The 255,446-nt window shown below is 51.8% G+C and overlaps 3 protein-coding genes and 1 non-coding gene across 6 annotated transcripts; 3 read left to right on the top strand and 1 right to left on the bottom strand.

Moving 5' to 3' along the window:
- The first annotated feature begins 44,082 nt into the window (after positions 1-44,082).
- PNPLA3 (patatin like phospholipase domain containing 3) lies at positions 44,083-72,083 on the top strand. Its single transcript, XM_061206173.1, has 8 exons — positions 44,083-44,368; positions 47,027-47,259; positions 48,435-48,500; positions 53,267-53,476; positions 54,560-54,620; positions 69,220-69,435; positions 70,538-70,670; positions 71,671-72,083. Exons 1-8 carry the CDS (start codon positions 44,083-44,085, stop codon positions 71,810-71,812), a joined length of 1,347 nt encoding a protein of 448 aa, XP_061062156.1. The 3' UTR covers positions 71,813-72,083.
- On the bottom strand, positions 61,167-61,270 carry LOC133101893 (U6 spliceosomal RNA). The gene has a single exon (XR_009702779.1). It is a non-coding gene; the product is annotated as a U6 spliceosomal RNA (small nuclear RNA).
- A 14,841-nt stretch (positions 72,084-86,924) lies between the features above and the next one.
- On the top strand, positions 86,925-118,053 carry SAMM50 (SAMM50 sorting and assembly machinery component). Its single transcript, XM_061206168.1, has 15 exons — positions 86,925-87,120; positions 91,350-91,460; positions 92,569-92,670; positions 93,495-93,582; positions 96,485-96,591; positions 97,080-97,210; positions 97,448-97,535; positions 99,922-100,050; positions 100,552-100,623; positions 101,421-101,507; positions 104,033-104,103; positions 107,031-107,098; positions 111,435-111,581; positions 112,267-112,408; positions 117,845-118,053. Exons 1-15 carry the CDS (start codon positions 87,100-87,102, stop codon positions 117,888-117,890), a joined length of 1,410 nt encoding a protein of 469 aa, XP_061062151.1. The 5' UTR covers positions 86,925-87,099; the 3' UTR covers positions 117,891-118,053.
- Positions 118,054-140,486: 22,433 nt separating this feature from the next.
- On the top strand, positions 140,487-251,221 carry PARVB (parvin beta). Of its 3 annotated transcripts, none has more exons than XM_061206169.1 (13): positions 140,487-140,669; positions 197,062-197,151; positions 200,372-200,442; positions 214,530-214,632; positions 221,204-221,344; positions 223,068-223,183; positions 226,340-226,398; positions 229,212-229,231; positions 235,737-235,798; positions 238,305-238,373; positions 243,245-243,346; positions 248,710-248,782; positions 250,040-251,221. In XM_061206169.1, the coding sequence occupies exons 1-13, from the start codon at positions 140,555-140,557 to the stop codon at positions 250,114-250,116; spliced, it is 1,098 nt and encodes a 365-aa protein (XP_061062152.1). In that variant the 5' UTR covers positions 140,487-140,554; the 3' UTR covers positions 250,117-251,221. The 3 variants fall into 3 exon arrangements, with proteins under 3 accessions (XP_061062152.1, XP_061062153.1, XP_061062155.1); XM_061206172.1 differs by lacking the exon at positions 140,487-140,669 and adding an exon at positions 170,348-170,390; XM_061206170.1 differs by lacking the exon at positions 243,245-243,346.
- The last annotated feature ends 4,225 nt before the right edge of the window (positions 251,222-255,446 follow it).

The following is a 255,446-nucleotide window of genomic DNA, read 5'->3' as shown; positions in this document are numbered from 1 at the left end:
AATTTACTTTGTGTATGCATATATGTATTTAAGCTAAACAAAAATATTTTTAATGGGTATACGTTAAAATGAATTAGGAAAGGAACAGTGGGAAAAAAGAACTTCCATACTGAAACTAAGAAAAACGAATGAATGAGGAAAAAAGAAAAAGGTCTTCTTTCCAGTAAAATGGCAACTAAGAAATATAGAAGGAATGATGGAGTTATAAAATCACCATTTTGCAGCCATAATAATAATAATGAATCAGATAAGTATATCATGTGAAGCGAAAACCATCAATGGGTGAAGAATCGTCAGGGAAAATGTATCTTTCCAGTCTCAGTGCATCTACCCACATATTACTTATCAATTACAAAGGAAAAAGGGTAACTTTATAGAGAAGAAATCTGGCAGACACCATCTTAACCAAATGATCAAAATTAACATCACCAGTTTGCATGGCAAACTGACACCTGTGCCTCCTGATATGATGTACTGAGAAGGACACAGAATCACTTATGTGGTTTTCCCACCAAAAGTTCATATCCTGAATCTAATAATGAGGACAAAATACAAGACCTAAGCCAAGGGACAGTCTGTAAAACAACTGACCAGTACTCTTCAAAAATGTCAATGTCATGAAAGACAAAAAAAAAAAAAGTTGAAAGAACTGTTCTAGATAAAAGGAGACTAAAGATAATTGACAAGGACGTTCCTGGGACAATTTGCAACATATGAATATGGACTCTATATTAGCTGGTAATATTGTATTAATTTTAAATTTCATGAGTTTTAAAACTGTACTGTGGGTATGTAAAAGAATGTTCTTTTTCTTGGGGGTTACATGCTGAAGTATTTGGGAGTGTAGAATTATGTCTGCAAATTATTTTCAAACGGTTCTGCCAAAAACAAAAAAGACCAATTATGACACTATGTGAGTGCATGTGTATATATACATTGAGAGAGAAGGAAAATGTGGCAGATGCCACAGTTGGTGAATGTAGGTGATGGTATAATTTCATTGTTGTATTAGTTTTCTATTACTGCTGTAACGAATTACCACAAACTGAGTGGCTTAAAACAACACGAATTTATTATCTTACAGTTCTATGTAGGTCATACGTCTAATGCACGTGTCACTATGCTAAAATCAAGGTGTCGGCAAAGCACCATTCCTTTCTGGAGGCTCTAGGGATGAAGCCAGTTTCTTGCCTTTTCCAGCCGCTAGAGGCCACCCACTTCCTTGGCTCATGGTCAGTCCCTTCCTCCATCTTCAAGGCCATAAATGCCGGGTTTAGTCTTTCTCACATCATATTACTCTGATACTGACTCTCCTTCTACCTACCTCTTCCACTTTTAAGGTCCCTTATAATTATATTAGGTCTACCCAATAAATAATCCAGGATAATCTATTTTAAGGTCAGCTGATTAGCAACCTTAATGCCATCTGCAACCTTAATTCCCTTTGACATATAACATATTCATAGGTTCTGAGCATTGGGACATGGACATATTTTGGTGGGGGGAGGTTTTATTCTGCCTACCACAGTTGTATTACTTCTTGTACCTTTTCTTTGGGTTTAATTTTTTCAGAATAGAAATCTAAAGAAAAACCTCTGTTAACGTAGAAAACCCTGAGAACTCTACAAAAAAAGCGACTAGAGTGAATAAATGAGTTTAGCAAGCTCATAAGACACAACGCCAACAAACAAAAATCAATTCTATTTTTACATACTAGCAACAAACAATTGAAAATTGAAATTTTTAAAATACCATTTGCAGTAGCATCAAAAAACATTAAGTGCTTGGGAATAAATCTAAGAAAATGTGAAAGATTTGTATAACAAAAGCTGCAAAACATTGATGAGATAAATTAAAGAAAACCTAAAGAAATGGAGACATATACCCTGTTCATCAATTGGAAGGCTCAACACTGTTAAGACGCCTGTTCCTCTCAAAATTCATGTATAGAGTCTATGCAATCCCAAGCAAAGTCCCAATGGGCTTTTTTGTAGAAATTAACAAGCTGGTTCTAAAATCTATACGGAAAAGCAAAATAATTAGAATAGTCAAAACTACTTTGAAAAAGAATAGCAAAGTTGGAAGGCTCACACTACCACGCTACCTGATTTCAAGACTTACTATAAAGCTATTTACCTTAAAACTATAAATCAAGACAGTGTGGGATTGGCATAAGCATAGACATAAATAAATGGAAGGATGGAGAGCCCAGAAATAGACACACATATATATGGTTGATTCATTTTTGACAAAGGTATCCTTAAACAGCAGGAAACAGAAGCTTCTTAGGAGCCAAAACCGTCCACCAAGGCCTGGTCTTCCCCGTGGGCAGTGAACGTCCCATGTCTGGGGGTATGTAAGAGGCTGGATGGTCTTTTGTCCTGCAGAGACTCTTCCCAAGTAATATGGATCTGGAAGTTCTCTGCCCTCTGAGATCGCTAGGGCTGCAAAGAGGCAGGGAAGCCGGCGCCGGTCGCTGTCCGCGGTGCTGAAAGCGCACAGCTCACCAGATCCTAACGCCCTCCCAATCTGGCACTCTGGGTAGCCACAACACCCAGGGGCCCTGGTTGTGCTTTGTTTTATGTTCTATCTTGATGCATATTTTCCTATTTGTATGTACTATCAAATCTTTAAGGTTGCATCCTCTTTTATTAAGGAAATGTCAAACATATACAAAATTAAAGAGTATATTATGATGAACTTCTATATCAATGTGTACCCATCACCCACTGTCAACTGTTACCAACTCAGGTTTCATCAGCTCTCACCCACCCCTCCCCACTCAGATTATTTTGAAGCAACTCATGTATTATATCACTTCTTTCACAAACATTTTGACACAGATCTCTAAAAGATAAGAACTCTTTGAAAACACATTCCCAATACATTAACACAACTAAAAAGCAATGATTATTCCTTAACATCACCGAATATCCAGTTAGTGTGCATTCTCAGATTTATGGGTGGGATGCTAAGCTCAGAGGGTTTGAGGTATCTGTGGCTGCCTAACGTAGCCAGGATTTAGTGCTGGGGCAGAGGTCACCCACGAGCATCACGTGACCCCAGACACAGATTGGCACATACCAGCCTGCTTGCCACAGGTGACATTAAGGAAGTCTGAGTCACAGGGTACTGGCTCAGGCAGGTGGTCATACCCACAGGATGGCCCCTGAGGACACCAGTGCCCAGGGACTATAAGCTCCAACCACATTCCTGCCCAGACAGGTCTAGTTCAAGATCAGAATTTCTGCAGGAGAATCCTGAGCATCAATATTTCTACCTAGCATTCCAGTGTGCAGACAGGATGGAACCACAGCCTGACCTGGGCTTGAATGCTAGCTCTACCACGGACTTGCTGTGGGACCCGGGACAAGGCACGTCACAACTCTGAGCCTCAGATTCCTTGTGTGTTTAACTTGCTACCTCCAACCTGCCTCTGCATCTGCAGCCCCCACTCCTGGAATGGCTTTCTGCCAATCTAAATTCTAGGCTTCCGTAAAGACCCAGTTCAGAAACCTATTCCTCTGTGGCTAATCCCCTCCTGGAATCATCTCTCCTCCCTCTGACCACAGTGGTATTAACTGTCTATGTGATGGGCTCAGAGCAGAGCTGGAGGCCCTTTAGAAGCCAACTAGTGATTTTAAAGACAAAGAAATGAGGAATTGATTGAGGAAAGAACTTGCCCAGCATCATACAGCAGGTGTACAATGAAGCTGTGATGCTCCAGGGATCTTTCTGCTGTCTGGAGCACACACTTGGACATTTCCAGCTCTACCACTTACCGATGCACATAACCTCTCTGTGCCTCAGTTTCCTCACCCTTAAAATGGGGGAGAATAATGCTTACCTCCCAGAGTTGCTGTGAGAATTAACTGAGATGATTGGCTTTGAAAACTGTAAGTGGTGTGCACGTGTGAGGGTTAGATTCCCTATTACCTCCACAGACATAGCAATAGAGGCATGTGAGCTCCTCGGGGCAGAGATCTGCCTCAGGCATCAGGACACACACAGCAGACAATTGGCATTCAGAAAGCCAGGGCGGGGGGCTTGCAGCCAGCCCAGAAATGTGGCTCAAGAATGGAGCCACACGGCTCTACCAGGGCCCCAGGGCCCTGAGAGGTCCTTGGCTGGGACCCCAGGAGAAAGAGGAGGGTGATGGCCCCATGACTTTAGCACACATGATGGGACACCATGGTGCAGGGTCCAGGAGGGCTCTGACATCATAAAGGTCCTGGCCCCCATCTCAGCTCCCCTGACTTTTGTCTGGACTATCCCCCACCCAGGGTCAGTATGAGGCACCAAGGGGGCCCAGTGGTCCTCCTAGTCTGATGCCTAACACAAAGCAGAAGTGTAGCTAATGCACTCTCACTCCCTGCTCTCCCTTTCTGAGCGGCAATCCCTACCATATGATGTAGTCTGCAAGGAGCGTTTAATTTTCTCAAGTAAATATTCCATGAGGTATGTGCTGTTGTGTCCATTTTATGCAGGGGGAAACTGAGGCTCTGACAGGTAAGGGGATTTCCCTAGGTCACATCAATGCTAAGTTGCAGAGATGGGACTCAAACCTGAGTCGACCTGAATTCAGAACCCAGGACCCCCTCCTCTGCTCTGTAACACCTCAGGGCTGTGTCAGGAGGCCGTAAAGGTAACAAATCAGGGAGCTCTGACCTGGATCAGCTCCTGGGCTGTCTGCTTTGTCAGCTGAACCATCTTTAGCCTAAAGGGAGAGCAAGGCACTGTTGGTGGATGGTGTCTCAGTGAAATCCACAGGGGTTGCTCAAACCAAGCTCATTCATTCTGAGGCCACATTAATAGGGTGCAGTGACCAGGAGGTGGGAGGTGAAAGGCAATTCAGGCCCGGTGCTGGTCATATTACATTGAGGGCAGTGCTGGACCCCATGTGCCTAGAGGGACTTGGACAAACAAGGGGCTGGCGCTTCCTGCGTAGCATGCCTGGGTTGGGGATGTCCCTGAGGAGTGGTTGTAAGGCATGGGCTGTTCTCCATGGGGAAGAGCAGCCTCAGAGTGACCAGGTCACCACCCTTCCATCCCTGCCAGGCTGCCCCCAGGCAGAGGCAGCAGGCAGGGTCCATGGGCTCAGACTGCAGAGCTGGGATCAATGGGGGAAAGCCACGTGAGACAATGTCTAAGAGCTAAATAAAAGAGAAAGCAGGAAAGTACTTTTGGACTGTGAAGTACCATGAGCGATGCTTGTGAAAAGTCTCTGCAATTATCAAGCTGAGAATAGATGACCTTGACACATGAGCCACAAATAATAAAGACCAAAGAGAAGTTCTCAGACTATTATAAGTAACTGAGATATTCAGCCAAGTAAGCCAGAAACATTTAACAACATGCAGCTGAGTGAAGGAGGATGATGGAGAGGAAGGTGGGATTCTCTCTCCCCATCTAAGACACGAAACAAAGCAATGGGGACAAAGATGGTCCCAGGGCAAGCCCCAAAGAACTGAAGAAAGAGGTGGTAATGAGGGGAGGCCTGATGCCCATGGGAATAGAGGCCTGTGTCCTTGATGGGGACAAAGGACAAGGGAGCAAGAATATTCTCAGAGGCCTCCTGAGCCTCTAAATCCTTAATCTGGAGACCCACGTGGCCAGGCCTCCCTCTCCATTGGCAGAGGAAATCCCAAGCCCAGAACGTGGGAGTGGGGACAGAGCATCCCAGCTCTGGTCAGAGAGGACCACCAGGGCCTGGAGATCACCTGACTCAAGGGAGGATAGCCCCCTTCCTGCTGCAGGGGTTCGTATCTGTGCCTGCCCCCATGCAGCTGACAGCAAGAGGGGGCAAAGGCCAGCTCAGCCCCCTCGGCTCGTGGAGGTGGGTCGGGAGCTGGAGACCCTCCTGCAGGCCCTCACTCTCTGTCCCTCTCCTCTCCCTTTCACCCCCACCCCCATCCCCAGGCCCTCCTGGACGCCACTCACTCTTCACTCACCTTTTTGCTTCTCTGCTCTCGACCCTCCAGTGATGCCCAATCCAAACCCCTTACCACAGCGACGGTGCCCTCCACGCCCCACCCACAGTGCACCCCGTCACTCTCATGGTCCAGCCACACTGGCTGCTCGGTTTCTTGAACAGACCGACTTCATTCTCAACCCAGGGCCTTGGCCCTCGCTGTTCCCTCTTGGCCCTCGCTGTTCCCTCTGCTCGCAAAGCTCTTCCCCAGCTCTCACTTCTCATCTCAGGTCTCACCTCAAATACCACCTCATCTGAGAAGCCTTCCCAGACCACCTGGTCCCATGTTGCTCCTCCTGAAAACCTCCCCACCGTCATCCTCTGCCTCCTGTCTCCTCACAGCACTGCCACTCCTCGGGACGATCTTATTTTCACATTTTCCCATTTGCTGTTTAGCATCTGCTCTTGCACCCAAACCAGAATGTCAGTTTTGTTTACAGCTGTGTCCCCAGAGCCTATAACTCATTAAGTGTAAGTCAAATGAATGGATGAACATGTCTTTTGCTCACATATTTACCCCTTTGCTCCTTTTTCTCTCACACCCGCCTCCCTCTCTGCACCCTCCCCACCCCTTCTCGGGCTGAGTGTCTCTACAGGGCCTGGCCAGGGGCGCAGTGTGGGTTCTGCTCTGAGGACAGGAACAGCAGCCACTTCTAGGAGAGGCCCGAGGCGGTCTGGTGCCCCAGCATCCTTGGTGCCCGTGAGGGGGAGGGGCGGGGCGGGGCTGGAGGCACTGCCCCCCCCAACCCTCCCTGAGGAACGAGGGGCGGGGAGCGCTGTGTGGTGGCATCCAGGGGCCTTTGGAACCCCAGCAGAAGCACATGCAGCTGGGATTCTGAGAAGATTTTAATCCCTCTCTCTCCTCCCACCCTCTCATCTCCAGTCAGGGGTTCCCTGCCGATGGACCCAGAGAAAGTCAGAGGTCAAGGTTTCTAGAGTGACGTAGACCATGGGTCACCGCCGAGGGCTGGTGCAGGACAGAGAAAGGATGTGAGGGGAGGCACACCCCACCCCATCATTTCAACTTGCTCCCCAATCCGATATGAGCATGTGGCATTTTTCCATCTTCTGTGAAATGCCCTGCAAGCAGCTCTACAACGGCACCCAAAGCCTTCTTCTCAGGAGATTCTGCCCCCAGTCCCCCCATGTGGAAATTCCAGAACCAAGATGTGTGTCTCAGCTCCCGCCTTCCTTTCTCCCACTGATGAGACAGACGCAGGGTGACCTGGGCACATGGTGACCTGGGCACATGGCGACCCGGGGTGGATTAAGAGGCTGCACCTTGCCCAGAAAAGAAGTACCCGGGGCCCCAGGAGCGGGGGCTACAGAAGGACTCGGGGGCCCTCTTCCAGCCCTTGAAGGCCACCTGCCCACAAGGCCTGGGACAAGAGTCTCTGTCCTCTCGGTCCTCCATGTGGCTGACAATTCCAGGGCCCACCCTGGGCTAGGGGCCGGGCTCTGAGCTCGGGGAGATGGGTCAGGACTCAAGGACTGGGGGCAGATGTAGGCACAGGACCAGGGCCACGATGGAATTCAGGAGAGGCCAGTCTCTGGGCTGGTCCAGCTTGGTCCCCTCAGGCCTGACGGGCAGGGCTGGGCTCCTTGGCCAGGTCCGTGGGAGGAGCAACCTCAGGCTGGAGGGGGCTGGTGACGAGTAGACTGCAGAGGAAGAAGAAGTCAGCGAACGTGGTTTTCAGAGCTTGGGGTCGGGTGAAGCCTGGATCTCTCTTCTCCCAGACCCTGCAATAAGCCCTTTTTCTGGCTGAGCGGGGATTGCAGGAAGGTTCCAGGGTGCCACTCCCTGGGAGCGCTGCACTGATTTCCACTGGGTGTGGGAGGACTGCCGGGGCCTCCAGCCAGAAGGGAGGGCAGGTCGGGGAGAGGCGGGCAGCCCCAACCCAGACCCCACACAGGGCCCGTGGAGATGTCTGGAAGGATGGCAGAAGGACCGGCGGGGATCTGGCAGAGCAGGGAGATCCACTCGTCCTCTGTGAGCTCAGGCCGTCTCTGTGAAGCAGGCATAGTGACTCCCCCCAGACTGACCAATGCGACGGGTCAGCTGCTGCATCTAGGCCATCACAGGTCTGGCCCACCGCAGGGACAAAACACATGTGCTGGGGGCTGTGCGGACGGATGGACAGGGAAACGGATGGTGTGACTGCCTGCCCAGGGTCCGGGGAAACAGCTGGTGCCCTCCCTTCCCAGCTCAGCCACTCCTGCTCTGCCCCAGTCTGCCCGTCTCACCTGACCGGCCCGAGGAGCTGGTCCTTCGTCCTGGAATAGACTTTGAGGACCAAGTTCCTCAGCAAGCCCCGCATCCACCGCAGGTCGGCCGGCATGTCGGGCAGCCACGCCACCACCCTGCAGGGAGAGGCGGCAACAGCTTCACCACCCGGCCAAGCCCAAGCGTGCAGCCCCGCCAAGCCCACCCTCCCCACGGGTCCAGAGCAGAGCCGGGGGGCCCTGCAACGAGGCGCTGGGGCTAAAGGAAGGGGAAGGGGGGGTATGAAGCACCAGCGGTGTTGGCTCCACCACAGAGCAGGCTGGACTCACAGGCACCTGCAGAGGCCTGAGGGCGGGGACTGATCCCCGATGGAGTCTGAACTTGGTGGAGGCCGCTGGGCCCTTTGGGTCATCAACTCCACAGGGCACAGGTGGGAAGCCCAGGGGTGGAAAGGGCGGGGCTTTGGGGTCAGGCTGGCTTGGGATGCAGCCCGCTCCCCTGTTCATCAGCTGTGTGACCTGGGTGGGTCAGGGAACCTCTCTGGGCCTCAGTTTCTCACAGCCAAGTGAGGACCGTTACCTCACCTCCTCCGTGTTTCTGTCCCTTCCTCTCTCTCCTCCCCAGACCAGCCCCTGCCCTCCATCCTCCATGCCCCTTCATCCACTACCCTCTCGGCAGCCAGCGACTTCCTAAACACACGTCTGACCTTGGTCCTCTCTTGCTCAGCGCCCTCCCATGGCTGCCGTGGCCACTCAGGACCAGCAGAGGGCAGCATCATCCAACTGTGGCTGAGGGGATACCTGGCCAGGCACCGTCTCAGACTTACTGGACACTGCAGGGCCTTCCCTCCCAAAGCACTGCCCTTCAAGGGGCCTCTAAATCAGGGCTTCAAACTGGGCAGACAGTCAGTCCACAGGGTGTAGTGTGACAGTGGACTGTCCCCTCCTTTGTTCTGGACCTTCTGCCTCTATTATTGCAGCCTACACACTGAGATTGTAGGTTACAGAAAATACCAAATATGAATTTCCCTGCGGTCTGGGCGGGCCTCCCCATCAATGCTCATAAATGGATTTTTTTTCAACTGCAAAGGCTAGCACTTGCATTTATCCTATTTGATTTCAACCTGTGGTTTCAGTCTAGAAGCTCAGCATAAGAAAAATTCATGTCAGCAGAAAGCTGTCTCCCAGCTTTGGGTCACCAGCAATTTAGACAGCAGGGATGACCTAATCATTAACTCAGCACGGAGCAGGACAGAGACTTGTGGCTCACTGTCATAGACCTTCTTGTAGGGAATAGAGAAGTCTTAAAAATACAGATCTCTCCATGACACTTTCCTGCCCAAACCCTTCACTGCCTTCATGCAACCATCAGGATAAAGACCACACCCCTCACCTGGCTACAGACTCCTGCCTGTCTAGCCCTTGCCAGCCTCCTCAGCCCCACCTTGTACACACTACACATTTCGGCCCCAGCCACAGCAGCCCCCCTTTCTGTTCCTCAGATGAGCCTTAATCCCTTCTGCCTTCTGCCCCAGGACCTTTGCACATGCTCTTTCATCCGTCTGGAACGCTTTTCCCTTCCTTCTTTGCCTAGAGGACTCTTACTCATCCTTCAGATGATAGCTCAAAAGATATCTCCTCTAGGTAACCTTTACTGACCAGATAGTCCCTCTTGTGAACTGTCCCAGTTCACAGCCAGTGTAGACCTCTCCTAGGAATCCACAGCCAGGGTAGACCTCTCTAGGTATCCCTAGGCACAGGTCGATTGCACAGGTGAATATGTGATGATCGGTGGGCTGTGAGCTCCACAAGGCCAGGGACTGGGTCTGAGTCAGTGCTGCCTCCCAGCCCCCAGCCCAGACTTGGCCCTTGGTAGACCCTCAATAGCAATTGATGGAATGAATGAACAAACAATGCAGAGTGATCCATTAACCAGCAGAGTTAGAACAGTGAGTGAGGGCCTAACCACAGCCAATCTGCCCTGGAAAGGCCTCGCTTTGTAGAAAAGGAATCTGAGGCCCAGAGAGGTCAAGGTACCTGGCCCGGGCCACACAGTTAATCTGAGGCAGACCAGCCCCTAGAGTTATCCTCAGAAACATCACATTTTCTCTGAGGCTCTGACAGGTGCAACAGTGGGCCAAAGATCCTAGAGGCAGGAGGGGCCAGGCACTGACCGGGCAGCCCCGTTTCCGATGTATTGATGGGTCACAGCTGCTACCCCGCCTCCCCGTCAGTCCCGTCTTGCAGAGGAGACCACCAGACTCCTCGGGGTCGTGCAGCCAACAGCAGGCGGCATAGGGACACCAGTCGGGCTCTGCCCCCGCAGTGTGCTGGCCACCCTTCCTGCCACGGGCACTGGTCTCAACGAGCCAGGCCCTTCCCAGGACCCCTGGCCGGGCCTCACCTTCTGCTCCAGAAGTAGACATACTCAAAGGGCAGCGTGCAAGACAGCAGCAGGTACGTCAGCGCCCACCCCGGCCCCGCCTGGCAGAAGGAAGCCCAGGTGCGGTGGTCCCTCAGACAGGCTTTCTTCAGCGCTACAAGAGAGGCCGTGGTTGCCCACCCCTCCCCCAGCCACCCCCTCAAGGTCACCCTTAGGGAAGATAGCCCGAGCCCCTCTCTACCTCGCACAGGCCATGGAGGACACCCCACCCCCAGCCGGTCTGCAGAGGAAGCAGCTGCATTTATGGAACCCCTACCAGGCTCCCTTGTTATTCTTGAAGTGACAGAGTGCGCCCCTTTCGCAGATGAGCAGACTGGAGCTCAGAGTGGAGAAGTGGCTCGTCCAAGCCCGTCGCCGGGAAGTGGCAGGGCCAGGATGGACCCAAGGCCTGTCGGGAGCTCAGAGTGGAGAAGTGACTCGCCCAAGCCTGTCACCGGGAAGTGGCAGGGCCAGGATGGATCCAAGGCCTGTCGGGCTCCCCACGCTCCTTCCATCTCTCTCGCCCCTCTGGAAAGTCTGCTGTGGCCCCCAGGGTGGGACAAGTGTCCCCCCATACTTCCCTGGCTAACAGCAACACATCAGCGGTATTAATAACAGCAGCTGTGACCACGTGACCACTTCCCGAGCCCACAGCCCCTTAACGGACCAGAGTGGAAGGGCCCGGCATCCTGGCCGGGGCACAGCCAGAGCCTAAATCCCGGCCTCCAGACCACGGCTCGGCCACGCACACACCACCAGCCTCGACTCGGGGTTCACGAACAACAGTCCCAGGACCCGGCACCCCGTTACCTGCCATGTGGCCTAGGACGGGTCCCTTCCTGTTCCTGAGCCTAGGTCACCTCCTCTGAAAAATGGGGACACGGGCAGGCCCTACCTCCCTGGGGAAGGTGAGGATTAAGGGATGTGTGTAAGGGCGGGGCCTGCGGCGTCTGTCTAGTGCCCCGTCTGAGAGGCTCTCTGGTGCCCCCATGTGGCTGCAGAGACACCACCAGAGTACCAGAGCCCCAAGCTTGGACCTCAGGGGCTCAGCGCAGATCCAGGCCCCCTTCTGCGTGCCCTGTGTGGTCTCCTGCTCAGAAAGAGGTGCCCTCCTCATCCCCTTGCCCACCCCCTTGTCCCTGCTCTGGCCTCGACCACCATCATCTCTCCTCCCAGTCTCCCACCGTGTCAGCCTGTCTCCTCCTGGCTAAGTACAGCAAACACCAGACCCAGAGTTCAGAGCAGTAGCGAACTCTGAAAAGGAGGGGTCGCCCCCCACCCCGGGGGCTCTCCATCTCTCTCCTCCTGCAGCTTTCAAGGCCGCCTGCCCCACCCTCCCAGCCTCCCCAGGCTCGTCTCGGCTACCCCACCCCTCCCTCAGCCACAGGGGCCTCCAACCCTCCCCCACCAAACCCAGGACATTTGCACCTGCTGTGCCCGCTACCTGGATGCTCATCTTCCCCCTCTTTTGCTTGGCCAACTCCTCCTTTCAAGTCTCACTTAGATGCCACTCAAACTCCCACTCCCACCACCATTACACGTGCCTATCCTTTCCTGTTGCGGCAATTGTGACGTTTACGTCACCGAGCAGGAGAGCTGACTAAATGGTTTGTTAGCTGTGTGGCCTTGGGCAAGTCACTTAAGCTCTCTGTGCTATGGTTTCCTCAACTGTCCAATGGGGACAATTCAGTACCATCCTCAGAGTATTATTGGGGGGGATGAAATGAGTCCATCTCCATCTGGAGAGTCCAGAACCTTCTGTGTGTTTCTCTCCTCTGTCCCTCAGCACCTCTTGCCCTTCCCTGGGCAGTGGGCAAAGACCTGGCTTTCTCAGACACAGACATGTGTTCGAATCCCCCAATTGCAGGCTCTGAGACCTTGGGGAGCCCCTTCCCCTCTCTGAGCTTCAGTTTCCTCATCAGTGAAATGGGCTAAGAAAAACGGGCCCCCAGTTGTGGTGAGGAGTGAAGGGGGCAACATGAAAGGAGCCCCAGCACCACACCTAGCACTTAGTAGATTGTCGATAAATGAGTCCTGTCCTCTTTCAGACCACGAGCACCTTCAGGGCAGGGTCCCTGGCCCCAGGCCCCTGCGTGCAGGGCACCTGGTAGGTGAGCAAGCACAGGACGGGAGGGGCAGTAGCAGTCCCCAGCTCCGGGGAGAGTTGCTCAAAGTCGGGCACATCCCTGACCAGCACATTGGGCACTGCCCAGTTGAGAGACAGGCCTGCCTTCTGGCCTCTGTCACCGTCAGCATCCTGGGTCCCATCAGTTGGGGCTGGGGGCTCCTTAGGTACCAACGTCCACAGCACTGGCTCCTTGGTGAGTCCTGGGTCGGGGAGAGGAGGGATACAACAGGTCAGCACATCTGGAGCCTCCGGTGACAGTGACCTCCCCAGCTCTGGGGACCCGTTTGCCACAGGATGGATGGACCCGTGGCTTGTCCTGAATGACTTCGTCCTGTGCTCCCCGGCCCTGCTCTGCCCCCTGATTCCTATGCACTTGCTAGTGGTTAACAGACCCCAGGCCCTGAAGACTCAGCCCAAGGTTCAGATCCTGCGGTCACCACCTGCTGGCTCTGTGACCTAACAGCTCCATGCTTGGTTTCCCTCCCTGGGAAAGGGGAAAATTAAGACCTGCTGCATTCGGTTGTTCCGAGAATTAGATGTGATAAATATATAAAGCTCAAGCCCAGGTCTGGAATTAAATGTGATAAATATGTAAAGCTCAAGCCCAGGTCTGGGCACATATTATGTGCTCAGCAAATGCTTCCAGCTGCTGTGTGTTTGGGGCTGTAGAGTAGGGGTCAGGGCAAAGGTTCTGGAGCCAGACGGCCTGAGTTCAAATCTCAGCTCTACCACTTTGAAGAGCATTGCCCTGTGGGATGACATCCAAGCTCTCCAGCTAAGAAAGCCTCTCTGGCCCACCCAGTGCTCTGTCACTCACACACACACACACACACACACACACACACACACACACTCTCTCTCTCTCTCTCTCCTGTGGCCCCACTGAGGTATGTGCCCTCAAGGTACCAAGCTCTGTTCCTTTGCTCTTGCCCTTCTTCCCTCTGCCTAGAGTGCCCTCTTCCTTTCCATCCTCAATCTTTCTATAGTCTTCATAACTAGTTAAAACCCAGCTTATACGTCACCACCTCCAGGAAGCCCTCCTTGCCCACCCAACCCATTGGGCTGGTTTAGGTGCCCCCGCTGGGCTCCCACAGCTCTGATCATCCCTCCATAACCCTGGGGAAATGCTCTCTCTGGATCTGTCTCCCTCGCACCAGGTGGTGGGCAGCTTGAGAGTAGGACGCATGTGTGATTCCTCTCTGTGTCCCCAGCTCAGGCCAAACGTAGAGCAGACGCTGAGGAAGAGAATGAGTGAGCCGAGGTCGCTAAAAACTCAAACAGCTGAAAAGCGGGATTCACCTGGCACTCCCGTGGGGGGCGATCCCCAGCTACTGTGGAGGCTGCCACCTACCGCGTCTCTCCAGGAACCTCAGGGCATCCAGGTAGCCTTGTCTGCAGTTGTCGGCCACTACCTGCCAACACACAGGTCAGGGTGGGATGGGGAAGGCCTGCGCCTCGAGCTGGCGGTCACAGGCCAGAGACTCATCTTCAACTGGAAGTGATCCCAGGGCAGCCTATGCTTCCCAAGAGACCCCTCAGCAGGGCTCAAGGACCCTGAGGGTCCCTGCCCAGCACTGGGCAGAGAGGGTCCCAGGACCTCAGGTGGAACAGATCTGCTTCAGCTGCCTTCTTCCCCGCAGCCTCATTCACTTTCTACCTCTGAGACTCCCTGGCTGGGGGTTCTTGCTCCAGACCCTGCTCTCGCTGGCCTCAGTTCCATCCCCTGAGAAATAGGATAACAAGGCCTAGCCAGAGATTCCTGGTTCCCTGTAGATCAATACATGGTGGTTCCCTTTGCCCTTTGATGTTCACTGCCAGGACCAGCCTGAGATGGCAGAGGAGTGCAGAGGCCCAGCCCTGCCTGTCTCAAACAGAGCCCCACTCGTGGGGGAAAAGTACCCGCAGGTCCAGGAAGGAGCTCTGCCTTTCCTTTCTGTGTGACCTCCAGACGTCCACACTATCTTTCTGAGAGCCTCGCCTTCCTTGTCTATAAAATGGGGCTGAGATTTTCTGTCCACCCCATGGGTGTAGGGAGGATCAGCTAAAATGAACAGGACCTTGTTTCATAAATTACAAAATACTGCAGGACCATAAGAGGTGTGAAGGAATGGGGAGGGCCAGGATGTGACTGGGGTGGAGGAACGTGTTATGATGATAAACTGTTGTCAAGAAATACTTCCAGAAATACCAAGGGGCAAAAAGCAGGAAATGTGGGTCTACTGTTCATCTTTTTCTGTGCTTGTGCCTTGCCACCATACAGAGGGTCCATTTGGCCACTGTCTAGGGCAGCATTTAAAAGCGTGGGTCTGGGCTAGATGAGGATTTGAAGCCTGGCTTTGCTCCCTCCAGGCTGTGTGACTTTGAAGAAGTTGCTTAACGTCTCTGAGCCTTGGTATCCTCCCCCAAGAAACTGAGGTGACAACAGTACCTTGTCACAGAGCCTGACCCAGAAGAGCATCAGCAGAGGCCTGGCTTAAACTGAAGTTCAGCAGAGTTGGCCTTGGTGCACTGCCTTGAAGTGGGGGACGAGTAAGGACACAACTGGAGCCCAGGCTGAGTTCAAGGGCTTGGCTGTGAGACTCAGGACATGTGTCCTGACTGCCCTGAGGCTGTGGGGAGGGCTCAGGGGCACAGAGTCTCACTCAAGGGGGCACTAGATCACAGCCAAACCTCTAACACCTTCAAGGCCGGTCATGGGGTCCCGACCTACGTCGGGGCTGGAGGGTATGAGGGAGGTGACCCCCAGGAAGAAGTTCTTGGTGCAGATCTGGAAGGTGGCATTGAAGGCGTTCAGCTCGTGCATGCTGGCCAAGCTGCTCTGGGGGCAGATGTCCACTGTCCCGTGGACGGGCGACACGGTGATGGTGGAGGGGGAGTCCACAAAGGGCAAGTTGTTGCTCAGAGCGCCGTCAACGTAGCGCTGCAATTCAGGCGGCCGTGCTGCCCTCAGGGTGCCCTCCGCCCACACGGCCATGAAGCCACCCCAGGACACAGGCTGCAGCCAGTCACCTCTAGCTGCCCCAAACCACTAGGTGGACCCCAGTCCAGGATGCTCTGAGCACCCTGGGAGCAGTGGGGGGAGGGGCCCTGGCACACAATAAGTGTTCCAGAAGCACTGTTTTCTCCACCCACACACCTCTCAGCAGTAGGGACCCGGGCAGCCCAGAGCACAAGGCAGGGCTCGGTCATTGAGCCCCCCAAGCGCACTTACCTCCCCTCTGAACTCGGGGGGAATCATCCCACAGTAGAAAGGGAAGTATAAGGTGCAGATCAAGGCCTGGGAAGAAAAGTCAGTGGCAACACAATTGTTCACGCTTCTCATGTTCAGAACCTGCTCTGGGCGTGGTGTCTAACCCCGGAACAGCCTGCACCGGTGGGTGTCAGGAGTGCTGTGTCCAGGGAGGGGCGCTGAGGGCCAGGGAGGCGTCGCCACATCCCAGCCAAGTTCTCAAAGTTAAGAAGGGATCTGAGGGAATTCCCTGGCGGTCCAGTGGTTAGAGCTCCACACTTCCACTGCTGGGGGCACGGGTTCATTCCCTGGTGGGGGAAGTAAGATCTCGGAAGCCGTGAGGCACAGCAAAAAAAAAAAAAAAAAAAAAAAAAGGGGGATTTGAACACAGGTTCATCTTGACACCCGCCCTCCTCTTCCTGCTGACAGGACCCTTGCTGACTCAGGACTGCTGCAGGAACTTTTCCCCCAAGGACAGACAGGCATCAAGTACCATTTCTCCTTCATCCAACAGCCAGGAATTCCCCACCGAGAATCTAGTTATGTCTCCCAAAGTGCGTTCCCTGGGCACTGATCCTACCAGGGGCACCTCAAACAAGAAATCCTGATTCTCTCCCCACTTGGAAAACATTGTCTACTCTCCCCAGTAGAGGCTCTGACAAGTCCTGCAGTGAAAAAGATGCTTAACAGAAACCCTGACGCTAGTGACTAGTGACGTTTGGGGCTGGAGAATTCTCTGCTGCAGGAAGGGCCGCTGTCCTGTGCCTTGCAGGATGTTTAGCAACATCCCTGGTCTGTATCCTCTAGATGCCAGTACTTTGTGCCCACATGCACAAGCACGCACACACACACACACACACACACACACAGAGTTGTCACAACCAAAACTGTCTCCAATGTTGCTAAACGTCCCCAGGGGGAAAAATCACCCCTGGTTGAAAACCACTGACCTAGCGCTTACCAGACTCATTGAGCACAGAACCTTGTCTCCTGGGATACTTGGAAACATCCCTCCAACCCTTCCTGGGAGATGCAGAACCATCCCAGCTCTGACAGGATGGAGGTGCAGGTGAGAGCTTTGTTCCCACAGATTAATCATCACAATGACAGCAGGTAATGGGTCCTGAGCCCCTACTAAGTGCCAGGCCCTGTACTATGTGCCACACAGGCCAGGATGCTGGGATGCACTGTGGGGTCCCAGGAGCTCATGGACATGAACACACAACAAAGGACTGGCCCCTCCCCTGCACACACGAAGAATTCCAGTTAGCACACATTCAGAGACAGTCCCCGTGCTGGGCAATGGGACACCAGGATGAAGCAGATTCTACATCAGGGACCCCCGTGGGAAGGGTGAGCAGAGCTGCGATGGCAGAAGCATGGCCTCGCCCTATACCTGTCTGAGCTCTCCCAGGGACCCAGCCCCTACTTGGCCCTCCTGACCAACCCCACAGCCTGTCCCTGTCTCCTCCCTGACAGTGGGGCTCTCTGTCACATCCCCCTGTTTTATTCCAGTGCTGGATTGTTTCTTACTTCATTACACGAGGATGTGGTCGTTATCTTCACCCACACATTTGAATAGAAGCCCCCAGAAGACAAGGATTCTTGTCTGTGTCATTCCTGTTGTAGTCACTTGGAATGTGCTTGGAATGGAGACTGGCACATAATAGATAATTAATGTTTGCCCCAAAAGCAGCTGGAGGGCCCGGGTGGGGTGGGGCTGGGCAGGCACCCCTCTGGGAAGAGAAGCCCGTGGGGGGCCCTGACTACAGAAGACTGACTTTGCTCCCCTCCCCCAGCCATACCCCTCCGTGTGCAGCCAAGGGGCCTCCCCACAGCAGGCTAGGAAGTCATACTCACCTGACTACCCCTCTCTGCATCTCAACGCCATCATTTGCAAACTGAGGTCCACCCCTCCCTTGACCCCCCCACCCAGGGCCCCAGAGAAGTGTCCGCTCTGGAAAGCGCCTGAAAGTCACTCTGGTAGGAGATGGAGCTCACCCACCTGCCGCCAGGCCCTGGGCCTCACCACCTGCTCACCTGGATGACCTCGTTGCAGGTGGCGAACTCAGTGACAATGAAGTCTGGCCATTGGACCATCGGGTCAGCGAGACGCCCAGCCGCTGGGAGGCCAGGATGTGAATGTGGGCGGGCAGTTTGTCTTGCAGGAGCTGCCTGATGCTCTCAGAGGGCATGAAGGAGGTGGAAGCAGCAGAAGTCTGCAGGGTGGGGAAGGGAGGGGGGTCCTCAGCCCCCCGGAGGCCGGCCCACACCCGTCCCAAAGGCTTGACCTCCCTCCTGGGCGAGACGGGAGTGAAGGGCCCTCCCCTCACAAAAGCTCAGAATTTCTGCGCCCAGCCCTGCGTTCAGACGCTCTGTCCAACCTCTTGACCTTGGGAACAGTCTTCCCGGCTCTGAGCCTCAGCTCCGAACTCAGCGAAATGGGGTGACCATAGTCCCGAGTCCTCAGGGTTCTCATAGGGATTAAGTGGGAGCAGGCTGGCTGTAGCGAGCGCAGGGCACCGCGCCGGGCACGAGGCCCTGAGACACCCCTCTCCGCGCCCACCTTCTCGGGTTGGAATCAGCCTCCACTCGGGCTGGCGAACCGATGTTCCCCAGCGCTCCTGGTCCACGCGGTCTCCGGACTTACCGACCGACTTGCCGCGGATGATGCTGGCGGCGTTGAGCGCCCTGAACGAGGAGCCATAGAAGCGGCTGGCGCCGCGGGTCACGCCCACGTGGTAGAGACCCAGGAAACCCGCACCCGCGAAGGACAGGCTCCAGCTGCCCTCCTTCTCGAAGTAGCTCGTGGCGGTGGGGCCCGCCCGGGGATGCGGCCGGAATAGGGCCGGGAGGGGGATCGGTGGCGGATGGGAGAGGGATGGGGCGCCGCACCGGGAAGGGTCACTGGTTGAGTATCGAGTGGCAGTTGCGGCTGAGAGGTGAAGTTCTGGCCAGAGGCCAGGCCCCGCCCCTCTCCCGGGCTGCGTCACCCGCCGCACCAGTCAATGAGGTCCCCGAGCCGAGACCCCCCCACCCCCCTCCCCAGGTGTTTACCAGGTGTGCCCCGAAAGTGCAGGCACGCTGGGGACGCCTTGGCTCGTCCCCACACGCCTGCCCTCGGTCCAGATCACAGGTCCAGATTTCTGGGTGATGGGGCCCGGGGTGAGTGGGACCAGCTCTTCGCCTGATCTCTGGCAGTCGTGATAGAAGCGTTGTTCCCTCCCCCAATTTACAGATGAAGAAACTGAGGACACAAGGGAAAGTGGTAGCCAGGAAGCGGGGGTGCTGGACCCACAACACCCGGTCTTTGGGGTCAAACCAGACTTCATTCTGCAGCTGTGCTGGATCAGGGACCTGGGAAAGCAGTGGGAGGAGGGGGGTCTGGGTTCCAGACTCAGCCCCTACCACCTGTGTGTGGGACTGTGCCCAAATTCCTCACTCTCTCTGGGCTGCATCAGTGTTTGGATGGTGCCTTTAGACTCACCAGAGATCACGGATTAACTCAGGGTAGAGCGGTGCCTCTTTCAGAGTTTCAGCAGAGAGAGGCAGTTGCTGAAGCAGTAAATGCCCCAAAGTGGAAGTGAGAGTGAAAGTGAGGAGACCTCTCCAGTGGCTCCCTAGCTGAGCAAGAAGGAAAAGAAGAAGGAGGAGAAGGAGGGGGAGGGGGAGGAGGAGGAGGAGAAGGGGGGAAGGGGGAGGGGGAGGGGGAGGCGGGGAGGAGGCCATAGCTGCGCCAGAGAGCAGGGGCGAGCTGGGAGGTGGGGACAGGGACACCACCAAGAAGAAGAGAAGAAGACAGAAGTGGGAAGAGGTTTCTGAGCCTTGAAGACGGCTTCAAGCAATGTGTCCTCTGCTTGAAGGAATGGGACGTTGGGCCGGGAAAGGGCACACGGTGGCCGCTCCCTGAGCCTTGGGCGATGCTGCCTGGTGTGCTCATCCCATCTTCTCCTACTTGAAGAATACGGGCAGCGAAGGAGGCAGATTTGATGCCACTGACTCCTGTGCCTGTTCACGGTGGGAAGCCTGGCCTTCCCGCCCAGCACCGCCCGGCCGCCGTCCACAGGCCGTTTCAACAGTATCGTCCTCCCTGGTTGGCCCCCCAAACCCCCAACCCCAGTTATAAAAACTTGTGGAAACGAAGTCTGCTCCGTGAGATGGTGTCACGGAACCACGCTGCTCACTGGACGGGGTCCAGCGGTCTATGCCGGCGTCACCCGGTACTTCCCGTTCGGTGCAGGCCTGGCAAGGACTCGTGGTGCCCACGGCGTCCTGTGGCCTGGCAGCCCCTTTTCACTTCCGACAGCTGTGCCAACAGCCTCGATCACCCAAGTCCTTCTGGAGAACTCGTGTTTGGGCCAGAAGCCCAAACAGTGGGTGAGGGTTACAACCTGTACCTCAGGTTGTAACCCTCACCCACTTTTAAAGAATCACTCATGGCTGGGAGAATATAGCAACTTTTACTTATTCAAATTTACTTGTTACCCTTTTAATGTTAAAAAGAGAAGAGAAAAGAGGGTGCAGGTCTGAGCCCTAGGAAGGCCTGACCGACCAGTATCAACCGGTATAAAAAGAGACAACGATGGGAGAGGTCGGGGGGAAACCCCAAGTGTGTGGGAGAAAGGAAGAGGGACTTGGATGAAGCCCAGGGTGGGAGAGGGGCTGGGGCGTGGATCTTTAGAGCCCAGCCCTGAGCAGCCTTGGCTGGAGGCATGAAGGACCACGTGGGGGCAGGGTGGGCGGAGAGAGAGCACAGTTATCTGAAGGTTGTGAAAGGCTGTAAACACACAGCGCCAATAAGCCACGTGGCCCAGGCCATTGGTAAAAGGGGAGGAGAAGGAGGCCATGAAGCTTGCTTGGCCGTGGACAGAACCTGTTCCCTACCCGCCCTCAGCTCTTGCAGGAGTCCTGACCGCCGCACCTGGCCCCTGGGGATGGGCCAGGATCTCCCAGGAGCATTTCACCCAGGACCCAAGACCCAGATTTGACAAGTGGATGCCAGCCTACTTGGGTTCTGGAGTGGACTCTGCCACTGAGGCTTGGGACAAGTCACTGCCTCTCTCTGGACCTCAGTTTCCCCACCTGTAAGTCGGGGAAATTGAGCTACATCATAGACCTCAACCTTTTCAAGAATGAGGGTCTCACGTCACGCACACACCTGGGGAGTCACCTGGCAATTGTCGTTTTAGCATCCACTGATGGAGGAAATACCGAACGACCAAGCGCTGCTGTGAATTCAGCAACACTTGGGTAAAGGTGAGCAGTGTATCGGTCACAACAAATACTGGAAAATGCTTGTCCCTGTGTGTCCAAAGCGATCTATTTACCTCCATCACAGGCTCGCATGGTGTGGACCCAGGTCTGGGGCCTCCACCAGTTCCCTTCCGTGTGCCCGATGCCCAGCATGGAGCCTGGGCACAGCAGGTCCTGACTAAGTCCAGAGGCAACAGGGCCGTGGGCCTGGGGGGCAGGCATAGGAATCAGAGAGTCCACCCAAGTCCCACTTTAAGAAGTCCAGGAGAATGATTTCCACAGAGTATTTATAAAAAGACTTCAGGCCACCAGCTCTGAGGCTTTGCCTGTAAGACACTGGAGTCCGAGCTATTCCGGACAAATGGGACTTGAGGGGCTGGCAGTGCCGTCCACAGGCCCCCGCTGCTCTCTGTGTGCAGGGCAGAGGGACAGACAGAGACCAGCAGAGGCCCATGGAGAAGCGGGGAGGGGCTGGGATGGCACCCCAGGCCTCCTTCAGGACACAGGGTCCAACCTCCTTATTTGTCCTCCGGAGACCAACGGTGGAAGGTCCCCCCTCGGGTGCCTTTCCAGGGCCAGGCACTGAGCAAAGTCTTTTCCCATGCAGCCCCCCAATCCTATGAAGCAGGATTATTATCCCTTTTCACAGATGAAGGGGCTGGAGCCCAGAGATGCCAAGGGGCTTGCCCGAGTAACACAGCCAGTTAGGGCCAAGCTGGGCCAGGGGGCTGGGCCTCCAGGCCCGGGCTGCCCCCAAAATGCTGCCCTAATCCTGCAAGGGAAGAGGGGACCAACTCTTCACAGCATCACCAAGACTCGGCCCCCAAGAGGGGAGGAACCAGCCCTGGGGGTGACCCTGCTAACAGGTCAGCCTCAGGGGGCCCGGGACTGTCCAGTTAGCAGGGCAGATCCCCACATGACAGCCCTGGGTTGGGGAGGACTTCTGAGTGCGGTGACTCAGAGCTTCAGCCTTCACTCCCGCCCCCAACCAAGCCCACTCTTAGGGTGCCAGGTGCAGCTGCTTCTCGTCACATAGCTGGGGCGCTGACCTCACTTCCATAGCCCAGCCCCAGCCTTGAGGAGGGGCCAGGAGCAGCTACCTGACCCTGCCCCCCACCCAAGATGGGACAAAGGGGACTCCTGGCCCTGGGAACTCCCCCGAGGTGAGAGCTGGGGCTCTGAGTGGACAGAGACCACCCATTTGATAGATGTAAACACCAAAGCCAATCTTCCTTCCTTCCTTTATCTCCTGTGCCCCACCTCCATCCAAAAAGAACTTATGGGGGAATTCCCTGGTGATCCAGTGGTTAAGACTCTGAGCTCTCACTGCCAAGGTCCCGGGTTCAATCCCTGGTCTAGGAACTAAGATCCCACAAGCCACACAGCGTGGCCGGGAAAAAATAAAGACTTATGAGGACTTACAAAATACATCCACGATGTGATTTTTTTTTCTGAGGAAAGAAATGGGGACAAAGGGAAGTACTGGAGGTGAAATTAAGGTTGACGATGAGACGCAGCAGCAGACAGGGTGCCTGAGCTTCATCCTGAGAGAGCAGGAGGGTGTTTTAGATGGAATCTCGAAGGCAAAACCCAGAGATGTGAACACTGAGTGGCTGCAGTCTCTTGGGGCCTCTTGGGGAAGCCTAGGCTGGCCCAGAGCCAGCGCCCTTTTCCCTGCACCCTGCCCTTCCCTCGCTGTGTTCACCCCCGAAAGGGAACCAGTCAGGGAAGGCTGCCTGGAGGAGGGGTTAGCGCAGGGCCTTGAAGGGAGGGAGGATGGTGGGAGGCAGAGATTCAAGAGGGACATTCTAGAGCAAAGGCACAGAGGTGGGAAAGCATAAGGTGTGTCCGGGACTCGGTGAGGGGCCCGTGGGATGGACCAGAGGGTGTGGAGGGCAGTGATTCCAGATGAGGCTGCTGAGGCAGGTGGGGCTCTAGTGGGGAGGACAAGAGCGGACAGGGGTCTGGGCAGAGAGCATGGGCGTCAGCAGTGGGGCCCAGGCTGTGTCAGAACAGATGAGAGTTGGGGCCCCACCTGCACAGGTTTGCCCCTCTGGGACCCAGGACCCAATGCTCCAGGAAGGTGTCCGCGGCAGCTGAGGGCCAGGCTCAGCTTCCTGGGCTTCCCCTCTGGCTCCAGCTTCCCTCGCCCTGAGCGGAAGGCGGGCGGGTCAGGGTGGAAGGCCGGGCTCAGCAGGGCTGCACGTGCACTGCCCCTCTGGGAGCTTGTTTCTGCATCTGTGGAAAGGGAATAGCAATGCTGCCTCCAACTGACCAGTGCCTGTTTATGAAAGATGGTGACTGGGCTGGGGTCACCGTCACCACCACCCCTCTCCCTGTGGTGGGACGCACCACGGGGAGCTTGGCTTAGGAGGCCTTCGGGATGCAGGAGGAAGAAGGGCCAGGACAGAGCCCTTCAGTCTCACCAGCCGTCAAGGCCAATGGCAACCTGCTTGTAAGGAGAGGTGTGGCTGAAGCAGGGCCACCTTTGTGTGCCGGGGGGGGGGGGGGGGGGGACGGCAGGGGTGGGGCGGGCAGAGCCCGTTGGTGGGCGGCACAGACCACTGGGAAAGCGCCCCTAGAGCGGGCGACTGAGAGCCCGTGTCTCTGTGCCCTGCCAGGTGCCTGGTCCCATGCAGAAGGGCGCCCACCAGCCCCCGTTGAATAGGCTCCAGGATGGGCCAGCCGGGGGCAAGCGCCTGTTTCCAGCACAGGACCAGGCAAAGTGAGACCCCTACAGAGAGGCATGTCCTTCTCCTGGCCCCAGGTCAGCACCCAGTCCCTCCCCACATCTCTCCCTGGAGGAGACAGCCCTCCCCCAGCCCACCCCCAGCTCCTGACACACCCACCCCGTCCCTCTTGGAGCTGCACCTCCAGCCTGGAATTTTCCATCACCCAGAGCAACCTCCGCCCGCCACCTCTCCACTCCCTCTCATCCTCTCCCAGTGCCGGAAACGGAGCATCACTGAGCCTCCCCCACTGTCTCGCTGCAGCCTCCTCAATCATCTCACCGCTTCCCTCCTTCCCTGGGGCCCAGCAGGCAGGGGCCTCATCACCTCTCAACCCATCACCCGTAGCCTCCCACGCACATGGCAAGGTGGCTCACAAACCGCCCCCGAGAGCCTTGCCGTCCCACTCTTGCAGGTGTGAACCCAACTCCTCCGAGACAGAACGCCCCCATGTGCTTCCAGATCCCTCCAGCCTGGCTGAACCCAGCCCCCCACCCCGCCCCTGCCCCCCGGGCCCTGCTGCTCTCTCGGTAGAGGGCTTGCAGAGGTGGAGCTGATTGGAGCCTGGGGCGGCACACCTGAGCTGCGTCCCGACTCAGACCTCCCAGGCTGGGCCACCACAGGCAAGTCACTTCCCCTCTCTGAGCCTGTTTCCTCACCAGATTGGGGCTGATAATGCCTACCTGTATCACTGCCGGCAGACCATGGGCCTTCCAAATGATGAGAAGGATCACACACATACGCAGCAAAGAGCAACTCAGACCATAGAAGGAAAGATTTAAAAAGACGCACTACAAACAAAAAGGAGGCACAAGAAAGAACCAAACTCATCAGATGCAAACGCAGCATCAAAGAGTCTCTGGCTGTTGCAACAGGAGCAGATGTACATGGACCAGCAAGGGCCACACCTTCGAGGAAGAAGCACCAGCGTGGTACCACGGTGTGCATAGAATTCCACCCCTTGGGTGATTTTTTTAAAAAAGGAGGATAATACGAGATATAAACACATGAGACTGTAAGGATGGAACCTCTCTGGGAAGATCCACAAGGAACTATAATGCTGGTGCCCCTGGGGAGCAGAGATGGAGGCATTTATCAGGGGAGGCAGGATAGGGGTAGGGGCTTAAGAGGTACAAATGACTATATATAAAATAAATAAGCTACAAGGATATATTGTACAACACAGAATATAGCCAATATTTTATAATAACTCTAAATGGAGTATAACCTTGAAAAATTGTGAATCATTATATTGCACACCTATCATTTATATAATATTGTAAATAAACTGTACCTCAATGAAAAAAAGGAAAACATAAAAGGCTGTGTCCTTGGAGCAGCTTCTGGGAGCTGGGAGGGCAAGCAGAAGACATATTCTAAGGACAGGAAAGGGAGTGGGAGCCTCCAATTGCCCGGGTCCAGCTCACAGGTCCACTAGCGGTCACGTCTTTTTTTTTTTTTTTTTTAAATGTTTATTTATTTATTTATTTTTGGCTGTGTTGGGTCTTTGTTGCTGCCCGCGGGCTTTCTCTAGTTGCGATGAGCAGGGGCTACTCTGCGTTGTGGTGTGCGGGCTTCTCGTTGCAATGGCTTCTCTTGTTGCAGAGCATGGGCTCTAGGCATGCGGGCTTCAGTAGTTGTGGCATGTGGGCTTACTAGTTGTGGCTCACGGGCTTAGTTGCTCCACGGCATATGGGATCTTCCCGGACCAGGGCTCGAACACGTGTACCCTGCACTGGCAGGCGGATTCTTAACCACTGCGCCACCAGGGAAGTCCCAGTACCATACTGTTTTGATGACAGAAGCTTTGTAGTATAGTTTGAAGTCAGGGAGTATGATACCTCCAGCTCTATTCTTCTTTCTCAAGATTGTTTTGGCTATTTGGTGTCTTTTGTGTTTCCATACAAATTTTAAAATTATTTGTTCTGTGAAACGCACATATTTATATAGTTCTGTGAAAATGCCATTGGTATTTTGATAGGGATTGCATTGAATTGAATCCGTAGATTACCCTGGGCTCCAAGGAATCGGCCTTGAATTAGAAATGTGGTGTTGATTGTGCTGAGCTATCTGGACTGGGTTCGTGACTAAACCCAGTTGAGGCCTCTATATAAACTTTAAGATTCTGTTGGGTGCCTGTGGAAACCTACTTATCTTGCAGCTGCCCAAGGCAAGCCTTTTAAGTAAGTGCCCTTGCTTATTAAAACTGCCACCTATCGATCTGGAGTGGCCTACCTCTTTCTTTGGTCTCTCCCTGCCCCCCAAGTTGGGGTCCAGTCTCAGATTATACCTGAGGAGGCTGGGAAGCAATAGCAATGTGGACCCCTCACTCGGCCATCCACAGCAGCCGATACCCTTAACCTAAGGAGACCAGCAGGCACAGGTGTCATGATCACACCTGTCCCTCCACAAGGTTGTTGTGGGGACTGACTTTGAGGGGTATAAGTACCCACAGAGGATCTCATAAATATTTGGGGAAATGAACTGTCCTCTAAATCAAGCAGATAGAGCTTTGGGCATCAAAATCCAGATCTTAATGTAAGTGTGATCCCCCCCGGACGTGGCTGCTGGGTAGAAGAATAAAAGGGGTGCAACTGGAGGCTAGGACTAGTGTAGTAGGCAACAGGGATGATGATGGTAGTGGGGCTGGGATTAAGATGGCCACAGTGGAAGACATTCAGGAGGGAGAAGAGGCAGGACCCGTGACTGAAGAGACTGGGGGTGAAAGGGAGGGGAGGGAGCAGTCTGGATGACACCCAGGTTTCTGCTCTGTGTGACTGGGTGGACAACAATGTCATGGGCTGAGATGGGGAGCTGGGAGACAGAGCAGACTTGGGACAGGTAACGAATTCAGCTCCGGGCATGTCTCTGGTGTCTGGGAAACGTCTAGGTCAGGCCCCCCATTTCTAGCTGAGGCAGGTGAGTCCCAGAGAGTGACGTGCCCCACCCCACACAGCAAGGTGCTGACCCCACTGGGGGGGGGGATTTCCTGCTCCACTTCCTCACTATTGTTTAAAAGGTCTCATGAGCAGAACAGAGCGTGGCTTCTATAAACGGAACCTGGCTCCCCTAACCTGCTCCCAGACACAGCCCCATCAGGACACGTGCATGGCTCACGGCTGCAGCCAGGTGACGGTGCATGAAGTGCGTGGTACTAACCTCTCCACTTGGGTCTATACTTGAAAATTTCCATAGGAAGAAGTTCCATCCAGACATGCCTTGTGCGTGAGCAAATATCCTATTATTTACCCACTGAATCTCTCTGTCGGCACTGCTCTGGGGTTGGACTCTACATTTCTTGGGTTCTTTGTCTGCCCTTCTGTCCCACTCAGGAACCGAGCTGCCTTGGGAAGCCTGAGTCAGTAGCATCCTCGCCTCAGAGACTGTGGGCCTCGGTGCTCACACTGTCCTGAACTGACTCACCTAGTCTGCTGGCAAGTTAACCCCAGGCTGTCTCTAGAATGAGCCCCAGCTGCGGGCAATCAGAGGTCCCGGCTGACTCTGGCCCCTGGGGAGGAATCGGACCACATCAGACAAAGCCCAGGACCACCTTACCCCACAGGCATAGCCATGCTGGGCCCCAGAGAAGCTCTGCCTGAAACCCCAAGGGACTCTGAGATCCAGGGACACAGCTCATGCTCCAGTCCCCTTAACATTATCCCAGTTGGTCATCCAGCCTTGCTTGAGCACCCCTGTGGATGGGGAACTTCCTGCTTACAAAGGAGCCCTCTCTCCCATGAGAGCAATCTATTAGAGTCTAACTCCCCACACCTTCCGCTGCTGGTTCCAGCTCAGCCCTCGGAGGCCTCAGAACAGATTCACTCCTGCCCAGGGACAGCCTTGCAGAGACAGGTACCCAGGACCTCAAACAGGTCCTTCTACCACTGTGTCTCAGTCCATGTCTGGGTGGGTCTCCTGAACCTGTTCCAGGTGGTCAGTGCCCCTCTAAGATGCAGGACCCAGCACAGAAACTCCTGCTCCTGGGATAGCCGGAGTGCTGACTTTCACCTCCTTCATTATGGACACTCTGCTTCTGTTAATGTGGCCCAGGGTCTCATCAGCCTTTGGTAAACCTTATCATACTGATGTCTCACAGGCAGTTTCCAGCCATTTAAATGCCAGATCCTTGTCATGAAGGCTGCTCTTATACCATGCCTCTTCCATCTTCCACTTGGGCAGCTTTTTTTGCCCCCCTTAAAGTCTAGAACATCATAATCCATCAAAAATATAATGCAAGCCTCATATATTATTTTTAATTGTCTAGCCACATTAAAAAAAGTAAAGGTGCTTTGTGACCACCTAGAGGGGTGGGATAGGGAGGGTGGGAGGGAGACGCAAGAGGGAAGGGATATGGGGATATATGTATACATATAGCTGATTCACTTTGTTATAAAGCAGAAACTAACACACCATTGTAAAGCAATTATACTCCAATAAAGATGTTAAAAAAGGAAAGTAAAAAGAAAGAGGTAAGATTACTTTTAATAATGTATTTTATTTAACTCAATATATCTAAAATATTATCGCTTCAACTTGCAATAAATATAAACAAGAATTAATAAGAGATTTTATTTTTTTTTCCCTAAGCCTTCTAAACCTTTTGCTTTTAAAACACATCTCAATTAGGATATTAAATTTTCAGCAAGCCATGTTTTAAGTGCTCAGTAGCACAAGTGGCTGGTGGTGATCACATCGGACAGTGCAGGTCTAGAACCCAAGAAAGAAAGAAATTGACGTCTCCTGGCACGTACTGCTTCCCAGACCCCTGATGTCTCTGAGAGGAGTGAGCGGGTGGCTGCCCCCAGGGAGCCCACCATCCATGGAGGAAGACACACAAGCAGGGATGACGGGCTGGGACGGGCTGGGATGGCCAGTGTGGGTTCAGAAGGGTGGAGTTCAGGGGCCAGCCGTTCCATGGAGACATGTCCAGGGATTCCAGAGGAAGAGCATTGTTTGAGCTGGGCCTTGGAGATTGAGCAAGGATTCGTCAGGTAGGGAAGAGGGGACAGGCACAGAGGGAAGGGTATGAGCAAAGGCACTGGGGCAGGGAGGAGAAGGGAAGGATGAGAATCCAGTGTAGCCCGTGTGGGCGGGAGGGGGGGCGGGGCAGCAGGAGGCCTGGGTGTCGGGCTGAGTTTCTGTGTATTTTGTGCTTCAGGAACTGGATTTTGCAAACCTTGGGGTGGCTGTCCAGGGTCTCCTGGAGATAGTCACCTGGAGGCCAGTCTTGCACAGGAACACATCCACAGAGCACCGGAGGCTGGTCACCACGTCCCACCAACACTCCCTTCTCGATCATGATCCCGCCTCTTCGCTCCCCAGTTCAGCCATCCTCTCTCCAGTGTCTACTGCTGTCAGAGCCCCGCCAGCCGGCCTGCCCCGCCCTCCCCCATTTCCCCAGTGAATTATTTGGGGAACGACCTTTATCTCTTGTGGTCTTCCTTGGCAGAGGTCAAGAATCCTTTGATGGGCTTCCCTGGTGGCGCAGTGGTTAAGAATCCGCCTGCCAATGCAGGGAACACGGGTTTGATCCCTGGTCTGGGAAGATCCCACATGCCGCGGAGCAACTAAGCCTGTGCACCACAACTACTGAGCCCGCGCTCTAGAGCCGGTGAGCCGCAACTACTGAGCCCACGTGCCGCAACTACTGAGCCTGCACTCTAGAGCCCGTGCTCCACAACAAGAGAAGCCACCGCAATAAGAAGGCCGTGCACAGCAACGAAGAGTAGCTCCCGCTCTCCACAACTAGAGAAAGCCCGCACACAGCAATGAAGACCCAATGCAGCCAAAAATAAATAAATAAAATAAAATAAATTTAAAAAAAAAGAATCCTTTGAGTTGGTTTCCTACGGTCCCTGGCTTTTACTCCTGCTTTTAAGAAGTAAACTCATCTGGTGAATTCTTGTGTGATGACCACTGGGCCCTGAGGCCACCCAGATGCTGGCGCCAATCCCAGCCTGGTCCCGCCTTCCCCGAGGGACCCAGGGAGCCACATGCCCTGCTCCGTCCTCCTGAGTGTTTATGAATCTCAGGCACAGAGGAGGTGGCCATGCCTGCAGCTCCTCTCCCTCCGGCCTCTCTGGGTAACAGGGCAGGCCCGCACTATCTCAGGGCTGTTTCTGGACACAGATTCTTCCCAGAAACTCCATCCGAGTGGGTCTCGTGTTCCCTGAGGCTCTTTATGTTCCCTGGGGCAGCTACTCATGTGCTGGTGTCTCAGATGACCTCATCCTTCACATCTGTGCCCTGCCAGCTGGGTCAGCCCAGGGCTTCTGTTGCGAGTCAGCTGCCTTCTCTTCCAGAAAGCAGGCCAGCTGTTCCTGCTCAGCCGTGCCCCTTCTGAAGGCCGGTCTGTGAAGGCCTTCCTTCTTCCAAGATCCGTCATCACAGCGACCACCATTCAGAGTTACTCTGAGTTTGCCGTTGGCGGGGATCTTTCTCCGATGTTTTAAAAGTGGGGCGCATGTTCTCAAGGCTGGCTTTGCCTCCTCTTTCCTCTGCAGCTCTTCTCCAAGTTTCTTCAAGGGGAACCTGTTGCTGTCATTGAAAATGCCTCCAGGTCACTTTAAATAGATACGAGGGGTTTTTTAAAGTAAAATTCTGTGTCTGTGTGCCAACGCACATTGTGGAAACACACATTCCAGTCTTTTCAGTGCACCGTACACTGTTCCAATTTTTTTAATTGGATTTCCAGCTGGGGCGGGCGGGGACCGCATCAGAAGCACTTGGGGCGCTTTCCCCAAACCTCGTGGTCCCTGGGCGCCCTCCACCCCAACACACACGTGGGTTCTGACATCTCCGCGCCACCCCCACCTGGGCCCCACCCCCCGTCACCTGGCGGGCTGATGGCCGGCACCAAGGTGAGCCCTGCAGTCACACTGAGGAAGAGGGCTGGGGGCCAGCACGCACAGACATTCACGGTGAGAGGAAGGGGCCAGTGATAACTGGCCGGGGGGCGAGGGAGTGGTGGGGCAGGGCTGATCTGAGAGTCTGTGGAAGGTGGGCTTGACCAAGGTGGTGAGGACCCAAGGCAGCTGGGGTGGGAGCTGGATGTGGACCCCACCCTGTTGTAAAGGCGCATTTCTTTTTTTTTTTTTAATCGGAGTGTAATTGCTTTACGATGTTGTGTTAGTTTCTGCTGTACAATGAAGTGAATCAGCTATATGTATGCCTATATCCCCTCCCTCTTGGACCTCCCTCCCACCCACCCCCCATCCCGCCCATCTGGGTCATCACAGAGCACGGAGCTGAGCTCCCTGTGCTGTACGGCAGGTTCCCACTAGCTCGCTATTGTATACAGGGTAGTTAAACACGCATTTCTGGCTTCTTCCTGTCAGGCCCCAGGGAGGCTGTCCAGCAGAGAGATCACCCCCTCCCAGCGCGGTCCTGTCCTCACAGCACACTGCTGGCGGGGCCGCCCTCTCTCTGGTCCCTGGGGGACTGGCCCTGCCTTGGGGCTGGGACCCGATGCTCCTGCTGCGAGGCTGGCGACGGGCTGTCCTGGTGAGCAAGACAGGCTGGCAACGAGGCCTGAGGTGAGGCTGAGGCTCCTCACGCATTCCTTCATCAGAGTCACCACGTCCCCTTGGCCTGCCCCAGGGTCTGCACTGGGCACTGGGGACAGAGATGTGGACAAGCCCACCTGTGTACCTGCCTCCAGGGGGGAGGTGGGGTAACTAAGATGTGCATGTGTAAATCCAAGAAAATGTCACCTCCTCTGAGAAGCCCTCCCTGACCTCCTTTCCTCCTCCCCAACTGAGGTGGCCTTTCCCTCGGTGAAGAAGGAATCTGACTGCCTGGGTTCAAGCTCTGGCTCTACCTCTTGCTGGCTGTGGGCCCTGGCTCAGTCACTCCACCTCTGAGCCTCAGTTTCCTCATCTGTAAAAGGGGGTAACAATATTACTTACCTCATAGAGTTATTGCGAGCATTAAGCAAAATCCAGGTACAACTCCTAGCATAGGGACCATTACATAGCATGCTCTCAATAGCATTAATACTAGCTACTATTATTATTGTTGTTGTTGTTATTAAAATCACTATTGCCCTGTTATAGGACTTCCTATCCTTGATTATACATGTATGTGTCTTGGCCACTAGCCCATAAGCTTCCAGAGAGCAGGAACCACGAAGCATTCATTTCTGCATCCCCAGCAAATTTCCTGGCAAACAATAATATTAATAGTAATAACAATGGGATTGACGTATATACACTACTATGTATAAAACAGGTAACTAATGAGAACCTACTGCATAGCCCAGAGAACTCTACTGAATGCTCTGTGGTGACCTAAATGGGAAGGAAATCCAAAAAAGACGGGATATATGTATACGTGTAACTGGTTCACTTTGCTCTACAGCAGAAACTAACACAGCATTGTAAAGCAACTATACTCCAAAAAAAATTAATTAAAAAATGTTAAAAGGATAATAAAAAATAAACAAAATGATTCTGTACAATGCTGAAAAAAAATAGCAGCAGTAGCAATAACCGTCACACCATCAGTTACCATTTCTTGAGCATCTACTCCCTGCTGGACACTATTCCAGGCACTCCAGGTGGACTTTCATTCATGTCAGCGACCCTCCCGGGAAGGGGGCCTCATCTCTGTGCCCCAGGTCACAGAGCCGGTACTTATGACCCCTATGCCATCCGCAAACCGCAGTAGGTCTGGGGCGAGATGGGGGCCTCTGTGAGGAGGCCTGGGTCCTGATCAGCCCCCATGCACCCCCGAGGGCTGACTAGACCCTGCCCCTGTGGACGTCACCCTGTCTGGGTGTCAGGGTGCTTGCTGGCCCAGAGGGCACAGGGGTGGAGCGGGGGTCTGTCCTGCTGAGGCCCCTCCCTCCCTCCTTCACAATTTCCGGCACTGGGCCCTCCACCCCGAATGACATTTGGGGCCTGTGGAGGCTCCCTCTACACCCGATCCTGGGCGCTGCCACTCCCAAGCGGGATGCAGTGAGGCACCCCCCCCCATGCCCAGCTGCAAATGTCCTGATGGGGTGGGGCTATGGCCCTGAGCGGGCAAGGGGCTGGCCCGGAGTCACATGGCAAAACCCAAGTTGCCTCTGATCCTGCCTGAGGGGGGCATCGGAGGGGCTTCCAGAAGCCCCTGGAGAAGGTGCTGGGATGAGGTTGGGCCCGCCTGGGCCTCTCTCTGCTCCCGCCCGTTGCAGAGCTTTGCTTCATGTCAGCCTCGAGGCACAGACCTGGACAGTGGGTGGGTCTTCACCCTCTTGGGGTCACAGACACTTTAAGAGTTTAAAGAAAGCCCCTGGGACTTCCCTGGCGGTCCAGTGGTTAGGACTCCACATTTCCATTGCAGGGGGCACAGGTTCGATCCCTGGTCAGGGAACTAAGATCCCACATGCCACTCGGTGCAGCCAAAAAAAATAAATAAAAATAGGGAAAGCAAGCAAACAGGCCCCGGGCCCTCCACACAGACTCACACACTGGGGCCACAGCATCAGGGACCCCAAGGCCTGTCACCAGAGTCAGCTCAGAACCCATCTGCGGCGAGTCGTCAGGGCCTCACCCCCAAAACACACTCACATGGGTGGGAACAAAACTACCTGCGCCTCCTCTGCGTATGTGTAAAGGCTGGTGAAGGCCTCCTGGTTTCTGGACATCTCTCCGTACCAGGTGTGTGGATGCAACACTCTTTTGAAGAGGGAAATGTCCAGAAGGGTTGAATTGAGGGTGTTCCCCTTTCCCACCTGAATGTCCTGCACTAGTTCCTGAGAGGAGCAAGCAGGGGTTCACTTGTCAGGGGATTGGGGTGCAGCGATGGGGTGGTGTCTCTCCTCTAACACAAATCTTAGATACCTGATAAGATGCAGAGTGTCCAGACACCATCATTTTCCCACCAAATTCCACATTCGGGGAGACTTGGGTCTCTGCGCTTTGTGCTGAGTTGAACACTGAGCCCCCAGGTGCCGTGTGCTGAGCACACACCCATTGTACAGAGGCAGAAACTGAGGCTCGGCAAGGGTGTGTGACCTGCCCAGGTCACAGTAATCAGCAGTCCACCTGGGCTCTGCCTGGCCCCCTGGCTTGGTGAGGGGAGTAGAGGAGGGCTGGGGAAAAGGCCCCCGAGAGAGGACAAAGAGTGGCTGCAGCTCAGCCGGGAAAGCACAGGTAGGGGGTGAAGATGCAGCGAGACCAGCCCACAGCCCGGGGCGGTGTTTGAAGTGCTCCGAGTTCCCTCCACCGTGTACAGGCTGGACCTCGGCGGCCTTCCTGCATCCCGAGGCCAGCCCTACCTGGGCTGGACCTTTGGGTCTCCCTCATCTCCCCTCACTCATCTCGGAAGCCCCTCTACCAGGATAAGGCCTCAGAGGCTGCTTGGAGGGAGGCCCACAGGTATGACAGAATCCAGCGGAGCCAGGGTCACGGCAACACCCGATCCAATGTGTGGAAAGAGTCGGAGCTGCCGCAACCCTAGGTTTGCACTTGATTGCCAAGGAGGGGGTGATTCCGTGGCTCAGGCATTGGCTTCTAAATACTAGAGAGGACAGTAAGTGATGCGGGAGGGACGGGAGGCTGGCCGGTGCCTTCACATGCCCCTCCCCTCACTGCTCCAAACCTACACCTCTCCCCAAGGTGACAGTCACGCCCTCCCCAAAGCCCCCGACATACGAAACAGCGATCGGTTCCTCCTCCTTGGGAAAAAGATGGGGACACTGCCAGTTGAGTCTTACTGTGCCTCAGCCTGCAGGCACCTCTCAGAAGGACAGCTGTCACACTGTTGCTGTCAGTTAAACATGTAACACTTACAGATTTTTGGTGAGAAGTCCTTGTCTCAAAACCGTGCCAGCCTGTGCTTGGTTGGATCTTCTAAGGACGAGTGGCCTCACCGTGGACAGTCAGCCGTGCCCGGTGTGGGCCTTCCCCCAGGGGCCGTTTCGTGCCACACCACCCCTGCCCCCACCAGAAGAGCTGGGGGTGCCCCAGAGGGCCAGATGCGCTTTAAAAAGTAGAGCGCAGGACTTCCCTGGTGGCGCAGTGGTTAAGAATCCGCCTGCCAATGCAGGAGACACGGTTTCGAGCCCTGGTCCGGGAAGATCCCACATGCTGCGGAGCAACTAAGCTCGTGCGCCACAACTACTGAGCCTGCGCTCTAGAGCCCGCGAGCCACAGCTACTGAGCCCACGTGCCACAACTACTGAAGCCTGTGCGCCTAGAGCCCGTGCTCCACAGCAAAGACAAGCCACTGCAGTGAGAAGCCTGCGCACCGCAACGAAGAGTAGCCCCCGCTCGCCACAACTAGAGAAAGCCCGTGCGCTGCAACGAAGACCCAGCGCAGCCAAAAATAAATAAATAAATAAATTTATATATATATATATATAAAAGCAGAGCGCTAGGCAACGCTGTGCGGAGAGCACTGAGGTGTGGGGAGAACCGGGGGCGGGTCAGTCATCCTTTGAAGGGTCCCCGGGCTCTGAGCCTCTCAACCACGGCCTCTGTTAAAAGAAGGAGAATTAGGTCTCTGGAACTCACCCCTGATTTTGACAAACCCTGATCCACCTGCCTCAGGCCCTGCCACTTAGCAGGTGACCTGGGCTCCTCCCTCCGAAACCAAGCTCTGAGTCAGGGTCTCCCTCCACTTCGCTCTCTTTGACAGCTAGAAAACTGCAGCCAAACCTTGCCCCTCTCCCGGCAGGTCCTTCATCCCTGCTGAGCCCCTTCCCACCCTGGCCCCCTCCCCATGGCCATTAGCAACGCCCGCGCCCCCCCCGTCCCATCCTCAGCCTCCGCTCTGCTGTTCTGCCCTGGAGATGCTGCATCCCACCAAGAGGCAGCCTCCTCGCTGCTCACCTCTGCTTCCAGGCTGTCTCTCCTCCCTCCGTCAAACCTCCCATTGCTTTGACTCCCAGGCCTACTTCCCCATCCTGACCTGTCCCTGTCACCGTCAACACCCCCTGCTGGCCTCGTGTCCTGGCTCGCTGCTTCCTCTCCACCCCGCTCCGGTCTCCATTCCTGGACACTGCACGTCCACATTCCACTGTCTCAGTCCCCATGGGCTCCTCAGATGCCCTTGCCCTCCACCCCACGCCTGTGTCACACCCTCACCGCGTCCACGCCAGGACCCCATTACAATCCTCTCATCCCAGGACGCCCACCCTTTCCTCTACAAGCTGCCCCCCAACTCCAATGATGCTCCAGCCCCATGGATCCCCCAGACACTGACCCTACAGCTTTGCCACGAACCCACATCTCCTTTCAGTCCCTCACTGCCCTCCTTCCTCAGCTTACATTCTTCTGGTCCGCTCGTTCAAAGATAAACTGAAGCATATTAAAACTGTTGAATTTTGGGGACTTCCCTGGCAGTCCAGTGGTTAAGACTCCACGCTTCCCACGCAGGGGGCACGGGTTCAATCCCTGGTCAGGGAACTAAGATCCCGCATGCCATGCAGCACGTCCAAAAATAAAGCAATAAAAATTAAAATGTTGAGTTTTTTGAGCAAAATCCAATTCCATTGGGGGAGTGCTAAACGGGGAGTGGTTGGGAGCACTCCACCCACAGGAGCTGGGGCGGGACCTCGTAGAGAAGACCTGGGAAGCAAAGCCAAGCCAACAAGGACAGTGCTCGGTGGGCTGTAGCCTGAGCCGTGGCCTTACATGGGAAGCCCCGTGGGCTGCGTGTGACTGGCTGTCCTCAGGCTTCCGTCTCTTCAACTTGAGGCGTTTACAGGCTTAGGTCTGGGTTTAGATTTGGCTGCTAAATCTAATCTAAGCGAACCTGCGGGCTCCCATTCAATGAAGGAGCACGGGTCTCAGTGGCTCAGCATCTCCAGACCACTCTGCACCTTCTCCATTTCTCTTTACCTCTATGCACCGTCCTTATAACCCGCACCCTCCTCCTCACCCTCGTCAGTGACCTGGTTCTTTCCAGAAAGCACGCAATCCCTTCCCTGCTGACAACACTCATGCCCGTCCCCATGGTGCCTGTCCCCATCACAGTGGTTGATTGCTTCCCAGCGCGTCCAAAGCGCCCCTCGGCACCCTCCTCCTCCCACTGGGTCCTCTTCTCTAAGCACTGGCTCCAGCCACCTCCCCTTCATCTTCCATACCATCCGCGCCTCTCTCCTTGACCCACACCTGCTGCACGCAAACACTTTAAAACCAGTCTCTTCTAAAAGGCCCTCTCTCGACTGACCCCCACCTGTCCCTCCACCTTCTTCAGAGAGCTGATGCCCCTGGCAGTCCCCATGCTTTCCCCCACCCATCCCCCCTGAGATTTTTGTCCCTCCCTGACACCCCGAGCCCCACGCCCACCTTCGAGATGGCCTTGTCTGCGTTGCCAAAGCCGGTGGGCAGTTACCTGCTCTCATTGTTCGTCTCAAGGTGTCTAGGACACCTGCTCTCTCCTTCCTCCCAGACCTCCACGTGGGACCACTGCAGGCTCTGTCTTCCCTGTGTCTCCGTTTACCCCTCCTGGACGTTCTCCTCTAGTCTCGTGACTGTAAATATCACCTCTACCCCAGCAACCCTCAAATCGTGTGCTCTGGCTTCTGCCCTGACCTCCAGACCTGCACATCCAACTGGTGACTTGACATCTCACTTGCTGGTCCAGCAGCCTCTCCAGCTCAACGTGGCCAAGGCAGGATCCCCAGTTTGTCTTTCCAAATCCTTCCCTGTCCCCTCTTTCCCTTCACACTCATCTCCAATCCACCAGTAAGTCCACTTTTCTCTACCTCCAGAGTACTCCTCAACTGTGTCCACTTCTCTCCATTGCCATCTCTACCCCACTAGTCCGAGCTGCCCCCCTCTCCTGGGTGCCTGCAGGGCCCCTAAGCGACCTGCCCACCCCCAGTTCCTCCTCCCCTCAGAGCCCCTTCTCCGCAAGCCGCCCCCAACCTGCTTCTCCTGGAGCCAATGGCCCCTTCTTAGAAGAATGTTTTTAAACATGTGAAATAAAATTCATAGAATCACAAAGGACACCACTTATTTTCAACTACAATTATAAAAGTACATTTTAATTGTGATAGCATAATCAATGTGCTTCTTTGTTCATGCATTAAATAAGATCTAGGGAATTCCCTGGCAGTCCAGTAGTTAGGACTCCGTACTTCCATTGTATGGGGCACAGGTTCAATCCCTGGTCGGGGAACTAAGATCCAGTAAGCAGTGTGGCTGGCCAAAAATCAATAAGTAAATAATAAATTAATTAATTAATACTTATTTAAAAAAAAAGATCTAACAGGGGGTCTTTTCAGACACCATAATTTCAAAGTAATAAGCATAAATATTATCTTGACATTTACAACCATCATTTGATGTAGAAAGATCTGTGATTTCTATTGGGAACAAAGTCACAGGTACTTGTAAGAGCATTACTGTAGTTTGTTTCCCACATCTGTGTCTGAAGGAAATCCCACATTTCAGGTAGAAGTTCTGCAAATGAAGATGTATTAATACCTCTTTCCCATCCAAGTTTACAAGCCTAATGAATCCTATCCACTGAGGTTTGGACTCCAGGCAGATCTTCCCAATTTGTAAATAAGACTGTGTCCCTCCCCTGCCTAAGCCCTTGAGGGCTTCCTACTGCCACAAGAATCAGATCTAGACTCCATACTGGGCCCTCCCAGGCCCCTGGTCGCCCCACACAGCCCCACTCCCAGCAACTCCCTCCCCTGTCGCCTTCTCTATCTTCCAGCCTCGAGGAGCTTTGCCCAGACTTGAATTTGCCGATCTCGTTAATCCAGCTCAGCTGTGTCTCCTTCTGGCTCCCTCCCTCCCTCTCATTTTCATAAGGCTCATCCCTCTTACCCCGCATGTTTTTAGGGCACTGACATTCCAAGAAGTTTTCTCTGGTCACCCCAGTAAAAGACTTCCCCTGACACTGTGTAGTTTATTTATTGTAAGCACTGTTTCTTTTCTTTTTTTAAAAAATTTATTTTATTGACATATAGTTGATTTACAATGTTGTGTTAATTTCTGCTGTACAGCCAAGTGATTTAGCTATACATATGTATATATTCTTTTTCATATTCTTTTCCATTATGGTTTATCACAGGATATTGAATATAGTTCCCTGTGCTATACAGTAGGACCTTGTTGTTTATCTGTTTTATATATAGTAGTTTGTATCTGCTAATCCCAAACTCTGAGTTTATCATCCCCCCGCCCCCTTTCCCCTTTGGTAACCATAAGTTCGTTTTCCATGTCTGTGAGTCTGTTTCTATTTCGTAGATAAGTTCAATTGTGTCATATTTTAGATTCCACATATAAGTGATATCATATGACATTTGTCTTTCTCTGATTTACTTCACTTAGTATGATCATCTCTAGGTCCATCCATGTTGCTGCCAATGGCATTATTTCATTCTTTTTTTGTGGCTGAGTAATATTCCATCGCATATATGTACCACATCTTCTTTATCCATTCATCTGAATTTAGGTTGTTTCCATGTCTTGCGTATGCACAGTTTCTGTCTGCTTCCCCACAGAGACTGAATATAGGAATGGACAATAGCCAGATCACATATAAAAAGAGAAATCCGACCCACAACCTGCAGCAACCAGCCCAGGAAACCAATCTATTGTGTACAGTAGCCAGCCCGGGACACCTGCCGGGTAAGTTAGACTTGTAGGAAGTCAGACCACTATCTCCAGGAACCAGCCCAGAAAGCCAAACAATAACCCCATAACAATCGACCTCAAAGGACCAGGACCTGATTAATCACTGACAGCTTCCCTCATTTTTGTCCCTGCTTCCAACTTAGTACTGAAGAAAGCCAAATACACTCAAAAATGGTTAAAATGGTAAATTTTATGTTCTGTATATTTTATCATGATTGAAAAAAAAAGTGACTTAGAGCCAGAGCTGGGAAGCTGGGTGAGGGGCGGGGCTGAGGGGTGAAGTGAGGGGCACGGGGCTGGTCAGGGTGGCTAGGAAATGGCAGGCCAGGTGTATGGGGGTGGAAGGGCCACGGAGGGCAGGACGGTGGTAGGGTCAAGGAATCCGGCCTCCCACAGGCTCACCCTCAGGCACTGGGATTTGGTAACCGGGTGAAGGAGGCCTTTCGTCATCCTGCCCAGCACCGCAGGGAGGGATGAGTGGAGCCAGCACAGCCAGAGCGGGGGGCTCTCTGGACGTCCAGTCCCCCAGAGGAAACAAACCCCCGAGTTCCCGGCACCTCCCACTCCCCGCCTTCTTCACAGCCGTTATGTTCTAGAAATTCACCAGCTCATCAGTGAATTCCAAATCGCTGCTCCTAGGGGAAATACAAGGTGGGGTTCCTGCGAGCTTCCAGTCACAACACTTTCATCAGGTGATCAACATACAACCTTGTGTGATGGGTGCTTCTGTTTAAAGAAACCTTGCGTGATCTACACTGACAATTCATTAACACTGAACTCACGGCCACCAGCACTATTACTCGTGCCGGAACGAAGCTCACCCGACACACGCATTTTCTCCGTAAGGCTGTCACCACCTCTTGAGCTTGGCAACGCCGGATGGCTCTCAGCACTAGGCTTGGGGCCCTTTTTTTTTTTTTTGGCTGCATTGGGTCTTCGTTGCTGCGCGCGGGCTCTCTCTAGCTGCGGCGAGCAGGGGCCACTCTTCGTGGCGGTGCGTGGGCTTCTCATAGCAGTGGCCTCCCCTGCCACACAGCACAGGCCCTAGGTACGCAGGCCTCAGCAGTTGTGGCACGCGGGCTCAGTCGTTGTGGCACACGGGCTCAGCTGCTCCTCGGCATGCGGGATCCTCTCAGACCAGGGCTCGAACCCATGTTCTCTGCATTGGCAGGCGGATTCCCAACCACTGCACCACCAGGGAAGCCCCCTTTATTTTGGGGGGGCCCATTTTAAACAGCAAAGTCACCACGAAAAAGCACCAAAATGTGAAATAAATAAATTAACCAGCCACAAGAAGGACCCTTGTTTATAACAGGGACTGAAACAAGAAGGGACACCGTGGCCTTGTTCGACAGCAGCTGGGAATGCGCGTATTGGGCAACTCCGATTTTTTGGCTGCTCTGCAGACGTCCATGAATGGCCGAAAAAGAGCTGTGAGTATTAATCTGGAGTTACAAATATGCTTCAGCGAGTAGGTGAGTTTGCAAATAGACAACCCATAAACAATGAGGATCGCTGAGCGTTTGTTTATATTCCGAGCTGGTCTCCCATTCTCTGCACCTTCTCGTTGGTCTCCCGGCCAGGGGTTTGGCCATTTCCTATTCAATAAGATGAATAATCCTAGGACCATCCTCTTGAAGACTTACAGGCCAGGCAGACCTACCCCTGATATTTCCAAGTGTCGTGGGGTTGACCCACGGTCCCAGTTTGTCTGGGACCAAAAGTTTTCCCAGGATGTAGGACTTTCAATGCCCAAACCAGAAAAGTCCCTGGCAAACTGAGCCGAGCTGGACACTCTCTGTATATGTGAAAATGATCTAAAAGTTTTAAATCTCAATTATTTAATATGGCTGAAAATTGAAACCTTATTAAATATTTTTATCAAGATAAAATCAGTTGCAATTCTACTGTCGCATACCCACCTAGCTGCCAAAGTAAAAAAGTATCAAGTTTTATGCGTTATGGCCAGGCCTGTGAATATACCAGCTTAATAGCAACATCAACTGCTTAATACTGCAAAGTACTCCTCAGCCTTCAGGTACAGCTATTGCCAAAACATCCCTTGTTATATCACAAGTACCATGAATTAGAACATGAAGGGCAGCAAGAAAATGGACACTTGCTATTTCTGGGTAATGCCACCGTGTGTCCTGCGACCTTAATTGCCTCCAGGCTATCAGATGGAACTTTGACCCTTCATTCCTAAATGCTTCGGCTGCCAGTAAAGTTCTGAGTCCTGTGAGCTCTTCTAGCAAATCATAAGGGGGGAGTCGTGGGGTGCCCTGACGTTGGCGCCAAGTCAGACAGAAGTGTGGGTACCCCGGGGACCCGATTTGCCCCTGGCGTCTGAAGCGGGGCCAGTCTTGTGGGACCGAGGACTTCACCTGTGGGGTCCATGCTAACTCTGGGTAGCAAGTGTCAGAATTGAATAGAACGTTGGACACCCAGCTGGTGTTTCTGAGAGTCGTAGAAGTAGTGTTGGAAAAGTTGTTGACATAATTGGTGTCAGAAGCATGGTGGGTAAAAACAGCTTACCCTGGGGACTTCCCTGGCGGTCCAGTGGTTAAGACTCCGCGCTTCCACTGCAGGAGGTGCGGGTTCGATCCCTGGTCGGGGAACTAATATCCCACATGCCGTACAGAATGGCCCCCCGCAAAAAAACAGCTTACCCTCACACGGTTACTTTCTCCCCGATGGACCAGATAAGGAAACTAAGCTAAGAGGTAAATGATGCCTGCAAGGTCTAACTAACTCTGCTAATGAGTGGAGAAGCCTGCATTTGCGTTCAGCCATCTGATGTCAAAGCTCACAGACCCAGCCACAGCCTGCCCCGAGGGAGCGCTGGGACATGGGACCCCTGCCCAGTCCTTTCTTCTCTTTGCTTGGGCAAAGGGGGAGTCCACTTGCTTTCAACATGCAGCCACGAAGAGGAGGTCACTCCTCAGCCCTGCTCCTTTCCCACCTACATCTGGGTCACGCCAGGGTGGCCTGCCATGAATGTGTGTCTGTGGATAGGAAGAGAATACAAATGCCAGTGGCTGGCGGCAGGATGACTCATCTGGGGCCTGCAAGCACAGCCTCTAATTCCCGCCCCGAGCCTGGCTTTCCTGTCATTAGTCCTAAGGGTAGTCATGCAACGCAGGAGGTCTGGCAGGTGCAGGATGAAGGGGTCCCAGGTAAGGGGCAGGAGGTGCGAGATTGTGGCCCCAGCTGACCCTGACAACAGGCTCAGTTTTCCCACCCAGAAATCTCATTCCTGTCCCAGCCCTGAGTGTAGGGTGGGTGTGGAGGGCAGTCAGCCGAGACAGGCCTATGAGCGCTGCCCCCCCTCCCCCCCCCCCACCCAGCAAAGCCAACATGGTCAGGGACAGACAGAGGGACCAGCCCTTTCCTCGCTCTGGGCCTCAATCTATGAAGTGTCTGTGTGATGTCGCTGTTGGCCCAGGTGGTCACTAGGGCCTGCAGCATCCACGCCCTGGGATTCTGGTCCATAGATGGGAGACAGAATGACCCACCCTGGGGGTCTGCAGTCCCTGAGGCAGCCCAGCCTCAGCCTCTGCCCTGATCCTGGGCCCCCTGACACCTCCAGGCACAGGTTCAGCCCAAGCAGGGGATGCCTCAGACTTGGGAAGCTCTGTGGGTGGGAGGGTCATGCATAACCCATGTGTCCAGGGGCCTCACAGGTGACATTTGGAATCCTGGCAGCATCTCCACCCGTCGTTTTACAGACGAGGACACGGCGTGGGAGGTGGGGCCTGATCCCAAAGCCCACACTCTGCACTCCATGTGGGCCTTGGTGGAGAAGGGAGGGGGCTTCTCTGTCCACAAAACAGCGGGTAGGTTGGCCCAGTAACCTGGGTTGCTGGCTGTGCAACTCTGGGCAAAGGCCTAACCTCCCTGTGTGGGCTGCTCTGGAAATGCTCCGTGCAGTGTGGACACAGAGGTCAAGGGGATCCTAGACACTTCCTAAGGGCACCAGGAATCACCCAGGCCTGAGCCTCCAGAACTCCCATGGTCCTGCACGGCCCACCCCACCTCCCAGCACCAAGCACCTGTTATTCACAGTTTTTACTTAGAAGTGAAACTTTGAAAGGGAAGCTTCGTGTCATTATCATTAAATGAAAAATCTCTACCGCTTGCCATGAATTGAAGACATCATACAAAAACCTGCAGGAAATCAAAGACATGAAATTCTATTTAGATGCTGGTGTCTGCTGAAGGCTTGCTGACTCGTAAAAAGGGAAATGATAAAGCGTCAAAAAGATATTAAGAACCTAAGTGGGCCACTGTTAGTTTCTCCCTGGTTTAAGGGATGAAAAGGAACGGAAAGGGAGCTGTTTCTCTCCAGGAGACCCACTGTCATTGGAGCGTCGGAAACCTCTCTCCACCCTCACGCGGGCACGGGTCCTCCCCTCTCCTCTGCCCGGGTCCAGGCCCTCCCAGCCCTCCGCCGCCCGCGTGCTGCCCCCGCATTGGGCGGCCCACCGGCTGCCTCGCGTGGTCCGAGCGGGGGCGGGGCCGGCCGGGTGACGTCACGCCGGGAATGCCTGGGGTGAGTGCACCCGGGCCGGCTGAGAGCCAGAGTGGACGCCGGGCAGAGCCGCGGCGCTCTCGGACCCCGGACGCCCGACCCGCCGCCGCTATGTACGACCCCGAGCGCGGCTGGAGCCTGTCCTTCGCTGGCTGCGGCTTCCTGGGCTTCTACCACATCGGGGTGACCCGCTGCCTGAGCGAGCGCGCCCCGCACCTCCTCCGCAACGCGCGCAGGTTCTTCGGGGCCTCGGCCGGGGCGCTGCACTGCGCCTTCTTCCTCTCTGGGGTCCCGCTGGGTAGGTCCGGGCCGCCGCGGGGCTCCGCGCGGGGAGGGGGCGCGCGGTGGAGCCGGGATTGGAAACGGAAACTGCGGGGCACACCCGGGGTCTCCCCAGACAGATGCCTCCTCCAGTGCGTCTTTTTGCCCCGCGCCGGGGAGCTCTGTTGCCGGGCCTGGGAGGGGGGCGCGCCGGGTGGGCAGCTCCTCTGGGTGTGGGAATCCGGAGCGCCTCCTCGCCCCGACTCCCTTTTGGCGCCCGGGCTTGAAGAAAGCCCCCCGACCCAGCCCGGGACTGAGAGCCAGGTTGTCTAGGAGCGACAGGGAGGAGGGAGCGCGACGCCTGGGTGGGGGCGCGGGGCGAGGGGAGCGGGGGGCGGAGGCCCGATTTGCCCTGCTTCCGGCCAGGCCAGGAAGGAGGCTTTGGCCTGTGGCCCAGGGTGGGTTCCTTCTTCCCTCTGGGGACCAGAGGGACTGGAGACCCCCGGCCCCGGGCGCCTTTGATCTCCGCCCAGCCCTCGTGGGAGCGCTGGGGGCGGCTGGGTGCCTCTCAGGTAGAGGGCAACTTGCTGGTTTGGATTGAAAGGGGGTTGGGGAGAGGTGTTTTGTGGAGCGGGGGAGAGGGAGGTGAGGGGAGGTAGGAAAGTTGTCTCCTCCTTTTCCGGTGTTTGAGACCCTTCTTGGGGGCTGGACATCCCACATCCCCTCCTCTCCTCCCCACCACACCCCTGCTCAGTGCCCTGGAAACGAGGCCCTGTGCATTTGAATCTTGTCCTAATGAAGCATCTCTGTACTCGTGGGTACCAGTGGGAGGGGCGGATTGGGGCTTGTGGCCAGCTGGCCTAAATTACTAGGGTATGACATCCTTGGCCTGGGATCCTAGCCAGGGAGCAGGGCCTGGAGCAAGTGGCAGCATGGAGCTGTTGGCATCCAAACGTCCCCAGACAGGAAGATAATGCACCTTTTCATTAGCCCCTGTTTGTCTGGGCTTCTTTAACGGTTTACTCTTTGCTCTACCCAGGAACTGCTGTGTCGGACACTGCCAGCAGGAATCCCTTGCCAGTAAGCACAGCCCTGCCATTGGATAGGATCAGGGAGCAGACCCTGGGCTGATGGAGAGGTGGGGATTGGGAGAGGCCACCGTGGCCGCCTTCCCCATCGAGGGGGGAGAGGAGCAAAGGGCAGGAAATGTGACCTCAAGGAGGATTAGACTGGTCATCTTGGGCTTGAGCAGTGATAAAAGCCAACCCTTGTGTCCCAGGGTTGTGACCTGGAGACAGCCACATGGTCAAATGTTGATTTGGGACCAGATTCAAATGCACAGACCCCAGCACGTGAGGTGCCCTGACTCCAGCGTAGAGGGCGTTCCTAACAGGCAGAGGACAGGTGCAGCCTGGGGTTGTGTCCTGCAGGGGGAGGCTCGGGACCACCAAGTCCCTGGAAAGTGGATCTGGAGGTCCTGGCAGGAACTACTCTGGAGGTTCTGGGAGCCCCAGTTTCCTGCTTTAACTGCCTGTCTCACTTGGGGACCGCCAGGGAGCATTTCCCAGGGCCTGTGACTTGGGCGGGGCTCCTGAGAGCGCCTCCAGACCCAGGCTGACTTGGCAGGAGAGACTGGCAGAACCAGCCAGCTGTGTGCAATTTTGTGCCTTCTGCCCGGGCTCAGTGGGGCCACATGTGCAGGGAGAGCTGAGTGGAGGTCAGAAGTGGGTCGGGACCTGCTGATGTGTGTCCGGCCTTCTGCATCCCAGGATTTACGGATGACTAGGGCTCGGGCTGGGACAGGTACTCTTGCCTGCTAGGGCAGCGCAGACCAGCCAGAGGGGACCAGGCCGGTGAGTGAGGTCAGATGGAGTATGCACGTGCCCTGTGCCCACTGGATGGTCTGGTAGTTCTGACATTAGAGGTTAAAAGTTAAGTCTAGTTGTTCATTAGGTGCGTCTGGGTTGAGCACCTATAGATTGTAGTGTATCTAATCTTCTGTATTTCCAAAAGGTAGTTGAGTGTGGTCCCACATTAAAGACATACAGTCTGAGACTCAGAGAGGCGGTGAAGTGGCTTATTTTAGTTGCTCAGCTAGTAAGAGGTAGAGGCAGGATTCAAACTCAGGCCCAGGGCTGCACTTGCTCTCTGCTCCCTGCAGCGTGAGGCCCATTCGTGCTCAAGCTCCGACGCTGTGACTGCCTGGCTTCTGGCCTTGCTGGAGGGATGGAGGTGAGGAGAGGGCTCACTGGGCCTCTGGAGGCTCGTTCCTGTGGCCAGGGAGGGCCTAGAGCAGCGCTAACCAACAGAAATAAGCATATCTTACATTTCCTAGTAGCCACATGGAAGAAGCAAAAGACATAAGTGAAATTAATTTTATTTATCCCAGTTCAGCCAAAATATTATCATGTTCACATCTAATCAATATAAAACATTATTCATGAGATGTTTTACATTTTGTTGTTGTTCTTGTTGTTCTAAGCCTTTGAGATCCAGCGTGTCTTTTACCCGTCTCAGTTTGGGCTAGCCGCATCTCAGGCCCGGGAGCCACACGTGGCTGCCGGATCAGACAGCCCAGGCCTAGAGAAAGGGAAAGGTCAGCAGCTTCCCTGCCGCCAGGTTTCTGGTCCTGCCACAAAGCATTCCCATCTCCAGGGTGGTACACTCCTTTGTATATTTGTCTCTCTCCGCCCAGAGCAGACATTGCAGGCCCTCATGGACCTTGTCCGGAGCGCCAGGAGTCGGAATATTGGCATCCTCCACCCGGCCTTCAATTTGAGCAAGCACCTCCGAGATGGTCTCCAGAGATACCTCCCGGACAACGTCCACCAGCTCCTCTCGGGCAGAATTGTCATCTCGCTCACCAGAGTGGCCGATGGAGAAAATGTGCTGGTGTCTGATTTTCGGTCCAAAGACGAAGTCGTGGACGTAAGCAGTTTGCTTATCTGGGTGTTGTCAAGTCATAAAGACCATTTCATTTCAGAAGCAACAAAGAAAGGGCTGTCGTAGGCCACCTGCCCCGTTTTTTTCTTAAGATGCAAAATAACCTGGTTGCCCACGATGCTGGTTAGCTTCCTGTACCAGGGTGATATCAACTCTGAGTGCATCCAGCAGTCTGGTCCAGAGCGTGTGCAAAACTGGAGTGTTCCAGGACAGTTTCAGTTTCAAATAACACCTCCCCATCCTTCAAGACTTGGCTTATGACCTCTTGCTCCAGGGACCTTGTCCCACATGGGTCCCTCCTCCCAGTGATGCCTGTTCCTTAATGAGGACCCCTCCAGTGAAGTCCCACAAGGGTGGGAGTGTGTCTTATTTGCCTCTAGCACAGAGAAGCTCATTGGCACTATGAAAATACCACTTAGTTTGGCTGATGCCTTTTATGAGAATTACTTGGATATCATTTCACTTAACACAGGTCCCTCCGAGCAAGCAGCCTGCTTGCTTATAACCAGCAGCTTCTCAGCAGCCAGTGTCATCTTCCACTTGACCTTGTTTGTGGAGGCTTTTTCTAGGCAGCCAGCACCTGTGCGTTCCCACGTGAGCCCTTTCTCTCACTGCATCAGTGTTACATCCTGCTTAATGCTCGCTAGCATGGCGCGACTCAAAGCATGGGCCCCGGACCAGCAGTAGCAGCAGCGGCATCGCCTGGGAGCTTGTTAGAATTGCAGGCTCTCAGGCCCCACCTCCAACCTGCAGCATCAGAACCTTAGGGGTGGGGCACCGAGTCTGTGGTTCGCCAAGCTTTCCAGGTGATTCTGATGAACGTCAGCGTTTGCAAAGCCCTGATCTAGCCCCTTCCCTGTCAGTCAGGTAGTCACCAACTCTTGGTTCTGTCTCTGATGGCCCAGTGTGACCCTCGTGGGGAGCAGGGGCAAGAAGCTAAAGTCTGCAGACGGTGTCGTTAGAGAATTGATACTTGGGCCTGAAATAATAAGTGTGTAGGTTGGTTCATGTTCATTCAACCATTTATTAAAACACCTCCTCTGTGCCAAGAGTGTTTTCAGGCTTGTTGCTCTTCTTGCTTGGAGAAGGCTTATAAAGACCCAGGGGAACAAAAGGCAGCCTGCTCTGGGCTGTGGTTTCACTCCCTTTTGTCTTCACAGGCCTTGTTTTGTTCCTCCTTCGTGCCTTTCATCAGTGGCTTGATCCCCCCTTCCTTCAGAGGCGTGGTAAGTCCGCTTGTAAACTGTGTTTGAGGGAATTCCCTGGTGGGCCAGTGGTTAGGACGCCTCACTTTCACTGCCAAGGGCCTGGGTTCGATCCCTGGTTGGGGAACTAAGATCCAGCAAGCTAAGTGTCCAAAAAAAAAAAAAAGAGGCAGTGGGCTCAAGTACCCTGGGCCCCTGAGACCTGCCCCCAAACGCGGAGCCTTTTTGCCTCTCAGCCTTCAGACAGAGATTCCATAGCTGGCCCCCTTCCAGGCTCTCTGGGCAGCAAAACCAACTTCGTGTAGAATAATTAGCTGGTTATCTGTAAGGTAAGCTCTTCACTTAATCTTTTTTTTTTTTTGATTTTGGGAATTTTTTTTTTTAACATCTTTATTGGAGTAAAATTACTTTACAGTGTTGTGTTAGTTTCTGCTGTATAACAAAGTGAATCAGCTGTATGTATACATATATCCCATATCCCCTCCCTCTTGCATCTCCCTCCCACCCTCCTATCCCACCTCTCTAGGTGGTCGCAAAGCACTGAGCTGCTCTCCCTGTGCTATGCAGCTGCTTCCCACTAGCTATCTATTTTACATTTGGTAGTGTGTATATGTCCATGCCACTCTCTCACTTCGTCCCAGCTTCCCCTTCCCCCTCCCCATGTCCTCAAGTCCATTCTCTACGTCTGTGTCTTTATTCCTTTGCTGCCCCTAGGTTCATCAGAACCATTTTTTTTTTTGATCCCTTATATATGTGTTAGCATACAGTATTTTTCTCTTTCTGACTTACTTCACTCTGTATGACAGACTGTAGGTCCATCCACCTCACTACAAATAACTCAATTTCATTTCTTTTTTTGTCTGAGTAATATTCCATTTTATATATGTGCCACATCTTCTTTATCCATTCATCTGTCAATGGACACTTAGGTTGCTTCCATGTCCTGGCTGTTGTAAGTAGAGCTGCAATGAACATTGTGGTACGTGACTCTTTTTGAATTATGGTTTTCTCAGGGTATGTGCCCAGTAGTGGGATTGCTGGGTCGTATGGTAGTTCTATTTTTAGTTTTTTAAGGAACCTCCATAGTGTTCTCCATAGTGGCTGTATCAATTTACATTCCTACCAACAGTGCAAGAGGGTTCCCTTTTCTCCACATCCTCTCCAGCATTTATTGTTTGTAGATTTTTTGATGATGGCCATTCTGACCAGTGTGAGGTGACACCTCATTGCGGTTTTGATCTGCATTTCTCTAATGATTAGTGATGTTGAGCATCCTTTCATGTGTTTGTTGTCAATCTGTATACCTTCTTTGGAGAAATGTCTATTTAGGTCTTCTGCCCATTTTTGGATTGGGTTGTTTGTTATTTTGATATTGAGCTGCATGACATGAGCTGCTTGTATATTTTGGAGATTAATCCTTTGTCAGTTGCTTCGTTTGCAAATATTTTCTCCCATTCTGAGGGTTGTCTTTTCGTCTTGTTTATGGTTTCCTTTGCTGTGCAAAAGCTTTTAAGTTTCATTAGGTCCCATTTGTTTATTTTTGTTTTTATTTCCGTTTCTCTAGGAGGTGGGCCAAAAAGGATCTTGCTGTGATTTATGTCATAGAGTGTTCTGCCTATATTTTCCTCTAAGAGTTTTAAGTGTCTGGCCTTACATTTAGGTCTCTAATCCGTTTTGACTTTATTTCTGTGTATGGTGCTAGGGAGTGTTCTAATTTCATTCTTTTACATGTAGCTGTCCAGTTTTCCCAGCACCACTTATTGAAGAGGCTGTCTTTTCTCCATTGTATATTCTTGCCTCCTTTATCAAAGATAAGGTGACCATATGTGTGTGGGTTTATCTCTGGGCTTTCTCTCCTGTTCCATTGATCTATATTTCTGTTTTTGTGCCAGTACCGTATTTTGTAGCTTTGTAGTATAGTCTGAAGTCCGGGAGCCTGATTCCTCCAGCTCCGTTTTTCTTTCTCAAGATTGCTTTGGCTCTTAGGGGTCTTTTGTGTTTCCATAAAAATTGTGAAATTTTTTGTTCTAGTTCTGTGAAAAATGCCATTGGTAGTTTGATAGGGATTGCTTTGAATCTGTAGATTGCTTTGGTTAGTATAGTCATTTTCACAATTCACTTAATCTTCACATGCGCACTGAAACAGGTGCCCAGTGGCCTATTAAGGTATAAGATGCTTAAGAGTCAGTTACTCACTTAAGGTAATAAGTTTTTGGTTTTTTTTTTCTTGGCTGCATTGGGTCCTCGTTGGGGCACACGGGCTTTCTCTAGTTGCGGCTAGCGGGGGCTACTCTTCCTTGCGGTGTGCAGGCTTCTCACTGCGGTGGCTTCTCTTGTTTTGGAGCACGGGCTCTAGGTGCTCGGGCTTCAGTAGTTGTGGCATGCAGGCTCAGTAGTTGTGGCTCGTGGGCTCTAGAGCGCAGGCTCAGTAGTTGTGGCGCATGGGCTTAGTTGCTCTGCGGCATGTGGGATATTCCCGGACCAGGGCTTGAACCCATGTCCCTTGCATCGGCAGGTGGATTCTTAACCACTACGCCACCAGGGAAACCCGGTAATAAGGCTTTATTCTTAGGGGTTGAGGGTTATAATCCTCTCTGGGTCTGACTCTATCCTTTTCAACCCGTGGCTTCGGGCAGAAGCTGCCGACAGGACTGCGATTTGGTTCCATTCAACAAATATGTAAACACACGTGGCTAATCCTGAGCCCTGCCTCTGGTGGAAAAACAGAAGTTGAGGTGTTTGTCCTGCAGGCTCTGGACTGGATGCTGGGCTGTGCTGGACCACCTGGCAGCCTCCTTCTAGGGCAGCAGTTATCAGATGATTCTGTCCTCCCACCCGGGAACATCTGGCGATGTCTGGAGACAGTTCAGGTTGTTGCAGCTGTGGGAGAGAAGACACAACATCCCAGTGTGTCAGCAGGAAGGCACTTTAGAAACCCTCCTGGTTCATGCTTTAAGAGCAGCACGGTCCTCACGTTGCAAAGCAAGTTGCAAAGGCAGGTTACACGTAGCCTCACTCATGCCCCAGAGCATCCCCGGGACAGACACATAGTTGCCCCTATTTACAGATGAGAAAACTGAGGCCTGGAACCATGAAGTGATCACCTGCAATTCTAACAGCGTCAGCCCGGCAGACAAACCTAGAATCGCATGTCTGCTCTAGCCCACGTTAGCTGGACTACTTTGGACACATTTCTTAACCTCTCTGAGATTGAACTGGCAAATGAGGGTTAATAAAAATGAGGGTTAATAATAGTGCACAGTCGTAGCGTTGTTGTGGGAATTACATGCGATAATGCAGTGAAGATGCAGCATAGAGCCTGGCACAGGTAGGTATTCGGTAAATATGGGTGGTTTTGTCATTGTTGTTGTCTTTTCATTTACCCCAGGCTGCTGCAGCTGGGTGCACACACAGTCACCCCTCTCAGTGTACTCAGATGAAACCTGCTGAAAATCAGAGCAAAGCGTTGAGGTTCCACTGAGCAAACTCAGAACGTTCCTGTAGAAAAGTTCAGGGTAGAGGGAAAATTATACAGGACAGAGGAGTCATTGGACCTTATCCCTTGAGTGAAAAGAGTGGATATATGTATATGTATAACTGATTGACTTTGCTGTACAGCAGAAACGAACACAACATTGTAAATCAACTCTACTCCAATAAAAACTCATTTTAAAAAATAAATGATAATTAAAAAAATAGTCACCTGCTTCTTCCCTCCTCAGTCTTAACTAAAGATTCCCGACATTTGGTCCTGTGTCCCTTTCTGCCAGTGAGGGTTTTGATGCCTTCCTGTATCTTCCATAGAAATCATATGGCAACAATTTAGAAAATACTGCTGTGTGTGCACATCTAATCATTTTTGGACTCAAGGCAAGAATCTCTTGATAGCTAAGCCATGGCTGAACGTGCCTGATTCTTTTCTGGACTTATTTTAGGCCAAGGTGTGCCCTGAGATTTCTCCCTTTGGAAGGATTGGCTGGGGAAATTCTCCCAGTTGTGATATTTGAAGGCCCCCCCTGTCTGTGGGCACCAACAGCTGGGCTGTGATGGTCGTGGGTTTGGGAATCATTCTAGACGTTGGTTTCCTAGGTGTAGACTCAGTCCAAATTGTACCAAAACCTGCCTGCCCCAGCCTGGCCGTGGGCCCTAAGGTTGTTCAAGGATATGGCTACAGGAAAACTGATTCTCACAGTACTTACCCCAAATGCACCTTTGTTGCGGGATAAGATGCCATTTTGAGAGAGCTCAAGTCCCAGGTTCACTGTGTCATTTAAGTCCCCAGCGCTGCTTCTCATTTCCCAGGTGTGGACGGGCTCACAGGTTAAGTGTCTTGTCCAAAACTCCTCAAGCAGCAAGGGGCCTCTGGAATTGAACCCATGACCATCTGTCTCCCTTAGGGCCAGGTCTACATCACACTCTGTCCCCAGTGTGCACAGCACCCCTGGTCTAAGCAAATTACATGCATATGCCTAGGGGCGCCCACCTGGGCTCGGGACTTGGCCGCCACAACGTGGGCCAGACGCCAGCCTCCGTCTGCCTCTTGGCCAGGCGCTTTTTCGTGCAGTGTGCAAACTACACAGCCGCATGTGGCGACCCTGAGCGCCAGCCTATAGCCTGGCCTGGCACAGAAATGCTCAGTAGGGATTTACTGAAAGAGTGATCCCAAAGCCCCTCACCGCATCTGCCTGCGGCTCTGAGAAGCCTCTGGCCATAATCTGAAACACACAGAAAACCCCAGCCCAGAGCTTCTGACAGTATGTCCTTTTTTTTTTTTTCTCCCTTAAAAGCGATACATAGATGGAGGAGTGAGTGACAGCATACCCTTCTTTGATACCAAAACGACCATCACTGTTTCCCCCTTCTATGGGGAGAGTGACATCTGCCCCAAAGTCAAGTCCACGAACTTTCTTCACGTGGACTTCACCAAGCTCAGTCTACGCCTCTGCTCAGAGAACATCTACCTATTAACCCGGGTGCTATTCCCTGCGGATCTCAAGGTGAGGGGGCCTGGGGGCATTTAAACAGCGCTGCTGTTCAGATCCCACCTCCAGAGGCTATGGCTTAAGTATGGGCAGCCTGGATAGTAGGATTTTTTTTTTTAATTATCCCAATGATTCTTATTTGCATCCGTGGTCAAGAACTACACTGCAGGACTTCCCTGGTGGCACAGTGGTTAAGAATCCACCTGCTGAGTGAGCAACTAAGCCCACGCGCCACAACTACTGAGGCTGCACTCTAGAGCCCGCGAGCCACAACTGCTGAAGCCCGTGTGCCTAGAGCCCGTGCTCCGCAACAAGAGAAGCCACCACAATGAGAAGCCTGCGCAATGAAGAGTAGTCCCTGCTCGCCGCAACTAGAGAAAGCCCGCGCGTAGCAACGAAGACCCAGTGCAGCCAAAAAAAAAAAAAAAAAAAGAACTACACTGCATTTGGTGGTTTAATTTTTTTTTTTTTTTTTGGCTTGTGGGATCTTCAGAGATTGAACCTGGGCCCTTGGCAGTGAAAGCTCAGAGTCCTAACCACTGGACCGCTGGGGAATTCCCAGTTTAATCTTTTTTTGATTGTCGCTGTAGCGTGGTGGACCTTATCACCCTAACATAGTAAGAAAGTTGGTAGAATCTGCACAGTGCCAGTGTTCTGGGGAGAAGGAAGGCCGTGCCATGCAACGTATACGGCAGCGTGTGCTCATGGGGAGAGGGAAGGCTGGACAGCAGGATTGGTTTGCCCGTGTGGTTTGTACACAGAGCAGCAAAGGAGGCAGCTCTTACTGTCCCACGACAAGTAGATCAGGCCCTGGTATTTGTTAGGGTGGAGGCTCGTCCAGGGACCCAGGGAGACCAGAGGAACCAGCACCCGTCCTGCTGGGGTGCCAGCAAGGGCTGCACGGAGGAGGTGTCATTCAAGCTGAGTCCTGCAGGAAAGCAGAGCCCTGTCCCACCCTGCAGTGGCTGCGGTGGGCACATGGCAGCGGCTTGGAGCTTGGAGGATTCTTGGCTTTGGGTCTGCCGTCTTCAGGTGATGTTGAAAGGAATGGCGCTTAGTGACTGCCCCCTGCAGTTAATTTACTTGATTTGTTCACAGGTGCTTGGAGAGCTATGCTTTCGAGGATATTTAGACACGGTCAGGTTCTTGGAAGAGAAGGGTATGTATAGTAGGGCAACTGAAGTGCCCCTTTAACAAGCTTTCTGTTCACAGTCTTGGTCAACAGTCTTGGCTCCATCACTCAGCGCTCAGCACCTTCACCCACCGTCTCGCTCGGCCCTCTCATTAGCCCCGCGAGATAGGAAATATTTGCCCCATTTTACAGATGGGGAAACAGAGGCTTGGAGAGGCAGCCCAGGTCCGCACTCCACTCACTGGGGAGCACAGCTGGGACCTGAACCCGGATGTCACAGCCCCAGGGCTAGCTCTCCCTCTGCAGTGTCACCTGTCTGTGTGCTGAAGGCAGTTCCTTTGTTTTTCTTTTCTGCTTGAACAATTGTGAACCTTTAGTTTGATAAAGAAGGAAGATAAACAGTTTCTGGGCCGCAGGTGAAGGAATCAGAATAGCTCCCTCTCCCTCTAGGCGGGTGTGGGCCACGCCCACTAGCCCAGCTGTGTTCTGGGGAAGGTTCCTGCCTTTGAGTCATCCTGGCTCGTCCAGGCTGGGGGACTTGGGTTCTGGAAATGTTAGAGTGGAACCAAATATGTTTGCGGCTATTTTTCTTTGATACTAAAGGTTGGTTCATGCATTAATCCTCTGAATTAGTCTTTGTCCAAGACCAAGGAGATGGTGTGGTTCATGGGACATACATGTATTTATCTACTCAGAAAATGTTTACTGCGTACCATCTAGGTGCCAAGCAATTGGCGACTCCACAGCGGACAGACGGATGTGGCCCCTGCCCTCCTGGAGCTTAGTCTCGTGGTTGTTGCCGAAATACCGGCTTCCCTGTGCACCGATGCTGAACAGAAATACGGAGACAGAGATTTTGGAGGAAGACAGAGATGGCTTTATTTTTCTGCCAGGCAGAAGGGAAGACACGGCAGCCTAGGGCCTCAAGAACTGTGTCCCCCCTGCTTCGGGAATCGGAGAAGATTTTATATGTGGGGCTCGGGGGTATACGATAAGGATCAAAGTAGTGAAGGTCTTGCATTCTTCTTCCTGCATTATTTCAAAACAGTCACAGCTGGGTCATGTCAGGCAGCCCGGTAATTGGGTCCGTTTGTCTCTGGGTTATCGGCCTGTGACCTTTTTTCTGAAATGCAAATGATGCAAGGGGTGATTTGCTACAAGGGAGTGCAGGATGTAATTCACATAATGTTAAAGAGTAATAGGTTAGCTTTGTGAAGTACAGATCTATTTACAGAAACTACAGATTAGTAACAGTTAAAAAAGAAAAAACAACAAACTAGGAGTGATTTAACTGTTTCAGGCCAGGTTATGTTTCTTCTCTAGCCTGCTTACTGTTCCCTTTATTTTCCTTGTTCTCAGGAGAGGGAAAACTTCATTTCTGTTTGTGCTGCAACAAATTCCCCACTGCTGGTTCATTCCCTCCATAACAATGGAGGAAGGGAAACAGGCGGGTTCTGGTCTGGCTGAGGACAAAACTTCCGTTTTGCTCCTCTTGACAAACACCAGCTGTCCGGCCCAGGGGCCCATCTATCTCCTATTTCAAATTCCCCCTGAGAGATGTGAACCCCAAGAAATCTTTATTGGGATGATGAGGGACGACGGTCTGTCTTCCGTAGCTTCTTCAGGTTGGCAAGGGGCTCGTAGACCCTACCTAGTTGGGGTCATGGAGCTCTTGCCCTGTCTTATTAAGGGCCCCAGGGTGACTTCTGTTGTTTTGGCAGGATCTGTTCTGAGAAATGGCTGGAATCTTTGCATCATCATTATCTTGATGTGAACCTATTGTAATCTGGAAGAGACAGAACTTAACAAGTAGTTTAAAAAAAGAGGCCAAAGATTAGTAAAAGAATTATTGTAGGGCTTCTCTGGTGGCGCAGGGGTTAAGAATCCGCCTGCCAATGCAGGGGACACGGGTTCGAGCCCTGGTCCGGGAAGATCCCACATGCCGTGGAGCAACTAAGCCGTGCGCCACAACTACTGAGCCTACTCTCTAGAGCCCACGAGCCACAACTACTGAGCCTGCATGCCACAACTACTGAAGCCCGTGCGCCTAGAGCCCGTGCTCCGCAACAAGAGAAGCCACCGCAGTGAGAAGCCCGCGCACCGCAACAAAGAGTAGCCCCCGCTCGCCGCAACTAGAGAAAGCTGGCATGCAACAACAAAGACCCAATGCAGCCAAAAATAAATAAAATAAATAAATTTTAAAAAATAATAATCTGCCATCAATTAAAAAAAAAAAAAAAGAATTATTGTAGCCAGGGGCCCAAGCAGGATTAAGAGCCATGTGTTTGGTAGTAATTTTTATCCTGATCTAGATAGAGTCAGTGCTTGGGTTACCCTGTTTAAAGGAATGGAGCCATTTGGTGTGGTCATATATATAATTTATGTCGTCTTCTATTAGCCCAGTGTGATTGATGTAGGTGTAACAGACCCCATTAGAAGTATTGGGAGGCGTGACAACCTAAACGTTAATAGACAAAATAGATCTCATTTCTTTTTAGGAGAATAAGCCTGAAAGCCAGTCTAGGCCTGGCACTCTGGGGAGACTTGTAGCCAGGTAGCTGGTTATCTAGTTTCATCAAAGTAGGTTTTAACCTTTGATGTGGTATTAATATATAAATAACAGGAGCTATTGCTCACTACATGTGTGTTTTCTCTTTTTGTTAACATATGATCTAAAGCAATTTTATCGTCTAGAAGTATAGTAGTTACAAGAGGAGACCTTTAAGAAGTAAGGTTGCAGTTACTAGCTGTCAGCAGACGTTGTTTTGAGAATGGCTGGTGGCATCCCAAATCTAACACAGCCCAGAGAACTCAAGTTCTTAGCAATAAAAGGACTTGCCTAAAATCACACCATAGTGTCACCATTCATGATGTCAGTGTTTCTCTAGGTATGAGAAGATGCAAGAAATGGGGCTCGTAAAATCTTCTCCTGAAAGTATTTAACTATCTGAAGGCCTGTCCTGTCAGTTTTTCCCAGAGTACAGAGGGCCTCATTTCAGATCTCCACCCTGAACTCCTTGTAGGGGGTATTGAAAGTCACTAGCTACAGCAGCTCATGATTTAATCCTTGTAGAAGTAGATGGCAAGTGTCAGTTTTCAGTCGGCAGGGCCCCTTTATGGTCGTAATTTCAACCATGGTTTGGGGCATTTCATGACCATTTTGTCCCATGGTGCTAGGAACGCTCATTCCCAGGTCTGGCGAAGATTTTGCTGATAGGCCACTCCATGTGCTATTACTGGACTAGGCCTTTAATAGTATCCAAAAGTCTCTGGACCACCTGTATTCCTAGTCTCTTATGGTCCAGGACAATACTCCCTCTTGTTGCTTCTTCTTATATCTAGAGTTAGACTATTGCAATCATTGATCTCATATGGAACTATGTATCATCATTTTATCGGAGGCTCAGTCACACATTTGGTAACGTAAGAAACAATATTTTTTTTGAAATAGGCAAAATACAAATAACATAGCTGGCAGTATTAATAACGTCATAAGTAAGAATTAAGCCAAGAACTTCCATTAGGTGCAGCCCAGTATATCCCAGGTCATCTGCCTTAGTCTGTTCTGTACCAGTCCCTGGTTTTCAGGGAAATTATATATTGGCGTTGTCCATAAGGTACTCAGCCCAGTTTCCTAGTGTTACTAGACTGATTATCCTTAGTATGATTTAACGGTTCCCAGCATAGAGGAGCCTTTAACCTTCAATTACCATAGCCTGGTGTAATTACATAAATCCATCCCATAATTGTGGGAGGTTTTATTCCTTGGCTGAAATTTTGCTTGTTGTTCTGATTGAACTTGGAGTAATAGAAGAAAATTCATATTTATGGTCAGGGTCAGAGCAGGTATTATTAATTGGTCAGGTGAGGGGATCTCATCTAGTAATATCAATAGTGGCCTGAACATGACTATAATTTTCCTTTTAAGATAAATCTCCTAAGAGTCAACCAATTAGAGCCTTGGAGTGGAGAAATCCAGTCAGGTAACCCAGAAGTACTAGACATAGGTAATTGGCCGCAAACCCAACAATTGGATTGATTTTTAAATCTAGCATAGGATCGTGCCTGTGATAGAAAAACATTTGATTCATACGCAAAGGTCCAAGAAGTCAAGAGAACACTATAAATGAGCGTATGAGTCAGGTCCAGGATCTTGGGGAAGCCGTCTACTTCTGATGTTGTCTTTTTCTCATCCTGGTGTGAGTGTAGTTTCTCCTCTGTTTGAGCGTTGTTTTAAGGTGATTCAGAGGTCAGCCGTCCTCTCTATAGGCCAGTCCAGTGCAGGGGCCCTTTGTGAGTGGAAGTTAATCCAGGAGTTAATTCCCTTTAGTTTTACTGTGTATGAGCTAGTTAAGAGTGCCTGGCGCGCAGACTCCTTCTCTGGTCTCTGCTTCTGTGGCAGACGCAGCTGAGCCACAGATGTCGCCTCCCCGCGTGCATCTGAGGGGGCTGCCGGGCCTTGTCCTACCGCAGTGGCTGTGCAGTTTGGGAGCAGGGCGCTGCAGCCGCCGTCCCGGCCTCGGTGTGTCGGGAACGTGCAACCCCCCGCCCGGCCCAGCGAGCCCCGGGCGTGAACCGCGCTGATGGAGGATGGCAGCCTCGGGGTGGAGAAGAGCAGCAAGAAGAAGACCGAGAAGAAACTTGCTGCTCGAGAGGAAGCTGAACTGTTGGCGGGCTTCATGGGCATCGTGAATAACATGCGGAAACAGTGATTTAAATCCACCACCCAACTATAGTTGGATCTACAGTCTACCCAGGGCTTGGTACCCAGGGTCAACCTGAAATCACGCTGGGAGGGACTGAGGGCAGAACCTTGTTGACAAGCTACATAAATCCAGAGAAAACATTGTGTGATGTGACCCTTATGGTCCAGGAAAGAAAGGTACCTGCTCATCGTGCTGTCCTTGCTGCAGCCAGTCATTTTTTTAACTTAATGTTCACAACTAACATGCTTGAATCAAAGTCCTTTGAAGTGGAACTCAGAGATGCTGAACCTGACATTGAACAACTGGTGGAATTCGTTTATACCACTAGAATTTCTGTGAATAGCAACAACGTTCAGTCTTTGTTAGATGCAGCAAACCAGTACTAGATTGAACCTGTGAAGAAAATGTGTTGATTTTTTGAAAGAACAAATTGATGCTTCAAATTGTCTTGGTATAAGCGTGCTAGCAGTGTCTAGACTGTCCTGAATTGAAAGCAACTGCAGATGACTTCATTCATCAGCATTTTACTGAAGTTTATAAAACTGATGAATTTCTACAACTTGATGTCAAGCGAGTTACACATCTCCTCAAGCAGGACCCTCTGAGTGTGAGGGCACAGGATCAGGTGTATGATGCTGCAGTCAGGTGGTTGAAATATGATGAACCTAACCGCCAGCCATTTATGGTTGACATCCTTGCTAAAGTCAGGTTTCCTCTTTTATCAAAGAATTTCTTAAGTAAAACAGTACAAGCTGAACCACTTATTCAAGACAATCCTGAATGCCTTAAGATGGTCGTAAGTAAGTTGCCTTAATATCCATTTATAACTTATCGTGTAGCCAGTTTCTCATGGGCTTAAAACCCTTCAGAATGGATCAGACTCGGTAGCCAGGGAGAAACACTCAAGACTTTGCTCTTCTGGATAATTATCTCTTGGGGTTCTCAACTGTCTATCAGGAGGGAACTTAGCCTCAGCTAAGGGAACATGTGTGATAGGAACATGTGTGAGAGAAGTTTTTATAGGAACATGTGTGATAGAAGTTAAAAAATTACTTATGCTTTGTCTCCTTTTGTGTACAATAACTTTCATTCACTTTGTTTTTTGTGTTTCCTTTTTATTTTTTTATTTATTTTTAAAAAATATTTTACTTTATTTACTTATGTATTTTTGACATCTTTGTTGGAGTGTAGTTGCTTTGCAATGGTGTGTTGGTTTCTGCTTTGTGGCAGGGTGAGTCAGCTATACATACACATGTATCCCTATGTTTCCTCCCTCTTGTGTCTCCCTCACACCCTCCCTATCCCACCCCTCTAGGTGGTCACAAAGCGCCGAGCTGATCTCCCTGTGCTGTGCGGCTGCTTCCCACTGGCTGTCTATTTTGCATTTGATGGTGTATGTGGGTCCATGCCACTCTCTCACTTCGTCCCAGCTTACCCTTCCCCCTCCCTGTGTCCTCGGGTCCATTCTCTACGTCTGTGTCTTTGTTCCTGTGCTGCCCCTGGGTTCTTCAGAACCTTTTTTTTTTTTTTTGGATTCCATGTGTATGTGTTGGCATGCGGTGTTTGTTTGTTTTTCTCTTTCTGACTTGCTTCACTCTACGTGGCAGACTGTGGGTCCATCCACCTCACTGCAGGTGGCTCAGTTTCGTTTCCTTTTATGTCTGAGTGGTGTTCCATTGTATACATGTGCCACATCTTCTTTGTCCATTCATCTGTCAAAGGACACTTGGGTTGCTTCCATGTCCTGGCTATTGTGAATGGAGCTGCAGTGAACATTGTGGTGCATGACTCTTTTGGGATTGTGGTTTTCTCGGGGTGTATGCCCAGTGGTGGGATTGCTGGGTCGTATGGTAGTTCTATTTTTAGTAAAACTATGGAACGCTTCGCGAATTTGCGTGTCATCCTTGCGCAGGGGCCATGCTAATCTCTGTATCATTCCAATTTTAGTATATGTGCTGCTGAAGCAAGCACTGTGTTTCCCTTTTAAAATAATTTAGCCAAGTAGTGTACTGTGATCACATTTTTTTTCTTAAAGAAAAAGGTTTGTTTGTTGCGCCTGGAGCACATTTTTTGCCACATTTTTTTTTTTCATTTACTTAATTTTTCTTGACTTGCAGGCTAAGTTCCAAACCCTCTGTAAAATGCCACTTAATAAAATTGTCTGTACAACTAAAAAAAAAAAAAAAAAAGAGCACCTGATAAGGGTCCTTCCATTCAGTTTGGAGATAGTCCTTTAAATTATGTCTTTTCCAGTATGTATAATCCCCTGGTTGTAGGTCATGGGGCATCTATCTTCATCCAAAGATAGATTACTGAGGTTAGCTTTAGAAACAAACTTAGAGTGGCCTTTAATAATTCAATTAAACTTCTTAGCAATATAACATAACAGCAAGGAACTGTCTGGGAAGTGAGTCTTGGTAAACACAGACCTTAATTAACAAAACTAGAATTTAATATTCAGTAAAACATAATTTTTTTTCTTCATTGTGAGGGCATTAACCCTGCAGCCAGGGAAGGCTTTATCCCATCAAATAAAAAATGAGCTTTGTCAGGGAGCTGGAAAAAGCCAAGCAGCCGTCTTGGATTTTCCATAGCCCTGACTGTTTGACTGACAGCTATTGTTTACCCGTTTTAAATTCCCTGATTTAGGAGTAGACTGTTGTCTTGTTTTAAGGACATCAGGATGGCAAAAGTCTGGCAATGAGGGGTTAATTTTTGTAGAAGCAGAATGAACTTTATGCGTGCCACGATCTTCATAGATCAGTGTGAAATAATATTTATTTACTTTACCAAAGTAACAAAAGATTTTAAAAGCAAATATAAATCACTTAAAGGCAAAGAAATTTACATGGTCTGTTATTAAAGCAGCATTCCAAGAAAACTTTGTTTTCTTAACAGAGAGAGAGAACCAAATTTCAGTCTGGTCTCAGTAAACTTGGCCTGATGATTTATATAAATGTAATTGATCATATAGGCTTTTTGCTTGCGGAAACTTTTATAAGGAGTCTCAGACTGAACTTTTAAAAGACCTCTCAGGAAAGTCACACCAAGGGCTTGTCACAGATTTCGCTTACCAGATCTAGGTGAATTCCTCCCTTTTCAAGGTCCCGAAAATACCTTGCGATTTCTGTACCTGTTAGGTAGCCTTCCTAATTTATCTGATAAAGGTGCTGGGGACCTAAGAGTTTCCAGTCTCTGGAGGGAGCAGATAGAGTGAAAAGATAAATGTTTTCATTTTACGCACAGGTGTAAATTACCAAATTGTTGTCAACCATAAGTAGCTTGAGAAGAAGAGCTTCTTTATATTCAGTTTAGCATTATAGTCTGAAAGTCAGAAACTTGTATTTATCCAAAAGTCCTTTTTATAAATCTTCTTGAAGAGGAAGCATTTTTGCAAAGGCATCAGAGTGAAACCGTGTCTATAATGACAAAAGACTTAAGGCAAGTTTAAAATCTGATTACAATGTAATTAACAAGGTAACTTGGTTACTGTTGTGACATATGACACTTAAGATAATAACTAGAATTGTGACTGATAACATTTTACCAGGACATATCAGAATTTTTTTGAAACTCCATGTAATTTCTAGAATATCTATATTAATAATGATTACCATACAATATAACCTAAGAAGATTTATTACACATTTGACAATACTTCCCATGTACTTTTAGCATACCAAATGAACCTAATTAGTGTAATATCTCTCTTTGGGATGTTTCAGGGGCCCTTTGAAGCACCCCAAAGTTAGCTAGAGGTCAAAGAAACTTCATTACAATTTGATTTGGGAAGTTGTATCAAAAAAATCAAAAGGGTTTAGAACACTCAGTCAGATAAGATCATATGTCACTGTGAAACAATAGTTGTGCACTTAGCCAAAGTAACAATAAAAGATTTTAAAGGCAATATCGAACTGATCATTTAAAAGGTAAAGAAGCTTAAAATCTGTCATCCAAGGCAGTTCAACATCTTAAGAAAACTTGTACCATGCATAAAACTCTTTTTTCAGGGTCCACTTTCCACAAACTTTTTTTATCACTTTCTGTATCCATCACTTTATTTTCCCATTCAGAAAACAGCCACCTGTAAGTCAGACCTACTTCTTTTTCCCTTAAAATGCAATTCCATTCCTCATACCTTCTTTACTAAAAACACACATCCTACTTTCCTTAAGCAACCATGAACTGTCCTTTATAGCAGCACTCTGTAGATTGATGAACGTACATCCAAATAATGATTTTTGAAGAATGTGCTTTTTTATAGAAAGTATCTCAGTGTGGCACCAAACACATTTATTAATAGTTCTAAACCTTTTGTTTCTCTGTAAAAGGAAGCCAATGTTCAGTAATTAATGTTTCAGTATCTTATTTTATTTGGAAATGGCCTAGTTACTTAACAAGCTTCCATCCTTTAACTTAATTTAGCACAACTCTAAATTTTCAAGTTGTCAAATATCTGGACAGATCATTCTTAAGTAAATATTCCTAAAACATAAGTATTCCTAAAAAGTTCACCCAAAGCTCTTATCTCATTTGCAGTTTTTTTTCTTAAAAGTTTCTTCACATCGAGTTATTCTCATTGCTGACAAATTTGTAACAGATATAAGATCTTAGTTTATTAGTTTATCTTTATTAGTTTATATTAAACCTAGGCACAGTAAAAGTATTATACTTAATGTTGATGGCCCTAAAGACATGTCTATATTAATTAGATCAACAAACTTAAACATTAATACCAGGTGTTAGTTTAATATTGAATATTTCCCAGGTCACGTAACCCTGAAATTAATTTTTCTTGTATTTATCTATTTATTTTATTTATTTATTTTATTTTTGGCTGCGTTGGGTCTTCATTGCTGTGTGCAGGCTTTCTCTAGTTGGGTCGAGCAGGGACTACTCTTCGTTGTGATGCGTGGGCTTCTCATTGCGGTGGCTTCTCTTGTTGCGGAGCATGGGCTCTAGGCACGCGGGCTTCAGTAGTTGTGGCATGCGGGCTCAGTAGTTGTGGCTCGCGGGCTCTAGAGCGCAGGCTCAGTAGTTGTGGCGCTCGGGCTTAGTTGCTCCACGGCATGTGGGATCTTCCCAGACCAGGGGTCGAACATGTGTCCCCTGCATTGGCAGGTGGATTCTTAACCACTGCACCACCAGGGAAGCCCTTTCTTGTATTCAGAATTGTTTGATTTGTAAGCGCTTGCTTTTCTTTTAAGCCAATTAAATAGAGCTCATTTACAAATTAACCTCAGCAATATTATGCAAAGACAAAAACACATACTGAGACATACACAGATAACAGACAGAGATCTCATAGTTTCCACTTGAGATTTAAAATGTCTCTTTGCCTCTTTTTTTTTTTTTTTCTTGGCCTGAATTTCTACTAATTAACCCAAGGCTGAAGTCTCAGGCAAAGTGGGCTGTGTTTGTAGCTCAAGGACATGATAAGAGTTAACTTCAAGCTTTGTCCTAGGCATATTTTTGTTCTCTCAGGATCAGAATTTTGAAGAAGAGTATTTTAACAAGCTAGCTTTTTCTAATTGCACATGCAAAAAGAACTTGTTTTGCAATTTTAAGAAAAGTTTTATTTTAACCAAGTTTCTCCAGAGTCTAAAGAATATTGTGGCCATACTGTCAAAAATCATCTTTCTCTTTCTGTGGTCATGGTTTCACAGCTAAAACCAGATAGTGCTCAAACTTGCAGGACTGGGGGAAGCTTGGTTCTCCCCGCCCCCCCCACCCCCCCCACCCCCGTCCCCCGAGAGTTGGGAGAAGTTAGAAGAGGATCGTTTAGAATGTCAGGCGAGTGGATTGTGTTTTTTTTTCTGATTCCTCAGGCTTTTGATTATGGAGCCACCTAGAGCGGGATTATAATAAAAGGGGCATAAAGTCCTGAACATAAGGGAACCTCAGTCCATTTTTCCCATCCTGTGGCAATAAAGATCTAATCGTAGGAGACCCATTTCTTTGTCATTGGATCATAGCTATAGGTCCACCAGTCATTTAAAATTTTCCCTAAGGGTTCCCAGGTCGGGGTGGAACCTTAGAGGAAGCGCTTCCCATTTTGGCTCGAGCAGTTGGTAACAGAAGTTAGATGTCAGTGCGCTCAAATCAAAACATAAACCTTCACCTCGTCAGCTGGAAGTCACACATAAAACATAAACCGTAAAAGGAAACAGCAAATGGATGCTCAAAAAGAAAAAGGAGAGGGCTTCCCTGGTGGCGCAGTGGTTGAGAATCTGCCTGCTAATGCAGGGGACACGGGTTCGAGCCCTGGTCTGGGAAGATCCCACATGCCGCGGAAAAACTAGGCCCGTGAGCCACAACTACTGAGCCTGCGCGTCTGGAGCCTGTGCTCCGCAACAAGAGAGGCCGCGACAGTGAGAGGCCCGCGCACCGCGATGAAGAGTGGCCCCCGCTTGCCGCAACTAGAGAAAGCCCTTGCACAGAAACGAAGACCCAACACAGCCAAAAATAAATATAAAAATAAATAAATAAATAAAAGATTACTATAAAAAAAAAAGAAAAAGGAGAAACATATGGCGGAGACCCGCCCAGATGTGACTTCTGAGTCCTACTAGACCTGAACCGTTGCCCCAAAGTGGCACCTTACATCAGAATCTCCCTTTGCAGGGAGAATTGCACATCAGGATTTCCCTTTGCAGGGAAATCCCCAGATTGGAGCCGAAGTTCCTGTAAGGGGACGGTCAAAGGTCAGGAAGTGCACTCCCGGAGGCTCACCGTAGGTGCTGACAGGTGCGTTGCGACTTCCGTACGCCCTCTTTCTGATCCTCCAGTATTCAGTGTTTTCTCGGAGTGGAAGTGCAGGCCGGTGCAGGCAAGAGAAGGTGTCCCCAAGGCAAAAGGAGCCTCGGCCGCTGCTAGGTCAGCCTCTCCCCCGTTCTCCGTCGCCGAGTCGACAGGCCGGGTGTGATGGGGCACAGCCCTGCGGCAGGGAGTCCCTGGTGATCTGGCCTCAGAGAAATCCTCCAACCCTCCGCTTTCCCGAAGGAGGCTGGTGTGGAGAGAGATCCCCGAGCTTTCGATCAAGCCGAGGGGCCCTGCGGGGCTGCCTGCCCGCGAGCAGATCCCGGACGGGCCCGTATTTTGTTGCCGAAATCTCGGCTTCTCTGTGCACCGAGGATGAACAGAAATACGGAGACAAGAGATTTTGGAGGAAGAGAGAGATGGCTTTATTTTTCTGCCAGGCAGAAGGGAAGACACAGGAGGCTAGTGCCTCAAGAACTGTGTCTCCCCCTCCTTCGGGAAGCAGAGAAGATTTTATATGTGAGGCTCGCAGTCCGGGGTATATGATAAGGATCAAAGTAGTGAAGGTCTTGCATTCTTCTTCTTCCTGCATTATTTCAAAACAGTCACAGCAGGCATCATGTCAGGCAGCCCGGTAATTGGGTCCATTTGTCTCTGGGTTATTGGCCTGTGACCTTTTTTCTGAAATGCAAATGCTACAAGGGGTGATTTGCTACAAGGGAGTGCAGGATGTAATTCACGTTATGTTAAAGAGTAATAGGTTAGCTTTGTGAAGTACAGATCTAGTTACAGAAAGTACAGATTAGTAACAGTTAAAAAACAAAAACTAGGAGTGATGAACTCTTTCAGGCCAGGTGATGATTCTTCTCTTTCTCTAGCCTGTTCACTGTTCCCTTTATTTTCCTTGTTCTCAGGAGAGGGAAAACTTCCTTTCTATTTTTGCTGCAACATGGTTGCCGACAGATATGTACAGAGAAGGCTGACGCTGTGCTCAGTGCCCTGGCAGAAAGATACAGGATGCTGTAGGATCACACGGGGAGCGAGTGGATCTGCAAGGCAGGGGAAAGCAGGGCTTCAGGAGGATGTGAATCCATGTTGACACTTTGAGGGTGAATAGGAGCATTCTAGGCATGGGGGACATGAGCATGAGGTGCAAAGAAGGCGTGTGTAACTGGAGTGGCGGGCGTGGGGCACCCAGAGAGATGGACAGAAAGGAGAGGGGCAGGAATGGCAGTAAATGAAAAGTGGAGGGACAAGGTTGGGCCTCACGGACGTGGTGAAAGGGTCTGCATCCCACAGCAATAGGGAGCCACGGAGGGCTGCCGAAGCGGGAGTGAGGGCGGTCAGAGGGAGCTTTGGAAGGCCCCCCACCCCCCGGCCGCAGTGCAGAGAGGGTGAGAGCAGCATCCAGGAGGTCAAGGAGGCCGCCGTGGGCTTGGCCGGGGTCACAGCAGCAAGGGTGGTGGAAGGGGCCCGAGGGAATAGGACTTGGAGGCAACCAACCAGAGGTTCTGGAGGAGGAAGACTTAGGCATGAAGTCCTGGCCTCTGGCTTCTGCAGCCGGGACCCGGGGAGAGGGGCTCTGCTCAGTGTTCGGGCCCTCAGGAGGGCGTTCTGGAAAGCAGTCTGGACTGGGGATGAAATTTGGGAGCAACCTGGGAATAAATAACAGTGATGGACCCTGTAGAAGTTACTAGGTGACTTTGGGCAAGCCACCTCCCCTCTCTGGGCCTCCGTTTCCACATCTCTAGCAAAAGACATTTGGATTAAATGACGCCGGGTGATTCTTAGTAATTCTAAAGACTGGCACGCGGCTGGGCGCTTGCAGCATCGGTGCTGGGTTTGGGTTTAATGATCTAAGCGAGGTCCTCCCTCGGCCAGGCTGGCCTCCTCGGGGTCCTGCAGAGGACGCGTGGGGCTGGGCCAGGTGTCCTCTGGGAACAGATTCTCTGAAACATGCCTAAGGGAAAGTAAGTCCCAGGGTGTGAGCTCTGTGTCTAAAAGAGGCCGGAAAGATCCAGGGGAGAATAACTGGGAGCCGTAACTTGGGAGCAAGGTGTGGGCATCCAGGGGCAGCCCCTGGTCTTTTTTGTGTGAATTCTTTTTCTTGCATCCTCTTTTATTTTCTTTTAAAATTTATTTATTTATTCATTTATTTTTGGCTGCAATGGGTCTTCGTTGCTGCGCATGGGCTTTCTCTACTTGCGGCGAGCAGGGGCTACTCTTCGTTGCGGTGCGCGGGCTACTCATTGAGGTGGCTTCTCTTGTTGCGGAGCACGGGCTCTAGGCGCGCAGGCTTCAGTAGTTGCAGCACGCTTGCTCAGTAGTTGTGGCTCTTGGGCTCCAGAGTTCAGGCTCAGTAGCTGTGGCGCACGGGCTTTGTTGCTCTGCGGCATGTGGGATTTTCCCAGACCAGGGCTCGAACCCGTGTCCCCTGCCTTGGCAGGCAGATTCTTAACCACTGCCCCACCAGGGAGGTCCAGCCCCTGATCTTTTAATCTTAGGTTGGAAGCAAGAGGTGAGCCGAGGCAGGCATGGGCATCCGAAACTACCTGTCCCGCCGCCCCCACCCAGTGTGCGAGCAGGAACCACCCGCTGGTATCGGCTCCTGAGCCCCGGCACCTAGGGCAGGGCTTGCACAAACCCCTTGACCTAATGCTTCTTTCGAGGCCGTGTGATGGAAGGGTGCCATCTTTGACATCACATCTCAGTTCAATTCTCGCTGTGCCATGTATTGGCTGTGTGGCTTTGGACAAATCTCTTAACCTCTCTGTGCTTCTGATTCCTCAGCTGAAAAGCAGAGATGATGATAATGGTAGCAGTTGAATGGCTGCTGCAGAGCCTGGACCGCTGGCTTAACCAGTGGTTCCGTTACTATAAATTAGTTATAACCCTTGGTTTTGAACATCAAGAATCCACACGTGGCTCCAGAGCCTACACAGCTGGTGAGTGATGGAGCCAGGAGCCCTCGTCACATCCATCCGGCGTCAAAGCCCCACACTCCTTTCTCCCTGCTGGGACTGCCTGCCCTCGTTGATCTCCGCCTTGTACTAATAACAGGCCTGCAGCTTCCCTCTAATTTGGTGGGCAGGTGTGTGTGGGTGAGTAATGACCCCGCCGCCCGAAATTGCCTGACGGGTTTGTTTCTGTGCCCTTCGCAGGCATCTGTGACAGGCCCCCTCTGTGCCTGAGTGCATCCTCAGCAGAGTCGGAAGTCCTCGAGGCCCCCTGGGAGCACGGGAGCCTGCAGCCTTCCCCGGGCATGGCCACCGGGGAGGCGAGGCCTGAGGGAGACAAGCTGCTGGATCACCCGCACCTCAGCATCCTGCCCTGGGACGAGAGCATCCTGGAGACCCTGTCGCCCAAGCTCACCATAGGTGCCGGCTCTGGGGGCGGGACAGCAGAGGCTCTCTGTGACCCTTTATGAGGCAGAAGGGGTGGCTTCCCTGTGTGTTGTGGAGGAAGGTCATGCCGCGGCGTGGGAAGAGATGGGGCGGAGCAACCAGGGCAGGCCCGTCGGGACCCGCACCGCCCAGCACGGGCCTCCCATACCCCTGGGTCCTTGCCCAGTCTCCCTTCCCATGGGGTCCTGGCCAGAGGAAAACAACCTCCAGCTGAGTTTTGTGTTAACTGGCTGTGCTCTCTGCTCCTAAAGTCCAGGCAACCCCCGGGGGTGGCCTGTTCTTTGAGAACGCCGTTCTCTGCCTGTCCTCCCATCTCAAAGCCTTTTCTCTCTCGAGGAGCCCCTCCTAATTTCTCCCTCCCCACAAAATCAGTTTTGAACCTTCACTGAATCTGGTTATTTTATCATGTCATCGATTATTTAATGGATAGATGAATGCACCGTCCAGCTTCCAGTTGGGCATTTGGGGAAATTCAAAGATGAACGGGACAGGGATTTCCCTGGTGGTCCAGTGGTTAAGACTCCGAGCTTCCAATGCAGGGGGTTAGGGTTCAATCCCTGGTCGGGGAACTAAGATCCCACACACCGCAGGACGGCAGGATGTGGCCAGAATAGAATAGAAAAAATCAAAGACGAATGGGATGCCGTTTCTTGCCCCTGAGGCACTAACACCCCAGGAGTTGCACTAACCAGCAGCTGCTCAGATTAATGTGATTTGAGGCATCACGAGGTCATTACAAAGGGAAAATAGAAGGCTAGGGGGTTCCAGGCAGAAGAGATGGAATCCAGCTGCAGGTGCAAAGAAGAGCTCATAAAACTGGGGCCAGGGGCACTTTGAGAAGTTTGTGTACTCCAAAAATAGTCAGTTTAAAAGAGAGTCTTTAAAAGGGACCCTGTACCCTGTAGGTGATCCAAGGGCTACTTGGGCACATTCCCCACCTGATCTCATTTGTGGACGCTTCTGATTCTTTGGCTGCCAGGATTTGTATATTTCACAGAAATTCCAAGCACCACCCGGGGAAGATGGTTTGGTTTTTACACTGGTGAGAGACAGACCTCCGAATTGTATTTTTCAGCCCTGAGGGAAGCAATTAGAAACCAAGATGGGTACATAAGCAAGATGTGCAACTTCTTACCAATTAAGGTCATGTCCTACGTGGTGCTGCCCTGCACGCTGCCCGTGGAGTCTGTGATTGCTGTGGTCCAGAGGTGAGCGCTTCACGTGGCTTTGTGGCTTCCTCATGGAAATGGGACGAGGATTAAGTGACAGAAGCCGTGGAAGGCCCTCGGCCTGGGGCCTGGGGCCTGGCTCCTTATACATCGGGGTGGAGTTCACAGTCAGCGTGGAACACCCTGGAAAGGTGCCTCGTTGGCAAGCCCCTGCCCACCCCTCCTCCTTTCTCGTTGCTGTTACAGGTTTGTCACTTCCTGTAGGTCTGCACTTCTATTTTGGGATTTTATTCCTAGTATGTTGGAGGGGTCTGAGGCCAACGCTGGGATGCCTGCTGGATTCCTGGGCGTTTGTTTTCCCTCAGTTTTCTTCTGATTTACTTTGGTGTTTGCTTTCTTTTTAACAAGTTAGTCAACATGTCCCTCAGTCCATCTTTTAAAGTCCCAACCGTCCTTCAAAATCCAGCTCAGTTCTCCAGCTTTGGTCATCCTCCCCAGAGCCCTTCCCCACCCTGCCAAATCAGCCACCCGTTCCCGCACAGCCTTGCCCTGGGTTGAGGGCTGCTCTGGCATTTCCCAAAGCCCGGGATGTGGGGTCCTTTTCATGTCCTGGGTGTTGGGAGTCTGGAGGGCAGTGGTCAGGCCTCCTCGGAGGCTTCCTCTGCTGCGCTCGCACGTGGCCAAGCACAGGAGACCTGGGCGCAGGGGGTGGCTCTCGACCGCAAGCTGCTCTGCATCGGTGGCCATGTTGCCACAGAGGAGTAGGATCCTGGAAAACCAAGGTCTTTTCCTTTTATTTCCACGTAAGTCCCTTGAGTGTTCCCAAATCAAAAAATGGCCTAATTATCCTTTGGGCCTTTAGGTTGTCTTGTCTTTGGGAATTTATCACATCGGGGTTAGAAGTGACCCTGGCAGTTTACCTGGACGATGGTATCGTTGTAAGATGTCTGCCTTTGGTTAGGGTTTGGTTTTGTTCTTTTTGTTTTGGTTTGTCTTCCTGCTCATACAACGTGGGTGTCTCTCTGTTTCATTCCTGCAGACTGGTGATGTGGCTTCCAGACATGCCCAGCGACATCCAGTGGCTGTGCTGGGCGACCTCCCGGATTTGTTCTCGAGTGATGATGCGTCTGCCCCCTGTGGAGCCCTACGTCAAGGACACGGGACAAAAACTCTGGAATTAACCAAGCCCCCATAGCAACTGTTGCCATGGGCTCTCCTAATCTAAACCGGACAGCCATAGTCTAGGCTAGACTAGGGCTCTCCTAGTCTAAACCGGACTCCATAGTAGGTAAAATATTCACCATGTAGCAACCTCGTAGCACCCTGACCAATCGCCTGATGCCATCCTGCCAGCAGGAATTTTCTTTGTCTTGAGGCTGTAAAAGTTGGCCACTAGCCCACAAAGGGGATCGGCTCTCCCTGGTCCATCAGGAAGCAGGCCTGCTGGATTTGCAGCGCCCCTCACCAACTCTGCTCTTTGTTCGCAATAAACTCACTCTTTTCCAAGATACTTCGTGTCTGGAAATTCTTTTCCAACCCACGTTCGGACAACGACATTTGGTGGCCCGTACAGGGACCTCCAGGGGGATCTCTTTCGCCACCTCCTCTCCTCATTCCTTGGGACTCTCTGAGAACAGGCAAGCTGCCGTGAAAGCAACGGAGGAACTCTGGCCAGGGCCACATCCTGGTGTGTTCCGAAGGCTCCACGGCTCACTTCGCCCCAGTAACTGCCGTCCAGATGGGTGAGGATCCCTCTGTCTTCCTTCCGACTGAGGACTAGGCTGATTGGTATCGTGCGGGCACGCGTCAGGCATTTAAAAGCCATTAGGGCGCCTGCCGCTTGAAGACTCCCGTGAAGGATAAGGGGGTCACGGAACCGACCAGGCTGTTAGAGCGTCTGCCCCCAACTTCCGTGCACCGTGAGGTGCATATTGGTTCAAGCAAAACACTGAGCCCCCTCCCCTTGGCCGCCGCCTTCCCGGCAGGACTACGAGGCCGATTCCTCAGCCTTTCTTCTCTGTTACTTTCACCTTCTTCTGGGTCCGGATTGACTTACAGGAGCCTAGGCGTTGCCTCTGAGCCATCCCAGGAGTGCCTTTTCACGTTTCAGGGAATCGCCAAACGGTGAGTCACCCGGTGGGTCCCGGGAATCTCTCTCTCTTTTCTTTCTGTCCCTGCCCGAGTCGCATGGTGCCTCAGTCGCACACTCAGGGTCACCTCTCACGGTCGGACGCGATTGTTGGGATGGTCGGCCCATTTTGTGCCTTAGTCGCACGGAGAGACCACTGGGGCAAAGGGGACGCCTGTCAGCCGGTGACTCTCAGGACCCCCATTCTACGGCATACAGGCTAAGAATGGGTTCTGCTACGTCTCGGGAGCCTCCCTCAGACTCACCCCCCGGCTGTATCCTCAGGAACTGGGAAAATTTGACCCTGAGAATCTCGAAAAGAGGAGGCTCATTTTCTTTCGTAACACGGCTTGGCCCCAGTATAAACTGGGGGACCGAGAACCATGGCCTCTTAATGGGACACTAAATTATAACACGATCCTCCAACTTGATCTCTTTTGCCGGAAACAAGGAAAGAACTCAGAGGTTCCTTACGTCCAGACCTTTATGGCCCTTAGTCAGAATCTGGATCTGAGGGACTCATGCCGCATGTGTCTTTCTGTTGCCGCCTTATCCCCCCGACCCCCTCTGCCTCCCTCTCCATCACATCTCCTAGGCGACCCTCTACTGGACCTTTCCTGTCCCCCACCCCATGAACCCTCATTGCTTCAGCCCCTGCACCCACCTCAGCACAGCTCCCCAGTAGGTACCCCCTTACCAGGGCGAAAGCCCCCCTCCCCTCCCCATACAAGATCCAGGACTGCCCAACACCAGGAAACAGATTCTAATATGCTTCCCTTAAGGGAAGTGGCAAATGGAGACATGGGCACTAGTAGAGTCCATGTTCCCTTTCCCGTGTCTGACATTTCCCAAATTCAAAACAAGTTAGGTTCCTTCAGTCAGGATGGCCACAATATTCTTTAGAGTCCGGAGAAAATTGGTTAAGATAAAAATTTTTTGAAATTGCAAAACCAGTTTTTATGCATATGCAATTAGAGAAAGCTAGCTTGTTGAAATATCTTTTTCAGAATTCTGACCCTGAGAGAACAAAAATATGCCTAGGAGAAAGCTTGAAGTTAACTCTTATCATGTCCTTGAGCTACAAACACAGCCCACTTTGCCTGAGACTTCAGCCTTGGGTTAATTAGTAGAACTTCAAGCCAGGAGAAAAAAAAAAGAGGCAAAGAGACATTTTAAGCCTCAAGTGGAAACTATGAGATCTCTGACTGTCTGGATATCTGTGTATGTCTCAGTATGTGTCTGTGTCCTTGGATAATATTGCTGAGGTTAATTTGTAAATGAGCTCTATTTAATTGGCTTAAAAGAAAAGTAAGTGCTTACAAATCAAACAATTCTAAATGCAAGAAAAATTAAGCTAAATAAATTTCAGATTCACGTGAACTGGGGAATATTCAATATTAAATTAATACCTGGTATTAATGTTTAAGTTTATTGATCTAATTAATATAGACATGTCTTTAGAGCGATCAAGATTAAGTATAATACTTTTATTGTGCCTAGGTTTAATATAAACTAAATAAGATCTTATTATAACTGTCACAAATTTGTCAGCAATGAAAAAAACTCAATGTGAAGAAACTTAGTAAAAGAAAATACAGGGGACTTCCCTGGTGGTGCAGTGGTTAAGAATCCGCCCGCCAGTGCAGGGGACACGGGTTCGAGCCCTGGTCCGGGATTGCCGGGAAGCAGCTAAGCCCGTGCGTCACAACTACTGAGCCTGCGCTCTAGAGCCTGCAAGCCACAACTACAGAGCCCATGTGCCACAACTACTGAAGCCCGCACACCTAGAGCCCGTGCTCCGCAACAAGAGAACCCACCGCAATGAGAAGCCCGCGCACCGCAACGAAGAGTAGCCCCCGCTCGCCGCAACTAGAGAAAGCCCACGTGCAGCAACGAAGACCCAACGCAGCCAAATAAATAAATAAATAAAAATTAATTTAAAAAAAAGAAAAGAAAATACAAATGAGATTAGAGCTTTGCGTGAAGTTTTTAGGAATAATTATGTTTTAGGAATGTCTACTTAAGAATAATCTCTCCAGATATTCGACAACTTAAAACATTGAGTTGTGCTAAATTAAAGTATGGAATTTTATTAAATAACTAGTCCATTTCCAAATAAAATAAGATACTGAAACATTAATTACTGAACACTGGCTTCCTTTTACAGAGAAACAAAAGGTTCAGAACTATTACTAAATGTGTGGTGTTCACTGAGATACTTTCTGTAAGAAGCATATTTTTCAAGGAATCATTACTTGGATTTATGTTTACCAATCTACAGAGTGCTGCTATAAAGGACAGTTCATGGTTGCTTAAGGAAAGTAGGATGTGTGTTTTCAGTAAAGAAGGTGTGAGGAATGGAATTACATTTTATTAAGAAAAAAGGAAGTAGGTCTAATTTAGAGTTGACTGCTTCTGAATGGGAAAATAAAGTGATGGATACAGAAAGTGATAAAAAGTTTTGTGAAAAGTGGACCCTGAGGAAAGAGTTTTATGCATGGTCAGGATTGACTAAGTTTAGAATAAATTTAATTAAGTAAATGAATTTTAAAAGTAAGCTGGTGCAAAACTTGAATTTGGCTTTTCTTTCTGTTAAGAGGACGAGATTTCTTAAAATGTTGAACTGCCTTTGATAACAGATTTTAAATTTCTTTACCTCTTAAGTGATCTGTATTTGCCTTTGAAATCTTTTATTGTTACCTTGGCTAAGTAAATAACTATTGCTTCCTTAAGTGTTGTCTGCCATAACAGTAACCAAGTTACTTTGTTAATTTTATTGTAATCAGATTTTAAACGTGCCTTCTTAAGTCTTTTGTCATTATAGACACTTACAGTTTCACTCTAATGCCTTTGCAAAAATGCTTCCTCTTCAAGAAGATTTATAAAAAGGACTTTTGGATAAATACAAGTTTCGGACTTTCAGACTATAATGATAACTAGGTAAGAATGAAGAATTCTAATGAAAAACCTGATGGCTTCATAAAGCTGTTAACAAAAAGGATTAATTACAAAGGACTGAATGAACTGGTAAATATGGTTATAATTTTATGGGTTCTATCTGAAAAATTACTGGTTTGAATCTGTATTTTCCAGGTGTAAGGAAAACCTTCCCCTCAAACTAATTCTGACTTACAGTAATTTGGTAAATTATACCTTTGTAAGCAAAATTGAAGCATTTACATTTTTCCTCTGTCTGCTCACTCCAGAGATGGGAAACTCTTAGGTTCCCAGCAGCTTTATCAGATAAATTAGGAAGGCTACCTCACTAACAGGTACAGAAATCTCAAGGTATTTTGGGAACCTTGAAAAGGGAGGAATTCACCTAGATCTGGTAAGCGAAATCTGTGACAAGCCCTTGGTGTGACTTTCCTAGCCCTGAGAGGTCTTTTAAGAGTTCAGTCTGAGACTCCTTATGAAAATTTCCGCAAGCAAAAAGCCTATATGATAATAAACTTAAAAATAAACAAGTTTATTGAGACCAGGCTGAAATTTGGTTCTCTCTCTGTTAAGAGAACAAAGTTTTCTTGGAATGCTGCTTTTAATAACAAACTATGTAAATTCCTTTGCCTTTAAGTGATTTGTATTTACTTTTAAAATCTTTTGTTACTTTAGTAAAGTAAATACATGTTATTTCACGATGATCTATGAAGATCGTGGCACGCATAGATAAAGTTCATTCTGCTTCTACAAAAATTAACCCCTTGGGCTTCCCTGGTGGCGCAGTGGTTGAGAATCTGCCTGCTAATGCAGGAGACATGGGTTCGAGCCCTGGTCTGGGAAGATCCCACATGCCGCGGAGCAACTAGGCCCGTGAGCCACAACTACTGAGCCTGTGCGTCTGGAGCCTGTGCTCCGCAACAAGAGAGGCCACGACAGTGAAAGGCCCGCGCACCGCGATGAAGAGTGGCCCCCACTTGCCACAACTAGAGAAAGCCCTCACACAGAAATGAAGACCCAACACAGCCATAAATAAATAAATTAAAAAAAAAAAAAATTAACCCCTCATTGCCAGACTTTCGCCATCTTGATGTCCTTAAAACATGACAACAATCTACTCCTAATTCAGGGAATTTAAAATGGGTAAACAATAGCTGTCAGTCAAACAGTCACGGCTATGGAAAATCCAAGACTGCTGCTTGGCTTTTTCCAGCTCCCTGACAAAGCTCATTTTTTTATTTGATGGGATAAAGCCTTCCCTGGCTGCAGGGTTAATTCCCTCACAATGAAAAAAAAAAATTACGTTTCACTGAATATTAAATTCTAGCTTTGTTAATTAAGGTCTGTGTTACCAAGACTCACTTCCCAGTTAGTTCCTTGCTGTCATGTTATGTTGCTAAGAAGTTTAATTGAATTATTAAAGGACACTGTAAGTTTGTTTCTAAAGCTTATCTCAGTAATCTATTTTCGGATGAAGATCAGATGCCCCATGACCTACAATCAGGGGATTATGCATACTGGAAAAGACATAATTTAAAGGACTGTCTCCAACCTGGATGGATGGGGACCCATTTGGGGCTGGCTAAATGACTCTCTTTGTAACTCCACCCTCAATTTTAATCAGACTAGCCTGGAGTGGGATCCCTAGTCCGAGGAGGATGAATATGATGTACATGAAGGTAATTTCACTTTGTGTTGGGGAAATTCAAGGAAAAATGTGACTAAGAAATATATTAATGAAGACCATATCCCCATAAATAGCTCGGCCCTGGAAACTAAGTAGGTGGGGATCGGTGTGACCACCGGACACTTACTTAGTTTAACCTCCCGACAAGACTCTCCTCCAAAATACAACATAATTCAGCTAATATTCAGAAATTTGTTATGCCAATGCCCCTGTCACACATGATCAGTCAGAGCCCGGATTCTCCCCTTTATGTATAGATGATTACTTCCTCGGCGTTTGGCCTTCCCATTATAATCCTAGGCCATAGGACCCCAGTCTATTTCCAGAGGAAAACTCCCAAAAGGTCAGGGCCCGGCTCTAGGGACCCACAATGGGGGTATCCTTGAGGGGCACCGGATTTTCATTTCTGTGCGGTAACAGGGTCAATCTGGATCTTCCCACACTTTGGAGGGGCTCCTGCACAATTGTTGCTGTGGTCCCAGAGGCGACCATTATGACTGCAAAGGATTTAGCTTCCTTAGGAGACATTCCCAACCTTGGGTCCTTCCTCCAGGAGGCCTTAAGACCTGTCCTGGAGAGAAAAAAAAAACGAACCGCTGATTGGGGGGGACATGCTTATGATAACCCAATTCTTGATCACCCCGAAATAATGCATAGCGTCTTTAGAGGGCTCTTCTGGTTTGCAGGCATACCCCTTAGAGAGGGGCATTCTCCGTCTCACCATCATGGACAATGAACCTTGGAAGGCTACGGTAGCAGCCACTGAAGAATAGCAGTCAGCCCTAGGCTCTCTGGCCGAGGTGGCTTTACAAAATAGGAGGGCCCTTAATGTTATAACAGCTGAGGCGGGGGGTATCTGTGCCCGTACTAAATGAGACAGGCTGCTTCTATATTAATACCTCCGGCCAGGCTGAAGAAGACCTCCAGATTCTAAAGAAAAACATCAAATTAATAGAAGATTTAAAAGAGAGAGCAGGACAGGGCCCCAGCTGGCTTTCCAGCCTCCTCTCCTCTCTGGGGATCCAGATATGGACATGGCTATTGCCCTTGCTGGGACCATTAATCCTGATAGCCCTTGTTTTGTTGTTTGGCCCCTGCATTATTAACGCATTATCTAAGTTCATTTCCCGACAGGTTCAAAAGATTCAATTCCAGATGGTGCAACAACAAGGGTACCAGCCAGTTGGCACATGGACTACGTCGGAACAAGCTGCCTTATCATTCCACAGGCGCTCATCTCCCTCCATAAATACACCCTGACAGAGAGCGGGCATTGGGACCCAGGGCGCCACGATGCCCCTGTCCAGCAGGAAGAAGCTAGGAATGGTCATCGCCCCTTTCCCCAATGACCTGGGTTCCTATGGCCCGAGATAGGGATAGGCAGATAGTCATGAGCGGGGTGTTAAGGGGCCAAAGATTTGGTCCATATATAAAAAGGGGGGGAATGTGGAGCCCTACATCAAGGACACCCTATGTCAAGGACACAGGACAAAAACTCTGGAATTAACCAAGCCCCCATAGCAACTGTTGCCATGGGCTCTCCTAATCTAAACCGGACAGCCATAGTCTAGGCTAGACTAGGGCTCTCCTAGTCTAAACCGGACTCCATAGTAGGTAAAATATTCACCATGTAGCAACCTCGTAGCACCCTGACCAATCGCCTGATGCCATCCTGGCAGCAGGAATTTTCTTTTGTCTTGAGGCTATAAAAGTTGGCCACTAGTCCACAAAGGGAGTCGGCTCTCCCTGGTCCATCAGGAAGCGGGCCCGCTGTGTTTGCAGCGCCCCTCACTAACTCTGCTCTTTGTTCTCAGTAAACTCACTCTTTTCTAAGATAATTCGTGTCTGGAAATTCTTCCAACCCGCACGCGCGGACGGCGACACTCCCCGCTTCCACACAGATGATTTGGCTGTGGGGCTGTGAGCCCGACAGGCACCCTCTCACCTGCTCAGGCCTCGTGTGCCATTCTAGAAACGTCGTCGGGCCCCGGATAGGTGGCAAGGAGCTCACCCTCTGGTGCAGGAGGTCCTGTCTTATGGGAGGCAGCTGAGCAAATCAGAGGTCTCAGAGCACCTGCTGAAAGCTAATATCCAAGACATAGCTGCACAGGATGCGGTGAAGCCCAGGGAGGGGGCGGGGAAGCGCGTCCACTGGGCCTAACTTTGACGGCAGAGGAGGAGAGAGCTGGCCGATGGAGCTGGGGCAGGGCAGAGGGACAGGTGCGGGTCCGGGAGGGTCAGGTAGCATTGGTTTGCCTAAAGGAAGTAGCTCTGGGTGCTGGCAGCACAGGGAGGGGGTGGAGTGCGGAGAGAGAGGCAGGGCCAGGCAGGGCCCCTCGGAGTGTGGGTGTGTTGGGGGGCGGAGGGCGGGGCGAGGTGCTTGTTAATGCAGATTCCCGTCTGACCTCAGACTTGCTGGATCACGGTCTCCCCAGATGGAACCCGGCAATCTGCGTCGTTAACGTGGCCCGGATGCTGCTGCTGCTTTCTCAATTCTGAAAACTAATTCGGAGGAAGAAGGGCCTGGTGTCAGTGACCAGGGTGGGATCTTATCCTGAAGATCGTGGGCCTCGGCTTCCTCACCTGTTCCGTGGGGGTGACCCTCCTCTCCTCATTAGGTTTCTGCGAGGCTTCGGGGAGCCCCTAGCACAGTCCTGGCCACGTGGCGGGCACTCGGGAGAGGGGCCCACGGTTGTTTTTGCTATTCGCAGACGCGGAAGTGTTTAAAGTAGGGAGCGGAGGGATCCGGTTTGCTCTGGGAAATGACGGTAGTGGCCACGTGGAGGAGGCCGATCACCCCCAAGAGGACTTGCCGCCCACTCAGCTGTCCTGGTGGAGGGTTTTAGAATGACTGGTGTTTGGAGGGGGGTGGGTAGAGGGAACCCTGTGGCTGGGGGCTGGGCTGCCCTTTGTGCAGTCTTGGGGGTTGGAAGGAAGTAAGGAGTAGGGTCCCATCTTTCCGTCCAGGAAGCAGTTACTGTGGGGCGAGGGGGGTGCCATCCTCCCAAGGACACCCCTGGTTAGGGGGGGCATTAAAAGATGGTAACTTATTTACATTCTGGTACATCTTTTTGACCTAAATATTTGATAAAGAGTTTTATATTAATTATAAGGGAATCTTCGTATTTCCTGTTGAATTATATATCATGGGAATCAGTGAGATATTAATAGAAGAAGCCTTAAAAAAAAAATCCAGTTCAGGGACTTCCCTGGCGGTCCAGTGGTTAAGACTTTGCGCTTCCACTGCAGGGGGCGCAGGTTCGATCCCTGGTTGGGGAACTAAGATCCTGCATGCTGTGCGGCGTGGCCAGAAAAAAAAGAAAAAAAATCCAGTGCACAAGACGGTCACCCTGGCACCCCCAGGTCCTTACCTGTCCTCTCCACTTGCAGAGCCCTAATGGAGATGAGCAAAGAGGCAGGCACCCACCTTCTCTCCGGGGTGGTAATTTGTTGGCAAGCACAGTGTGATATGACCCAAGATGAAATGTGTTTTTCTTATTTATGCATTTGAGTATAACAAAAAGAAAAGAAACAATGGTAAGCTCAGAATCCTAAATGTTGGCCCAAAAAGTTGCAACTGTCACCCACACTGTGTATGTATCCTGGAGTTGAAGAACCGGCAAGGTCAAACCCAGCACTCCACTGCGAGGACATACACTTTAGAGGAGAGTGTGGTTCTGGGGACAAAGCCTGCGTGAGCCTTGATGTGATCGTGAGCACCTAGAAGGCAGCGGCTGCTTGTGAAAATACGGGGTCGTCACGCAGTGCAGAGCTGAGCTCCTCGAGTTTCCAGGGGCTCCTGTGCTGGTAGCGCTCCCGTGCTGGTAGCGCTCCCGCCCTGAGAGAGGCAAGGCTGTGAGTGGTGGGCTCCCCCGGCCACCTGGGCCCCAGAACAAAGCACTGTCCCCTATGCTGAGCTGGCCTGGAGTGGGGGAGGTGATGCCTGCCTGACACCCACCTGGACTCCTGGTGACGCACCCTCATACCTTCCCCAAGCCCGACTCTCAGGGTTCCCAGTGGCCTTTTCCGTCAGAACCACAGCGTAGGTCTAAGCACGTACAACCACACTTCAGCAGTGCTTTATGGTAGCCAGGATATTTCCGTGTGGATAGTATCCTATACACCAGTTCTGTGATCATTATAAGGAAAGAAATATGTTAAGATAGGATTACATGGGACTTATTTTCTTGCTACTTTTTGTAATTATTCAACCTTCTGATGAGCATATGTTTTATAATTTTTAAAAAATGGAGAGTGAGACAAGGAAGTGTATTACTTTGTTAGAAACAGCCAAGGCTGCCCTCCCACCTGTGCCTTAAATGCTACCCCATCTCCTCCTCTTTGGCTGCTCCCAGAAGTCACTCGCCCCACATCCTCAACCCCCCGCCCCCGCCCACCAAGGCCCTCCCCTCTCCAGCGTGGCTGGTTTCTCATCAGCATGTAAAACATCCTCAAGTTCCTCTCACCTTGTTAAATAAAAGCCTCCCTCTATTTATGGTCCATTTATGCCCTGGGGAATCATCAGTGTGCAGTCTGTTGAATGCCAGGGAGAAACAGTCTATTTGGTAAACAGCAGAACTTGGTACAAAGCATGAGCCCAGTCTTGTTAAAAATTAAGACGTGTGTGGGCGTGTATGTGTAGCACAGAGACTGAAAGGATGTATGCCAGGACACTGACGGTGGTTACCAATATGCCATTATCTATGGCATACGCAATGCAATTACAACGCAATATGTAATTGCGTTGTATATTAAATTTCTAAGTATTCCTTTCGTCGGAGAATAATTTATAATAAATGTGATCGTTAAAGTGCTTTCCCTCGTCTCTGCATCTTTCACGAGGAGCCACAGTGCTGCTTTCCTTGCCTCACAGCCAAGCTCCTTTAAACTCCCCTGCGACCTCCCCACCCCCAAGGTTTATGGTCCCGCTGCCCCAGACGGCCCTGCCAGGCCAGGTGGCCTCCACATGCTCTGTCCTGGACACTGAGGGCCAGACCCTCCTTCCCGGATCCCTCTCCTTCCTCTGGGACCCCAGACTCCTCGACTCCATCCTGGCTACCGGGCTCTTCCCCAGGGCTGGGGCGTGCACACAACCACTCCTGGGGAGGCCTCGCTCACTCCAAGGAACCCCCTCCTCCCTCCGGTCTCTGGCTCAGGTGAGGGTCCACCTACCCCCCCTACCTACCCCCCCGTCGGCCCCCCAGCATCCTCCCTCCAGTACAGAGCTCCTCAGCTCCCTCATCAGCTGCCCTGATTCTATCCACAGCCGAGTCACCTGAGCCAGGAACTGGGGACGCACTGAGTCCCCCCACCTTCTCCTCCAGGTGGTCCCGATCCTGCGCGCGTCCGCCCCCACTTAACGTCTCTGTTAGCCGCTCCCTTGTCGGCAGCCCGCCCCTGCCCTGGGCTGCTGCAACGACTTCCTGGCGGGCTCCCTGGCCTGCACCCCGCCTCAAGCCATCCTTAGGTTCAAACCCGGTCAAGTCACCCCCACCTCCCCACACGGAGAAGCCGCCTTCCTCCTGGGCATCCCTCCCTCGGTGCCCCCCGGCAGCTCGGACCCTGGTCCTCCGGGGCCTGCCTGCTCACCCCGGGCCTCTGCCTCATGCCAGTGGCCATACTCTTTCCTCTGACCGGCTCACCTTCACTCCTCAGGCAGCAGGCGCTGGGGACATGGGGGATGGAGGCGAGCCCCTCACTCAGGGTGCCCGCCCTCTGGGAAAGGAATAAGGAGACCAAGGCTGCAGCCCCAGGGAGTCCACACCACAGGGTGCCCCAAACTAAGAGTAGGGTGACCTCTGCGGCGATCTGTGAAGACCCAGCGTCCCTTCCTCGTGGCTTCTGAGATTTGGGGTTTGACTTTATCCAGGGAACCAGTGTAGTCACTAATCTTCATTTCTCTGAGTGATGGGACCAGATCAGCACTTCGTAAACCAAATTTTCTGGAACGTTGTGTCCTTGCGGATGGCGCTAGGGATTTTATCAGTTAGGATAGACGGGGTTATGCTGTGTTTAACAAAGACTCCCAGACTCCCAAAAGGTTCCCTCCTCAGACTACATGCCCATCGGACTTGGCTGACCCAGGCTGAGCCTGTCCCAGGCCCTCGAGGGTCGGGGTGGGCGGTGGGGGAGGAACACGGTGCTTAAAGGTCTCCATCCAGAGTGACACCTCTCCCTCCTGCCTACAGCTAGTGGACCAAAGCAAGTCACATGGATGGGGGCATGGAAATGCAAGTCTACCTTTTGCCCAAAAGAGGAACAGCAGAAATTCTGGTGAACAGTGCCACTGAAAGCCACAGAAAACCTCAAAACCCAAAAAGTCTTTAAGACAGACTAAATAACCCAGGAAATACTGAGTTAAAGAAAGCGAAACAAGTGTATGTACTGCAGGATTTCTGAGAGCCTTTAAAATGTTAACGTACAAGGAATTCCCTGGCAGTCCAGTGGTTAGGACTCTGAGCTTCCACTGCAGGGGGCACAGCACGGGTTCCGCCCCTGGTTGTTGGGACTAAGATCCTGCATGCTGTGCAGCAAGTCCAAAAAAAAAGGGGAATGTACATTGTGACCGTCAGAGAGGGTAGAGCTGTGTCTTTGTGTTCCTAACGTGTCCTCTGCCACCCTGACCCTTGTACACAATAGGGCTCTCAAATGTTATATTTGGCTCAGGACTCTTGTTGTCATATGCAGGTCAAAGTCATGGCTTATCTTTGAGAGGAGGCTTATTTAAGAGAATAACAAGGAAATGCAGGAAGAAAATCTAGTTTATTCAGTGTTTACAGTGTGCCAGGCCCCATGCTTTATTTCATTAAATCCTCACTGTACCATTATGCTTTAAGAACTACTATCCCCATTTTACAGATGAGAAAACTGAGCTTCAGGGAACCAGGAGAATGAATTTTTGAATAAGTGTCCAGTCTCTGTGACTTGTGCTTAAAATTTGTTCCGTCTCCTAGATTATCTTTGGAGATCTCTGTCCAAGTTTTCACACCTAAAACAGCCTTTTGAGTCTGAGCTGGGGGTCAGTGAGGCCCGTGAAGCCCCACTTTGGTGGCCAGAGGCAGGTTGGCCGGGCCTGTGGGCATTGAACCCTGGGCACTCGGAGTCTTGCTGGGTAACAACCGGGCAGTGTTTTGAGCTTCTCCCACTCAGACACCTGGTGGCTGCAGCCTGTTATGTATGCCCCACCCACCATCCCCCCTTTAAAAATTGCCAGAAGAGGGGAATCCAGGGTCGGGAGGCTTCTGAGCCATCATCTACTCCACCTCCACGGCCCCCACCCCCCCGAGACCCTGGGACACGTGGGCATCATTCAAGGTGGCTAAGAGTCAGAGGTGGGACCATGTCACACTCTCCTTTGTTTGGGTCCCACCTGGATTTAGGGTAACTCACTTAGGCTCTCTGGCCCTAAGTTTCATCTTCTACAAAAGCCTACCTTACTGTGATGGTTAAATAAGACCATTTATGAAAAGCACTTGGCACCTGGCCTGGCACATGGGTATAGGGACAGCTAATCTTTGTGGGGGGGGGGGGGCACTCTCCCTGGGCCAGGCACAGCTTTACATCTATTAACTCACTGAATCCTCAAAGCGATCCTGTGAGGTGGATGCCATTACTACCCTCACTTTACAAAAGAGGAAACTGGCCCAGAGAGGTAGGGGCCCTGCTTACAGCCACACAGCTTAGCAGTGGTAGAATCACGGCTGAACCCCAGCCAGCAGGTCTGTCCATAAAGCCAGCCAGCGTTGTAACCACTAAACGGGAGCTAATCTGATTATGATTCCCTGGCAAGTGGTGATCCAAAATGGCTTAAAAGCCTGCAAAAGCCCAGGACATATTACTTCCTAGTGTGAAATACAAGCCAATTAAAAAAAAAATCCTTTGTAGAACTGGCAGGGTCCTTAGCAATCTCAGCTCATTATTTTATAATGGAGAAAAGTGACCCTTAAAATGGGTGTGACTTGCCTGGGGTCAACAGCTAACTTATAGCCCAGTTCTTTCATCAGCTTGCAGCCTCTTGAACATACGCCCAGGTCCAGACGTCTCTCCCAGCAGGCCTGGCCCTGCACACCGTTCCCCTTTTCATGGGAGGCCGTCTTGCCTGCCTGTATCACGGCCCTGCATCCTTGTCCCCCACCTCCTGCGGATGCCCTGCTGCTGCCTCTGCCTCCCCCTCCTGCTGAGCACCTCTTCCACCCATTTCTGGCCAAGTTCCTTATAAGCAGGTTAGCGGCCCCATGTCTTCAAAGACGTTAGAAACTAGTGATGAAGTCAGACATGGACATAAAGAGTTTTTTAAAATGAGGGGTTCTTAAACCTAGTTGGCAAAAGAATTACCTGGCACACTTTAAAAAAATTCAGATCTCCAGGTTCTGCTTTCCAGAGGTTGGTTCAGTAGGTCAGGGCTGAGGCCCAGGAATGTGCAATCTTAATAAGCAGTGTCTGTCTGTTTGCCCTAGCCTACGGCAGGGGAGCAGTAATTCAGCAAATATTCACCAGGTCCCTGCATCACGCCAGGCACTGTGCTAGCCTCTGGGCTCATGGAGGGAACCAGACTGGTCCCCACCTCTGGGGACTGACAGCCCAGCTGGGAAGACAGATGGATAGGTCAACTGGCAAGGGATGCAGTGTGGGAAGGAGAAGGGCCTGGATGGCAAGAAAGAGAATGTGGACTTAATATTTACCCCAGGGATGCTGGAGGACTCTGGTGCTGCTACTTAAACAGAAGAGTGTCAGGGTCTCTGGGAAGGGGTGGAAACATTAGTGCACATGATACTGAAAATCCTTTTCTCATTTTGTCTCTTACTTGTTTCTCTCATTGCATTTATCGCCACGTGACTATTACTTATTATATACTGTCTTCTGAGCGGGGGGAAAGCTGTTTCCACCACCCAAATGAAGCCCCAGGGCTGTCCTGTTCTCCGATGTGAATGGCCCCCATGCGAACCCCGATGACACGCACTGACATTTACTGCAGTTGAAAGAATAACGGTCATTTATTCGCTGCTCACTAAGTGCCCTGCCCTGTGCCAGGCGTTAATAACACTCTCAGGCGAGCCTTGTAATCCATCCCTGCGAAGCAGATAAGACCGTCACTTTATTTTGCCAATGAGGAGGCTGAACCCTGGGGGGGTTCAGTGACTTGAAAGCTCCGTGCGGCCAGCAGGAGAGGAGCAGGGCTCCAATCCGGATTTGTGCGGCTCCACACGCCGGGTGAGGCCACTGTTGCAGCCGGGTGTGGCGAGCCTCGGCGCTTCGCCAGAGCGCGGGGACAAGCACTGCACCATTGGGCCGAGGTGCCACGAGGGTTAAGGGAGACACGTGAGTGAAGTCTCGGCGCGCCCACCAGCTGGTCTGGTCTCCCCCAGGGAAGCTCCGGCACTCCCAGCGAGACCCTCACGCAAACCCCGCACCACGCGCCAGCAGCTTCCCGGGCGCCACAGAACGCTCGGCGCTCGGGCGGTCTCCAGGTCGCAGAGCTTCCCGGCGTAGGCGTGAACATCCGGGTCATAGATTCTTAAGGACCAATGAGCGGAGGAACCGTGAACCAGGAGGCGGGGCGAAGGCGGGACATGATGGCCGCCCCCAGTCAGCCGCGTCCGGGGGCTTGTGGGTGTTGCACCAACCGGTAGCTCCGCCACCGACTCGCCCTCTGCCTCACCCGCCGAGCCTTCGTCGGGCCAGGGCAGCTCTGGGAGGCGGCGGCCAGAAGGGGAGCCATGGGGACAGTGCACGCCAGGGTAAGAGGCCCAGCGACCCGCGGGCTGCGTGACCTCTGGGCGGGCGCCGCGGGGGACGCCCTCGCGGCTGCGCCCGGGGTTGCCCTAGTGAGGGGACTGCAGGGCCCCGAGGCCGGTGCGGAACGGGGCCGGGGATCTCCGCCTGTAGCGCCCCAGCTCTGGGCCGCCGCGGGCCGGGTGGAGGAGACCGCAGAGATGCCGCCAGCGGGTACCGCAGGCTTCCGAGCAGAAAACGGATACTCAGAGGAGGGGCGTGACTTGCCCTAGGTCACTTAGCGAGGCAGTGGCCCGGAAAGGACTCTCGGGCTTTCCGTGATGTCCTGCAGCGGAGGATAAGTTCTTTCTATCCTCAGCGGTTTCGGGCGTCTTAGTTCCTTACCGGTCACCTTTTCCGATCTCTCCCGCTCAGCCGCTCTTGGGGTCTTGCTAGACTCTTAGAGCACGAAGTAGTGTCTTCCAACCCAGACCCAGCTAGGAGTCCTCGTGTCTCTTGGTTACCGTGGAAAGACGGAACCTCGCTGAGCTTTAGTTCCTCCTTTTAAAGTGGAGGCAGTGATAGTACCCACTCACCGGGCTGTTAGGAGAATTGAAAGACACAGTACACGTAAAGCACTTGCTTGGGTGCTTAGCGCGGCACCCAAGCTGCCCAACTGCTCTTTATCGTAATCTTAACTGAGACCCAGAGAGTGACTATTTGTCCAGGGTCACCCCGTTAGAGCCTCAGAATGTTCTAAAACTCAGACCTCCTGAGTCCCAGCCCTCAACACAACTTCTCTTCCACAGCGTGGATTGTTTCAGTTGCCCTGCTGAGACGTTTTCAGGAGTTTCCCAAAAGAATTTAGCACAGACTTCTCAGCCTGGTGTGCGGGAATGGACTTAACTTCCATTTCCAGATACTTCCTGCAAATGAAACACCGTTCCTCTTCCGACACACTCTTTGGACCGTGCTGTTGGGCGGAGCTCCCTCTCTCACTCACCCCCACTCCCATCTTCAGCTGGCAAAATAGTCCCATCTTTTAGAACTCAGTTCAAGTCACTTCCTACATAAACCTCCTTATCTCTCCTCATTTCCTCATTTTGGATGTGTTGCCAACCTCCTTGACATTTCTACTCTGGTGCCCTGTTTTAGCTCTGCATTTTTGACTTATCCTTTTAAAGTCTAAGTTTCTAGATGACGGTAGGAGCTGCATCTTACTTGCCTTGCATCCCTTGTAGCATCTTGGCAGAGTAAGCATTCATTCGTTTATTCAACTAATATTCACCAGTGGTTAGTTCCGTGCCTGGCACTGTTGTAGGTGCTAGGAGTACAGGAAAAAGAAGTCTCTGCTTTTATTAAGCCCCTTTGACACTAAAACTGCTGCTCCTTTGATTAATGTATTGACGAGAAATAATTTGAGTTCTTTAATTTGGCCTTTACATTTCACTAGCCAGTGTTGTTTGAATTTTGGTCAGGACTCACAGAAAGAAAACATCCCATATTTGCTATCTAGTACCTTCATGCATATGTGAAACAAAAGTTTTCTGAAACAGTATTTACCCTTGATACCTATTATTTTTTCTTGTATTTTCTATCTGATTCTAGTCTATATCACTTTAAAGATGCTGTTCATAACTCATTAAATTTATTTCATGTCCTATTTCTTCAGTTAGCACTGCCTTGCCTAGTGCCTGGCACGTGGCGTCCGATAAAATTTGTCGACTCACTAGTAGACCGATCTGCTTAAAGGTTAGAGGCTAGATCCAAATATTTATTTTAATTCATTTCACTAAATGCTTACCCAGACACTGGAATGTAAATTCTGTGAGGGTGAGGACCTTGTAAGCGCTTGTCACATAGTGGTAGATATTTGGTGAATGAATGAATCTCTAGTAGTGAAACAGTTAATTTAGGACATCAAGCTTTGGTGCAGTTGTGAAACTGTAAAGACATCACCTTTTGAATTAAAGTCTAAATTTCAGATTTAAGAGTACAAATGGGTCTAGCGTGTCTTTGGTGAGGTGTGTTTTCATGCTTTTGAGGTTTTAGGAACCGTAATGGAAATTTTTTAGCATAGACTTTATGCCCAAAGTCTATTTGTCAAGCATTCAGATTAAGAAGAATGAATATGTGCGTATATTCCTAACCATAGTATATGCTCTGCATAGACAATCTGCGCATCTATAATATACTTTTTTGCACTACATAAACTTAAATACATAATACATAAACTTAAATACAACATTCATGAAATGTTGCATAAAAAAGTTACTATTTTAATTTGTTCATATTTTTGAGAAATATAGTAATGATCTCGTTTTAAAAATATTTACACAACAAAAACGAAAGGATAATTATGTGAAATAAATTCTGTTTCTTTGCCCAGCATTATCTTCCCTTTTTACTTATGTAAATAATCCACTTCAGCCACTGAGGGAAGGACTGGTTTTGTCTTATTCACGGCTGCATTCCCTGCTCTTCAGGGGACAGTAGGCACTCAGATACTTATGAAATGTGAGAACAAAAGAAAAAAATCATTCACTCACCCATTCCATAAATATTTGAGTATTTCTGATATAGCAGGGCAGATAAAAATAAGAAAAAGTAGTACCTGTAAAGGTCATAAATTTCCTCCAAGAGGTGTCTTGTGAAGGAGGGACTGATTCTCCCTGAAGAAGCCAGGGACGGCTCACAGAGGAGATGGCACTGAAGGTGGTTCTTTCAGCCCTTTCGGGGGAGGCAGGTAGTTAACCTGGGCGGAGAGAACCAGGTGTGCACGGACACAAAGGTGAGGGTCGGGGGTGGTGGGGATTGAATCTGGAGTAGCAGGTGGGGGCCGCATGGTGGAGTTCCTCACGTGCCCTGCTAAGGAATCTAGTTGCATTCGCCCCCGAGGGCACCTTTGAGGACTGTCAGAGTCTTTTAGGGCAAGGATGGGAGAGAGGACATGGCGCTGTCAGGTCATTACCCTTCCAGAGGACCAGTGGCACGATGGAGGATGTGCTGACGAGAGGCTGTGAACATTGCAGGGGGACGGTGAGAGGGGTCCGGAGTCCCCACTGCTCTGCATTCTGCAGACGTCCGGCGCTCCTGTGCACTTCAGAAGCGCTTATCTGTAGAGAACTGGTGGAGTGAGGAAGCAGCCGGATACTAGTTCCCATACTTTTCCCCAGAGTTGCCTGTTTCTACCGTCACCCGCTGCCACACTAGACCTTCTGAATCCATTTCCACGAGTGTCTGGGAATCCCCGTATATATGTAATAAATATACAATGTTATGTGTTTATTATTATACATACTATTATATTATCGTGTCTCCATAATTATTATTATAGAATCCTTATTCAGAAGATGCTAGAATGCTTTTGAGACGTCAGTTCAGACTGAAGGAAGGGACCGCTTTCTGGCTGGCCCGTTTTATGAGCATATGCAGTTCCCCTGAGTGTGTGAGACTTTCTGGACCAAAACGAATGATCAGAGTCCAGAAACATATTTTCTACTAATTTGGCTGGTTAATGTAATTATCCTAGAATGTATCCAGTTTTGATTAAAAAAATTAGGATACTTTCTATAACTGGAAAGCAAAAAAAAATTTTTTTTTTTTGGTCTTCTAATGGGCCTCAGGTGTACAGAACTAGGTGCGGTGTAGTCCTCGGTTCATGGCACAGCCATTGTCGGTTTGTGCCTGACCCTTTCACTGATGAATTTTCGTCTTTGCTTTATGAATTAACAATACTCTGGACAGCGAGGAGTCAGCGCCAGCCTAACACCTGTGCGTCGACAGCCGCTTATGCTGCCCACGTGCCCCCCACCCTGCTGCCTTCAGCCCCAGAGGGGACCATGGTCCTGAGTTTTCTGGGGCACCGTCTAAAGACAAAACTAAAAGCTTTTTTTTTTTTTTTTTTTTATTTGGCTGTGTTGGGTCTTCATTGCTGCGCGCGGGCTTTCTCTAGTTGAGGGGAGCGGGGGCTACTCTTCGTTGCAGTGCACGGGCTTCTCATTGCGGTGGCTTCTCTTGTTGCGGAGCACGGGCTCTAGGCGCACGGGCTTCAGTAGTTGTGGCACGCGGGCTCAGTAGTTGTGGTGCATGGGCTTAGTTGCTCTGCGGCATGTGGGATCTTCCCAGACCAGGGCTCGAACCTGTGTCCCCTGCATTGGCAGGCGGATTCTTAACCACTGTGCCACCAGGGAAGTCCCAAGCTTTTGCTTTTTAATATAAGTTCATTTATCTGTGGTTCCTCCCTCCCGTTCAGAGTTTGGAGCCTCTTCCAGCCAGTGGACCTGATTTTGGAGCATTAGGAGAAGAAGCTGAATTTGTTGAAGTTGAACCTGAAGCTAAACAGGAAATTCTTGAGAACAAGGATGTGAGTATCCTGTTGAGGGCTGGATAGAGTTGTTACTAGAAACACTCGCTTCCACAAGCCGCTGGGGAAACATAAAGGGATTAACCTGTGTCGACACCTTTATCAAAGGAGAGTTTGCAGCCAACTACATTTTAGAAAGACTGGACACTTGGAGAAATAGTTTCTGGTTTTAGAGGAAAAGTTTTTCCTTGGTGATTATTTACGTGGGAAGTGTAAACAAACACATTTTTGAATTTATGTTACCAAAAAAAAACCCCAAAAGTATTTCAAAGAGAAACTCAAATTATGCTTAAGTTTATTCTTTGTTCCCTGCTCCCAGAAAAAAGACCTTGGGTCTTGAATAAAAGTTTTTCTAAACTTTGTTGCCTTTGAAATTAAATACAGTGGGAGAAATGTAAGCACGTTTTTCATTAATTCTTTAATTAAGATCTTAGTGTAGTATTCTGATCACCTGTAAGTCATACGTTTCCCTACCACTCCCATCATCCCTGCTTGATTTGTCTCTTGCCCACTACCGTCTACTGTACTGTGTATGTTACCTATTTCTCTCCCCTTTAGAATCTAATCTCCATAGAGGCGGGAATTTTTTTGTTTTGCTCACTGCTATATTCTCAGTGTTCAGAATGATACTTGGTTCATAGGTAATCAGTGCCTTTTTATTGAATGAATGAATGAAGTGAGCATTTATAGACAGGTGAGAGGCTCTGAGCCAGCATTTATCAGGCTATATTGAAATCCACACAAGATCTCTGGCAAAATACACGCCGTTTACTAAACCAGGTCACAGTCAGCGTCATCCAGAGGCCAGTGCTTGGGGAACATTTGGGGAAGGATGTGTAGGGGACCTCTGCACCCTGCCTGGGTTTAGGACTGACCTGGTCCTTGGTCACCTGGCTGCAGAGACCTTGTTGATCTCGTTCACAGGAAGTAAAGACCTAGTCAGTTCAAGTGACCAGTTTTTTGAAAAGGTGAGGAATTCAGAAGCGTGGATCATTAAATTAAAAAGAAAAATCTTTGAAACTAATTTCAGACATTTGTCTTTGGCCTCGATGCCTGATCTCTTGCCCTGTCTGGTACTCAGTAATCTGTGTCCCCTTGTCACGTCTAGGTGGTCGTCCAACACGTGCATTTTGATGGACTTGGAAGGACTAAAGATGACATCATCATGTGTGAAATTGGAGGTGTTTTTAAGGCTAAGAACCTTGTCGAGGCAAGTACTCCCTCTGCTTGGCCTTCTTGTCTGTTCCCTTCTGAGGCTCCCGTGACGCTCTGCGCGCTCACACACTGAGTGCCCCGCCCCAGCCTCCGCGGATGACCTGCCGCCTACGCCGAAGGGGGCTGAGCCCCCTCAGTTCCCAGAAGCCTCCCACACACGGCCGTGCGTTTGCCTTGGCCCGTATCCCGGAGAAGAGGTGTCTGTCCTCCTGTCCGCGGCTGGCCCCTCCCCGTGTTCCTCACGGCCGGCCCAGCGCTGCCGTAGAGCTGGTGGCGGTGGGTGCCGACCTTCCCGCACCCCGTGACGCTCAGTGCGCTTCCCCTCGAGGGCCCTCAGCGACCGGGGCGAGGGCTCTGGCTAGTTACCCACGCTCGCGTCCCCTCGGGCCCTTACTCCGTTTATCCACTGGGGTCTTTCCTGGGTTGCACTGTCGTCCTCTCCTCCGTGGCTTCCTTCCGTCCTTCCGCCCTCGGCACCACGTCTCCCTGCCTGGGCAGAGTCGCCAGCAGCTTCTTGAGGCCGCGTGCAGCTGGCTCCGTCCGGTCCCCGTTTTACCTGACCTTTCAGCAGTGTTCGGCCATTCCCACTTTAAAAAACTGTATTTTGTTTTTTAAAAGCTTAAAGTAACTTTTTACTAAGTAATCTTTTTACTCAAGTAACGGCTCACTTGTCTGGTCTTAGTGGGGCTCTCTTCTCAGGGGTCAGCACTTCACACCACATGCTAAGCCTCCGGCCTAAATGCTACAGCCGCCATTTACATTCCTGTATCGTAGAGGAATACAGTCTCTATTTTTATTATTATTTTTTTTCCCTTATAGGTAATGAGGAGATCTCACGAAGCCCGTGAGAAATTGCTTCGTCTGGGAATATTTAGACAGGTGGATGTCTTGATCGATACATGTCAAGGTGCATATTATGGTGCAGTTTCTCTTTGATTCCCTCCGTCCTCCAGGATCACAGACACCTTGTGTCCAGGCAGAGAGCACCTGTGGCCTCAGGGAAGTAACTGGATCTTTACGTCAGGCCGAGGGAGGACGGGTGACTTGGAAGATGCTGTTGTCTGAGCCCCCGGATGGGACCAGGGCTCCGAGAAGGACCTCCTTCCGAGAAGGAGAGAGCCAGGCTTTTTGGGATGGCCCGCCCCGGCAGGCGTCCTGGTGGGCTCCTAGCAGACGCCACCTAAATGTGTGGTAAAAGAGGAGGGCAGTAGGAGTCAGATTTCACTTTTGGTTTTTGTTCATTTGCTCGTTTGCTGTGTGATATTGGGCAATTCTGTCCACTTGGTCAGTGTTTATTCTTTCGTTAATGAGTCCCTGCCATGGGAGGAGACAGTAGCAGACAAGGCATAGTCTCCTTCTGAAGGAGCTTCTGGTCAAGTGGGAGAGAGTCGGGGACAGACAGAGAAGTGAGGACAGTTCAGCTGATAAGTCGTGCTCTAAGCGGGGGGTGCTGGAGGACAAAACTTTGCCTCTCTTGGTGGGGCGGAGGGAAAGACGGATCAGAGAAGATTTCCCGGAAGGGGTGATACATAAGCTCAGACCTAAAAGATGTGTGTGAGTTCGTTTGGGGAGCAGGGCTGGTGAGGAATGTTCCAGGGAGCGAGAGAGTGTTTAATAGGCCCAGTGGCCAGAGAGAGAAAGGGTCATTGGATGGGCCACAGGGCTCCGTAGAGCCAGAATGCAGATGTGGGGAAGGAGAGTGACGAAAGATAAGGCAGGAAAATGATCAGGAGACTGGATCATGAAGGACTTACTATGTGGCCGCGGACTTCATTCTGAGTTGAGTAGACGTCCGCTGAAAAATACATATTTGGAATGAATCAAGGAACAAGTGAACTCTTCAGGATTGAGTGGAAGATAGTTTTGAGAAAATGAAAATGAAACAGTATATGAAAGTGCTTGCAAAAATATAAAATACTATATAAATGAAAGGGATTTCTATTCTCTGGAATATAGGTTCATCTGTGACTGACAGAGACACCAAATACCAGTGGCTTAGGCAAAAGAGATCTCTTTCCATGACAGATGGGAGACCACCACCTGGGGCTGGTGTCGTCATAGCTCTGCTCCCTGAGGTCACCTGGGGCTGGTGTGGTTTTCTTCTGGTGCTCGTCACTTCACCATCCCTAGGGTCCCCTGGTCCCTGCGATGGCTGAGCACCGCTCCAGCCTCAGGAAGGAGGAAGGAAGGGTGAAAGGGCGCACCGCTATCCATGAGTGCCTGTCCCAGGTGTTGTACACGGTACTCCCCTCTCATCCCACGGCCACATGGAGCTACAGGGCAGGCTGGAAGTCAAGTCTGTGTGGCCACAGACCCAGCCAAGACGCGAGGATTCAATGACGATGAGAACCATGGTTCTCAAAGTGCACCCCCAACCAGCAGCTCTGCTCTCCTGGGGACCTGGCAGAAAGGCACATCCCACTGAAGCTGGCTCAGTGGGCCCTGCAGGTGACTGATGAGTGCTGAAGCATGAGACCCGCTGGACTGGTACGCAGGGAGAAGGGGTGCTGGGAGGCCACTGGCTGTCTCTGCCCCCTCGGAGTCGCGGTGGTAATAACAGAAGTGTCTGTGCTGGGCCCCGCGGGGAGGGTTTCTGCACACGACCCAGCTGGGGCCTTACAAAAACCTGGTGAAGTGTCATGGTTATTCTTTTAGAAAAAAACATTTTTCAGCTAAGGAAACAGGCTCGGAGAGGTTTAAGCGACTTGCCCCTGGTTGAACAAATGCATGACAGAGTGGCCCTTGCCGCTGCTCCGGAGGGCTTGCTTGGTGGCAAGTCTTGTGGGTGGCATTTAGTTTCAGCGCTCTCCTGTCTGTCGTAAATGTGACGTGTACGTGGTCAGCTGGTCCACTTCTGTCAGTGGTTCTCCGCCCTGGCTGCCTTTAGAATTACCCGGGAGCTTTTAAAAAAGAATGGACGCCATCCATTTGTCAAACACCTAGAACGTACAACGCCGAGAATGAAGCTTAGTGCAAATCACACTTTAGTTAGTAGTAACGTCTCACTGTTAGTTCATCAGTTGTAACAAACGCACCACACTAGTGCAGACTGAATGAGAGGGGAAATGTGTGTGAGGGGGTGAGAACCTTATGCTCAGTTTTTCTATAAACCTAAACCCGCTCTAAACAGTAAAGTCTGCTAATTAAAAAAAAAAGTGGTGCCAGGGCTCCACCCTAGACCAGCTGAATCTGAGTGTTTGGGAGCCAGTGCCTGGGCGTCTGTGAGTCTGACAGCTCCCAGATGCGGCTGGTGTCCAGCCAGGGTCGCAGGGTCAGCCCCGACCTTTCTGAGGGGCGCCCAGGCCCCTGCAGCGCTCAGCCCTGCTCCCCTGCCCCCCAGGGCCCGCAGTGGCTAAGGGGTAGCTGCACTGAACTCAGGCACCACGCCGCCGGCTTGAGGAAGGACAGAAAGATCCACCTCCTCCATCTGTGTCGACTTGTTGCTTCTCCGCCAGGGTTCCTAGAGCCCCTCTTGTCACAAGAATTCCACGTTTTAATGTCAGCTGAATTGAGGCCCCAGGTATTCTCAAGGACCTCACTAGTAGGGGAACAAGTACGTTTGGCAAATAATGTAAATAACGTGTGTTTAAGTAATGCTGCTGCTGCTTATTCCTTGCAGCAAAGTCCGTTTTTGGTATCTTCCACCACGGAAACCAGACCCAGGTTTTTGGCGTCGAGGTGTAATGGGATTTTGTGTGGGCGTGTTCTTGGGCTTTAAACCCAAGCATTTTGTCATTTACAGCAGTGGGACCAAACATAAAACTGCATACTCGAGCTGTCTTAATTGTTTCATCTTTTTCACTTATTAGGTGACAATGCGCTTCCCAACGGGTTAGACGTTACCTTTGAAGTAACTGAATTAAGGAGATTAACGGGCAGTTATAACACCATGGTTGGGAACAACGAAGGCAGCATGGTGAGATACAGGTTTTTCCCTTCCTAACAGTGGAACTTTCAATTGTGAGCTTTGAAAACATGACTGATGGTAGTTTCGGAACTCTTTCATGCCCCTCAATCTTTATTTGTAAACTATCCCATGGTTCTCATTAATCTTCTTAGAGTTGATTATAACATGCTATGTTATAAATGTGGATTGTTTGGGAATGATGTGGGGATATCACATGTTTATATTAATAGTTTCCTGTTGAAATTCCCCTAAACTCCAAACCCATAGAGTTGATTACTCTGAGCTTCACAGTCAGCAGGTTTAGCCTTCTCGAATTCACTAGGTGTGTGCACTCAGCAGAGGCAAGCTTGAAGGAAGAAGAGCAGTCACAAATGAAAGGCAGACCCGCATCTACATTTTTGTTCTGTTTTTGAGTGAGTCCCTTAGCTCACACGGTCTTTCTAAACAGTTATTATTCCTTCCATTTAAACCCCTGCTGTTTTTTTTTTTCCTCCTAGGTACTTGGCCTCAAACTCCCTAATCTTCTAGGCCGTGCAGAAAAGGTGACTTTTCAGTTTTCCTATGGAACAAAAGAAACTTCGTATGGCCTGTCCTTCTTCAAACCACAGCCTGGAAACTTCGAAAGAAAGTAGGAAGCCCAACAGATCATTGAGTTCAGTGGCCTTGTTTAAAAGTTAAAATAGGTGGCTTGTTTGTGAAAAGAAACTTTGCAGAATCAGCTGACCCTTCTACAGTGTTACAACAAGCCTATAGATTTCCTCATGAAGATGAATCCCTGAAGTATATTTTTAAATCTGTTGATTTAAATGTGTACAAGTTATAATCACTGTTTCAGCTTTTAAAGCTCTGTCCCATTGTCTCCTAGTTTCTCTGTAAACTTATATAAAGTTACGGGACAGTTCCCTTGGAGCTCAGTGCGGGAGACAGACAGAGGAATATCAGCCGAGTACAGCGTAAGTAGCTTTTCAGTCCTTCCCTTTGGACACTTGAGTGGGACCAAGGAGTCTGTTGATTGATTGATTCCCAAAGACGGCAAGCGGGGGCGGGGCCAGGCGCGCACAGCCACTGTGTGGTCTGATGCTCGGAGCCTCAGGCACTGCTGCTGGGGTCGCCCTCTGTTCTCTGCCCTGCCGGCCGGGCACCTCTTCACTAGCCAGGTGCACGTGCCGGGGCCAGAGAGTGGCTAATCTCCATGGTGGCAGCTCCTTTGACCCAGTCGAATTTCTTCCCTGCTCCTGACTTCCTGGGACACCATCTGTTTGTCTTTCCTTGTACCTGCTAAGATCGAAACCTGACAGCCAGTGAAAGTTACTTCAGGTTACTGGACGCTTTCATCATTGGTTTACAGTTAGTTGACGTCTAGCAGGATGCAGCGCGTGGAATTACTATCGTTTGACCGTTTTTTGGCTTTACGATGAGCGCTGCTCTTTTTTTCCTTCCTTTCTAGCTCATCCTTATGCCTCCCGTCCTGTTCTAGGCTTTAGTTAACGAGGAAAGACCTTGAGACATAATCCCGTATAAAAGTAGTTCCCCAAGTCTTCAGACCAGCAGCCTCAGGCTCACCTGCAAATTCATGGTCCCGAGTGACCTGCTGAGTGAGCATCACCAGGAATGGGGCCCAGGAGACTGTCTCAGCACGCCCCTCGTCGCCCCCGCCCCGTGACTGTGGTCTGGGAGTCCCAAGTCCCTGCCCAGGCTTGCCTCCTGCTGTGCGCTCGGCCCCCTGTGGGCACTCGAGACGCATCAGCCACTCATGCTTCTTACCCTTGCAGCCCAAAGTCATGAAAACTCTGAGTGCTCCGAGGTAGCTAGGAGGGCGCAGCTCAGTATGGAGACGCACGTCCATTCTCACCTTGGTGTGGCCGCCCTTCTCCATGTGCAGGGAGTTGCCCTCAGACCCTCCTGCCCAGTGCTGGGGACGCGGCCTCCGACACCCTGGCAGACACTCTTCTCTCCAGCCCTGCCCTCCCGCAGGACGCGGAGGCTACCAACAGGGTGGGAGGTTTCTCCCCACCTTTCTCTCCCGAGTGCCCTTTTATCTCTTTCTTTCAAGCCTTTTTTACAGAGCAGATCCTCAGGAGAGTAGAAACACCTTGTTTGTCCACACGGGATAGAGATGCAGGACGTCAGAGTGTTGGAATAGGCCGTGAGGGAGGACAGGCAAAGGGACGCAAGGGCTGGAGCTCCTGCAGCTGCAGCCCTGCTGTTGAGAACAGGCTGCGGAGGAGAGGACCGCATCCTCCTCATGTGTGTCCTCGGGGTCTGCACCAAGTAGGTGCTCGCTGCGCAAGCCCAGCGGCGTCATCTGGGCCCTGCCTCGTCCTCCTGCCGGGAATCCAGAGACACAGATGTGTCTCCTCTGAGCAGTAGTGTTTCTCCCGTTAAGAGCCGCCTTATAAGGGAGGGAGGAAGGCTTTAGGTCAGCTCTCCCCCTCCCACAGGCATTGGGAAAGTAGCTGAATCTCGGGGCCCTCAGTGCAGAAAAGGCGGCTGGGCAGGCCTGCCCTCCCACCGTCTGCCTCTTCAGGGCCTGGCCCGGTGCCTTGTGGCGGCTTCACGAGGAATCGTGCTGAGGTAGTGGCCCCACGTTGTCACCCTGGAAGCCACGTGGGCTGTCTGGGCCTGAGTGCCACGAGAATGCCCAGCGTGGGACTCCCTCTGGGGACTGTGACGTCACCTGGCTCCCTTGTAAGGGTTGCATCACTGTTGTCCTTCCCAAGGCCACCAAACTACGTCATTCGCTGTTCAAAACCAACCTGGGCATTTCTCTAAGACGGAAATCTAAGACAGGCTGGCTTGGCTTCGAGGGAAGAGGGTCAGGCCAAGAGGCAGGTCCCACTTGCCCGGACCCCAGCGTTCACTTGGCTCAGGCCTCTGGCTGCAGGGAGGAAGCTCTTCACTCACGTGTAACCTTGTTTCCTGGCTCTTCTCCAGGGGCTGATGTGGGTCATCTGGGTCATCCCTCCTGGCTGCAGACAGCCGGCGGGGTGTGTGCCCGATGGTCTTAGACTGGAAAAGAAACCAGTCAGTTACAAAGCTGCGTGCGGCTTTCAGACGAGCGACCCCGTCTCCTCACCCAGAGCACAGCCCTGCCCCTCGTGCAGTTTTTCCCTTTGATTGCGGCCATGGCTTTCTCCCCTCCTCCCTCCTGCCTGCCTGCTCTGTTCCCTCCTTCCCCAGCTTCCCCTCGTCTCTTCCGGTCTCCCATCCATCATTAAAAACACTGTGTGTTAGCCTTTAGTCCGTCCATTTAGTGATGCCCCATCCCAGGACCTGATTCGGGACGGCCCCCTGTCCGCACAGCACGGAAGGCTGATGGTTTCCCGTGTTTGCCTGCAGTTTCCCATTTGGAAGACCAGCCACACTGTCAAGTGGGAGGGCGTGTGGCGAGAGCTGGGCTGCCTTGCCAGGACAGTGTCTTTTGCCGTCCGAAAAGAGAGCGGGCACTCGCTGAAGTCATCTCTCTCGGTAAGGGCACATGTGTAGATACTTTGATGCAGCCGTGCCGTAAGTTGGGAGAATAGCCTTCGCCTCCATCGGGAGGGATTGAGAAGCATCACAGTTTGGGTGGCTAAAATGGTGCCTCCTGGTCACTTTGAATTTCTGGACACAACCGCATGTCATTTTTTCTAAGGAACATCAGCGGTAACAGGCAGTGGTGTCCATAAGAGCTGACTGTGGCATTTTAGTTGGGAGCTGGCTGAGTTGACTTTGGTCAGGGTGTCGAGCTCCCTGAGAGAACGAAGCCGGTGATGGGGTCGGACTTGCCCACCCAATGGATGTGACTTGTTTCCCCGACTCTCCCAGGTCCCTCACATGTAACGTGGGGTTTTCGTAAAGATTACGTGGCAGAAGAGTTATGGAGTGCTCAGCACAATGCCTGGCATACAGTTAGTGCCCAGTGGGTGTCTGGTGTCGTGTCAGAGGCCTGTTTGAAGCGCAGACGCCCCCGATCCGCATTTCTTTCAGCACGCGATGGTCATCGACTCTCGGAACCCTTCCATCTTACCGAGAAGAGGTGCTTTGCTGAAGGTTAACCAGGTAGTATTCCTTCCCCTGTGACCTCTGCAGGCTCCGTGACCCTGGAGGGAGAGGGCATCATGCAAGGGTAGTCACGTTTTTAATACTGACATTTTCCTCTCATTGTGAAAGCCCTTCTAGAATGGCTTGCAAGGGTGTCCGTCCCCCTCGGGGTTCCTAGCCCTGGATTTGCTCCCTGTAGCTCAGGCTTTGCCTTCACAGAGCGCAGAGTCAGGATAAGGTTCCGGCCTCTTTGATGGTGTCACTTACTAGGCCAGGAGGAAAGTTGTGATTTGATGGGAGTGATTTCCCTGGTGACCCTTGAAGAACACCCAAGGCAGGGGTTGTAACTCACACGCCGGCAGGGCCCGGCAGGTGACCTTGGGGAGAAGCGGGGCTCCGACGCTCTGTTTGCCTGATCTCAGTGTCAGAGGAGCAGCTAGAAATCAGATTTTCGTAGGAAATGTGCCAAATTGTAAAAGGTGGGCTGATTTTTTTTTTCCCCGCAAACACTGATTAGGCCAAACAAGCCATATCATCCTTAGCAAGCTCTGTAATGAAATGCTGATGTCGCCAGTGTTTTACTCTCACACGTAAGGAATAACATTCTCTGCGGTTACTCAGTGTGTTTGGTGATTGTGTACCTCTGTCAGGCCCCTGGTACCATCCAGAACAACTAGGACGTAGCTTCTAGGAGACAGAAGTGGTGTGTTGCCTTTCTAACATACGAAACAGCAGACTTAACTGCAGTGACGCTGTTTAGAAACCTCTGTAACAAGTCTGTTGGCTCCCTTTGACCTGAGGATCCTCGCCCACAGGAGCTGGCAGGCTACACCGGAGGGGATGTGAGCTTCATAAAAGAAGATTTTGAGCTTCAGTTGAATAAGCAACTCATACTTGATTCAGTGAGTATCTCACCAGAATATTGTCACCTGTGTTTTTATCTCTTGTTTTTGGAATCTTATTAGATCTCAGTTCCCGAATATCTAAAGCACTAAAGAGGAAGTCAGAACACTGATGCTTGGAAGTCAAGCGCTTGATCTTTTCAGTTTAGCCAGACTTGAAGCTCCCCTGGGGAGAAGTGATGTGCAGTCCCTTTACAACTCACCTGTCAGTCATTCTACGTAAAAGAGCCCCTTCCCCACTTGGCCGCTCAGGGCCGTCAAGCAGATGTGTCTGGAGGGCAGGGCTGCCGCTTCCTTTGCCTCCTGATGTGACTTCCAGAGAAATTCTGCGTCTTCACCTTGTTTTGCTAGGTTGTCAGGGCTCTGGGTGCCTCCAGGAATTTCTGTGTTACCCAGTTTGGTTTAGTTCCTCCTGATTCCCTCAGGACCTGAGGAGTAAGTGACTGGATTCTGAGGAGGCAGTGGAGCCCCAGGCTGGGAGACACCGTGCCTACTCTCCAGTCTTCCCAGCGCCCGGGCGACGGAGGGACAGCTCTCCACGCCCCCACTGCCTCCTTAGACCCTGGGGGCCGGGAGTGCGTTTTAATGAAGTGGGACATGCGTCTCGTTTTAGAATCATTTATCACTGCTTGCCGGTCAGTCCTGGACTCAGTGCACTTCAGATTCGGTTCCTGCCTTTCCCCTGCCACTGCTCTTCCGGATGCTGCCAGGGGCTTTTTGCTCAGTTCAGCGAGCTCTTCCTGGTCCCCTTGTGTGCTCCCTCCATGGCATGCTGTCAGCCATTGTTGACTCCATTATGACTGCTTCTCCTTCCACGCCTCGGTTTCTCTTTCTCAGCCTCCTTTCTCCCCATCCATGCACCCACCCACCGCTCCCTCCTTCCCACACATACTGGCTCCCAGGCACTGTCTGGGCACTAAGAATACCTCAGTAAATAAACACAGTTCCCGTTCTTACATGCTCGTGAAGGAAAACCTACAAGCAAATAGATTTATATACAGTTTGGCAGGGGTTGACAGGTGACGTGAAGAACGATCCAGCAGAGTTAAGGGACAGAAAGCCGCCAAGGGGGTGCTGCCTTATCTTAGAGGGCCAGGGGAGGCGTCTTTGATGAGGCCCGTAGCACCTAGAGCGACTTAAGGTGAGCCCAACAGCCGGTCGCCCAGACCCAGCTGAGGAAGCAGGGCGGGCTAACCAGGCCCGGGGTGCTGCCAGCTGAGCTGAAGACAAGTCGGTGAGTTCTAGTGACCGACCGTGGAATTTCAGCTGGGTGAGGAGGGGAGGAAGGGCAGGAGAGAACGAGGGGGCCGGTTCGTAGGTCCTGCTGGCACTGAAGACTTGGGGGGGCTGGTGCTGCGGGGAGCAGGTGGAGAGGTCTAGGTGCTGGGGGTGACTGGGGGCCTTGGGCTCTCGTGGTCACCGAGGTCAGCGGGACACGAGGCCCGGTGGGCTTGTCTCAGGTGGGGAATCAGTTCTCCTTGTTGCCCCTCCTTAGGCTGGGACCACTAGGCGGGGGAGGAGGGCGGTGTGCGGGGAGCACCGGCAGCTCCTAGTCGCGAGGGCAGCTGCTCGAGAGCGCGCGGGGCCCTGGCGCCTCGCTTTGTTCCGCAGCATCTGTCACGCTGTTGAACAAAGACTTGAATTTCTCAGAATAGAGTGTTCGTTTGGCCTGCTCTGCCCACTCTGTCCCAGTTTTCGTCTGTAATCCTTCCTACGGAAGCTTCTAAAAAAGAGACATCTGAGCAGCTTTGAAGGACGTGGGACTTTGCACGTCCGAGAGAGGACAAGGTGGGCAGAGGCGTGGGGATGCTCAGGAGAGGTGGGTAGGTGGGGGCCACGGCAGAGGCCTGGGGTCGGGAGCCCAGAGAGCCTCGTTGTGGTTTAAGGCATCCCTGGGTCAGTTTTGTGCATGGATTACGTGGGTGTGAAGATTGGATCCGTGACCTAGGGTTAGGTCACTGCCCCTGACCTGTTAGAGGCAGGGCTCCGTCCCCGAGGGTTGGATTGGAAGTATGTCTCTTTGCATTTCTTAAGTGTAGCAGCCTTGCACCCGCTACCTTCCTTCTCCTGAGATGCCGTGTGCCCTCAGTCCTCTTAGGTTTTGAGGCCGAGCCAAAGAGGCCTGGGTGGGTGCAGAATCCCTTGTCCAGGGCCCTGGTCTCCCCCTTCAGGCCATGGCTTGTCCCACTGGGCTTGGCTTCTCGGAGAGGAGGGAGCTGCCCTGTGTCGGAGCGGAAGCCAGGCCCTGCTTAGGGTTTGGGCTTGTTTTTGGCTTATGTATAGTATGTCTTTATTCGAAATTTGAAGTTGCCAGTTATAAAAGTATCCACAAAACACTTCGAGCTGTAGTTCTTCCCCTGCAGGAGCCAGATGTTCCCCTTCCGCAGCCCTTGTGCCCCGACCCAGAGCTCTGCACGCTGCAGGCACTGGGCACGACCAGACCTCAGGGTGTTTTCTGTCTGCTAATGCTCGTTGGAAGGAAAGAAACGCTGGAAGAAAATGGTTGTTTGTTTATATTTCAATAGGTTTTTTCAGCATCTCTCTGGGGTGGAGTGTTGGTACCCACTGGTGATAAACCGTCAAGTATTGCTGATAGGTAAGTAATAATAAATGAATGGGTGGTTTGCACATGGTTTCCTTTGGATCTTTCTGCTTGGTTTCTTAGAAGATATTTTAGAGAAGTTTAACTATTTAGGAAAGCAAATATTTCAAATTTTAATTTAGTTTTTATGTTTAAGCTCATTTCAAAATACCCAGTATACCTCATACTTAATATTTTTCGCTTTTGGGGCAGAGAGATACTTTATTATACTAAAAATTTTGTATTCTCTTTGAGTATGAAAGAATACAGAGTTCATACATGTTACAGAAATATAAAAACAGAGAAACATTTAAGGAAGTGAAAGAATCCTGCTCATTGATAAGCGGAGTTAACACGTGGGACTACGGTCTCGACTCTTGAACAACCTGAGCGCTAGTCCCAGTGACGCTTGTAGTCGGCCCTCCGTATCCACGCTCCCTCCACGGCCAGAGTCAGCCAGCCACTGGCGGCGTAGTGCTGTAGTGGCTGCTGTTGAAGGGTATCCACCCGTAGGTGGACCCACGTGATCAAACCCACGTTGTTCAAGAGTCAGCTGTATTTCCTGTTAGCCAATATTTTTGCGGGTGTGTATTTGTGTGAGCGTGTATACATATAAATTTATGTACACATCTGTATTAAAGTGTTGAGATGCTGTATTTGGCATACAACTTTGTGTCCTCCCTGCTTTTTAAAAATTATAGAGTAAATCATTCACCAAGTCATGGGAAATTTTTCGTAAGCAGCATTTTAATATTTCGTTATTTGCATATACGTAGCACTGTGAAGAATATAACTTTGTGAATAATTTGTGTTCGTTTTATTTTCTGAGGACAGATTCCTCAATGTGGAATTACTGTCTCAAAAGAATATGAATGTTTTTAAGGCTCACAAAGAATATTGCTGGAGCCTGCTTTTCAGAAAACGTGCTTTTTTAGGAGTAGCTTCTGCTCCTGCCAGCAGAGGGTGAAGTTGTATTTGTTGCCTATTATTAGTTGCTATTAGTAGAAATACTCAAAATTGTCTTGGGGTCAAGGAACTCTTTCTTTAATCTTGCATTAGTTAAAATGTTGTTTTAGCTTAACCTAGTTCAGCCTTTTTGGATGGCAGTTTGGGAGTAGAAAAAATTTTAACTTCTAAACTCTGAGACTTAACAGTTTCACCTCCGTGAATCTAATGTACAGAAATACATTCATAAGAGTACAAAGATTTATGTACAAGGGTGTCCATCGGGAGCATTATTGAGAATAGCAAAAATTCTAAAACTCCCCGTAGGGAAATGATTAAATTCAAACACAACCATTCTAAAGAGACTGTGTAATCATTAAAAAGGATGAGATAGGTGTCCCTAAGTTAAAATTTTCATGGAAGTATGTTGAGTTGCTTGCTCTCTGATCAGGGGCAAAGCTTCTGTGTGCACGTGTGTGTTTGCAGGTAACACCAGGGGTCTGGAAGTCAACCACCAAACCAGTGACAGTAGCCACTTCTGGAGATTGGGACACGGTGGACAGTAGGGAGGGGAAGAGCCTTTTCACTTTTTGTGTTTCATGGATCATTTTAATTCTTTCAAAAGAATGTGTGTGATTTATCATTTAAAAAAATAATAAAGGGACTTTGCTCTTTGTTTCTATAAATAATGTTAATGAGGTATTCAGAAAGGCTTTGCTTAGAAATCCCAGATAGTAAAGACACATTTATAGAGTTTTAAACTCAAGTTCAAATGAATAAATTCATAAAGGCTTTTATCCAGCGGGACAATGAGAAAAACAGTGCCCTGTTCCCTTTGTGCTTAGACGTGGGACGTTTGTGGCACCGCAGGTTAGTGAGAGGCTGGGGGCGTCAGCTGGTGTGGCTTCCATGACAGCCGTGTTGGAAAGACCATACACAGCTTCTCTGGTCATTTTAATTCATTATTTAGTAATTACCGTGGTCTAAAATTGGGTTCTAAGAAGCTGTTAGATTTTATAGCAAGTAGATGGGATTTCTAATTTTTTTTTTTTTTTTTTCTGGGCTGTGTTGGGTCTTCATTGCTGCTTGCGGGCTTTCTCTAGTGGCGGCGAGCAGGGGCTACTCTTCGTTGCGGTGCGCGGGCTTCTCATTGCGTTGGCTTCTCTTGTTGCGGAGCACGGGCTCTAGGCACGTGGGCTCAGTAGCTGTGGCTCACGGGCTCTAGAGCGCGGGCTCAGTAGTTGTGGCGCATGGACTTAGTTGCTCCGTGGCATGTGGGATCTTCCTGGACCAGGGATCAAACCCATGTCCCCTGCATTGGCAGGCGGATTCTTAACCACTGCGCCACCAGGGAAGTCCCTCTAATTTTTTTTAATTCATTGTTTTCGTTTTACTCAGATATAGTTTAAAAGAGTATGATAACCCAGTCCATTAAGGAACACAAGAAATTCATTAAAAAAATTTTTAACATATACTTTTTTTCTAATTAAAAATCACTGTAATAATACAAAAAAAATTTAAGATAACAATAATTCTATTTTGGTCTATTTCCTTCTAGTATTATTTTCCTCTATTTGTAAAATTCAGGTCATACTATTATATAATTTGTATCCTGCCTTTTTTTTCCAACTTAATTAACTTAATTATTGTGAGCATGTAGGAGGCTGTTTTGAAAAGGTGCTGCGTGATGAATTCTCATAGACTTCAGATAATTCCTTTATAACAGACAGTCCACCCAAGTGTCTTTATTTGTGCCTTGTATCTCACCTGTGTCCCCAGAAGTTTGACGTGTTTGTTTAGATGTATAGTCTTAGGTTAGATTACAAGCTTGGGTCTTTATGAAATTTACCATCCTCCCTTGCGTGTTCCTAATCCTGAAATGTTCTGCCACGTGGCGATGTGGACGACCCAGTAGCGAGTGTGCGCCTTTTGCACTTTTGTTGTGCGATGGAGACTTTCTCCAGCGGCTTTGCTCTGACGTCTGCATCCTCTTCCAGGTTTTACCTCGGGGGACCCACAAGTGTGCGAGGGTTCAACATGCACAGCGTTGGGCCACAGAGCGAAGGTCTGTCGTTCCCCACAGCACACCAACTTGAAAAAATCGAAATTACGGTCACTTCTCATTTTTGAGCGCATGTATTTGTTTAAATCACCGCAATAATAGATACTCATATTTCACCAGTGGAACTGGCACCTAACACAGCATCCACCACACAGAAAGGTGTTTGTTGAGGAAACTGTAGAAAATGAGAAAAGATAGCTAAGCAGAAGATACACGACAGTCACTTGTGATCCCATTGGCCAGAGTTGACGTGTGTGAGCATTTTGTTGTTTAAACATGCACGTGTGTTGTTTACATAACTGTTCTAACCCGTTTCTCCTACCACCCCTCAGTAACAGTATATGAAAAGATTTTTATAGGAATAAGTGCTTTATCATTTTTAATGGTGGCTTATTTCATCTTATTGACAAACTATAATTTTTTTAAACTAATGTACTTTATTAAAAAATTTTTTTTAAATATATATATAAAATAACTTTAATATTACAGTAAACAATAAACATGCATTTTTAAAAAAGACTTAGAGAAAATACAGCTAAACGTTAATTATGGTTTTATCTGGGTGATGGGAATTATGAATAATTTTAATAAGCCTTTTAAAATGCATTTCTGCACTTTCCAAATTTTCCACAAGTTTACATTAAGCTTGTTTACTTATTGAGGTATAGTCAGTTTACAATATTATATAAGTTTCAGGTGTACAACATAGTGATTCATAAAATATTGACTATATTCCCTGTGTAATGGACTTTATTTTTGAGAGCACTTTTAGGTTAGCAGAAAGTGGACACAAAGTACAGAGTTCGCCGTACGTGCCCGTAGCATCCTTTATTATTAACATCTCGCGTTAGTGTGGGACACTTGTCACAATCGATGGGCCAACACTGATGTGTTACTACTAACTAAATTCCGTAGTTCACGTTGGGGTTCACTGTTTGTGTTGTAAAGTTTCATGGGTTTTGACAGTTGCATAATGGCATGTATCTACTATTACGGTATTTTACAGAATAGTTTCACCACCCTAAAAACTCACCATGCTCCACCTATTCATTCCTCCCTCCCTTCCTCCCCCTCAATTACTGGCAACCACTGACCTTTACTATCTCCATAGTTTTGCCTTTTCCAAAATGTCATATACTTGGAATCATACAGTATGTGCCCTTTTCAGACTGGCCTTTTTGACTAAATAATATGCATTTAAGTTTCCTCCAGGTCTTTTTTTTCGGTCAGTGTACTTCTTAAATTTTTGTTTATGTGTGTATATATATTTTAATTAAAGTGTAGTTGATTTACAATATTATATTCGTTTCAGGTGTACAATATAGTGATTGAGTCCTCTGTGTCTTTTTATAGCTTGATTGCTCATATCTTTTTATCACCAAATAATATTCCATTGTATGGCTGTACCACAGGGTGTTTATCCATTCACCTATTGAAGGACATCTTACTTGCAGGACATCCAATTTTTTGCAATTATGAGTAAAGCTGATATAAACATCTATGTGCAGTTTTTTATCTGGACATAAGGTTTCAACTCATTTGGGTAAATACCAAGGAGCGTAATTGCTGGATTGTATGGTAAAACTATGTTTAGCTTTGTAAGAAGCTGCCAGACTGTCTTCCAAAATAGCTAACATTTTGCATTCCCACCAGCAATGAATCAGAAAGATAAAAGCCTTTATCATTTTTAATGGCTGCATATTTCATCTTCTTGCCTTACTGCAATCTTTTTAAACCAAATCCCAAGTTTTAGATACTTAGACTGTTTTCTTTTTTCTTACGTTTATATAACAGTGTATCAGTGAATAACCTAACTGAATCTTTGTGCTCATCTATAAGTTTTACTTTATAATATAAAGTTCTAGGTGTGGAATTGCTAGGTCAAAGGATTTTGAGTATCCTTGAATATCCTTAAGGTTTTATATTGTCTCAGGAAAGCTTGTCTCAATCATACTCTGTCCAGCAATGTGTGAGAATTCCGGTTTCAGGAACTCTCTCCAGTACTTGACATTATATCAGAGGATCTCCACGTGTTATTAAAAATTACAAAAACGTCATTTAAGTAGATTCATGTCATGACATTATAAAATATTCTATCCTGATTTTCTTAACTTTTTTTAACATCTATGTTGTTTCCACTTTATATTATTATAAATAGTGATTGCTCTGGGCGTAAATTTTTGTACAAAATATAAATTATTTCTTTTCATTTGTTTTTAGAGTGCTTTATTAGTGTGTCTTTTTCTTTTTTTGAAAAGTAACAATTTCTTTTTCACTATAACAAGTATTATTTAGTGACTAGATGAAAGTTTTGGAGTCTTCCATTTTCCTGAAAATTAAAACACAGTGGTATTTCATTTAATTACCTATTAAAAGGCTATTGGTAAGATTATATGAGCAAGAATGTAAATTGCTGTAACTTTTCATGAAAGCAATTTGACAATATTATCAAGAGCCTAAAACATATATATATACAAGGACTATTGATAATAGAACTGAACTGAAAACTGGAAACCCAAATGCCCGTCAACAATAGAATAGGCAACTAAACAGTGGTGTCTTCACACTGTGGAATATTATACAGCAATGAGGATGAACAAGTTAGAGCCACTGGCTGGGTGGCATGAACAGGCATCAGAAACATGCCAAAAAAAAAAAAGAAAAAAAAGAGCCAGATCCAGAGGATGCATACTGTTTGATTCCATCTGTGCAGAGTTTAGAGACTGGGTAAAGTGATCTATACTGTCGGGTGAACAGGTAGACAGGTAGTGCTGTACTTGGCGTGGGTGGTGGGTAGTGATTAGAAAGGAGAACAGGGCCTTCCGGGGGGCTGCACTTGTCTGTTTCTTGGTCTGGGTGCTCATTATATGGTGTGTTCTGTGCCTGGAAATTCACTGTGCTGTACACTTAGGATGTGTATACTTTTCTATGTGTATATTATACTTCAAGGTCGTTTAAAATACCTGTGTGTGCAAGGAAGCCCATCACGGGTTAACGTCCACTATCAAGAAATTCAACACCAACATGACAGTAGTCAAGGAGTAGATCATTATATTATGGTACATATATGTGATTATTCAGGCATCAAAATCACATTTTCAAAGAATATAAAGTATTAAAGGAAAGTGCTTATAATATAGTAAACTAAAAAAAAAAAAAATCAGGACTGAAATGTATAAATATAAAATGACTTACATTTTGTTTTCTTATTTAATTATTCATTATAATTCACTGGATGAAAGAACACCAGATGTTAGCTGGTTATCTCTTAATGGTAGAAATTAAAGGAGAATTTCCTTTGTTTCTATTTCCATATATTTATCACGTTTTGTACAATGAGTATATTACTTTTATGATTAGAATAAAATAGGTTATTTAAGAAAAGAGAGGAACACTTGCTGGGAAACGGAGAAGCAAACCCAGTTGACCTCCTGCTTTCAGTCCGTTCTTTGTTTCCTCTAGAACTGCAGTATTAATAGCGGTTGAGGAGATGCTGGAGCCTTTAAGTGAATAAGCAGTTCATTCCTTGAGGTTAATCTTGGAGACAGCCCATATTTTTCTTTTTCATGGTCTGTCATTTTGTATTAAAAGGGACTAAGGCACTTTACAACTAGTATTTTGTAACCAAGTATAAACATTTCAGGGGTTTTTGTTGTTGTTGCTTTTATGTTGTGGCTCTTTATAGTTAAAATGAAATGGTAGGGACATTTTTAGAAATAACGCAAATGTATACTCTCAGTGGATAGTCTTGAATTTTGGCAAAAGTAACCTTTGTCCAAAAAAAAAAAACCCAAGTGGTCACGAACCTTTAAAAACGAGCCTCTTCTCTGAAGATGTTGAGCTGAGACCGCGTCCTTGTGCAGCAGGGGGCAGACACTGCACATACCTTTGGATTAATAGCATGTCCGGCCACTTCCAGAAACTGCAGAGACATTTTCTTCATTTGGTCTCTCTATATTGTGGTCTTGAAATTTTTGCAGAATAATGCATTTCATTTGCCAAGTGACAATGATCTGGTCATCTGCAGTTGTGGAAGAAGTGATTTCCATGAGTTTACTTGTTTTATTCCAAGCATTTTACAGATATGGTAAATTACTGGCTTCATTCTTTCCTAAATTACACATTAGCTTTTTTTTTTTTTTTTTCCAGTTAAAGCAAATTATAAAACAAACCAGGAGAAGAAGAAAGATTATTTAAGCAAGGCCGACAACGTCAGGAGTTATAAGGGCAGCTGAGTGTGTTGTGTTCACAGCACACACCTCGCTCGTGTACGTGGTGGGACGTCAGTGTGGTTTTGAACCTGTGACCTTGTTTTGATCCGCACTCCTTCCTTGACTAGGAGACTACCTGGGCGGAGAAGCATACTGGGCCGGTGGCCTGCACCTGTACACCCCGTTACCTTTCCGACCGGGCCAGGGCGGCTTTGGAGAGCTCTTCAGAACTCACTTCTTCCTCAACGCAGGAAACCTCTGCAACCTCAACTATGGTAAAACTCGGACTATTTAGCAACCATTCGGCACAGCTGACCTTATGTTTAAAAGCACAGGACACGAGTGGGTGTCTGTGTCGCATTTAGATTGCGTCGTCTCTAAGAGTAGGCACTGTGCCTGCCTGAGACACCTGCAACACCTGATGCAGTGCCCAGAGTGAAGCTGTTGGTCGAATGGCTGGAACACGCATAATGAATCGTCATCGAATGCTGCCTTGCAAAGAGAAACCTATCTGTTAGCAAACATTTCTCGAGCAGTGAGTCTGTGCCAGTCGTTACGGCCACAGAGCTGAGTGAGACCTGGTCTCTCCCCTAGGAGCTCAGGGCCGGGCGAGGCGCACAGATGTCCCCGGCATGGGGAGGTGTCTGGAAACCAAGGCTTGGAGTAGGGCTTCCTGGGCGGTCAGCAGTGGGCAAATGCCATTCTAGGCAAAGGGAACAGATTGTGCCAGGCCCAGAGAACTGAGGGGACCTGTGTTCTTCTGGGACGGTGGGGAAGTATGGTCCCCAGCCCTGTCTTGAGTTTGGGCCTAATCTCACTTCATGCATTCTCCTCGATTATCTAGGCCTGGCTTAAAAGATGACCAGAGGGCACACAGAGGGGGAGAGCCAGGGCTGTCCAAGGACAACGTGTGCGGGGGACCACGTGCTATTGGTCACACCTCCTTTTCTCTCTCTTCAGGGGAGGGCCCCAGAGCTCACATTCGAAAGCTGGCTGAGTGCATCCGCTGGTCTTACGGCGCCGGGATCGTCCTCAGGCTGGGCAACATCGCGCGGCTGGAGCTGAACTACTGCGTCCCCATGGGCGTGCAGGGTGGGGACAGGTAGGTGCTGGGAGGGTCTCTCCACAGGTACACGGCACTGTCTTGTCACTTTGTTTTGGACATAGTTAATCACTTCACCAGCGGCCTTTAAGATTCAAGACTTCAGGAGAAACTGAATAGTTAGCAAAAGAATGAAAACACAGGGATTTTTGTCCATGGGGTTCTCCATACAGGTTGGAGGAAAGGCCGTGATGTGTGCCCGTCCCCCCACCTTATGCTGTTCGCACTTGTCGTCAGGTAGAGGGAGCTCCTCTGGCGGCCTGGCTGGAGGTGGTGGCCGCCGTTTCGGGGCCTGCCCTAGCAGAATGAGGTGTTGCCGGTGGGGACTCTGCAGGCCGGGAGCCCGGAGGCTGGGTGGGCGCAGCTCTGCTCCGCCGCAGAGGGCCTGCCTTCTGGCCTTCTGCACCAGTCATTTTACTGAACAAGATCTGCTGAATATTCGTGGATGAATATGGTATAAGGCCGATTACAGCTACAGAAATTCCGTTTCTTAAAGTATTTGGTATGCATTGTAGAAATTTCAAGAAGTCCAGAAGTATTGTCATGATAGTATGTAAATAATACCATGGACCGGGGGCTTAAACAGCAGACTTGTACCTCTCGCCGTCCGGAGGCTGCAAAGTCCAGGATCAGGGTGCCGGCGGGTTCGGTTCCGGGTCAAGGACCCTCTTCCCGGCTTGCAGACGGCGCCTTCTCACTGTGCTCTCACCTGAAGCGGGCAGAGAGCAGGCTCTCTGGTGTCTCTTCTTACAAGGGCACCAGTTCCACCAAGGACCCCATCTTAATTAAGTTGCCTCATCTAAGGTGACTTAGTTACCTCCTCAAGGCCCCACCTCCAAATACTGTCACATGGCAGGGCTGGGGGATGGGCGTTTAGTGCTTCAGCCTGTGAGGCCGGGGGGACACGGACATTCCGCCGGTAACCTAGTGTTTCTATACATTTCAGGACTCTAGGCTGTATTTTTTTCTTCTCGGTGTTCTGTCTACATTCAGCTGTGATGCTGAGTCATAGCCAGGCTTCCAGCGTGAAGTTGTAGTTTGTCCTCGTTTAAGAAAGTACTGTACCAGTCTTACTCTCGCTGTCTTCTGCTTCAGCGTGGTGGGTGATGGTGTTTTGAAGGGAAGCCGCGTTAGGAAGCTTTTAACAAAGCTTTGTTCTTAGGTGCACGTCAGTGTCTGTCATCCAGGTCCTCTGTGGCCATCGCTTCAGGAGAGTCTGCCCTCCTGCGCTCTCCCTGGAAGGCTGGCTTGGCCCGGGCCCGCCGTGCCGCCCTGTGATGTTGGAGCCCTTCCTCCCCGTGCCCTCACGGGTCTGCTGCTCTGACGACTGTTAACTCCCCTCCACGCCTTGCCTGTCCTCGGCTCAGAGCAAAAGCTGAGAAGGGTCTAGTTGCTCAGGCTCAGTGTGCACTGGAGCCCAGCTGCACAGGCTCGGAGCGCAGCCTGGCCGCCCCGTGGCTGTGTGGCCCGGGGTGAGTTACTTAACCTCTCTGGGTCTCCGTTTTCACATCCGTAGAATGGGTGCTAACGATAGTGATTACTTTGCAGGTTTGAGGACTGAATGAATTAACACAGATGCAGCTCGTAGAGCAGTACCCAGCGTGTTGTCAGCAAAGCTGGTTGTTTCTCGTGTTGTTGCTGCTACTGGTGCAGCTGTTCACAAAGGAAGCAAGCCGTGTGTGTGTGTGTGTGTGTGTGTGTGTGTGTGTGTGTCCCGCCATCCGCAGTGGCACTGTGCGCGCCACCTGGCTGGCTGTGTTTGAGACATGCCGTAGATGGGATGATGTGGCCTGATTTCAGGGATAGTGAAATGTGGGGAAATGTGCACCTTCCCTAGAGCAAGCTTTGTGCATTAGATAACATTGTAGCTTCAGGAAATGAAGCTAATGTTGCGGGTTGCTTTCTGCAAAACCTCGTTCCCACCACAGGCATGGGCGTGGGGCTCCCTGGCATAACAGCCGGGTGCTAATTGAGTCCTTGCAGGGAGCGGCAGAGGTGCAGGTGATAGGCCTGCACCAACACCGGGATGAGGTCAGATAGAGCCGTCTAAGCCTGCGCTTCTCCAACTGTAATGTGCTTGGGTCTGGAGGGGGCTGCACTGCGGGTGGGCTGCGCGGCCAGCCCCTGCCCTGTCCGTCCCTGGCTGTGTGACCCGGGCAAGCCCTGCTGGCTCTGGGCCTCCGGTCCTTCAGCCTGGAAGGCGCTGCCGTCCTGTGGCTGCAGCATCATCGGAGGCCACTGGGTGTCGCTGTGCTCCCGGAATCCGGGTGCTGCTCTCGGGAGCCCGGCTTCGACTACCTGCCTCCCCGAATCTCTGCAGGGGGTGGAGTGGGTGCGTTCACCACTCCACTCTGCTCTCTCTCTTCAGGTTAAATTTGAAAATATGTTTCAGCCATTAACTTCAAATGTGGGTTCTGAAAGCAGGAAGCATGCTGTGCAGGTGATATTTAAAGACCGGAACGTAAGGACGCTCCTCTGCCCCCCAGGCTGCTCTGTTCTGGGGTCACGGTGGTTGCAGCAGGTGCTTCTCGTGTGCAGCGTCCCTGAGTAGGGGGCTCGCCGTCACTCAGCGTCTGGCTCTGTTTGAAGTTTTGTCATCAAAATTGGAATTTTGTGACGTTTGAGTGATCTTGCCAGGGTTTAATCTTCACTTCTAAAATTAAGCAGCTAGCAGGATGGGGAGTTACATGTGTGCCAATCATCCATAGGTCCCCCGCCCAGTGAGCGCAGTCGCTCTGTAATTAGGATTTCAGACCTTTACAGAAATGGAAACCGCTTTGAAATATTTGGCGAGTTTTATATCGGAGGTGACGTGTGACACCGTTGTCTCTGCGCTCTGGCGGCGAATGCTCTGTGTCTTACCGAGTGTGGTCCCTGGAAATGCGCTGGTGACTGAGGCAGCTGGCGGGGAGGGCGGCGCACAGTTAGTAACAGAGGAAGACCAGGCAGGGGGTCGTGGAGGGCCCCCCGGGGGAGGTGATAGCTCCAGGCTGCAGAGCCGCTGGAGCCAAGGTGTGCAGGCATGCAATGCTTGTGGGTGCCGGCTTCTACCCTCCCGCAGGAGCAGAGGTGAGGCGCGGGGCGGCCCTTAACGCAGGCGGGGCCTGAGTTCCGGTCACGCTTGTCCCCCACCCGTCTCTGCCTTCCGGCCTCTCTGGCCTTTTCCCTTCGGGCACACGCCAGGGTCCCTGAGTTCTGGCCCTCGTCGGCCTGCTCCCTGCTGAATTCCCCATGCTAGACCGGCGCCTGGCGTTCCTGGGGGCTGGCTGGGGGAGGATGGGCGCCTGACGCTGGGGGACCCTGGCGTGGCCTTCATCACGAGCCCTTGGCGCCGAGTCCGAGGTGGGCCGGGTGCAGGCAGGGAGCCTCCGGGTGGTGCTGGAGTGGCGCAGCTGGGCTGCCCCGAGACTGCCGGTGGGAGGGGGAGACTCGAGACTCGGGGCCTGTACTGAGGCGCCTACTGGATTATAAGCATATAGGCACAGGGGACACAGAACAGGAAGATGGGCGTTTGGTGAGGCTGTCTCCGTGCACCTGGCATCTGCGACACTGTTTCGGATGTTTGTGGTGTGTGTTTTTCCTGTGACACGTTTATATGGTCTCTGAACATAAACCTGTGCTTGTAAAGTTGTTTAATCTGTTTACAGTTGGAGTAGACGAGCCTTTATTGGAATGGCTGCTTGTTTCTGAATCGTGTAAACCCAAGGCTTGACTTATTTTGATCTTGATAAAGCCTATTTTCAGACCTTTTTCTGAACAGCGAATGCAGGCAGGGACTACTTTTATGGACCTAATGATATAAAAGGTAAAGGCACCTCGTTTAGATCTGAGCAGAACGAAGTTGTACTAACACAGTCATGGTTCTGACTGTGGATCTTTGCCTTTTAAGGACGGTGGTGAGGTTTACTCAGGGTCACACGGGGACTGTAGCTGTCCCTTCTGGTCAGGTGACTTCTGCTGATATGGTTGATTAGTGAGCGCCCTTGACCCTGCAGAAGGTCAGTGACAACAGTTAAGATTCTCTCTCTTGAGTCCCTTAATTGATCAGATATTTCATTCCCACGCTGAAAAAGAAAAACTTTTTGCCAGTTTTCAGGTGCTGTAAGTTCTGAGATTGGGTGACGGCACAAGTGTTGTGACAATAGAAACATTAGCTTTCCTCTGAATGAAGGGGCTGTTCTCGTTGTCCAGTTTTTCTGGAAACTCTCCAGAACTTGCAAAACTGCTGTGTTCCGCAGACGCACCGTCAGCTGCTGGTTGGGATTCGGAACGTTTTTTCCCTGGAAGCTTGTGCTTCCTGGTGTTCAGGTCCCGGGGTTAGGCCCTCTGTCCCGAGTACAGTACTGGCCCTGCCCCTGAGCACAGCCAGCGGGTGGGCAGCACGGGAGTCCATCCTCCACGGTGCGGGCCGCAGGGGGAGCGGTTCTCGGCCTAGCGGCGCACCAGCATCACTGTGGAGTCTCAGGAATACGGCTGCCTGGGCTGCGGCCGGTGATTCTCACCCTGCGTGCGGCCGGGGCTTGAACCAGGACGTCATGGAAACAGCAAGGCCTGCAGCGGGGCGTCCTCCGAGGCAGCTGAGGCAGTAGGGCCCGCGGGCGCACTTGCGTTTGGGTCCAGAGTTCTGCTCTGAGGCTCCTGCCATGACCGCAGCCGTCTCCTCACTGCCGGGCCCGTTTGCTCATCTGAAAATGGGCTCAGTGATCCGTCAGCCAGTGAAACAGCAGCACACCGAATGTAGCCTGCACAGCGTCAGCGGGTAGCAGGTGTTGCAACCCACGTGCCCTCTTTGCATCCTTCCTTTCCTGGGAAAGGGGCAGGTTCTAAAGAGGCAGTCAGGTTAAACCCTTTGGGGCTGTGGGTTCTGCCATCCTCCCCGCCCCCTCCTGGTCCTCCCTGTGTCCTGTGTTTTGCCAGGGGCCCTTCCACGGCCACGTCTCTGATCACCTCTCTGCTCTGCGCTGTGCAAAAGGTGCCTCTTCTCTGGTAGCCTCAGAAATAAACACGAAGCTTTTCTTCCCGCCCCAGGAGTTTTGTTTTCATGAATATTTCTCTCTCAGTCCTTCTCTTGTCTAGTTGCCGGTTGGGTCAGGATTAGGGGGGAAACAGAGAGGAGTAGAGAAGGGAGCAGGGAAGGGGGATTCGTGTCTCCATTTTGTTCCCTTTTCCATCCTCCAAAGGCTGGTTCTTAAACCAGCAAAGGAGGGAGTGGCTGGGGACAGCTGGTGAAGCCGGGTAGCCGGGAGGGAGGAAAGAGGTGAGAGGCGGGCAGGAAGAGCCTGGGCCTCCCGAGAGGCAGGGCCGCCCAGGCATTGCTTCTGAGACGTGCACGTTTCTGGAATTGTGCAAATGGCAGGGTGAGCAGAGCAGACCACAGTGTTGATTTCCTGCCTTAAAAAAAAACAACCAAAAAAACCAAAAAACTTTTTTTTTTAGGATCTGTGATGGCGTCCAATTTGGAGCTGGGATAAGGTTCCTGTAGCTGATGCAGAGCATCCTCTATCCCTTCCAGCAGCAGCTCTGGGACTTGGGCAGCAGTGAGTCACTCGGTGCCACACACTTTCTCTCCAAATAAACACGTTTCATGTGATTCTTTGAATGCAGTCCTTGTGGGAAACCATGTCAATAAATTTTAAAGACAAATACTCAGATGCACTATGGATGTGATTTGCTTTCCACAGCCAGTGTGCCCCACGCCGGCTCTTCCTGAGGACCAGGTCAAGTCGCCGTGCGTTCTTTCACGTGTGCCCCGCCGTGGGGAGGGACATCAGATGTCTCCCGATTCCTCATCATCCCGCACTCTTCGGGTCTCAGTGTTCGTTCCCATGAGTCAGAGTGATCGGCAGAGCTCGGAGGAGATGCAGGCCCACCGCTAGGGGGGCGTGTGTGCTCTGGCTCGATGCCGGCTGATGCCGAGGGGCCCGCATCGGCGGGGGCTGCAGTCGCAGGGTCATCTCCGTGTGTGAGCGCCCTGCAAGAAGGAACCACGTGTAACGTCATGGACGGGGAGGCAGAGAGGGAGGCGTGTTCTCTGGAGGGAACAGCAGCACCATTTATAAAGACGCGTGAATCAGCTCCCTGTCGCTGCTGTAACAAAGCACCACAGACCTAGAGGCTTAACTCGACACAGAGCAGTCACCTTGCAGTCTGGAGGCCAGGAGTCCAAAGTGGGTCTCACTGGGCTGAAACCAGGGTGTAGGCAGGGCTGCGTTCCTTCTGGAGGTTCTAGGGGAGGATCTGTTTCCCAGCCTTTCCCAGTTTCCAGAGGCGCCCCGTTCCTTGGCTCGTGGCCCCTTCCTGTATCTCAAAGCCAGCAGTTCAGCATCTTCCAGTCTCCCCCCGGATCTTTGCCTCTCAGTGCCGTCTTATGGGCCCTTGTGACTGTATTGGGCCCACCTGGACACACCAGGCTGATCTTATTTTAAGATCAGATGATTAGCAATCTCAATTCTATCTGCAATCTTAATGCCGCCTTGCCATATTACGTAACATATTCACAGGTTCCAGGAATTAGAACGTGGACATCTTTGGGGGACCGTTTTTCTGTCTGACACACCTAGTATCTCTCAAAGTAATATTTCAGGATATACTTTATTGGCCACATGAGAAAAAGAGTTTTAAACATTTGAACCTCCTTTGAATTCTTCTAAAAATGGTACCATATAAAAATGTCCAGGGGTGCCCGTGGTGCCCCAGTAGGCCTTAGCTAGAGAGCTTACTGTTGGATATTTCCCCCCGCTCCCAGCTGGGACTGAGTCCCCTTCACCTTCATCCCCCTGTAACCTGGTTTATGTCTCTGCCAAGGGCGCTTGGGGTTTCAGGGGCAACCTGAGTCCAAGGACCACCTGCTCTCAGGCCTTCGAGGACTGTCTCACCCTCACTGCCCGCGTGAACTATAGGGATTTTGCAGAGAACATGTAGGGGAAACAGTTTACCTTTCTTCATAGTCGGGAACCTGGGAAAAGACACATTTTTCCCATGAGTTTTATTGTTTCCAGTTTCACATTTATGCATTTGGCAAAATAAGAAACCCATGTTACAACACTGTAATGTTCAGACTATAAGTTAAGAACAATAAAATCCAGATAACACAAACTCTCAGACACCGTGACCTTTGTGAATTCATCTCCTAGTTCGGTGGAGTATCCAAAAAGAAGTCATCTTTGCAAAGGTACATGTTTAATCAAGCAGGGCCGGGTTACCCCAGGTCGCTGGCCCAGCTCCTTAATGAAAGCGCGTCAGGTCCGGCTGTCTGCTGTGTCGGGAGCCGGGTTTCAACGGCAAACATGCTGTCCGGGCTGCTCCTTTGCAAGGTGAAATGGAAACAGCGGAGACACTGGGTAAAAATCAGGATTCTGTTCCTTCTCAGTGGTATTAAGTGGGCAGACCGGAGCAGAAAGCCAGGAGCCTTTCACAAAGTGCTTTCCATGAAAGACCAGAACCCAGGCGAGATCACTGTGGGAGGTCACTTCATAGCTGCTGTTTTCTTTGTTTTTTTCATAGCTGCTGTTTTAGGGCATCCGGCGTCATAGAAAACAAGCATGAAGAGCATCACAGACTCTTCCCCAAAGTACCACCCCGACTCAGTGAGGCTTTGCATCTTTTTTTCTTTTTGGCCGCACCGTGCGGCTTGGGGGATCTTAGTTCTCTAACCAGGGATTGAACCCAGGACCCAGCGGTGAAAGTGCGGAGTCCTAACCACTGGACCACCAGGGAATTCCCTTTGCATCTTAATTTTACTCCATTTTTCTCTAAATACCTGAGCGTTTGGGATTAGAACAGAGTTCCATACTTGTTCAATCAGCCTTTCACTCCACTGTGCAAGGAATGGGCCCCGAAGCCTTCCGTGGCTTCATTCTGAAGGGGAACGCTGCCGTCTCCCTTGCTGGAAACCTGCTGGGTCATTCATCTTGCACTTGTAACAGAGGCTGACTTTAGCGAAGCTAATAGTCACAGTGCTCATGGAAGAAAACCCTCTGTGGTGGGTCTCGTCGCCCGTTATCATGAACTTGTGGTGGTCTGGGTACACACACTCTGACCTTTTACAAGAGTTTCATCAGCCAAGTGCTCCCCGAGCAGTGCCACGAGCCACTCGTGTCCCCGTCTGTTGTCTGCAAGGCTCTTATGATCCAGTGAGGAAACAGGCTGTACTGCCAAGTGTCTCAGTTACTGGAACAAAGGACAGGCAAGCAGGCCCCGCTGATGCAGATCAGGCCACACTTCCCCTTAGGCTGATTCCTGCAAAGGCCCTGCACTTTGACATCCTCCTCATACCCTGCATGCAGCTCCTGAGGCTAAGAATTCTCTTTAATTTGTGCATTTGCTTTTTCTTTTTATTTATTTATTTATTTATGTATTTATTGCTGTGTTGGGTCTTCATTTCTGTGTGAGGGCTTTCTCTAGTTGCAGCAAGCGGGGGCCACTCTTCATCGCGGTGCGCGGGCCTCTCACTGTCGCGGCCTCTCTTGTTGCGGGGCACAGGCTCCAGACGCGCAGGCTCAGTAGTTGTGGCTCACGGGCCTAGTTGCTCCGCGGCATGTGGGATCTTCCCAGACCAGGGCTCGAACCCGTGTCCCCTGCATTGGCAGGCAGATTCTCAACCACTGCGCCACCAGGGAAGCCCCTGCTTTTTCTTTTTTAAAGACCAGATAAATTTACCTTTAGGATAAACTAGATGTGCTCAAATGCACCGTGTGTTTAAAGATCACCAAAGAGTGAGACTCCCCTGGCGGTCCAGTGGTTAAGACTCTGCGCTTCCACTGCAGGGGACGCGGGTTCGATTCCTGGTCGGGGAACGAAGATCCCACATGCCGTGCGGCGCGGCAAAAAAAAAAAAAAAAGGAAGAAAAAATAAAAATAAAAAAAAGATCACCAGGGGCTTCCCTGGTGGAGCAGTGATTGAGAGTCCGCCTGCCAATGCAGGGGACACGGGTTCGAGCCCTGGTCCGGGAAGATCCCACATGCCGTGGAGCAACTAAGCCCGCGAGCCACAACTACTGAGCCCGCGAGCCACAACTACTGAGCCTGTGTGCCACAACTACTGAAGCCCGCGTGCCTAGAGCCTGTGCTCCACAACAAGAGAAGCCACTGCGATGAGAAGCCCGTGCACCGCGATGAAGACCCAACGCAGCCAAAAAAAATAAATAAAAATAAAATAAATAAATTTATTTTTTAAAAAAAAAGATCATCAAAGAGGAGCGGATTCCTTAGTCTAGGACAGAAACCATAGAACTGCGTTTGAAATGAAATGTTTAAAATAAGGTGGCTGTACTCAAAATTCACATTTCTAGCTACTCTTAAAGAACTGGGGCTGACGACACGAGACCTTCATTCTTACAGGGAGCAGGGGGCTGGAGTTGGAGAGGTGTTCCTTCAGCCCGAGTCTGCACTCCTTGGCGCCGGTGAGCCCTCTCTGGCTGCTTCAGTTATGTAAATTGTCCCTGCCTGTGGCCCATCAGGAGGGGAAGCATCTGAACGTGTCCGGGGAGGAGGAGGCAGGTTGGGGGGCGAGGGGGCCGGGGCAACCGTCAGAAGGTGGAGTCGTGGCCCCGAGTCACGATCCCGGCTCTAGTCTTGTGGGCTTTTTTTTTTTTTTCCGCCACACCGCGAGGCATGCGGAACTTCCCTGACCAGGGATGGAACCTGGGCCCCCTGCAGTGGAAGCATGGAGTCTTAACCACTGGACCGCCAGGGAAGTCCCCCTGTGGGCTCCTTACCAAACCCACTCCCTTTTTCCCTCTGGGCCGCAGCCGGTCTTCTGTCAAAGGAGAGGATTTGGGTTTGGTACCTTCCAGTGCCGGAGTCCACAGTCACAGGGATGCCGCCTGTGGGTTTTCTGAGGCTTTGTGCCCCCGTGTAAATGCGAGCTGATGTGTAACACTGTAGATCGCTTTGCCTGTTTTCGAACATTAGCTACAGGGAGTGAGCAGTGGGTACTTTGTGATTCAGACTGGACTTGAACCCCAGCGCTGTCACCAGCCAGACACAGCATTTTCTGAATCAATTATGATGCTTTCCCAGAAATTCTCCCCCAAGCCGTCAGTACCCAGTCATGAAATATTTACACAGTCAATGATCTCCACAACATAACCACTTATTGGATGGTTTTTAAAAGCTTGTTTACAGCATCCAACATTTAACCTCAGGAACAATAACGGAATATAAATTTCTTTGCCTCCTTTTTTAGCTTTTTACTGATTTCTTCAGATGATTGTGTATAACAGCAGTTCTCAAACTTTTTGGCCTCAGGACCCCTTAGCACTGTCAGAAATTGTGGAGGACCCCCAAAGAGCTTTTGTTTATGTGGGTCGATGCTAATACTTACCGTATTGGAAATTAAACCAAAAATTTTTAAAATAGTAATTCATTTAAAAATCACAAACTCATTGCTTGCTAACATAAATAACACTTTATGAAAAAACTGTATTTCCAAACAACTATAGTGAAAAGAGTGGCATTGTTTTGCAATTTTGCAAATCTCTTTACTGTCTGTCTTCAAAAACACATGGATTCTCGCATCTACTTCTGCATTCAATTTCTTGCTATTGAAGTGGTTTAAGTATATAAGAAAATCCATCCTCACATAGATAGGTATTTGTAAAAGAGGAGAGTATTTTAATAGGCTTTTCAGATGACAGTGAGTATTCTTTGGTACGTCACCAAAATTCAACAAGTGATGGTTTTTCAAAGGTTAGTTGCAATTTGGAATCCGGAACCACATTGGTGACTTTCCACGCTCAGTTCCATCAAATCCAGTGGTCCGTCTGGCACTGTGACTGGGTCTGTTACCCAGGCATGATTTTGTAGCATCATACATTGATCATTTGGGAAATACTGGTTCACAAATTATGCAAGTCTTCCAAATACCGACACATGTCTTGATTATGCAAAATTAAAAGATCACGTTCATTAATGTCACCACTGATCTCATCAGAAGAATCTTTTAAGTATTGAAAGCTGCCAAGCTCATGGTGGTGGATACAGGTTTCTCCAAATTCCAGTTTTCACATGAAAGCTCCTATGTTCTCATTGGCAGCAAATACTGTTAGTTGCTTTCCTTGAAGCTCACTTCATTCATTTTCAAGGAAACATCTGCCAAAATAACCTGTCGGAATAACCCTAGGGTGTCAGTCATTCATTCAAGTAACAATGATTGATGTTCCGTGGGAAGAGCGGCTGGTTCCCTGCAGCCCAGCCACACAGCTGTTCCCTGAGACAGATGTGCCCTCTGTGCTCCCCGTGTCAGCAGGCAGAATGTGAAAGGGCTGGGATTTAATGAAATTGAGCATTTTGCCTCGAGGTTGTTCTCCGGTGAGCCTGGCATTTTCTTGCTTTCTTTTTAATATTTATTTATTTATTTATTGGGCTGCACTGGGTCTTAGTTGCCGCATGTGGATCTTTGTTGCGGCATGCGAACTCCTCGTTGTAGCGTGTGGGATCTAGTTCCCTGACCAGGGATCAAACCCGGAACGCCTCCCCCCCCCCAAAAAAAACCAAAACCAAAAACCTGGGCCCCCTGCATTGGGAGCATGGAGACTTGGCCACTGGACCACCACAGAAATCCGAGCCTAGCATTTTCGTTTCAGTCCGTGGGTGCAGGATACAATGACCACAAATGTGGGCTGGGGCTCCGCCCTCCCCCATGCTCATGCCCCGGCACTTTTACCCACTGTCACCTTTGCATAACTGCAAATGTCACCCAGTGAACTGAGTCACCAAGTAACATCTTAGTGTTATTATAAAAATTGTTTTGACCTCACAAATCCCCTGAAAGTCTCGGGCCCCCAGGGGCCCATGGACCACACGTTGAGAACCCCTGATCTGTCATCATCCAAAGCAAGTTATTTCAGGGACTTCCCTGGCGGTCCAGTGGTTAGGGCTCTGCACTTCTACTGCAGGGGGCAAAGGTTCGATCCCTAGCCGGGGAACTAAGATCCTGCATGCCGTGTGGCATAGCCAAAGAAACCCCAAAAAACAAACAAAAACCCCAAAGCAAGGGACTTCCCTGGTGCTGCAGTGGTTAAGACTCTGCCTGCCAAGGCAGGGGACACGGGTTCGAGCCCTCGTCCGGGAAGATCCCAGCCGCGGAGCAACTAAACCCGTGCACCACAACTACTGAGCCTGCACTCTAGAGCCCGCGAGCCACAACTACTGAGCCCACGTGCCACAACTACTGAAGCCCGCGCGCCTAGAGCCCGTGCTCCACAACAAGAGACGCCACCGCAATGAGAAGCCCGTGCACCTCAACGAAGAGTAGCCCCCGCTCGCTGCAACTAGAGAAAGCCCGCGCGCAGCAACGAAGACCCAACGCAGCCAAAAATATAAATAAATAAATGAATGAATGAATGAATGAATGAATAAATAAATAAATAAAATTAAAAAGCCCAAAGCAAGTTATTTCAGCCTGTGGAGGTCCTCCCCAGAAGGTGTTCCGATATTTGCACTAGAGCAATTGAAAGATGACTACAGTAATTACTGGAGTAATTGTGAGGGTCTCTGTATGGACCTGACTGAGGAGGGACTCTGTCTTTGCTGAGGGACAAGTTGGGAATTAAAAACCCTCCTTTTATCATCAGATGCAAACCATATTCCCCTCCCAGACCTCACATTTCTCTTCTGTGAAATGGGGCTGCTGGGACCTGTGTGTCACAGGAGCTGTATGTGGAGGGTCCGGCACACAGTAGGGCCCGGCACACAGTAGGAGCCCGACAGTTGGGGCGGCTGGGCTCTGCCTTGGATCCAGAGGATGGTGTGAGCAGGGGAGAGAGTTGAGTCTTCCCGAATTGTTATCACCTGGGAGTGCCGCAGAGAGAAAAGATTGGTTTAAATTTGGAATAAAACGTAGGCATGTTTTACATTTATACTCACACGTTTCGGTTTGCAAAGTGAACTGTGGGAAGCTGTCTCAACACTGCTTTACTGGGGTCAAACCCTCCGCCTTTAAGCACTAACAATGCTTTGCCAGAGGGGCTAACGGTCATCCCGTCGTCCCCGAGTCTGGTTGTGACTTTGTACGTGGCGTTTTCCTGACAAGTAAATTACTGGACTCCTTTGCCAAATCATTAGATAACTTTAAAGAACAAAGAACGTTTATGCAAAAGGAGATTCAGCATTATCTTGCTAGGAACATAAACAGTAATCATTTTTTGAGAAGAATGTGCATTCCATGAATTTGGATCAACTGCGAAAATTACAGCCTCTCTACCCAGTTCCCACCCACCCACCCCTTTTCAGTCAATCAGTTTCTAACAAAGGAAGCATTTCCTACTATATCTGTCACTAGATAGATGTGCTGGTCAATTAAAATATTCCGACTTCTCATGGTTGAGATAATAGCCAGCCTGGATCCATCCATCATGTGAAACAGGTGACCTCCCTAGATTGCGTCAGAGACCCAAACACAATTACTTCGATCTTATTATCATACCCAGAAATTACGGATCATCTAAACGTAATTTCCCTGAAATACTAAGCGGGCAGAGCTACAGCTAGAACTATTAGAACATAAGAAAGAGACCATGGTAGGGATTGACACTGAACATGTAGGGGTAGAAATGGACATGCTGTCCTTACTGAGAGGAAGTGTGGAAATCCAATGGGATGGAATTCCCTGAGCTGTTTCTGTAGTAAAGGTTAAATAGGATTCATCCCTAAGCTTTCGTCCAGAGCCGTTACCTAAGCACTGATAGGAACTTGTTGCAGCAGCTGCGCCAGGACTGATCTCCCTCGAATCTGGCCCTTCCCATCCCCACAGCCTCAGCCCCGGGCCCGGCCGGGCATCATTTCCTGTCTGTCTGAAAACAGCCTTCTCCCGGCTGGCCCTTCCGGGTGTGGGGAACAGGAAGAGCGCATATCAGGAGCCAGAGCCGGCCTTGAATCCACACTTCCTCCGCTCGTTTGCTCAGTCACTCAACACATGCGCCGGGCACAGTGCAGGTGCCCCCTCCCTGCAATTTCAGAGTAACGTCTGGCCTCCTTATTTATCCCCAGATGCCTCTCGGCATCTCGTGTCGGCTCACCCCTTTATCCCCCGTCTCACCCCAGGTACCCCCTTTTCCCCCAGTCATTTCAAATGACCTTTAGCTGCCAGCTGTTGGTCCTTGTTTCTGCAGGGCCTGCCCCTCCCCCTCCTTCAGAGCCAGCTCTCCGTCAGCCCAGTGGTCCCTGCCTGGGGGAAGCCCAGGCTGGCTCTCCGGTGGGTCTCAGAGATCCATCGAGGTGCTGTGGGAATGTGTTGATCCTGGTCTGGGGTGTCAGAAGAGGCTTCTCTGAAGACGGGGGACTTAAGCTGAGATGTGAAGAATGAGAAGTAAGCCAGCAGGTGAGGAGGTGAAGGGAACAGCTAGCTAGGAAGGGGAACAGCCGATACAAAGGCCTCAGATGGAAAGCAGCTGGGGTTGGCCAGGAATTGAAAGAGGGTCAGGGTTCTCCAGAGAAACAGAATCCATGGGAGATGTATGCATATAAAAGGAGATTTCATATAGGGAATTGGCTCATTTAATTACAGAGGCTGAGAAGTCCCAATCTTCTCTCTGCCAGGTAGAGACTCAGGAAAGCTGGTGGTATAATTCAGTCCAAGTCCAAGGGCCTGAGAACCAGGGGAGCCAATGGTGTAAATCGCAGTTGGGGGGCAGGAGAAGAGGAGGTGAGATGTCCCAGCTCAACAGTGAGGCAGGAAAAAAAGGGCAAATTCCTTCTTTCTCTGACCTTTGTTTTATTCAGGTCCTTAATGAGTCGGATGAGGCCCATATTGGGATCTGTCTCTCTCTCTCTCTCTGTCTCTTTATATAGGAGAAGACTATATCTATCATCTATCTGTCTATCTATCTATCATCCATCTATCTACCTATCTATCTATCTGTCTACCTACCTACCTATCTATCTGTCTACCTACCTACCTATCTATCTATCTATCTGTCTACCTACCTACCTATCTATCTATCTGTCTACCTACCTACCTATCTATCTATCTATTTCTCCTGATATATATGTGTGTCATCTACTATCGGTTCTGCTTCTCTGGACACCCCGACTGACACACAGTCCTTCCCAGTCCTTGAGGTCTAAGACCCTAGAGCTAGAAAAGAGCTTATTTCTCTGCATGTCATTCTCTTGTCAGCGAACATAAGGAAAGAAGTCCCACCTCTTCTGGGCTTGACTAATCAAAAAAAAAAAAAATCAAACTAGGCAGTTGCTGTGGATGACCACATCCATCACCAAGTAGCAGAGGCAAAGGCACAGAAAGGGCAAACGCATCTCGTGACTCGAATACCCCCTGCCGGCCGCAGGTGCCCGTGACAAGCGAGCAGGCTCTGAGCGTTGCTGCGTGACGTCTGTGGAGGTGACCCTGTCTGCGCGCGGCAGCTCTCCTGGGGTCCCCTCAACCTCCCCTCGGTTCGCTTGCACTGCTCCCGTCTGCTGACTAAGCCAGATCGCGCAGGAGGGTTAACACCTGAAATCCATTTTAAGGGAAATTAAGAACCATTGATCCAACAGGATTCTAAAAATATCTGATCGATTAGAAAAGGTTCTTGGGAGGACGCTGCTGCTTACTCAGATTCCCCAGCTGACCTCCTCGTGAGCTTTGAAAACTCTTTATTTTGCAATAAAGGTGAACAAAGTACCACCGCTCTTTAAAAATCAATGATGATATTTTTAAAACTAAACTTCCCGTTTCACAGTTTTAGATTTACAGAAACATTTTGAAAATAGGGCAGGGAGTTCCCATACACCTCTCACCCAGTTTTCCCGAATATGAACACCTTACATTAGTCTGGGTACGTTTGTTACAATTAATGAACCGATAGGAACACGTTTTCATGAACTAGTCTAGTCTCAGATTTCCTTAGTTTTTCCCTGATGTCCTTCTCTGGTCCAGGATCCCACATGACCTTTAGTCGTCCTGTCTCCTTAGCTCCTCTGGCTGTGACGGTTTCTCAGACTTCCCTTGCTTTCGATGACCTTGACAGCTTTGAGGAGCTCTGGGCTGCTTGTGTAGAACCAGCTGGAGTTTGTCTGGTGTTTTTCTCATGATTAGATGGAGTCATGGGCTTGAGGGAGACGACCACAGGGGTAAGCTGTCATTTTCATTCCATCACATCAGGGCACATGCTGTCACCGTGACTGATTGCTGTGATGTTGGCCTTGATCCCCAGGCTGAGGTGTGTTTGTCAGGCAGGTTCTATAAAAAATATTGTTTTAAAAGAAAAACGTGGATGAGATAGGAAAGGTGTGTATTCTTTAGCGATTTGAGTCTGGTCCAATCTTGATGTTTATCCTGAGACGTATGCATGAAAATCTATAGCTTGCCTTCTTCGTGAATGAGATGGGACAGCCCGGAAAACAAGTGGAATCAATTTGAACTGCAAATAGAGCTAAGAGGATTGGTAAAAGCCAGGCATAAAAGCGGCTCTTTCAACAAGTTTGCCTCTAGATTTGACAGCTCCCAAACAGGGCTGCTGGTGCCTGTTGGAGCCTGGATGATGCAGGAAGACCACAGCGACGGGGGCTGAAGTTAGTGATTCTCTTGCAAGTTCCTGACTGCTTCATGGGGGAATGAATAATGTATCTCTGAAATTAATAAGGCATCACTAGACACACAGGCAAAAAGCTTCAGGATAAAGAATGTTCCAAGTTCTGTACAGGTGCCCAAGTTTAAAATCCAGCAACGAATGTAAACCTCGACCAGCACCAGTAATCTCTAAGGGCCCCTGCTATGGAGTTTAAGCTTCTATTTAAAACATCGTTCTCTCAAATATTCTGGGTTAATATTTCCAAATAATTGGTAGTAGAATTAAAGAAAAATCAAGCATTTAAAAGATGTGTTCATTTCTCCAAGGAGAATGACTACTCTTATATTAAAATCTGCAATAGTGGCAAAGAATCTGATTGTTAAAAGAGTAAAAAGTTGCCAGAAGACATTCTTTTGTTGATATATTTTCGCTATTTAAAAACGTAAAAACCATCCCTAGCTCTCGGGCCTTACAAAACAGGCACAGGCTGGATGGTTTTGCTGGTAGTTTGCTGACCTCTGAGGTTCGTGGATCCGGAGCCCAGCGGCTCTTGGACCAGAGAGGGAAATGTGGGAATCGTTAGCATCAACATGGTGTTTAAACCCACATATATATATATATTTTTTGGCCATGTGGCTTTTGGGATCTTAATTCCCTGACCAGGGATCAAACCCACACCCTTGGCAGTGAGGCAGTGAAAGCGAGGAGTCCAAGCCACTGGACCGCCAGGGAATTCCCATAAACCTGCATATCTGCCCTTCACTTATGACAACCTACTACTCTAATTGTGTGTGTGTGTGTGTGCACGCGCATGTGTGTGTGTGTGTGAGCCTCTGTCCCCTAGAATGGAAGCTCTATACGAGCAGGCACTCGATACGTTTGTTGAATGAATGAACAAGCAAATGAATGATTAAGTAAATGCCGCAAATACCCGTTGCCACCCAGCATGAAGACTCCACCAGAAAAGTGTCCAGGGAATGGAGAGATGCCAAGGAGGAGATGACCAGCTGGGCCTGGGAGGGAGTCAGGTCAGAGAAGCAAGGTGGGAAGAGAGCAAACCGTGTGTGCAAAGCCTTGGGGTCGAGGATGGCTTGTTCAGGACAACTGTGAACTGGATGCAAAGTTGGAGAGTTAGGAGGTGATGGGACCACGGAGGGCCTCGTGTGCCAGACCAGAGAGACTGGTGAGCCTTGGGAAGCCTTTGAAAAATTAAATCAGGGGGTGTCTTGATTCGATTTGGGTTTCACTGGTTAGGAGATCCTTGCCTTGGTCCAGGTGAGAGATGTGGGGCTGTGAGCTTGGGCTCTTACAGAGGAGGACTGGGTAGGGGGTGTGAAGACAACAGACCGACAGGTTGGGGAGAAGGAGGAGCCCCTGGTGACCCCATCTCCCAGCAGGGGACTGGCTGACTTCACCAAGTATGGCAGACTGTTCTCTAAATATGTGTGGTCCCCTGGGGGGGCACCTCTCTGCTCCCTTGGGGCTGGCTGTGGACGGAAAGTCTGAAATCAAGGTCCAAATCCACAGGGACACACTCTCTCTGAAGGCTCTGGGAGAACTTTTCCACGCCTTTCTCTAGCTTCTGGTGTCGCAGGGAACCCTTGGTGTGTCTTGGCTTGTGGACGCAGCCCTCCCATCTCTGTCTCCGTCTTCACCTGGGCTCTGCCGGTCTGTGGACTAAGGCCCATCTAATGACTCATCTTAAACTCCATCACATCTGCAAAGACCTTATTGCCAGATAAGGTCACAGTCCCAGGCACGGGGGTTCAGGCTTCAGTGGGTTTTGGGGAAACAATTCAATCCATGACCGGGTCACTACGTAACATGCCTTGGGAAGGACTGAGCCAGGCATGGAGGAGTGAAGGGGGTGGTGGAGAACAGAACGTTCTTTCAGCAGGAGTGTCAGGAAGGGAGAAGAGAGGCAGAAGGCGAAGGGGGTCAGGATGGGAGAGACCCTCGGCCTGGCCTTTGGAGCCTGGTTCCGGTGACAATGGTTCCTTTACTAAAACGAGGAGCTGGGTTTCAAAGGGAATTTTACACTTTGGTGGGGGGATGACCAACCAGACTCACAATGGCCTTCTGTGCCCTTTCCTCACGCAGATGGCCCGGGCATCTCCTCACCCGCAGGGGTCTGCACCTCCCCATCCCGCGGCCCGGCTCCCACCAGGTCTCCCTTTCACAAAAAGGGGAGCCGCCAGCATACATTTTTAAACAGTAATTATTTGAAACAAGTGGTTGGATAATTTAAAAGTACGTTTCGGGGACTTCCCTGGCGGTCCAGTGGTTAAGACTCTGTGCTTCTACTGCAGGGGGCGCAGGTTTGATCCCTGGTCAGGGAACTAAGATCCCCCATGCCACGAGGCACAGCCAAAAAATAAAAAAATTAAAAAAAAAAAAAAAAACGTTGGGAATGCCAGAAAGCTCCCGGGCCCAGGCCTGGTCACTTGGGTTCCCACTGTGCTCTTTTCATGGTAGGACTGATGCTGTGCGTCTTTTTAATACAGCTGATGCTTTAAAGGGGAGTCTTCTTAGCATCATACACTTCGAAATTTCTGAGAAAACAAGTGGTGTCTCTGGCGGTCTGCTGTCTTATCCCAGAAGCCCACGGTGACCCTTTAATAAAAGAGTATGGTATAGCCTTGCCACTCAGAGTGTGACACAGGAACTAAAAAGCCAGAGGCATGGGGTGCATTAGAAATGCAGAGTTTCAGGCCCGGTCCAGCCCTTCTCCTCCAGGACCTACAGTTTCTCACGGTCCCCAGGCGACCAGTGTGCATTAACAATTGAGAAGCTCCTGGGAGGTTTGGAGTCAATGCAGTTTGATCCCTTCCGGCCCCTCCTCAAACACTAGACCCCAAATCTCCCACCAGCACAGGCTTTGTCACGGCCCCCCCCCGTTTCCTTCCTGAACAGGCAGCCAGAAAGCAAGTGACAGTAAAGCTTTGCTTCCTAATATTTCCTTGTATTTCCATGTCACACCTTACTCTCTCATTTCCTCATCACCAAATCTGTCACCGGGGCTGAGTGTTTGAAGGAGCCATAAATAATTTGCATCCATGGATAAAACCTTTTCTGCGTGGATGCAAACGTCACAATAGTCCCAAGTGGCAGGAGTAATCTCCTGCAATAACTACCACCAACCTCCTGTCATCAATCGTTTGCCATCCATCCATCCATCCATCCATCCATCGTTCATCCATCCATCCATCCATCCACTCATCCATCCATCCATCCATCGAACACTGATTGAGCTCTGAGTGTGTGTGAGGCTCTGTGTGGGGTCCAGAGGCAGAGGCGACGCTGCCTGTCTGGGGGGGAAGGGCCATGATGGGGTCAGCTAGGAGCTCTGGAAAGCTGGAGGCTGGAATGCCACGGAGGATGGGGAGGAGGGAGGGGAGGAGGATGGGGAAGAAGGTGGGGAGGAGGATGGGGAGGGCCGGGACCATCTGCAGCCCCTTCTTCTGGGGAGCTGGTTGTTCCCTCCTGTGCTTGCTCTGCAGTTCAGCGGGGGGCCTTCTTGCGAGGCCGTGCGCCCCACACTGGAGGCCAGGATTTATGTGCATTTCTCCCCATCCCCATCCTCCCATCCAGGTTGCTGGTGCAGCAATCTTTCACTCTCTCTTTCCCCAGGGCTGGCCCTCTGGTTAACCCTCTTCTGCCTCTAGGGGACTATTTATTCTCTGTGCTTCCATCTTTGGCTGGTTGGCTTATTCATCCATCTCTCTTTCCTGTTACTTCTCCCTCGGAAAGTCCTTGCCTTTTCCCACACCCCAAGGCAGCCCTTTTCAGTTTAGTACATTACCTTTACTTTCAGGGCCTGATTTATTTTGGGTCTTAGACACAGGCTTAAAAAATGGTGGTAAAATATACCTAAGATAAAAGTCACTATTTTAACCATTTAAAATGTACAGCTCAGTGGCATTAAGTTCATTCACATTGTTGTACAGCCATCACTACCCTCCATCTGCAGAACTCTTTTCATCTTGCAAAGCTGAAACTCTGTCCCCGTGAAACTAACTCCCCAGTCTCCCCTCCCCCCAGCCCCTGATGACCACCATCTACCTTCTGTCTCTATGGACTTGACTCCTTTTGGTGTCTCATGTGTGTGGAATCATGCTGTATTTGTCCTTTTGTGTCTGGCTTATTTCACTGAGCATAATGTCCTCAAGGTGCATCCATGTTGCGTGGGTCAGAATCTCATGCATATATGTATGGTTAGACCACATATTGTTTATCCCTTCATCTGTGATGGACATTAGGTTGTTTCTACCTTTAGAGACAGGCTTTTCTGATTCATGAAATATTTACTGAATATTTACCACGTGGAAGGCATAATGCATCTAGGGAAAAAAGACTCATTTTGCATTTTTCTTTCAGATGACAAGAAAACTACAGCATTTAGTTGTAGAAAAGTGTTTTTAGTTGCAGTCTTTTATAACCCTTTGCAGATTGCGTACAGGTAGAGCTGCACGGTCGGCCATCCGGAGGGCAAGGGCCTAGGCTACTGCTGCCATGGTGCTTCTGAAAAAAAACATCAGCTCCATATTTTAGCAGTTCTTCATAATAAATAAATAGCACTGATGATCAAATAGCCTTGTCAAGCCTTGCATTTTCTGATTTCCTTGCAAATTTGAAATTTTGACAGTCTTAAGATAAATTATCATACAGAGTTGAGTTTTACGGTTTAATACTCTCCTGATTCCAGAGCATAATTTGCTTACAGCTGCTCAGCCTTCGGGTCTCTGCTAGCGATGAACTCCAGTAGGTGTGCTAGGTGGATAATCACGGAACATATTTTAATGTACGAGTCGTGAACCTGAACAAATGAAAATTTGTCTCACTTATGCACGAGACGGCACTTTTCACTGACGATCACGTGCTTCCTGTCTGAGTATCCACTGTCTCAATCAAAATGTATTCTGATTAGTCCTGAAATCAGTTCTATTCACTCTGCATCAGCATCCATTTGTTATTGTTTGTACTACCAGATAGAAAGGCAGAGTTCAAATCAGCCGTTTCCCCTTGACAAAGTGTTTGAGGATTAAAAGCTGGACTTCCATAAAGGTTTATATATGTGTAAAATGTATGTATGTATAACACATATACGTAAAATGTACACATGTATGTACATGGGTTATTTTTTTTGAAAACTTCTTTTTTAAAAATATTTTATTGAAATATAGTTGATTTACAATGTTGCGTTGGTTTCAGATAAAGTGATTCAGTTACACATATATATATATTCTTTCTTAGATTCTTTTCCATTATAGGTTATTATAAGATACTGAGTATAGTTCCCTGTGCTATACAGTAGGTCCCTGTTGGTTATCTATTTTCTATATGGTAGTGTGTATATGTTCATCCCAACTCCTAATTTATCCCCCTTCCTTCCCCCTTTGGTAACCACAAGTTTGTTTTCTATGTCTGTGAGTCTATTTCTCTTTTGTAAATAAGTTCATTTGGATCATTTTTTTTTAGATTCCACATATAAGCGATATCATATGACATTTGTCTTTCTCTCGTACATGGGTTTTCAAAATTGCTAATTTAATTTTCCTGCCATGAGAATGTAAGCTCCACTGGGCAGCCCTTCTTGGATTTGTGTATGGTGTGTCCTAAGGCCTGGAATCACGCCCAGAACCTACCTTGACACCCAATGTGCGTGGAATGAGTGAGTATGTAAACGTATGAAGTAGAAGCACAACTTGCTTTTCCGTTTAGCCCCACATCACGGGTGGCGTCGCACACCACTCAGGCAGCCCCGCCCTGTTCCGCGTAATATTTCCTGGTGCTGCTGGACTCTGCTTTGACTTATATAATCAGAGATGCACGTTTAGGTGGTTCCCATTTTCCAAAAAGACAAGCCATATTGCAATATACTCCTACCTTTGTATTACAGTGTGGAAAGTCTTATAGAATAAATGACAGAAGTGGAACTGTTACTGATCCACTTTGGAAGGGTTGTATTAATAATGCATTTCTTTTTTTTTAAAATTTTTAAAAATTTTGGCTGTGTTGGGTGTTTTTGTTGCTGCGCGCGGGCTTTCTCTAGTTGCAGCGAGCGGGGGCTACTCTTCATTGCGGTGCGCAGGCTTCTCATTGAAGTGGCTTCTCTTGTTGCGGAGCACGGGCTGTAGGCGTGCGGGCTTCAGTAGTTGCAGCACGCGGGCTCGGTAGTTTTCGCTCATGGGCTCTAGAGCGCAGGCTCAGTAGTTGTGGCGCACGGGCTTCGTTGCTCCGCAGCATGTGGGATCTTCCCGGCCCAGGGCTCGAACCCATGTCCCCTGCATTGGCAGGCAGATTCTTAACCACTGTGCCACCAGGGAAGCCCAATAATGCATTTCTAATGCAAGGGAAGATTTTGTATACTCCCTTGGAGTTCAAAACAACAGGCTCTGAATCACTGGCACCTTTTAAACATTGATTTTTAGGGGCACCATCGTCGTTACCATTATTAGGACTTTCAGGCAAAAATATGCAGTAAGTGAAATGCAGTTTGGGTACCATCTGCTTCCAAATCTGGCCTGTTTTTGTATGGCCTGTGAGCTAAGAATGGGTTTACGTTTCAATTGTTTTGAAAAAAAAAAATCAAAAGAAGAATATTTTGTGACATGTGAAAATGATATGAAATCCAAAGTTCTGAGTGCAGACTGCACTTACATTGGAACGTAGCCACTCATTTGCTTATATATTGTCTATGGCTGCTTTCAGATTATGACAGCAAAGTTGAGTAGTTGCAATAGGCTGTATGGCCTGAGAAGTGGAAAATATTTCCTGTCTGACCCCTTACAGACCCCTGCCCTGGACCACTGTCTTCCCCAGCCCTAGTGATGTTCTCCCAACGTGCTGTGGTGGCCAAGTCTGCTGCTCTATCCAGCAGCAAGCTCACTGCCCCAAAGTGCCCCCACCCGTCATTGTTTTCCCCTCCACCCAAAGCACAGCTCTCATTCCCTTACTGCACCCAGTTAGGTGGGAGGAGGAAAGCAAAGCCTTTTACTTTGCAGGCAGGTGATATATATATGGCAAATGAATGGTGAAAGAAATTTAGACTATGGTGTGAATGTCTAATAGGCCTGGCCTATTTGTTCTCCCACCCACATAAGAGGTCCTGGCATTTTTCAAGGAACTTGCTCTCTGAAAGCTAGGGGCCAGTCTTCTTTTGAAGGGGGCATGATCTTTTAGGGGGCTTTATCAATTTCTCCTCCATGGAAGACTAGGAATGAATAAGTTGGTGCCAATCTTTCATTCATTCCTCATCTCTAAAATATTTACGAGAACAAAGTGTATGCATAGTTTAATTTGCCTACTATGCAAAAAGAAAACTCTGGAGAATTTGCCAATAATGAAAATCCAACTTCCCTTGTCTCAAAGTTTGCTGATGTTTCCAAAATCACTTGAGTGAAAGGCAGTCAGGAATTTGTGTTTCGCTCACATGTGGTTCAGGAAAAAGTGTTACCACCACAGTTTTAAGATTCCAGGCAAGTATGGTCATCTTTTATGCTCCTAGCATTTAAAGTGAAAATCACAGGTTCCTCTCTTGCCAGGTCACTAAATTAGCAAAGTGATTAAATCACGCCATTCAAAAGACTGCTTTGGATACTATGATTACAGCACCCTTGAAAATGCTGCCCCAAAGGGCAGGAAGATTGCATCAGAAGTGTAACCTGGGGGAAATAAGGCATTTTCTCCATCACTGAATCAATTAAGTATTTCCATCACTTCCCTACACACTTCTAACTCTCCTGAAATTGCTAGGAGGTTTGAAAATGAACAACACAAGGAAACATTCCACAGTCTCAATCCTTCCTCGTATGAGCTCCCTTTTCTCTCCCAAAGAGCTAAAGGCTGTTTTTCATTTTTTGAAAAGATATCTCTTCTTTTTAGTTGCACGGAAGCAAAATGAGAGAAGGCATGCAGCTTTTATATGAAACTCCCTTTAAATGCTTCCTGAGCTGCCGTATTGTCACAGGAGACACATCGATAAGGAATGAAACCCAAATGCAGGTAAGGTAGAGAACTCAAATGATCCTGGTTAGGGGTATCATTTATTTATTTTCTTTTCCCCAAGCCTTTATGGAGGTATAACTGATACATGGTGAAAGGCACAACTCTCCAGTGTACCAGGTGATGGCTTTTTACTTAGGTATAAACCGTGTGACCCCCACAGCCTGCGGCCCATGTGCATCACCCAGCGTTTCCTGGTGCCCACATCCAGGCAAGACCCTCTCCCCCTGAAGGTGACCACTCTCAATGTAGAAAAGAGGTCACCTGCTGTTGAACTTCAAATAAGTGGATTCCCCCAGTACGCACCCTTGCACTTGGGCTTCTTTTTTTAAAATTATTATTAATTTATTTTTGACTGCGTTGGGTCTTCGTTGCTGCACATGGGCTTTCTCGAGTTGCGGCGAGTGGGGGCTACTCTTTGTTGCAGTGCACGGTCTCCTCATTGCGGTGGCTTCTCTTGTTGCGGAGCACGGGCTCTAGGCGCGCAGGCTTCAGTAGTTGTGGCACGCAGGCTCAGTAGTTGTGGCTCGCAGGCTCAGTAGTTGTGGCTCACGGGCTCTAGAGCACAGGCTCAGTAGTTGTGGCGCATGGGCTTAGTTGCTCCGCAGCTTGTGGGATCTTCCCGGACCAGAGCTCGAACCCGTGTCCCCTGCGTTGGCAGGCGGATTCTTAACCACTGCGCCACCAGGGAAGTCCCGCACTTGGCCTCTTTTGCTGAACGCGTTTTTGAGATACATCGCGCCACTGCTCTTTTTTGCTTGCTCGCTCCAGAGAGAATGCTGTGTAAAGTCGCCAGGAGCGAGGGAAAGTTTCTGGGGTTTAGATCATGGTCCCTCCAGCCTCTAACCCTGAAAAAAACCCCAAATTCATCCACAATCACTTCTTGATTGTCATCTGCGGTGCACACGAGTCAAAAAAAACCATCACAACTCACACAATAATTTTTAAAAAGCTTCCAAGCTGCATTTGATAAGAAATCAGACTATTCTCCAGTCCAACAGGTGCAAGGGAAACAGAGGCCATGAGTGCAGCGTTTTTGTCTGAGGCTGCAAGGGCCATCCTTCACCTCGGGCAAGGGAATGACTATGAACTTTATCGAGAAATCACTGCTTTGCACGGATTTCTCAGCAATACGTACCACGCTCGCATTGAAAATATGATTATGTTTCCATATGCGTGATGTCTACAAGATTCCAGAACCCTACTGTCATGTAAGAGCCGGGTCAGTTTCTCTTACAAACTGGGCCGTCGTCAGGACTTAAGTATCTTCTAGAGAGATTCTTTCGTGGTGTAACGGCATCTTTTGAAGTAGGATCTGACCTGTATTTGCGGAGTTCAAATTAGCAGTGACCAAATGGAAATAGTAAATTCTGTGTATCCACTGGGAAAGCAGACCCACTGATGAAATATCTAAGCAATCAGTTATTGACTGGGCACTCACCACATGCCCAGGACTGCGCCCAGGAACTCGGCTCTTTCCCATTTTCTTTCCCAAGGTTTCTTTTCCGCTCCTCTCCCCTGATTGCAGGCTCTCCTGCTGGGGTCTGTGGCTGGGAGGGCGGGGTGGCTGCAGGCCCCCGGAAACACTGTGCAGCACCTCGTGCGTGTATTTCTCCGGAGAAGACAGTCTGTACCACGCATCAGATTCTCAAAGGGGCCAGAGACCCCCTGCCCTAGATGGCATTCCCTCGGCATTCAGAGCAGTGTAGCCCTGAGTCATGACCCCATCAGGATCTCAATAACCACAGTCACCATCTTTCTGTGTTTTCCGCAGAGTGGTTAGTGACACCCCAAATCAGGCCATGCTGGTGAGAAGCCTCAGAGCCCTCTGACCCTTCACTGTCCCTAAACCCAGCCTCCAATTATTCCCCACATGTTGTGGTCTGCAGCCCTGAAAGTTCATTGTTTTTGTTTTGGGGGGGTTTTTTTTGGTTGCACCGCGCAGCATGCATGCGGAATCTTAGTTCCCCCACCAGGGATTGAACCCGCACCCCCTGCAGTGGAAGCACAGAGTCTTAATCCCTGGGCCGCCAGGGAAGTCCCTGAAAGTTCATTCTTATCTCTTCCTTCCCTCTGCCACGGGCAACTCTGGCCTCGCCCGTTTCAGTAGCTTCCGAATTGGTCTCCGGCTGGGGGTTTTGCTTCAACCGTCCTCTGCATCAACCCTCTGCTCAGAAGCCTTCAGCGGCTCAGGGTTCCTTGTGCAGGATCACTGATCTCATGGCCTCACCCGCTCGCCTAGTCACAGCGGGCAGCCTGCATCCCTGGCTTCCCTCCCATCTCCCAGGTGCCTGGGTCTTCCCTGGCATTCTCCCTTTTCATCCTGAATCTTCTCCCTGGAGAGAATAAGGGCATCCGTGTCCCTTCATCTCCCGCACCTTCTCCTCCTCCTGCTTCCCTCCCACCTCGCTGGGTTCCTAACTTCGGGGCGTGCACGTTCCCCTGGATCACCACCTCCTGGAGGGCAAGGCTCTGCCCCTGTGGTCAGTGCACCCCTGCAGGAGGACAGGGCCTGGCACCGCTCGGCCAACAGAAACCTTTGCTGACGGGAACTGGAGGAGTTACAGAGCGCTGTGGGGCAATGAGCCAGCCCAGGGGAGGTGGAAAACACTGTTAACCACACGTGTGGACCTAGACTGCCCGCTCCTTCCCAGCAGACCTCCTCTGATAGCTCTTATCTGCTGGTGAAGGACCCCACCCGGCCTGCTGGGCCCAGCGGGAAGCAGCCTTAACTCTTCCCACCCCAAGCCTGGGGCTCCTTCCACCTATGAGCGTCTCCAGAAACTGTTCGCGCCCCTCCTAAGTCACCAGGACCTCGGAACTGGTCTCCCTGCCTCTGGCTTTACTCCTTCCCTGCCCACGGTCACACATCACCCAGAGTCCACTTTGTAGAACCCGGATCCACCACGTCACCTCCACCTTAAACCCCTTCCCCGCCTTCCAGCCCTTACAGGGCCTGCCTTGTCCTCTTCTCTCTCTCCTCCCTGGAGCTCCCACACTGTCCCCTCTGGTCCTGATTCCATAGCAGGGCTCTTTCCTGTGTCTCCACATCACCTCTTGGGGAAACATCCTGAGCTCCCCTAGGACAGGGTACTATGTGCGGGCATTGCCCACCATACTGCAAGCTTCTAGAGGGCAGGGATAGGTCACAAGTGTTCCCCCAGCCGCAAGCCTGGTTGTGGGTAAAAGCTCAGCGAGTGAAATGACCTATTTATGCAGTTATCTGATGCACATCGGCTGCTCAAAGGTGGTGGCCCTGGCTGCCTCGCTGCCCCCCGGAGCCGGCTGAGCCCAGGGCTCAAACGTGTAGAACAAAAGGAGGCAGAGCGAGCCCTCGGTCCGTCCCGGCGGCGGCACTTGGGAGCGGAACCACCGCTTCACTCTGAGAGTGGGTGTGACGCGCACCGTGGGAACGGCCGACGGCCCGCGGGCTGGAAGCGGCGACCGCAGAGCCCGAGACGGCGCCGACCTCTGGCGGCGGGCTCCGCAGGGCCAGGGGCGGGCGCGGGGCGGGGGCCGGCGCTGGGGCCGCGCCCTCCCGGCCACTCCCCGGGGCGATCGGCGGCGGCGACCAGGGCGGCTCCCACACGCGCTGCGCCCGCGCCCGGCTGCCGGGGTCCCCGCGCGCCCCATGTCCTCCGCGCCGCCGCGCTCGCCCGCCCTGCGGCCCCACAGGATGAAGAAGGACGAGTCGTTCCTGGGCAAGCTGGGCGGCACGCTGGCGAGGAAGAAGAAGGCCAAGGAGGGTGAGTGCGCCGGCCGCCGGCCTCCTGCCGCGCACGCGCCGCGCCGCGCCCCGCGGACCCGGGCGGGTGGCCGACCGCGCCCGCGCCCGCGCCCGCGCGCATGCCGCCCCGAGTCCCGCCGGGACCCGACTGAGTGGCAGCCGGGGCCACGCGGCCCGAGACCCGCCGGGACCCGCGCGCACGGCCTCCTACGGCCGCCCGGCCTGCGCAGCGCGCAGCCGTGACCTTCGGGACAGCCCATGACCCTCGCTCGTTCCTCCTCCGAGACCTTTAAACGCCGGCTCGGGAACCGCGAGCCTGGCCACCCCCCTTCCCCGGCGGCTCGTCGAGCCCCTTTTGGGCTCCCGGCGCCATCTAAACGCGCATCGCCAGCTCCTGCCGAGGGCAGGACGTTGAGCAAATGTGGGGCGAGCCCCCGGTCCGCGGAGGACAGGCCCGCGCCCACCGCCGCCTGAGTCGCCGTTTCTTGAGCCCCCTTCCCCGCCCGCAGGCCCAGCTCGTTCAGCCGTTGTGGCCACTCACTCGATGAGCATTTATTGGGCACCAGTGCTGAGCGGGCAAGGCCCGGGGCCCGCTGGTGTTCGTGGTGCGGTGCTCTGCCCGGGATGCGGCCCCAGCCCCGGGGAGGGGAGAAAGGAAAGGGATGCAGAGCGGGCAGGCCAGAGGCTGCGAGGCCCGCCGGCAAGGACTACGGAGCCCCCTCCATTTTTGACTCCACGTGTCCACGAAAATAATTCTCAAAAACTTCCTACCACCTCTTACCTTTTAAAAGTTTTTTTTAGAGTTGTGAGGGATGTGACTTCTGGCCTCTTGTTTGTGTTCTTTAAATCCGGCTGTTTCCTGGGCCTCTCCCAGGGCTGCATTACTGAATTTTTCCTTTGTTCTGGCCCAGAGATTCCTCCCCTGGGCCAGATACCCTGTGGGTAAGAGGGTGAGTTATACTGCGGTGGCTGTGAACAGGCTGGTGGGAGCTGGCCTCAGGCAGGACATTAGACAAGAGAGGATCCGGAGTCAGGGGTGTGCAGTGAGTTCCTTAAACCATGGGTCCCCAACACCTGGGCCGCGGACTGGTACCGGTCCCCTGCCTGTTAGGAACTGGGCCGCACAGCAGGAAGCTTCATCTGCCACTCCCCGTCGCTCGCATTAGCGTGTGAACCATCCCTCCCCCCTACCGCTGGTCCGCGGAAAAATTGTCTTCCACGAAACTGGTCGCCGGTGCCAAAACGTTTGGGGACCGCTGCCTGAAACCACCTGAGCCTGACCTGTGCTTTAGAAAGTCTTCCTGTACCTGGAGGATGAGTGTACCCCCCAGGGACATGTGTACCCCAAGGACATACTTGCCAGGCACACGTGTCCCCGTATTAATTTCTCCCATTGAGGTGTGTATTCCTAGGGATACCTGTGATGCTTTACCTCTAGGGATGTGCGTACTCCCACACACTTTCCGCCCAGGGATTTGTGTGTGTCTGTGGTGGGGGAGGGGTGCCTATGCATTTCCCACCAGGGACGCTTTTACCAAATTAGATGATTCAGTTCCATGAGGGCAGGGCCTTTCACCTTTAGTTTATCAATGAAAAAAATGTTGCCTGCTATATCAGTAAACAAAGGAGGTTGCAGCCTTTGAGCCCCTACAACCATCCCGGAAGGTGAGCCCTGAGGAAATTCAGGGTGGAAACAAGAACTGCCAAGCCATCAGGCACTGCAGCCGCCCCGCATCGATGCACCCCGAGGAGACTTGGGATGAGGAAGCACAGGATGCCGGCCCCAGGTAGCTGAGGTGCATATCAAAGGAATGATTTCAGTGAGCCCAGACTCTTGCATCTTCCCATACATAGAAAAGTGCTAAATTCCTTGAGATATCTGGTTTTCTTTACCTAACAGTAATCTTTTGATTACCTGGTCTTTGTTGCGAAAACCTTCTACATATCCTGGTTCCTCCCTTGCCTCTTTGGAGTGGTCCCTCAGAGCTATCTGAGATGGCTGTGTCCCGGGCTTAAGTCCTCAGTTTTGTCCACCGAATAAAACATAATTCTGAACTTGTAGGTTGTGCAGTTTTTTCAGTCAACAAGTTGTTCCAAGCGAATGAGCCCCTCCTCTCTGAAGCCTGACGTTTAGGATCCAAACTGGCTTGTATTAATCTCTATGCAGTCACACCTCCGAAAAGATGGTAAATGGCCTTCACCCTTCCCTTGATCATTCCAGCTGCTTCTCTGATCTGTGGTCTCACTTGCAGTCCTCATCACCGTCACCAAAATCATTTCAGTTCCTCTTTATACCTTACGACAATTATAAACACAAATGTCATACCCTTTCCAATTCATTCATTGCCTGCTGTGAGACCCTAGGAAGAAAAGATAGATAAGGCCCTCGCTTTCACGGAACAGGGAATCAGTCGTAATAAATAAATAAAACAGACCCATCATGCTGTAATAATATGTGCTAGGAGGAAGATGTAACAGTGCAATCAGACAGATGCCCACGGAAGGCCTCAAAGCAGGTGATGTTTGGGCTGAGACCTGAAGGAACCAGGAAAGCAATCTCTCATAGAATAGCAAGTCATCAGAATGTTCTGGAGGATGACAGCTTTTTTTTTTTTTGGCTGTGTTGGGTCTTCGTTTCTGTGCGAGGGATTTTTCTCTAGTTGCAGCGAGCGGGGGCCACTCTTCATCGCGGTGCGCAGGCCTCTCACTGTCGCGGCCTCTCTTGTTGCGGAGCACAGGCTCCAGACGCACAGGCTCAGTAGTTGTGGCTCACGGGCCTAGTTGCTCCGCGGCATGTGGGATCCTCCCAGACCAGGGCTCGAACCCGTGTCCCCTGCATTGGCAGGCAGATTCTCAACCACTGCGCCACCAGGGAAGCCCCATAGTACAGCTCTTGTTGTTGTTATTGTTGTTTTGGCTGCACCACGTGGCTTGTGGGCTTTTAGTTCCCCGACCAGGGATTGAACCTGCGCCCTCGGTAGTGAAAGCCCCGAGCCCTAACCACTGGACCGCCAGGGAAGTCCCAGCTGTTGTTGCTTTGGTGTGTGAGTTAGCTGGGTCCCCTGCCTCGTGTCTCAAGATTGGGGTGCCCGGCACCCTCAGGGATCCCCCCATACAAACAGAAGGTCACAAACACTAATTGGGCTCGCACGCAGGAATTCAGGGAGGACTGGCCTTGGAAGGGCTCAGTGGCTTCTGTCTGGTCTTGCGGGAAGTGGGGAAGGAGTCAGGAGCGGGAGGCCGAGGTGTGAAGGCTGGAGAATGAGGTCCTCAGTGATTGAGAATTGCCAGTATTCCTGCGGGCCTGTTGCCTTGGCAACCTGCCCTCCCTGCCATTCATGTGGTTCACGGGCTGGAGCAGTTCCTGGCCCAGCTCGGGCCCCTGTGGGGAGGCGCTCATTTGCCTGCCAGGGACCGATCAGGAAGAGGAGCCTTCGAGGTGTGCCGGGCGCTGCCAGCTGCACAGTGGGTTTCGTTTCCTTTTTGTTAGAAAGTCCACGGTGAATTCAGGAGCGTGGGTGGAGGTCGGGGGGAGGATGCTGGGACGAGGACGGCATTGCCGAGGAGTTAGAGATCTGGGGGCGCCGGGGGCATTCACCCCCGCCCGGGTCGGTAGAACTTGTGGCTGTGAGAGGCACGGAGGGACGCGTTGGGGTGAATGTCCTGTCACCTTCCAGGGGAGGTCATGTTAGGAAATGTGTTCTGAGGTTTGAAGGAACCCATGCAGGAAGTGCCCGTGGATTAAGGCTGATGTTCTATGGTAGGGAACCAAGTCGTGTCATGTGTCGGCCCGGTTTAGAAAACGGAACTGTGACGAACTGTGGGGTGTTGGGAAAAGTGGCAAGGAACACTTAAAAAACCCCAAAGCTCCCCTTAGAAGGCCTGGGGACTGTTAACAGCCACTCATTAAAGTGGTTCGGTTTTACTGGAGCTGCACAGAGCAGGCGCACAGGAAAACTCCCCGCGAGGGCCCCCTGGTGACCACGGGTGACAGCCCCACGGGTCCAGCGGGCCAGGAGCGGGGCGAGGGGGCGCCCCAGGGACGGATGCCCCAGCTGCTGTGTAAAGTCCTTAGAGGCGGGCAGCCAGCTCTGGGACGGGGAGGCCCTGGATGGAAGGGGCGGGATGGGGTCCACTCCACCCATTTGTATGAGAGGCCCCTGCCTGCCCTTGGCCTCCGCCCTCTGCCCAGACACCAGTGACCGGCACCGGGCTGCACAGCGCCAAACCTGCCACAGCCGAGCCTGGAGGCTCTGTCCCTCCTGCTTTTCCGAGGAAAGCAAGCCTTAAGGACGTTCCTGTTCCCTGATTGCTTTTTTTTTTTTTTTTTGAATTTGATTAATTTAATTTTTTTTACAGCAGGTTCTTGTTAGTTATCTATTTTATACATATTAGTGTATATATGTCAATCCCAATCTCCCAGTTCGTCGCCCCCCCTTTCCCCCCTTGGTGCCCATAGCTTTTTTTTGTTGTTGTAAATATATTTTTTCGAGCAGTTTTTGGTTCTCATTCCCTAATGACTTACGATGTGGAGTGTCTTTTTCTAGGCTCGTGTGTCATCTGTACCTCTTCTTTGGTGAAGTGTCTGTTCAGATCTTTGGCCCATTTTTTAATCAAGTTTGATTTCTTTTAGTTGAATTTTAGGACTTCTTGGCATATTTTGGATACAAATCCTTTGCCAGATGTGTCTTTGGCAAACACTTCCTCCCTCTCTGCAGTTTGTCTTCTGGTTCTCTTGACCCGGGTCGTCTTCTGAGCACTTGATGTAGAAATGGAGGTAAATGAGCAAGCTATTGACTGAAACCTCATGAATTTTTTGGTGTCTAAAGAGACACCAGTGGGCTGCGACCTTGAACTGAGGGCTGAAGGTATTAAGTTTCTTCTGTGGGCTTTAAATAACTTCCAGGAGAGAATCTCAGTTTAAACCACCACTGTTAACCCCTGTGCGTTCCCTTCAGTTCTCCCCGTCCTCTCCAGAGTGACCAGCTGCGTAGACGCCGTGTTGTCCCCAAATACCATCCCACTTCAGCACTGCTCTGTAATAAGAGTACCTGGACAGAGGTGCCTGCAAGGTGGGACTTTTCCCCTCATGTTATTATTTATTCATTTATCTATTTATTGATCTATTTATAGGATAAAATATATCAGTATTTTAAAAAATTTGTATTGAAATATAGCTGATGTACAATGTTGTGTTCGGTGCAGGCGTACGGTACAGTGACTCAGGTGTTCCCCTCGTTTTACAGTTGAGGAAACACAACCTTACCCCGTAGCCACTTCATGGCAGTTTAAACCAGTGGTTCTCAGGTGGGGATGACTTTGCCCCCAGGGGACATTGGCAGTGTCCCCTCTGGGCTGGGGTGGGGATGCTAGTGACATCAGTGCCTGAGGGCCAGGAATGTTGGTAAACATCCCGTGTAACGCATTGGACAGCCACACCCAATGTCGGCTAACAGTGCCGAGGTGGGGAAACCTGGTGTCTCTTTCCTGAGGTGTCTCCAGAACCAGGAGGAGGTTGACCAGCCCAAGGGGGTGGGGCAGTTCCTCGGGGCCCTCGACTGCCAGGGTCTGGAAATGCCCCCCAGAGCCTCCGCCCGCCACCCCGTGAACCCGTTCTCCATGCAGCGCCTGGGGCCCTCAACTCAGTTTCTCGAGGGGGAGAATCTGCACGGCTCCCCCGGACCGGGCACACTAGGCCGGGCACACATGGCTGGGGCAGCTGGTTCCAGGCAGGTGTGGTCCAAACATGGAGTCACCTGGTGAGTGGGGGTCCTGGGCGGAGATGCGATGTCCTTGGCAGACACCCCTCTCTGGAGATGGAGAGTGAGAAGAAATGGAAAACTTCCGTGAAGGTTCAAAGGAGATGCAATCAAATCCTCCATAATTGCTTCAGCACAACCTTGTAAATCAACTATACTCCAATAAAAATTAAAAAAAAAAAAGATAAAACATAATTGTTTCGGGTGGTAGCTAGGAAGGAGAAGGTGAAGGCCCACTCGGCCCCTTCCCAGGACGGCAGAGGCAAGAGGTGCCCGTGAGCTCTGAAGACCTAAGGACACAGGGAAAAGAATCTTTACCTGGCAGGCTGGGGGCTGGTGGCAGGCGGTGACCTGGGCCAGGCCTGTCCTCAGGAGCCTGTGGGCGCTCTGAGGAGGGGGCAGGCCGGTGTGGTGATGGACACCCAGGGGAGACACACATCTGGGATTTGGGGGTTCTGGGTTCTGGCTGGAGGAAGTGGTCCCCTGGTTGCGTGTAAAGGCTGGCTAGGAATTAGAAGAGGAGGGGCCCTGGAGGAGACCCCAGCTAGTCCCGCTGGGGAAGTGCAGGCCGTTCAGAGTGGCCGGACTGTGGTGTGGTGTGTGGGCCGTGGTCAGCCTCGGGGCAAGCTGGAGCGGTCACTGGTCCCTGTCATCCCCGCATGTGGGAGCAGTGGGCGCCAGTTACCAATCTCAGCTATTTTAGAGAGGCCGGTGTTGAATGGACCGGAGCGGGGTGACCGGCGGGGAAGCAGCACCAGCGTAGGTGCAGGCAGGGCGGGCTTCCTGGAGGCAGTGTGCTGGGCTGGGAGCAGCAGGATTCCTGAGACGTGAGGAGGCGGCAGCTGCAGGGCAAGATGCAGAGGCAGCAATCCAGAGGCCACTCTGAGATGGAAGGAACTGCATAGAAACAGATTAGATGAGGGCCGGTTCTCCAGGCCCCTGACCCTGCTCCCACTTAGTTACTCTCGGGGCTGAGGCACCCGGGGAGGTATAGAGTTCTGGCTGTTTGGGGTGTTTGCCTAGAGAACTTTTTGGGGCACATAGAGACTTTGAGGTGATTTCCACATCCTCTTTAAGCAGATCTCAGCACACCCTCCCACTTACTTTTGAAAATAAAAATGGGATAGTATCCTTCTTTGCTGCAAGATGTAGGGAAAGGATTTGTAATGAGTTTGGTCTCCTTTGGCCAGGGAGGTGGGACTTTTTGGGGCTTCTTTGCCTTTCCAGTCCCTCTTTGCTCATGTGATCGCCTTGATGATCTACCCTCAGGAAGTTGACTACCCATCACGGTTAAGGTGGGTTGGACTCCTAACTTACAAGAAGGAAAAGAGGGTGGCTCAATAGAAGGGGAGGGAGGTGAGCAGGTGAGGGACCGGGGCCATGTACACGATGGGTTCTAGAATATTCTATGGGAAGAGAAGTCAGTGTAGGTCCTATTTGAATCCAGCGAGCTGTGAGGTTCTCTGCAGACCCTGCCATGTTTCTTGCTGCAAACCCTAAGGCATCTTCTTTGAACAGGGCTGCCTCTGTCCGTGGGGGCTGCTCTTGGTCAGAGAGGGAGGTACAGTCTGTCGGCTCCTGTAACGCAGGCAGTCCTGAGGAAGTCACTGGAAACCACTGTTCTGTTTTCCTCTCTCTGGCTGAGAGGAGGTGGCTTTCAGGGGGCTTGCTGTGGCTTTGTCAAGTTTCCTTTGATTATTATTCTGATTATAATCTTCAAATCCAGCACTTCTCCTTGTTTGTTCCACCGTTGTCCAGATGCACCCGGGGCATTTCAGAGAGAAACACGTAGGCACGTCAGCGTGTCCCACACTGGGCTTTCTTCCTGGCCATCTACTGAAATCTCTCGGAAACTTTGCTTCAGTAGAGAATGGAAACGGTGATACTGGGCCCGGAGTGATGACTTTATGTTCCCTACCTACTCTACACCTCCCCGGGTGCCTCAGCCCTGAGAGTAACTAAGTGGCAGCAGGGTTACAGCTAACTCTCTGTGGTCCTCCTAGCATCTCGGTTATACCTGCGTGGTCCCAGAGAGTCAGGTCGCCTTGGCAACTTCACACGCCTTAGAGGAGCTCAGCTTTGAATTCCTGTCTCCACCCCATGGAATTAATATTTATCGCACATCCCGAAGTTGCTTACCCTCGCGTACCCTGTCCAGTCGTCAGAATAATTAAGGGATGGTTAGAAGATGTAAGTGGGTAAGCGCCTGCTGTGAGCGGGTTTTAAGTGCTCCATGTGATTGATTTCTCCCCTGGTGTGGTTGGCAGAGGGCAGGTACCTTTACCCGGCTATTTTCTTATTTTCAAATACGCAGTTCCATCGCAGGAAAGAGGTACCCAAAGAAAGCACATTTTCTCCTTGCATTAGCCATACACTTGACATTTTAGGTTTCAGATGAAACATGGCTTTACTTCCTATTGAGTATATTTATTATTTACTATATTATGTAGAGGCTGAAGAAACACATTAGTAAGTCTAAGAGTACCTTATAAACATATGTTGGCCTAGTGGTGTTGATCTGCTAGTCTGTACTCAGTGCTGTTGGGGTAAAAGAATATAAACACGAACTGCAATCAATTCTAGAAGCTTTTGATGGCTTTTGCCTCATTGAGATGCTACTTTTTTTTTTTTTAAAGTATAGTTGATTTACAATGTTGTGTTAATTTCTGGTGTTCAGCAAAGTGATTCAGCTATATATATATATATATACACACACACACACACACACACACTTTTTCGGATTCTTTTCCATTATAGATTATTATAAGATATTAAATATAGTTCCCTATACTATACAGTAGGTCCTTGTTGATTATCTATTTTATATATAGTGGTGGGTATATGTTAATCCCAAACTCCCAATTTATCTCTATTCCCCCCCGCCGCCGCCTTCCTCTTTGGTAACCATAGTTTGTTTTCTATGTCTGTGAGTCTCTTTCTGTTTTGTAAATAAAGTTCATTTATATCCTTTTTTTTTAGATTCCACATATAAGCCATATCACCTGGCATTTGTCTTTCTCTGTCTGGCTTATGTCACTTAGTATGATCATCTCTAGGTCCATCCACGTTGCTGCCAATGGCATTATTTCATTCTTTTTTATGGCTGGAGATGCTGCTTCTTGGTAACATTAAAGGAGGTACCGCTTTCTGGTTAAAAGAAAGAATGGAATGAGCAGCAGGTTCTGGCATCACCTGGTCTCTGGGGCTCACGGCACCGAAGTGTCATGTGATCGGCCCTGGGAAGCCAGTGGTCCTTTCGTTTTCTACTTCCTCTGGGTGTCAGGCCGTGGAATCCCCTTTTGCCGCTATGTGTTTTGCCCTCTGAGTGTTAAAGCTTTGGGGCCTCACTTCCTCACTTGCGAGGCGGGGAAACGTGGGGGAGATACCAGCTCTGTGTCTCTGAGCCCACGAGGGCTCGTTGTTTCCCAGAAAGGCAGCATGTCCCTGAGGGAGGCTGCACACCGGTGGGTGGAGCCAGGTCTCCGCTCACATCCCTGCTCTGCGGGTCTGTTACTCCGCCTCTCTCAGCCTCTTTGCCTGACCAGCCCACGTGGATCACGTGGCACTTGCGCTTAGGTGATGTGAGGATAAAATGTGATGAAGGTCTTATCAGCAACTGAGTGCTCAGTAAGTGTTAGTTATTGATAATGTTGACAAGTGAGGTATTGACACAGAGCTGGTTAGTGGTAGGGCAGGGCTGGCAAGCCGTTTCCACCCGAGGGCTCCACCGATAATGGCTGCCTGCCCCTATGTTAAGAAGGATTCTGAGGCTGCATCTGGATGCGGGGGTTGGGGGAGGGAAAGAACGCTGGGACTAATTAGTCGAGCCTGCCGTGTATATGGGAAGGTTAATTGCTGACTGATTGTCATCCCCAGAATAGAAACCTCTTCTCTCTCTGGTCCTGTATCATGTCGACAGCTCTGGCAGCTTCTTTCACAATGTGTCTCACGAAGGCGCTAGTTGGCGGGTGGTAACAGAGTGACTGACGCAAATGCTTTAAATTATTTGCATTTGGGGAATGTTGGGATCCTCCTTCTTGTCCTGGACCACTGTGACCAGGAAGCACTGTGCACGCTCCCTTGAAGTGTGCACTGCAGAGAAACGGAAGTCCCTGTGTTTGCAGAGCAGCAGGCCTTTGAGCTGGGACGCCGTGGTCCTGGAGTGTGACACCAGCCTCAGCAGGTATCCTCACGTACCTCACCCACCTCGGCCTCTGTCCTTGTCAGCAGCCTAAGGAAGTAGAACATTAGGCAAATCGGAGCAGTTTCTTAGGCTTGCACGTTAGTTAGTAGTTGAATGCTTGCTCGCTAAGCTTAGGCGTTTTGAAATGATTGTCCTTGGTCTGGGTCTTTGAACCTTTAGTTGCTAGTAAAGCAGAGCGGGTCAGGAATGTTGGTTTCCACAAGTAAGACCATCTTCATAGGTGACGCCTGTCATTTTCATAAGTTAGGCGTTTTCATACTTTCATTTAAAAAATTACAGTTCCAAAGGATCTAGCTTTTACTCCAATATTAAGTTATTAATAAGCTAAAGAGGGGCGGAACGTTTCCTAAGTCCTAGGGCTTGCTCAAGTCCAGCACTCCCGGAAGCAGCTGTCTGGTTCGATGGAAGCCCAGCCGCCCTCAGTGTTTGCTGCTTCTCCCGTTACCGTGGAGTCTGCTAGAACCATCCAGGCGCTGCTTTAAATATGTGGACAGAGCATCCTTTGAGCAGGCTGGGGAAGGGGACACCGTGCTTGTGGTGTTCGAAATTCATTGTTGGTATAAATGGACTTTGAGGGACGTCTTTCCCAAAACCTCATTGGAAGTGTCTTCATCCTCTATTTTCTCTTGTTTTGAAAATTAATATTATCTTTCAAAGTAAGACCTGAACGAATCCATACGTGATATATACAGGCTTAATAGATGATCAACTAAGAAGAAGTGAGGGAAAAGTTAAAAGAAAAAAAAAACAAAACCAAACCACCCAGAATGGAGTCTACAGTGGTCATGCTCATGGCCGAGGCTTGTTGGCACCCGTGGTGTTACAGGCACGGCACTAACCTCCACTCGTTTAATCCCCACCCAAAGCTGAGAAGTGGGTACTGCATGGTTATTCCCATTTTGCAGATGAGCAAACAGAGGCCTAGAGAAGTGAAGTCCTTTGCAGGAGGTCACTCCGCTGGCCGCTGGCCGGTGAGATTAAAACCTTGGCAGCTTTGGTTCTTAATCTCCACCAACCTTGTCAACTGGAAGAGGGATTCAAATGCGAGTAGGCTTCCCAGCTGGCTCACAGTAAAGTCATTATCATCCCTGGCATTTGAGATGCACTCAGCCCTGGTGGGAGGAAGGTGCTCCCGAGGAGACTAATGAGATCCATTTTGTGCTGAATGGACTCGTTGGCATTTGCAGAAAGAAGACAGAACCCCTGCGACTTGGTGCCGCTCCAGGACCTGGTCCAGGTCCCCGCTGGTCCTCCGTTGCCTGCCCAGCTCTCGGCCAGTCTCCCCCGTCTTCCTTGGCTCGGGACCCTCACGTGTGCTGTTCCCTCTGCCCCATCGGCTTAAATATCAGCCTCCAGCAGGTGGGGGCCCTGCGCTGCCCGATCGCCCACCGTGTCCTGTGCCTTCCTGCCAGAGGTCGTAGGCTCTGTGACTGTCTCCCGCTAGCCTGGGTCCCCCGGCCCGGGGTGTCGTCATCTCTAGTCCAGAGATGATAAGAAATGCTCTCGGCCACTTAACGTGGTCTTTGTGTATTTGCTGAGTGAGCAAGAGGCAGTCTGTGCAGTGGTTACGGCCACTGAACTTGGGACCCACCTTTGAGGGTTGCAACTCATCCTGCTGCGCTCTGGGGCTTTGACCTGGGGGAAGGTACTACCCTGAGCCTCAGTTTCCTCTTCTGTAAAGAGTACTTAACTCATAGGGTTATTGGGGAATTGAGTGAGTTATTAAATGAAATGATGTAAATTCAGCTGGGCCTGATCAGGCGATAGCATGGGAGAAAATATTCCCATGATTCGGGTACCAATTCCACTTCTGATCACCAGCTGTGATTCTGACACCAATGCTGATGTGTGTGGGTTTTTTGTCCACACCAAGTAATTCTCTGACTCTAGAATCGATTCGGTTCTGACACTATCCGGAGTTGGCATCAGATTCCACAAGTTAAGGACTCAGTCCCACAAGACTGCCCCCTACTTCAGATGCTAATCTCAAGTTCAGGTTATTTACTACCTGTGCTTCTGACCGACTGGGTATAAATCAGAGGTTTCCACGACCCCCTCCTTGGGTTTGATTAATTTGCTAGAGCGGCTCACAGGACTCAGAGAAATATTTTACTCACTGGGTTACCGGTTTATCATAGAAGGATATAACTCAGGAACAGGCAGCTGGAAGAGACGCGCAGGGCGAAGTGTGGGGAAAGGGGCGCCCCACTCACCCAGTACCTCCTTTGTTCACCGACCCGGAGGCTCTCTGAACCCAGTCCTTCTGGGCGTTTATGGAGGCTTCATTACGTAGGCATGCTTGATTAATTCATTGGCCATGAGAGATTGCCCAAATCAATCTCTAGCCTGTCCCTCCCCCTTGGAAGTTTGAGGGAGGGCCGGAAAGTACCAACTCTCTAATCACATGGTTGGTTCCCCTGGCAACCAGCCTCCGTCCTTAGGTTACCTAGGGGCTTTCCAAAAGTTACCTCATTCACATAAGACATCTTTATCATTCTCATCACTTAGGAAATGCCTAGGGTTTTAGGAGCTAGGGCCAGGAGTTCGGATGAAGACCAAACATATATATTTCTTATTATAAATCACCATTATCCCAATTTTCAAAATACATGTCTGATAAAGGACTGGTGTCGAGGATATATAAAGGATTCCTTCAACCAATAATAGAAAGACAACACAATAAAAGAATCAAGGTTTGAACAGACGCTCCATCAGAGAAGATGCACAAATGGCCAGCATGTGTCTGGAAAAGACCTCGGCCTCAGCATCGTTAGTCGCCTGGGGAATGAACCACAAATTAGAAGCAGAGGGACACGCTCCACACCTGCCAGCATGGCTGAAATGATCCCAGCGGGACTCGGCGAGGATGTGGAGGAACTGGAACGCTCATACACGCTGTGGGGAGGGGTTTACGGTGGTGCCATCACTTAGGAAGTCAGTTTGGTAGTTTCTCGAAAAACTAAACCTACATCCTCCCTGTGACCCAGCAATTCCAGTCTGAGATATTTAGTTAAGAGACACAGAAACCTGTGTCCATACGAAGCCTTGTACCAGAATGTTCATAGCAGCTTTACTCAGGATAACTAAGACCCGGAGACAGCTGCCCATCAACAGGAGAATGGAGAGGTGGGCGGGGCTACTGGGCCATGAGAAGGAGCAGGTACCAGCGCACGCGACACGGTGACTCTCAAAACCGCTGTGCCGAGCAAAAGAAGCCAGACCCAAGGAGCACATACCGTGACTCCGTTTCTCAGGAGAAGGAGTTCTAGATGGACACAGCTAATCTCTGGTGGTTGCCTCTGGAGTGGGATGGGGCCTGGCTGGGGAGGGGCGGGACAGAATCTTCTGTGACTATGAAAATGTCCTCTATCTTGATAGGGGTTTAAGAGACACAGGGGCACGCATTTGTCAAAACCCCTTGAATGTGCACTGAAGAATGTGCATTTCAATGTATGCAAATTTTAACTAGAGAGAAGAAAAGGATTATAAATAAACACTGTACTCTAGTTAGTGATGTGTATATTTAGGGGGAGAGGTATCCCTGTCTGCAGTTTACTTTGAAATACATAAAAATTAAAATGGTGTGGCAGGCCCCCAAAGATGTCCACATCCCAATACCCAGCGCCTGTGACTGCATCACCTTAACATGGTAAAAAGGACTTAGCAGATGTGATTAAGTGAAGGAACCTGAGATGGGGAGGTGATCCTGGATCATCCAGGTGGGCATAGGGTCCTCACAGGAGGGAGGCAGGAGGTCAGTGTAAGGGAGAGAGGTGTGTCGATGGAAACAGAGGTTGGAGTGATGCAGCGCCTCGAGCCAAGGAACATGGACACCTCTAGAAGCTGGAAAAACCAAGAAGCAGATTCCCTCTACACCTTCCAGAAGGAGCACAGCCCTCCTGACATCTTGACGTTATAGCCAATGAAACTGATTTTGGACTTCTGACCCCCAGAACTATAAGATAATAAATTTATATTGTTTTAAGCCGCTGCATTTGTGGTAATCGGTTAAGGGAGCCACAGGCAACTAATACAGATAGATTTCTGGATAGATACATAATGAAACAATTACAGAAAAATGTTAGTGGTAGACTTCAGGCAGTGGGTGTACAGGTGTTCACGGTCAAGTTCTTTACATGTTTCTATACGTTTGAAAATTGTAATTGTAAAAATTGGGGAAAATGCCTGGGTTAGGCACATAATAAGCTCTACATAGGTGTTAGCCATCATTCTCATCATCATTACCATTCCGGCCACTCCCCACTTTATCCATCAAATACAGAAGAGGTGCAGAAAGAGAAGGCCATGGGCTGGTGGTAACTGGACAGAAATAATAAAATATAATAAGACCATCGTGACCTATTTGGATAGTTGCTTCCATTTAAGAAAACTTGAGAGAAGAAATCAAGTGAAGGGATGGGAACTCAGGAGCCAGAGCCCAATCGGTGTCATTTCTGCCAGTCGGCCGATTGGGTCCAGGCTGCACACAGGTGCAGGGATGGGACGGAAGACGGTGCCCCGGGAGCTGCGCCTTTCTCCTCAAACTCCCTGAGCTGCTGCTTCTGAGGATGTCTGCACTTTGTTAGGGGAAGAGAGTGTTTTAGTTAAGTTGGTCTAGAAAACATACTATTAGTATAATGAGATTTTAATGATTCGAAATTTTGCTGGAGCTGCACACAGAATTTCAATCTTATTGTGTGCAGCTCGGCTTGGTTTTGTTTTATTTTTCGCTCAGGCCCCATGGCAAGGACACATTTCTACAATGATTATTTAGATTTTCTTTCTGAGAGCCCTACTTGCAGGCTGCTTTTAATTTTCTTGTTTTGAAAACCCCTCGGAAGAAAAGAATATCCTTTTCGTAAACGCTTGGCTGCCTTGATCGGAAGCAAAGTGTGAGTGTTGCCACTGAAGAGATTTATGTGTGTTTAAGGGTTATGCCAGGGTCTCTGCTCATTATTCATGATTGCCACGAAGCAGAGACAACCCAAAGGTCCATCAACACCTGAATGGAAACACACAGTGTGGCCTATCCATGCAGTGGAATATTATTTGGCAATAAAAAGAAGCGATGTACTGATACAGGCTGCCACAGGGATCAACCTTGAAAACATGATGCTCAGTGAAAGAAGCCAGACACAAAAGGCCACCTATTGTGCAACTCTCTTCGTATGGAACGTCCAGAGTAGGCAAATTCACAGAGACAGAAACTAGACTAGTGATTGACAGGGGCCGTGGGCAGGAGAGATGGGAGTGACTCGTGATGGATCCAGAGTTTCTTTTTGGAGTGATGGAAACGTTCTTAAATTGATTGTGGTGATGGTTACAAAACTCTGAATATACCAAAAATTATGGAACTGCACACTTTAAAAGGGCGAATTGCATGGGGTGTGAATTCTATCTCAATAAAGCTGTTGAAAAAAATAGTGTGCGGCTGAGAGCCCGAGCTCAGAGCTTGTCTCCCTCCAATCATGGATCAGTTTCCTTGCATGTTTCCAAGGTGGGATCCTTAACCTGGTGGGGGAGGATGGGGTATCCTCCATGAAGCACGTTGACTTTTTCTATTTGATTCTGTTTCATTTCATTAGAGAAATGTGCTGGTCACAGCTTTCAGAACTGATTTTATGACCCACAGGGTCAAGAGGATAATTTTCAAATGTTGTCCTGAGAGATGCAGGGAAGGGGAATGAGTCGGTGGGTGTTAAGGGGCCCGAGTACTTTTGAGAGATTTATTGTTGGCTCTGGTGTTCGGTGCTCCAACCCGGGTTCTCAACTCTCTGGTTTGTTCATCGTTATTCGTTAATTGTTCAGCCTTCCAGGCACATGGTCGTTCATCAGCGCATTTACTGAGCTCCCTCAAGACCAGCTACCAGGGTGGGACGGGCGACCAGTGGAGTGGCCCTGCCCTGGACGCTGGCCCAGCCCTCGTGGTGTTGATGCCCCCCTCGCTCTTGCTGTCCACTCTTTATTCCCCGCGGAATGACCTTGGCCCCCTTGCTGAAAACCAGTTGGCCATCGGCTGTGGGTGTATTTTGGGCTCTATTCTAGTCCGTTGGTCTGTGTGTCTAGCCTATGCCATCATCAGACTGTCTGCAGCTTTGTAGTAAATTTCCCCCACTTTGTCCTTCTTTCTTTTTCAAGATTGCTTTGCCTATCCAGGGTCCTTTGAGAGTCCGTATGAATTTTAGGGTGGATATTTTGTTTCTGTAGAAATTGCCACTGGGATTTTGATAGGGGTTGCATTGAATTTCGAGATTGGGTTGTATCGTTGTCTTAACAGTATCCATCAACACGGATGTCTCTCAATTTATTTAGGTCTTTCTTCCTTAGTTTCCTTTCGTGGGGTTATGTAGTTCTCAGTGTGCAAGTCTTTGCCTCCTTGGTTAGATTTGTCCCTGGGTGATCTGTGTCTTTGGATGCTGTTATCAATGGAACTGCTTTGTATGCCAGGTGTTTACCTGAGCGTGCAGCCGAGCAGTGCCTGCTTCCTGCACTTCAGGGCCCCTCTCTCTTGCCCACTTGCCTGGTTCTTGCCACTTTGCTGGGGCCTCACCCTCGTGGTTGGATGTCGTTGACAACCAGGGGAGGTCGTGCCCCTGGCTGCGCTTTGGCCGATGGCAACAGGGATGCGGGGCTGACTGCAGGAGGCGGTGAGCCCAAGTCCCTGGAGGTGGACCAGGTCAGCTCTCAAGTGGCTACCTGGCAAGTCTGATAGAGGCCGGGGGTCCGGGCACAGAGGATGCTGCAGTTGACAGTCATGAAGCTGAGGCAGGCTGTCTTGGTGACACGTTATCTCCTTACGCAGCCCCTTGGATACACCTGATTAAAAGAGGTGCAGAGGGCACTTAGTACCCTGGTCGGGTCAGCCGGAGTGGTGTGCTAACAGGACAGTTCTGCGGAATCCCTGGCGGGACCACAGGGTGTCCTCATCGGCTCGTTTCCTTCACGGGCTCAGGACGGCGCTGCTGGGACTGGAAAGCTGAGGCTGAAACCGAGCGGGACCCCGGGGGCTCCTGGGCGCGGAAGCCGTTCTGTCGCCCCCCCCCGCCCCCGCCGCGCCCCGTTTCTTGTAGGCAAGACTCCAGCCTCCATGACCTCCCCTGAAGTCCAAAGGGCAGGTTCGAACAGTCGTTCATCAAGGGAGGAGCAGCCAGGAACCCACCTGAGGCGAGACGAACGGGACCAGAGCAGCTCCCTGGATTAGCAACAGGGTTTCCGTACCCAGGAACCCGCGCAGGGTCCTGCTGGGTTTCAAGGCCAGAGTCTGCCGACCGAGCCTCAGGGACCTTATCAGTGAGGGCGGGGGAGTGGCGGCCTGATCTCCGATGACCCTGAGGATTAAGCGAGGTCCTACACGGAAGGCTGGAGCACAGCCTGACCGTAGGGCGGCCTGGCGGGAGCTGTGGTTTGTCTTCCTTCTCGTCTTGGATGCCTGCTCCGAGCCAGCACCCTGCCCAGCACTGCACACTTATCAACTCCTCCGTCCTCACAGCAGCGTGTTGGGTGTGGGCGTGTTGTGATCCCATTTTGCAGACGAGGAGAAAGGACGGAGAGGAGAGGGGCCCCACGGCTTGTTGGGAGGAGCTGGGATGCACGTGAGCCTCTGCCCGCTCCTCGCTGTGGACGATACCTTGGAAGTTCAGGAGAGTACCTGGGCCCCCGGGCACTCCAGGGTGTGGTTTTAACGCCATTTGGGGGAGTGACTGAGAGAGGATGGGGCAGACTTGTGGTTCTTCCGCCGCCTTCTATAGGGACTACTGTGAAAATGCCATGAGTCATTCGTTCATTCATTCATTCATTCATTCATTCATTCATGCCTTAGTTGAACAGCCTCGGGAATAGAGCCTGGAATGTGCCGGCATAGCCCCTGTTCCAGGTGGTCCCAGAACAGACAGATCAGAGCCTCCCCATGCTCCCCAGGGACGAGGGGACCTTAGAACACGTAGTGGGTCCAGCCCTGGCCTGGGGTTGGGGAGGCAGGTGCCCCTGCAGGGGTGGTACTTGGGCTCTGAGCTGGAGGTTGAGTTGGATTTAGCAGGAAGGGTGGGGACAGACGGAGGGAACAGCTCGTGGGAAGGCTGACAGGCGAGTGGGGAAGAAGGTCGTGAGTTGTGCCCCGCCCAAGCTCAGGCTCTGAAGTCCTAACCCCTGCTGCCTCAGTGTGACCTTACTTGGAGGTAGGGTCTCTAAAGAGATAATTAAGTCAGAGTTAGGTCATAGGGTGGGCCCTCACCCAGTGTGAATGATGTCCTTATAAAAAGGGGAAATCGGGACACAGACACACATGGAGGGAAGCAATGAGGACACAGGGAGAAGGCAGCCGTCTGCAAGACCAGCAGAGAGCCCTCAGGAGAAATCAGCCCTGGATCTTGGACCTCCAGTCTTCGGACTGTAAGACAATTCACTTCTGTTGTTGAAGCTGCCCAGTCTGTGTACTTCCTTACAGCAGCCCTAGGATAGGAAGACAGTGTCTGGTTGGAACATGGAGGGAGTGGCCAGGATTGTGACGGGTGAGTCCCGGGCCCCTCTTTGGCTGTGACCACCGTTGGCAGAGGTGGTACTGTCCACTCAGCTCGAGAATCGGTGCCAGGGAGTCACGCACCACGGGGAGGCCTGCTCCGTTCTGGGCCTCCTCTTTCAAGATGTATTTGTTTCTACAGAAGATGCCTGGCAAAGTAGTCCAAGTAACGGAGCTTTGCTGCAGCGTGACAGGAGGGCAGCAGGGCTGTTAACGTGGGGGCATTCGGTGCCGGGAGGGGTTGCTGTTTGGAGCAGGGTGTGGCCCTGGTCATGGGTGTCCATCTCCCCACTGATACTCAGGGTCCGTCCCGTCCCAGAGATGTGTGAGAGCAGCTTCTTCCGGAAACCCACCAAAGAGAAACAAAACAAAACCTCCAAACCAAGACAAACCGGGTCTGGGGCCTTGCATTTGAATGGGGTGAGACTTAAAAGAAATCCTTTTTACTTCCCTGTGGAGGGAGAGGTCTCAGCTTTGAGCCAGAGAGGGACTGGTCAGGATTGTTTTGGTGGTAAGTGACAGAGACACAGTTGCATAATTTCAAGCAGAAAGGTTTGGCTTAGGTAAGCGAGCCTTAGAAGAGACAGAAGGGGCTGGTCTGGGGAGGCCTGGCCCGGAGATTGGCCCTGGTGCGACCCTGTCCTGCATGTGTAGCTCACATTCCCCCCAGCATCAGGGGCCCCGCCTCCCCTCCCCCACCCCGGAGTCAGGTCACAGGTGCACCCTCAGCATCGTGTCCTATCTTGTGTGTTCCATCCTGTCGCTGGGGTGGGCAGAGGGCTGTGCTTAAGATTGGATGACTCAGCACCGAGGTCTCCAGCTGCAGGTCCAGCTCTCTGGCTCCAAGGCTGTGCCCTGTGCTATGCCTCCTCCCCAAAGAAATCAAATGAGAATTGAATCTCATTTGCAGATGAGGAAACTGAGGCCCCGAGAGGGGGCTGGAGCAAGGTCTCTTGTCGAATGGTCTTCTCACTGTAGGTCCTACGTGAGCTCAGTGTACGCGGGTGTCAAAATGAAGGCCACCAACCGTGAATGTGATAGACGATCAGCATAAAAGGGACTCCTTTTCTCCCGCCTTTCCTCATTTCAGGCACTAGCCGAGAATGGAAGGTCCATTTGTCAAGGTTAGCTCCGGTCTGATTCAGTTTGGATGTTGTTCCACACTTTGAACTGGGGTAAAAATATCCACCCAGTGAAAATGTGAGCAGGGGACACACAGAGTGCAGAGGTCGATTTGATTTCTCCAGCGGTAAAAGGCCCTCTGAGGCTGCGTACCCACTGCTGTGGTGGCCCCATCGATTGCTTTTATTGTCCTCGGTGTTGGAGTGATCCAAGTTGAAGCACGATTTCCGAGCGCGTTGCAAGGAACTTTGGGCACTGTGGAAGCCCTGGAGATTCAAGCTGGAAATCAGACTCAAATGGGTGCTTGGTTCCTATTAAAGGCAGCAGATTTCTGCCCAGGACGCGGACTCAGCCGTCTGGAACACGGAGCGAGTGGAGTTTAGTGCCTGAGCAGTTGGCACCTGACTCAGCCTCTGCTTGTCTCTGGCGGGGATTGGATCTGGATGCTCCCACCGTGAACGAGCCCAGCGCAGAGTTTCATGGGCACGCAAGGCCCTGGCTGTGTGCCCGGGGCTGGACTTGCCCAAATTCCTTCCTCCTCCTCCCAGCCATCATCCATAGAGGGGTCTGCAAACTCTTGTTGCAAAGGGCCAGACAGTAAATATCTTAGTCTTGTGGCAACTATTCAACTCTGCCCTTGTAGCCAGCAAGCAGCCATGGGAATACTAAACCGATGGGCCTGGTCGTGTTCCAATAAAGCTTATTTACCAGATTAAGCCAGGGACCAAAACTGGCCATGGTTTGCTGACCCCTGATCTATGGCATAGGATTCTACTCCCTGGATTTGGGGTATGTTTTTAGTCCTTTCTTTCTTTTTTTTTTTTTAATTAATCAATTTTGGCTGCGTTGGGTCTTAGTTGCGGCCTGCAGGATCGTTCGTTGTGGTCTCTTTATTGTAGCGTGCGGGCTTTCTAGTTGTGGTGTGCAGGCTCGGTGGCCCTGCGGCGTGTGTGGGACTTCCCGCTAGGGAAGTCCCTGTTTTTAGTCCTTTCTGCTTTCTTAAACTTATTTAAAAAGAAGTCCCCGGGACTTCCCTGACGGTCCAGTGGTTAAGACTTTGCCTGCCAATGCAGGGGGTGTGGGTTCGATCCCTGGTCGGGGAGCTAAGATCCCATATGCCTCGCGCCAAAAAACCAAAACATAAAACAGAAGCAATATCGTAACAAGTTTAATAAAGACTTTAAAAATGGTCCACATTAAAAAAAAAAAAAAGAAATCCCCAAACCCCCCTGCCCCACAGCGATGTTCCTCACCCTTTAAGACTCTGTGTGCAGATTGATGGGAAGAGGGAGACAAGAGCTGGGTCACTTGTCCCCTCTTAGCTCGGTGACCTTGAGCTGGGCTCAGCCCGTTCCCTTCTCTGAACAAGGGGATTGATGGCAATGCCTCCCTCACCGATCTCCTGGATTGCTTGAAGAATTACACTCGATAATGTGTGAGAAGGGGCCTTGTGAACTGTCAGGTGTCTTCTAAGTGTGCACACATTTGTCGGCCGGTGCACGTGTGGAGGAGCACATAGGGCAGAGGAGTGAAAAGAGAAGCCAAGGCCGGGGCAGGCGGGGATTTATTTCCGCTTGTGCCACGCTCACGCCCCTTTCGGGGGCCAGGTGTCTGGCTTTTGCCGTCTAATCTGCAGAATCGAGTCCCCGGCGGCCCGTGTTTCTCCCCCATGCCGCCGGCTTCCGAGCTGCATCTGTGTTGAGTAACGGCCACGCAGGGAGAAGCATAGATCTTCCGTGACACTTTAGCCATAAAGGTCCTTCTGTCGGTTAGTAGAAAAGGTCTCGTTTGACAGTTGCCATGTAATCAAAGACATGTGCTTCGTGGCTGCAAATTCCCTGCTGCAAAATAGATATAATTCTTATGAAGCGAGAGAGAGGGCCCGGAAAAGCTGTCCCAGCACTCGGGCTGTTTATAGGCACTGGGGGATTAATGACAAAGCAGAGAATGTTCTGGTGGCCCAGCTGGAGCTGGACATAGCCAGTGACTCCACCCCTGGGCTTTTGGCCACAGGCTTGACCTGTGTCAGGTCAGCGAGCACGTGAGCAGATGATGGGAGCGTGTGGGCCTGGCCACGCGAGCGTCCAGCTCTACCCCAGCGGGAAAGGGAGACGGGCAGCTACCCGCTTCTCCTCTCAATGGCAGGAACCCTGTGGATAGTTAGCTCTGCACTTAATAAATGAAACTCAGGCCAGGAAGCGCTTTTATTTTTTTTCTCCCCCCGGCCCCGGCCACGCTGCGCTGCATGTGGGATCTTAGTTCCCCGACCAGGGATCGAACCTGTGCCCCCTGCAGTGGAAGCTCGGAGTCTCAACCACTGGACCTCCAGGGAAGTCCCCAGGAAGCACTTTGCTTATGTGAATGTTGTCAGCAGACCAAGAAGGGCCCGGAAAGGAACATGAATGAAGATCTGTGTTATGGGGTTGAATTGCGTCCCTCCAAGAGCTGTTCAAGTCCTAATCCCCGGGGCCTGTGAATGTGACCGTTTTAGGAAATAGGGCCTTTGCAGATGTGATTAAGATGTAAGTAAACACAAGGTCATCCTGGAGTAGGATGGGCCCTAATATGACTGGGGCCCTTAGAAGAGGACGGGGAGAGACAGTCCCACGAGGGGAGGAGGCCGTGTGAGGACAGAGCAGGGTTAGGAGTGATGAGGCCACAAGCCAAGGACCGATGGCCACAGCCAGACACTAGGAAGAGGCAGGAAGGGTCCTCCCCGGGGCCTCCGGGTGGGTACAGCCCTGCCCACACCTTGATCCCAGACTTCTGGCCTCCAGACTGTGAGTGAGAATGTCTGTTGCTTTAAGCCACCCAGTCGTGGGCGTTTGTTGCAGCAGCCCCAGGACACGAATACAGTCTCAGCTGGCCTCTGACCTTCCGGTTGCCTGGTTCTCCAGCCAGTGCGGCTGTGAGTGAAATTCGAAGGTCGCAGGGAGAAGTCAGGTTAACCTGGACGCATTGCACGAAAGCCCCGTCGCCCGAGAGGTGCTGTGAATGGGGACCGGCAGGCCATGCTTGACTTGCTCTGATGTTGCTGGGTAGACCCAGGGGAGACGGAGGACTTCAGCCTACTTTCCTCACCCGGTTCCGAGAATGCAGAAAGAATTCCTGTTCCTGCCATCACCCCAGCCCTAAATCCCCCACGCCTTGAAAATATTAAAAGATTGTGTTATGATTTTCGTTAATCATTGAAAAGTCAGCCATCTTTGTCTGTAAAGGTCCAAAGAAATACTTGAGACTTTGTGAGCCATCTGGTTTCTATAGAAACGACCCAACTCTGCCCTTGTAGCATGAAAGCCACCGTAGACGATACATAAATATACAGGTGTGGGTGTGTGCCAGTAAGAGCTCATTTACAAAAGTGGGCTGGATTTGGCCCACTGGCTGCACTTTGCCAATCCCTGGTTTAAACCAACAACGAAAAAAACCCCATTTGTGTGACAAGTTCTACTTTCTAGAATGTTCTTAGAGAGACGGCCATTTAACGTATTCTGTTATTGCTACCTGTGCCTTTTACAGGGACCCCCTGAATTGAGTATCAGAGCATAATGTGGACATAATAGACCAGCAACCACAGTTACTTTCCGTGTGAGAGGATGGAGGGCCTGGTACCCAGGAGGTACTTGGTGTGTCTTTTCCCACGCTCCCTCCTTCTTGGGAAATCGGGCGTTAAAAGATAGATTGTGACACATTTTGACTAGCAATGGCCCCGAAGTGAAAATAACCCATATGTCCATGGATGGAAGAAATTAAGCAAAATGTGACTTATCCATACAAGGCAATATGACTCAGCCTTAACAAAGGAGGAAATCCTGACACAGGCTACAACACGGATGAACCTTGAGGACATTATGCTGAGTGAAATGAGCCAGTCACAAAAGGACAATTACTGTATGATTCCACTCACGTGAGCACCAAGAACAGTCAAGTTCATAGACACAGAAAGTAGAGTGGTGGTTGCCAGGGGCTGGGGGGAGGGGGAAAGGGGAAATTATTGTTTAATGGGGACAGAGTTGGGAAGATGATGCATTCTGTAGATGGAGGGTGGTGATGTCTGCCCAGCAGTGTGAATGGACTTAATGCCACTGAACTGTCCACTTAAAAATGGTAAATGTTATGTATATTTTACCACAATATTTTATTTTATTTTATATTTTATATTTTATTTTTATTTATTATTTTTTTGGCCACACCGTGAACTTTGCAGGATCTTAGATCCCCGATCAGGGATCGAACCCATGCCCCCTGCGGAGGCGCGGAAGCACGGAGTCCTAACCACTGGACCGCCAGGGAAGTCCCTACCGCAGTTTTCTTAAAAATGAAAAAGTATTGTGAAATATATTGCACTTACAAAAGAGTCTACATGTGTACAGTGTAAAGTATAATGGAAAAGTACCCACGGTCCTACCACTCGGCTTAGATAACGCTGTCTGTACCCCTCCCCCTCGGGACCTCTCCCTCCCAGCAGAGGGGACCCACTGCCATTAGCACCTGTGCCTTTCCTTGCCGTGTGGTCACACGTGCACATGCTCTTCTACGTTTTGGGGCTTTGCCTGACTTTGAACCTTACGTGCCTGGAGCCACTCTGTGCATGCTCCCCAAGACTCTCGAGGCCGCCCACGGCTCAGCCCCGCTCCGCCGGGCAGCCACGCCGCCCACCTTGGCACTCAGTGTCACACCCCTCCTTGGACCACTATCACTGTGGAGCTCAGGAGAGGGCGATGCGGCGCCTGGGCTGCACGTGGATTTGCTCTGGCTGAGTTTTGATCTGAGGCTGGGGGCAGGTGGGGACGGGAGCTGACTGATGCTCGATGCCCGGCTCCCGGCTCTCCTCCTGATCTCCCCTGGTGAGTTACTGTACCTCTCTGTGCCTTCGCCGGTTTTCCGAAGCAGGTGATGGGACAGCATCAGGGTGTGCGGGTGACCATGTAAGATGCCCAGAGAGGCAGCTGGGTGAGCTCGGGCGGTGGAGTGCTCGTTGGACGGGCCGGATGTTGGTAGTTTCTCTTCTTTTTTTTTTTTCGGCTGTGCCTCTCGGCTTGCGGGATCTTAGTTCCCCGACCAGGGATCGAACCCGCGCCCCCTGCATTGGAAGCTCAGGGTCTTAACCACTGGACCACCAGGGGAGTCCTCTCTTCTCACTTTTTCGCTGCTTTTCTCAACCTGGCAAAAATGCTTGGCTTGTAAGCTCATCGTTCCATTTGAGGGAAAATTAAACACATTTAAGAGCAAATTAAATTCGGGGATTTTGATCGTTAGCTGAGTTAATTATTTTTGGAAAAATGTAATGTACCAAGCAGGATATAGCACATGGTGGCATGCTCAATAAATATTTGTTAGAACAAAGAGTAATTTTACAAGCCAATCAAGTCATATATAATGGGATTATTTGGCTCTAAAACTAATGAAGTGGCAGTAGAGCAGTAACGGCTGCTAAAGATCGTCTGTGTGCTTGTAGAACGTCCGGAGACAAGAGAAGACGCTCGTGCTGGATCTCAGCCCAGAGCGAGGCCGAGAGTGAGCTGGCACACTGTTGTCCCGGGAGGGGTGCAAGGAGCATCTATGCCCGTGGTCCGAAGCCTGAATTTTTCAGCACTCAGCAGAGCTGTCTCGGGGCCGCACCTGCCTTAGCCACACTCAGGAGCCAGTGGGTAGAACTGGGATGCCCACTTTGTAGGATTTTTTTAAAAAAATTAATTAATTTAATTTATTTATTTTTGGCTGCACTGTGTCTTCGTGGCTGCGCGTGGGCTTTTTCTAGTTGCGGCGAGCGGGGGCTACTCTTCGTTGCAGTGCGCGGGCTTCTTATTGCGGTGGCTTCTCTTGTTGCGGAGCACGGGCTCTAGGCACGCGGGCTCAGTAGTTGTGGCGCACGGGCTTAGTTGCTCCGCGGCATGTGGGATCTTCCCGGACCAGGGCTCGAACCCTTGTCCCCTGCATTGGCAGGTGGATTCTTAACCATTGCACAACCAGGGAAGCCCCACTTTGTAGTTTATGGTGTGTGTGAAGTTCGGCTGGGGTCCTGGGGGTGGCGGGCTAGGAGTGGGGGGACACTTCCTTGCCTTTTCCTAGTTCCTGGTGGTTCTGGCAGTCATTGGTGTCCTTGGCTTGTAGACACATCACTCCGATCTCTGCCTCTGTTCTCACATGGCCTTCTTCCCTCTGTGTGTGTCTGTTTCCAGATTTCCCTCCTCTATAAGGACACCAGTGGGGCCCACCCGAATCCTGGACGACCCCATCTTAACTTGATTACATCTGCAGAGGCCCTGTCTCCAGATAAGGTCACATTCACAGGCTCCAGGTAGACGTGAAATCTGGGGGGGGAAGCCTATTCAACCCACAGTCCCCTACACTTTGTAAGTGTCTAAAACCTTTTAGTTATTGTTACTATTATTCTTACTTTCTTAGAAGAGAGAGCAGTGGGGATAAATGGTGCACACATAGTGGATCAAGCCCCTGCCCACGGGCGTGGGGCGGTCCAGCACTGTCACAGCCGCCTCTGGTCCGTTCACTTCTCCAAGGCTGCTGTGTGGGGATCCACACTCAGAAAGGACAGGGTCTCTTTGCTCTACAACAGAAATTAATACAACATGGTAAATCAACTATACTGCAATTAAAAAAAAAGAAAGGACAGGGTCTGTGCTCTCGAGGACCCGGCCATAGCTGCTCCTCATTGAGATGGAACCGCCAGCCCCCAAGCTTGCAGCCACGCCGTCCTGGTCGCTCGGTGACAGTTCAGTCACAGTTGCGGTCCTGTGTAGGGGCGTGTCACCCGGGCGGCCTCGTCTTCCCAGCCCTGGAGTCTCGGATTCCTTTTCCCTTCGTGTGTTTTGAGGAGGGAATCACACATGACCTGGAGCAGGAGGCTGTGTTAGCTGGGCAGACAGCACACAGGAAATACCGGTGGACTGAGGTTTGTTGAAAGGCTCAGGGAGTTTCCCCGAGGCTGGGGTTAGTGCTTAGGAGTGCTTAGGGGCATCTGGAGCTTCGGATCCTGAGGCCCTTGGAGGTTGACGGGCATGACCTTGAAGGGTGGCAGACCTCCGGGGCAGGGGCTGGCAGGGTCCCTGGCTCGGAGGCGTGCGGCTGTGAAGCATCACTCAGCTTTGCAGCTTATTCTTTCTGTTCATTTCCCGGGTGTGACTGATTGTACTAGCCGACTGGGGCATTGGCGGAGGAGGAGGGTGGCGTTTATCTGGCTTTCCTTGGGTGGCGCCGGGTGAGTCCCCTGGAGCACCTCTGGGGGCGCCCATCCTGGCCCCCGAGAGGCTTGTCGGAGGCCATCCTCACTGAGACCGCTAGCAAGAATGAAAATGCTGAGGCAGCCAACATGTACTGAGTGCCTGCTGTGTACCAGGCAGGTGGCTCCAGTGGAATCACCTGCTTTGAAGTCACCATCCAGGTCACCCTCTTTCCTGACATCTTCTGTCCTTCAACTTAATGTGTTGTTTTTTAGAACTTAGCACTTGGGGGATTGCCAATACAGTGCCCATGATTGATTCAAACAGAAGGGGGTAGAGAAGCGCCTTCCTTCCGGACAGAAACGTTTCAGTAAAAAGGTAGAACTTGTACTTCTTTGGCTTTTCATGGATTGTATTGAAATGGATGTAACCTGCCTGTAACAGGAAGAAACAGTTAACCTGTATAGAAAATAAACTTACTGGGACTTCCCTGGTGGCGCAGTGGTTAAGAATCCGCCTGCCAATGCAGGGGACATGGGTTCAATCCCTGGTCTGGGAAGATCCCACATGCCGCGGAGCAACTAAGCCTGTGCACCACAACTACTGAGCCTGCGCTCTAGAGCCCACGAGCTACAACTACTGAGCCCGAGTGCCACAACTACTGAAGCCCATGCGCCTAGAGCCTGTGCTACGCAACAGGAGATGCCACCGCAATGAGAAGCCCACACACCGCAACGAAGAGTAGCCCCCACTCGCCGCAACTAGAGAAAGCCTATGTGCAGCAACGAAGACCCAACACAGCCAAAAATAAAAATAAATAAATTTTAAAAAAAGAAGAAAATAAACTTATGGTTACTGGGGGTAAGGGGTTGGGAGGGATAACTTTGGAGATTGGGATGGACATATATACACTACTATATATAAAATAGATAACTAATAAGAACCTACTGTATAGCACAGGAAACTCTACTCAATACTCTGTAATGGCCTGTATGGGAAAAGAATCTAAAAAAGAATATATATGTATATATATGTATAACCGATTCACTTTGCTGTACACCTGAAACTAACACAACACTGTAAATCAACTATACCCAATAAAAATTATAAAAAAAAGAAAAAGCAAAAAAAAAAACACCCCAAAACAGTTAACCTGTGCTTGGTTTAGTCTGAATTAATTATCTTAGTAAAGTGTTGCCTCTGTCCCCTTGCCTGTCTGCATAGCACGTAGCATCCTCTGAAATACCGTATTTACTGATTGATTGACTTTTCTCCCACTTTGAAGCTGAGTCCTTTGTCCTCTCACTGCTGTGCCTGGGCTTGAGTGACGCCTGGCAAATAGTAGGTGCACAGCGCATGTCTGGGTTGGGGTCCTGACCTCGAGCAGGCTGCTTCACCCCTCCCAGCCTCAGTTTTGTCATCCATTAAGTGGGGATGGTAATAAGAATTCTTTCTGGCTGCCTTAGGGGGCTGTGATGAAGGTCAAATGAAATAATGAATGTGCAGCCCCCTATTTTACTCTAAAAATGGCACATAAGGAGCTGGGTTTTGCCTGCCTGGCCCAGCATCATGGAATCCCCAGTGCCTCGCAGGTAGGACGCTCTGGATGCATAGATGGTGAATGAATGAAATGAGAGCTGCCCTGCAGTTAAAATTGTCAAAACCTGACTCTTTAAGATGACACCATGGGGCTCCTGATTCTTTTATAATCTTTTAAGCACAGCCGTTTTCCTTTAAAAGCTGGGCAGTTTTCCTTTCGTGACCAACCCTCTGTTATTCTTGCCCCCCAGGAGCTGGGTGCTGGCTCCGGGCATTGGCTTGGCCGAGCTGGCAGGCGCAGAGGTGCTGAGATGCCCCTGCTCCCGCCCCAGCTGTCCTCTGGGTGCAGACCTCCGCGGGGCGCTGGCACTCTCGGACGTGGTTGTCCTGGGTCTTGCTTTCTGAGCGCCCACAGGATGCCCTCGTCCTGCTTGAGCTGAAGAGGCTTGTCCTCGGGCACCATAACGAAGTACCACAGGCTGGGGGTAAACAGCAGACATCTGTTCGTTCACGGTTCTGGAGGCTGGACGTACGAGATCCAAGTGCCAGCAGGGCTGGTTTCTCTCCTTGGCTTAGGGATGGTGTCCGCACTGTGTCCTCTGTATGTGTCTGTGACCTCATCTCCTTTTCTTATAAGGGCACCAGTCACATGGGTTTAGGGCCCACCTATATGACCTCATTTAACCTTCATCTCCTCTTTATAGGCCCTCTCTCCAAACACAGTCATTTTCTGAGGTCCTGGGGGTTAGGACTCCAACAAATGGATTTTGGGGGAACACATTTCACCCCTAACAAGCTCCTTCATCAGGTGGCCCAAATAGAGGAACCGTTAGACCACAATCAGCTGCGGGACCGTATCGGCCTTGGGTTCCTCGTAGCTGCTGCCTCGGGTCCCAGGTCTCGACTCTGGATTACCGTTGGTCTGCACCAAGTCTGGGGGGAATCCCGTGCTGCTGATTCCTTTGCCTGGGCTCGGGTGGGTCCACCGGGCAGCGCTGGGAGCAGGTGGCCATGTCCCGTGACTGCGCGCTGCCCCGAAGCCCCTGCTGGTGGTGGGCCTGCTCCGGGTACCAGCGTCCCTGTTGGGCTCACATACTGCCCTGCTTGAGCAAACCTGGGGGTCGCCTGGTCACTCAAGCCACATCTACAGGAAGCATGCATTTCCCTCGGGAGCTGGGGGGATTGCTAATGACTGTCATAAATAGGAGCGAGTAGTGCTTCCTACCAGGAACCACACAAATGCATTTATCCCTGAAGCCACCCCACGAGGTTGGTCATTGTTATCAACCCATTTTTCAGACGAGGGAACCAGGCACAGATGGGTGGCCCGCCCAGGTCACCCAGCTGGGAGGTGACTGGCTCAGCTTTGAGGCCAAGCAGTGTGTCCAGCGGGCAAATCGAGGAGGAGTTTTGGGCAAAGGTGGGTGTGGTTCTACTTCTTCACCCTCCCTCCCCATTCTAGCATCTTCCTCTGTCCCCCCACCCTGAGAAGCCAGTGCTACAGGAAGCAAATCTGCCAGTTTGGGCGGCCTCAGCTCCCGCTACGGCTTTGTTTCTGGTATTTGATTTCTGTTGTCGTGGCAACGGGGTGACAAGAGTTCTTCGTTAGCGCCGGTCCTCCTGACGCGGTCGGCATCCAGGAGATGCAGCGTGGGGACGCGGGCCTGCGTTCTGCGTTCTCTTTGGGGTTGGGACAGAGAACCAGGTCGAGTCCACTCTCGGACCCTCCCGTCCACCTGCCCGGCGGCCGGGTCTCCAGGCCCAGGCCGAGATCGAAGCCTTATCGGAGGCCAAGGTCTATTGTTCAGCTTTTTGCTGAGCCAGACAAACACGTCTGAAGTCACACACAGGAATGGATACTCCCTTCCTTCCTTCTTCTTGCCTTGTGGGTTTGTTTCCTGGGGAGCAGCTTGCCGTGAAGCCGTTGGCAGCAAAGATAGAAATAATATTTTGTGGTTAGCAGTGTCTTATCGTGTAAAAACAACCCCGTCCTCCCGGCAGCTTGATCCCCTGTGGCCTTCCTCAGAGTCACCCAAAAGGGGCCTTTCCCTCGAATTGCAAGTCACGGCAGCATCCCTGCCCGCGCCCCTATGTGACCTGGCGTGTGTCTCCTCCGTCTCCCCGCCGATTCCCCGCTGGCCTCAGGCTCACCTGCACTTACCCGCTTCACCAGTGAGTGCTCCCCGGTTTCTTTCTCATCGTTTGCAGCAGAAGCTAAGCCCGGGCCAGCCCTTATTCCCTCTCTGCTTTATGGGGGAAGGTCATTTAGACCAGGATGGACCCTGGGCTGGCCCTTTGACTTTCCCCAGGAAGGTGGCAAGGATGTGATGTGAGGACAGTGGGAAAAGGGGGCCCTGGTATCCCCCTTGGCCCAGATGGACGGGCGCCTGATGTGCAGGATGAAGCGTGTTGGGAAGTTTCCAGCACTCTGGTGGGTCATGTGGGTCTTTGGGCCTAGGCTGAGGAAGGGGGTTGGGAGCATTTTCAGGGGCAAGTTGCAATTAAGATTTTTTTAGGGCTATCTGATACGATGGATTTCTCTTTAATGACCTTTGGGTTCCATCTTTCCCTTTAAACTGGATGTTCTTGGCCAGCATCTAGCTCTTCTTGTCGTCACTGGATAAGAGATTCGTTCTGCCTTTTCTTCGGAGGCAGCATCAGTGGAAGGGGCTTTGCGTTGGGTGGTCTGCCCTGATTAGCACCGATCACGGCAGTTGGCATGGTTCCTCTGATGCTCGGCTTTCCTGCCTGTGAAATGGGCACAGCGGTACAGCTGATGTGTGCCGAGCTCTCTGGCCCCAGGGACTATCCCAGTCTCTTTATGTGCTTTGTCTCGTGCAATCCGCCTAACAACTTTATTTTACAGCAGAGGAGACTAAAGCACAGAGAGGCTAACTAACCCACCCAAGGTCACACAGCAAATGGGAATGGGAGTCGGAGTTTAGCTGGAGCTCTTAACCTCGGCTTGAGGCTTGAAGGCCATCTCCCTGGGACCTGCTGGGGGACAGAGTGAGATGATAGTTATTCAAATGCTCCTGTGCCTCTGACACCAAGACGGCTCCCCCATGTGCTCCTTCCCGTGTGATGGAATATCGTTCACACATCCTCCCTGGGCTCTGCCTGGTGTTTCCTTAAAGAAAGGGACATTGGTGCCCAGGTTTGCAGGTGACCAAGGTAGCCCTTCCTTCAAGGACACAGACTGATTTTTGTCTTGGTCATTCACGTGGGTGTGTGGGGACATTTCTAGGGGAGACACCAGCAATCGAGGGAGGGGCATAAGGAAACTGAATGCAGGCAGGATCTTAGTTCACACTCTGAAGCAGCTCTTTGAGGACAATAGACTTTACAATAAAAAGCACAAAGTGATTGAACCAGGCCAAGTGGCCCTTCCCGGGCAGTGCCAGGAGGGGATGGGGGATGAAGGGCCTTGGTGGTTGATGGAGGGGCAGACCCTGTCTGCTCTCCCGGGGCTATGATGGACTTCGTTCCTCTTTTTTTTGACCGTGCCTCATGGCTTGTGGGATCTTAGTTCCCCGACCAGGGATTGAACTTGTGCCCTTGGCAGCGACAGCGAGGGAGTCCTAACCTAACCGCTGGAACTCCCATGGACTTTGTTCCTCTTGCATTTCCTTCCCGAGGGGGTGGATTACTGAGTTCTCCACCCTCCCCTGGGAGAATCACAAGGTACATGGCACAGTCAAGGATCTGAGAAGTCCTGCAGAAAAAGACATCTGTTTAGCTCTGCTTCACCCAGTATTTCCTCCGGTCCCTTGACCCTGGCTTAGTTCATACAAGACCTGTGAACGTCCATGTCTGTGGAACTCACTTGGGGACATAATGTTGGGGACCAAATAAATAGGGATCTTGCTCTTAGATATACTGCTGTTTTCCAGTTTTGCTCAGGTTCTGTTGGACTTCAAAAAACTAATTTAAAAGCTGTGCTGCAGTGTTTTCTCCATCTGAAAAGTACAACTGCTGATGCAAGGAGGAGGTCTGTTAAGTCTTCTGTTAGGAAAGGGAGGGATCCCCAGGCTATGAAAGCTCGGGGACCCAAGCCGAGAGCTCCCCATCTCTTGTGGCTCTGTGGCCACCTGCCCTCCCCCCGCCCCCAGCCTGCTGATCAGCCACCCTGCTCTGTCTTTGTACTCGGAGGTCTTTTCTGGAATAGCTCTCGTCATCCGTGTGTTTTGTCCCCTCCTTCCTGGCTGGTGATGCTGTGTATGAGGACACAGAAGTTATGCTTGGGCTCAAGTCAATGGATGTGTATTTATTCTGGCTGCTCTACTAGTGAGATCTGCAGGATAGATCCCAACTCCATTCCTTACTACCCATGGGACCTTGACGTTATCTTTCCAATCAGTAAAATGACAATGACCGAGGCAGCCCACTTGCTCCATCAAGGACCCCTGAGGCCGTCCCCGCCTGCCCAGATCGAGAGAGCCAATCAGCTGCTGCCTCTTCTTCTGTATCACTGCCGCCTGCTGCTTTGTTCTGCCTCCCCCTCCCCCTTCCTGCTAATTACCTGCCTACAGGATCCAAGACTGTAAGAACTTTCTAAGATGTAAGCGTCTGTGACTTCCCCACATCTTTATTTTGTGGAGAGGACTTTGTAGTTGGGTAGATTGGTTCCAGTAGGAATGCCAGCATCTAGCTGCCTCCTGGGCCAGGTCACCTGCATGTCCGGCCTCCGTTCCCTGGTCTGTAGTGGCACCCCTGTCCCCCGCTGTCCCCGGGAGCCTGAGTGAGCTCATATATGAGGATGTGGGGTGGGCAGGCCCTTGATAGAGGCAGACTTCCTTCCTCCCTGGTGCGGGCCCATGGTCTCCATCCCCACCCTGCAGGCCTTTCTGGGTTGGGGGACTTCAAATCAGGCACGAAATGGGACAAGAGAAGGGAACTTGAGAATGAAGAGCTGGCAGTTTGCTGAAAGGGACTTCAGAAGCATCCTGTCTCTTCCCAGCTTGTTAGCCAACGTCCTGCTACAGGACGACGACCCAGGGCAAAAGAACAACTTCCCCTACCCTCTGGGAATGTGAGGATGGAGACTGGCACCCTCTCTCGCTGCCCTACGGGCCAGGCTCCTTTAAGAATCAACTCCAAGGTTGCCTCCTCCAGGAAGCCTGCCTGGGCTGTCATACATTCCCTTCTGGGTCCCCAGCATCCTCACATACCTCCATTATTTGTGTCCTGGACACTGAGGCCCTTGGGTCAGGGCCTGTGTCTAAGTCGTTGCCCAGCCCGCCTGGCACCAGGCCTGATAAGTTCACTGAGTGGTTGTTGGATGAGTGAATGAACAGGTGCAGACAGAGCCAAATCCCATCATGGTTACACCGGAAAATGTGCATTAAAAAAAAAACAGATTTCTTTTATTGAGTGGAGGAAATTTACATTTACACCTGAAACTAACACAACATTTAAAAAATATATATTTATTTATTTATTTGTGCTGGGTCTTAGTTGTGGCTCGCCAGCTCCTTAGCAGTGCCATGAGAACTCTTAGTTGCGGCTTGCATGTGGGATCTAGTTCCCTAACCAGGGATCGAACCCGGGTCCCCTGCATTGGGAGCGTGGAGTCTTAACCACTGTGCCACCAGGGAAGTCCCTAACACAACATTGTTAATCAACTATACTCCGATATAAAATAAAAAGTTAAAAAAAAAAAGAATGGATTTAATAACCTTCTACATTTGCATTTTAACACCTAAAACTTGCAACTATTTGTGTATGGTGCCCTTTGTTGAAAAACATAGTTGCTTTAAAAATATAGCCACTAAAAGGTACAAACTTTCACTTACAAGACTAATAAGTTCTGGGGATCTAATGTATAGCACAGTGATTATAGTTAATTAACTGTATTACATACTTAAAGCTGCTAAGAGAGCAGATCTTAAATGTTCACACCACAAAAAGAAAATTGTAATTATGTGACATGATGGAGGTGTTAGCTATGGTGGTAATCATTTTGCAATATATAAATGTATCAAATCAACACATTGTTCACCTTAAATGTATACAATGTTATAAGTCAATTATATCTCAGTAAAGCTGGAAAAAATAAAGTAAAAAAAAAGTGGATTCATATAGCCGCCCCTACTTTCCCCATCCCCTGCCTCTCTGACCTCTCAGTCACCAACTACAAATAAAGGGAACCGAGAGATGAAGTGTGTCCCTCCCGTTATTTTCTCCAAACAGATGTTTCCATGCAGCTGGGGAAGTGGGACACTCCTTTAAACTTGGGGTACACTTCAACAGAAGCCTTCATCGCTCATAGAAGGCACAGAGGGGGCCCGGGAGGGGAGGGAACATCCCTCTGAAAGGGAGGAAGCAGGTGGGCCCCAGCAGGCTTCGGTCCAGAACAGGCTCAGGGCCCGCCTCCCTCCCCTCCAGCCATGCTGATGACCAGCTCGTACACAGTAGGTCCTCAAAACTCTCACAACGTACTTGCCCAGCATATGCTGAGGGCCCGTGCCTGGCGTTTTACGTGTTCTGTCACGAGTCCACAACCCTGAGGGAGATGAGGTATGGTTAGGATACGTATTTTACTTGGGATTCAGAGGACATCTGTTGAAGGCCTACTGTGTGTCAGACCCTGAGCTGGGCTTTGAGGGTACAGACAAAGGACCCTGTGCTCTGGGACTGTCTGTTCAAGCTGGAGACTATTTTTTATTTATTTTTTAAAATTTATTTTATCGAAGTATAGTTGATTCACAATGTCGTGTTAATTTCTACTAGACAGCAAAGCGATTCAGTTATACATATATATAATAGTTTGCGACTGCTATGCAAAACTTACAATCCCTCCCTCCCCCACCCCACTCCCCCTTGGCAAACACGAGTCTGTTTTCTGTGTCTGTGAGTCTGTTTCTGTTTCATAGATAAGTTCATTTGTGTCATATTTTGGATTCCACGTATAAGTGATACTATATGGTTAGCCAGCCTCCTGCTACTGGACGACCCAGGGCAAAAGAACCCACTTCCCCTACCCGCTGGGAATGTGAGGATGGAGACTGGCACCCACTCTCTCTGCCCTGTGGCCAGGCTCCTTTAAGACTCAACTCCAGCATTTCTCTTTCTGACTTACTTCACTTAGTATGATAATCTCTAGGTCCAACCATGTTGCTGCGAATGGCATTATTTCATTCCTTTTTATGGCTGAGTAGTATTCCACTCTATATATACCACATCTTCTTTATCCATTCATCTGTCAATGGGCACTTAGGTTGTTTCCATGTCTTGGCTGTTGTGAAGAGTGCTGCTATGAACATAGGGGTGCATGTATCTTTTTGAGTTATAGTTGTGTCCGGATATATGCCCAGGAGTGGGATTGCTGGATCATATGGCAACTCTATTTTTAGGTTTTTGAGGAACCTCCATACTGTTTTCCATAGCGGCTGCACCAATTTACATTCCCACCAACGGTGTAGGAGGGTTCCCGAGACAGACAATTTATCAAAACATAACAGAGTGATGACTTTGGGGCAGGGACAAAGTGGGGTGCTGTGCCAGTCACCCAGGAGACTTCGGGGTGGGCGTTTAGGAAGGGCTCCCGGAAGCATGAGAAGGGGCTGGTCGTTCAAAGCTGGGGCAAGGCTTCCGGCAGATGGACCAAAGGAAGCCTGGCCCCGTTGGGACAAGCCCTGTAGTTTTGAGCTCCGTGGTCCACTCTGTTGACCTGGGGGAGCAGGGCCGACAGAAAAAGGTCCGTGACCTTAGCTCTGTGACCCTGTGTTCGGGTCAGTGGAGCCTCCGGGCAGCAGCTGTCCGGGCCAGTCAGGATGTTGGCTCACACTTGGCTGGTCCGGCTGTCCATGCCTACCCCCAGCTGTCACCAGTGTCCAGAGCTCTCACCCTGCCAGAGCCTGTGGCTTCCTTGGGAGGGAGGGTGCCCAGTTGCCAGGGCAACCAGAGGTGGGAGGCCAGGGCCTCAGGCAAGCGGCTGAGCTGCCTGCAACCCCAGGGATCGAGGACCAGGGCGGGCTGGTCCTGGCCTGTGGTGCAGAACAGCAAGGACCCCTGCTAGCACCTGGCCCCCTAGGAAGGAAGGGGGTGCAGGTTGGGGGAGCATCGCTCACCGCCTGGTCCCCGTGCCTCCCAGCCGCCTGCTGCAGCCCCCGGCCGGGCTCGCGAGGGTGTGTGGGCGATTAGTGTCTGCCAGTGGCTGGCACAGAGCAGATAACAAAGGTGGGTGGACACGGCTGCGGGGCTCACCCCTGCCCTCGGGTCCCCACTTCGTGTCCATACCGGGCTGGAAAGCGGAGGGATGGAGGAGTCCAGGCTGCCCTCTGTGCCAAGGAGACCCACCCTGTGGGCTCCCTGGGGGCTGGAGGCTCTGGAGACAGGGACCCTGCCCAACCTTGGTCCTGAGGCTGAAGGATGCCCGTGCTGTACTTAGTTGGCACTTACGGTTTGCAGAGCCAGGACACCCGGGATGGGGTTTAAGCCGCGTGCTGACCCCAGAAGGTGGGGAGCGTGAGGCCGTGGTGCCGTGGGAGTCCGAGCTGTGTGAAGGTGCTGAAGGAAGGTGCTGGACTGCCTGTGGGTGCCGCACGGCTGTGCAGTGTCGGGATCCCTTGGCTGTCTAGCCTCTGGGCTCCCGAGTCGGGTCCAGCAGGGTTTCTCCGCCTCAGCACCCTGCACGTTTTGCCCTGGATGATTCCCCAGGGGGCGGGGGGTGGCGGACATGGCAGGGCGTCGAGCAGCATCCCTGACCTCTACACACCAGATGCCAGTAGCACCCCCTGCTTCCGGACGTGGTTGCCTCCAGTGTCCCCAGACTCTGCCACACGTCCCTGGAGGGCAAAACTGTCCCTGGCTGAGAACCACGGAGCTGGAAGGAGGCTGCCTCCATGGATAGTGTCCTTAGGACCTCCGCCAGAACCCCACCTGACCTCCCACCGCAGGAGTAGGGGATCAAGGGAAGGGAGGACTCCCGGCGACCGCTGACCATTTTTTCCGGGGCCCTCGGTACCTGGGTGCCCAGGATCGGCCCAGAACACACACACACCTGCACCCCCTTTGACCCGGAAGGGGTCCCCTGCTGCTCTTTTTTTTTTTTTCAAAAAAAGAAACTTTACTTCTTAGATCGGTTTTAGGAGGTTCCCAGCAATATTGAGCAGAGGGTGGCGATTTCCCATATACCTCCCCGCCCCGCCCGTGCACAGCCTCCCCGATTCTCCCTACCCCCAGAGGAGTGGTGCACTTGTTGCAATCAGTGAACCTACACTGACACGTCAGTGTCACCCAAAGTCCATAGCTGACATTAGGGTTCATTCTTGGTGTTGCACATTCTGTGGGTTTGGACAAATGTATAATGTCAGGTATCCACCATTACAGTAAGATACAGGGTGTATTGTATTCACTGCCCTAAAAATCCTCTGTGTTCTCCCTATTCACCCCTCCCTCCCCCAATCCCTGGCGACCCCTGATCTTACTGTCCTCATAGTTTTTCCTTTTCTAGAGTGTCATGGAGTTGGAATCACACAGGTTGTAGCCTTCTCAGATTCGCTTCTTTGCTTGGTAATATGCATTTGGGTCCCTCCATGTCTTTCCGTGGCTTGGTAGCTCATTTCTGTTTAGTGCTGGAGAATATTCCATTGTCTGGATGAAGCACTCTTTCTTTATCCTTCACCTCTAACTCCTGAACAACCTGCTGCCCTTCCGGCAGCTGTGCAGGGCAGGCTGTGCTGAACTGGGATGCGAGGTTGAGCCTAGGTGGGAGCCCAGACTCCCTAAGGTTGGAGCCTTGAGGCCCGGAGGGCAGAGCCTGGAGAGGGCGCTGCGGAGGGAGCAGGGGCGGAGGGGGGAGGGTGCTGAGCCTCCCTGGAGGAATGGCCTCCATGCAGCTGAGTCAGGAGGACCCCTGTCCTTGTAGACACTGCCACCGATCCGCAGTCCTCACCCTGTGAGCCTGCCCGGAGCCCACCCAGCCCGTCTGCCCAGAAATGCCCTGTGTTCACCTCGTTCAGGCCTGGAGACCCTGGGGGGCTGGTGAGACACAGAGGTGCCCTCCGAGTGCTCAGGGCCACACGCAGTGGTGCCCGGGATACGTCTTGGACGCTGGGACCTCGCCCTGTGGGACTGGCTCCATGCGGGAGGGGTCAGTGAATCCCACACTGGCCGGAGGCCTGGTCAGAAACACACGTTTGCTCGGTGGTCCGTGCACATGCCCTTAAATCCCCACGGTGTGTGCCGCCCGTGAGGTGGAACAGCCAAAGGTGCCTGCCCCGTATCAGGGGAAGACATGGGTCAGGAGCGCTCACAGACCTGTCGGTCCCACGGGACGGCAGGTCAACGCATCACGGCCCTCTCCCTCCCCTCCGTCTCCGGCGCCTTCGTGGATGGCTCGTGGATGGCCTGGCCGCCGTGCCGGGCCTGTCACTCTCTGTGATGGTTGTGATATGACGCCGTGCTGAGTGCCACTGTCCTGTGCAGCCAGGTGCCCTCCTGGAGCAGCCTGGGGTCTTAGTGTCCTGGGGCCGCTGGAACAAAGCACAGAGATGGGGTTGCTTCCACCACAGAGATGTATTCTCTTGTACCGTTTGTTTGTTCGTTCGTTTTGCTGCACCACGCGGCTTGTGGGATCTTAGTTCCCTGACCAGGGATTGAACCCAGGTCCTCAGCAATGGAAGCTCGGAGTCTTAACCTCTGGACGGCCAGGGACGTCCCAGAAATGTATTCTCACAGTCTGGAGGCCGGAAGTCCAAAATCAAGGTGTCGGCAGGGTTGTGGTTTCTCTGGAGGCTCCCGTGGAGGATGCTGCCCGCCTCTTCCAGCTCCCGGGCGCTCCTTGGCTCGTGGCTGCACCACTCCCGTCTCGGCTTCTGTCTTCACGTGGCCGTCTTCCCTCCCTCTTCTTTTAAGGACACCAGTCATTAGTGTGACCACCCTAATGACCTCATCTCAACCTGATCACATCTGCAAAGACCCTATTTCCAAATAGGGCCACGTTCACAGGCACCAGGAGTTAGGACTTCGACATGTCTTTCTGGGGGATACAGTTCACCCTATGATGCATGGTGAGCTCTTCCAGACCTGCCTGCTCCCAGAGTGCCGGGGCAACCCACAGAAGGTTGCAGTCGGCTCGCGAGGCCTGGCGGGGGTCCTCCTGGGGGATGAGAAGGGAGGCGTCAGGTGGACACCTGGGGGCCACGAACTTGCCCAGGTGTTTGGGGAACTGCAGGGCTTCCTTGCTTCTTTGCGTTGATAGGAAGGTGGTCTGCTCACAACTTTAAAAGTAGAGATAATATGAGCAGGTAGTTAAACTTTACAGCTGGGGAAGCAGTTGTTTGACGGGTGGTGAAAAGATATCTGGGCTTGTTAGGCCGTTAGTTGTGACATAAGTACAAACAGCAGGGTCCTTGAAAGTCGGGGGCCGTTGTGCAGAGCTGCGTGGTGGGCGCACTGGATTGGAGTCCCAGGCTCGGGCCCTGGGTCCTGGCCCTACGCCCTGCAAGTCCTGCTTGCATCCTTCAGAGGCGATACTGTCAAACATGGTTGGCAGGAGGTTTCTCCCCTCCTTCCAGAGAAGCCCTCCCTTAAGGTGGTGTCCCCATTTTTACGATGGCAAAACCAACCCTGGAAGAAGCGAACTTGCTCAAGGTCACACACCCAGATGGGTAGTTAGACCTGGAGCCTCACTACCGAGTGAGTCCCGCCTCTTTCCCTGGCCAGCGTTCTCGTGTTGGGGCACACGTGGGAGAAGGGAGGGAGGTATCTGGACGCAGCAAAAGGCAGTTGATTTCCTGCGATGAGCATCCTTTTCTCCATTGGTTTGCTAAAGTGCTCCCCACGCCAGGTGTACTGTAGACGGACCTGCCCGGGTCCAGAGCCCTGGCGATGACTCTGACGTCTGGGCTGGTATTTACTGTTTTCAGTGACTTGAATGATGACCAGGCGCATGAGCTTGTGGACCCTGCGAGCATTTGAAAATGACCAGTCTGCTACCTGAGGACCTGGTGGGTTGACTCTTGGAAGGACGTTGGCAGGATGGAGAAGCCAGGTGTTCCCGGTACAAAGAGGACACACAAAGGTCCAGGGCTGGGAGAGGTTGTGGAGCACAGTTGTGGCTGAAGAGGTCAAGCCATTAGCACATCCCTGGCTACTCCAGGCCGAGGAGGAGCGTGGTGGGGGTCTGACCCCACCCCCACCCCCGACTCAGCCTTCACCTGAGGCCGCTGGGCTGAGAAGCCACTGGTGGAGAAGCGACTTCAGATCTTGCCGATCGTGAGGCTGTCCTGCTCTTTTTGCACCTAAGTTAGTACATTTTAGTGGATTCGCCATCAAGCAGCCAACCTCCTCGGCTTCACTGTCACGTGAGTGACACGTGGGGACAGTTGTGTTTTCATCCTCGGTGTTGAGCGGATGCGTTCTTTGTGCTGCTCGTGGGACCGAGGCTGTGCCTGTTTCAGTAACGGTTGTGCCCTCGGAGCTTAGCCTGGCGCCTCATGCGGAGCAGGTGCTCAGTAAAGCAGGTGCAGCCAAAGAATGTTCTGGGCCTTTTGACACGACATGGAGTCGCTGGGGCTGCCTCGCAACTGCGTGAGTTTCCCACGGCTGCTGTAAGAAATTACCACAGATTTAGTGGCTTAAAACAGCACAGACTTACTATCTTATAGCTCTGGAGGTCCTAAGTCCTAAAATCCAGGTGTCGGCTGGGCTACGCTCCTTCGGGAGGCTCCAAGGGAGGATCCTTTTCCTTGTCTTTTCCAGCTTCCTAGAGGCTCCTCCATCTTCAAAGCCAGCAGCCCTGCATCTTCCAATCTCTCTCTGCTTGTGTTGTCACGTTGCCTTTTTCTCACTCTGACCCACCTGCACCCCTTTTGTAAGGACCTTTGTGATGACACTGGGTCCACCCAGATAATCCAGGATCGTCTCCCATCGCAAGATCCTTCACTTGATCACATCAGCAAAGTCCCTTTTGTTTGTAAGGTCACAGTTTCCAGGGATTAGGATGTGGACATCTTTGGGAGACAGGGGACATTTTTCAGCCTACCATAGAGGCCCCCAAAGAAATAGAAAATAGCTCTTAAGAGTTCCAAAAAGAAACACCAGAAAGGAATGTTAGAGTTCTGCAACATGCATTCATTCATCCATGAATTCATTTATTCACCATTAACTCGCCAAGTGTCACTGACTGCTTCCTGTGGGCTGGGCCCTGTGCAGGGAGCTGGGGAGACAGGCAGGCCTTTTGCCTGCCCTTACGGAGCTATGGACACGAATCCAGTAGCACAGATGCAAGCGAGCCTCAAACGTGATAAGGCTGGGAAGGAAAGGAATGGAATGGAACAGGGCGCAGTGGGGGCCGGGGGTCGGGGGGCTGGGGAACCCGGCTTGGTCCTGGCTGGCAGGGAGGGAGTCTCCACGTGCCTGTGGCTCCCACCTGCTCCTTTGGGGCCCTCCCTCCAAAGGCCCATCCCCGGGAACCCCAGTGGGTCCCGAAGGTCCTTGTACTTTGTTCCCTTGAGTGTCGCATCCATTCCGGGTGGAGCCACCAGCCCCAGGGGCACGTGGCTTCAAGCGCCCCCAAAGCCGCCTGCCTTTGGAAGGCACCCCTCTGCCCTGCAGCAGATTCTCTTGAGATGAAACCTTCGCAGGCCGTGCCTGGCTGGCATCTTCAGGGGCAGATGGGCCGCTAGAGGGCGCCGTGCTCCTGACGTTTCCCGCCTGCGGGTCCCAAGTTCTCTCCCGGTGGAGCGTTTGTTTCGGCGCAGGTGCACAGAGAATCGGTTCTTTTTCTTAAAATGACTTAATGATTTAATCTTCTTATTTTCTCAGCAGAGCACACTTTGGGCTTGCCTGGATACGATGGGACAGTAGCGATCAGGCTAATTAATACGAGTTTCACGGCACAGGAAGCAGCCCAGCTTACTTCAGCGGGCTTATTTTTCCCACTGCTGTTTCTGTTTTCTCTTATGAAGCACTTTTCTCTGTGAGGGTGTTAACCTCATCGGGCTGGTCCTGTTGAGGTTTCTTTCCATCTCCCCGTGGGTGGGACACATCACACAGCTCGGCTCCAAGGGGCCGGAACCGTGACCGACAAACACAAGACATTAATGTGACTTTTTTTTTTAAATTGAAATACAGTTGAGTTACAATATTGTGTTGGTTTCAGGCCATTGGCAGCAACATGGATGGACCGAGAGATTATCATACTAAGTAAGTCAGGCAGAGAAAGACAAATATCATATGATATCACTTATATGTGGAATCTAAAAAAATAATACAGATGAACTTATTTACAAAACAGAAACAGATTCACAGACATAGAAAACAAACTTATGGTTACCAAAGAGGCAGGGGGGAGGATAAATTAGGAGTTTGGGATTAACAGATACACACTACTATATATAAAAGAGATGTGGCTTTTTTTTTGATAATTCTGAGCAGAGGGGAGCAGAACACCCCTCTGCTCCCACCTTCTGCCTCTTCTAGACTCTTTTTTTAAAAAAATTTTATTAATTTATCTTTGGCTGTGTTGGGTCTTCGTAGCTGCGCGGTCTTTCTCTAGCTGCTGCGAGCGGGGGCTACTCTTCGTTGCGGTGCGCAGGCTTCTCATTGCGGTGGCTTCTCTTGTTGCGGAGCACGGGCTCTAGGCACGCGGGCTTCAGTAGTTGTGGCACGTGGGCTCAGTAGTTGTGGCTTGCAGGCTCTAGAGCACAGGCTCAGTAGTTGTGGCGCACGGGCTTAGTTGCTCTGCGGCATGTGGGATCTTCCCGGACCAGGGCTCGAACCCGTGTCCCCTGCATTGGTAGGCGGATGCCCCTTTTCTAGACTCATTTTCCGTTATCATTAACTAATGATAGATTTTCATGACCAGTGGCTGAAATTGCTTTCAACTACTCACTTAGAACCAGCACGATTGATGGGCAGACATGTGACAGATGGGCCATCCCCAAACCCAGGGGACAGAGTGCTCACATCAAAGGATCCACCATCAGGTTAGGACCAGTGGGGCCAGGGTGCCGTGATTGCCAGGAACCTGAGCTAAGGGGGCTGAGAAAGCCTGAGGGTTCGGGGGACGCTGGCCTCACGAGTGTGGTCCAGCTGTTCGTCAGAGGGGTGGGGTAATGCACACGTGCCCGGGGGCTCCAGGAGAGCCTGCTGCACGATGGTGGCCCTCGGGGTCCCTGGCGCGGCTGGTGCCCTTGCAAATCCCCGGACAGGCATGTTCTCCTGACCCGGCCTGGTCGGCCCCCTCTGCCTCTGGCGCGCGGCTGCATTTTAATTTCACTCCGAGTCAGTTAAGCAATGCTTCTGAGCCTCCTGCAGACTCTGAGCTTCCTGCCTGGACACCGGTCACTGGTCCCGTTGATGGCAGCTGGCCTGGCTCCCTGCTGGCCGACTCCGGGGGGCACTTCACACTTTTCAGGACGGGCGTCCGGGGCTCGGGTCAGGCTGTGTTGCTGGCCCCGCCCAGCTGCCAGCCCCTGGTATTGTATGTAGAGTTGTAGTTCTGTTCTGATTCAGCCTCATTACAGTGTCTGTTTTAAATGCTCAGCGACTGGCGAGATGTTTGTGGTGATGTCTGAGCTGTATATTCAGGATCTTCGAGGTTAGATATGCCTGGTTTGCAGTTGGGGGGGGGAGTGTGTTTCAACGTCTGGATTCTTCGAGAATTGGTGACCTGGGGATACGTGGCCCCTTGTCATCCCAAACAGTTAATTAGCGAGGGTGTTTCACCCTTGACGCTGGCAGGTAACTCAGGCTTTCGGGGTCTGGTTTGATTCTGTTCTGTTCAGGTGAGCACACTTTTCTAGGGTCTCCTCTGTGTGCGGGGCCCACCTCTGGGGACACAGGGCTGATAGGACTTGAACTCTGCCGTCTGGGAGTTTGTTTATTTATTTTAAAAAGATTTATTATATTATTTATTTATTTATTTAATTTTTGGCTGCGTTGGGTCTTAGTTATGGCACGCAGGATCTTCGTTGAGGCATGCGGGATCTTTCGTTGCGGCATGCGGGCTCTTTCGTTGCGGCATGCGGGATCTTTTGTTGCGGCGCACGGGCTTTTCTCTAGTGTGGCATGCAGGTTTTCTCTAGTTGTGGCGTGTGGGTTGCAGAGCACGTGGGCTCTGTAGTTTGTGGTGCGCAGGCCCTCTAGCTGAGGCACGCGAGCTCAGTAGTTGTGGCGCGCGGGCTTAGTTACCCCGCGGCATCTTAGTTCCCTGACCAGGGATCAAACCCGCATCCCCTGCAGGGAAGTCCCCTTCTGGGAGTTTATAATCTAGCAGTGAGACATCCGCACATCTGCTAGATTGGTAAACCCGGGAGCTCAGGGGCTGTCTGACCTTGCAGCTGGCATGTGCCTGGTGCGCCTGCAAACTTGTCGAGTGGGTGACTCGGGGACACCAAGCGCTTCCGGTTACCCAGTGCAGGTGCGGGTGGTGAGACAAGAAGGGAGAGACCCAGCATTTACCACGTGACTGCTGCTTGATGCACCATCTTGTTTAGTTAGTTGTCATGACGACAGGTCTGGTTCTAACCCCTCTGCAGAGGAGAGATGGTGAAAGACGGAAGGACTTAAAGCCCAAGGTCACAGGATGTTATGTAATAGTCCTCCAAAGCTTCCCCTCTTTCCGCTATCCTGTCTGCACCGTCCGCGACCCTGGGCTTGGAGGGGTTTGGAGGAGGGACAGGGCCACGGAAGAGGGGATGTTTGCAGTGGGCTTTGCCTCCAGGCTCAGGCTCTGGACATGGAGCTCCTGGAGGGGGCACAGGCTGGCAAAGGCCCGGAGGGGTGACCGGGCCTGGCCCTGAGCTCTGCACTGGAGGAGGGGGTGCGATGCAGGGGGAAGGGTGTGGGTTTTGTTTCGGAAGTGGTGGAGTGTCAGGACAGCCCATGGGCAGAGGAGTGACCCCACGGCCTGCGTTCTGGGGATGAAGTCTGGAGACACTGTGGGGGATGGATCGGGGGAGGGTGAGACCAGGAGCAGACACCTGGCCGTCCGCAGATCTATCCCCTGTCTCAGGCCCCCGAGGGATTCTTTCCACCTGATGCATTCTGAGAGGTGACTTGAAGAAGTTGACCCACTTGCTTTCCGTCTGAAAAACCGACCAAATCATCACTCGTCCCTAAAGGATCAGTCATTCTATTTTGAGCAAGAAGCCCGGGGCTCCTCCAGTGTCCTGGTTTCTGCCCGCCGGGTGGTTTATTTGGTAAACCTGACATTGAAGGATCACCTAGAAGTCTTTCTTCCTGTTCTCCTTCCCACAGACAATTCGTTTTTCTGTGGTTCTCACATTTTTCTGATCACGCAGGGCAAAGGGGAGGAAAAGGACCGCTTCTGGTCGGAGGGAATCATCTGTTTGACGCTGGCTTCTGAGTCCCAGCCTTTTCCATACTTAGACCTAAGCAGCCTTTGGTATTCGGAAGACCCAGTGTCCGGGAATGGGGGGGGACCGCTTCCTTCCTGGTGCCCCCCCGCCACCCCGCCCTTGGCCGGCAGGAACTCGCTCCAGTGGGGGAGGTTTGGGAATGTTGCCCCAGAGGCAGCCTGTCCCAGTAAGTCCCTGATTGCAGAGCAGAGTCCTTCCTCTCGAGGCCTCGCCCTCCGCACGGCCCCATTGCAGGAATTGGGTTCTTGGTGACCCACGACTGCCAGGCTAATGTAAGCCTTAATGGAAATGCTCTTTTTCCACCCGAGTGGCTGGAGGTGGAATGTTTTGCAAGAACGGCCTGTTCCCAGTACTTCTGACTTTGTGTCTCTTACCTAAATTCTCTCTTCGGCTCCATTTTGCCTACGTAAACGCATTTACAGTCATTTATTCATTCTGTGAATGTTTGTCGGATGCTTGTCACGAGCTGGGTTTTGATCAGCGTTTGGCCACTCGGCGGGGGCGGGGCGGAGGGCACACCCCACCACTTCCTGTCGGGGGGATAAGGGTTTGTAGCTGTCACATGCGCAGGGAGCTGTGGGAACCCAGAGGAAGGTCCCTCATGCTGCCCAGGGGCTGGGGTTACAGAGAACGCTTTAATGAAGAATCTTGGGGAACGGGTGGAATTGGCTAGATATAACAAAAAGGGCATTTCAGGTGGTGGGGATAGTGGGGGCAAAGGAATGGCCTCATTGAAAGGTGATGCAGCGTGGGAGCTGCATCTGGGTCGATGAGAGGTGGGGCTTGTTCATCAGGAGTCTTCAGGTACCCCTTTGAGGGGTTTGGGTTTTACCCTGGAGCCAGTAGGAGCTCTGGGGTGCTCTATACCAGGGAGTGACAGCCCGACACTCAGTCTGCAAATGACAGAAAACCCAACTCAAAGTGGATTAAGAACAAAATGGCATTCATTGGTTCATTTGACAGAAAGGTCCAGAGGTGGCCAGCCTCAGGTAAGGCTTGATCCAGCAGACAGCTGGCTTGGCTAAACTCTGTCCTCTTAGCTCTGTGGACCCAGTGCCTTCATTCCAGGTTTTGTGTGCTGGTAAGACGATGGGGCAGCTTCCACCTGCATCCTTTCTGGGTCAAGGCCAGAGGGAAAGAGTGCCTGTCATTCTGCATTCCTAGGAAACTCTCCTTGTTCTGTTGGCTCTAATTGGGCCAAGCCCATCCCTGACTGTATTCTGGAGAGTGCAGTGTGCCCACTGGCTGAGGTCTGGGATGCTGAGTCCTGTTTGACCAGAGGAAGGGCACATGGATGCCGGGGAGGAGGGACAGCAGAGTCCAGTTGGTCACCTGCAGAAGGGGAGAGGCTGGCTCGGGGTGAGAAGAGGCCACGGCAGAGTCTGCAGGAGGCCGACTGGCTGTCCTGGTGAGAGATCCCCTGGTTGCCCTAAGGACAGGACATGAGATGCAAAATCTGCAGAGGCTGGTCCTAGGTCTAGCATCTTGGTCCTTGCCTTTTTCCTCTTTGCACTTGCACACATGTTGGTCCTAGAATCGAGTTATCATTTTGCGTGAGTCGTTTTGCGTGGTCGGGGCTGTGATGTGTGGTTCCCTCTCCCAGCTTCTCTTTCCCTTTAGGTTGTCACTGTGTCCCCTGAGGCTGGCAGTGCTGCCGGGAAAAGCCCAAGCCTCCCCTGCATCCCAGAGCCATTTCTGCTGTTGAACCCATTCTGCTGGGACTTGGGAACCAGCCCTTTAAACTAGAGGGTCTTGGGAGAAGCCAGGGTGGCCGGTGAACGCATTTCTTATTACTGCCGAGAGGGCAGCTCTGCATTTGGCTCAAGAGTGATAACAGGGATTCACGGAGAAAGAATGAAATTCTGGATTCTCCCCACAGGCAGGAAATGGTCTGTGCTTTCCTTTGATCCCACCGAAAGCTGAGAGATTATGTAGTTTTGGGGTACCGCAGGCCTCAAGTGGGTTGGAGCCATCCCTGACCAGCTGGGCCGGCTCGGGTGTGACTCAGTCTTTTAGGGAAGACCTCACCTGTCGTGGGAGCTTAGCATGGTAGCATGTGAGGTGGGCGCCCAGTCCTTCTTTCTTGAATACCGGAGCCGCGGCGGGGGCTGGCCAGGTTGGGAGTTGTTGAAACGTGGCCCCTGTGTTGATCTCTAAAAGGAGCACAGAGGCGCTTACCAGCTTGTGTTTCAGGAGCGGAGCGGCGTGGGAATGTCCTCTAAGTTCTTGCTACTCAGGTGTGGTCTGTGGACCAGCATCAGTAACGTCACCTGGGGGCTGGATAACGATGCTGAGTCTTGGACCCTCCCCAGACCTGCTGGGTAAGAACCCGCCCGTTAGCCCCCGGGAGCCTAAGTGCTTTGACGTTTGGAGTCTGGGCTGAGTGTTTAGGAGGGTGAATGGTTAGCCAAGGCTCCCAGGCTGGTTCCCGCTGGTGATGGGAGGGGAGATGACAGGGAGGTCCCCATGGTGACGGGGTCGCTCATGGGTGCTGTCCCAGAGCTGGTCCTTTCCTACCCTACAGGTCTCCCATGCTGGGTTCCCCGAGGACGTGGGGCCCTCAGCTCCCCTCACACAACTTCCCCAGGCACACCCAGGCGGCACTGCACTGCCTCAGCGTCACCTGAGACAGATGCTACGGATTGACCTGCTCAGTAAAAGCACGGATGGGCTAAAATGATCCTGAGGAGAGGCGATTCCTAGGTTCTGAGCTGTGTGGATGCCCCTTACATTCAGAAGCAGCGGTTTTCCTGAACTTGGAGGTGAGGATGGAATTGCCTGGGGGAGATCAGTGACTCCATGCCGCAAACTCACTGCTTCGGGCGTGGCCCGTGTGGCCCTCTGTGACTTCCTCTGGGATCTCTGCAGCAGACACATGGTCTGTCTCCCTGCAGACCCTCCCGCAAGGAAGCCCAGGGTCTGAGGCTTCCAGGCCAAGGCTTCACCTAAGGCAGATAGGGACCGTCAGGCCTGGATGGCTCACGGCCTGGGCTCTGAGTCCTGCGTCTCCGCCTTTAGAAACCTACCAGGGGCTGAGTGCCTCAGGACAGGCTCAGCTCCACAGGCAGCCTCACCTGCTGCCCCCTCTGGTCTCCTTCCCTGTAGAACTGGCTGTCACCTCCCTTGGGTCCCTGCTGTAGAGCATCTATTTGTTGTCTATTCTTTTAACTTTATTTTAATTTTCACAAGTAACATATGAACACAGTCATGACAAAGCCTTCCCAATCTCCTCCTTTCCTTCCATCACTCATCCCCCCAGAGGTGATGCTGTAGAGCATCTATTTGTTGTCTATTCTTTTAACTTTATTTTAATTTTCACAACTAACATATGAACACAGTCATGACAAAGCCTTCCCAATGTCCTCCTTTCCTTCCGTCACTCATCCCCCCAGAGGTGATGCTACTCTTGTCATGTTGGAGCACATTCTTTCATTCCTTTTTCTTTGAATTTAGTTGTGTACACATAAAAATACATAGTTCTCAGTTTTCTTTTTTTTAAAAAGTATTTATTTATTTGTTTTTTGGCTGTGCCGCAAGGCATTACAGGATCTTAGTTCCCTGACCGGGGATCGAACCTGTGTCCCCTGCAGTGGAAGCTCAGAGTTGTAATCACTGGCCTGTCATGGAATTCCCAGTTTTGAGTTTTCTGATTCTGTATTTTACATAAATATCCTGCTGTATTATTTGAAACCTGCTTTTTAAAAGTCAACACCGGGACTTCCCTGGTGGTCCAGTGGTTAAGACTCTGCGCTTCCACTGTAGAGGGCATGGGTTCAATCCCTGGTAGGGGAACTAAGATGCCGTATGCCGTGTGGCGCAGCCAAAAAAAAAAAGTCAACACCATCACATGTATTGCACTTAATTAATTGTACGTTTGTTCCTCAAGAGTCTTCTCTGTGCCAGGGGCCAGGCCAGGCTGTTGGGTGGAAGTGGCCAGGACACCTCCTTCCATATGTCTGCACCCTGTGCCAGACTCCCCTAGCACCAGGGCCGGCTCTGTTGGCCTTTATCAGTGTTCATTAGATCGGCATCCTGTAAAACCCGAGGCTTGCTGCTGCCTGAACAGGACAGATCTTTAGCTGTCAGCTCATGATGTGGGGTCAGTAACGCCTGTTGACCTCCTTTGCATTTTGCCTTATTGAAATGCTCACATATTTATTTTAGCCTCTCAACTTATTTCATCTCAAGAAATGGCATGGAATCTCGTGGCCCAGCAGAGCAAACACCATAAATCAGATGTTCAGGCTGAGGGATCCTCACAGTCATGGTGTTTTCTTATTTCCATGGTCTTGTCAGAGCAGTTCAGAATCTCATCTTCCGCCGAGAAATTACAGCGAGTTCAACATACATAAATATAGCGAGCTCATTACTCTGGGCTGGCATCCCCACGGCAAGGCCAGAATCTCTTCCTCAGTAAAAGCGTACCAGATCTGCCACTTTAAAGGTTAAGAGGCTCTTTCGTGTATGTTTTGCTACATGGATCACTGAAAGTAATTTCACTCTTTCCCCGCATCCCGGTCTGGAAGGGCAGCTGCTGTCTCCTAGGCGGTTAGCCCTCCCTGCCTTTTACCCCGGGCAGGATGCGGTCACCCATCCACTGCAATCCCAGGAATCTGGGAGACGGAGCCTGGAGTCTTGACCTCCTGGGAAGGGCCGGGCCTCGCATCTCAAGGCCTTTACAAGGATGATGCGTTTGAATTGTGATTAGTAGGTCATTTGATCACCTTGTCTTTGGATGTGAGGAAGGGTTGTCCTACAGCATCACCCCCCCGCTGTCCGGTCTGTGTATATCATTGTTCTTGTTGAGATCTTATTTGGGCCCTATTTTCACTCCACTGAGCTGTGAGATCTTTACATGAAGTACAATTTGGTTTATTTTTAGAAGAACTGCTCTGTTGAGAAGACCTTCGTGGCTGATGAATTTAGTTATTCTGATAAATTGTGACTTCTGCAAAGATGCGATCCCTCTGAGCGCAGATGGGTGGTGGAGATTCATAGAAAGCTCTCCCTCCCCGGGGAAGCCTGGAAAGCCTCATTTAGCAGAGATTTTGTCAGGTCCTTCTTGCACACGTGAAGTTGATTCCCAACTCCCCCTCCCCAGCCCGGGGCGGGGTGGTGGTAGGGGGCAGGGGTCTGGGGGCCGTGAACTCACGTGGGGACACTCCTTCCTTTATCCCCCTTTATTTTTCCTGGCAACTCTGAGGACCACTCCATTTCTTTGAGTAGGATCAGTTGTAGCTGGAAGTGGGTACGTCTTGAAAAGGGCTGGTTAAGTGTCCAAAATTGAGGCAGCTTTCCTGCCATTGCCAAGTTCTTCTTTTAGCTGTGGAGCTGGGTAGGGGCAGCGCGGCTGTTTTTGTTGGGGTTTTCTCTGGAGTTGTCACTGCTTCAGCCTCCAAGGGCCGTGTCTCACCCAGCATGGGGTCTTTTTATCCTCGCCGAATCCCCCGCAGGTGAGCCCCAGGGAGTTTTCCGAACCCCATCTTTGCAGGGGGTGCGTGGTGATTCCCCCCTCCTGCCCTGGCACCCCTCATGGAGAGAGAAGCCTTTGTGTTTTCCGATCTGTGCTTTCCCTTGCGGGTAGCCTTGCTCTTTTAAAGCAGCCTGCTTTCAGAGTTGTGTTTTCCTAATAATGTAAAAAGAAAAAAAAAAAAAAACCTGTCTAAAAGCCTTTTTTTGAGGGGGAAAGAGCCTGGGCATAAATAAATAAATAAATAAATAAATAAGCGAAACCCATACAAAGAAAAAGATTTAAAAAAAAAAAAAAATCAAGGATGGAACCTTTGCGCTCGGCCTGGGGTATAAATGGCAGGCTGTTGGTGAGACGTTTGAGGTTTTAGATTTTGATTCTCTTTCCTCCTTTTTATGTGCTTGTCATTCCGATCAGGAGAGGTGGTGTGTTTTTTAAACCTTGCCCGATCTCTGGGTGGAGTGATGGAAAGAGAACGGGCTTTGGAAACACGTGCGTCTCCTGTTCGGCAGAAGCTGGAAGCTGACACTTACTGAGCGAGTACCGCGCGCCAGACATTGTTCTGTGTGTTTGGGCTGTATCAGGCCCCATTTCACAGATGGAAGCTGAGGCACAGAGCAAATACGTAGCTTGCCCAGGATCACCCAGCTTGTCAGTGGCTGAGCTGGGATCTGAAACCAGCAGACTGGCTCCCAGTTTCTAAGCCCTTCACTGTGCTGCCCCTCAGATATAAAGACCTACTATGTGCAGGAGCTGAGTTAGCACTGGTGTGGGCAGGCAGTCCAGGAAAGAGGTAGTTACAGGGCTGGCTGCATGATGTGAGCTGGGCAGAGGGGAGCCTGGGATGGGAGGGGAGCACCCAGGATGGCTTCCTGGAAGAGGCGGCCAGCAAGCTGAGGCTTGAAGGTGGGTAGGACTCAGCTGAACATAGCGAGTGAAGACCAGGTTGAACTGGGTTCAGTCCTGACTCTAGGACTCATGGTTGGTGTATATCAGATGCCTTCACATCTGATAGACGCTGGCCCAGCACTGACCAAGCCGGGACCAGCCACTCCCTCACAGACTTGTTAGGAGATTAGATGAACAGAAGACAGAGAAGGTGCTGGGCACGTAGTAGGTGCTCAGGAAACGCTAGTGGCCCTCTCCCACTGACAGGCAGGGACGTGGGTTAGACTTTTACTGCGACCTGGGGTTGTAAACCGGTGGCCCCTGGCTGGCCCGCAGAATTTGAATTACTTGCTCACATTTATAAATTGGGGGATTCTACACAAAACCCAAAATTTCCAGCATTTTTGGAAAGCTCCTGAGATCTGGCGACCGCGGTCTGCGTAGCCCACTCTGCGCCCTGGGGCTGAGCGAGGCGTGGCTGTCCCCAGAGGGGCACTGGAGCTGTCACACGCTCTCCCTGGGTCTCCTCCAGCCTTCTGAGCCTCCTCCAGCCTCTCTCCCTCCCGGCACTTCCCCACCCCCATGTCCCCGTGTGGCCCACGGCCCAGAGTGTCACCGCGGGAAGGTGAACCTGGGTGCCTTGGGAACACGTTGGCTGTAGGGTTTAGGGTGGACAAGGGCAGACACTTAGGACCATGGTGAATCCTCGGCCCCGGCACATCAAGCCCCGGGTCCTTTGAACGCCCACACCCACCATGCACACCAGGTGCCCCTGGATCTTCCTCCGTGACACAAGATAGTTGGCATTTCCAGTCATTGAAGTGTCTGACTTTCTGGCAAATGGACGAGTACTTTCAAAACCAAGACATTCCTGGGATTAGGAAAAAGCCACTGACCTGGCAGAGTGGGGTCCTCGGGGAGAAGCTGTGGTCGAAGGGGAGCCCCTCCTTCCAGACCCTGGACTGACCCTCAGAAGACCATAATCAGATTTCAACTGAAGGCTCCTCAGTGAAGGGGCCGTGTCCCTCAGGGAACCCAGGCCGTGAACAATAGCAGAGCTCCGAAGAGGCCTCACTGAAACCCACTGTGGTTCAGCATGGACGTGGCCGCCACAGCTCTGTTCAGTCACCCACAGGCTTTGCATGGAGTCCCAAAGTCCCTTTTTCCGGGATTCTTGCCTTCTTTCAAGGACAAGTTCAATTACTGCTTCTTCTAGGAAGCCTTCCCTGGTTTTCCCTGGGATGAACTTCACTTATTCCTCAGAAGCCCCTGTGAGGTAGGTACCGCTGCCACCCCCGCATTCCAGACGGTGAAACTGAGGCTGAGCAAGGTGAAGGGACTTGCTGGAGGCCGCATGCCAGCACGTGGCACAGAGAGATCCGAACCCTGGGCTCGTGGCCACAGACCGTCCTTGTTTTCCTCCGGGCTTTATGCCTAACAGGCCTGTGGAATGTGCCGTCTGGGTGGGTCTGTGAGAGCATTTCTCATCTATTAAAGCCGAGATATCCTAGGCCCTGTTTAGTGTTATCTTTGATGTTGCAAGGGCGGTGTGGAAATTTCTCTGTTTTCATGTGACCCAGTTTCTCTGCTTTGAAAATGTCGTTCCTGTTCTCCTCCCCGCTCCCTGTTTTTGAGGCCAGGCAGCAGGGCTCCTGGAAGCATCTCTTCATCTCTGCACCCCGCACCTCCATCTGCCACCAGTTGTTCTGGCCCACGGCCTGTGTCCAGGCCAGCGGATGACCCGCGTGGCAGCTCTAGGGCTCCTGGGAGGCGCTACGGGCTCACAGTAAGGACGCACCTCCGTGGCTCACCTGTGCCCCGAAGCCCACCTGTGCGATCCTCCACTCATGTGAAACCAGGGTCTTTTGTTCTTCCTCGGCCGTGAACATAACCATCGCAGACGGCCTTGACCGGAAGGGACCTCCCTGGCCTTTCTGTCCTCCTTCTGTGACGCTGGCCCAGGAAACCAGAGTGAGGGGCCCACGGCTGCCGCACCCACCCCCTTGCACAGTTCACGTACGTGCCTCTTGAATATGCGAGAACTTTTGTGAAAAATCCCCTTTTCCTCCTTCCCTTTTCTGCCTTGGAAAGCTCTTTGCTGGTTAGGAGACTCTTTGTAACTTGTTATGTAGTAAAAATAATTGCTGAAATTTGGTCTGTTTTCTCAGCAGGACTGAGTGACCGGAGGGATCTTTGGAATGGGGAGCGGGGCCGGGCGGGGTGCGTCTCCAAGTCATTTGCTCGTGAAGGTGTTTAACACGTGTCTGCTTCTTGCACAGAGTTAAGCTAAGGATTTGGGGATCAAAAGATGGCTGTGCGTGGGGTCTGCTCCTGGGATGTGGGGCGGCAGGGAGACTGTGCCTGTCTCCAGGTGCAGGGCTGGCCTCCAGACTGGAGTATTGTTCGGACGGGTCCATTTTTTCTTCCCTCTTCTTTTAAATTGTGGTAAAATATACATAACATAAAATGTACCATTTTAACCCTTTTTAAGTGTACTGTTCCGTGGGATTAAGTTCATTCACGTTGTTGTGTAGCCATCACCACCCTCCATCTCCAGAACTTTTTCATCTTCCCAAACTGAAGCTCTGTCCCCATTAAACACTGACTCCCCATAATTTCCCCCTATTTTCAGCCCCTGGCACCCACCATTCTACTTTCTGTCGCTGTGAATTTGACTGTAGGGACCTCCTGTAAGTGGAATCATACAGGGTTTGCCGTTTTGTGTCTGGCTTATTTCACTTAGTATACTGTCCTCAGGATTCATCCACGTGGTAGTATGTGTCAGAATTCCCTTCCTTTTTATGGGTGAATAACATTCCATTGTGTGTATGGACCATATTAGTTTATCCGTTCATCCATCAGTGGATGCTTGGGCCGTTTCCACCTTTTGTCTGTGAATCGTGTAAGTCATTGCTGCTGTAGGAAGAGAGCCCATTTTTTTCACAGTCTTGTATCAGGGCCTTCCTGATGTTAGAACCCAACGTCCTGGGCCCCACTGTCGTGTTCCTTGTGAGGGACAGAGGGTGGCTTGTCCCCAAAGCTGGGTCTATGGCTGAGTCCAGGGAGCCCACCGTGTGCCCAGCTCCGGCCTCAGAACCTGATGTTCATCGTTTCGTTAAGTCCTTCCAGGGGACCCGACGTTTTGAGAAAACAGGCAGAGAGGTTGCCAGACGTGCCTGGGGTTGGGTCACCCTGGCCTGCCTGTCCCAAAGCCATCACGTCCTGTCCCCTTGCTACTCTGTCCCCTGTACCCTCAGGTCCCGGAATTGGAGATACTCAAGGTTCGAGGTGACTGCAGTATTGAAAGAGGAAGTAGGTTTCCACCTCTGAGGACGTTTCATTACAGAGGAGAAGGCCTTGAAACTAACACAACGTTGTAATTCAATTACGATTTTAAAAAAAAAGAGAAAAAAAGAGGAGAAGGAAGGCTGGGCACTTGTCACTGGAGCTCACCCAGGAAGAGGCTGGTTTTGTGGCGTGTGGTCGGGGACTGTCACCCAGCAGTTCTCAGCCAGGGCTGGAAAGGCGCCCAGCGCCCCCTGCACGCACTGGATGGGGGCTGGAGCCTGGAGTCCGATGCAGTTATGGCCGGTGGAAGAAATGCGCTGTTAGCCCCCGGTGTCCCGGGATGGTCCCCTGGCCAGTGTAAGTCGAGATGCTTTCCTGGAAGGTGTATAGTGCGGGGGGCGAGGGATCCTTTCTGCACCGTGGCATCCAGGCTGCCCCTCTCATCGCGTAGCCAGCCCTGCGGTCCCTGTGACTGTTCAGGGCGCCCTCCTCCCCAGCCCCCGGCACCCTGTCTGCCCTCTAGACACGGTCCTGCACTCCCAACTCCAAGTCTCCGGATCCGGTTTGTTAGATTCTGCTGTGTGTTTCACTGCTCCCGACCCTGGGCATTACCTAGCGTCAGACCAGCCGGATTCTGTCCCGTGAACGTGGCCACGGACGACGGCGCTGCCTCGCCTGTTGCGAGCCGGGAGGGTCTTCACACCCAGAGTCCACGGCCGAGGACACTGCTGTCCAGGAGGGGGAGGGGAGCCCGCCCTTTTCAGGCCCTGTCGCTGTGATCCAAGCTTCGTCCATCTCAGTAGCCTTGGGTGGATCTGGAAGCATCCAGAAGCTTCCATGACATAGTCATGTATTGCAAAGAGCGGTGAAAACAGCCTGGCCGGGCTTGGTGAGAATCAGGAACTCTCCGGCGTGGGTGAAGAATTGCAGAATGTATTCTTGGTTCGGAGCATTTTTCCTTGGACTCTTTCTGGGCAACCAGCCATTTAGGAATGTTTGTTCAATGCTTAAAAAACAGGAGTTGATTTCTCTCTGTTTCCACTGCCAACATGTGAGGCCACAATATTCCATTTATACTAACTGGCTTTTTCCTTTCTCTTTCTGCCTGACAGTGAGTGACCTGCAGGAAGAAGGGAAAAATGCCATCAACTTGCCGATGTCCCCTGCCTCGGTGGAGATCCACCCTGAAGACACCCTGCTCGGTATTATCGGTTTCTCCAGCTCCTTGTCGTGGGCGAGTTGAGCTTCCCAGCTTGCGGTTGGTCTGGGAGGGGCTGAAGAGGAGCATTCGTGGCCTTTTGATCAGACTCTGACGTCACATGGGGCTCTCAGCTCAAGGTCATGTTTAAAAAAGTCTGTAGGAAAAAAGCAAGCCTTCCCTTGTAGGTTACTGCCTTTATGATTGCAGATGTCAGTTTTATTGTGATTTAAGTATGATGAGGCCAACGGATCAGGAGCCGACCGCCACTGAAAAGGTGGTTTGTTAAACTCACGGTTCCCAAGGTGACGGGGAGGGCAGCAGGGTCGGGCAGGAGGCAGAAGGAGTGACGGGAAAGCACGGGCAGAAGCCTTCATTGTGGTTTTCACAGGAAGGAGTGAGTGAGGCAGGGTTAATAAGCAGGTTTGGATCGGCTGGTCTGGGTAATTTCAGGGGCCTCTGGGACACAGGGGCTGCCCCGAGTTGTCTGTACCTGGTCCCAGGTGATTAGGGCAGGGGCTGTTGGCTGGGCGTGTAAGAGCCCTGTGTGAGCTCAGTTAGAGAGGTGTCTGGGGAGTGTGGGCTCTGGGTTGGTTGTTTGCATGTGGAAGGCACTCACAGGGGACACGTTTGCTGTTCTGGGAATCAGCTAGCTCTGAGAGGGGAGTCCCTCTGGGTCCCCAAGGCCCCAGGATGTCAAAACAGTAGAAAATACAGAAAATAAGAAACACGATTAACATACCCCCCATCTCTGCACAAGCCGGAGTGGCCTCCACGCCAGGGGCCTGCTAGGTGGGACCTGCCAAGTGGTACCGGCCCTGCACTCACCTCCTCAGGACCGCATCCCAGCCGGCACTGATGAGGTGACGGCCTGGACACACTTGCCTTAAAGTGTGTTTTGGGATCCGATGGATCTGGAAGGCAGTCTCGGAACATTCCGCTTCTTTCCAAACCCTGCCTGGTTCAAAGGGAAGTCCCGGTTGATGCCTCTGTTGTGGTTCCCACGACAAGGCCAGGCCAGCAAGAGCTGATGGGGAAGAAATGCAAACGCACGTCCAGGCGGCCAACCTGCAGCCAAGCGCTGGATGGGCTCGGAGGTGCCGCCGGGGTCCCCTGCGGCTTCCCCTCTGCTCTAGGAAGAGCCTGACCCTTCCCTGATGCTGTTGTGTTTTGTCTTCAGTCTGGCTGCAGCTGCTGCCCAGGCAAGTGACCCTCTCCCAGGAGAAACTGGGGATGAACACTGTCTGGAAATTACCCTTATTCAGAACAGGGTTTCTCCCACACGCACCCCGTGCTATGGGCATTTGGCACCGGATAATTCTTTATAGCGGGGTCAAGGTGTTGATCAGCATCCCTGGTCTCTACCCACTAGCTTCCCCTGGCATACTCCCCCTCCCCACCCCACCCCCCACCCCCCGGTTGGGACAACCAGAAATGTCTCCAGACATTGCTTGCGAGTCCCCTGGGATGGGGGTTCGGGGGACTTGATTGCTTCTGGCTGAGAACCCTGCTTTAGACCAACAGGAGTGCTAGAAGATAGATTTACTGTCAACGTGTGGCAGGCTATTGTTTTGTCAATATGCCTTGAACCTGCTTTCCCCTGGACCCTAACCCACCTGCCTTACCATTTTTCTAAATAGCTGCTCTGGGGCTGGGAGTTGGCATTCTTCCGTTTGCCCTGTAAGGTTCTACTGGCCCCTGAAGCTCTTGTGACCTTGATAAGAACCACCCTGGTCAGCACCTGGAGCTGAGAGTGACAGGTGAAGGGGATGTGAAGCGGGAGGAGAGGGTGTTGGACAGGGAACAGCATGTCCAAGGCCCTGTGGCCAGCGGTCGTGAGAGGCTTGCTGACGGGCCGGTCAGGGGTGCTGGGGAGAGCTGGGAAGGAGGCTGCAGAGGGCCTCGGGGGCCACGTGGAGGATGTGGCCTTGATCCCAGGAGTGGCAGGAGGCTGCAGAGGGCCTTAGCAGGGACATCACAAGGAACTCCAGTGTGGTCCCCTGCAGGCTACCTGCAGCGTCTCTCTCAAGCATCAGGTCGGCGCGGCTCCAAAAACAGCTTTTCCACTTTGTCAGGTTTTAAATTTTGCTGTTGGGCTTCCCTGGTGGCGCAGTGGTTAAGAATCCACCTGCCAATGCAGGGGACACGGGTTTGATCCCTGGTCCGGGAAGATCCCATATGCCACGGAGCAACTAAGCCCACGTGCCACAACTACTGAGCCTGTGCTCTAGAGCCCGTGAGCCACAACTACTGAGCCCACGAGCCACAACTACTGAGCCCACGTGCTATAACTACTGAAGCCTGTGTGCCTAGAGCCCATGCTCCGCAACAAGAGAAGCCACCGCAATGAGAAGCCCACGCACCACAGTGAAGAGTAGCCCCCGCTCGCCGCCACTAGAGAAAGCCCGCGCGCAGCAACGAAGACCCAACGCAGCCAAAAATAAATAAATAAAATAAATTTAAAAATATATGTATATAGAAATATCTCATAAACAATCACAACAAATAAACTTTAAAAAAGAAGAATTTTTGTTGTTGTGAAGCCTCTGTCACTCAAAGCCATTTCATTCCCACCAACGTGGACAGGGTCCCAGCTGTGGGAGCCTGTGTGGGCCCCGGGACCCTGGTCATCTCTGCCTGCACGTCCTAGGGGCCAGAGCTTGTGCTTCTTTTCTGTCCTTTTAACACCCCTGCTCAGTTTTGTGCTGCGACGTGTCTGGTGTCTGTGGGTCTTTCCCCTCTGCCGTCCACTTGTTACCACTGCGTCACTCCCTCTGTACAAGCTCACTGGTGCCCGTGGTCCATGGATCAAGGCCAGACACGGAGGGAAAAGCAAACAGATAGACAGAAACAGAATATGGATAAACACACTTTGCTGTGAAACATCCTTTTTTTCCCCTGCTCTTTCTAATATTTTTGTCCGTATCACCTTATGCAGTGGCGAGCTTTCTCGGTGAACGACAGGTCTTCCCCGGGTTTATTAATAGTGGCTTTTCCACAGATCCGATTCAGGCCTGTGTGCACGCCCCTCCCTCCTGAAAGATGCGGGTGGATGCTCCATTGCATCCTGGGAGGCAGTTCTGCCTGGGCCGTGTGACTGGCTGCAGGGCTGCTCACTGAGAGGACCACGGGGTCTCTGCTCTCAATTCCCCCCATCTGTGCCAGGGAAGCCAGCCACGCCCACTGACGCTAACCCGCCTGTCCTTTGTCCTTTGTCCCCGCAGAGGAGAACCAAGAGCGCACGGTGATCGACCCCACGTCCAGGGACGACCCCAGATTCAAGGAGCTGGTCAAGGTGAGGACGCGTGTCCCGGCTGGGATGTTCCTGTGGGGTCAGATCTTGGGGTTCAGGCTCTTGTGGGCCAAAGGAGCAAAGCTGAGGGCTGGTCACGGGGCCTTACTGCTGCGTTTGGTGGAGGGATATGGAGGAAGAGGCTGGACGGCCTGGAGCATCTCCCAGGGGCCCAGCCGCACGGGGCCTCTCAGACGGCCCGCTCCCCGTCATGTGCTGGACCCAGTTACACGGGGACCCTTTTCTTAAGACTTGGAACGAACAGCTGCAGTGAACACTCAAGGTGCCTTGCAGACGGGTTCAAGGCGTTCAAACTCTTTCTGGAGCGAGAGGGGCGGTGTTCAGAGGAAACTCTGAAAAGCGGGCACGTGGGCCCCTCTGGCCGCACCTGTGGATCCTCATTGGGTGCTGGTGCCCCTGCACTGGGCAGCGGTCAGGTTCTGCAGCGCCTGGACGTGTGGGGACCGGCGAGGCCAGAGGATGGCCGCCTGGTTCTGGAAAGTCAGGGAAGCAAGGCCAGCCCGGGCCGCTGGCTCTGGGCTCCTTCGGGGCTGTGGCGGCTGTGCGTCTCTCCCCACTGGTCTCTGGAGCCCGGCTTAGCGGTGAGGCTTCATTCGTAGCGTTAGCCCGTGTCCGAGCGTGGGTTGCAGTTTGATTGCTCTGATCTAAACCACAGCAGGGCGTCAGAGGTAATCCCTGGGCCGGCAAGGGCTCTGACAGCATCCTCACCTGCGAGCCCTGAGGCCAGCGGACCTGGGCTGTGCGGACGCCGTTTAGGACAGTGCCACACACATACCTTATGAAAAGGGCTTTTTCAAAAGTTTCTCCACCTTAACCACTGCGGTTGGGCCCGATGAGGGCACGACTACCTTTTCATGAGGGCTCCTTTCAGGATAAACAAAACCGTTGCAAGTTATAGCTTTTAAAAAATTGAAATGGAAAATGTCTGTTTTCGGGCCCACCCCATAATGTTGATTCTGACCAACTTAAATTGCCTAGTTTATTAAGATTTCTTTTTTTCTTGAATACCCACTTTGTTATTCTGAACAGAAGATTGTCGGTGAGGAAAAGTACCCCTGCACTTCAGCCACTAAAATGTTATCCACGGGCGATATTTAAGTAGTAGAAGGGGGTGCCCTGTTTTTGTCAGGGTTCTCCAGAGAAACAGAATCCACAGGAGATGGCCCTATCTCTCTACCTCTCTATCTCTCTCTCCATCTGTCTGTCTGTCTCTCTATATATATATATATCTCTTCTGTCTCTCTCTGTATCTATCTATAGAGATTTATAAGGATTGGCTCACGTGATTATAGGCTGAGAAGTCCCATGATCTGCCCTCTGCAAACTGGGGACCAGGAAAGCTGGTCCGAGGGCCTGAGAGCCCAGGACAGGACTTGGACGTCCCAGGCAAAGAGAGGGCGAGTCCAGCCTTCCTCCACCTTTTTGTCCTATTCAGGCCCTTCCTGGATTGCATGCCACCCACCCACGCTGGGGAGGGCCCTCTGCTTTACTCAGGCCACCAATTCAAATGCCAAATACGGGAATGCCCGAGAGAAGTAACTCCCCCACCCCCAGGTTACGCTCTGAACCAGTGAAGTGTCCCGTCTTGAATGAGTCTGTCCGTTTGATGCCTCATTCGCTGACAAGTCACCTCCCTGGTATACGGGATCCAGATGCGCTCCGTGCTCCTCCTGGACTCACTCACTCGGCCCTACCCGCCTCTGCTTTGCCGCTTTGCGTCAGGAGACTACAGGCATTTTTGGCCTCCACCAGGTGAGGGCTGGGCAGCTGCATGTCCTTTATCAGCCCACACAGAGGGACCACAGCATCTCTGCATCCGGGACCAGCCCGACGGGACCTGCGGAGGCTCTGGCAGCCCCTCGTGCCCTGGATTCCGGGTTCAGATGAATGACCACGTCTGGGGCATGGAGTGTGCCAGCTGGAGGGGCTGGGCGTGCGGACGTTAACATCTTGTGGGGCGAAGTAGGACTGAGGGCCGGAGGGAGTGGGAATGCACGCCTCTCCCTTGCTTCCCGACGGACAGTTCTGAGAGCCGTGCTTCCACAGCAAGTTGGCTGTGTGCTGGGCATTGGCTGAGTTTTCTTCCGAAGCTGCGGGCGGCTCAGGGGCGCACCTGCCTCCCTTCCCTCTCCCCTCACTCTTGCTAGTCTGGGGTTATGGTCCCCCCAAAAGCAGCAGCAGTGAGCTTGGCCCTGGGCTCTCTTTCCTGGGGAACCCAGGTGTGGTGTGCTGAATCATGGCCCCCAAAGATGTCCACGTCCTAACCTCTGGAACCTGTGACTGTTACCTCCTTATATGGCGAAAGGGACTTTGCAGATGTGATTAAGTTAGGGGTGTGGAGGGAGGGATGACCCTGGATTGTCTGGTGGGCTCACAAGTGTCCTTATAAGAGGGAGGCAGAGAGAGATTTGACTGCAGGTGTTGGTGGCAACATGAGGATGGAAATGGGATGCCACGCTGCTGGTTTTGAAGATGTGGGAAGGGGCCACGTGCTAAGGAATGTGGGCTCCCCTAGAACGTGGAAAAGGCCAGGAAGCCTCCCCTAGAGCCTCCAGAAGGAATCAGCCCTCCTGACACCTTGGCATTAACCCAGTGAAACTGATCTTGGACTTCTGACCTCCAGGACTGTGAGGGAATACACTGGTGGTTTGGAAGCCCCAGATTGGTGATAATTTGTTACAGCAGACGGAGAAACCAGTACACCAGGCCGAGTTACCTCCTGTCCCTAAATCACCGCATCCCTTAGCTGTAGCTGAGGGTCCCCGTCCGCTTGGGAGCAGGGCCGGCCTTGCTGCCTTGCCAGTTTCCAGGAAGGGCCAGCTGCCAGACACATAGAGGTCTGCTCCCATGGCCATCCCGCCAGCCTGGAGCAGATATGCCTGGAGACGGGCAATTTCTGGATGGTTCCCCCTGCCCTCAGACGGCAAATCGTATCTTGAGGCTGGTGGCTTATTTTCCAAAATAAGCATAAACACAGCAAGCAGGACAGTGCCATCAGGCTGTCTGTCTGTGGCTTGTTGGTTGCTGTAGTGGCACGTGGAGGGGATGTATGTGAAATACTAGTTCTCACTAACTACAGGGCTTTTAAACAGAGATGCAGCGCGTGTTGGTGGGGGTCTGGGAGATGCCTGGGCTGAGCGCCGGCTACTCTGGGTTGTTCTTGTTTGTCAGGTAAGGGGGAGGCTCAGCGTATCCCTGAGTCGGGGTTCACGCACGACAGGGGGCTGTCAGCACCTCGTTTTCTTGGCGTGGGGAGGAGCTGGCCCCAGGGCCAGGCAGCCTGCGCGCACAGTCAGGGGTGAGCTGCCCGTGGCCTGCCTTGGGGTGCCGCCGAGCCGGGCACCCTTAGACGTGCTCCGGGCTGGCAGCCCTGCTGCCTCACTTCCCGCCCCCCGCCCCAACTCCAGTGCTCCAGCCCCCGAGCCTCCTTGCCCCTCCCTCCTTGAGCAAGCTGAGCGCCTGCCCGCCTGGGTGTGAGGTTACAAAGGTCGTTTCCCCCAAGCCCTGCCCCACTTCTGATGCCTGTTGTAAGTTTGGGAGCCCCAAGACGACCCATAGGTTTGATACTTTGCTGAAAGGACTCCAATTATACTCACGGCTATGGCTTATTCCGAGGACACAGGTTAAAATCAGCCGAGGAGGAAGCGCAGGTTGATTTTGGTGCAGGGTGTGGACCACGTGCAGGCCTGAGCTTGTCAGGGTGAGGTCTGGCTGACATCCCGACCACTGGCCACGTCCCAGTCTTGGGACCAGCGGGACCTTTCTGAGTTAGCACGGTCAGTCCCCTGGCTTGCTTTCTCTGTTCTCCATCATCTGCACTTCGTTACCTCTTGTCTTGGCCCCTGTCCTGTCTCTCTCTGTAGACTTACCCCCACTGACCTTCCTGCCTCAGGACTGTTGGTGTTTAAAACATTGTGAGCTGCTCTCTGCTTCCTGTAAAAAACCCTGGCTCGGGCTAAGCCAGGCATTAAGAATGAGGCCGCTCATTGAAACATTCTCTTCGAGCATCTATTGTGTGTAATGCAGTGTGAGGGGGTGAACGGGTGGGTGTGATGGGCTCTGGAATCGGCTCCCTGGATTCAAATCCCGGCTCGGATTAAAGCAGGAGAACAGTCGTGCCCGTCTGCAAGCATGAGGGTGACGTCGGATGCCACACGCTTGCTGTCTGGCAGGTGCTGTGCCGGGCGCTGGAACATGGGCACAAACAGGGCAGAGCTGGGAGGGAGGTGCATGGGCAGGTCTGTGGTTCAAGTTTAGAAGTGAGTATCCTGTGGGCTCAGGAGCTGAAAGACTTATCCTGTCTCCTGTATGCAGGTGTTTGTCCTGTGGTCCTTTTCGCTAGCATCCTCCAGGAGTGCCCTGAATCTCTTAACAGGGTGAACAGCTGGTGCTGCCTGGGGAAGATAGCAGTTTACAGATGAGATCCTTTATATTTTTAATGATCTTTGAAAGAGGGAATGGCAGTTCTCCCGCTTTCCAGAGTGAATAGCCAGGGAGGGGCCTCCACACTTGCGGGTGCGTTGGTCCAAGGCAGGCTGGCCGTGTCGTCACCGGGGTATGCATTTCTCCCCACAAGCAGATTTCACATCTCATCTCCCAGTTTATTGGACAAGGCTCCTTCGGGTTGTTAAGTTCTGTTTTCTCCCTCCCTTTGCCCCTATGAAGAAAGTCAGCTGCACAAAGATGGTCTTCTGGGCAGAAGACGGTGCTATCATCGTTGTGTGGAGATGCCCGGTGATGTGGCTGGCACTGCACCTGGCCGGGATGCTCTCCTGCCGATTGCAATAAGCCTGAGTCCTCCGTGCATTAAGCCACGACAAGCCTGTTTGGAAGTGATTAAAACATAACTGTCATAGCTTTGGGGGAGACAGGCTGCAGATCCTGGTTATCATTTAGAAGGAACTCAGGGGGAAGTAATTTTTTATTCTGGCTAAAGCAAGCTTGTGAAAAGTCTATGCAAAGAGCACTGTGCCGAGGGCATCATTAATACACGACCTAGACACGTGCCTGCAGAATTCGGAGTTTGCAAATGAGTACGTCCCTAAAAGTAAGGACGGGTGCCATCTTTAAAAAGTCTCCTGTGAAACAGAAGATTAAGACGTATGACCTGGGCAGTACAAGGACAGGGTGATTGGTGGTGGCCAGGAGGGGACTGCATCTCTGCGGGGGCAGCAGTGAAACTGGGCGGCGGATTTGCTTTTGCTTTCCCAGAGCTGACCTCCGTGGCCCGTTGCGTGAAATGTGATTTTCATCCCCTTCTGTCTGTCATTTTCGTATTTGGACTTTGACCAGGTCAGAGATCCAGATGGGATTTTTAGTTTTAGTTTCTTCATAGCAGAAACATCTCTTGTGTGTTTTCCTACAGGACCTTGCTCTGGGCAAGGCAGCCTCTAGAACCAAATGTCTGCATGCCCCAGAGGCTTTTCTAGGTCTGTAGGCTGCCCTGCAGTTGATTTGAGCGCCTTCCGTGGGTCTGTTCCTAGTTTAGCCCCTGCGGTGATGGCCTTGAGTGGGCTGGCGGTCCAGCTGGGGAGACAGACATGTCGAGGGACGGATGAGTATGGTTCCACGTGGCATGACCGCTTTGAAGGAAACTAAAGCAAGACGCAGGGTGGTTTCTTCTCCCCTCTGTTTTTGGTGGGGTGGTGGGGAGCTGACATTTGAGCGGAGACCTGCTGGTCGGTACCTAGGGCGGCAGCAAGTGCAGAGGCCCCCTGGGATGCCCGTGCTGGCAGGTGTGAAGGCCAGCGACAGGGGTGGGGGGCAGCGTGGCTGGAGCCTAGACAGCAAGGACGAGGGTGATCAGAGGTAAGATCGGAGAGGTGGCAGGGGTGCGAAATGGTGTTTGACTCCCGGGGCTGGTTTGGGGGGGCACAGGGACGTGGGAGGCCCAGCAAGCAGCTGTGACACCTAACTGCCCACGTGGGGCAGAGACTAGGTCATGTTTCTTTACAGCTCCAGCACCTCGGGTGGTGTCCACATATCCTAGGTGCTGCTGGTTAGGCTGAGTAAATCAGAAAGGGGTTTCTGACGTGCAGAGAAGCCGGGGGCGGTGATGCTGACATCTGTGTAGATCACTATAGTTGATTAGCACTGGCCAGTAGATCATCTCACCAAATTCTCAAAATAGCCCTGCAAGGTAGATGCTAGCACCTGCATTCTAGAGGTTCATTGCTTAATAACAGGTTTATTGAGATAGAATTCCCATACCATACAATTCAGTGGTTGTTAGTGTACTCCCAGAGCTGTTCAGCCATCACCTCAATCAGTCAAGGACATTTTCATCACCCCAGAAAGGAACCCCATAACCATCAGCACTCAGTCGTGTATCCTCCTTCCTGGCCCCTGGCAACCACTTTGTCTCTGAAGAATTATTCCGTCTCTATAATTCGCATATTCTGGATATTTCATAGAAGGGGAATCATATCAATACGTGACTTTTGTGTCTGGCTTCTTTCACTTGGCGTAGTGTTTTTAAGGTTCATCCATGTTGTAGCAGGTATCAGAACTCCATTCCTGGACTTCCCTGGTGGCGCAGTGGTTAAGAATCCGCCTGCCAATGCAGGGGACACAGGTTCGATCCCTGGTCCGGGAAGATCCCACATGCCGCGGAGCAACTAAGCCCGTGCGCCACAACTACGGAGCCTGCACTTTAGAGCCCACGAGCACAACTACTGAGCCCACATGCCACAACTACTGAGCCCACATGCCACAACTACTGAGCCTGTGCTCTAGAGCCCGCGAGCCACAACTACTGAAGCCCGCGTGCCTAGAGCCCATGCTCCACAACAAGAGAAGCCACCGCAATGAGAAGCCCACGCACCACAGCGAAGAGTAGCCCCCGTGCGCAGCAAGAAAGACCCAATGCAGCCAAAAAAAAAAAAAAAGGAACTCCATTCCTTTTCATGGCTGAATAATATTCCATTGTATGGATAGACCACAACGTGTTGATCCGTTCTTTCTCGATGGCATTTGGGTTGTTTCCACATTTTGGTTATTTTGAATAGTGCTGCTATGAATATCCATGTACAAGGTTTTGTATGAGCTTGTGTTTGCGGTTCTTTTTGGTATATACCTGGGAGTGAAATTGCTGGGTCATATGGTGATTCTGTGCTTAACCTTTTGAGTAACTGCCAGACTGTTTCTGTAGTGGCTGCACCATTTTACATCCCCCAAGAAGTGTATGAAAATTCTTCCAATTTCTCTACATCCTTGGCAGCACTTATTGTTCATCTTTTTGATTATAGCTACCCTAGTGGGTATGAAATGGTATCTCGTAGTGGTTTTGATTTATATTTCCCTGATGGCTAATGATGTTGAACATCTTTTCATGTATTGGCTATTTGTATATCTGTTTTGGAGAAATGTCTATCCAGATCCTTTGCCCATTTTTTTTTTTTTTTCAAAGTTTGTTTGACCTGAAGGTCATACAGTTTGGGGGAGGAAGGAACTTTTTTTTTTTTTTGGCTGCGTTGTGTCTTTCATTGCTGCGCGCGGGCTTTCCCTAATTGCAGTGAGTGGGGGCTACTCTTCGTTGTGGTTCGCGGGCTTCTCATTGCGGTGGCTTCTCTTGTTGCGGAGCACGGGCTCTAGGTGTGCGGGCTTCAGTAGTTGTGCTTTGCCCATTTTTAAATTGGGTTATTTGTCTTTTTATTACTGAGTTTTAAGTGTTCCTTATATATTCTAGATACAAATCCTTTATCAGATATATGATTTGCAAAATCTCGCATTCTGTGGGTTGTCTTTGTATTTTCTGGATAGTATCTTTTGAAGTACAAATGTTTTAAATTTTGTTTGTCAAGTTTATCTATTTTTTCTTTTGTTCCTTGTGCTTTTGGTGTCACAGCTAAGAAATCATTACCTCATCCAAGGTCATGAAGATTTACCTCCATGTTTTCTAAGAGTTTTATAGTTTTAGTTCCTACACTGAGGTCTGATCCATTTTGAGTTGATTTCTGTATATGGTGTAAAGTAAGGGTTCAGTTTTATTCTTTTGCATGTGGATGTCCAGTTGTCCCAGCACCATTTGTTAAAAAGACTGTTTTTTTCCCCATCGAATTGTCTTAGCCCCCTTATGGATGTCACTTGGCTGTAATGTGAAGTTTATTTCTGACCTCCCATTTCTGTTTCATTGACCTCTATGTCCTTCTGCCAGTATCACTTGTTTTGATAATCTAGCTTTGTAGGAAAGTTTGAAATCAGGAAATGTCAGTTCTCCAACTTTGTTCTTCTTTTTCAAGATTGTTTTGGCTTTTGGGGGTCTCTTGACTTTCCATTTGCATTGTAGGATTTGCTTGTTAGTTCCGGCAAAGGAGCCATCTGGATAGTGATTAATTTTTATAAGTGGCATCTATTATTATTTTTTCTAATTACCAAAGTAATATATACTGCTGAAAACCTGGAAGACAGAAAAATCAAACAGAAGGCAGTGGTAATTTTTTAATTCGTGTCCCTCCAGGCTTTTTCTTTCGTGCATTCAGCTTTTCCTACACAAAATTTGAAATCATTTCCGAGTTGGTAGATGTCTAGGAGCACATTTGGACTGGTACCTTGGGAGAAATTTCTGGAAGTGGAATCGCTGGGTCACATAGCACACACAGGCCCAGTGTGGAGGCTGTTTGGGCGGCAGCTCCGTCCTCCGATGGGCACCGGCCCCTCCTGGCCTCCCTGCCGGGTCCACATTGGGAGAGTGGCTCACGCCTCCGTGGCCCGGATCTCGCCACCCCGCCGCCAGGCCCGCCTGCCCCACCCGCCGGGCACCCACTTTCTGCTCAGCTGTTGCCTATCCCGCCCTTGAAGGCCGCTTCCTCTGCTCCCGGGGCCGCGTGACCCCTCACGTCAGAACCCTTGGTGATGGCTCGTGCTCGCCATTCATCTCTCTCTGCTGCGTCTCCCGGCTGGACCTGGACTCCCGGAGGGCGGGGGGCGCGCCTCCTTTGTCCCCACGTCCTGGCACCAGGAAGGCGCTCGGTGACAGCCGTTGAGCTGAGTGTAATACTGCCACTCAGCTCCAATAGTGGCTGTGAAATCCCTGATGAAAGGCCAAGGTAGCAGATTCCTAGAGCTTTGTGGAATTAAGGGCCCGAGGGTCAGGGTGCTCCTGCGAGGAGCCTGGTTGCTGGTGGCTGGAGAGGTGAAGGTACGGGGCAGGTCTGTCTGTGATCCCGAATCTGCTGTTTTTGGCCGTGTAACCGGGGCCCAGAAAGGTGGATGCTGGGGTCTGGAGAGCTAGGTGGGTCTCTGCTCTGTGATGTCGGGGCCTGGACGGGGCAGGCGTCCTCCCAGCTGCTTCCAGACCCCCCTCCCGCCTCGAACTGCCGACTGTGCCCAGCCACCCCTCCTGGTTCTCCCCTTCGTTCATGGATACCTACAGCCCCTGGCCTGGCGTCTTCCTCTCTGCCCCGCCTCCCGCATTCCTGCCGCTCCATACACCGAGATGCCCGTTCACCAGCTCCTTCCTCAAGCTCCCCCTCTGCATCTGCCCGTACCCAGGGTCAGGGTCAAACCTTGCTTCTCGCCAGCCCCCTCCCCGTGCCCCTCTGGGGTCCCCACATCCAGTCCCCACTCCCCCTAGTGCCCCCTCCCCTCCTGGCCCAGGTGAGAGTCCAGGGCTGGCCCCGCCCCCACGCCCCTCTTGGCCCTGGAAGCCCCACCCCCTGACCTCCCAGGTGGTTCCAGGTGGCTACCGGGCTCATCCTGCACCTCCTTCCTGTCTCTGCCCAGACGCCACCTCCTCCAAGAGGCCCCCTGACCCCCTGATCCCCATGACCCCTCTGCCCTCTCCATCCCCAAACTCTGCCTAATTCTTCTCAACAGACTTATTTTTAAGAACCATTTTCAATTTACAGAAAAATAGCAAAGATAGTACAAGAGTTCCCATATTTCCACACCCAATTTTCCCCATTATTAACATCGTAGATCAACATGGTACATTTTTTAAAAAATTAATTAATTAATTAATTTTTGGCTGCGTTGGGTCTTTGTTGCTGCATGTGGGCTTCCTCTAGTTGCAGTGAGCGGGGGCTACTCTTCCTTGCAGTGCGCGGGCTTCTCATTGCAGTAGCTTCTCTTGTGGAGCACAGGCTCTAGGTGCGCGGGTTCCACTAGTTGTGGCACGAGGGCTCTAGAGTGCAGGCTCAGTAGTTGTGGCGCACGGGCTTAGTTGCTCCGCGGCATGTGGGATCTTCCCGGACCAGGGCTCGAACCCGTGTCCCCCGCATTGGCAGGCGGATTCCTAACCACTGCGCCACCAGGGAAGCCCCAACGTGGTACATTTGTTATATTAATGAACCAATATTAATACATTATTATTAGCTAACACCCACCATTTATTCACATTTCCTTAGTTTTTACTAGATATACTTTCTCCGTCTCAGGACCCCACCTGGGATCCCACATGATATCCTGTCTCCTTAGCTCCTCTGGGCTGTGATGGTTTCTCAGACTGTCCTTGTTTTTGATGACCTTGACGGTTTTGTGGAGGACTGGGCAGGGGTTTTGTTGGGTGCCCCTCTATTAGGGTTTGTCTGATGTTTTTCTCGAGATTAGACTGTGGTTATGGGTTTGGGGAGGGAGGCCACAGAAGTGAAGTGCATTCATCCCATCACATCAGGGCACACGTGACAACGTGATTGATCACTGTGACGTTGACCTTGATTACCCAGGTGAGGTGTGGTTGTCAGGTTTCTCCACTTTATTCTGACTTATTTTTCTCCATAACATCGATCACAGCCTGGAAGTGTGTGTATTTGTTTGTCTTTTAATGTCTGATTGGAAGGTAAGGTCTTCAAGGACAGAGACCTCTCTCGTCTTTTTTATCCCCAGAGCCTGGCACATAGTAGGTGCTCAGTAAGTTAATTGATGAACTCAATGCCTGCTTATGGAGCTTCAGTGCCAGGCAGTGAGCACTGGAGACAGAGCCACAAACAAGAGGTCATAGTTCCTGCCCTCACAGAGCTTAAAGTCCAGCAGGGAGATCGTTACAAACAAAGATGTATTCCCATTGCAAACGTGAACGGGGTCAGGGAAAAGGCCCTTGGGTACGGTGAGAGCCATGATGAAGGGATGTGGCCTAGGTTGGGTAGGGGGAGGTCAAAGGATGATACAGAGCTTGAGACCTGAAGGATGAGTGAGGGCTGGCCCGGCAGTGACGGAGGGGAGTGTGTTCAGGGTGGAAGGACTAGCACATGCAAAGGCCCTGGGGCAGAGAGGAGCTTGGGGATTTGAAAAACACCAGTGAAGAGGCAGGGTGCTTGGTGGGGCTGTGGCAGTGGCCCAGGAAGGAGGTTTGGACAAGGGCGGTGGGAAAGGAGATGGTGGGAAGTGGATGCAATTAAGAAGTGGGCTGAATGGATGAAGGGGTGAAATCCAGGCTCCTGAAGCTGGAGGATGGGGTCCTGTTTCCTTCTCAGAGAAGGGGCAGGTTTGAGGAGGGGCAGGGGCGAGTTCAGTTAGAGATGCTCATGGAACACCCGAGTAGAAGGATGGTGCGGGGGGGGGGGCTGGACGTTTAGGGGTTTCTGGGACGGGGGGCATTGGATATCGTGGGAGGGCATGAGCTGGCCTTGGAGGAGGGTGGAGAGAAGGAAGAGGAGCCGTCCAGGGTGATGCCCTTTAAAGATCCAGAGGAGAAGGCGGTGTCAAGGAGGACCCCCAACACAAGGAAACTGGGAGGGTGGCGAGAGAGGAGGGTGGGAGCTGGGTGATGGGAGAAGGTGCTGGAAGGTGGGAGAGAAGGCAGCTGGGTGGGGAGGTCCAGCTCCCAGCCTCCCAGGATGCTCGCCCCCCAGGGAGGGAGACGGAGCAGGGCTGTAGCTTGGAGCCAGCTCCATCCTGCCGACCTTTCGGGAATGGCTTCGGCAAAACCAGAATGCCGCAGGGCTGAGATGGAGCAGGGCGCTGTGGTCCTTCCCCCCACTCTGTGTGCTCCGCCTGCCTTTTGTCTGTGGAAAAACTTTAGCCAAAGATTAAACCAGAGAAGTGAGAAAAATGCAGAAACAAAGGAAAACAGTCTAACGAGACTAAATAATAGTTTAGTCATTAAGCATAGTCAAGGACCTTTAGTTCCTCCCCAAGGGCTACAGATAATATTCTGAGCCGCACGTATCCTGTGAGCTGTCTTGTCGGTACTGAAACCCCCGCCAGGTGGAAGAAGTTAACTACATGATGACCAGACTGTAGCCATGACAGAAGCCACCACAATTCCAAGAAGTGGCCTCAAGGAAATGGGAACAAACTGACCCTGGAACTAAAGAGTAATTGCAGTTAAAACAATCAAGAGGACGCTGGTCAGAACACCAATGACCAATTTCAAGATGACCATCAGAGCTGCCTGTGCTGTTTCGGCATGTAGCCCCCTCCCTCTGTCTATAAAAGCTCTTGCCCCCTGGTTGTCATTGTGGGGGGAGGGAGTTGGCCTTTGGACAGACGTCCACCCTCTCCCACCGCCAGTTGCTGGCATCCAAAATAAAGCAAACTTTCCTTTCCACCATCCTTGCCTCTTTATTGGCTTTTGAGCGGCAAGTAGCCGGACCCCAATTTCGGTTACAGGGCTGCTCACCTCTTTCTTCCTCCAATCCTCCCTTTAATTTACTTTTACTTCTGTTCTTCATGGGATTGTGTGTCTGATTTAATGTTTTTGAGTTAGTGGGAAAATAGAAATTTCACAGAAATTTGCTTTGTGGCCAATTTTGCAGGTGGCATCCATACCAGAGAGTGACAGAGGATACTCTAGTCTGGATTTGTGTCCTTTTGTTTTTCTCTGAGAGGGCCAATCAGTGCCCATTTCCAGGAGGTTATTGGGACCAATTAGTTAGTATTATTGGTTTTGCTTGCACAGGGAAACCATGTAATACGTATATTTTTGATCAAGTCTGTTCAGGCATCCGTTTCATTTTGCAGAGAAGTGCCTTAAGCAGCGTCAGCCAAATGGAATTTTGTTCAGTGGAAACCCTATTTCTCCATAGATATTTTCACGATTGAAGCTGTCTTCTGTTATGATATATTACTCAGCGAATTGAAGGAAAACTTGTTGAGAAAAGGCTGGTCTAGAGAAATGAACACGTGTGTCCACATAAAAATCGTACGTCCATGTTCACAGTAGCACTGTTGACAACAGCCCAAAAGTGGAGACAACCCAAATGTCCATCAGCTGGTGAATGAATCCGTAAAACACGTCTCTCCATACAATGGATCCAGCTGTAAGAAGGAACGAGGTCCTGACACGTGCTACAACTTTGGTGAACCTTGAAAACATCATGATAAGTGAAAGAAGCCAGACACAAAAGATCACGTATGACGTGATTCCTTTCGTATGAAGTATCCAGAACAGGCAAATCCATGGAGAAAATGGTTTTGTGGTTGGAAGGAGGTGGGGGAGGGTAGAAGGGGGAGTGACTGCTGATAATACAGGGCTTCCTCGTGGGGTGATGAAAATGTGCTTCAGTGGATTATGGTGATGGTTGCACAACTTTGTGAGTACACGAAACACCACTGAACTGCACACTTTAAAAGGGTGAATTGTGTGGAATGTAAATTCTATCTCAATAAAGCCTTGAAATAATTAGGCTGCCGCTGGGAGCAGGCTCTCAGAGCTTGTCAGTAACAGCCGCTCGGGATCCCCTTCTGTCCACAGCTTTAGGCTCAGGGCTATCAGGGATGGTTTTAGCGCAGATATGACGGGAGGGACGGGGGTGGATGTCTATGGCTCACCTGTGCTGCCTCGGGCCACGGGGGGCAGTGTTACTGACGTTTCCTCATTTGATCCGCCCTCCTGCATGCCGTGGTGGACATCATCATTTCCTTTGGCTGAGTTCCCACACGTACCCAAGTCCCCGCTGGGAGGAGCCCAGTCTCCCCACGGTGCCGCCCTCCACCAGTCCTCCTGTGAATCCCACGGGAGCCCCGGCAGCCTGGGTGGGAGAAGCTTGCCTATCCCCTCGGGCTCTCCTGGCCCCTGCACTGGGGGTGTCTCGGTGTCCAGCAGCTCCCCGTTCCTGCGCTTGCTCTGGTCGTCGCCTGGGCCCTCCTGGCACCAGCAAGCGAGGCCGTAACGCCCGTCCACCCCGCAGGTTCTCATCAACTGGGTCAACGACGTGCTGGTGGAGGAGAGGATCATCGTAAAGCAGCTGGAGGAGGACCTGTACGACGGGCAGGTGCTGCAGAAGCTCCTGGGTGAGTCCACGGGAAGGGCGGCCACCCCAAGGGGTGGCCCCGGGCTGGACCACAAGATTCTCTACATGGCGACATCGGTCACTCGTCTGTAAGCCGCAGCCCTGAGCCCATGGCTCCCAGGTGGTGGCCCCTGGGGCCCCGGGTCACCTGCCCTCTCATCGTCTCTCGGGTGGGGGTCCCTCCAGAGCTCCCAGCCACGGGGCTGCAGCGGGTCATGCACAGCTTCCAGAACCGTCTGTGGCCTCTGCTGTTGGATGCATGCATATAAGGGGAGCATGGAGATGGGGCACAAACGGGACGCCGTCTCCTCTCTGGGGCAGCCCTCCCAGCTGGCCTGCGCCCGTCCAGCTGTGAGCACCTCCAGCCCATGCAGGCCCATCCAGGGCCAGGGTGCTGGAAGGGGTGGCCCCCAGCCGTGCCCTTCAGGGGCATGATTTAGATGGGGGGTGGCGGGGGAGTGACGAGGAGGGAGACTGACTGCGGATGCTCTTTTTATGTCTGTCCCTTGGGGACAGAGTTCCTCAGCAAAGTAACATCTGTAGAGCACTTAGCATGGGGCCGGGCACAGGGCCTGGAGTCAGTACGGGGTAATGAACAACAACACAACAAAGACAAAGAAATGGGGAGTATGAGCAGGGCTGGTGGGTCCCCCGAGTTCCTCTGAGCACCGGGCACACGGTAACCATGCGTTGACCAAGTGAGTGAAGAAAGCCCTGCAGTTTCCTACCTACAAGGACGTGGGCTCCTTTTATAGGAAGTGAAAAGGGACTGGAGAGGCGAGTATTTGTCTGGATCTGTTGGACGTCAGCGCCATCCACGGTCTCCAGGAGGGACTGTTTGCTGAACAGTCTCTCAGTCCCCAGGAAGCTCTGATGTATTTTCAGGGTCCCCAGATCCCTGTGCGTGTGGCCTGGCGGCCTCAGTGTCCCCTTGTCCGTTAGGATAACTCACCTCCTAAAGGTCCCCGGGAGGCCCTGCCCCCAGCATTGGTGGGAGAGAATCAGAGAGGTTCTGGGGCAGCGGGGCTGGGTCGGGTGGAAGGACCGGGCGGTCAGGGGCAGCCCCCCTGGGGAGCTGACATCCAGGCAGGCTTCTGCACAGTTGTCATGGAAAGAACATTCCAGGCTGAGACTCTGTGAAGTGTCTGCAGGGTTTAAAGAGCAGTGAAAGGTGGCTGCAGGTGGCAGGGGTGGACAGATGGGGCCAGATCACGTCCAGTCCTGGTGGACAAAGGCTTTTATTCCAAGTGACAGGAAGCCGCTAGAGGATTTGAGCAGGGCCGTGACAAGGCCTGAGTTAGCGTTTTAAAAGGTTGCTTGGGCTTCTGGGTACAGAATGAATGGGGAGGAGGGTCAGGAGGGGGACCTGGGAGGTTAGTCAGGACGCTGTCACAGCAGCCCAGGTATCAGAGGAAGTGGCTCGGTCCAGGATGGAAGTGGAGGATATTTGGGAGGTTCAAGCTGATAGAGGCATGAAGACTGCTGGCCAGGTTTGTGGCCTGAACAGCTGGTGAATGAGAAAGCCCTTGGGAGTGGCGTGGTGGGCGGGGATGAGGAAGTGGGTGTTGCCTCTGCTAGGACTGATACCCATCCTGCCCGAGTCAGCTGCGGGGTAAGGGTGGAGATCAACAGTGCAGAGATGGTCAATGCCGTGAGACCGGGTGGCCTCACCCGGAGGGGGTGTTCCAAATTCAGTATTTGGCTGAATGCCGTGGGTCAAGAATTAAATCTCTGTTCATCTAAGCTGAGAACCCCCATCTTAAAATGAACTTCTTTGGTACAAGAATAAATCTGAAATGTTATCAAGATCGTTTAGTAGCTGTCACAATTTTATTATTAAAAATGTTGGTTGGAGCTTTGTCGTTTCATAGTGTCTCGTTGGTCCAGCCATTCTCAGCACTGTCAAGTGCTAGATTGCTCTCGAGGTCACTGAACCAGACATTTGTGATGACAGACACTTACTTTCAGTAGAGGAAGATGGAAGAGGCATGGCTCTTAGGCTGGCACTGTCCACAAGGATTCTACTGATGGTGAAGCTGCCCTGGGTTATCAGCTTCCCTCCCTCTCTATGTAAAGACCTAGCTTCCCTCCGACTCTTGGACTTGAAGACTTGGCTGTTGGTGACAATGCTTGCTTATTGAAACAGCCCTTTGAACTGCTGCTTTGCTCACTGCCCAGAGGAGATACTTTCTAATATTTTCAGAAGCAAACATAAGAGTGTTGTGCTCACTTACACTTTTATTTCTGATTCTTGTTACATGCAGCTGTGGCTTCACTCACCCAGTCACTTGAAAAACTTGTATCCCTAAGCCTTAGATCTAGCGATGTGGTCGTGGAAGTCTGTCTCTCAGGATCACTGGATCGGCTCTGGATGTCCATCTGCATCTCAGCCTTAGACGCCTATAAATGATGCCAGTGCCCTCTCTGGAGTAGAGTGTCAGGGGCACCTTAGAGCAGGTACCCTGTAAGAAAGCCTTGCCTGCTCAAGGCACATCCTTTTGGTCCCCTCTTCAGTTGGCCCCAGCAGATGCGGTACTTGCTCTGCAGTGGCTGTGGTGGTCATTGAGTCCTGCTACGTCCGTTTTGTTATCTGTGAGGTCTAACAAGAGGTTGACTTTGGCTCAGGCAGCCTTTTTATCGTGAAGTAGTTGCAGTTCCATCCTGTTTGAATATCTTGCATAAGTACTCCTAGATAGGCAATTCTGAAGTCTCTTGTGTGTCAAGTGCTTTGACATACCACTTTGTTTGAAGAAGAGAACAATGGAAGAGAATATCCAGATATTAACAGAACATCACAAGGTCTTGCCTGGTCGTATTAATGATGCTGTTACACTGATGAGATGCATTAGTAACCTATGTGATCACGTGGTCCTGGGGCCCAGGGCTGCCAGGAATGATACTGATGGAGGCATTCAGCTCTTTACTTTTCAAAGGCAGAAGCTAAAATGAAATAGGAGATTTTGGCTGAATGCCAGGCCAAAGCTGACTTCTGTGCATCTGTAGAGAGAAGAGGTCTGGGGACTGGGCCCGGGGGGGGGGTGGTCAGTGGTCAGAGGAAGGGCCAGCACAGGCGTCTGGAGGGTCCAGCCAGGAGGGAGGAGGAGCCGGGGGAGCATTGCATTCAGGAGGGATAGAGGAGGAGGAGAAGGCAGGAGTGAGGGCGATGAGGACAGAGCCCAGACCTCTGGGTTTGGCCAGCTGTGAGTCACCAGTAGGCCCCCAGATGTGCCCCTCTCCTTAAAAGCGGATTCCGGGGGCAGCTGCCAGACCCTCTGCCAGGGCAAGTTTCAGGGGGTGTGACTCTCCTGCATTTGCAGTGTTGTCCAGGTGAGCCACCTGTGGGCAGTGACAACGCCCACGCTGGAGCGTTGAGGCAGCTCCCGGGCTGGCTGTTGTCCTGCTTCTGACTCATGGTACACGCTTCTCCTTGTGAAAGGCAAGCCCTTCCTTGTGTAGTAAGTGCTCACAGCCCCGCATTCGGCCATCGCTCACGTTTTCCAGCCACCACTGAGAATCCGCCCCATCTTCCTCTGTCTCTTTCCATGCTAGGAAGATAGGGGTCCTGGCCACGCCAAAACCCTGAGCTGCCCCTGCAGCCCCATCAGCGGGCAGAGTGATGCTGGTGATGAGGGCGGCCAAGGACCTCGTTCTCTCCCACCCGGGGGAGTTACCTGAGACACAGCCGCAGGCGGCACCCAGGCACGGCCAGCCTCCTTGGTTTCTGTTATCGGCTGAGTTGCGTCCCCCCCCCAGAATTCGTAAGACCTCGGGATGTGACTTTATTTGGAGACAGAGTCTTTAAAGTTAAAATGAAGTCGGGGTGGGCCCTCAACCCGTCAGATTGGTGCCCTTATCAGAAGAGGAGGGCTTCCCTGGTGGCGCAGTGGTTAAGATTCCGCCCACCAATGCAGGGGACACGGGTTCAAGCCCTGGTCTGGGAAGATCCCACATGCCGTGGAGCAACTAAGCCCGTGCGCCACAACGACTGAGCCTGCGCTCTAGAGCCTGCGAGCCACAACTACGAAGCCCACGTACCACGACTACTGAAGCCCAAGTGCCTAGAGCCCGTGCTCCGCAACAAGAGAAGCCACCGCAGTGAGAAGCCTGCACACCACAACGAAGAGTAGCCCCCGCTCGCCACAACTAGAGAAAGCCCGCGTGCAGCAACGAAGACCCAACGCAGCCAAAAAAAAAGAGGAGACTAGGATGCAGACACACACAGAGGGAAGACCAGGTGAGGATGTCTACAAGCCTAGGAGAGAGGCCTCAGGGGAGACCAACTCTGCTGACACCTTGATCTTGGACTTCTAACGTCCGGGACTGTGAGAAAGCAAATTTCCACCGTTTAAGCCACCCACCCTGCGGTACTTTGTTACAGCAGCTACAGCAGGCTGATACCGTTTCCTTCCCTTCTCCATCAACGACTCCTCCTTCCCCCGGTGTCATGGCGACCAGGTTTGGCTGGCGGCAGGGGCAGCAGAGATGTGCCGGGCTCTCCGTCTCTCCCAGGGGGCGAGGCTCTAGGACCACCTGGCTCTCTGCAACCCTCCTTCCTTCCCCAGGGGCCCCTGCTCCGTCCTGTCGCTGGCTTTTGAGCACCTGGGGACCTGCTATGTATTTTCAGGGGGTTCATATGGGCAGACAGCTGTGGATTATTCAGCTAAGACCTATTACATACAGATGGAGGGAAATCAAAACGCATAAACAGGAATCATTTCCATCCTCTGTTTTGCCGCGAGCACTCCCTGCCCCCCAAGCTGAGGTTCTTCAGGTGTGGCTGACTCCCCACTAGAGCTCTGTCTCTCGTGTCTGTGCTGCATCTGGTCCTAGGACAGTGCCTGGCGCACAGTAGGTGCTCAGTAACTGTTTTGTAAGCGAATGAATGAGTGACTGATTGGAGTACCCTGAGCCCAGCCGATATTTTTGTGTAATGAGAGGATCCTGAAGGGGGGATATCGAAACTGCTTGTTCTTCTCATCGAGGGAGGGGAGGGCGTGGGGGGAGACAGTGTTGAAGGGGCAGGGGCCTCCGGAGAAAACGCCTTACACAGAGCTTTGCTGGGGACCGCCTGCCAAACGGAAGCCCTATCTGTGCCCAGCCCGGACTCAACTGCCCTTCCATCTCCTTCCCATCAGTGCCGCTGGCAGCAGCTCTGTGCCGACGGCTCGCAGCACGTCAGGCTCCGTGCCCAGCACTTTGTCCTCACCCTCCTGGTTCCTGATCTCGCCGTGTCCTGCGACGTGGCTTCTGTTGTTGTGCAGAGGAGATCTATCGGGGGACCCCGAGTCTTGGAATGAATGAATAGGCGGGACGCCTGGGGAGCCTTCCTCGCCTGCCCCTTAGCGGGTGTGGGGTGAGGCGTCCCTCCTGCTCCGCTCGGGAGGGGAGTGAAGGCGCACAGCCTGGGGCTGGGGTTCAGCTTCAGTGACTGAATCCTGAGCAGATGGGACCGTGCTCGTCGGCTCCTCCAGATTGCTCCCCGCTCACTCTTGGTGAGAAAACTGTCACAGGTCTCTGAATATCTCATAATCCTTCTTACCGTGGGGTCCAGCTGTTAGAGAAAGAAGAATTGGGAGCGTACGAGTGCAGGGAGGCTGAGGCAACCCCTGAGGCCCTTTCTGTTTTCTCACCAAGGCTCTCTTCCCTCTGGGAACCCACTGGCCCAGCCTCCTCACCTCCGGTCCCTTCCCCGCAGGTCACCTCCTTACCTCCCAGCTGCACCTGGAATCATCTTGTTCATTCTCTGTGCATATGCTGTTCCTGGGTGGGGCGCCCACACTTTAATCCTTGAACTCCCCGCCCCCCTTTCATCCTGGAGTGATTTTCTTTCTTTCTTTTTTTAAAAAAAATTTTATTTATTTTTGGCTGCGTTGGGTCTTCGTTGCTGCGCGCGGGCTTTCTCTAGTTGCGGCGAGCGGGGGCTACTCTTCGTTGTGGTGCGCGGGCTTCTCATTGCGGTGGCGTCTCTTGTTGCGGAGTACGGGCTCTAGGCGCATGGGCTTCAGTAGTTGTGGCACGTGGGCTCCATAGTTGTGGCTCATGGGCTCTAGAGCGCAGGCTCAGTAGTTGTGGCACGTGGGCTCCATAGTTGTGGCTCATGGGCTCTAGAGTGCAGGCTCAGTAGTTGTGGCACGTGGGCTCCATAGTTGTGGCTCATGGGCTCTAGAGCGCAGGCTCAGTACTTGTGGCACATGGGCTCCATAGTTGTGGCTCGTGGGCTCTAGAGCGCAGGCTCAGCAGTTGTGGCGCACGGGCTTAGTTGCTCCGTAGCATGTGGGATCTTCCCAGACCAAGGCTTAAACCCGTGTCGCCTGCATTGGCAGGCGGATTCTCAACCACTGCACCACCAGGGAAGCCCCCTGGAGTGATTTTCTAAGGAAGAGGAGTGACTTGAAAGTTCAGAGTTCCGTGGCTCAGCCTCCTGGCAGTCCCCGCTGTTGGTGATGATCGGCTCCACTTTGCAGCCCCACAGAGGATGGGGAGACCTCAGTGCAGCCGGTTGACCAGGCGGCCCGGAGCCCCTCCAGCTCTTCCTGACACTCTGCCTTTTGCCCTCGTCCTTCTTGTTGCAGAAAAACTGGCAGACTGCAAGCTGAACGTGGCCGAGGTGACCCAGTCCGAGATAGGGCAGAGGCAGAAGCTGCAGACGGTGCTCGAGGCGGTGCAGGAGCTGCTGCGGCCCCACGGCCGGGCGCTCCCGTGGACCGTGGATTGTGAGTGGCCGCCAGGATGGGGGAGGGGGAGCGGGGGGCCCGGCCTCTGAGCTTCCTGCCCTGTCGTTCGTCTTCCTGTCTGGCCTTGTGGGTTGTTTTTTTTTTTTGACATCTTTATTGGAGTATAATTGCTTTACAGTGGTGTGTTAGTTTCCGCTGTACAACAAAGGGAATCAGCCATACGCATACGTATATCCCCATACCCTCTCCCTCTTGTGTCTCCCTCCCACCCCGCATCCCACCCCTCTGGGCGGTCACAGAGCGCTGGGCTGATCTCCCTGTGCCATGCAGCCGCTTGCCGCTTGCCACTGGCCATCCGTTTTACGTTTGGTAGCGCGTGTATCCAATCCGGTCACACGCCTGCCCTGAGGGAGGGAGCCAGGAGAGGAGAAGTGTGTCAGTAAGGGACTTGGTCATGCCCGCAGTGCTCTGGTTTCCCCAAGCTTCAGGGCGGAGAGGCGCCGTTTCTGGATCAAGAGAGACTTCCAGCGGAAGGGTGGGGATGTGGGTTATAAGACAGAAGAAGCTCTGTGGGGTTCTTGGAAGGACCATCCACCCCGGATGCCAATGGCACCAACACCCAGTGAGCTGTGCTACTGGTGACTCACCGATGCGGGTCCTCAGAAGGTGATTCAGGCAGGTCCCCGGTGTATGTCTCAGAGAGCACTGGCATTAGGAATATGTGGCATCACAGTATTTCCAGGCAGGACATAAACCCAGAAAAGTGAGGCACTGACCAGGACAGGCTGGAAAGGGCTTTGTCCTGCTGCCCTTCCCCAGCACCGTCCCCACGGCAGGGCAGCCAGGAGCCGCTGAGATGCTCTCCCTGCCGCCAAGGGCCCCTGTTCTTGGGTGAGACCAAGGCTGCAGTCAGGTTCACCCCTGGCTTCTTGGCATCGAGACCTAGGACAGACCCAGGCCCACCTCCTGGGTTGCAGGGCTCGGGGAGGGGAATCAGTAAAGCCCTGGACAGCATGATGATAACCGTCCATGTCCTGGAGAAGAGCTAGTGGCCGGGGATGGCAACCAGGGCCCTAGGTGGGGCAGGAGGCACGTCTAACACCCCCAAGCACCGTTTGCCCTGCATAGCCTTCCCTGTGTAGACGGTTGATTGCCTAGAGGGAGAACTTTTAAGCACCCGAGATAATAATGCACATTTTGTGGTGGGTAAGTGCCCAGGTGACCTGTTTTTCCCGATCTTTTCCCCTTCTCTTGTGCTGACTGTATGTTCCTGCTCATCCCCTCTCCTCACCACCCAATTCATTCCTTTTACAAACAACATGCTTTTGAAAGTGGTTGCATAAGTCACCTGAGGTCAACAGGAAAGAAAAACTTAGAAGCCAGAACTAAATTCACACAGGCTGCTCATCAACTTTTCTCCGTTTTTCCATGGCCTGTGGTTCTGCCTGTGGTTTTCCTCTGAGGTCCCATGTTCACTCAGCATCTTTATTGCCTCCCCCCTCCCGCCCCTTTTTTTCTTTTTAAATTCAAGTATAGTTGATTTACAATGTTGTGTTAGTTTCAGGTGTACAGCAAAGTGATTCAGTTATACATATACATATATATTTTTTCAGGTTCTTTTTCCTTATAGGTTATTACAAAATACTGAGTATAGTTCCCCATGCTATATATAGGTCCTTGTTGGTTTCACCACCTTTTGGATGTGGGCTCGGGGTTCCTGTCTCATGATCTAAAGCAGCCCCCTTCCTCCCTCCCCAACTAGTGATTCACGGGAAGAACCTGGTGGCCACCCTCCACCTCCTCGTGGCCCTGGCCATGCACTTCCGGGCCCCGATCCGCCTTCCCGAACACGTCTCCGTGCAAGTGGTGGTCGTACGGGTAAGTATCGCCAGCCCGGCGGTCGGTTTGCCCGCGGCTCTGCCCCAGAGGCTCCGGCACTCGTTCCTCCTCTAGTTTGCCTGCTTTCTTCTTTTTCCCCTTAAGAGGCTACCTTCTCTTTTTTCCTCTTGACGAAATGTATGCCTTACTCTGGCTTCAGAGTAAATGATGGCGCAGGAACAATGGCATTGATTTGATGAGAGGCAGATGCAAAGGCATGAGTGCATGGAGGTTTACTTTTCCACATTTTGGAAAAGAGCATTCATGTCCCTGCACAGCCAAGTAGCCAGAGTTCAGGCCTGTTGAATGAGCTTATTACTCACTGGAGAGGGCTGAGACCAGCGGAATGAAACAGATACCCCAATACCCCAATCACAGCCTCTCTCTGTTCCCTCCCAGTTACATCCATCATCCCCCGTCATGTCTTTGAGGGTCGATTCTCTTGCTCCACTTGGAAAAATGTAACTGGGAGCCAGGGTCCTTCTGACGGAGGTGGAGACACCTTTCTTGTCGATTTCCCCTGCGTTCATGGGCACAGATCCTGTCTTGGCTTTGTGTGTGCAGTCTCGTCCAGTAAACGTGTATTAAGCACCTGCTGTGTCCCTGGTCCCCTCGCCCTGGTTACCGGGGACACTGGATGAGGAAAGTGTGCTCGGGTCCTGAAGGATCAGCTGCTTCTGCCAGAGCGTTGAGGTTACGCTCGGAACATGGACGCCTCTCTTGTTTCTGTTCCTGGACATGTCCAGCTCCACACTCTCCTCTGGGTTTTAAACTTATCAGTCCCGTGGTCTCTGCGGTCTGCAAGGCTCTGGCTGATCCTGTGTTTTCCGAAGCCATCTGACCCCTCCGTTTACCCCGGGAGCTTGGCCCCGACCTGATGGGCAGGAATGTTCCTTTCTGGCATCAGGCGAGGGTTACCTGCCATTTGGCCCCGTTTGCCTCCTAAAGGGGAGTGTTTGTGGTCGGTGGTGGTGTCAGGGACAGGGGACCATTCCTGCCACCCTCGTCTTGGACTCAGGACGGTCGGCCGGGAAAGGCTTCCCAAGGACGTATGAGAATATGGTTCCCAAACCCACGTACGTCAGACTCTGGGCCCTGGGAACACTCTGGAGCTCAGTAATCGGGGTATTTCCTTTCAGGCCTGCGCTTTGGTCCAAGAAAATCTTTGGGGTTTGCAGAACGTCCTACTCGCCCAGGCAAACACTCGCTGGCGCTTCCTTCCTTGACCAAGGTCACAGGAGGACTCTTTGGGCCACTCCCAGAGTGGGATGAAGCGGGGAGGGGAGGCCCCCGGGGTCTGGCTGGTCTCAGGTCTTAGAGCTGCCCCTGGCCTGTCCCTCCACGCCTGGTTATCCAGTTGAGATGGGGAGATGTAAGAAGTGTGTCAGTTCGTGGAGGGACGGAGTGAGGGAAGGGTCGCATTTGCTACCTGGCAGTGTGGCCTTGGGAAATCACTTGATTTTCCTGAGCTGCAATGCTTTCCTCAAAAAATTGAGATTCTACTACAGACTTTAAAAATATTCAGGCTTGGGACTTCCCTGGTGGCACAGTGGTTAAGAATCCACCTGCCAATTCAGGGAACATGGGTTCGATCCCTGGTCTGGGAAGATCCCACATGCCCCGGAGCAACTAAGCCCGTGCGCCACAACTACTGAGCCTGCGCTCTAGAGCCTGCGAGCCGCAACTGAGCCCGCGTGCCACAACTACTGAAGCCCTCGTGCCACAACTACTGAAGCCCGAGCACCTAGAGCCAGTGCTCCACAACGAGAGAAGCCACTGCAGTGAGAAGCCCGCGCGCCACAACTAGAGAAAGCCTGCACGCAGCAACAAAGACCCAACGCAGCCAAAAATAAATAAATAAATAAATTTAAAATATTCAGCCTCGTCTGCCCCATACCCAGCCCTGGGCCCGGTATCTAGTGGGTGCCTGATGCACATTTGATGTGTGAATAAGTGGATAAAATGTCTCCGGGCCTCCCCCACCACCATCCCCCATGGGTGCTCCTGAGAATCAGCCAGGGTGAGGCCGTGGGAAAGCTGACGGCCCCCGAAGCCTGGCTACTTTTCCTTCACTAGAACCAGTGGTGAGAGTTCCCTGGGAGGCCGAGCTCAGGAAAGCTTGGGGATCTTGGATCTCGAGAGGCATCCAGGTGGGCTGCCCAGCAGTAGTGAGCTCCCCCGTCCCTTGAGGCATTCAAGTAGGGGCTCATGGTGGCGGTTGGGTTAGCAGGCTGCCGCGCTCCACCCTGAGGTCCGGGGCACACCACCACCGCCTCCTTCCTCTCCCCCACCATCGTTGCCTCTCCGTACCTAGCGGGCTTTGGGACAAGTGTGTCACACACCGTGTTAGTGTCCTAGGGCTGCTGTAACAAAATCCCACAAACTGGGTGGCTTAAAACAACAGATGTTTGTCCTCTCACATAATAGAGGCCTGAAGTCCGAATCAGGGAATCGACAGGGTCCCTCCGCAGGCTCTAGAGGAGGGTCCTTCCTTCCCTCTTCCAGCTTCTGCCGGCTGCTGGCACCCTCGGCTGTCCTGGGCTTGTGGGCACATCCCTCCGGTCTCTGCCTTCATCATCACGTGGCCTCTTCCCTCTGGTCCATGTTCCTATGTCTCTATTTTCTCTTCTTCTAAGGACACCAGTCATTGGAGAGGACCCACCCTAGTCCGTTAGGACCTTATCTGTGCGAAGACCCTATTGCCAAATGAGGTCCCATTCTGAGGTTCTGAATGGACGTGACTTCCGGGGGGACCCTGTTCAACCCAGTGCACGTGTGTTATTTCATCCGATGCCTCCCTCGTGTTACATATGTCCCTTCATGCTCTTCGCCTTTCCCAGCTGCAGGGCGTCGAGGAGTACTTTGGGAGCGGGGATGTTTCTCCTGAGACCTCCCACAGCTGCCAGCTCTCAGAGAGCAGGAGAGCAGGGGCTGGGGGGCTGGGGCAGGTTCCAGCCACCAAAGGGTCACCCGTGTGGTCCCCTGCAGTCCACCCCCCGAGCATAGCTCGGGTGTGGTGCCAAACCTTTGTTTGGTTCTCTGTTGTCCCCGAGCTGGTCTCCCGGCCCCGGGGCCATCTGTACACGGCCTCAGCTGCCCTCCTGCTCTGTCTGTCTGCCCAGGTGTTGATTTATTTGTTCATTTTGGGGTTTTCAGAAGCGGGAAGGCCTGCTGCACTCCAGCCACGTCACGGAGGAGCTGACCACGACCACCGAGTAAGTGGACCCGCTGCTCTGCCCTCAGGCCCTGCTCCAGCCGGGGACCTGCACACACGGGGGGCCATTTTCCCCTCCATGTCCCTTGACCTTGAGATGGGATTTTATCGCAAGCGTCCACCCTAGCTTTCTATCCTCCGTGCACTTTCTTCAAAGTTTGTTTTGTTTTTGTGTTTTTGTTTTGCTGAGGAAGGGCAAGATAGCAGTTTGGTTTGGTATTTAAATGAGAAATTCTAGATCTTTTATTTCTTCCCAAATAGAAAAATGAGCAAATATGTGTGACATAGGAATTGGAACTTATTTACGCTGCCTGAAATCTTTTCTGGAAAGAGACAGGGAATAATAAACAAAGAAAAGTATAACTGAGCACATTCAAAATCTCTTATAAGGAAGAAAAGGATGAGGGGAAATTTAGAACAGTGAACTTTCATATGGTAGGTATGCTAAACACTTCAAAGTTTTTAATGTTGGAACTAAGTTATTCTCCAGAGACTTTGGATTGTCATTCCTTATTTTGGAAGGTGAGCTTTAAGAATGTTGAGAAGGGGGTGGGGAAGAGGTGTTTAGAATGGTCCAAGGGACCTGTTGTCCTGATTCATTTAGCCGTCTGTCTTAGCCCCGTCAGAGGGAGGGAGCCACGCCTCTAAACTAGAATCTTCCTCTGAGATAGTCCTGAGCCATCCCTTGCCTCTTAGAGAAGGCCAGAGGGCAATTTTTAAGAAGTCTGAAAGGCTTCAGATCTGTTGAAAATAGCAAATCAAATGGCTCTATTTTGCGTGTGGTTTTTAGGAGGCATACCCTGTGAGGTACCTTAAAATTCACTGCCTTTGTGCCTCCCGACTAAACCTGTTTCAGATGAAACAGAGCATTAAAAATTGATCGTCTCAGGTCACCCACCTGCTCAGTTCACAGAGTGATTAATTACTGTGTCATGAATTCATGTATGGTCTTTCAAAAAGCAAGCTGACACAGGAAACCGCTCCTGGGGTGGGAGCTGTCAGGTAGATGGGAGAGACGTGCGGCCTGGCGTGCGGCCTGACATGTGTGCACATCTGTTCCAGGCCCATGGGAGGGGGTTGGGGACGTGATGCTGAGCCTGGCACGGGGGGCCTCGGGCAGCCCGCTCAGCCCGTTCAGGAGCAGGAGGAGGGCGGCGTGGGGGAGTCAGGGGTGGGCTGGCATCTTAGTTATCCATCATTGTGTGACAAACCACCCAACCCAAGGGGCTTAGAACAACGGTCATTTTATTTGCTGACAGGGGGTCAGCAGTCTGGTGGGTGGTGCTGGCCGGTGGGGGCCAATGTCCCTCCCTGTGTCTCTCGTCCTCACAGATCTGGGCTTCCTCCCCGGTGCCCTCAGGGTCCCCAGAGAGTGAGAGGGCAGCTGCAGGTCCCTGGACCCCCGCATGCTGTGTCCCCACCTTCTGTGGGTCAGAGCAAGTCAGTGGTCACCCTGGATGGGAGGGGGAAGGCAGGTGGCCCACCGAAGGGGGCAACGACCAGGCCCGTGGTGGGGGGCATGTTGGGGGGTGTGCAGCAATGGGAAGAGGCTGTGCTTGGCTTTCCCGGTCTCGCAGAGGTTGAGGGAGCCCTGAGAGGGCGGCGGGGGACAGTAGGAGCTCTGTCACCAGAGCCGGCCCCTCGGAGCGTGGCCTCAACGATTCACAGCAGCACCCGGCACCCAGAGGGCCTGCTTGGATGCCCAGAGGCTGAGAGGACGCAGTTCCCCTCCTTGAGGGCTGGCGGTCTAGCTGTCAAGAGAGGTTGTGTCTGTAGAAATGTGAAACCCAGCCCAGGGGCCTTGTGGGAAGTGCCGTGTGACCCTCAGGAAATTTCGGGGGCGGGGGAGCACCCCGAAGTCAGAGTGGAGAGAGGTTTCCAGCAGAGGCCGACCAGCCTCCTGCCTGGTCTCCCAGGCTCCAGGTTTGCTCTGTCCTATGGGTCACCTCCTCCAGGAAGCCCTCCCTGTTTGCCAAGCAGGAGTGGCTGCCTTCCTTTTAGTTCCTATAGCATCTGCTGTATGTCACATTTCTGGTGCACGCGGGCTGTGTGGAAATGTGGGCTCATGAGTCTCTCTCACCATCAGGCGTCATGCGGGCAGGGCCATGCGGTGTTTATTTCTGTATCTCCGTGGCCTGCACATAGTAGGTGCTCGAGAGACTATTTGTTAAATAATATGGAGGCAAAGAACTTGAGTCTAGAGGGGTTTGGGGATCAAGCAAAGGTCTCTTTGCCTCTCAGGACGCAAGTACACAGAGGGGAGCTGGGCATTCGTGATCTCAGATCCTCAAGGAGGAACCAGCCGCCTGTCCTTCGTGGTTTCAGCTCTCACCTTGAATCAGGGCCCAGCCTGTGGTTCTCCAGCATCCTTTAGTTTTGTGGTTCTCTGGAAGTACATCGTGCTCACTCCCAGAAATGTGACCTCTGGGTAATCTGCACCCTTGTATTTTAAAGTTTAAACTCAAGGTTTAAACTCACGGTGCTAGAAGACCCGTTTTCTGCTAAAATGCTCTCTGCGTTAACCACTCCCGTGATTAAACAGCCCCCACATGGCATTAAAGGGGTGGTTTAAATAATGATGGCAATTTGCTGCGGGTCTTGTGCCAACATTTAGGATCCACATAAGCACCTCTCGTTTGTAATTAGAGCGGGAGAGAATTTATCAAAATGTGACTTACATTTATATAAACAACCCTTCGACTGGGCAGTAGGGGGCTCCGACTTGCCGGTCACCTCCACCACCTTCTACCGTGCTGCTTATTAAATGGGGTTCTGAGCAACCCGTCTGATGGTTCTCTCTGTTCTTGTTTGCAGGATGATGATGGGTCGGTTTGGTAAGTAACCCAGGGGTTGGGGAGAGGAGATGGGGAGTCTGAGGCCGCGGGACACTGCGGGGCTGCCCCAGGAAGCCCCCGGGGTTCACGCAGTCACACAGGGGCAGCAGGGCCCTGGGTGGGTTTTGGCGTGTGGTTTGCTTCTCAGAGCTGTGGGAGCCTGGGCGGGGATAAGCAGTACGGTGGAGGGAGTGAACCAGGATAAAAGGGAGGGTGGCGATGTCCCAGTGAATATAGAGCATAGTCAGCTAGCCGGAGGGAGCTTCCTTATGGGATGTATTTTCGTATATAGTTTTCCACCTTAAAATCTCCAGCTTAACAGACCTTAGAGTCAGGCAGCCTTGGCTCTGGTCCCAGCTGGGTGACCTTTGGCCTGCTCCTTCACCTCTCTGTTCCCCATCTGTGAGATGGGACCTCGGGGTTGTTGAGAGAATTTTGTGAGACAATAAATGTTCACTCTATTTGGCCCAGGGCCCGACTCTCTCCCTATTCGTGTTAGTTTCTCTATTACTGTTACTGTTAGTAATAATAAACTCTTGCTGTTCCCAAAGAACTGTTCCCTGCCCTGTTAAAGACCCACGACCCCATCTTCATCTCAGCGAGGGATGGCAAATAAAGGGGCAGCTTTTGGCAGTGTATAGGCCCTTAGGGATGGGAAGCCCCAAGCTCTCGGCTGCAGCAAGAAGCAGCCTGAACCAGGTTCACCGCTTTGGGGAATATTTCAAAACAAGAAGCCCCCAACCCCTCCAGATACCGTGTTCTCCAGGGAGCAGAAAGGGGAGTGCGGCTGTTAGAAGGAAAAGTGGAAACCAAACAAGTTTCCCCCCGTGCCTTGTGAGCCTGCCAGCTGGAGCTGGTCCCTAGCTGCGGGGGCCTCGGGGTGAGGGGTGCACCCCAGAGGCACCCACGGGCTTGGCCACGGGGCCTCTGTGACCTCATGGCGATGATGGGGACGGATGGCACCGCTGCCCCTCGTGTACAAAGAGGGGATGCGGCTCTTTAGTTCTCAAAGGTCTTGAACCAGAGAAAATGCAGCAATTACATGTCCTTAAGCTTTCTTAAGTAGTTCTTGAGCCGTGCTGGGCAAATTCTGTCTTCACTTTTTTTTTAAAGTAGCAATTCAGTTCTTTTTAATGTCTTTATTATTAAAAAACTTTTAAAAAGGGAGAGGAAAGGAAGCCTCCTGTGTCCAGTTGCTGAGGGCGCGGACAGGGTGGGGAGGGCAGCTCCCAGGGCGGCATGGGGTGCACAGAGTGGGCGACGTGGGCGGCCTGGCCCTGCCCTGGGTCTGGGTGGGGGCCCGTTGGGAGGGGGGCGCAGAGCACCCTTCCGTCGCTTCCCTGTCCTTTCTGCACGGAGGGGCTCAGAGCCCATGGGCCTGTCGAGGCCCAGAGTTGACTTGAGCGGGGCCCTTGGAGCATCTTTAAGTGTTGCTTTGTTTTCTGTGTGTTTTCACTTCTGTGGGCGGCATGGGCCTGGTTTGAGGTTTGGGGGGCTCAGGGAGACTCAGTTCAGCTGGGGGCTATGCGCGGCCTCCCGTGCAGAGGGGTAGAAGCTCGGCCAGGAAGGCCCTGGCAGCCCTGAGAAGGGGCCCCTGAGGGTCTGGTGGACGGGGTGGTGGCTCCTTCTGAGAGCCACCGGAGATGGCTGAGCATCGGGGGCTGTGACACACTGAGAGGCCGAGGAGTCTGGAGTCGTTCTCAGTACTTTCGAGGCCGCCCATGCTCGTGAAATGCAAACAGGCAATTAGTGGGTGACAGACGACTCATCTGCCCCCAGTTTCGGCTTCTGCTGACACAGGCCCCGAGGCCTCCTGGTTACCCAGACATACGGCAGCTTCCACTGGCCCTTCTCCCGCGGCAGCCTTCGGGGCCCCCAGAGCCCTACGGCCCTGCCGAGGTTGAGGTCGGACCCCATCACCTCCCTCCGGGGTACTGGTCCCCCGATGGTCCCTCGAGTTGGTTCCCCTGCACCCCTCAGTCTTCTCACTGCCCCCAGCTTGCCGTAAGCTAAAGCCACAGCCCTTGCGGGTCCCAGACCACCCCTCCTCTCTGGCCTCCTCGCTCCCCCTGCATGTCTGTCACCCACAACAGCACCCCGGGGCTCCCCCTTCCAGCTTTTTTTTTTTAAGTTTATTTATTTTATTTATTTATTTTTGGCTGCGTTGGGTCTTCGTTGCTGCGCGCAGGCTTTCTCTAGTGGCGGCGAGTGGGGGCTGCTCTTCGTTGCGGAGCACGGGCTTCTCACCGCAGTGGCTTCTCTTGTTGTGGAGCACGGGCTCTAGGCGCGCGGGCTTCAGTAGTTGTGGCACGAGGGCTTAGTTGCTCCGCAGCATGTGGAATCTTCCTGGACCACTGCGCCACCAGGGAAGCCCCCCCTTCCAGCTTTTGTACTCTCAGTGGCCTCGGCCTGAAATGCTCTCCCTCTAGATCCCTCCATAGCTCACTCCCTCAGCTCCACCAGCTCCACTTACCAGGGAGGCCCTCCCTGAACCCCCGGCCTGAATCACCATCCGTCCCCTGGCTTGCCACCCCCCGCCCACCTGCTTAATTGTTTCTTTATTCATCTCTTTGCTCACTGGGAGCACTTTGCTTTGCGCCCTGCCTGCCAGACTCAGGGGGTCTGGACAGTTGGGGACCCTCGCTTGGCCCTTTGCTCTTTCCCTTCACATGTGGCTCCTTGAGCTGTAAGCATCCTGTGGGCTGGAGCATGTCTTCCCCTGAGTGCCTCCCCAGCCCTGGGCCGCACGCATTCCAGGAGCTTCCGGAACAACGGGCAGACCCTCTTTGCTTGGCTAATGTCTGCCCGGGGCAGGGGTTGGGGGGTCGGGTAGCTTCACTAGGAGCCAAGCTCTCGGCCTCGGTTTCTCACTTTAGCACTCTGAGGGGGGGATGCGGGGGTCCACTCTGCACCTCCCCCAGGAGCCTCCCCTCCTCCTCCCCGCCTCCTGCTGGCATCACTGTCCTGGCTGAGGTGGATGGGAGGCCCTTCTCTCCCCAGGGGAGCTGGGGAGCTGCAGCCTGATCTCCATGGCAACGGGCTTGCTGGCTGCCTCTCCTCCGCAGGCGCCCCTCCCCCTCCCGGGCTTCAGGAAGTTGGGGAGAAGAGAGGAGAAGCTTTCTTCCTCTTCTTCCTGGTCTCCTTGTAGCCCCTGGGCTCTCCCCATCACATCTCCCCATTTCTGCTAATACCGCAGCTGGATCACGCCATTCCTGGTCACCACCCTCCACAGCTCCTCACCCTCCCGAAGGACCCAGCCCTCTTAGCCTCCCCCCCAGGCCTCACCCTCTGGAACCCACTCTTGGCTTTCTGCTCCCTCTGCCTGGGACGCCCTTGCTCCTCCTCTTGCCCCAGCGAGCCCCGGCTCAAACATCTCGGCTCCTGTGTGAAGCCTTCCTCTGACCCCGGGCCTGTGTCCACGTCCCCAAGCTCGGGTGCCTCAGAGAGCAGGCCGGTCACACGGAAGAGGGAAGTGGCTGGAATATCGAATGATGAAGGGCTGCCCCTCAGCCTCCGTTTGTGGGCGGTGGGGAGTTCTGGGGTCTGGGACAAACGGGGGAGTCTGTGCCCCCACTTCCACGGGCGGCTCGTTGATCTGGGACGGGGGAAGAAGGTTCACTGTTGCCTCAGCTTCCATTTCTTCAGGAGAGTCCAGAAATTCAGAACTTTTGGACAGATCTTCCAATTTAAAAAATGTTGACTCAATCACAGACTGCTTTATTTGGAGTAAACTAAGCGTCCCTGAAAGTTGAACTTGGGTAGCCACTGGGGGCCCCTGGCTGATTTGGCCGCTTTCTGCATCTTTCTGGCCTGTTTGGTACCCGTGCTTTTGTACTGTCTCCCCCAGCCTGTGCCCCTCCCGGGGGCGGGATTGCTCCCTGTTCATCCCCGTGACTGCAGGGTAGGATGAGAAGGCATCAGTGAACTGAGTGTCAGTGACACACCTGCCAGGCAGTGGCTTGGCCCTTTAGTCACCATCTTGCTTGATTCTTACACTGACGGTGAGCCTCGGGACTGTTTTCACTCCGGCCTTGTGGAGGGAAGCGCTTTGCCTAAGTCACGGGCACCAGGCTCTCCGCTGGACCTGTTTGCATTCCCAAGGCCACACACACCGCCCGGCCGTGATGCCATCCAATCCCCCAGGCGCAGGTGAGCGGGGCACAGGGGCGCTGGCCTCCAGACCCTGCGATGGCTCCCCTGCCGCCCTGACTCTGCCAGCCCAGCGGTGGCCCAGCTAAATATACCCGGCTGACGTCAAGGCTGCTCTCCTCCTGGGGGTTTTCTTAAGCTGCATTTAAAGTTTGTGTTTTGCTTTGTAAAGATTTAGCTTTTCTCCCCCCCTCTTAGCAGACTGTCTTTTTGAGTATAATCTGACTTAGATGATTATAAAAATAATTTACAGCTGCTGCGGTAGACAAGCTGGATGAGGGAATTCTGCGGGGCTGGGCCTCTTGGTCGCTGTTGGCCTTTAGGTGAAAGAAGTGGCGTGCCCCTCCCCCAAACGCACTCCCCACCCATGTGTACACGTGTGTGTACACACCGCACACACGCCACACACACACCGCACACACGCCTTCCTCTTTGCATCTCACCTTCCTTCCTGCCGCCCGCCCCCAAGGCCGAGGAGGAGGCTGCCTGGTCTGGGCTGGACGAGGGCGTGAGCCGCCTCCCGGGGCCCTGGCCTGTGGATGCTGAGTGCCTGCCTTTTGGGGCAGCCTCGGGGGAATGGCTGGGATGCCTCCTCCAGAAGCCCCAGCTCCGGCTCACCCAGTCCTGACCTGCCTCCTCTTTGTCATTTCTCCCCACACCCCTCTCCCTGGGTCAGGCAGCGTGGTCCTGAAGCAGGCCCTGGGTTATCTCTGGTTCTGGGCTCCAGCCCCCTCCGGACACGTGGAGGGGTCTTCCTACCCCAGCGCCCCAGCACTCCATGCTGGTGTTTGGGTCCAAGCCCCAGCAAGTAATAGAGGGCGTCTCTGCTGGCCAAGGTCCTCTGAGCATATACCACCCCCAGGCAGCCTGGGGGGATGGGTGGCTCCTTGAGGACAGGAGTGGGGGCCCCAGGGCCTTCCAGATGCCCTCCTCCGCCAGCCCCTCGGGCCTGGCCATGGCTCCCCACGGTCCTGTATCCACCCTGGCGACCTCAGCCCTCCTGCCTGGGCTCCAGGGTAAAGTGGGCTCTGCCCGCATGTGACCCGCCACGGCAGCGTCTGGCTAGAACCAGGCCCCCAGCCTCCAGCCAGCCCTGCTCCTGTCTTGTCCAGTTGCCTCGGCCTCCGGTGACCTCACAACTGAAAGCGAAGGGGCTGATCCTGTGTTAATTTGGAAGACATGGTTGGGCCCACGAGTGGCAGTTAGAGTGGGTCGGGGTCCCTGGCAGAAGGAAAGTCCCTGGGACACGGTGGAACGGGTCACTTCAGGCCCTGCAGATGTTCCAGCAGAGGCGGACACCCCGGGGAGAACAGCTGGAGAGTGATTCTGAGCAGGATTTCTTGGCTCTTTCCTTTGTTCTGAGCCCTGGCTGTGGGCCCTTCGCTGTTCTGGGGCTGGTGACAGTGCAGGGAACAAGTGAGACAGTGATCCGGCCTGCAAGGAGCTGACAGTCCAGCAGATAAAGCAAAATAAAATGTGCTCTCAAGTAGCAAACAGGTGCTATGAAAATTGCACCAGGGTAAGAGGACAGATAGCGGAAGTGGGGTGCTCTTTTAGAAGCAGATGGTCCTGGAAGGTCCCTCAGAGGAGGTGACATCTCAGAGCAACCTGTGGAGGTGAGGCTGGTAAACAGCAGGTGCAAAGGCCCTGTGGTGGGCGTGTGATGGAGGAGCAGGGGGAAGCTGGTGGGTGGAGTGAGGTCAGGGAGGGCGAGTGTGTTGGCGGGGGAGGTGATGCTGAGCTCACTGGACCCTATGGGCCCGTGAGAGAGAGAGTGAATTTTATTCTAAGAGTGATGAGACGCCGGTGGAGAGTTTTAGTCAGGGCAGGGATGGGGAGGGGCAAGAAATGATCCAGTTTACACTTTAAGGGGCTCACTGTGCCTGCGAGGGAGAATGGATGGGAGGGGCTGGGAGTGTAGGAGGGAGACCAATTAAGCAGGAAGTTGTAGCTGCCCCCCTGCCGTGAGGGGAGGTGGGACTTGTATGGGGGTGGCAGCCATGACCAGCGGGGGAGGTGGTCAGATTTATCGATAAGATTTACCAATAAGACAAGGAGTGTGGGGAAAGGGAGAGAGGCAAGGGCGCCTCAAGTCCTAGGATGTGATGGGGGCGGCTGTCCAAACGCTACCCCCGTATTGTAGGTTGAAAGATAGAAACCAAGTTAGAAGGACCCTTCAAAGCATCTTTTCCTTGATTTTGCTCCTCATCAGCACCCGCCCCTCGGTTCTGGCAGGAATGCAAAGGATTCTAGGCAGGCTGAACATCTGAGGGATTGGAAGCTGCCTGGTCCCCGGGCTGGGCGGGGATTAGAGCAGCACCCGTGTCTCCTTAAACCCTTCTCTGTGTTTCTGCAGAGCGGGACGCCTTTGACACGCTCTTCGACCACGCCCCGGACAAGCTCAGTGTCGTGAAGAAGGTGAGCTCTCCATCGGGCTGTGTTTCCCTCTGTCTCTGGGCTTTTCTTACGGCATGAACTCCATGCAGGGAAGAAGGTGGGAAAATGTTTGAAATCTCTGAAATGTTTGCCACATGGATTGAAGTGTAATTATTCAAAAGCATAACTGCAGTGCATAAAATTAGCACCTTTTAACTCAGCGTCTCTGCTCCTGGGTATCTTCCTGCCCACCCACCCCGCTGCTGTGGAGTGAATTACCCCACCAGCACCGGTGGCGGTTCATTCCGAATCAAGGCTTTTTTTCAATGTGGAAATGTTTTTCAGCGTGTCAGCTTGCTGGCTCGTGCTGGTCTCGTTACATTGAAGCTGCATTCACGACGTGCCTGGTAAACAAGCAGGCGTTGCTAGCAGAGCTGTTCTGAGCTGCATTTGGCCCGTCTCTCCCAGAGGGGAGCGCAGAGGGGAGGCCCTTCCTCAGCTCAGGCAGCCTGCTGGTCAGTCTACGGATGGACAAAACCGTGTGAACGAGGCTCCGGAGTCGGGCTGGGGAATAGCGAGCTTCCAAGGGGATCTGCCGGGAAGCCTTGCTCTCCCTCCAAAGGAATCAAGACTCACTGCACATCGAGTTATCTGAGCATCTGTAGACCCCCCATTCAGGAAGGCAGCGGTGGGATGGATCTGAGCCTGTAAAATCTGAGCCCTTAACCCTGGGGAGAGAGCTCTCTGTCTTGGACAGTTTCCCCACACAGGTTTCTTAATGCAGGACTTCTCAGAGCCTTTAATATGCTGACGTGCTTTGCAATTCTTCAAGAGGGGGCTTGGTAGGAAGCATTTTCCAAGCGTGTGTGTCCGTAGTGAGATCTGTTTATTTATTTGGGGATAGAACATATTAAATTCCCATGGAACCCACGTTTGGAAAATGTTGGTCCAGGCTGGGACAATGAGATTGTTAGTTCTTGAAGCACTTTGCAAAAGGCTGGCAGAACCATCCCGATGGTCCTTCTGGGGCGGAGCCGTCTTAGCATTCTCAGGTCATGAGCGACATACCCTGGGGCCTCAGAGCATTGCCCCCGACCCACCCCCGGCCACATCCGACCCCCAGAACCCTGACGGAACGCTTTCAGTGGAGGCACAAGAAGAGGAGTCATATCTGCCACGAACCCCCCTCCCCTCACTTATCAGCTGCCCCCCAGGAGGCAGATTATAACCCCTCGCGGCAGGTTTCCCATCTGTCAGGACAGAGGCAGCCGCTGTGAGAATACAATGCAACCACCCTGAGTGAGGGCCCGGCTCGAAGGAGATAGTTGCTAGGTGGTGTTGAATGTGATGTGGAGTAATGTTGTCTTTCAGTGGATCTGATGCTAATGTATTCTTTGAAAAGGATTGCTGGGGGGACCCCAGCAATGACCAAGACAAAATCCTTTCGTTTCCCGACAGCTTCCTGCTTCCAGTCTGGCCCTTTCCCACTCCCACACTGGGAATTGTTGTGTTCGGGGCTCCCGTCCACCTCTCCAGGTCCCTCCAAGGTCATGCCCTCCTACTCTCTCCCATCCCACCCACATCCAGCCCCAGCCAGAAGATGCCAGAGGGTTCGCACGTGTGTACGTGGCCCGGGTGGCTGCTCCGCCCTCTCCCCACACTCTCATCTCCCACTTGGCTCACCCCCAGCTCAAATGCTACCCTCCCGCGCCACATCTTCCAGGGACCCACACACTTCTCATCAACACCCCCTGCCCTGCCCCGACATTGTGTGTTTCACAGGCTTTGCTGTCTCTCTCGATTCTCCGTGGCCTCCACTGGGTGTGTATATGGAGAATTGTGCCTCAGACTCTTCAGGGTGGGGCTCTGTCTTAGTTACTGTCTCGTGTCTCTAGCACGAAGCAGAGTGCCTGGCACATGGTAGATTTGGGTGGAATGAAAAAGGGATGACATCATGTCCAGGGTAGGCAGAGGTGGGGTTGGTGTTGAGTTTCCATGAAAGTTGGGTTTGATTACAGAGAAGAGTTACACGTGGCAAGTTTTAAACTTTTACCAGAGAGGAGAAGCCAGTGGCCCTATGTACATATAAACCAGGGCTCAGAAAATCTCTGGCGTTTCTTCCTTTACTGACACTGTGATGGGTGTGGCCCCAGGCAGCCTTTCTCTCTCAATCTTTTGTAGTTCAAGGTTACGTCTAGCCTACATTTAAGCATTTATCTCCCCCTGACAGTTATATCCTTCTTGAGGGCACTGATTATTCTTCTGTAGGGTTGTTAAATACGGTATGTGTGTGGATCGCGTGTGTGCACATGGGCTGGGGGACAGAGATGTACGTTTCTTCTCCAGCTGGGATAGATTTAGGCATTATCCCATTAAAACCAAGGGTTATTGTAAGAACATTTCGTTTTAAACACGAGCATTTTATTTTAGCAAACAGAGGAGATTATGGAAGCGTTTCATAAAGCCAGTGATGGCAAATGTCACATCTGTCCCCCAACGTGGGAGCTGAATCTCTTGCTCACGGTTCCCGCGTCTCTTTGCTTTGCAGTCTCTCATCACGTTTGTGAACAAGCACCTGAACAAGCTGAATTTGGAGGTGACGGAACTAGAAACCCAGGTAAGCTGTGTTCTGGGCTGAAGGACCCTTTGTCTGGTGTCATTTTCAGCCAGCTTTCTGATCCCCGGTGGGCCGTGTGAACAAAGCGTGTTTGTCTAACAAGGAATGCCCATCCCACAGCCAAAACAGCCCCAGCCCCAGCCATCCTGGCCTTCTCCCAGACCCTCTGTCTTAATTTCTTGGGGCTACCTTAACTAGTACCTTAAACAACAGACATTTATGTCTTCATAGTTCTGGAGGCCAGAAGTCCCAGATCAAGGTGTCTGCAGGGCCGGTTCCTTCTGAGGCTCTGAGCGGGGATCTGTTCCGGGCTCTCCCCCAGCTCCTGGTGGCTTACTGGTAATTTTTAGCGTTCCTTGGGTCATTAGATGTTTCATCCCGATCTCGGCCTTCTTGTGGGTGTTGTATCCAAATTTTCCCTTTTTGTAAAAACACAGTCACATTGGATTAAGACCCACCCTAATGACCTCATCTTAACGTGAGGACTTCTGCAAAGACCCTGGTTTTCCAAATAAATTCACGCTTACAGATTCTGGGGGTTAGGATCCCAACACATCTTTTTTTGGGGGGGATACAATTCAAGCATAACACCCTCCAAGGTGCCATCACAGCCCCACCAAAGAGCCTCTGCGTGTACGGGTCCCTCAGTCTGGAATGTCCTGGTCCCCTCTGCTTCTGCTGTCCGTGGCCGTCCTACACGCAGCGCAGCGGCCGGCACCTAGCAAATGCTTGCTAATATCCTTCTAATGAATACACACAAAGTATTTCTCCTGCAGTAAGTATAGAAAGTATACTTCCCCACCCCCACTCAGAGCGGACGCACCATCGTGAAAATATGTTTTAAGCGCTCGGCAAGCATTAAAGACAAAATATAATTTCCCCAGGATTAGCTGGGTGCTTGAATTTGGCGTCTTTTGAGTTCTCAGTGCCGATTTCTCTAATGCGCAGCTGATCCTTCTCAAACCCCTGGGTGATTGCATTCATTCCTTTCTCTTTCTTTAACTTTTCTCATTTGCTTTTCTAATTAAAAAAGTAATTCAGGTTCATTGTGGAAATGTCTGAAAATGCAGATAAGCAAAACAAATAAAAATCATCCGTAATCCCATCACCCAGAGATAATCCCATCACCCAGAGATAGCGGTGCTGGGGATTTTATTCCACATCATTTCTCTACACGGATAGCTCATTGCAGGCAGCACGGGTCTGTGTTTGAAAGCCGAATGGTCCGTTTTTAATGTGTATATTTATTTGTGCATTGTTTGCAAACACACGTATTTTTTTATCAGTTTACTAAAAAATTGCACATTTAGCCTCTGATTATTTGCGGCTTGAAATAGTAACAGTCCAGAAGTGTACTCATTGAAAAGCAACAGTCCTTTTTTCTACTCCCCCTAAACTCTCCCGTCATCCTCTCCAGAGGTAATGAACTACAGTTAATGGTTGGATGTGTGTTTTTCTAGATGGTTTGTCTGCGTAAGTGTATTTTTTGAAATGGCAATGGATCGTACTGTACAGCTGTTTTGTAAAGTGTTTTTTGTTACTAAATAGTGTGGGCATGTTTTTGTGTGAGTGTGTGTGTGTTTCTGTCTAGTCCTGTTTGTGTTGTCTCGTCTGTCTGTCTGCGTTTGTCACTTTTAATAGCCGCCTTCTATTCTGTTCTAAGGCTGTGTTGTGCGTCATTAAACCCAGCCCTCATGATGGGACGTTTGCCGATCTTGTAAATAGCTGTTCAGTGGGCATCTTTGCACACAGCTGTTTGTGCCCTTGTCTGCTTCCTTAGGATAAACTTCTAGAAATGGGGTCGTTAGAGCATTTCTCCGTGGTAACACGGAGGGCCCAGGAAGCTTTGCCCGCCTGAAACTCTCACTGGCGCTGTTGAGAACCCCCATCTTCGCCAACTCTTTCCGACTGTCACCGCCCAGGTGGGCCTGCACACCAGTATTAATAGCCAGACATCTTAGGCTGAGACTCTAAACTTCAATTTGCATTGATCTCTATTTACTCAGTATGTCCATTTTTTTTTTTCTATCACCACACAATATGAAGTAATATCTTAAAATTATTTTGAACCAGTGGTCCACCAGGAAAGATCACTGGCCATAGAAATGCAGATTTTTTTCCTTTTGTGGCAAAGGAATCTGGGTATTTTTATAAATATGTTCATCATTAAAGTCTCGATGTCCTGGAAGTCAGAGGCTCAAATTCCTGCTCGGGGTGTGTGTGTGTGTGTGTGTGTGTGTGTGTGTGTGTGTTTTCCTTTCTTTTTAAAACCACTTTTATATTGTGGGCGTCTTCCTAGCTCTGTGATACTGAGCCAGTTCCTCTTTGAACTTCTCCCCACGTGTTTAAACTGGAATGGAGATAGTGCATTTGAAACGTCAGTAATACATGCGCATGCAGACGGTGGTGATGGTGTCTTAGGGCCTCCGTGGGGATTTCCGTCTCCTGCAGAGCCGCACCGTGGATTCTGAGTGAGGGCACCCCGTCGGAGGACCACTGTTCTCGCGCGTGTGAAAACCGAGGGTCCCACTCATTTCCTGATAAGCCGCCCCACTCCGCCTGGCCCTCACCCTCCTGGGTACCCCACCCCTTCCCTGCCTGCCTTTCTGCGTGACCATCTCTCCCACACTCCTGTGACACGGGGGTCCCAGGGTGGGTTAGAAGATGCCTTGGAAATCAGCAAAGGCTCTCCAGGCATCTTGGCGCCTCAGCACCCACTCCCCACGCCTCCCGGCAGGTGATGGGGGCAGGTTCTTCTGTTTCCCTGGAAATGGCTCAGTGTTGATGAGAGAGCGGTTTTGGGGGTGCGCTGGCTCAGTGTCACCGGGGAGGGGGCAAGAGCTGCCAGTACATTCCACCAGCACTGTCGGCCAGAACAGGAGCTGAGTAAGTGACGTCTGCATGGCGCGGAAGCGTGAACCTCATGACACGCAGGCAAAGGGTCAATCAGATCACGTTAAACCAGGGTCTGGAACGCTCTCTCCAGGAAGGACCTGCCCGTTCACACATTATGATTGTGTCTCTCTGCCTTGGGCTGTTTCTTAGCGTCGCCTTCCCCTTCCAGAGGACAGGGCTTTCTGATGTTGGATGCTTGTGATTTGGACTTTTTATCCTCGGCCGCCTGGCTATGATGGTGGGGGGTGGGGGGCTGCTGCTGTTGCCTTTAATAAAACCGTCCTCGCTTCTGCAGATTCTCTTTCTACCGCTGCAGTTGCTGGTCTCAGGAAGCTGAAAGCCTCCTGGGTGTCGGCCCGTTGCAGCTGTCCAGCTGTCCTGCGTGGCAGCCTTCTAGCCCAGGGCTGACCAGTGAAACTTCCTTTAGCGATGGAAACGTTCTATCACTGCACCATCCGACACAGTAGCCACTGGCCACGTGTGGCTGTCAAGCACTTGAAATGGGGCCTGTGTGACTGAGGAGCTGAATTTTGTATTTTATTTAAATTTTTTAAAATTTAAACTTAAGAGTTCTGGAGATTGGTTGCACAACAACGTGAATGTACAAAATATGACTGAAATGCACACTGACAAATGGTTAAAATGGTACATTTCGTGTTATGTACGTTTTACCGAAATAGGTCAACATCATTCAAAAAAGTTTGTAAAGGGACTTCGCTGGTGGTCCAGTGGTTAAGAATCCACCTTCCGATGCAGGGGAAGCAGGTTCAATCCCTGGTCAGGGGAACTAAGATCCCACATGCCGCAACTACTGAGCCCACGCCACAACTAGAGAGAAGCCCGTGCGCCGCAACGAAAGATCCCGCGTGCCGCAACGGAGACCCGTTGCAGCCAAATAAATAAATTAATTACTTAAAAAAAAATTGCGTAAAAAATTTCACTAGGCACATGTGGCCAGTGGCTACCATATTGGTCCACACAGTTCCAGAACCTGGAGGCTGGGGTCCTCACGAGTCCTCCATCTGCAGGAGGCCTCAGAGATACCATGCCTGCCCTCTGGGAGGATGGGCGGGTCCTGCCTCCCCTGCCCCGCCCCGGGGCGGTGGGGGGGGGGGGCGCTGGTCCATGTCCCAGAGACCAGACTCTGCCTCCCGAGCCTTGGTCCCCTCCTCCCCTCTGGCAAGGTTTTCTGCCCTCATTGGTCTCCATCACTTTATCTGTAAAAGGAGCAGTTGTTCCCTGTCCTGGCTTATTGGGTGGTGGGCAGTGGAGTGGGGTGAGGGGCCCAGGCAAAGAGCAGAGTCTTTTGCTCTAGATTCCTGGGCCCCTCCTGTGCATGGGAGGTGGTGCTGGGCCGGGTAGCAGGTTGAGGGGCTGGGGGTGTGGGGTAAGGCTGCAGCCTGCTGATTAGGGCCCAGCTAGGACGGACCCGCGTGCTGGGTGCACACAGAAGCTCGTCGTCACCGGGGCACGGGAGGGTCTCTTCCTATGCTGTGAATACCGCTAGAAGAAGGAACTCAGGCAGCTGACTAAGTGAGCAAGCAGAACGGGGCAGCAAACCCCAAACCAAAGCATAGGACGCCCTGCAGGTTGTGGATTAACCGTGCCCACAGGCCCCTGCTCACTGATGGAGCACTCCCTGCATGCTGGGTGCTCCTTGCCCCCGCTCCCCCTCCCGCCCCGCAGGGTACCCACAACAACCCAGAGAGTTGGGAGCTAGCGTTATCCCCAAGGTCAGTGGTCTGCTCCTCTCCACGCAGCGGCACTCCATCCCAAACGCACAGGCCATCACATCCAATCCCGAGCGCGTGCTTTGCACCCTCGTCCTTCACCTGACTGCAGGCTTGCTCTCCTCAACAAGGGATCGATTTTTTTTTTTTTTTTTACTTTAAAACATTTTCCTCCTTTTGAGTGGCTGCAGATCATTCACTGACTCCGTGCGTGGCCCAGAAACATCACCACATGTCCCTCTGTAGTTTGCAGATGGCGTGTACCTGGTTCTGCTCATGGGGCTTCTGGAAGACTACTTTGTACCCCTGCACAACTTCTACCTGACCCCGGACAGCTTCGATCAGAAGGTACGTGCGTGCATGGTCTCCATCCCGGGAGTGGCCCGGGACGCGCTCGTCCAAGGGCACAGTGTAGAATCCCCCGACCACTCTTTCTGGAGTCTAGCTGCATTCTCCAAAAAATAAGTACTGCCCAGAAAATGGTGTTGCAATTAGACGTGACCCTCAGGAAAAGAAGGAAACCCGTGGGCAGTGCCTGACGCATCCAAGTGTCGTGTGCCATGTTCTCTTCGGGGTCTTTCCCCCGGGACGATGCTGGTTTTAATAATTGTGGCCAAACGTCAGTAGAGTTGCAAATCCCTCCCCTGTTCATGACACACGGACATCCTGTCTGGTTTTCGTGCTGCTTCATGAGCTTCCTATATATACCATCTTCAGTGGCTGCGCAAAGTCTATGGAGTGGCTCTGAGGTCACTGTCTCCCTGTTCCCCACTTTTGGGCGATCAACTTGTTTCTTTTTCACTATTAAAACAATAAGGCAGGGACTTCCCTGGTGGTGCAATGGTTAAGAATCTGCCTGCCAATGCAGGGGACACAGGTCCGAGCCCTGGTCCAGGAAGATCCCACATGCCGCGGGGCAACTAAGCCCGTGCGCCGCAACTGCTGAACCTGTGCTCTAGAGCCCACGTGCCACAACTACTGAGCCCGCGCACCTAGAGCCCGTGCTCTGCAACAAGAGAAGCCACCACAGTGAGAAGCCTGTGCACCGCAACGAAGAGTAGCCCCCACTCGCCGCAACTAGAGAAAGCCCGCACACAGCAATGAAGACCCAAATGCAGCCAAAAATAAATAAAAATAAATAATCTATTAAAAAATTATTTAAAAACAAAACAATAAGGCATTGTCTTGAATATATACACACACACATATGTATGTGTGTGTATCTTTTTTTCATTCCTGTGGATTGTTTTCTAGGAAAATCCCTCAGAGAGGATTGTCTGGGTCAAAGGGCGTGACCTTCACATTTGGGATGCCCTTGTGACCAGGTGGTTTGCCTCCTGCCAGGGCTTCCCGAGGTCCAGCCATCCCAGCAGTATTTAGCGCATCGCTTTTAGAAATTTGGCTCGTGGACTGGCCGTATTGCTTGAACTCGAGAGCATCTGTCATTTTATTTTCCCGAAGCGCTAGACCGTGAGTTGGGGAGACAGACAATGCAAGCAGGTGGCGGCAGTCAGAGAAACATGGAAGCAGGGCCAGTGTTTATCAATCTGCCCACTTCTGGCACCTCGAGGGCGGTTTGCTCGCGGCCAAATGCCGCTGCCGTCTTGCCTGCTGAGGTGGAATCAGAGCGGATCAGCGGGGTCCTGGCAGGTTTGCGTCCGCGGTGAGCGGGGATGCACGGGGCTCTGCGGGGCCGGTCAGGAAGCAAAAAGACAAGACAGTTGGGTGACGGGGCTCATCTTTCATTTCCCGGCCACGTGGCTGGCTGCAGAAACGTTGTTTTGGAGAGATATTTTCTTTGTTCAGATGAGTACGAAGGCTGGCAAGAAGGGTGAATTTAGTCAGGCCGTCTGGAGCTGGGCTTCTTTCCAGGACAAGCTCGGTGCAGGGGCAGGGGCGTCCCCTCCCAGCTCGGTCTCCTTCCCTTTGAGACGGGATGAAAGTCTCTGTCAGTCGCTCTCTGGCCTGGGAGGTGTGAGCCTGTTCGGTCCACCTTTGCCTCTGATCGGGAGCCAGGAAGGGAAGGCTGCTATAGGGGACCGTGCCCAGCATGGTGCTGGCCCATCGACCCTCGAGGAGGGGACCCAAGGGCCGCTGGAGCTCTCCTCGGAAGAGGCCGGCCTTCTGGAGGGTCCTTGTCTGGCCACGTTAGCCCCCAGCTCCCACCCCTGGATTCTCTGCTTTCCTCCCCACAGGGAGTCGTGGCATCACGCCACCGCTGGGAGGTTCCTCGTGAGCCATGGTGATAATTAACCTCCAGGTCTTCCCGACCACCTCGCAGGTGGTGGCCTTTCCCCGTTGCACAGACCTGAGCCCACTTCAGGCTGGTCCCAGTGCCTGGGCTCCCAGGCACCTCGTCCAGATGTGGCCAGGTAGTGGTGACACGTGCAGAGAGACCGTCAGGGAGCATTCCCGGGCCGAGACTGCGAGGCGCTGGGAGTCTTTGCCGCAGCGGCAGGAGACTGAGGCTCAGTGAGCAAAGTCAGGGATGCATCATGGGCTTGTGTTTTTAAACAACTGCACTGGATTTTATTTTTTTATTCTTATTTTTTAAAATAAATTTATTTATTTATTTGTTTGGTTTTTATTTTTGGCTGTGTTGGGTCTTCGTTGCTGTGCGCGGGCTTTCTCTAGTTGTGGCGAGCGGGGGCTACTCTTCATTGTGGTGTGCGGGCTTCTCATTGCGGTGGCTTCTCTTGTAGTGGAGCACGGGCTCTAGGCGCGTGGGCTTCGGTCGTTGTGGCACGTGGGCTCCATAGCTGTGTCTCGCGGGCTCTAGAGTGCAGGCTCAGTAGTTGTGGTGCACGGGCTTAGTTGCTCCGCGGCATGTGGGATCTTCCCGGGCCAGGGCTCGAACCCGTGTTCCTTGCATTGTCAGGCAGATTCTTAACCACTGCACCACCAGGGAAGCCCCTGTACTGGATTTTAAAAAGACAAGACCAGACGTCTCCGACCCTGTAGGTTCCTGCATACAAATGAACGGTCCCTTTGAACTGTCTCAGAAGCGTGGGTACCACCGATGGCTTCTTGTTTTAGGCCCACCGTTTGAGGCTTGCTCTGTGCCGGCCACTTTGCTGGGTCCCTTGGGCCCGTCACTCATCTTCTGGAAGATTCCACAGTGTCCCTCTCTCTGCGGGCGGAGTGTGTCCTGGAGACTCGGAGGTTACTCCTAGAAGCAAATCCCAGAAAGGGCTTTGCAGTTTCAAGGCGCTTTCCCTTCTGTCTCCTCATCTGATTCCCTACCCCGGCGAGGAATCGGGACCTCGCACGGAGGCTGGGGACATGGGGGGGGGGTCACAGTCAGCAGGGGCAGAGCCGGAAAAGCCCGCTCCTTTTCAGGACCCTCTACTCTTCTCTCACCTGGCCAGGTTTTTGACAATCCTTTGCATTGCAGAGAGGAAGGACTTGGGGTCCTGCCTGTGGGCTGGCTCGTAGCAGCAGTGTAGGGCCTTGGGGTTCAGCTCGAGGCTGGGGGGGGGGTGTCACACTCTGCGATCACGGTCAGGGAGGTGACCCCACATCCTCATCCGGAGCTGTTTGCTGTTCTTTGTGCCCAGTCCGTGGGGCTGGGCTCTGGGAATGCTTCTCTGCCCGGGCAGAGAAGTTGTGCGTGGCGAGGCATGGCTCTGAGAGAGAATGGGAGGAGGGTGGGGGGCAGTTTCCTATCTGGCGGTTTCCTCTGACTGAGAAGAAGGCAGAGGGGAAATCTTGCTCAAAACCAATCACTGTTGGGACTTCCCTGGTGGTCCAGTGGTTACGACTCTGTGCTTCCACCGCAGAGGGCATGGGTTCGATCCCTGGTCAGGGAACAAAGATCCCCCATGCCGCACGGTGTGGCCAAAAATCTATAAATAAAATAAAGTAAAAGCTTTAAAAAAGTCTACAAAGTATTGTTACTTAAAAAAACACGAGTGACTGTTGTGCTGAACAGCTGCGGGGAAGCGGGACGTGGAAGTGTGCCCGCCCCTCCCCCAGCTATTCTCTCCTCGGGGCAGGGGCGGGGCCTCATGGACCGAACCGCACTCCACACCTGTGCTGGGGGCGGATCCTGCAGGTCTGGAGGGGCCACGGAAGACATCCGTTCCCATGTTGGGCTGACGGTCTAACCTGACTCTTGTTCCCTTTCCCCCTCTTTGCCATCTTGACTCTGTCCCCACTCAGAGCCTGTTGTGTGTGTATGAATTCGGGGATCTGGACGGCCGTCAGCCGATGGCCGAGGAAGCAGGATGCTTTTGGAGACAGGGCCCAGGTTCCGAATCCAGACTTGGGTGGGTCTGGCCCCATCTCTTTGAACCTTGCGCCTTTCTTGGCATGGATGTCCTCATCCGTTTAGCCCCGGGACCTCCTCTGTAAAGTGGGAGATTACAGACCCTCCCGTCCATTTCCCATGCTCGTCCCAGCTTGAGGCCCAGCCCGGTGCAGCCCTCCCTCCCGGCCAGCTCCGGGCACTGTAGGTGGGGCTCTGGCAGCCTGACTCCTGTCTCCCCACTGCCTCTGCACGGCCTGAGAGCCTCTGGTCATGTACAGCCCTCCCAGCCCGCTCTGGGCCGTGTCTCCCATGCCAGGGCCCGACTCCTGTTGATGCCCAGAAGCCCGTGGCTTCCTTTGCTTCTCTGAGCGCGGCCCGGTGCCACTGTGGCCTGGATGCTTCCCTGCCGTACCCCAAACTCTTGTGGGCTTGACTAGCTGAGGGTTATTTTGCCAAATGTCTTTCTCCTGGTGAATTATTAAACCACATCACAGGTAAACTTGTTAGCATGTTTCTGATTTCATTTGCAGTGAAATCATGAAAATGTTATTGTTCAAGGGTATTCGATTATGAAGAGCCCTAAAGTCCTTTCTAGCTCTGACACTGGTGATTTATTTTATTTTTTGGTCCTCCACCCCGCACCAGCCTTTGCTCGAAGCAGACGTTTGGCTGCCTGTGATTTGGTTGATCACCAGCATCTCTGTGGTTCAGGTGGACTTTAAACACAGCAGAGAAGGCTCCGTGTCTAACCTCGGCGGCAGCCATTAGCAGAATGCGAGCTTCAAGCATCCTTGGGGGCCGAGTGCTGGAGGGGAGGTCGTGTGGGGATGCGGATGTGTCCATCTTTCTGGGGCCGTGCAGGTGAGGGCCAGGACCAGAGCCCTGCTGCAGCCACCAGCGGCCTGACTTCAGTTCCAGCGGGGTCCAGGTGCCTGCCCCTTACCAGGGCCACCGCTGTCCTGCTGAGAGCACAGCTGTCACACTCAGCTCGTTTGAGGCCCTTCTGGCAGATGGCGGGTGGCTGCTTTATGCTGGGGATGGTGCACGGGGCTGGGTACCTTCGGGAAGTTACTTGTCCTCTCTGAGCCTCGGTTTCCTCATCTGTAAAAGGAAGTCACTGTCACTTGTCATCATGTGGATGTGTCGGGACCTGGGGACCCCTAGCCCTTGAGGGCAGGCTTTGTGCCCGCATCCCTGCATGTCCCAGCCGCCCCCGATCATTGGTGAGGGGAGTGAGGCCCACCAGATGAATGTGTGTTACCCTCAAAAGACTCCCTCACCCTCCCTCTGCCCACCCTGTCGCTCTGCCCAGGACACCCCTGGTCCTCGTGGGCGTAGTTATTCCAAAGGCTCCCTCTGTCCACACTTGCTCCCATCCTGTCCTTTTAGAAGGAAAGCAGGGGGCAGCGGGCGGGCCTGGGACCAGCTGCGGCCCCGGTGCTAACTCTGGCTTCCTCTGCAGGTCCACAACGTGTCGTTTGCCTTTGAGCTGATGCTGGATGGAGGCCTTAAGAAGCCCAAGGCTCGCCCCGAAGGTAACGCCCTGACCCAGGTCTTAGAGGGGCTGCCCGGCCAGCCATGTCTCTCCCTCCAGGCCCCGCACGTGTGGCTCAAAGGCTGGGCTCTGCCGACCCCAGCTCCACATGTCCCCTGTGCTCAGGGTTTCGGGGACCAAGAGGCCTGCGCTGGCAGAGCCACCAAGGCTGATTCTTTAGGAACTACTTGACTCGGAGGACGTGGCCTCTGCTCCACGGCCTCAGGATTTAATTGCCTCTCCAGGTGCCATTGCCCAGACTAGAGATGCCGCTTCACGTCTGGAAAGGATATTAAAGGTTTACTGCAGTTTGATGCCTGTCGGGTCGATGTCCTGATGCCCGGGTGATGCTCATGAGCAGGGACGTGGCTCGGTCATGGCCCATGAGGTCTGAATGGCAGTGGAGACCCGCAGAGCCCCAGCGAGGGGCCACCTCGCTGTCATACCTGGCTCCTATGTTAAATGACCTATACCAGGAATCCCTAACGCAAATGGGCATCTGAATCCCGGGGAGGGGGGTTGCTTCCTTAAGCACAGCTTCTGATTTGGGGGCCGTGGAGTGGACCCTCCAAGTCCCGTTTGTAAGAAGTGGCCAGGTGACACTAGTGCTCCTGGCCCGGGGACCCCACTTTGGGAGTCACCGCCCTACAGTGACGCCATGAATTCTGGGTGGGGTGTCCTCCACACACACCCCCCCCGGGAGGCCCAGCAGCCACTGCTGAACACCCGTCCGGGGACAGGAATTCCGTCCTGTGACCCGCGATCCCCATAGCCCTCCCCAAGCCCCTGGTCTGAGCTCACAGAGCAAGTGAGAAAACCAGGTCCCAGACTCCCAGGAGGACAGAGCCCCTTCCCACCAAACAAGGCGGCTGGGACTTACTGGGCCACACGCTGTGCCTGACCTTGAGGGGGTGGGACAGCAGCTCCCACCTGCCCTGCCCCAGGAGGCCCGTGGTCCTGGCGCAGGATGGCCTGTGGGTGTTTGGTCCCCAGGAAATGTCCTCGGTTGTCATGGACCCTACGCCACGCAGACTTGTCCAATGCAAATCCTAGAAGGGATGACATCCTCGCCATCCCAGGTGCTCATCCCACGGGTAGCGGCCCGGGGGCTCTCACGGCAGTCTGTATCTTGGGGGATGGCAGAAGTGCCCTGCTGGGGACACAGAGGATGTCCCACGTGTCTCCCAAGTGCTTGGGGCACCAAGGCTTGGGGCGCACTCTCTCATCCACCAAACGGTCTCTCTGTTTCCTTCTGCAGATGTGGTGAACCTGGACCTCAAATCTACCCTGCGGGTTCTTTACAACCTGTTCACCAAATACAAGCACCTGGAGTGACGGGTGCGGCGCAGCAGAGACCGCGGCGGGGACGGTGCTTTGGGAGGTGCCCTGGCCTCCCCGCCAAGCCCGCGGTTGTTCCCCACTCCCACCCCACCTTTTTCTGGTTGATACCCTTAACCTCCTTTCCCTGTAATTCTGCAGCGGGCGGCCTCTTTTGAAATGCAGGTTCCAAACACCAGTGCTTGAGTTTGCAGGCTGGCTTCACCTAGGGTGTCCCGGGGTGCTGTTCCTTGTTGATCAAAAGATGGAAAAGAAAAAAGCCAGAACCCCTGGGAGGGAGCGCCCGGCGTTCCAGCTGACAGCCGTCAGTGACCACAGGGGATCAGAGATAGAGCTTTGCAGCCGTGGCAATGGCTTGTCTGTCCCCGTGGAATCTCCTGGGTAGGGCTCTCCTCGGCAGTGAGGGCTTTTTTACTAAAAAGCGTTTTGCAGTTTTAAAAACTTCACTCTTAAGTCTCAAAAGCTTTAGCTGTGACCGAGTGTCCACCCACATCCCTGCTTCTCGGCCGCTCAGTGCTGTTTTCACTTAGCTTTTGCACAGACACCTGGGACCCAGAGGACCCAGCTGCCACGGTCCGAGGGAGGAAGGATTTCTGAGGCATTTCTTTATTTCTTGCTATGGCCGAGTGGGCTGTGTCGGAGTCGGCTCTACAATGCCTCTGGAGTGGCAGTGGCATTGTAGGCACCTTCCAGTGGGAAGTGTCCAGTCCCAGAGCTCCTGTTTGGGGATGGATGCATTTTAAAAAGCCTTTAGAAAGCAGGGTGTTTTAGTTGGCTTGGGCCACCATAACAAAGTGCCACAGACGGGGGCCTTAGATAATAGACATTTATTCTCTCACAGTTCTGGAGACTGGAAGTCAAGATCAAGGTGTCATCAGGGTTGGTACCTTCCGAGCATCTCTCCTTGGCTTGTAGACGCCGTCCTCTCCAGGCATCCTCACGTGTCTCCCCGTGTGTCTGTGTCCTAATCTCTTCTTTTAAGGACACCAGGCAGATTGGATTGGGGTCTACCCTAATGACCTCATTTTACCTTAATTACCTCTGTAAAGACCCTGTCACCAAATACTATCACATTCTCAGGTCCTGGGGGTTAGGACTTCAACATGTGGGTTCTGCGGGGGGGGGGGGGGGATGGGTGGGCAGAGCTCAGCCTGTAACAACAGGGAGATGTGAAGTGTTCACCTCTCTCCTCCCCGAGTACCAGCTTTCTGGAGCCCTGTCGGCATCCTTTGGGGCACCCTGTTGAAGGAGATGAGATCCCTCGTCTGTGTGCTCTTCAGCCCTTGCCCACCTTGGCTCAGGAGAGAAATGGGGACCCATAGGCTGGGTCTGAGGCGGGTCCTATGCTGGGTCACCCCCTCCCCCAACCCCTGGCTCCCGAGCTGGGGTTTTTATGACACGCCGACCACCTGAGTTCTCTCAGCATTTGCTGCCCCAGCAAGATGGGCCTTTCTCTACTGTTTGATTCTCACCTTCCTGCTGTAGATCAGAGCTGCTGAGAAAGTTGTTAATATTAAATTGAATACCAACGCTCAAGACTTAGAAAACACTTTCATGTTCTGTCTCAGCTCAGGCAGCTGCCAGGCTGGGGATGGGTTCAGAATAGCCGTTTTGATGGAGGTGGTTACCCAGCAGGGGAAAGAAATAATGAAAGTGGCATTACGGTGTCTCCTGCGGGATGCGGTGACATTTAAGAACCAACAAAAGAGCCGAGGCTGGAACATTCTGGGCCGCCTTCATTACACGCGTAGCATCACAGTGACTGCGGCCCGTGGAGACCCATCCACCTGCCTTGTCCACAGGTGGGCTTGGCAAGGGTGTTGCTGCTTCCTGGGGGCCCTTCCTGGGGGATGACGGAGGTGAGGTCGGGGTTTGGAAAAAAACCTCGAGGGTCTTCAGCCCAGGTGGGGGGCTCCGGCCTATTCCACGCCCTGGAGGGGCGGGATTGGTTACTCTGGGGATGGGGATAGGGGTCGGGGTTCAGCGAGCCCACTTCAAGCCCTCTGTGTTTCAAGTCGGAGAGTAACAGGAATGATAAGATATGTGGGGAAAGTATAAACAGGCACTTTTGTGTCATAATGCTGACTGTTTAAGGCCATGCTCCAGCAAAGAATGTGATCTAGTCTCCAAATTATTTTTTTTCAAGTTGGTGCAAAGGTGTAGGTGTGCCTTCCGCCCACCCGCGAAGGGCCTCCTCGGGCTGTAGGCGTCTCGTTCTCCTCCCTTGACTCAGAATTGAAAGCGGGGCCTGGTCGGGTGTGGAGGTGAGGGCTGGTGAAGCAGTTTCGGGGCGGAAGTCAGGGTGAACTCTGCGGTAGGGAGGCTCCTCTTGGGGTCCACCCATCGTCCCTGTTGGCTTGGGGCCAGCAGTTGTCAGGACGCGAGTTTCAGGGCCTGGGGTGTCCCCTCTGTGGGGTGCCACATGCTGGAGCATCTTGGGGTAACTGGAGCACCAGAAACAATTTTCTTTTGATTCTCGCCGGGGGCTCCTTGGAATGCAAACGCTTCCCTCTTAGTCCTTAATTGAGGAAAGTTCTGGAACCCTTCCTCCTCCACTGACCCCCATTTTCAGTGAATGGTTTTCCCCCCTGACGAGGGACCCTCGTCCTCAGGGACTAAGTGAAAGCAAGACCGTTGGCACCTGTGCGGTGACGGGCAAAGACCGGGAAATGCCTCCTTTTACTGTCCTCAGAGTGGTGTGTCTTTGAAACCCACCCCCACTGGTTTTGGGGAGCCTGCTTGGAGCTCTGGTTCCCCTGGAACAGCCACACGGCCTCATGCAAGCACTGAGCCCAGAGCCCCACACACCCTAAGGTCCTAACTGGATGTGACACAGAGCTGTGTTGTTTTAGAGCAACCGAATCCTCTTCCCCGATTTGTGTGCCAATATTTTATTGTCCTTTTAATTGTTTTAAGCAGTGTTTACTTTGGATTTCTGGGTATTAAATAAAAGCCACTGAAACCCTGGCTGTGTTGTCGACCTGCCCGTGGGCTGGCGGCGGGAGCCGGCGCATTCCAGGGGCGCAGCACCCAGACGATGTGCTGTGGTTTATCCCAAAAAAGGCCGCTGCCTCTGTCTGGCTGCCGTGGTTTCTTTCGTGCCTTTAGCTGTCATGGTTGTGCCAGCCCTGTGCTTGGTGCTGGGGCCACAGGATGCCAGCACAGCCCTGCTCCCTGGGAGCTGCCAGCTGGATGAGGAAGGAGCCAGCTCATGCCCTGTGTGGGGAATGGGGCCCTGGGGGACTGCGACCAAGGGTTTCATGGGCGGGAGCCATGGGGAGAAGAGGGTGGCAGAGTCACAGCTGCGGCTGAGCCATAATAAAGAACAGAGCAGGCGAGTCTGCCCATGCACCTGGTTCCAAACCAGAGCGGGAGATGCCAGTGGCCAATGGCACGGGCTGGATGAAAGGGCCGCTACAAGGAGATGGTCCCCTCCTTACACGTTGGGGCAAGAGACCCGGCGGTGACCCGCAGTGCGGCCAGATCTTGGGGGCTGCACACTGGCCCTGCTGTAAACCCTCCCCGCAGAAGTGGTGGGATGCTTCAGGTGTATCTAACTTTTCTCTACGAAAGGTTAAAATTGTGACTATGAAAGTATGGCTAGCCTGGGGGGTGAAGCAACAATGCTATTAAGAAATGCTAAAAATTACAAACTGTTGCTGGAAAGATCCTGGGCTTTGGAGAGACACCTGGGTTTACATCCGGCTTTGTTCCCGTGTGACTGCTGATGAGTTAATTAACCCACTCTTTCCAGAGTCACCCCTCACCAAATTCACCCCTCCCTCCCTTAAAATTCCGACCAGGGTGGTTCTCGCCCACACCCCACACCCCATACCTGGCAATGTCTGGACACAGTTTGGAGGGAGGAGCATCTCACGATACACAAGAAAGAATCCCCTCCTCCCAACAAAGAATCCCCCAGCTCAAAACGTCCGAGATGCTGAGGTTGAGAAACCCTGCTGTGAATCGCCAAGCCCTTGAGCCTGTCTAACCTGTGGTTTTCTTGGATGGGATAATCTATTAATATTGATGAGGCTAAAGCATCGTCCTGTGACGTCAGTTCTTTCAGGCCAGCAACGGTGCCTGACCCTCCAGGGGTCTTCTTGTTGGTCCTGTTCAGGGGACATTCCCCGAGGGTCTGGTTTGTCCAAGTGGACAGGGACACAGCCATGGAGAGAGAGACAGGTGTGTGGATAATTCCCAGGGAGAACCACGATGCTGGAGGGGCCCCGGGTGTGGCTGGGAGAGATTAATGCTCTCTGGGGAGGGCCAGCGAGGACTTCTGGAAAAGGAGCGAGAACCGTGCCTCAGGTCAGCCTGCAGTGGAGGTGGGCACGCTCCAGTTCTCCTCTTTTATAAGTTCTGTCCCCATTCTTCCTGGCTCACCCCCTGGTGTGAGTGGCGTGCTCTCAGGAAAGCCACTCCATCCAGTCATCCCCTCCCCACAGGGATGCTGCTGGGGATGGGGGGGGGGCATCGGAATCTCTGCTTCGGTCAGGGTCCCTGCCGAGTGGCCCGTCCCTGGGGAACTGTGACTTTACATGCCACCTGCCCTCAGCAGAATTTGTAGACTGAAATTTCAGAGAAAGGAGGGGCCTTCTGAGGTCATCTTGTTTAAGCCTTTCCCAGGCAGGAGCCAGCTCAGCACTGACGGAGGGTCATGGACACCGCAGGGAGAGGGACTGTTCCTTCTGCAAGGGCAGCGTCTTGTGCTTGGCAAGTTCAGATTTTGTCAGCTTTCGTTTTAAGTGGAAATCCACTCTTGGGGGTATCGTTTGATTCAATAAATCGTCATTATCCTCACTAGCGACCAGGGTTAGGCGTTACCCTGGGGTGGGATGTGGGAGCCCCCGTGAGCTCCACACAATAGGAACTTGAACATTCATTTAGTCAGTATTTATTGGGGGCCGACCGTGTACCAAGCTAGGTCCTGGGGATGCAGCCTGGAACAGGGTGGACACAGCCACTGCCTGGGGAACTGGAGGGTGGAAGGGTACGCAGACTGGGGGTGTGTGTGGACAAGGTCGGTGCAGACAGGGCAAGTTCTGGGAAGAAAATAAGACCGTGATGTACTGGAGAGATGCAGGTGGGGTGGGAGACTTTGGAGGCAGAGGGATTTGAGCTGGGACCCATGATTCACACATCCCCCTCCCCGCCCCGGACCTAGGAGGAACCCGTGGCTCGGTCCAGCAATGGGCTGAGGACAGCCATGATAGGGTAAAACGTTTAAGTCACATTGTACATCTAAATCCTGTCTCCTTTGCTGACCCTCTGTGTGCCTTTCCAAACACCTGTGCAGGATTCTGATTTTCTACATGTTCGGAATG

The sequence above is a fragment of the Eubalaena glacialis genome, chromosome 11 (assembly GCF_028564815.1).
Source record: "Eubalaena glacialis isolate mEubGla1 chromosome 11, mEubGla1.1.hap2.+ XY, whole genome shotgun sequence".
NCBI lineage: Eukaryota > Metazoa > Chordata > Mammalia > Artiodactyla > Balaenidae > Eubalaena > Eubalaena glacialis.
Note: the sequence above shows the minus strand (reverse complement) of the source record. Positions and strands in the feature narration are given on the sequence as shown.

Excerpts from the sequence above, each read along its gene's own strand:
- SAMM50 (XM_061206168.1), top strand. The coding sequence starts at position 87,100 with ATGGGGACAGTGCACGCCAGG. Across the intron at positions 100,624-101,420 it reads CTTTGCTGAAGGTTAACCAG|GAGCTGGCAGGCTACACCGG; the intron begins GTAGTATTCCTT and ends CCTCGCCCACAG. Across the intron at positions 104,104-107,030 it reads CCGTCAAGTATTGCTGATAG|GTTTTACCTCGGGGGACCCA; the intron begins GTAAGTAATAAT and ends ATCCTCTTCCAG.
- PNPLA3 (XM_061206173.1), top strand. The coding sequence starts at position 44,083 with ATGCCTGGGGTGAGTGCACCCGGGCCGGCTGAGAGCCAGAGTGGACGC. Across the intron at positions 54,621-69,219 it reads CAGGTTCTTGGAAGAGAAGG|GCATCTGTGACAGGCCCCCT; the intron begins GTATGTATAGTA and ends TGCCCTTCGCAG. Across the intron at positions 70,671-71,670 it reads GTGATTGCTGTGGTCCAGAG|ACTGGTGATGTGGCTTCCAG; the intron begins GTGAGCGCTTCA and ends TCATTCCTGCAG.
- PARVB (XM_061206169.1), top strand. The coding sequence starts at position 140,555 with ATGTCCTCCGCGCCGCCGCGCTCGCCCGCCCTGCGGCCCCACAGGATG. Across the intron at positions 221,345-223,067 it reads GCTCCCGTGGACCGTGGATT|TGATTCACGGGAAGAACCTG; the intron begins GTGAGTGGCCGC and ends CTCCCCAACTAG. Across the intron at positions 223,184-226,339 it reads TGCAAGTGGTGGTCGTACGG|AAGCGGGAAGGCCTGCTGCA; the intron begins GTAAGTATCGCC and ends TGGGGTTTTCAG.